The sequence below is a fragment of the Myiozetetes cayanensis genome, unplaced genomic scaffold (assembly GCF_022539395.1).
Source record: "Myiozetetes cayanensis isolate MyiCay16 unplaced genomic scaffold, myiCay2020 scf5-8, whole genome shotgun sequence".
NCBI classification, from domain to species: Eukaryota; Metazoa; Chordata; class Aves; order Passeriformes; family Tyrannidae; genus Myiozetetes; species Myiozetetes cayanensis.
Genome location: NW_026087742.1, coordinates 43,862,822 through 44,151,179, shown reverse-complemented (window position 1 = coordinate 44,151,179; position 288,358 = coordinate 43,862,822). Strand labels below are relative to the sequence as shown.

General features: G+C 39.6%; 2 protein-coding genes and 1 long non-coding RNA gene across 3 annotated transcripts; 1 reads left to right on the top strand and 2 right to left on the bottom strand.

The window, feature by feature from the left end:
• Positions 1-88,707: 88,707 nt before the first annotated feature.
• Positions 88,708-116,313, bottom strand: FGF9 (fibroblast growth factor 9). The gene is made up of 4 exons (XM_050333185.1): positions 116,041-116,313; positions 115,056-115,319; positions 108,449-108,552; positions 88,708-89,995 (listed from the first exon to the last, which is right to left on the bottom strand). Exons 1-4 carry the CDS (start codon positions 116,180-116,182, stop codon positions 89,750-89,752), a joined length of 756 nt encoding a protein of 251 aa, XP_050189142.1. The 5' UTR covers positions 116,183-116,313; the 3' UTR covers positions 88,708-89,749.
• An 8,308-nt stretch (positions 116,314-124,621) lies between these two features.
• LOC126649229 (uncharacterized) lies at positions 124,622-140,719 on the bottom strand. The gene is made up of 2 exons (XR_007630995.1): positions 140,638-140,719; positions 124,622-132,105 (listed from the first exon to the last, which is right to left on the bottom strand). It is a non-coding gene; the product is annotated as an uncharacterized LOC126649229 (long non-coding RNA).
• Positions 140,720-140,814: 95 nt separating this feature from the next.
• MICU2 (mitochondrial calcium uptake 2) lies at positions 140,815-282,985 on the top strand. The gene is made up of 12 exons (XM_050333174.1): positions 140,815-140,998; positions 219,806-219,953; positions 244,585-244,616; positions 244,729-244,804; positions 249,413-249,460; positions 253,642-253,724; positions 259,742-259,804; positions 268,781-268,878; positions 276,679-276,850; positions 277,137-277,245; positions 279,653-279,810; positions 280,098-282,985. The coding sequence occupies exons 1-12, from the start codon at positions 140,876-140,878 to the stop codon at positions 280,200-280,202; spliced, it is 1,215 nt and encodes a 404-aa protein (XP_050189131.1). The 5' UTR covers positions 140,815-140,875; the 3' UTR covers positions 280,203-282,985.
• Positions 282,986-288,358: the final 5,373 nt, after the last annotated feature.

Genomic DNA, 288,358 nt, shown 5'->3' with positions numbered 1-288,358 from the left:
CCCAGTTGCCCTCTACAATAGGAGGTTTTGTGGAGAAACGAAGCAGTGCATGTCATTTCCCTCAGCGTTAGCAGGGCTGCTGACAGAGACTCATATACCATCACCTCTGGAGATAAATGGAGAGACATGGACCGTGGTCAAATTTCAAGGTGGGTAAAAGACTTGCTAGGTCGGTGGGCTTAGAGAGTAACAATCAACACTTTGATGAAGTGAGATTGAAGAGTAATGTTCCTCAGAGATTTATACTGGATCTGATACTGTCTATCAGCTTGGGTGACCTGATGGAGTGCACCCTCAGCAGGCTAACATCAATTTGGATGGTGAACAGTTGATGCACAGGAGACCAGGGCAGCTGTTAGATGGTACTCAGCAGGTTGGAGGAGGTTTTTACAAGAACTTCTCAAAATGTGATAGATAAGGGCAAAGTGTTGTACCTGGGAAGAATAAACCTGATGCAGGAGAACAGACTGAAGACAGCAGCTCTGTTCTACAAGAAAGTGCTGGGCTGGTCTTGGACAACAAGTTAAATAAGAACAATCAATGCACCCTTCAAAGACTTACCACTCATTGGTTGCATTAATAAGGTGGTAGCACAAAGACTGAAGTAAGAGGTTGCCCACTCTATTTGGCACTTATGTGGCTCCATCTGGAGTACTGAGTCCATCTGGGAACTCCCTGATATGAGAGAGGTTTTGTCCACCTAGGAGTATCTCCAGTAGAGGTGTGGAGGTTGAAGCAGTTGATACTTGAGGAGAGACTGAAGGAGGTGAGTCTTTCAATTTCTTCAAGGAGAAGACTAAGGAGGAGTGTAATTGCTGTCTTGAACTACAGAGGTGGTGGGTTTAGAGAAAACAGACTCACAGTCTTCTCAGAGGAACACAGGAAGGTACAAGAAGCAACAGTAACAGGCTGCAACAAGGGGAAATCTGACCGGATCTGGTAACAGTGATGCAAAACTGGAACCGAGGCTGAGAAAGCTGGTGGTTTCTCCATCCCTTCAGGCATTCAAAATGCATATGGACTCCTGTCAATCAGACTTGACTTGGCTGTTAGAATCACAAAATCATAGAATTCCTAAAGTTGGAAGGGACCCATAAGGATGATCAAATTCAACTCCCTCCTTCTCACAGACCTACGTAAAAGTAAAGCATGTGATTAAGAGCACTGTCCAGGCACTCTGCACTCCAACAGGCTTGGTGCTGTGACTACTTCCCTGGGGAGCCTGTTCCAGTGCCCGACCACCCTCTGTGTGAAGAACCTTTTCCTAATACTTGAACTGAACTTACCCCGACAGTTTCATTCCATTTCCTCATGTCCTTGTTAGCCTTGACTTGAGCAGAAGTTTTGTCTGGATGACCTCCAAGGTCCCTTGCAGCTTCAGTTATCCTGTGTCCATATATCTAAGAATATATTAGGTCCTGTTGCTCATAGTGCACTGTGGAGCAGCAGTTGTCACAGCCAGTACCCCAAAGACTATTAATACATGGGACCTAACATCTTTCCTATCTACAGAAATGTCTCTCTAGTCATATTTGAAAATACAGCTCCTTTACTGCTCTTGGACAAAACCCAAAATCCACTTTAACAGACAAACTGGGAAGGACTGGAAGAGAGAATTCATCAGGGTAGGAGAAAGGAGCCTGGGATGTCACAAAGCCAGTAAAATTACCTTTTTCTCTTCCCTGGTCTCTCATGGAAGAGGATGTAAGTGTGGTGAGTGTGGAAGGGATGGGCTGCCCCTGGACCCAAGGGCTAGCACACCAATCAGGCCACAAACAGGCTCCTTCTGCAAAGCCACCCGATGTCACACCACCCACAGACATGAGCAGGTGATTTAGGTCAACCCAGCCCCTTTCCACCATCACTATGCTTGCTCCCAATGCAATAAATAGAAAGGCTATTTTGTCAAGCCCAGCTGTTTTTATTCAAGAAGTTCTCAGAGGAAGCCTGAGTGCGTAAACAGGAAAGCAGGGGCTGTTTTTACTTCACCCATCTATAGCCAGTACATGCAGGTTGACATCACCAGCACTGACACCAGCTGCTCCGAGTGCACCCAACAATTTGCTCCCCAGGCAGCAGTAGCAGTACCAGGGCTGGCACAGCTGGAGGTAAATGCAGACAAACTCAATGCCCCTCCGGAGCCACTGCTGGCCCAATATCCCTGTGCTCACCTTGGCTCCCCCTTAGGCCCTTGTCCATGCTGGGGGAAGCAGGGAGGCAAAGGGGTGCCTGGAGGATCACCCTCACTCCTGACGTTCACAAACAAAATATTTTTTTCCTGCAAGTGTCAGCCTCTTAGTGCAACTTGCTGATCATGGGGGACCTCACCTCAGTCCCCCAGCACCCCTGTGTTGTGTGATGTGAAGTGCTGCAACTGGGGAGTGCTGGGTATCTATTTTTATCTTCTGTGGACTGGAATTGCAGGCTGCACTGCGGATCTCCCTACAGAAACACTGGTGGGAAGGAAAAGCGGCACCACACTGTAATTTTGTCTCTAGTGATGGGGTTTTCTTTCTAAATCCTGAGTGTCAGTTTCATTCACTACTCTAGGCTACAAGAAATACACTTCACCTACAGCTACGTCTTCCCTCCTGCCTATATGTCACCGTATAATAAAATGTGCAGCAGTTTTATAGTCACTGTAGAGTTATTATATGACATACATGTACAAATCACTCTGGCTTATGTGACCACCCAAGCTATTAATAAAACTGGTTGTCTGCTAGAAGTGATCTTTAACTAAAATTGGTCTGAAACAAAATTGGTCTGGAAACGTTGAGAATAATTTGGAGTTATTGCTTAAATCACAGAGACACGAAGTCTGCAGGAGGTGGATCTTCATGCAGCTTTCATCATTAGTGTTTTTTCTCTCCATGGTCTCAACACCTTTAAATAGAACATCCTAACAAATAATATTTATGTTAATTTGTTTATTTGCTACCATAGGAAAAAAACAACTGCAACAACAGTGCTAAGGGAAGAAGTGTGAATGCTAGTGGAGAAGTGCCTTTGTTATGAGTAATTTCTGTCTCTATTTTAAACATAGAGAGCAAATTCTGCTCAGTTACACCAGCCTAAATTGGAGAAAGGTGAATTCTCTGAGAACTGAGGACAAAATTTAGCCCACAAGTTCAAATTACCACTTCAGAAAGTAACAAAATCAAGGTATTAATTTTATTAATCACTCTCAGCTTATTTTACACTTTCCTTGTAAAATTTTTCTTGCATGTAACTTAATTACACATGTAAACTGAACATAAATTAATTTCCTTGTGTGTTTTACTAGCTGTTAATAACTTGAAAGCCACAATAGTAGTGATCTTAACTTATATCATAGCGTAAAACAACCATTAGCTCTGCAACAGATAGGATAGGAGGTGTAGAAACAGTAAGTCTGCTCTATCAGGTCAGAACCACCCTATGCTTAGTTTTTATCATACAAATCAGGTTGTGGTGTGGACCACCTGAAAGAAAGACCTCAGACAAACAGATTAACTCCATGGTTTTCTGAATCTTCAGTTCACTATAAATAGAACTGCCCTAAGGCTTTCTGGGAGACATTATTTGTTCTGCATTTATTCTATCATTAAGTGGGCTTACTCATTTTCTACCCTGTCTTTAAACCGGAAAAGATAAAAATTAAGAAAACAGTAAGTTTAGGCTAGATACTTCTCTGCTGTTGACCAGCTGAGTTCATGTCATACTGTCTCCCAGTTAATGCCCAGATGCTTTTTCTAAAGTCTCATTCTGCTTCAATTCCATACAGTCCACCTCCCAGATAGAAATTGCATACAATGTCTACAGAGTCCCTGGATAGACTTCAGCATTTACTAACTTAATTTAAACTCATCAAGATCACTATAAAGAGTTCTACACAACTAACATAAGTCTTGGGTATTTGATTCAGGATTACAGTTCCCAGCAAACACAGAGGTTTTTGGGGTTACATATACAGCAAAAAGGCAGAAATTTCTGACAATGCAAATTGAATAGGTGACAATAGACATTGACTATTCCAGATGAATTTGAATTTGCTGATTTTATATCATATTGCATCATTTTATATCAAAGAAATAAGCACCCTAACACACCTTCTCCTAGAAGTTCCAATGGTGTAGATCAAGTATAAACCATAAAAAGTCAGTGGAGTTACTTTGATGGAAATGAGAGCAGAGCCAGACTCTGCATGTCTCACAGGCAGTGCAGCAGTGTTGTTCAACATTCCAGCAGTATGTAAAGGAGATGGCTCTGTCCATTCATACCGACACCCACTGAGCCTCTAATAGGTGCTTCTCAGGTAAGTGCTACTTCATGGTACTCTGAAGTCAGGACAGAGTGAGTTTACAGATTTTCTATTTAGCCTTGTGCATGTGTCAGAGTGCAGGTGAAGAAAGCGAACAAGTCCATGCCTGCCTGTGTTGCAGCATCCTTTCCAGCTTCCCACATCAGCCTTTCAGGAGTGCAGTTATGGAGCCTTTTCTCTTCCCAGCACAGGGAGATGTACTGCAGCAACCAAACTCTCATTTTCCTGTCTTTCAAGACAATATGATATAATAAAATTTCAAGAGTGTCTGCCTTTCTCTCCCCCTGACCTCCAAAAGCCTAAGCCATCTCATGCCTCTTTTCTTTAAATATAGAAGGGAGACAGACAATGCTATTCTACTGTGAAATGTCAATATTTCATTTTAAAAAGAAAAACACTAAGGCAGATCTGTAGATCTTGCCTAGTGCACATTTATGGAGGCAATCAGTTTGTTTAGGAGAAGAGGTTGGGAGGTTGAGCAGTGAAACCACAGACTAAGAAAGGGGACCCCAGGATGGAGCCTTTTCTTCTGTCAGTATGTAAATGTTAAGATTTCATAAAATCCTGCCCCTCCAGAAAAATCAGCTCATACACAGGTAAATAAGAGCACAGCAGCACATGGCAGGAGACAGAATCAGCTCCTCCTATTCATGCAGACTGAAATTTGGAGCAGTTCAATTCCCAGTTCAGTTGCACTAGGGAATGAGAGTCATGTGGCTTTTCTGGGTTGGGGAATAAGAGAGTCGCCAGTGTGAAAGCAAAGGAAGACATGGTAAAAAGCTAGGAACTACTCAGAGAGTTCTAAGCTACCTGTTTTCAGAAAACAATCAATTCTGGGATGCAAGGAAAGAATTAAAAAGCTCCCTGGAGCTCCACTGAAGTATTCAGTACTGTTCCTCATGTTACCCAGTACAAATAAAATGTGACCTCAATAGGCCTATGTAAAGTATATTCAAACTCCCTTTTTCCTTTCCTGTTAGCTTTCTCTTTCATGTCTTTTTTTCTTTGATTTCTGAATGAAATTTCTGCCTTGCCTTTGTGGTCAACCATGACAGTCATCTGAATGTCTCTTGAGAAAGAGACTCTTTTCAAGAGTTAGTAATCATGTGCAAAGAATTTTGGTCATAAATACTTCAGGGATGTTGTCAAGAATAAAATACAACAGAAATAGGCAATTTAAAAAAATAAATTGGAGTAGTGCAAGAGAGCCAGCTGCACTTTCTTCTGTCACACAGTCCTTCATGTATCCTTCTGCACAGGACAATTCAGAGGATCACAGTAATTTCTTCTGTGTGAGTAAGATGCTGTTCATATCCTCAAGCAATTAAAATCTTTCCATGTTAAAGGACATGATGACAAAATTGACATTTTAAAGACACGTATAACCCATCTTTCATGAAGCATCATCAGTGCCACAAATTAAGTAGTTAGTTAGCAAGTAGTTAGCAAGCACCACTGACTTAAGCCTACACTTGAAGTTTTGAAACTAATATATGCTGCTTCACCAACAGGTGTGGCCCTGCCTGGGGAAAACACAGTATGGTCAGTAAGAAGGATCTTTGTGGGAATTCGGTCAGCATCACCACAATCTGGAACAGTTACTGACAGAGGCCAAAACCATAGAGACGTTACATCTTGTTTAATACTTGTCACCTATGAAAGAGCACTTTTTCACAGCAGATGTTCCTCATGAAAGTGAAGCCAGATTGTAAGACCCTCTAAGCACTCTTTTTTCAGCACTCTGTTCTACAGTGCAGGTTTCTTTTTCTAAACAAATATTATTTTATTTCTGAAATCTGTTAGATTTCTGGTTTGTATTAGTTTACAGGGACTCCCAGAGCATCCCTAGGTGATTTTGGAGTGGTGAGTTTATATTAAGTTCTCTTTCTAGCAGTGGTTCTGCCTGTCACTAACAAATGAAGCAGAGAGATTTTTCCATCAGTTGTTTCATTGCACCCTAAGTTATGGCTAAATAATTTACCTAAATAAAGCAGTCCTTTACCATTTTTCCCCCTTTTATCTATTGTTATTATGCAGCAGAAGTTCATTACTCCTGTCAAAGCTCCAGTCGGTACATCATGACTGAAGTCATATGGGAGAGAGACTACATGTTTACTATTAGGCAGCACCTGTGCTCAAAAGTGGATTCTGTACCAGACCTTGGCTGTGGCAAAGCAGGCAGTCACTACCATAACTGGTGTCTCTAGGGCAAAGACTTCCTTTTCAGCAACCAGGGCTATCAGGTGAACTGAGTTCCCCCTAAGTGTCAAAAAAAATAGCTATATTTAATGATCCAAATATCCTTGCAAGCAATCTGGGAAAGCAAATGAAGTCAAAATCCAGAAGACAAATTTACAACATCCCATGTGTTTCCAGTGAATCTGGTTCATACATCAAAATCTGAAAGCAGAGCAAAGTACTCAGCAACTACTGAGCTGCTCAAACTAACAAATGACTTTTCTCAAGGTTTGGGCAAATAAATAGATGCTCTTACTACATGTTTATATGAATCACTTGATATGATTTATTGGTTTGTTTTGTCATTAAAACTACAGGCTCTGAGAATATCTCAACTCCTGTATGTGTTAAATTTTATCAGTCACATGCATTTTAATTTGGCTCTATGGGTGGCTCCAGCTTCTTGAGTTTGAAGAGACCACAGGGAATAGTGATAGGATCTATTTTAAGTCTACAGGCATTTTCTGTTTTGGCAAAGAAATAACTGACAGTAAATAAATATTTAGATACATGTGGATTTTTCTGGATGATTTACAGAGCCCAACAAAATAGGAAGGAAAAGAAATCAACAGTCAATATAAAGAATGTAAAAAGATGAACATAATACCATTAAACTGCTAGTAAATGGAAGTATGGCTGTATAAAGCTAATTTGAATGAACTATTTGATCATACCTTTTCATACTTGAAAACAAATTTGTTACTGCTAGATTCACTCCAGATCCAGGGTCTGCTTCTTGAAAAAAAAATTCATGATATTTTATTCACAAAACAGAAATTTGGCCATTTCTGTATTTTTTAAACATACTTTAGTTACTAACGTTTCAAGTATACGAGGACGCATTTGTAAATATGTCTTTGTGCATCACAGTACACCCTTCTCTTTGACCTATCCTTCTAGTCTAGAGACGCACAGTGTCCCCATCTCCTCTCTGATAGGAAAGAACAGCCATCTGATAAAACCTTCTGCTGCTCATCTTCTGTGCTGTCTCATCAGACCTTAAAAGCAGCCACAGTCACTAAGGCCTCCAGCAGTGCCCAGGAGTGAACACCTAAGGAAAATAATCTAAGAACCAAGGCTAGAGTGGAACCTCCAGAAATTGTTCTCTTGAATGTGGGAACCACCACGACCTTCAAGATTTGCCTCATCTGCTGGCAAAGCAAAAATAATTACAAAATGAAAGTCTTACCTCTTTCCAGGCCTCTTTAATGACCCACCAGCAGAGAAATAACTGGTTTAAAGATACACTCTTCTGAGGGTGGAGGTATGAAGCAGCATTAGATGGGAGGTGGGGAATGGATTTGTTCTTTTTGCCCAGTTTTTAATTCACCCATTTCCCATTTTGTCCTTATCACCACCAAAATTACCTAAGTCTTTCTGTTGCTAGGAATTGGGTTTACTTTAACTGGTAGTGCTCTAATTACTGTTATCTTTATCTCTAGAATTGCTAGAATTTCTTAGAAATCCTGTGTGGGATGATATTAGCTTATTTGGCCAATACTTTTAGAATATTTGTTTGTTTTTCTCAAAAATATTTAAGCCACTCCACTGTCTATTTCATGAGTGCTGAACTCACCGCCTTCATTCCAGAAGACATCAGGAATGACAAAGTGCTACCCATAGGACAAACCATCTCCTCCTGAGCTGTGCCGGTGACCTGCCCAGCACAGACATCACTGCTGTCATTGACGGTGCCATGCGGCTCCTGTCCCACAACACAGTAAACTGCAGAGATACCTGAGAAAACAAAGTTTAGCTCTCAGTTACGAGATTGTCTGATGATAAATGCAGAAGCCACTTAGACTCTTCCTCTTGGGCTCAGTTCTCACCTACATCTTCTTTGCTCTATTTCTCTACTTAGAGATATTTCACTGAATCCATGGCTATGCCATACCACAGAGAAAATCAGAGTGTTTAGCAGTAGCCCTAAGAGCTGAAGTTCTTGAATACAAATCACGAGTTAAACCTGCAGTACGTACAAACTGGTACATCTCCATTGATTCCTTTGGATCTATGGCACTACTCTGGTTTTCATCATCACATCTAGTGGGGAAATTTTCAGATGGGTTGTTTTTTAATATGAAGATATAGCAAAATAGTTCAGTCATAGATCTCTTCCATGGAATAGTCTTCAGTTTGAAACACAGGTTGTCAGCTTACTTTTTAAAAAAACAATATAACAGCCTTTAAGTTCAATCACAGGTTACCATTTTCTTTCCTGTGAGGTTTTGGATCATTAGTTTGTTTTTTCATTTGTGGGATTTTTTTTTTAGAAAGTTCATAATTCATATATATCCACACCTTTCAAAAATCACTCTGTTGTTCTAAAGGAACTTGCTTTCAAAATAGAGAACTCATCCACATGCCCTCTCCTTGTGCTGGAGCTGCTGGAGTGGAAATTAGAGCTCCAGCCGGTATATTTTAAAGCTTTTTCACTTAACAGACCACTTAGTTTACACAAATTGCATACTTGCTGGTTTCACCTGTCCAAATTGCAAGAACAAACATCCACAAAAGAGCCAAAGTAAAATCCAAGCACGCATTCAGAAGATGAATGGCACCAAAATGTAGCTGTTTGTGGAGGGAGAGCATTTAACTTGCATTCAGTGGAGAGTTATCAGTGTGACAGCTTCCTTTTGTTACTGCTATGCATTGGCTTTGATTACAAACCACCGCAGAGCTGAGCACTAAGAAAAACTTCCACATTTCCCAAATTATTTCTGGAACACATGAAGGTCAAAAGGTCAGATTCTACTCCACACCACACCCACCAGCCTGACACCAGTGAAGCAGCTCTCTTGTAAGAGAGCAGGCTGGCCAGTGCCAAATTCACTGACAGATTTTAAAGGAAGCAGTTTGATAGTGAGGTTACACCACCTCACCTAACATGCTACAGGGAAAAGGAAAAACAAAACAAAACTCAAATTCTACTTATGCTGGATAAAATCTCCCAGTTCAACAGTCATGGGCTTGAGTGCTATAGGAGATCTTTTTAATAACAGGAGTGTTTTTCTCCATTAGCTATACTTCCTACATCTCTGCTCTCGTGAAGCTGCATCTCCTCCCTAGTCTCAAAGGACCACGAGTTCTTTCTCTTCAGCCTCCAACCACCTCATTTCAGATATTCCTCTCCTGCTGTAACTGTGGCTATCAAAGCAACTCTGCAGCAGACATGCAATCAGCACCCAGGGGAACATCACAGCTCTGGAATCACTCCCAATACTGCATATGCAGTTTCCTCAATCCAACTGCACTGATTTTTTTATTTTTCTCCTCCCTACCTCTCTCCAGGTCCTCTCCCTTCATATTTATTGCAAAACAGCAGATTTTCTACAATAAAGCAGGAAGAAAACTGAGTTCATCACCAAACGTAAGCACTGGCTTTATTCCTTCTGCCACTGGACCCCATATGTGCTTTACATTTCACGCTTTCATGTAATGGAGGGTTCAGGTGTTTCTGATGTTGCTGCCAGGCACTAAAAGCAGAGTGATACAAATGTGAGGTAAAAAGGATCCTTCGATCCTTAACTGCAATCGCAGATAAAGCTGGGATTTCTCCAACACACACCAAGCAGCTGCTGCTGTGAACAGGCTCCAGGGATGTACTTTGGTGCATTCTTGGCCTGACTTAGTGCCTCATGCTAACTCAGTTTTCAACCACAGTCATCCTTGTGCTGGCTCATTATTACAGCACTATAAAAATAAAATGTTTGGATAGAACTGAAACTTCCTCCTAGCTGCCATTCTCATTTGCATAGCAGGCTATTATCCTCTATAAAGGGTGGCAGTTGTTTCCATCCTACAGTTTCTCTGATTTTCTGTCAGATTATGTTTCCATCTAATGCCCTTTGTGTACCTCTAGTACAATTAACAGGGTGGTTACTTGATCTCTGAATAGCAAAAGTCATATTCAGCTCAGCAGGAGTCAAGTAAAAGAAGCATAAGGTCTTCTGGACTTGATCTGATTAATTGGCTTGCTAACTGAGACAACATTGAATTTTAAGCCTTTTCCTTTTATTTTTATGTTTCTTGAAAAAAATCATATTGTAACAGGAAAATATATGTTTTCGTGTGACTAAAAAATTTTTAGGTATTTATGCACTTAAAGGGAATGAATTTGATATGTATTTTATTTGAAGTATTAACAGGCTTTTCAGCATTTAATGGAGTAAGTTGCATCTGTTCTTGGTACATATATCTTTATGGAGTGTCACACATTTTCCATTTTCTTTCAATTTCTAAATAAATGGATGGGAAAAGAAACAACTACGAGCAAGGCAGTACAACTATAAAACTCTCTAGCTTGTGAAAATGCTCAGAAAATATGGATTCTCATTCCAGATTTTGCTCAGCTACACCTTTCCAAAATATATTTATTCTTGTTAAAGCCACTGATTCTAGACAATCCAGTGAAGGCCTTCTGACCAAAATAATAAGGAAAACTTATTCCTTCCTCTTCGTTCAGTGTTTGCATTACAGCTGTGGGCCTTAATGGCACTTTTGAGGTAGCTGATACTTTCAAAAATCATCTTTAAAGCAAAAAACAACCAAAAGGCTTCTGCAGACAGAAACAAAAATACAGAGCTAGATGAGAGCCTGTGTGGGAACCGTGAACGTCTTCTGAACAGTCCTCAGTGTTTCCTAGACTGTACAAGCCAGACTGCCTGGATGTTCAGTTTCCATAAAGAGGGCACCTGGGTGTGTATATTGGAAGACATTTCCACCATTCTACTCTGACCAGACCTGGACAACTGAGATCTAGGCCTCAGGTCAGCTTATCCATTCTTGATTAGGATTTCAGGCAATGTCCTCCATAGAATCATGACATCAATCCTCCAAAGATACTGCTGTACAGTAACATTTTCATTTTTCCATTCTCATTGGTCCAGAACAAAAGATTTTTTATATATTACCCATATTGTCTTGGGCAGTCCATATCAATAAATAAATACAGCAATGAAGGTGTTTACAAACACTGTATTGAAAAATTTCATAGCTAGTTGGTTTTCACAGTAAGCAGACCATAATGGAATTAAATGCATTTAAAAAGAGAAACACCGGTGAGAGCTCAAGTGAGAAAGGACCTGAGCTTTTTGACCTGGACTGCTTTTGTTTTCAAATAATTGTGTTTGCCTCTCAGAGCAGGTGAGGAATAGGAATGTGGAGAAGGGTGATCGAATTTCATCAAAAAAAGTACTGAGGAGTAAAAGCAGCCATTACATTAATCCTCATCTACAGACAAATTCTACTTCATGTCAGCATTTGGTAAAGGGAGTGGGCAAAAGGTGACAACAGGGTAATCTGCCCTTTCCATGTCCCTAAGCCTCATGAAAAATCCACTATCCTTGTCTCTGCCAAGTTTTAGACTTTTAACCCTTCAGCTAATATACAACAATTATATTCTTTTCAAATGAGAAAACCATGTTTCCCCATCTGGAAGCTGCCTTGGCTCCCTGTTAACATCCTGACAACCATTTGTATCAAAGATTGCACTCATCCACATTTTTTGACATGCAGGTAAAACTTCTGAGTGTCTGGCCCAGAATGAATTCTCTTTTATCTTGGTGAGAAGATTTCTTTCAGTTATCTAAAAGTTAGGCACCTCATCCAAACAGGTGGCCCAGGCATATATGACAGGGTTCATCCCACCCCAACCTAAATGACTAAGCTGGCTTAATTCCAGAGGGGCCTCTCTCTCTGCACTGGTTATAGAGCAGGCTAGACCACTAGCTTAAACCAGACTTGCAGCTTTTTGACAGCTAATGCTAGATTAAATGAATCCTACCTCCCTGACTTGTGTGGTCTTTAGACAGCCTCCAGCTGCTCCAGTTTCATTTCCTCGAGTGTCTTGACCACTCTATATTGGCCAGAGCAGACTGTACCCACATTTTTTGAGAGGATACCATGGCACTATAGACCAGTGTGGCAACAGTAGCATTTGGCTATTGAACCATGCAAATCCATGTTCCCTTTTTTTTGGTTATTATTATACAAAATTTGCACCAGAGTAACTCTAACACCTTCATTAATATTATCTGAGGTGCTGAGGTTACTCCTGACCTTTAGTAAAAGGAGCATAAAGACAACAAATTTTTGAAAGAGAAGCTCAGCTGAGCCTGTTTTCATACAAGTTGTATCTACAAAATCTCTACTAAAAACAGAGCACTCACTGACTTGAAACCCATCTGATTCTTAAATAAATCCCAATCCAAACAGACTGATCTTTAAATTGGACCTTGCAATTCCTCTTGCAAATTCAGCCCTACCGTTGAATTACATCTGGAGAGCATGAAGTGAGATTATTTTTTCTGTACATGAGTATCCCAGTAAGTGTGCAGATGAACTCTGGTGCAATTTAAAAGTTGTAAACTGAATCACTCTTTTCAGTCCTTGCCAAACTCCATTTCACTTCAAGATTAACACATACATGGCATTCGAGTTGTTGGACATTTCTAAAAGGACAACTCACCGTAGTCCTTAAACCACAGTAATGCCATAACACACCTTCCAGTCACCCCTAAACTTACCCACAGTTAAGCACAAGTAAACAAAGATTGGAGAGGGAATGGGCTAGGGACCTAGTTGCTAGACCCTCCCCAGAGACAATAGAGAGAGACAAGCACCGCTCCAGGGTAACTGATCTTGAATGGAACAGGATGGAATGGGAAGAATCACCTTCTAAAAGTGCCTATTCACAGTTCCCTGTGCAGGGATTGATGACAACTATTTCAGAATAGACCTCTGACTTTTAGATGGTTAAAGTCTGTCAAGATGAAACCCATCCATCCCTGGACAGGAGAAGCACACATTCCTGTTTTTTCAGCCAGATTGTTTGTCTTTGCCCTGAAATGAACTCCCATTAATCTCAGAGTAAGTTGTGGCTGAGGAGAAGTTTGTGAATCTGTTTTTTATCTTTACCACCTTTCAGCTCTCATTGACTGGCTATCAGATCAGCCTGGGTGCCATGACCATGTGTGTAAGCATGTTACCAAGCATGCTAGGACTCTTCTCAATACAGGGAGTTGAGCTACCGAGCTGTGTAGACACAGCCTTTGGCATCTCACTAAAGAAAGGACAAGAGAAACGTTATATTCCTGGAATAGCCTTGCTTTCTTATATCTCAAGTGGTACATATTTTCTTGGGCTTTTTCTTCCTGGAAGACTTCTCACTCTGGTTTTATTCACTCATGAGAAAGGGAAGAGAAACAAATGCTGTAGGATAGGACATGAAGAAGTGTATATAATTTGGCAAAGGCTGTTTGAGTGCTGAAAACAAGTACTACTGGAGCCAGAACATTTACTAAACTTTATATTCAGGGCAATACCCCAAGCTCTATTTTTTTCTGTATTATGTCCATCCTGGCTATTAATAGCCTATATGACACCCATCTGACTAAACAAATCTGGCCACTGTGGAGGACCCCATGGAAGTGGTGGATTGTGCTGTGTGTGGGCTGAGTTTATGAGCAGGTTTCAAGGAAGCTGTTCGAGGGTTTCACGACCCTCTAGGGAGCGTCTTGCACAGCAGTGTTCAGGGTAGAAGGGAGAGGAGGGAAGCAAGACCCCCTCTGTGGTGGCAATACTTGTGGCTGCTGCCAGCCCCAGGCCAGAGTGGGTGCAGGACCTTTGCAGTACAGACCTGGTGTTTAAAAAAGCTGGCCAGGGGGAGCAGTCTCTACCTCTGAGAGAGATTTTAATTCTTTGTTTGCAATTCTGTTTCATTCCATTTTGAAACAGTGAAAGAGTAAGACAAGCTGGCAAATAAAATCTGGAGTTGCTTATTGAGTTTTACTACTTTTCATTTTGTCTCCTAAAACCTAAGGGCAAGTTAGTCTGCTAAGACCAAGGGCTTAGATCAAAAGGTTTTTACAGTTTTTTTCTCAGCAGTAGTGTAGATGGAAAAGTATTAATAATATTCCTTGCTAAGGTTCAAAGAAATAATTTTTTTCTGCAGTTAAGAAAGGCGCTTTTTTTAAAAATCATTTTACCTACAAAATTAATTATTGAATAAAAAAAATGGTCTGTTCTTTGCCTTCCCCCAGGAGACCTTGGCTAAGTACTAACTACTTCAGATAGTGGCAAAACATACAAGTAAGTTGCTAAAGGGACTATCCCAACACTGAATTTACTGCAGAACAAACAAAAGTGACATAAGCAAATAGGTGAACTCCTGAAAAGGGGCCAGGCAGGGCAAAGACTCAAGGTTTTTTTCATTGGTTCCTCTGGTTCAAAAAGCTTAATTTCTCAGCAAAAAGCTAGCAGTGCATGGCCAGGCAGTAGCAACTAGGCATGTTAACAAAATAAGCAATTTTAAACCGTTCAATCAAGCTAGTTAAGGGAGTAGATGAAAAAGGCATTTTTAAAAGCTATTCTGTGCACTTGAAGTGTCTTTTTTCATTCCTCTGGTCTCCATATTCCATTCAGGACACGTCTTTGCATGTCACCATAATCTAGATGAAATCTCAAAGACTGAAATACTCTGCTGGGGGCTTACAAGGAATTTGAGTGGTCATAAACCTTGAATGGGCTGCTACACCAGAGGAATTTCATTCACAGTGTTCCTTTGCCATTTTATTAAGTATCTTTTATTTACATTTTGTAACTATATCTTCTCCCTGCACTATGAAACCTCTTAGCAGCTTTTCAACAATGAATCTTCTGTATAATGTGTTTTTTAAAGCTTCCTGAAATGAACTCTTCACACTGTATATATTAGATAACTAATATTGTACTAAAACTCTCTTGACTGCATGTTTTTTGAAGGGGCAGAGGAGTTCATTCTTCCTATGCATCTCATTGGAATGTATCTCAGAATTATCCATCATGTGCAGATCAACAAGGCTGTCATGAATGAAGAAATAAGAGTTTTAAATTGCAGTCCTACCACCTGAGAAATACCCTGGCTTTAAGACTTAGCAGGATGTTTGCATTCCTGTCTTGAAACCTTGAACATCCATTTAAGGTTAAGGTTCTGTCTGAAATACGGCATTGTGTGGGATTAGCTATATGGATCATAGCATGGCTGATGTATAGGTGAAGTGGCATTTTCTATGCACCTTTTATGTTAGAAGAACACTTTGACTCTGGAATTTTACCATCCAAAGCACATTTTGCTGACACTTCAGATGAGCAGTCCCATAAGAAGCAAGTTGAATTGTCAGTAGATAAAGGCACAAGTGTGTGCCATGATGTGGTTTTAAGCAGATAGGCTTCTGGAAATTCCCAAGAAATAGGGTTCCCTCTCTGTATTAATTTTTCTTTGTATTCTGGAGTAGGTTTCTAAAGGCTACCACAACCAGCAGGCTCAGCAGCAGCCATAGTTAAGCTCCTCGAGTAGAGGATTATGTTCAAATAGGTTTAGGTGCATTCTGCCCATCTCTGTTCTTGGCATCTCATGTCCTGAGAGATGTTAATACTTGTCCTTTTCGAGGTTTCCTCTTCATTCTTCTTTTAATGACTTTTAATGTCCTTGTAACTGCTGGCCTTTTCCATATGCAAGACAAAGCATCTCTTGAATTTGGCAGAATAGAATGCGGTAGTTGGTTTTAGTTCAGAGTGTTTTTTTGAGCTCTAGCAAGGATCAGGCAGTATAAAACCATTCTGTTTCAAACTTAGTGTCTCTTTTCTTTCTCATAAGTATGTACTTATTCCTGCCATCACACAAGACCCAATATGAAAGTAGATACCACTAAAAATCAACACCTCTAAACACTACTTCCATACAGTGACTGAGACACAATTTGTACCAGCAGAAGACTTCAGATATTGTGTGTAGTATAATAACTGATGGTAAATATTTACAAAAACAATCCTAAATACATGACATATCTGTAATATTTCTTGCTCTTTCCTTTATCTGTACTCTCCCACTGTCTCAAACACCTCCATTCACTCCTCATGGATTTCAGGATCCTGTTATAACCTGCTTCCTTTGCACTTTTCGAAGAGGGTTGAATTTCACCCATTTTATGTAGTATGCTTTGACACTTGATTGCTACAATAGAAGATGGAAAGCAGGCAATGTATATTCACAGCTCCCGACACAAAAGAAAGTAGTAAAAGACATTAGAATTGCAAAATGTGGCAAGAAAAAAACCACATTTTTCCCCAAGGGAAAGGATGTACTATTTCTATCTTTGTGTGGAAGAATGTGATGCTGCAGTCACCTAACACATTGGTAAGATTAAAGGTTGATGATACTACTCTTAGGCAGCCTTGCAAAGGTGAAAAAGGCACCTGTCAGGCACACCAGGAATACAGAATGGTGGCAATAGAAACATCTGCATAGCTGCCACCCTATCTTGAAAGCCTACTGGCAAAATCCAGAAAATTTTTTATCCTAGGCTGCTCTTCAGCTGTACTCTGCTCTGTTACACCTCCTTAAGTCCTCTTGCTGAGATAGCCGCTAATTGTTTGCACTCCTGAAAGCCAGACTAGAACCCACAAATGTGTATTCACAGTATTACCTAAACAAGAACCAGTACAGTCACCCAAAAATAGCAAAGAAGCCAAAAGCCATTGTTCTATTGGGGGGATGACCGGTTTTGCAAATATTCTTAAAATTTTGTTCTGATTTTTGTGACAGATCACAGAAAAACAAAGAAATTATAAAAATATATTAAGTAAAAGTGATTATATTGCAAGTGAGAATAGCCAAAAACATGTCAGTAAAATACTGTTTTGATTATGTTACATTTTTAATATCTAAAAATAAAGCCTTGTTTATTCAGATTTGATGATAACATTGACTCACCTACCACGCAGCAAACCGAAGATTTCTCTAATGTGTTTGTTTTGCAGAAGTAGCTTGCAAAACAAGAAGTCCTTTTAGTGGCAATAACATTTTATAATCGCAGAAGGGCTGTCATTTTTCGGACTGGGAACACAAAATAGCACTTCATGTTTACCATGTTCACAGTCATCAATCTAAGTACCCTGGAGTGGAAGACTTGAAAGGCTTTACATATAAGCTGCCTCATATGGCATCGCATGTGTTTCCTCATTTGATAAAAATAACTTTTACTTTCCACTGAGTTGTTCTTTCCTCTATTCAGCTTCACCTCTTCTGAGGTCAGGTTGTATTGTGCTGTTCTCTGCGTGATGAGGGAGGTCAGCCATGGCCATTTGGAGGTGCATAGGCCTGGTCAGTGCATGAATCACACTATAAAAAAGAAGAAGACAGTCTGTCCCTCAGCTTTTATTAAAAATTCTCACTAACTTCAGTGAAGTTTCTTGTTAACAGCAGGCACTTTGGAAAAATGCAACTGGACTAACCTTGTTGCTTCTATTTGAGAGTGCATCTTCTTATGAGAGCAAGATATGTCCCTGAAGTGCCTGGTGTTATGCTTTAGCTGTATAACCCTGCACCTTCAAATGTTTCTGAGTAATAATATAGTAGGTTTTTAATTTCTTCTAATTTCTTGTGAGAACACATGCAGAAGTGAATAAAATGAGCTAATAGAAGGAAGATCATTAGACTCCTTTAGCCCTTCCTAGACCAAACTAAAATGGTCAGTCATAAATAAGAGTTGCATGACTGTAACTGTACAGCGTTTGTCCCATGATGTGGGATGATGTGTGGGAAAGGCCAAGTACACTGAAAGCAGAAAAAAAGTTTGGAGATATGCTTAGCCTGAGACCAGAAGAGATGGATTCAGTTCCTGACTTTGCCACAGGCATCTTCCTGACATTAGATAAATCACGCGATTTCCCTGTGCTCCAGTGCCTAGATGTGACATCAGGATAATGCATGAGGAGATTAACACAGGGAAGGGGAGAGCACAAGACGGTCTCCCATTAGCATCTTGTCGCCCTGCAGCTCACACACAACAAATAACACTGCACTTGAGTAAAGCTCTAGTTTTTTTCTCTTCTGCACTCTGCTTGTTTTGTTCACTCAGCAGAAGACCCACCTGTGCAATGATCAGCACTTTCTACATGCAGTGCCAAGGTAAAGTCTTACAGGCACCATATTTGAGTGTAGTGATATACCAAATCAATGGGCAAGTGCCTATGCCGAGGGTGTCTATAAGTGTCCGCTACACACAGTGAAATAGGTTATTCAGGTTTGTCTCATGTCAGTACACGAGCACCACTGCATCACTGTCAGTTGTTAGCACCAGGCAGGCAGCTCCCTTCTCCTGGCTCAATGTGACAGCTCACAAAATAGGTGTGGGGGTGTGAAATGGGCATTTGAATCATAAAGAAGTGAGAGCAGCTACCCCAAACCTGCAGGTTTGAAGAGGCATTGGCCGAAACACCTTCCTTAGGAAAACTGCAGCCCTGAGTGCTCGGAAGTGGAGGGTGCACATACCCCACCCGCTCATGGGTTGGGGCTTGCCTTGCAGCCTACGCAGTGCTGGAAAATACGTGGGAGTGAAATTCAATTGTTGAACGCCACAATCATCTGATTCAGTCGGAAAACCAGCCTTCAGACTAATCCTCCTCAGAGACTAGTTACAAGGAAAGTTTCAGCTTGTAATGTTGTCATTTTGGTTACACACATGAAGACAAGAAAAGGAGCAGCTTGAAGTGTTCAGCACCTGCATCTCCTGTTGACTTCACTGGGATTTCTGATTGCTTGACACTTCTGAAAATGAGACTAATCATTTCACAGCAGCAAAAGATTCCTTTTTCTTCATTGTAACCATACCTTGCATATAAATCATACATAAACTGGGGTAGGGTGGGAAGTTTTAGGGCTGAAATTAGGTGGATAATTTTCAGCCCAAAAGTACAGTTATGAGTACACATATGAGATACAGATAACCCACTTACGGTGCAATGTGTTGTTCCATTGCAGTACAAAAAAAGAAATGATACCACTATGATTATTACTATAAGAAGCTATTGTAGCTGCGGTAAGTGATTACAACAGTTAGAAGATTATTAAAGACTCATTTTAACTTCATCTTCTCACTAGTCTTCCTGGAATTTTTTCCTTTGTTATTCTTTCAAGTAAGTACAAACTGGTTTTTTGCCTTTTACAGACCCTAATGTTCAACTCCATTTTTGTTTCCCTTAAAAACAGCTACTTCTGATTTAAATGGCTCTAAGCAGGCATTTATAATTGAATTCCACTACAATTTTTGAATAAAACCACAGATAGGTTGTTTGTTTTTTCAAGCTAAAATTAGTTATAGCCACCAATACAAATGGTCTTCATACATGCAGGCTTGTGTAGTGGGCTGCCCACAGCACCCACATGGTGCCAGATACAAACTTAACCTAGTAATTTGGAAGGATTTCAACATCAGCCTTCCTGATTTCCCTGTCTAGGGGCTTTCTGAGCAAATAAAGATTGCCTAGTTCTTGCTGGAGACCACCAGTGCACTAGCTAGTATCAACACTGAGCTTTGGAAAAGTGTGACTACCTGTATTTAGTGCCCATATTCCATAAGTTGTGAAAGAGTGACAGGGATCATGGTAGGCAAGAAGCAGTTACCAGTAGCAGGTGCCACCAGCAAGGCTTTGCAACTGCTTCAGGGGATGATCTCAAGCAAACTGGGAAAGTGCCAGAGGAAGCTATCGGGAGATGTTTGAAAGTTATGTTGGAAATGCTACCCCTGAAAGCAGCTTTCAAATTTCAAAATTAAAGTCCTAAAAGAAGGTCTGGTACTGCTTCATATTATATTGAGAGATGTGGGCAAATCAGTACAATGTGTACTTGAGTCTTCAGATGATCTCAAACACACATTGAGATGGAGATACACAGATTGAGATTGGATGTGGCATTTAATGCCATGGTCTATTAACTACAGCGGTGTTGGATCAAGGGTTGGACTTGATGATCTCAGAGGTCTTTTCCAACCCGGTTGCTTCTATGATTCCATGATTCTATGATTCAAACTGACAGCGGCTGCATGTCTGTTACAGGATAAGCATTAAAAATACCTTAAATAATTGGGGAAAAAGCAGTCTTGAAAGAATAGGATGCAGTTCCAGAAAGCACAAAATTATAGAATTAGGGACCAATAGCAAAACCCTAGTGAATAAGAGCCTGATGGGTAATGGCAGTTTAGCCAAAAGTTCCTCAGAAGAATATCTGCAGCCTACAGTAGATCACAAGGTGAATAGTAGCATGCTGATGTAAAAAAGAAATACACTGAAACACGCTGCTAAATTATGTGTGAAACCTTAATTAATTTTATGCAGTCCTCAGAAAAACACTAAACAGGAATGTTCTGTATAGTTCTCAGACAGTAAAATCAAGGTAAATACAGAGCAGTAGAAAGACATCAAGAGAGGGCAACAAGAATTCCCAGAGGCACATGGACTCTGAGGGACAGCAGAAGGAAATCATGCTGTTTAGGTAGAAGTCTGGAAGGAGTTCTAATAAAGATCTTCAAAAACAAAAATGTAATTAGGAAGAAGAAAGCAGATTGATTTCCTTTTACTAACATGGAAAAATTAGAAAGAAAAGCCAATGAATGTCTCATAAAAGTCTGGGAAGATCTTTCTTGTGAGAAAGTTGCTTAAGTCAAGAGCAGACTCTCCTGAACACAGGTGTGGGGTCTCCACAAATGGCTGAGAGGAGATTGGACAGATGTTTTCTGACTAGATGGATTCTGTCCTTCAGTGAAGAATAGCTCTCCATTTTGATCTCTATGGTTTCTGTAGATGCCCAAGGCATTCCCAAAAAACTGTCAATGCACAGGTAGGAATTAGAAACACAGCTTCCAATGACTTTTAGTTGTATGTTAACCCTCTAAAACCCGACAGTAACCCTATACTCTACTGCAAGTCTACGAACTGCTTAATATTTCACTCCCTCTAGTGTGGATATCTTCACTCATAGTGACTTCTCAATGCAGCTGAGATCCAAATGTCTCTGAAAAACACATTCGTGTTTGACTCTGAAGATCCTCAATAAAATAAACCCATATTTTTTCAAGGATTCATGGAGCAAGCCTTGGGCTCTTCCTTACCATTAGATAACTTTATCAATATGACTTTATTTTGTCTAATTTTTAACATGATAATTGAAAGCAGAGTTTCTTGGACAGATGGATGCATGGTTACCCTAACAAACTGTTCATTACTGCTTATAAAAAATTTAGGTGGGAAAGAAGTTCTTCCAGGAACTCAGATGCCTTTAGACTGAAGTAAAACAATAATAGCATCACAAGAGCAAGCGCAAAAGCTGGAAAATTAACTGCACAGGGAGAAGATAACTCAGACCTACTTCACTGCTTCTGCTGTGAGAGAAACTAAGCATAGACTGGCATAAAAATCCTTTTGCATCAAGGACACTGGGGTAACCAGAGGGAAAGAGGAAAGTAAAGAGAGTCAGTATTGCCAGTGGGAAGACAGGAGCACATGAAAATGGAAATTAGGCCAGTACCATTTATTATTCACATGTTTTCTTTTTAAAAAATACCACGTTCTTATGTGGTAAGAGCCTGAGAGTGAACAATAGTGTTTGTGGCCTGAGAGCTGGGAGGAAAAAAAAGTGAGGAATAGAACAGAGCTGGGGAGGTGAGACAAAGTCCTCAACAGGGATGTGGGTGAGAGGGAGTCACAGCTGGGATTGGTTTGAGGCACACACACCTCTGAGGGGGTGATGGCAGTGTCCAGCCTCCACCACTGTCACTATGTAGCCTGATCAGGGCTGGAAAGGTGAAACTGAAAAATAAAATGAATTCATCAACCTAATTTTCTCTTAGCAGCTGATTCAGTGCTCACTAGGAGAGAGTGGTGCCTAAGATACTTACATAAGCATTTATACAGACTGTTATCTAAATTATTACAAATTTTACAATTTTGTTTCCAGGCAGGAAAGGGCAGATGACTGTTAAACTGAGAAACTATGAGCAAGTTTTCATGACAATACCCTCATACAAGTTGAGCAATGTTTGCAAGATACACACCACACCTATTAGCAGGTGGTGGTCCTGCTGGGGAGGGGCCTGATTCTGTGATCAGTAAAAATGGTCATTTCTTATCCTAAACTGATATAAAGATGAGATCATGAGAGCATGGGTTTTAAAAAATCCCATGCTGACATGCATGTTTCTTTCTTTGAATTTCTTGTGAGAGCACAGCTAAATTCCTATAGAGGTATAAGCTCTTACCCATTTGGACTTCTGCAGTAAAGAAGGATGTGCTAACATGACATGCACCTCCTGCTCAGGGCAGTGAAGGGAATACACCTATTTCTATTTCAGTTCATTGGTGGCTCTCAGCACAACAAGCCATTTCCTATCATCTCTGACTCATTTTTGGGAAGGAGTTTTGGCAACACTTTCTTACAGACCTCTCAGACGGCATTAGGTAGCGTAACCTCCAGCAGGTTCATCTCACAGGCACCACTCAGTGCTCAGTCTGCAGAGGCACAACCCAGGGACAGCAGGTACAGTCACAGAGTGAGTGGGAGCAGTGGGAGTCTTACACCCTGGTGCACTGTTTCCCAGTAGGGAAGAGCAAACCCTTTGAGGGCCTCATGATTTCCCTACCTCAACCTCCTTAGCAAAAGCACTTTTGGTAGCACTTTTCCCCTTCAGTTGCTCATCTTGGCCATTCAGCTACCTCACAACAACCTGGCAAGTCACAGTGTAGGAAGGCAGCTGCAGGGTTTCCAGGTGAGACTTTTTTTACTTGGGGCACCTCAGTCACGCCCCAAAAGGGTGCTTGAGGGCCACCTTGGTGGACTGGCCACCAAGGACATGAGCTATATTTCAGTCCTCAGTTACGTTTTGTCAGCTGCAGGGCAAGAGCTCATTTTTTAGCTCTGGAGGTGCCTATAAGCATTGTACACCAGAAGAGACAAACCCCTGCACTGTAGGTGTTACTCTGCTGTAGGTGTTACTACGTTACTCTGTTCTGGCTAATGAGAGAAAAGCCCGCACAGCTTCTTTTAAAAACCATAGGACTCTCTAAAATTCCATGTAAAAGACCTTCTTCAGTACTTCATATTAATATAAAGGAATATTCTCAGTAGTTCCATTAATGAGACCAATATCATGCTATTTTGTTGATTGCCTCAGAAAGACTTTCTCAAATAATGCAAAAATACGCTGAAATCATTATGAAGATCATCATGTTTACTTATCTCTTTCTGTAAATCCATAATATTAATTGTCCACAACTACTCAAGTTCTTCTGGTGGTTTTCATGACTTCCATGAGCGCCATGCTGTGCAAGATGCATGAGATGTTCAGCTATAAGACATGTTTTGAGAGAGTGCCACTCATCGTGCTGCAGTATAAAATGTTCCCATTGTCTTCCCTGGCTGCAGAAGAGAGTCAGTTGATATGGATAATCAATACTCAGCTGTTCAATGTTGGATACATTAGTGCCAGATAACAAATAATGTCTGAACAGTCTATTAACACAAGCCATTAATAACTAATTGGAAAACAGAATCTGTTCGTAAATGATTCTTAGGTAGAACTAAGTTTTACTTGAAGTTGCTAACATTTACAAAAGATAATGTGAGTTCCTTTCACAACCACTTTCCAGACTCTGGATTTCCACCAGGTAATAGCTCAATGTCTTTTGTTTTTAGGTTTTTGTAAGAACCACAAGAAAAGGGTGTTTATGTGAGATAAGGCACCAAAAAGTTAAAATCTAAATGGTTGTCTACACTGTAGTGAACACTAAGTGGAGGCTAATTTTCAAAGGCTATAAACAAAATATTCCATATAGCGTGAATCACTCTGCAAATACAATTTATGCAAAAAAAAAAAAAATTTCTACTGCTGCTAGACCAGTTTTTTACAGCATCCTGCTGTTGCCCTTCCCTCCCCATTTAGACACAATGCATGTAATTCCTGAAAGCTAAGACACCAAGAGACATTACCCTTTGGCAAACTCCCAAAGTGTAACATGGGGAAAGTATTTATGCCTGGATATACAAACCTGGCAAACCTGAGAGCAGATTCTGAACTCTAACTCAGGGAAATCCCATAGTGTACTAATTTCATGTCATGGGATAATACAGACATTTAAGGAGCTTCTGCTGGGAACCCACATTTAATCCTGGGTTGAGTAGATGGCCTGTTCTGCCATGTGTCTAACCCAGCAGCAACAGCCTGGAGAGAGGCAGTACCAAATACACCAGAGTCAGGTACAATTAATCTTACTATGAGTAGGTATGAAACAAAATGCCAAAGAGAACATTCCTTCCTAGCCCTAAACATAATTGTAAAACTTTAAATACTTTAAAACACCTGAAATCCAGAAACTATAGTAATAGGGAAATATTGCTGGTATGACAGTTTTTAAGTATTTAATATTATGCAAAGATGACAACATTCTGGAATTATTTTTACAAGTATGTGGAGGTGACTACTACTCACTAGAGCCTACAGGGTTTTTCCACAATGGGATCTTTGGCTGAGAAAATCAATTCCAAAGTCCAAAGTTCGTAACAAGTGATTAAACAAACCAGTGCAATGTCACTGTGTGACTGTTGGCATTAGGATCATCACTGATAAATTCAGCTTTAACATGCTGAAAACCTCTTAAAGAAAGCAGTTCAAGGATTATTTTTCAAATATTTGTATAAAAATTAGTATTTCTATGGAGAAAATGGTTTTTTAGTTTATAATTTATTCCAACTTGTAAAATCCCTTAGGTATTAAAATATAAATATTTACCTAGCCAAGAGTGCTTTTACTAAATTTCTCTTCAGAAAAAAAAAATAAAAAAAACCAAAACAGCTATTGTTTCTTATATAAAAATAGGAAGCACACTGGAATATTCAACAAACTGGTTTCAGTTACTCCTGTGCAGCCCAGTAGGTTTAGCATAAAAACTTTAGTCAGTAGCTGGCAGGAGATATTTCATTGCGTTTGTGTGACATTCTTTAACCGGTTTTCATACATTCCAGCTTCATGTAAATATATCCATGTAGAGCTAATGCTGTGGTACAAGTAAATGTTTGAGACTTTACAAAGATTAAAGGGATACCGTTAACCTCACTCTTGCCTTCAGCTAGAATATTTCCTGAATTTTTTGAAGCTTTCATGTATTTTTTCTATAATTTAAGAGCAAAAATAATTTAAATGGTTCTTTTTGTGGCAATTCCTTGCCATTTGAATGCTAGAAGCCACAAATATATTATAGGAACTGAGTAGCCATGACATTGTGATACTGAGAGTCTTAAAATAAAGAAGAAAGGAATAAAATTACCCCTTGAACCTCATTTCAATTCAAAAGAGAAAAAAAAAAAAATCCCAGGCTTGTTAACATAAATACTATGTGTAAATATGCATAAGACAACAGCCCCTTGGTAACATTTTTCCCACAGGAGGGAATTCCTGCAAAATTGTAGGCTATGTGTAGATACTTTATTTTCTAAACAAAAATTACATTATGCCAAAAGACATATACATTTCAACTACTATTAGAGTGTAATTAAATTATGTTAGTTATCTTTGTTTGCAATACAAGGAACAAGATTTCTGTTGAAAGCACAAGGCGCTCCTAAGTTAATATCCTTTCATCTCACTAAGTGTCACACTGTAGGTGGTCTGCAGTGGTTTCTTTATACAGAACTTTTCACAGGATTTGCTTAATTCAATGCTACTTTTTAGCTTTTGGGTCAAGTGAAAAAAATAGCAGGAAAGCCACAAGAGGACAAATTCGCCTTTCACTTACCCCGTGTAAATCCTGTTGAATGGGGAAAGCAGGACAAAAGCTGAATACTTGCCTTTGACATAAGCAGAAATACAAATATTTCATGAACAGGGCAACAAATGTCTTTGAAAGTTGCAACAAAGTAAAAATTTCAGTAAAACTGCAGAGCCCATTATTTCCTATTCATTGAAAACATATGTTGATGCTGTTGCACATCAGAAACAAGCAGAAGTCATTTGATTTCTTCTTTCACAGACTAAAACAGTCTCTTACTTTTCAATACACAACCAGTCATTACAAAACATCTGGTGAGGCTGTACCTTTCATAGTTTATAGACAAATTCTTTCTTTAAAGGCAAATTGGAAAATTTTACACTTTCTTTTCTCTATAAATGTAGTATTTTCTCAGCCCCTGTAGAACTCCTTTGCCTTGCTTACTCACTGTTTGCATGCTGCTGGTGTACAGGGATATCGTATATAAGTCTTTAAAAAGAAAAAAATAATAGATTTTCTAGGACAAACTCTTCCTCTCCCACTCTTCACTTCCCACCTCCCCGTTTTTCTTGCACCTCTCTGTGTTACATTTTGCTGCCTCAGCTCGTTGCGGAGGATTCCACGCAGCAGCATCGACAGCTTGCACTGTATGACTATTAACCAAAGTCTCCTGTGCATAAAGAAGAAAACTAATGCCATGCAAAATGCTTCCAGTATAAAATGTGAGACTACTTTTATTTAAGAAGGGGCCACTAAATTTTATATACTCAGAGGTCATAAATGATAAGAAATGTTATTGAGGTCTCTCTTACTGTATTAAATCTTAGAAAGGTTTCTGAAATATTGCATTTGCCTCATAAATCTCATTCTAGAGCCAAGGATTCTCATATCAGATGACCCTAATGTGATTTCAAAACTCACCTGATGACTCTCTGACATACAGAATTTGAGTTTCCCAGAGGTTTACGTAATGCACTGAGGCCAGACGTGCTGAAGTAACAGCCTCCAAACATGCAGAGCAACCTTTTTCACTGCTAATGATGCCACAAATTAGATCATCAAGGAATGATGATCAGCCAGAATGCCCAGCCAAGTCTCCACAATGGCCAAGGCCGAAACAGCCAGCAGGTCCAAAATGTCAGGTCTCTCCTGATGAGAGGAGCTGCCATTGCAGGTTACTGGGACACCTCATTAGAAAGCAGCACACAGGGAGCAAGGGAGAGTCCACACACTGTATGTCATCAACCTGACAGAAAACCCAGAAGAGAGCAGAGGAAAGCAAATCCATGAAGAGATTCCAAGAGAAAAGTATGGGCTCAAGCAGCAGAAAGAAAAAAAATTCTGAAGAAAGATGTTCAAAATTATTCCTAAGCAGGAAAGTGCAAGTGGCACCAAATCCATGTTTAGCTGTAATATGAGCAACAACTAGAGGATGTGGTTTTAGTTAAGACAGACGTTACGTAGAAGGATGAAGCAATGATTATCTAAATACGGCAGAAGAACTTACGGTTCCCAAAGGCCCAACATACACCAAGTTGCACCATAGCCCAAAGCTTCAGCAATCAGCTCAGAGATGAAAGAGCTCTATTATTGACAACTTGCTTTTGGAACCACCTGAAACAGGTATACATCAAGTAACAGTAATTACAGGTGAGAGAAAGTAGCAATGCAATCTAGAATTCATGGGCATCTCACAGCTTATAATAAGGGAAGATTTGTGATTTGCAGTAATATGTGTTTGATAGTTCTGAATGTGAAAACAAGCAAAATGAAAAAAAAAAATATTATAGGAACCTGAATGTAAGAGGAAGACCTTGGAAGAGGTGGGTCATCAGAGAAGGAAAGCATTTAACAGATGATGCCAAGAAGGACCACGTGTTTCATGCACTTTTGCTTTTTGTTGTCACTAAAATGGCAACCAAGGAACTACAACAACAAAAGTAAAACAAAAACAAACAAATAAACAAAATCAAAACAAAACAAAAAATCAGTGAGGTCCATGAAAGTCAACAAGTTGTGTCTGGAAAACTGGCTCATACAAATTCTGAAGAATTATCAGTTACCTTTGGAAGGATGTAGAGGACTGATGCCATTCCAGGTGATTGGAAAAGGGCAAGTGTAATACTTCTTTTTCAAACAGATGTATAAGGTCAGCTTGGAAATAATAGTCCAGTTCAGCTTTTAAGTCCCCTTACAGTAATGAAACTAATAATTTCCTAAAAATACACCAAAGAATATTAAAAAAAAAAAAAAAAGACAGAGAAAAAGTGGTAGCAGATTTGTAAACTTTCCTGCAACAATTGGCAAACCTGTTTTGTGGATAGAGAAGGACCATGGGGAAAAAAGACAAATACTAAATGTCATACAGCTTAATGTTAGCTAACATGTAGTTTGACAGTAGTAAAACTTTTGACACTGCCTAATATGACATTCTCACAAGTAAATTTGAAAGTGTTGTAAATGCTATAGTTCACGAGCAAATGCAGAACCAGGAACAGAGCAATTTTCAGTGGCTCATTGTCAAAAAAGGTATACTGAATATGGTCCAGTATTATCAAATATCTTCCTGAGTTACCTGTGTGATGAAGTAAACATACATTGCTATATACATATACACACACATCAGAAAGATACATTGATATATTCATATGCATCGTGTGTATCTGAACTAACTGAAGGTGACAACAGTTCCCAAGAGCTGGAAGCTCAATTATGGATGGAACTGAAGTCCAGAATTATTTTTTCAGAAACTCAATACAGATTGCAAAAGATCAGCATGTGATTAAATGAGGACAATTACAAAATGTCTTAGGTAAGAAGAAATAATCAATTACATAAGAACAAATAGAGAATGAAAGGAAAGAATGGTTACAGGAAAACAAAAGCAGACCGTGAGTCATCACACTGAACTTCTACCAAAACCCAACCTTGTTCAGGACATACTGGCTGAAGGGGCCACTCCAAGGCATCTGAAGTCATTCTCCCCCCTTTTTTGGCACTGAAAAGGCATCAAGAGGAGTTTGAGATTATGTCCACTTTGGGGCATCACTTTTTCAAGGAATGCATGAGTTTTTAGTTAGATTATAATTGGAATTCTGTCCACAAAAGTGGAAGAATTTGTGCTATTTTATCTGAGAGAGGACATGAGGCGTCATAAATTTCCACAGATGAAATTCTGAAAAAAATTCTTATGTTGTGGACTGTTAATAGCTATATTAGATTACTTTGAAAGGTTGCACTATTCTATCACTGGATTTACTCAGCTTGTGGGAGAAGTATCTGCAAGAAAAAATTAAGTGAACTGGTTCTGAATTTGAGCAAGGGAATGGACTAACTGACTTGCTGACATCTATTACAACCTCACTGCCAGGGATTTTGTATCAGGGTTTGACCATAGCTATTTATTTATATTTACGTCTTCTGCTTTATCTGTGAGTGAGAGTCTGACCTTATCTGACTGTTGAATTAGCCCTTTTCCTGGCATTTTTTTCTCTGGTACATCCCTGTACCATGTAGAAAACTTTATGGACTCCCTTGTTCACAGAAGAGTAACATTTTTTTCCTACTTTTCCAACCCTTCCCAAACGAAGCGTGAAAAACAAACTATATAATCCAAAGTATCCCCTTCAGGGCCTGTGAGCAACTCTCTGGTCCCCAGCCATCACAAAGGAAGGCAAACAGTTGTCTGATGAGAGTCGTTGATGGCTCCATGGTCAGCACTCACTGCTTTCCCATTTCCCTCTCACTTCCTTACCTGCATTTTTCCAGCAGCTCCATTCCTGTCCAACATGCAACGAGTTCTCCGGGGTGAAGCTGCCTTTTCTTCTCTTTGTTTACAGAGTTGCTAGCAGGATGGCTCCTGAGAGAAATCCCTAGGTGCTACAATTAATTCATTATTGTTGGCGATAGTGGCATTAACATTTTCTGTTTACAATGACTCACACGTAGTAATTACATGCATTCTTATTTTCCTTCTCTTCAAAATATACATTGGGAGAGAGAGAGGCCATGATTAATCTTTTCTATTAACCTATTTGCAAGATTATTTCAGATTTTCAGATATGAAATATTGTGTTCCATCTACATGAAGTAAAACATTCATTTGGGGAAGGCAGATATAAAGGAGAGAACAAGGTTTATGTCATTTGTTGTTGTTCTTAAGTCTTCAGTGAACTCTTCTAGGGAAATGTTACTCTACTTGTTATTCTTATAGCAGACAGATATTAATTCCTATCTTGCATCCACCTGCTTATCTACCACATTACAGAGGGGTCCTGCCCACGTTTAATCTACTGGTTAAATGCCAGTTTAATTCTTCTATGCTGTAGGCCACAAGAAAAGTGTTCAAAGGACAGCCCCTCATATACACACCACAGTATAAACATTTTAACGAAAGACAATTTTTTTGTAGGAGGGAAAAAAGTTTCTTTGCTTTGAAAATAATGAATAAGCTCTCATTGAAATGAACCTTTTATGTATATCTTTATGTTTCTGATCTGGCAGCTTTGAAGAGCTGATATCATCAGTTTTAGAACCTGGAGTCTGGCCACTATTCTCTGATACGTGCTTTACAATAGAAAAGACCATTTGAAAGCAAGTAAAACAATACAGAGTGGGGTGGGGGGAAACATTCAGGTAGTTTTCAAAGGCTGCAAACTTTTTATTCCTTCACAACCTTTCTTCCTAACTTATAAACTATTTTGTCTCTTATTTACCCATACCACTGCCCTGCTACTCTTCCACTGTATTAGGATACTAGAGCTACCAGAGGCAGAGTTTAACTGCAATTTTACTTTTCCATTGAAAATTGTTTGCGTAATTCCCACTGCATGATGTTGTGCAGTTGTTCTTGACAGAGCTTACACTGCATCTGCCCAAGTAAGTACATATTCCTTCAGTTCCTCTCATATGTAAAAGTAAAAGCACACTGGTATAAGTTTGAGTGCAGTGAAATAAAAACCAAACTCACATGAGGGGTTCAACAGAGATGGGAAACTTGCTCTAATAGTGCTCATCATGCACACAGCACATCTCTCATGAGTTATCCCAGTTCATAAATTTAACTCTTTTTCTATGGGCAGAGGAACAGAGGTAGAGGCGATAGGGCTCAGCAAGCCTCAAAGGTGTACCACTGACCTCAACGGGAGCAAAGACAGAGTTTTTAAATCCTTTCCTCCCTTGACCCATGCAGTTTACTTACCCAAATCTGCAGTGAGAATCAGAGCTGAAGTCAGGATTGAGGTACACAATGTTTTTGCACACAAACTGAAAGCCATTAGTTAGTACATGGACCCAGAGGGCAGCTTTGCAGATTTTGAACCACAGCACTCTCCAGCCGACCACTTGCACAGATAGACCCTGCTGGTTCCTTGGCTGGGTTGAAGAGAGTCAGACTGACCCTTCCCCTTCAGACCCCCAGCACTCTTTCTCCTGTGGGAGCTCACCCTCCTACAGCCACAGGGCTCCAAAGTACCCACCATTCCAAGACTGCTCCAGATGAAACTGGAGTCCCTAGACAAGGTTTAAACCATTCAAAAATTCACCACAAACTGAGTTGCCACACCAGTTTAAACCATCCAAGTGTTAATAGGATATTTCCTTTAATGAAAAATTCATAATCCATTTCCTTCTCTTTTTATAATCATTTCACAGGTATCCAAAAGAGTAGTTCTGAAAGATGCATATCCTTTTCTGTACATACTGCTCAGATACATGACAGAAGACAGATAGAAGCTCTCAAAAGTAGTCTTTAAATCTTTGTGGAGCAAACAGGAGGCAAAAGCTGGATAGATGTCTGAAAACAAAATTACAGGAGGCTGAGGAAAGACTCGTGCAGTAATCCAAGGAGACACTACTGACTCCAGCAAATCACATTCTTCAGTGAATCTCAAAGGCTCTGAGACACAGACTGTCCGCCTCTGATGACAAACTGAATTCAAGAGTACTGAGGGACTCTCCTACTTTCCACAATTAGGCTTATGCTACTGGAGCTTGTACAAGTGGAGGGTCAGGCAGTGTGAAGCACAGCTCTTCTGAGCTCATACTCTGATTATCCCACTCTCAGCACATGCCTTCCTCCCACTTACACCAAGGGGGAGGGATCAGCGAGCAGAGAAGGTGGCTCCATAAATTCAGTAGATCAGAGTCACCATGAATATTCTCTTGATTTATAATTACAAGCAGCATCTAGCCTTGGGATTACAAGACTGAGTCTCAAATTTCAGAATTTTGTTGTGTTCACATAAATACTTAGCATAATGGACACTGGATTATTTTATGCACAATCAATTTTAATGACTACCCTTTAATCCTTAGAGCATATGAAGGGATCACACACAGCAGACTTCAATACATATAGCACTGTTCTCTTTTACCTAAGGTTGTTTTATGTAACCAAGCTCAACTCTGAGGCATGAGGATTCTGGTCTTGCCCACTAGTTTGGATGATCCAAGGATCTCCACATGGTTTTTTTTGCTCCACATCCCCACAGCAGTTCTGAAGTTTGGAAAACTATCACATAGTCTGTAAGAAATGAAAGGGGACCGGCACGTCTGGATGCCTGTCATGGTGCTGGTCTTTCCATCTCAGCCAGTCCTGCCTTCCATAGTCATGAGAGAAGCACAGGCTCTCTCTGCCAGAGAGCTATTCCTCTCATACATGGCATCTGAAACTGTCCAGAATTGTCTCTCTCCCACCCAGATAGAGAATTGAGACTCAGATGTAGATAATATTTAGCCCCATGAACCCCACACACTTGTCTCTCAGCCCTGACTCCCTGAAAGACCCCTATTTCCCTTCTCCCCTTTGCTCCCCCTTCACTCACAGCTCCTTCAGCCTACAGAAGCAACAGGCCTACAAACAAACACTGCAGCATGAAAAACACAGATGAACATGTAACTCCCACTGCTTACAACTACTTGGTGATATTTTCTTCCACCTCCCATGGATAACTCACAGCAGGGCCACTTTGTGCTCTCTTCACCTCCCGCACGCAGTCCATGTTGCTCCTTTGTGGGAGAGGATTATGGTCTTTGGTGGTTGCTTGTTTGCTACATGCAACTCTACGTAGGGTGGCTGACAGGATCCAAGCAAGAAATAAAATGGCTTGTGATGCATCAAAGTCTGCTGTACAGCCTCCAGTGTTTTACTTCAGCCAGAATTCAGTGTTACTAGTTCATTTATCTGAAGATTCCCTCCACATGATCATGTGAGACCAAATTATCCTCTCAGCTGAAGTAATGTAAATTATGGCAGTAATAGATACACAGCGGAAAAGATGATGAGGGCTACGGTCCTTGTTGTAACAGCAATCCTGTTGGCCAACCTCAGACTACCTGCGTGTCTGGTCCATGCAAACAAGCAAGGCAGAGCAGCCCAAAAGGCTACCCAAAAAGGTAGGAGTTAGATGGGTGCAGTCCTTCTTGCAAGCATGGTCTAAGGAAACATGGTCAGTCACTCCAGTGGAAAAGACATATATTGAAAAACTGGAAGGATCTGCACAAAATCCCATGACATGCTGAGCTGCATCAAAATATTTTCTGTGATTTTCCAAAAAATTAAGTTTAAAAAGTCCATTATGATTCTGGTCAGTTATTGTGGTTTTGATTCCATTGTTCCATTGGCTTCACTCAAATACTTTCTTGTCCTAGATCTCAACTAAAACTGCTCAACTATTTAATAATACTTCCCTTCTTTATTTTCAAAACAAAAGTCTACTGGTTTTACACTTGATTTACAAGGCAAATTTGCTATACAATTCAGTTGCATGTCCTGATATCAGCTTATTGAAGGCAGGTACACACTCTCATACATATGGGCACAGAGGCCCCCTTCTAGACCATAAAGCAAAACCGGGTGTGTCCTCATGTGCAATACCTCTATTTTTTTTTATTCATAAACCTAAAACTATGAGCTGTTCTTTTGCTTATACACATTACAAGTGAGTGTGAACAGGCAGAGATGGTGTTAAAATGGCTCCATTTACATTTTTTTCTAGCATATTGTCTTTATGTGACAGTAATATGAAAAGGAAATGTTGCTGTGATGTTGCACTTTCATTTCTAACAAGACAGAGTCATGCTAAAAAATATTACAGGACAAAGTAGCTTCAGCTAGCCTAACTGCCATCATTTTATTTAATCTAGAAAGAGGTAATCCAGCATGCTGTCAAACAAAAATCCTTCACTTACTATTTAGAATTCTTATTGCATTAATAATATAAAATAGACAGTAATGGAGAAAAATTGTTCTGTCTGTAATGAAATAAAAATGGTCCACATGAAGCCATCCTGAGAGATCTGTTGTATGGTGGGGTTTTTATTTTGATACATCTACATGCAAAATTAGATGACCTGTGGAAGTTAGAAGAACATTTTTTACTTTAAAAAAACAAACAAACAAACAAAACAAATATTAAATGGTTTATATAATTTCATTCCCATTTTCTTGTATTCATTCAAACCTTTCCAAAGGTCAAATCTATGCAGGCTGTAACCCCACATCTAGCTGGCATTGTGGCTGTGCCCTGAGCCATCTCCTGGTCACCTGGACCTGCTGGACAATGGAGCTCTTTGTCTCTGAGGTATTTGTTACGTTCTTGTCTGTGAAAAAAACAATATGCAAGGATAATGGAATGAAGAGCTTGCTTCATTGTGGGATCAGGGCGAAGCTGGAAATGAGAAGTGCTCCAAGCTCAGATATGTCTGAAGATATTCAGCAACATATTTCTCACTGATTCATGGGACATCTAAATACTTTTGTAAGCCTGCAAGGACCTCTACACACCTCTACAATGAAGCAGGCCAGAGGCATGTCCTTGGGCACCACAATTCAGTTGTCCAATCTGCTAAACTGTTAGCAAGGTCTCTGGTATGGATCTAGCCTGTGCCACCTTGCTGTCCCCAAAAATACCCAAAGTTTAGGAGAGAATGTGATTCAGGGACCATATTCAGGAAAGAGCAAGAAAGTAGTTCTCGAGGTATGGAGCAGAAGAGACCAGAACCACATCTGCACCTGCCCTTCAGTGAGAGGTATCCTCAAGCCAAGAGGGTGGCTCTGAGCACAGTTACAGCCTGAGGGATTCAGTAGGATGTGTTCAAAAGTCTTTTTGATACATACTATTGGGGGGGGGCGTGGGTCTTTGTTTGTTTGTTTTTTTTTTACTGAGTATGTGTTTGAGAGCTTGGAGATGTGACTGACCAATAAGCCCCTGCAGTGGAATAAAGTTCACAGGAGATGGGCAGAAAGTGTGCCCACGAAGTGCAGAGAATAATGCAAAGCAGTTGACTCTGTCTCAACACAAAGTGGGCTTGAGGGGATCTTTGTCTTCAATAAATAGCTATCAACAGTTGAGTGGATCAACTAGAGGTGTAAATGTCTCCCTGAGTTATTCAGATCAGTATGGCGTGAGTGAGACCAATACAGAGTATAAAAACGAAACAACTTACAAAGGAATTTTGAAGAGAACAATGGCTTGAAGTAGCTTCAACACACTCATTTCTTCTTAGAATCTGGGAATGCCCAGAGTCATGACAGTGAGTCATAGAATCAAATAATCGTAGAATATCTCATATTGAAAGGGACCCATAAAGATCATCAAGCCCAATTCCCTACTTCTCGCAGAACTGCCTAAAACTAAACCATGTGATTAAGAGTACTGTCCAGATGCTCCTTAAACTCTGTTCCAGGGACTTTCCACTATCTCTATGGTCACCTCCTATCCAGCCTGAACTTCCCCTAACACATCTAGTACAGTGAGCCTAATGCAGAGACCAGTGATAGGAATTACATTGGTATTGTGACTGAATTGTATATTGCAGTTGCTTTAATTAAAAGTATGATATACACTAGTATTGTGTTTTCAGTGTATTTTGTATCATTCTACTAAATCAGAAATCCTGTGTGATATAAAAATAACTAATTTGATATTAAACACTACTCCCTACATGTGTGAAAAATCTAAAACAAGCTGGTCAGAGAGTATTGGACCCTACGAGGCAGATCATACCTTTTCTTTGAGCATAGCAAGGATTGCAGCACCATGGAGCACCCTCTCTGAATTTGGGCTTAATTGTATCAGCTGCCAAGACACGTGCACTCTTTAATCCCTTAAGTCATACTAAACAGGGGCATGGGCTTCTAAATCCCATATGTACAAATGTGGCCTCACCAGTGACAAGGTACAGAAGAATAATAACTGACCTGGCCCTGATGGCCACACTATTCTTGATACAGGCCAAGATGCCATTGGCCTTCTTGGCCACCTGGGCACACTGCTATCTCAGAACAATCTACTTATCTAGAAAACAAATGGAAAAGAGTGCTGCTGTACCACAGTAAAACATGAGGAGGGTAGACATAAGGCATCAACTCACTTCCCTACCACATCACTTCTGTGCTTACAACTTCTTGCCTGCTGTACAACTCATACAACAACAACATACAATATTAGACTTTTATGACAAATCCTTGATAATATTAACTGCCAAATAACGAACTTCTTAAGAGAGCTATGCAGTTCAACTTTCGTTCTTCCATTGAAAGTTGCAGCTTTCCTGCTTATGCAGATAATACACACAGTGAAAGTCACAAAATTTCATCTCCTGCTTCATTACTATCTATCCAAATAGTCCAATGGGAATGTTTGACTCAAAAATCTTTTATACCTATCTTTATTTTTTTTGTCTTCTTTTCCTGCATCAGTGTTTTCCCCTGGTAAGAGAACAGGTATGTGTAAACAATTTCTTAGCTGCTCTGGTGTTAAAAAGTGCTATTGTTCTTCCAGATTTATAAGTATAACAAAAGAAATAGCAAAGACATAAAAATTAAAAATGTTTGGTTTTTTATCTATCTGAGGCTGACCAAATCAAGATTGGAAAACCTGTTACTGTGTACATGCATAACTCATGAGACAGAAAAAGTTGCATCCTTAATTTCTCACCACTGATACAAAGTGCAGGAAATATTTTGTAGGCAACACTACCTTGTTGATATCTTGGCTCCTTAGCCATGTTAAAAACTTGTCCTCTAAAATCCTGTGAATTCTCTACTTTAAATTTTATGCTACATGGGAAAATGCATTAAAGTACAGGCCTAGTCCAAGAAATTACTGTAAAATCATTGCCTTTTCACTCTTTATCTTCCCCATGCATGAATTCAGAGACACTTCTTCTTCCATTACAGTAATGGTAGATTTTTGTCTATGTTTTATTCCTTTTATCACTGAGGTCATACTGGTAAGATAGTTATACATCATTAACAGCATTACAAAGCCAAGCATAAGCTCCCACATAGAGTAAGAAAATAGAGTAAGAAGATAGAAGTACAAACTGGAGACAATGGGTGACATAACTGAAGTATCTGAAATGAGAGTTTTGCCTGAACAACATTTGTCCTGGAGCTGAGGAAGGTCAAGACAACAGAACTAGTTTAGCTTTCACTCTCCTTGTTGATTTTATAGTTCTGAATGTCAGAGAGAGCAGAGAGAGCTTCTCTCTTCACAAATTGGGAAGATTTTGAATTAGAAATATGTGAGTACAGTAATACAAAATGCCAAGAAATGCCTTTAATCATTTTCTGATGAAAGCTGAACACTCCAAAGTTAGACCTGAGACTGTCCTTGTAATCACAGTTCTCTCTTCTTCCAGAAATGATCCCATTTCTGAGCCGAGCAGAAGTGTCAGGCAATTTCATGGGCAGCTGACCCAGTGTAACATCCCACTTCCACTAAAAAAAAGATATTCTTCACTTTTCCTCTCTGTTCAAAGTCCTCTCCCTTCCCTATTTTCTACCAGGGTGCCTGGTTAAGTCAGGTGGCAGAAGTGCCTGATGAGCCAGCACAAAGTAAACAGCAAGAAGGTGACCAGGAGTGATACAGGAGGGTGGAGGAAGGAAGGACCTTACTCTTTCTGCAACAATAAGATGTTATAACATTTGCTACCTCTCAGGAAACCACAGCCCAAATTAGATGGAAGAACTGGGCAGTACCTATCTTTTTCCACTGGTTCTAGGCAGATCCTGGATCACTGACTCAGATCCAGCTTTTAGACAGCCACCCTTAGGTGAGATCAATCCCCATTAGCAGTACTCAATCTGCCAAGGTAGAGTGGACTTGCTTCAGTTTCATAGAATCATAGAATCAACTAAGTTGGAAAAGACCTCTGAGATCATCAAGTCCCATCCTTGATCCAACACCACTGTGGTTACTAGACCATGGCACTAAGTGCCACATCCAGTCTCATCTTAAAAACCTCCAGGGACAGTGAATCCACCACCTCCCTGGGTAGCCCATTCCAATGGCTGATTACTCTCTCTGTAAAAAATTTCTTCATAATATCCAACCTAAACTTCCCCTGGCAAAGCTTAAGATCGTACCCTCTTGTCCTACTGCTGGTTCCTGGGAGAAGAGACTGACCCCCACTTGGCTAAGACCTCCTTTCAGGGAGTTGTAGAGAGTGATGAGGTCTCCCCTGAGCCTCCTCTTCTCCAGGCTAAACAACCCCAGCTCCCTCAGCCTCTCCTCACAGGACTTGTGCTCAAGTCCCTTCACCAGCCTGGTTGCTCTTCTCTGGACCTGCTCCTGCACCTCAATGTCTTTCCTGAACTGAAGGGCCCAGAGCTGGACACAGCAATCCAGGTGTGGCCTCACCAGTGCAGAGTACAGGGGAAGGATCACTTCCCTGCTCCTGCTGGCCACACTGTTCCTGATGCAGGCCAGGATGCCATTGGCCTTCTTGGCCACCTGGGTACACTGCTGGGTCATGTTCAGCTTCCTGTCGATCCAAACTCTGAGGTCCCTTTTGTCCTGGTTGCTCTGCAGCTGCTCTGTGCCCAGCCTGCAGCGCTGCAGGGGGTTGTTGTGGCCAAAGTGCAGGACCCGGCACTTGGCCTTCCATCATCCTGTTGGAATCAGCCCAGCTCTCCAGTTTGTCCAGGTCCCTCTAAAGAGCCCTCCTGCCTTCCAGCAGATCAACACGCCCCCCAGCTTGATGTAAATCCACAAATTTGCTAATGGTACACTCGATCCCCTCATCCAGATCATCAGTAAAGATATTAAGCAGAGTTAAGTATTAACAACACTGATCCCTGGGGGACAGCACTAGTGACCGGACACTAAGTGGATGCAGCACTATTCCCCACCACTCTCTGGGCCTGGCCCTTCAGCCAGTTTTTAAACCAGCAGAGAGGGCCCCTGTCCAAGTTGTGGGTTGCCAGCTTTTCCAGGAGTATGCTATGGGAGCCAGTGTTAAAGGTTTTGCTAGGCTACATCCACAGACTTCCCATCATCCACCAGGCAGGTCACCCAATCATAAAAGGAGATCAGGTTAGTCAGACAGGACCTGCCCTTCCTAAACCCGTGTTGGCTGGCTCTGATCCCCTGTGCATCCTATAGGTGTTGTGTGATTTCATTGTGTTTTGACCAGGGACACGTCTTTGGTCCTTTCCAATTTGCAGTCAGTAGCACTGCAGTGATGAGGTAAAGCATAAAATGTAAGCAAATATTTACAAAGGATCTTGGGATTTTAGCCTAATTTTGAAGCACTCTGAGTGCAATGCAGGCATTCTCAGTAGGGCACATAGGGACCTGACTGTGAAGTCAAATCTAGTTTTACTTATTTCTATTTTCATTTATATTTTTATGGGAAAATCAAGTCGATACATTCAACAGAGTTGAAAAAGATCAGAGGAACAAGTCCACTGTTTCAAAGGAGGACAAGGCTAGTGTCAGGAACGAAGGTGTGCTGACTGGCAGACTGTGTGGTAAGGTCAGATGTTCAATAATATTTACACATGGAAAGTAGGTCAGATAATCTGCAAGAGATGAAAAATTGTCCTTTTGACTGCTCCCTTCAAGACCACTAGTCTGCATTCACTGGTCTGATTCAAGTGAGATTTCTATGAAAGTACTGATGGAAAATAAGGCAATGAAACACAGCACCTTCTGTAAGTACACATTTGCATTATAGACTTGGATTTTCTGAAAAGGGAAGAAGAAAAAAGAACTACATGTCAAACATGCACCTCTTGAAGCTGTATCAGCATAACTGTCTCTAACTTGCTGAGCATCTTGGGACCTTGGACTCATAAAAAGATGTTCGAGGCATTTTTATGCTAACATAACAGTAGATCTACAAAAAGACCAGTGTGCCATGCATGTGAAATTAAAAATACTGAGTTCAAATATGAAAGCAGGTGAGAAGAACCAGGAGAAAAACTAGGGTCAGGAAATGCAACAAATACATTTTGGAGAAATCAGTCTTCTTTTCTCTGTGATCCAAGTTAGGCTGATGTTTTGAGGAGGTTGCCAGATACTACATTGGATTGTCCTGGAAAGCCTTGTGTGGTATTTTCTGTGACTCTTATACAAAAGATACTTGCAAAACACTGACTGAAAATCTCCTGTGCTGTGGAAGATAGTACTAGTGTTCCATAATTCTGGTTTTATGTGCAAATATTTGTGTAATTACCTGAATCAAAGGGAACCATTATTTATTTTAACTATTTCATTTGTTGATAATAAGCCACTGATTTTGTTGAACACTGCAAATATCTTTACTTTTTAAGCACGAGTTTTTAAAGGAACAGTTCAAAACGTGCCTTGGTATGGGAGATTTTTCTTGAGTTTTCTCCAACCATTCTCACTTTCTGAGTTCTTCCATCCATTGCCTTAGGAATAGGCAACATGCTTTAATCTAGAAGGTGGTTTTCTGTCCCTTCATTATCTGGTTCTTCAGCAAATCTTTCTATGTTAAGTTTTGTTTTTATTACTAACTGACTACATTAGGACTTAAAAATTTTGAACAGCCCAAGTAGGTGTGGTACTATTTATAAATCAAGGGCAAGTTATGCAGTTTTCATAAGGTGGTTTATATTGCATATTTGAAATCTGGAGGTGTTTCAGGAATGTATCATAAAACCACCTTCCATAAACTGTCTCTCAGGAAACAGTAATGATAACAGAGGCAGACAGATCTCACTTTAAACAAGTTACCTTGTACCCTTGATATACTAAATTTCTGGAATTTTTTTTTTACCAGATTGAAAATCTTTCCAGCTTTTTGAAGTCTTATCAGCTTAGTTTTCAGAAGATTCACTTTACTGCTAAGATTTCCAAACACTCAACAATGTAAGGCTATACAGCCATATAAATCTTGCCTCATAAGTTTTACAGATTTACGAAAATCATAATTGTTCACCATGTACTGGATGAAAGTAAAAATAATTCCATATATAAAATAATAAAAGTACACATATTAATTAAGCTGCCAAAATGGTGAACTTAAAATTGCCAGAAAAAGCTTTTACATCTGTGCTTTTACTAAATATGAGCTGTAACTTTTCTGGATTTTACCTCACTTATTATTTTCACAGAAAAAATGTGTGCAAAGCTTCATGTCTGACAATGTGGGTGTCAGAAGCCTGAAAAGGGTGAAACAAATTGGAAAAGTAGAATGAAAATATATAAAAACCTGTAAAATTACTATGTTCCCTGACCGTAGGCAAGAGCTATATTTAGATCTGCTAACCATAATGGGATACTGGTCAGAAGATGAAGGACAAATTTCAATACATGTTCATTAACTTAAAGAAATTGCAACTTGGAGTAAGCCTTTTATATTGAAAAAGTTCAGTAGTTAAAAAAAAAAAAAAACACACAACAAAAAAACTTTTGTGCAGAAAGTAGGTTATTTAGCCTATATCCTTTAGTGTTCATTTTGCTGTTGTTGAATGTAACTGTGTAAATAAGGAATGCTTTTCACAGCTGAGATTCTCCATTTTTTCCATCCTTCAGTGAAGACAGTTCACAGCATCATGACTGGTTCATACGCAAAGAAGCCCTGGGAAAGTTCTATTTTAATTTAACAGTACTGAAATATTTTTCTTGCATGTTCAATACCCAAGGTCTAATGAAACCTATTTACCATCTAACATTTATCTCACTTGGGTTTTTTTTCTGGAGGGAGACCTTTACTGCCCAGAGGAACGGCTAGGATACCACAGATCAAACACAGATATTGATTTTTCACAAAGGAGTGTTTCTTCCAACTGTTTCCTAAGTATTTGAGTTTAATGTATGTTAATTGAAACACAGCATGCATATAAAGTACAAACTAATTTTATTCCTTTACACAGTTCCCTCTTTTTACACCAGTATCTATTGGAAACCATCTGGATTTGAAACACTAAATACAAACAAAAACCCATAAATCAGAAAATCTGAAGTAATAAAAGTAAACTTTTCCATATTCTTTTGCAATGGACAGGAACTACTCCTTTGAGGAACTCTTTGTGTAACTGTTAAGAAAAATTACATCATGGGCTTTAGAATGTAGTGTACATATCGGTACAGCTTGAAATTATTATGTTATGAAAGAAGCCATGTCATAGCTGCTTAAAAACACAAGTAATGAGACAGAAACATTTAAAAAATAGAGCCTCACTGGGACTGAATCTGATTCAACAGATTCAGTTTCCATCATGATGCACTTAACGCAGAGACAGAACTAATAGTAAAATGTCCAAAAGGAGGTGGTTTATCTCCCCATCTCTCTCCCCCATCTCAGCCTGTCTCCCATAGTCCAGCTCGGAGGGTTGGTTCAGTGAATTGATATGGAGGGGTCTGACAGGAGACAAGAGCCAGCTCAAGGTAAAAGTCAGGAGTGGATGGCAAAGAGTGAGGTGGCATCGAGGAACTTCAGTTCCTTTTGGGAAGGGCAGCCGTCCTCCCCTGTGATATCCATCCTCCCCTGGGAAGCAATACCATCAACTCACTGACACAGTAATGCTGCTTATGCACTACTACACTAGCCCTGGGTCTTTGGAGCTTGGTTCCAAAGTAAAATCACAACAACTTCTGAATGCATAACTTCATGAAATTAAAATGCATTTTGGTCTCAATGTGCCTTACAAAGACTTTGGTAACCTTGTACTTCCTTAGAGACCGGGAAAATAAGACACAAAAAAGTCACTAGGGGAGAGCAGGGACCAGACCTCATGTCACCCAAGAACTACTTCTGACCTCTGACTGCCAGGCCAGAGGGAGGTTTAGACTGGATATTAAGAAAAATTTCTTCGCTGAAAGGGTTGTCAAGAATTGGAACAGGATATCCAGGGAACACCATCCCTGGAGGTGTTTAAAAGACACATAGATGTGGCATTTAGGGATAAGGTGTAGTGGTGGACTTGACAGTGCTGGGCTAATAGTTGGTCACACAGGGACCAGGGTGTGACATAAGGTAGCTCTGTTTCTACTGTAAAGAGAGAGAATGGCAGAAGTGTGTTATGAAGTAGAAGTCAGGAGTATGTCAGCCTTCAGGTGTAGACCGAATAACAAATATTGCCATTACCTGAAGTACTCAAACCTTCTCAAGTGAACAGTGGAGGGATTTCTTCACCAAAGATTCATCCCACCAGCCGCAGTTGATGGAATGAAGGTCTACAGAAAAGCTTTTCACAGAAATTAGCTTGGAAAGCAGAAGGAATGCTGGGTTTGAGCCTAAAGGACTAGTGAGGCCCTGAGTATACCATCCACCAGGCTTCACGTTTTGGTGGGACTGAAGGATGAATAGGACCCCAGGGACAGAGATAACAAAAGGCAGGAATGCTAAATGCCAGCCTGAGTCTATGAGGGGCTGCTGATGGTGATTGATGAGTCAATCTCTCTGATGGAGATTGTGAGTCATCAGGAAGATTTTGAGGAACCAGGTTTGGGATACTAACTACACCAAAGGGGAGAGTGGGTGCATAGTCATCACAGCTATTTTGATTATTTATAAATGAAGGAGTAAAGGGGAATATTCTCCATAAATCATATCCAAGAAAAAAATAATTATAAAAAAATTAATTAACACTGAGAAGGATACTAAGAGCAAGAGTGAAAAGGAGGTACTGAAACACAAAAGCTCTCAGAATAACAAGGAGATTGTCAAAGTGCAAGTTGAGTTTGACCTGGCAAAGAGAATGAAAGCAAATGGTCAAAAAATTTTATTTCTGTAGTAAACAAGAGAGAATGAAGTAGTTGGCTATGCATGAACTGGACAGACCCTAAATCGCTCAATAGTCTACATATTTCCCAGATCTATGTGAGTATCTTCTCTTTGTCTCAGTGCAGTTGACAGTGTAGATCTGCTCCATGATGAAATGGGGAAAGGTGTGTGGTCATCAAAGTGGTTACCTCTAAAAAGGACATGGTTCTGAGCACTGACAACACCCCTTGTTATTCACTTAGGAGTAGGCAGGGTGGAGAACCTGAAAATCTATCTTTTGCTAGTATTTTCATCATGCTGAGAAAACTGGAACGTAAGAATGCACACATAGCATGGGATTCCAGTAAATCCATCATACTAAAATGTCCAAGAAAGTAGAAAGCCTAGCTCTTAATATGATGGGGAAAGGATCTAGACACTTGGAAACCTGATTGTTTAAATTCAAAACCATGCACAACTTGAAAACAAAATGTATGAAGGGAATAATTAAAGACATGGAGATAAACGGAAGACGGGATAAAGGTTACCTAAAGTATCATAGTAGATTCAAAAAGCCTCTTGTTCTCAGAGATTAAATTAAAAAATAAATTTATGTGGGAGATGTAATCTTTCTTTTAAAAATTATGTGGAATAAGTGGAGATTATTACAAGAATTGTAAGGTGCACCAGGAACAAACTAAAGACAACCAGTAAGCGGGGAAGTACCTTGCCACAAAAATGCTGGATTGCTAAAGAAATTTTCTGATAACAGCAATTTGGAAAGCATTCTTATTAGGGAGGAGAATCCTAATAAATAGGAAGAACTAGATGACCTCAAGGAGTGAAGCAACTGAAATGGAATAATATTTAATGGTATCAAATGGCATACGCTGTACCTAAAGATATATAAACCAGATTTTTGCAATAAACTAGGAGCACATTCATTGTAAATGTGAGGAGCACACCCTGAATGTGCTAACTATCCACAGGAACTGTTGCCAGCATAATGCAACTACAGTGCAAACCTAAAATCTACTAAGGGCCATTCCTAATACAGTTAGAAAAGTATTGGTGCTCTTGCAAAAATCCTGAGAGGTCACGTGTGGGCTATTGTATACTGTCACAAGGCAAGTTTCCTCCACCCTAGATTAGACATCTAAAATTTAAGTATTTTAATATGAACAAGTCATCCATGACTTCTTTATATATGGTGAAGAGAAATCCAGAAAGCCATTAATCTCAGTCTACAATAGTGTCTAATACAAGACTAAAACAGTAGCTTCTGGAGGTTTCTCTCATCTTTGAGTATAAGGTGTGAGCACCTCAGATATGTGAAAATAGATGAGGTAAATCCAGGTCAGGAACAGAGACTAATGAGCACTGTTTGACCCTTTTCACCAAGAACAAAATATACAAATTGACTTGATAAAAAATTAAAATAAAAAGATGCTTTATCACAGCCATGGTGAAAAAGATCTAGCAGGTTTTAAATTGAAGGTCAGTGACAAAGCAAACTAGCAAAGAAAGAAACGACATTGAATTACTTCATTTTGTCCCATGGTGTTACATTTAAACCTTGCTAGTTATTCACTTGTTTAATCACATTTATGTTTTGCCAGCTATTTAGAGATAGCTATTCAATAGTATAGACAACTTCATGACTTCACAGTACTTGCAGCATATTTATAGCGTACTCCTTTCTAAAGTAAAACACTGTGTATACAAAATTGTCCTAGACTAGCCTGTTCATATTTGTCAGCAGCTGGCAAACCACAGTGTTTGTCAGTTTGCTAAAGTCGTCTTTGTTTTGCCATTATCTTTCTTTGTCTCTTCTCTAGACACAACTTGGCTAAGATTCTGGATAAAGTTAAGTATCGTTACTAAATTGCTGTGAAAAATATTGCTTAACACACTCTAAACAGGCATATTGACCATGACAATAAACATAAATCTTCGAAAACATCCTGCAGAGTAAATGACAGAACTTCAAATAAAACTGTTCTGCTTGGTGTAAGGTTATTCCATTACTATGAATTGTGTATCAGCACATATGTTTCTCAAATACTCTATGTTTCTGCATTATTTTGCAGTCCTGTGACCTAGTCTAGCATTAAATCATAAAAAGTTTAGCATCTGAGTTTTATCCTTGCCTGTAGAGCACACATACCGTTATTGCTTCAAAAATAGGAATAAAACATTTAAACCCCCATGCTATGTATCTACATAGCCATTTATGATATCTAACATGTGACATTAAGAAGCATTAGAATCATGTAGCCTTTCAACATCTCATGATTTTCAGAAAGAATAAAAGGAGTCACTAGAAGACTTGTTTATGATCACACCCTTCCCCAGCTCTAACCACAGAATTGTTCCTTCTTTGGCTAAACAACTGGGACTGAATCACTTACCTCTTGTATTTCTATCTTGTTAATGCAAGTTGAGATATAAAACCAAGAACAAAGTCTTCTTTCTAGCTATACATCAGAGCCCTTATGAAGACCCCAGTGGGATGGAGAATTCCCAGAAAACAGACAATGTATTTGCTTTGGTAGCTTCAATATTCTGCCTGAGGGTTCCCATGTGCCATCATGCCTCCCTGGAATGGCTGACCCATAAAATGTGCACCAAACAGTTACAACTGGTGGATAGTGGAGCTATTGCTTGACCTCAGCAGTAACAAACTGTAAGGTGTTTATTCTGGATTTTTTTTAGAAAATTAAGCATATGTGTTTGCAGTGTCAGGCTACCCTGATAACTCCTGAAGCCACTGGCAAACTTCAGCCAAACCTGGAAGAGCTTCAAAAACAAGTTCAGTTCCTGCAAGTCTGTGAGGGAGTGGTGGTGAGATAAAGCAGGGAGAGCCTTAAGGTTGTCCCTATGGAAGGGGAAGGGCAGGATGGCACTGCAAGGGAGCTGCAGTATTTGGTACCATTTGCCAGGGAGCAGCAACCTCTAGATGGGTATTCCGGCATGCAAATTCCAGCACCATCTTTTACTCTGGGAAGCCAAATTCACATTTTATCTGAAAAGATACACAAGACCCAGCCAGCCAGTGGAATGATCTGCTTAACTAAAATCCCCTATAGAAAGCTTTAGCCCAAGTACAGCAGGCACAAGCACCTCCAGTGTGGCCTGTTTCTCCTCCTCAGCAGCAGTGGCAGAAGAGCAGAGAGTGACCTCCCTGTGTTAGCATCATTTTCTGGTGTGGCCACCAAACTGAATCACAGCAGGACAAATAACCAGATAATATGAATACTACTTTCCTTTTCTTTAAAAGAAACAGAATTCATATCCTGGTGATGTGTCCCCTCAATAAATAACTCTCAGGCACTATGAAGACTGTAGTTTTTTCCAAAACTGACTTCAAATGCTACAACATATATCTGTGATATCATTTTGGTAATGGCAATTGTGGAAGACTTCTGTGGAGTTCTCTAACAAAAAAATAGGCAAAATCATTGCAAGTCATCAAGGTCTAAATTCCAGTATAAATAAATTAATATAGAAGGGTAATCTTTCTGTACTTCTGTTTTTCATGAACCTTCACTCATCTTTCCTCTTTTGTGAAATGCCATGAGACAGCTAAAACGGAAAAGTTGAGCATCAGTTTTCAGAGGATGGGGTACAAGATTTTTGCTTGTTCAAGGCAATTCTGTCTTACAGTATCATCTGTAAAACGAGCAGATTCCAAGGAATGTTTGAAAGAAGGATTCTTAATTTTGTCTCCAGTTTAACGTGACCAGCTCTTGGATGCTTACAAGTGTGCTTAAATGAAGCAGAGTTCTCCAGACCTGCAGAAAAGGGAACACTTCTGTGTCAGCTGGATTCTCATACGATCACATTCTCCATGGAAGGGGGAAAGGGTTTTATTGTTTCATGCAAATATTTCTTTTTGTGGAAACTAAACATAAATGGCTTAGCAGACTGAAATTGCTGTGAACACTTCCAGTTCAGAGTGGACTCCTGAAATTTATTACAAATACCAAAGGCTGATAGGAGATGAGCTGCACTTCAGAGGTGGAAGGAAAGAATCTCCCAAGTACAAGTCACAATTAACATGTCATCTAGGCAAATTAATATCCCTACTCCCAGACAGAGAATTTTTTTTAAAGGGAGGGAGAAGGGGTGCTATTTTGATTTATAGGAATACTTCAGAATTAGTAATGCTTAATTGCACTTTAGCCATGCAAGTTTGTTTAAGATATCACTTCTTTCAAATATTTCAGACCTTCCTTCCTTGAAAGTTCACATATTCTTAACGACATCTAGTAATGCTTCATAAAGTACGTGAGAACCAACTGAGATAGAAGTCCAGACTGCAAACACTGACATTAAGATCATTAACACAAAAAAAAAAAATCCATAAAGCAGGTTCCTCTCCCAAACAAAACACTGATACGTCTTACTTCCTGATTCGTTAATCAAAGATAACTAGAGGAAAATAATCACCAGTGTTTATACCTCCACACTGGATGCTGCCCTCGGAGCAAAGGCCTGGCACCTTCCCTCAGGTGTCAATTTCCTGGACGCATGTCAGACACTTGAAGTAAATAAGGAAACCCTTGGGGAGAGGTAGCAGAGGGCAAGGACAGGGCTGGTACTGGCAGTGCTGGCTCTGCACCTGCCTCACACCTCAGCACCTCTCCTGCTCCCCACCCTTTGTGCACCCGGGTGTGACAGGCTGGGGTGTTTCTCTGAGCAGGTCATATCGTAAGCTCTGGAGGCAGAGGGCTTTTCCTGCCGTGTGCTTGCACAGTACCTAGCAGACAGGGTCTATATTTCAGTAGGACTACTGGAATAAAAACTTGAAAATAGCACGTAGCATTGGAGCTGCAGACACCCAATCCAGTGCATTTACCCTCTGGGGCTGATGATGTTGAAAGTTCACTGTGTTACCAGGGAGTTCCTCAAGTGTCACAGGTCCTTGCTCTGATAAATTAATGTCTAATCCTAAAGGTGGTTCATTGATTTTCAGTTTTAGACCCTTAATCTCATTCCCTAGCTCAGGAATCTTCTCAGCCTGCACCCAGAGAGATCATCAGTCATTCCTTTGCTCAGAGTTACCAAACAACATCCAATTTTTTAGTAAGATGTCAAAGTGTCTGTCTAAACATCTTCTGGTTTTGGCCTGAAACTGATATGGGTTGAAAGTCTCCAGCTCTTCCCTAAATCCTGACAGCTAGTTAACAACAAATAAAAAACAGCCCAGTGATTTACTGTGTCGATCTCGCATTGTTGTGCTCTGTGTTTCTTTAAGAAAGGTGCGAGTATATGTGTAAGAGTCTTGAAATACAGTGGTTGCCATGGCAATTATCTGTGTTTAGAGAGTGGAGGGGAGTAAAGTTCCATGTAAGTGGTCAGAGTAGAGTGCAAGTTAAACATGCCTCTTTGCAGGTCTAAATTATGTACTTTTCTCTCCCTACCCCCACCCCAAATATTTGTGAAAATATGCATAGATTGTCTGATGAGCTCCAAACTGTTCTTGCAACAATGCCAGCTTTTTTTTCCCCCTTCAATATTCCCACTCGCCTGTAAATCCTGTGAGAATAAAGCATAAGACTTCAGAATTGCCCGACTACACTCCCTTCCAGGAGTTTGCTTATCTAGTTCATTTCTCCTTAATGGGACTGGGTGCATTACTCTTACAAAACTAACAGATCAAAAATATAGGTATTGCTAAATGGCTGTAAATTTAATGGGAAAGGAATGTTATACAAGTATAAATCATTGGGACAAATATCCCTTAGCATTTATAATGTGCTTTACATTTTCTAACTACTCTGCAGATTTGCTGCTTTTGAAAAAATGTGCATTGTGCCTGGAGCTGAAACATCTATTTTCCATATATCTTTGTCCTCATGGTCTCTCTTATTTTCATTTAGCAACTTAGATTTTTTCCCCTTTCCTCACCTACATGCTAATGGTGTGATTCCCAGTCTCCACACACAGGCACAGAGGTTGTGTAGTTATTTGCCAGGTGTTCCACTCTCAGTGCTGACTCTAAGGCCCTTCATGGGGCTCTTTTGCTTTTGCATATTCTAATGCTTAAGGACAGTGATGGCAACAGAACTGTATAGCTGATGGCTGCCTGTTCTGATTTCACAGGAATAGTATTCACCCTGGACTCCACAAAATAAATTATGATTTTCAAAGTATTCACAGATGAGACTACATTCTGCCACCTCCTGCATGCACCCCCAAAAATGGGTTGTGTTGGTAACAGAACTACAACACATACCTTGCAGTAGGCCTGTGTAAGGAGCAATGCTAACACTAGGAATAAGTCATTCTTTAATGCTTATTTAGAATTCACATACAACACTGATGCGCTCCACTTGAACATCTAGCAAATTCAGCAAAAGAATTGACACCATGACAGTTTGACATAGCTGCTCTTGAAAATGTGTTGCTAGAGGCTTCTTTAAATATTAATGGATAAATTGCAAGATGGAAATACGTGATTAGGTACTTTGGAAAAAGTGGATCCTGAGGCTCTGCTGGTTTCCAAGCAGCTGTTATGTAAAGGAGCCATAGGTTTCCAGCAGCTCTGAACTAAGGGCATGGAGCTCTATTTACTCCTAGATCCAGCAGTGCCATGTTGGATAACACTGAAGTCGCTTCATCCCTCAGTTTCCCTCCTTTACAAGTGTTTTAAAAGCTACAGTAATCTTCCTCTGCAAAAGAATGGCGTGTTGGCTTATTGGTTTTTAAGTGATGTCAGATCTAAGCTTTACAAAATAATCAAATTATTTGGCCCTTGCCTCACTGTGTTTAGTCCAGTCTTAAACAAGAGGCAATTGGTGACATGGATTAACAATTCAGTTGATAAGGCAAGGAAAGTCAAAGATTACCAAAATATCCTCACAGTAATTAAAGTGTGTGACCAGCATGATACCTCCACAGCAAGGTGGGTTTTTTTGGTAAATATACACCCTTCTGGTAGGCAACATGGGAAGAGAGGCATTTTAGGAGGGATGTAGGCAAGAAGAGAGAGGTGAGCAGTTAAGAGAATAGATGTGGGAAAGGTCTTTTGTGATTACGGTGTACTACTATCAGTGGAGTAAATATGCTGTACTGGTAAATTGTCTCATTTGCCACTCTGCCAAGGACTGTATTTCAAGACCCTGAAGAATGGCAGATTGCAAGCATCACAGTAACTACTCTCTTGCAAAGAAAGAGCTGCATTAGTATGAACTTCCCTCTGAGCTAAACTGATCCATTAATATAACCTGTCAATTGAAACTCTCCCAAAACCACCATCTCAGAAAAGTCACATTTTACAACTAGGCAATGCACTCTCTTCCCTACCATCTGATTTAGTGCTTAGCTATTGCTCTTCAGATTACTCTCTTTATATATCTAGCTGATTCAGTGATCATGGGAGCATGCTGTAGACTTACTGGGCAGCCTGATGAGGCTTGGTGGCATTGCTTAGAGTATCTCAGAGTGCATTAGTTGCCTCTCAGGGTAGATAAAGACCCTGCCCCATAGATCCTGCTGCCTAATGGTTCTATAATTACAGTAACCTTTGTGAAAGCTTAGCAATAAATAGCATTTTCCATGAGGCTAGTTCTGTTTCAAAAAGTAATCACTTGCATATTTAGGGAATGACTGTTTTCTCCATAAGCTGAAGTCACACCATGTCCTCCACCTTGTTCCCGTAGCAGTGTGCAGCAAGCAGCCATACGCTAGTCTGTGGTTTAACCCACTTTCTGAGGACACGGGTTAAATCTGTATTGTTCTGCTCATGTATATGCACAGGGTCTGAAAGTATTCAAAGAAAAAAGTGCAAGAGCATAAGACAGGTAGAAAAAGATGGTGTGGTAGAGAATAAAATCAGAACATTGTCCTGGTTACCAGGCAGTCTCCCCACCAGCTGGGGGTACCTCAGATTTGCCAGATCCATTTTAATGAGGCAGGTTAGAAATGCAGGATGTGTCTTAGAGAGGAAAAAAGTCCATCTCATCTCAAAAGTATTCTGCACACTGATGTGATTCAGTGAAAACCTGTATGGTTAACTGTCCTCTTAGACTCAGGAAGGAAGGTTTATGAAACTCTCAGTGACCAGGTTAGCACCAGAACACCAGTGTGGTCTGGCCCTCCACCATGTGTCGCCCACGAATACCACCCTGCCATGCTTACCAAGACCGTGGATCAATTTCAATTTTAGTTTACCCTCACACTCTCTCAGCACACACAAACCAAGGATCAACCCTTTTGGAATTAATTCCATGCTGGCAGTTCAAACCCTGCTGGATAGACCCAGCAGTTTCCTTGCTCATGGGGGAGCCTTAGGAGCACTGTTTACAGGCAGTTCAGCCCTCCATACTACACCAGACACAGAGCTATGCACCACCCGAGTTTACCATTTACTGCTCTTTCATAGGCCTCAACAAAGAGGAAAATATAGCTATTACGAAATAACTTATGGATAAGATCACAACATAAAGAATATCATATCATTCCACTAACTATCAGTTTTGTAAAGTCTTGAGCATTTTGACCCAATCTTGAAAAATACCTATGGTGTGTTCTGCAAACATTTGCAGCCTTGCACAATAACTTCTCTTTTTTTTTCCAAGGCTCTTTGCATGCTTGCAAAGTGGTTTGCTGGATTGGGCCCCAGACACTTCGGTACTCTATAGCTCATTCATATGCTATAATGAGGTACTTTGTACTAGATTTTCAATTTAGTTGTAGAGCTTGGCCCATTTCAGTAAACTTTCTTTGTGAAAGCTGGAATAATATAAATAATAAATATAATATTATAGGATACTGTGACCATGAAATACTGAGTTCCTGCATTTAGTCTACTTTAGAAAAGAAATAGTGTCTGTCATTTGTAAATTTTAAAATAGATTAAATGCAGGGAGGAAGGTATTAAAGAGAAACACCTTGAAACAAGTGGGGAAACTCAGTCTGTCATTCTGTGAAGAGAGTGTGACAGCATATGGTAGGTAGTGGGTGGTTGTTCTAAACATAACATGTATGTGTCCAACCTAAAATGTTTTATTGGTTCCTACTTATGAAAGCAGCAGCTAAAAATGACTGATGACTGTTCTTTCTATATCAGCAGCATGTAAAGGCCTAAGGAAAGGAAAAATCAGACTTTAAATTCATAAATATTTTAAAGAACCATAAAACTCTGTTTATCACACTGTTTTTTCCAAGGTACCCCAAGTTTAACATTTCCTCTTTGTGAAACCATAAGACTACAATATTTTTATTTATTACTGTTATTTCCTGATAATCCTAAAATACATCCAGAAAAAAGGGGAATAATCTTCCCTTCCCCCAGAGTTACTGTAGCTCTCACTGGGACAATGTCCTTTGAGAGAACTGGTATCTAGCACTATACACCAAGGTTAGTTTAATACCAGGGAAAATGCAAATCATGACAAGAATTCCAGATCTACAGCAGAAAACAACTTTTCCACATCATTATCATAAACAAGTATCTTATAAATGTGAAAGTTGAGCAGAGAGCAAAGTTTTACCATTGCCCCTTCCTTTTTCCCCTCTGAGAGTTATTATCACGGAAGGAACTGAGGCTGAAACTGGGAAATCTTACACTGTGCTCCAAATAAGTCCAGTTTGTTACTAACCTGTCCTCCTGTGGCAGCGATTTCTGCATCTGAGGGCAGCTGCCAAGCATGCTCCCTCTTCCTCCCACACAAGTTTCATCCTTGTGGTCAGCTGTTTCTTGGAAGCTGAGGAGCATAACTGATATTGCAACTATCAAGCTGTGCACAGAAATGAGCTTACACAACTTTGTGAACATGCTTTTCTTCCCCTCTCCACCCACCCTCCTTTAAAGCTATGTATTTGTTGGTAAAAACAGGATTCAGGTGTCAGTTATGTGGGTGGAGCTCAGGTGTTTTTGCAGACGTGTTCTAATCCCACTCTAGGGATCAGACTGTGCCCAGGTGACTCCACTTTGAGTGAGCTCAACCCAATGGCAGAAGGGGCCCTATCCTTCTGCCCTGCACCAACAGTAACATTGGCATTCCACTCTGCAAGGGACCCCTCAGCCTAAAGAGAGTCTCAGCAGTTAGGCTACTTGCTGGGAAACCAGGGAAGATGTTGTACATATGCATTTTGAACCTGTCTCATCTCTGAATTTCACCTCCCATGTAGCTGAGTTCCCTTGGTCACTTGGGGTTCAGAAAGCTAAGTCTGCTTTGGCAGCTGTGGGACAATTCCCTAAAGTGCTGGCTGTGAAAAAGATGAAGCACATTTTGTGACTTTGTCCCAAAGCAGCATGTCAAATTTAGGACAGGACCTGAGCTTTGGAACAAATTCAAAACTGCCTGGGGTTTGCAGCTGTTTTTTTGGTTTTTATTTTTAGTTGGGTGGGTGGGTTTGGGGTTTTTGGTTGGTTTTCATCAATATGACACAACTCCAAGGCTTTCCAATGAAAATACTGCAGAGCTGTTCATCAGACAGTGCCTCACCCTCATTGGAACTGGACTGAGAGCTGCACAAAAGGATTCTAGGGAAAAAATTCTGCTTTGTGTTTGCACAGTCTTACCCCTGAGAAAGGAGAAAACTCACTCAACCTGCTGTAGTAATGACTTACGTCAGAATTAGAGCACGAGAAAATCATTCACGTCTATCCTACCATAATTCGTCCAAGTTTGGAAAATGAAGCGCTGCTAAGACGCTGTCTTTTAGTCGTAATTCTTCTAAGAGCCTCAGATCTTTGTAGTCGTAACTTAACATCTCCAGTCCCACATGCGGAATTTTTATTAAAACAATTATTTTATTCTTAAATGTTGATCTGACAACACCTTCAGATAGCTTGAGTTTTACGAGTTCTGTGCATCCTAATTTCATTATTTGTTATGTATATAACCCCAAACACTTTTGCATGCTGCTTAAAGTGCAAATGCCTGCAAGATTCTTGCCCCAAAAGATGCTAATCTATGTAATACACAAACCTCTGAGTGAAGATATGCTGATTATTGTGGGGGATAAGCAAAATCAACACTGTCACAACAAAGATGAGTATGGAAATTTGGATGCAATTACATTATGTGATCCCTGGCCATACACACGTCATCTTATGTATTTTCCTAAAATGAATTAGACACAGTTAGTTTTATATAGCACCTTCAATTATTTTACTGATGACAAATATGTTTACACAGGGAATGTCTGCAGAGCTATTTGGGAAACTTTACATAGCAATGCAGTACACTGGGGAGATAAATCCTGAGTATACAGAGCCAGCATTATCCCTGCCTATTGCAGGAACTGGGAAATCAAGTCACTTACAATATAGAAGGAAGTATCAGGTCACAAAACACCTCAAAAGACTGAGGAGAAAAGAAAGGTCTTTAAGGAGTATTCAACTTTCTAGAAAGTAATTCTCCAGTTACATAATATTCAGTGGTAGATGAAAGAATCTCCTCCTTATAAAATTCACTATACTTAGGCCCTTGGTAATGCAATTAGGAAAACAAACAAAATTCAGACTCACTTTATTGTAACTCAGAGTGGTTAAGGTCAAAATTTCAGGTAGAGTTTGAAAGAGGGTTTTTTGAGAGTATCTGTATTTCTGGCAAAGCGTTTGCTTCAGTGCTTTTCTTTAGTGGGATTAAAGGAGTCATTCTATGCTAAAAGTTTTATTTCTTGATGGATATTAAAATTAAAATCACATATTAAATTATTGTAATATAGTAAATATAATTAAATATGTTTTAAATTTAATAGTTTGGAAGGAAAATCTGCATAACCATTATCAAACAACATTGTCTTCAAAAGTAAAATAGCAGTTTTAATACGTGATTCTTTGCTTGTCTTATACGAATTGTCCAGTTTTACTGTATTAAAATACCAAAGAAAGCATAGAAACTATTCATGTGGAAAGTATTCTCCTTTTTTGCTTTTAAAGTATTTTTGTCTAACTAGTTCAAATACTAATTTAAACTGCATAAAACTGAAAGAAAATCACTGAACATCTGTAAACAAAGGAGAACTTCACAGGTGACATTTAATGGATGTCCTCAATAAAGCAAAATTATGTATTTTCAATGGAAAATGTTACCAATCAGCTTAAATTGCCCAAGTGAATGCAGTCAGCTGCTCTTAAACCACTAACACTGGTTGAGGCCTGACGTAGATGTTTTGTTTTCTTTTAATGGGTTTCTACAGGATCTAACCATGATTTATTTAAAGTGGGAGTACCAACACAGTTGCAATGAGAGAAAAATCATTTCACAGTTTTATTGAATAGACTCTATCAATAATGCTGGGAGAAACAAAATTAATACAACAGGCATTTAAAAGCTAGTGATAACAAATCATGCACCAAATCACAAATTTAACGATTATTTAATGATAAACTGAACAAAGAAAATGTGTTGCATTTCCTCTGCCTGGTTTCCACTGAGGCACCTAGTGTAGTGCCACACTGGAGATGCTACGTGGGCAAAGAACAGACTCATGGAGGTGCCAGTGTGTTATGCAGGTCAAGGAAGCTGCAGACCAAGGAAGACAAGTGGTGGAGCTTTCAAGACCTGCTTTCAGGAAACACCTTTGTGCAGCAGTGCCAAGGTTTCTTTCAGCAAAGAAAGGAAGAGCATGTTAATGAAATTCACTGCTGGCATTATGCTTGGAGGCATCTCTCATGCATAGGAGAGACTTTCTCCTTAAGTGGGCAGGGACCACTCAGAAGGTCTTACCTCCAGCTGTGAGGAACATGCACACCAACATTTATAATGGGCATTATGGCAGGGTCAGTGGCTCGGCACTTCCAGTGTATGGCTAACTATTGCCCTGGGAATGAGCTACTTCCTGCTTGTGCTTCTTTTCTTCTTTCTTTCTCCTGCTTGAGCTTCTTCCTGTCATAGACTCTGCCTATCACAACATCAATTCCTCTTCTCATCTTTGCTGCCGGTTTGGTCAAAAAGCTCTCAGACATAACTGACGGGCACTTAGAGGACTGTTTGTGTCAGTACTTCCCAAGCCCTCTCCCTTATCAGGTACTCAGAGTGAAGCACATGCTTAAATACTTCACTGGATCCAGGCCCATTCTCACACACATAAACCAGACAGGGACTACTAGAAGCGGTCAAGAAATTACAGGACAGTGCTCACGGGAAAAGCATGTGAATTGCCATGAAACAGGCAATAAATAGCAAGAATTCAAAAAACACCAATGCCATAATCCAGCTGTTAAGTGACCAGGTTCCCACTGTGCACACACTTCCAAGAAAAATTAAAATATGGACATGAGGCAAGCAGTTGCCTAGTGGACTGCTGAGTGCATGCGATTTATGTCTGAGTAGTTAGTATTATATTACACTCACAAAGTAGTATCCAAATATCAGCAGCTGTGTCTTGTATCCACTATTTCCCTTCTCCCCCAAATATAAACCTTCCTCACCTTTTTAATTAGAAAAGCTCTATATTGACTATGACATGGAAATATTTTACATGTTGTTGTCTAAAAATGCCATTATTAAATAAGCAGGAAAATATGTTTGGTGGGTAAATAGAGATGACCTTTAAAACAATGTCAAGCCCACACACCCCATGATTTGTGCGTAGGTATGTGTTACTTTAGGTCGCTGTATATTACCAGTAACGTGACATAGAAAGCTGCTATGGAAAGCATCTTTGCTTAAAGAACTGTAGGGTAAATAAATAATTAAAAAAGCTAAAATGCATAACCAACTTACCTAGTAAACTACTAAATTCAAACCTGTTCATGGGAGGACTGACTTTATATTCACATCAACATGTATAAAAATAAATTTTTTTAATAACGAAAAATGTTTTATAGCAGTTAACTGAGGTCAGGACATCTCTTATTTTCTTGGCTGACTCATCCATCACTTTAAAATCAGCTCTCTCATGCATAACAGAGGAGCACTGGTGTCACGCAAGGAGAGAAGTGGCACTGAGAAATGCAGGAGATCAATTTTACCTGTGTAAAGTAATGTTATTTTTTCAGAAAACATCTACAGAAGAAAACTCAATTAGGCAAGGGTGCACCCTAGCCTTTCCCCAGGCCATTCCAATGAAATGCAGAGGCTGCGTGGTGTTATTCCAGGAAATCAGCAAAGATTTTTGCAAGTTGTTGTTGTTGATGGCCATTTGTTTCTCTTTCATTTTGTGTTTAGAGAGGAAGGAGAAAAGACAGAGAAGGAAGAGCAGGAGAAGTTGTCTTCAGGGCAAAACACTTACTTTGAGTGACAAATTATTTCCTAAGTATTGTGAACCTTTTCCAAGAAGCGCCAGCAAGCTGCTTTAATATAGAAGCAAATAAAACTGTGTAGGAGATCCCGAGTCTCATATCTCACGTGCAATCCTGAGTCTGTGAAATTTTTCCAGGACTCACCACACGGATATCCAGCCACAAGGTCTGTGCTGCTAGGCATCTCTGACAACACAGATTCCTATCATGGTCAAGAATATAGTCATGTAACTCTATAGGTCTTTTGTCAGCTGCAATGGACAATACCTATTGTATTTGTTTTACTTAACATTTTTTTTTACATCTGTGGCTGGTTGGGCAAAGTAAGGCAGCTTTTTTGCCTTAGATATCATGTGGGGCTCAGGTAAGGGAAGGGACTCTGTGCCTTTGCAGGACCATGAGCACATGTGGAAACCATGGGGAAGCATGGAATTAGGCAGCCAGGAGGTCAGGAGAGCTACAGATTGGTATTTCTCATGTGTTGGCACTTTGCAAAGCCCTGTTTGGGAAAGTGTTGCAAGCAACATGGAGCCGGCACCCACCTGGGATGGATGGATGGATGGATGGATGGATGGATGAGGCTAACTGATGTGACACAGAAAGGCTGTGTAGTAATACAGAAAGGCTATGTGATGTCACAGCACCTTCAAAAGTCACCAAGTTGGTGATATGCAGCCAAGTCTGGAAGAGAAAGATTTAAGCCTCATTTTTAGTAATTTTCTTCTTACTAATCCTGTTCAAACCAAACTGGATTTTAAGAGCTCTTTCCATCATTTTGGTGTGCTTTATCTCAGTGAAGGCTTCAAGAAATCCTGACCCAAAAGCTGAGGCAGGATCTCACCACTATCACACTCTACTGCAGATCCCCGTGCTGGCCAGGATCCCTGGGCTGTGCACCTGTGCTCAAAAAGCACCACAGGGTTGAAGACATTGGAAAGCAGATCAGACTGAGTTCCAGGACACCTGGGATTTAACCAGACCCTTATGTAAGGAAGGGAGTGCCAGGGTGTGCAGATCCGTGCAGACAGACTTCGAGCTCAGTGCAACCATGACGCAACAGCTAAATGTTTTACAGGACACTTGCACCATGGGAACTGCACATGGAGGGCAAGGGTCAATGGAAGAGGTAGCAAGATATAAATAAATAAATGTTCTTACTTTGTAAATGTGAGGAGTCTGTGGAGAGAGGGGTAGCAGGACTCTTTCATAAGAAATGACCAGAGGGCAGTGCAGGGCAGCCCTTCTCAGATTCTTACCCAGAGATTTAGTGGAGAATTTTTCAACTGAGCAATTCTTTGCTGGAAAATAGTGATTCAGCAAAATCACTATTTTCCACATAAACTTAGCTGTTCTGATTTTACACAGAAAGGGGATCTAAAGCACTAGGTCAAATTTGGGGACAAAGAAAGGGAAAGAGCCCTTGCAACATGCTAGTATTCAAAGCATCCAGTTAGCAGGAAAAAAAGGGTTTGGCTTAGTCTAGAGTAGAAGTTTGACCGTGAATTTTCCTCCTCATGAGTAAGTCCAGTGACAACCATGAGATCCAGGAGAGCTCTTTTTCTGTGCTTTTCCCCAGAAAAGCAGCAACATATCTTGAGGATATGTCAGACTGGAACTTCCTTTAAACCTCAGAGCTTCATGGGATGAAAAGATCTCAGCAAAGATATCCAATTGCTGGTAGTTTTCTTTTCACACTGCAGTGTGAGAGTCTCTTTGACTGGGCACCCAAAAGCCACAAACAGACCATTCCCATGAGAGAGCATGGTAGCTGGTGGGGGTGCAGAGACCCTCCTGAGGTGGGTGTCCTCAAGTCCCCACTACTCTTCAGAGGCACATAGTGGAGGCACATTTTCTGACAGCTCTATTTGGGCAGTTTTGGATGGCTGTAGGTCACAAGGGGCCAAGGAGGAAGAGTTTAAAGCTGTAGTCTGCATCTCAGCAGAGGGGATAGGAGAGTTGCTTGTACTAACCCTGAGACAATGCAAAATTGCTCCAACTTTCCCAAACTTAAGAAGAAAATTTCTTGGTTCTGCAAATTACCTGTGCTTTGAATTGCCCAGCTCTTTTGGTGGGCATCATGAACTACACTCAGATGCAGATGAGATGAGCAGAAATGAGTCATAGGATGTGCTATGTCTCTCTTCTCCTACTGAACCTCTGCTCCAGTGGGAAGTACCAGATGAGGAAGGAGCAGAGAGGTAAGAGCAAAGTCTGGAAGCAAAGGTCATACTCTCCAATGTACAGCTCATGGGAAATTCAGCAACAATCCAGGAACAAATATTGAACCTTGACTTCTTCAACAGCACAAGCTGTGAACAGCAACACATGGATGACAGCCCAATCTCCTGGGTCTGTGTGGCTGTTATTCTTTCATTTACCTAATGAGTTTTAAGTAGTCCCATGGTCAGACCACCACAGTCTTCAGCCGATAAACATAAAATTTTGAGATCCTACAAAATAGATTTGGAACATTAAAAACCAACTGCTCTGTAATTTTTCATTTGCTCCCTACCCAGACATTTTGTTCTTCATCACGTTTCTTGTCACACTAGAGATCCTGGACAACCCAACTGTGTCCCCCATGACCTCTGTTGCCCTTGCTGAGGACCTTGCTCCTTCTGCCTCACACCCTGACACCACCACTGACTTCCAAACACCCCAGTCTTGGTCATTCTTTTCAACCTCCACTTCCCAGCAGAACAACAGCCCACCTCAGCCACTGAATGCCATTGCTTTTCTTTTAGAAAAGCAATTGCCTGCTTTGCTTCTGCTTGTGCTAAATTATACACTCTGCTGAGAACAAGACCTCATTTTATTTGTTTTGTAAAACATCTCCACATACATAAATGGAACTGTATAAATAATTAATACATGCCTTAACCTAAAGATTATGAAGAAGAAGATGGTGATTGCTGCAGAAAGATTAATGTGCAAAAAATAACTCAACCAGACTATAATTTTCTCTGGCGACCTATGAAAGAATTAACCCAAAGGAGGCCCCCTTAAGTACTTTTGCAGATAGTCCAATGAATTCCAGGTATGGCTTCACTTTGCATTCTTCATTTTCCTCTTTCTTCCGAGATATATCTGCCTATCTTATATGCAAGCATACACATATCCTCCCTGTTCCTTTGTGGACAGTTTCTTCATGCCATTTCATGCTGCAGCTACTGCTAAATAGTATAATTCTTTTTACAGTGCAGGCAGGGTAGCTAAAGGGCTCTTGCAGAGATCTTAAGCTGTACAGTATATAGCTCTTGAAACAAGGTCTCTGAGATGCAAACCGGATGCAGAAACGCTTGCTGGTTCTAGACTTCTTATTTTCTAAATGTACCCTCAATCCCTAAGCTCAGTTTCTGCTGGGAAGTAGGACAGGCAGATAAGCACAGGTAAGGTCTATCAGCAAGTGGCACAGACCACTCCAGAACAATTTGGTTGCCCAGAGTTCTGGTCAAGTTAATGAATCTTGGAGAGGGGCAGGACTCATTAACAATCAGTAGCCAGCCAAGCTACGCTGCTTCCCAGATCCCAAACTCAGTATTTCTGTACCTATCACCTTACTTGGGTTCAACTCAGATCTGCTGGACCCTTAGGAGACTTGAGGAGCCTCAAGTGGGTGGGAACTGTGTGTGTATCAGAGTGTGGAGATGTTTTGCCCCCCAAACAGGAAAACTCCAAGACTCTTGGTATGACTGTTCATGGACCACTTGATTTTTTTTTGTGAGGTTGTCCCAGTGTTTCTTCTGTACAAGAAGCTCAAAGATCAAGGGCTGGATGAGCTGAGGGGACTGTGTAGAGGGAGAGGACATAGAAAGGAAGCACCTGCAACTGGGGCACTTGAATCCAACCAGTCCAACACAGCCTGGAGGGGAAAGGTATGTTGTCACCCTTCTGTCTTTCTAGCAATGCCTTACAGGGAAAAAGTAATTTTATGATGGCTAGAGCTTTCCAGTGACAAAGGAGAATGAAGGAAAGTTACTTAAAAGCCAAAATCAGGCTTGCACCAGACATCATGGTAGGAGCAGCCAAGTAGAGGATGTATACTTTCTACCTATAGTAAAGCCTTCACACTAAGCAGGACAGAAGTGGTCTGGGCTCTCAGGGCTGGCAAAAGAGTACATACAAGCCTGAGTTTTTATGCCTAGGATGGGATGTTAGTCCTGGTAACGACTGTAGGGTGGGAACTTGGGGAAAGCATACACAGCTGAATTAGGTATCTCAGTGAGAGGCAGTTGTGCCTTGTCTGGTGACACTGACAAAAGGTAAAGGACAGGTGAAGCTGGCACAGAGAAGGGCCAAGTCTGGAAGGTTTCCAGGCAAGCCCTTGCACCCATTTTCCTCTTCATCCCTACATGAGCAAATCACTGCCAGTTCCTGCTTTCCTTCTGTTGGTGCCAGCTTGCTCCTGGTGGAATAGTAAAACATGAAACTAGATACAATAGGGAAGCACAGGGAACAATGCAGCACCTGGGGCTACTATCAGCTTTGCTAAAACTCATTTATCTGTTTTCTGGGTGAGACCTCCTGCAAACTCTACCATATGCACACACATGGCACCCACACACCTTCCTGGACAGAACAGGGAAGCAGATCTTGCTCTAGGGAGCAGGGATGGGTGACACCTGCCCACCTCCTGGAGACCTTGCCCCTTTGCCCCTTCCTGTCTTTTGTGAGGGTGGGAGGAAGCCCAGAGGCCTCACAGTGTGGTTTCTGTGACCCCTTATTTAACCAGGTGTCTAGTAACTCACCCTTTCCCTTCTAGTCCCTTTGAGGCTCTCATTGCACCAATGTCAAAGCTTGCTTTTTTTCTTTTACAGGATTTTAATCTTTCTTCCAGATCTTTCTAGAACTTACCTCGAATGTCACAAAATAACCTTCAGTATTCTGAATGCAGTAAATCACCTAAGCCTGCTGATTCCACTTCTTGCAGAAGACATTCAACTTCTTTTAGTTTCAGTGGGAGCTGAGGAGATTCAGTGCTTTACAAGATCAAACCTTAAAAGCAGGCTTACTGGTAGTGCCTGAAGCTCAGCTTCTCCTTTGGTTTACATCAAGTGACAATTACCATTTGTTCTCTTTTCTATAAATTTACAAATCTTCAACAAAGATACCGATTTCCTTGATGGTGTAATCTATCCCATTCCATTTATCAACCTATTAAAAAAAAAAAAAAAAAAAAAAAGATGGGTACTTACATGGATTAGGTGTTTCAGATAATTCCCAGATACTGCTTTTCTATTTTGCTGATTTCTGTGCTCACCTGCAAGCTTTCCTTATCCTTTTTTTCTCCTTGGCTCCAGCACATAAAAAGGGAGACTCAATTGCCCAAACACACATTCCTCAGTAACAGTTTACATTAACGTCTCTCTGCTTATCCTGTAATTGCAGTGTATGTACTGTGGCCTTTTGCATTCATGTTTGTGGAAGAAGATGTGTCTCATGTACCTGTTTTATCTATCATAACACCAAGAAAACAGAGGCACTTTGAAGTACAAATTTGGAAAGTGCACAACCCAACTGTTCATAAATATGATGGTTAATCACTTCATCCATGGGTGAAAAATGCTGGCTTGAGAAATGTTTGGTGAACAGGGCATTCTGTGTTGCTACTTTTCAAGATCTAGAAGACAGATTAAGCTGTGAAGATTGTTCTTACGTATAATTTTTGGCCTTTTGGTTTACAATCAATGCCAGTGTTTGGGATACAAAAGAGTCACCAGCAGTAAGTAACGGTTTCTGATCACACAATTAAGTTCTCATGACTACACAATAACTGAACCGTGTTGCAGTTTCAATTAACGTGATGGTCTCTGTCTCCAGTCCAAATATGTTGTCTAAATCATGGTGCATTAAGTTAACTAAATTGAATAAATAGATAATGGCATTAAATAACTGCTAGGGTGAATAAAATGCCTTTCAAATGAAACGAGAGGATCAATGCTCCCTATGTGCTTGGCTATACTGTGCATTATAGCGTGCCTATAGAACAGTTTAGCATAAAAAGGTTCAGCCCTGCAATGTGCTACATGTTCTGGATGCTCTCCAGACAAACCCTAAGCACAGTCTTGATTTCAACTAAATTAATAGGCCCCCAAAAAATACAGCTATGTGTGCACTCTTAGGGATGTAAACCATGGTTCTCACACCATTGTGGAACCCAGCCCTTGACAAGAAGAATTTCAATATTATAGAAATAAGCGCCACAGTCTAATATCATGAGCCAGGGAGTGGGAGGGAGGGACCTGCTCCCAGGGACAGTCCATGCACAGGCTCCTGTAGAAGTCAGTGATTCAGGATCAAATCAAAAGGGATTTAAGCTATAGCTGAAAAACAGATGGGGAGTTGGTGAGGTGGAAAGAGAGAGAATGCAATTAATCCAGACAGCTGGCATGGCAGAGAGGCGAGCCTGACCACCAGCGGTGGAAGGGAGCAAGGGAAGAGCCAAGGGGTGGCTGCATGGGAGGTGCTGGGTAGCACTGGTGGACTTGCGTGAGTGCGCAAGGCATGGGCACAAGAGGCTTCCAAAGCATGACTCCTAGAGTAGAAAATTAAATTGCTAAAGCTCATACTAATTCTGAAGGCATTATACTGGAGGTGGGAACCTCAGATCTCAGGGATCCTCTTAACTAATGTGGGGATCCCTGCTTGTGTGAACAGCAAGGGACCCAGCAGCATCCGCAGCAGCCTGGCATTTGTGGGGCTCTGGAAAAGAGCCCAGGAAGGAGCAGGAGTTAGGAAAGCATGAAATGTTCAGCATTCAAACAAGTGATGATCAGAGCATACATTAAAACTAGAGAGCTAGCTCTGCAGAAAGGCAGCTTGCCTTTTACAAAACAAGATGTCAGTCAAAGAAACCTGTAACCTGCGTGCAGTGTCTTGCACAAGAGCAACTGATACTGCAGCAGGGACATACAAGCAGAATACATCCTACATCCATGCTAATATGGAGATACAAAACACTGTGGGAAAAAACATATACAAGAAGCTCTCTGCCCACAGGAAGCTGCCTGGTGTGCCAGGAAGCCCGTAGGCTTTCCTGACTTTCTTGGGATAAGCTTTACCTCCTGACACAAATGAATAGATCTCACACAGCAGAGTTTCAGCCATTACTTTCATAAAGCAGACTGGGGCCCTGCTGATTACAGAGAAAAGCTAGAAAACTCAGAATCAAAAGCTTCAGAATCACAGCCAAAAAATGGCAATATTTACTTGCATTTGATGATGTTTATGGGGCTTGTGGTGGCTTGGGAGTGCTGGTGACAGTCAATACAGCAGCAGCAGCAGACAGAAGGCTGAACCACAACCTCCTACCACAGGCATGTGGGCAGCACTGCTGCACTCCAGGGATGGTGCCTGGTCATCTGTGCACAACATGAGCCTGCTAAACAGCTTTTGTCTTTGGCTGTCCAGGGCAACAGAGCAAGCCCTGATTAATCACGTTTTAGTGGGTGGAATTACAGTTTCCACTGTTCAGTAAATATTAACTTTATTCAGCACGAACTTAAGTTTTTTTCTCCCTCTCCTTTTAATCATAAATGTACATGCCATACCATTAGTCTGAATTCAATATCAAAGGCCCTGCAGAGTGGAGAAGGCTTTCTGAAGACTTATGAAGGGGACCCTGTGATGTGGTTGCCTGCAGTAGCAAAGACTGGATACAGTGACCTTAGAGGTCCCTGTCTATTCCTTTCTCCCTCTGTACAGCTTCGTGCTGGGGCATTTAATTTTCAAATGTAAATTTCAAATAAGCTTTTGTGCAACAGTTAAAACCTGCTGAAAATGTATGGAACCACAGATTGTGATCTAATTTGTGTACTGGACTTCAAAATAGGCACATCCCATAATCTGATCCACTAGCCAGCTCCAGTCCTTCAGCGGCAGTAGCAGTGAACTATGATACTGTAAGAACATTAAAAGGTATCTTCTTGCCGAATAAAACAACATACCAAAGCTAGAGAAACTGGGAGACAAAAGTACTGTGAGGATGCAGTTAAACATGATTTCACCTCTCTAGTATTTATTGCAGCAATGTTATAACGCATGTTAGTTCAAAAACCTCAGCAAAATCAAACCAAACTACCTCTGCAAGCTTCTGGTTTAATATGATTGCTTTTGATGAAACTCTCTAGAATTTCAGGATCCAAACAGAGCTAATTCCATTCTAACTATGACTTTTACTGGCTGAAACTCACCACATAAATGTAAATGTTTGCTTACATGTTATTTTAGCATTCTACAATAAAAATTAATTTTTGGAAATATACAAAACAAATCCTGTGAGTCTAAATTATTAATGCTTTATGACAGTAAGATTGCTGAAAGCTGTATAATTAATCAAATTTTCACCACTTGTATGGTGTAAAGTAAAGCATGTATTCTCAGCTGTTAAATCCTTTTTAATAGTATAAAAATTAAATTTAAGTAAACTTTCTTTTGTGCCACCTTGATTTAGAAATGTTCATTTTAAATCAAAGCAGTTAAACTCAACACTGAAGGGGTTTTGATATGTAACTTAATTCTAATAAATTTTAATGGCTGTTACTTTTCATACATAGCATGTGGAACTTGTTAATTAACAGCTACTTCCTTGTGTTAGGTCTTGATCATGTTCCAGCATCTCACACTTAATGTGTTATTAAAACCACTCTTTGACAGCCCAGACCTAGGAGGCTCTGAATACCATCAACTTCCAATGAACCGTCTAGGTTACTTTGTGCTTTGGAGGTTTTACATGGTTTAAAAGTCAGGCTGGACTGTTATGATTGTCCTAGCTGTATGAACACCTATTCCCTGGCTCTGCATATCCCTGAAGGGCTCCAGTCCAGGGCTGTTCCCCCACCAAAATTAAATTCTGAGTAGTTAGGAGCAGACATAGAGTACACACATATTAGTCACACTTACCTAATGGCTCACCAGTTTTGCTCTGGTGCTCCCAAAGGAAGAACTGCAAATGCTGAAATCAGACCTCAAATCTTTTGGAAATAAAAGTATTATTTTATCAGCTATAGGGAAAAGTTTTGGATAAAACAGGCTAGAAAGAACTGTGGATCTCTTACCTTCCTCCACCAGTAGCTTAATGACATTTATATCCTTTGGCTCCTGCAGTGGCTTATTTGACATCATCTAGATCCCCAAAGTATGCTCTTCTTATGCAGACACACAGGCTCACTGGTCAGAATGTCTTGTCCTTGGCATTCAGATTTAAGTCCTGATTGCACAAACCAAGGGACGAGACTCAGCATAAAGCCTAGCCAGATTCCCAAGATACCTCTACCTCCTCACAGCTTTTCTAGCACCTATTGTTGCTTCTGCTCTTTTTGCACTCTTTCCTTTTATCTAGAGGGAGAGGTGAAGTCAGGCTGAGGTATTAATTCAGGTCAGTGTATGGCATTCCCAGACCATGCCAAAGCAGCCCCTGCTCTAGTGCACTGGACATGCAGCTGGAGTCCCTGTGTAAAGCTCAGCACAGAATTTATCCTGATGGTTCCTCAGTTAGAAGAAATATTTTCCTAGGGAGACCACCGGTAGCATTTTGAGGTTTCTAGTCTTCAAAGCTTTCAAGTGAAGCCTTTCAAATGATTAATTGTCCCTGCCAATAAGGTGCTCATCACAGAATCACAGGATCATAGAATAGTTTGAGCTGGAAGAGCCCTTAAAAATCATCTAGTTCCACCACCCCTGCCATGAATAGGGGTATCTTTCACTAAATCAGGTTGCTCACGTGTATGTGTTGTTTTAACAGGTTTCATCTTTCTATTTCTCAATTATGTAACCTTAATTTTTCTAGTGTATTTTTCTACATTACTTCTTTGCGTTTCGAAAAAGGAAAATCAGGTAGTTCTTTATTTTGTGATTCTTCTTTCACTTCTCATTTACCCTTGGGGATTTTTATTCTTGGTCCTCTCTGTTGAACCTCAGTGATTCCTGCTTCATTATCTCCACCAGGTTTCACTGTGAACCTAGTGCTCAGGACACTCGTGCACAGTCCTCCCATCCTCAGGCCCCATCTTGGACTTACAGGTACCACCACTGGCATAGTGAGCACTTTATGTACAGACATCTGAAATACCACTTTCCATCCCTGTTTCCTTCAGCCACTCTGACCTGCAAGGTCTAGTTACTCCTTGGCATGAAGAACAGTGGTTATGACTCTGCAACTTGGGCTTAGGGCTGTGGTAAGCACTGAAAGGCAGATTCAGTTTCTGCTCCTGTGTTACTTAATATGGAACCGTAGAATAATGAAACAGAAATTCAGGTCTTAATCTCAAATCTCTTCCTGCACATTCCTGACTTCCCTCACCCCTGAGCAGTCTGGCTTTGCTTAGTCAGATACCCGCTGGAAGGCCAGCAGTACCTGCTGCAGCCAGATACATTTTGTGGAAGCCCGAGTCTGCACACAGTGGTCCTTGGCAGCCGGCAGCATCCCCAGGTCGGTGCCTGCCGGGCTCTGTGCAGTTCAGTGAGGACTCTGCTGAAATGAACTTTTTTGAGGCAAACCTGTGGGTGAGTGCTAAAGGTCAAAATGCTGGCAGGGAAGACATGTACCAAAGCATAAAGGAGCTTTTTGGCGGAAGTGCTCTTGGACAAATATACTTAGTTCTGAGGAAATGCCAGGCTAGGCAGCCAGGGGATTGAAAGTTGTCCCGTTAACCAAGGAAGAGGCAGCAGTTACCCGCACGCCTGTTGCCCAACCAGCCCTGCTCTGGCAGCACCTGGCAGGGCCACCCGAGCAGCAGGACACCCAGCTGCATGGCCTCATTGGCCCAAGGATAAAAACTATTAGGAGAGCTTGAAAATGCTAGTGGGATCACTGGAAATGTGCTAACAAGTGAGCTCCCAGCATGGACTCATTTTACTACAGCCATTTAGCAAGTGTCATCAGCTAGCGATATTTGCTTACTACTGAGCTGCACTGGATTCAAACCCTGTTCCCAGTGACCAGGGGGCTTTCTGACACCCCAAATCTATTTTTTTTAGTGGAAAGTAGTTACCAAGATGTATTACGCTTGGCAGGTTAAGATCAGTGTTATAGTTTTTACAAACAAATAGCCATGCATTGCAAAAGGTCAATAAACTGGCAAAGGAAAATGTACAGCTAGTCATAAAGAAGCTTTTCTGTGGAAGTGTTCTTGGATAAATAAACATGAGTTCTTGCAAACACTGTGTACTCTCCAGATGCAAATATTCCAAAGGTGTACTGAAAAAACCTGAGATGGTTCCAGCTCAGCACTTTATTGGTGAATTTTTGGTCAGATATTAAGTACAACTTAATGAGAAAAAGTGTTTTTTTGCCTAACCAGACTTACTGCTTACATCAAGATGTTGATAAGAGTATTCAGAACAGAAAAGGATACTTTGGATAGTAGAAAACACCTTGTGTAATGTAGTGAAATTAGATATAGAGCAGGCTGCAGGACGCAGGTTGGAAGGGAGAACGGTGGGAGAGCAGTTTACAGAGTTCAAACAGGGGTAGGATGGGTTTGGTTCTGCAATATCTGCAATATTGGTATCATTAGAAAATTATAGGCTAATTTTGTGCTTTTTCCTTCTGCATTTTATCTTTACCCAAGCCTGGGAGTTGTTTGAACCCAAGATTCATACTTGCTGTGTGAAAGATAGAAAATATATTCACAGGAAAGTAACTCTGCTGGGCTGGGAGGGTGAGGTGAGATGTTGTTCTAGTGTTTAGGAGTGCACCTGAGAGGACAGGATTAAAACCTCTGGGCTGTTCCAAGGGCATAGAGGAGGTTTGAGGCATCATTGAAATATACCAGTCCCTGCCACCAAAACAAACACCTCTCAAGGTCTGGCACCCTCGCCACGGCCCCATGGGGAATTTCAGGGCAGGGACACTGTCCCGTGGGCGGCTGGGCAGTTCAAGCTTATTAAAACCAGTGGTTTGTTTTGCTATCTTGTCCTCAGAGTCTTAATTACTGTTGCTCCAAGCACACCACTGCCCTTCTTCCATGAAAGCTGGACAGAAAGCACCTGTTGGGGTTAGGCAGTTCACCTCCCTTCTGGTTTGGGATTACTTCTACTGTATACTTCCTGGCTTTTATTTTCCCCCAGAATAACATCAGAATCTCTAAGCAGCACATCATCCTCCCCCTCCTCCACAAGCCTGGCACTAGGGTTTGGGAGAGGACACGGTTCTTCTCTCGCTATTCAGAAGCTGGAAGTGCTCATTCTCTATCCCCTCAGCTCAAAAAGAGGAGCTTGGTTTGCATCTTGGTGGAGATTACGCAAAAGTAACTGTATGTGTTTAGCCTCCAAATCAGCATAAGATACACATCATACAGTGGTCATCTGCAGACTGGGGATTAAACACAGGATGTGTGTAAGCAAATCAGAAATGCATTACAGAGCCTTGTCATGCAAACCACACTGACATCCAGGTATGGCCTTTCGTCAGGTTTGCTTCTGCAACAGGAGGAATTTGGTGCACATGACACTGGGCTCACCCTGGGACCTGAAGCCTACTTTTCTCCTCCGAGCACCCAGCAGCACGCAGTGGTTCCCAGAAAAGGCACTACCAAAGGTCTAAGACTGAGATTGTTGTGGAGGGGGTAGGTGAACCCTTGCAGAGAGTCCAGCTGTGCACAAAGCCCTTTAAACAGGGCTGGATCAGGTGTCATATAGCAATACATCCCAAGACAACTGCTGGAATGTTGCTGACCCCTCTGCTCTGGCCCCAGTCGTTGCCGTTTCCCAAGCCACTCATACGTCTTCTACTGACCAGAAATTAGAGGTCATTACCCTGCACTGTGGAAGGCTCTGACAAAAAGACCACCACAGTGTGTAACCCAGCCCCAAAGACCAACCAGAGCAAAGCTCTGAAAATGAGGCTCTGGCTCTCTCAGTGCCCACTGTCTGTTTTGGCTCCTGCCAGCACAGAGTGGTGCCATAGTCCTGCTGCTCCTGCAGCAGCAGCTTCCAACTTGCTGCCTCAGGCCCCCTGCTCCTGTCCATGTCCTGCCTCACATCCCAACACACCTTACATCACTCCTTCCATAGCCAGGACAGGACAGAGTTAAACAGCAGCAGTCTCCCTGCGGAGCTCCCCAGAGAGATCTCAGGCACTGGATGCTGTGCTGCTGGGGGCATTGCACCCCAAAACCATTGACACCTGGATGCAACCCAAAACCATCATCACCTGGATCCTCACCTTGTTAGGGGAGGTGTGTTTCATCACTGCTCTATTTGCTGAAAAATAGGGAAAGAGGAAACTAGCACCCTTTTAGTCATAGTGTAAATAGTTTTGCAATGTTGCTTTGGAGCCCAGGAATTTTCCCCAAATACACTCACACAGAGGAGTCCAGGAGAGAGCTGGGGAAAGCATGTCTGTGAGATAGGGGGCTTAGCTGGCCACCTTGTTCAGCAGCCTGAGATCCCCATCCTGGATGCCAGAGGAGACACAAGGACCTACCCCAGGCAGCAAGTGTCCACTTGGGATCCCTGCACACAGCTCAAAAGTCCACGGCTGTCAGCTCCATTTGGTGCTGTGACAGAGCTGGGTGGAGCCAGGATACCCAAAACTGCTGCAAAGGGCATGTTCTTGCTCTATAAGGTCTAAAAACATCTTCCACATCTACTGTGTAGGCCACGTTTCTATTGCAGTGATGACTGACTTTGGAGGACAGAAGTAGGAGCAAAACTTCGTAGATATGAGGGCAGCTTGCTTTTCTTCTTGCCATGTACCAGAGTGACTTTTTTTATTTTTAAATCCATTTTTACACCAACCATTTCCCTACTGATTCGCTGCTGTAAGAAAAAGCTCATTTCCTTTCTTCTTTTAGTCAGAGACCAAAAATACTCACAAAACTCTAAGAAACTCACTGTACCGAAACACATTGTCTTTACCCTGTGAAGGGTCATGCTGCCAGGTGACCCTCTTCAACACAAGATGAATGTTTGATAGTGTCCCATTTGTTCCCATATTTGTTCCCGAAATGTGAGGCTTTCATCCTAAAGGCAGGCTTAGTACAAGAAACTGCTGAAAAATGAAAATATCTGTCTAGATCTGTGGATTTAACAGATTGCACAATTCCTGTTTCACTCACAAACTCACATTTGAATCAAAATGAATTCTTCCTGTCTCTTTTCCAAGATTAAAGTTAAACTTATGGAAACCCTAAAGCAAAAACATAAAATGGAATAAGCAGAAGCACAGAAAGTGCAATCCTCACAGAGAACAGCAAAAGCAGGAGAGTAAAACTGTTCATTTCTGAAAGCCAGGTAGCCTTCGTGCACCGGTTGTACATTCAGTCCCTTTTTAGACAGCTGCCTCCATCCAGCTCTCAGTTGTTCACCACCCACTTGAACATTATCTTCCCCCTCGATCTGGGGGACTCTCATCGCCAGGACAAGCTGTCTGCCTCCATCTCACTGCAGGTGAAAATCACCAGGGATACCATCCATTAGCCCAGTCTCTCCTCCCCTCCTCCTCCTCCTCCTCCTCAGAAACCTGGCAGAGGCTGCTGTCTCCATCCTTTTATCCAAAGCAAGGCTGTCCTCCAGAAGCTGTCTGCACCTCACTTCAGCTATGCCCTGGAGGTACCTGCCTGAAGCAGACCGAATTGTATCTCAGTTTGAAGCCTGATGTAACCTGAAGCAGACAACATGAACCACCTCCCTCCTGTTTTTTCCCCTGGATCATATACTGGTAAACTCCAGACATCCCTTATTATACTACTTTAAATCATAGCATTCAAGATCTTTTAGTTTATTGACTGGTACAACAAATTCTTTATATATTGTGACGTAAGAGGCAGTTTTTGGCTCATTCCTCACTTCTTTATGTTTAGAGCAGAGAAACAAAGGAAGGGGAGGGTGGAGTAGCCTTACACTGTCTATTTAAAGGCGGTGATGGCTGCATGCAAACCAAAGCACACAGCAGTGGGAATCACAAGGCTGGAGAAAACAGTTGGATGAGTGTCTTCTATGATGATTTTTTTCCTAATGCACAGTGAAGGAAAAGAGGTGCAGAATTCACACTTCATGCACACTACAAAAATTGTCGAGAATGTACTAATGAGAATTAAGTGCTGGTAGGTGCTCTCAGATGTCATCTGAGAAACTGAAGTGGCAAGTACCAGAAATAGGTTGCCAGCTGTCTCTGGTCATATTCTTTGTACAAGAATGCTAACAGTTGCCCCCTCCTATACACCCAGGGACAAAGTCTGCCATCGTGTAAATCCATGCAAGCTTCAAGCTTCTCCAGGACTGCACAGCTGTAAAAGGAATCTCACAGTTTTATTAAAGGCTGAGAAAAAACATTTGGCAGTGCTGCCTGCTGTCAGCTACCACCTTTCTGGGAAGCTCTAGCAGTCCTGCCTGACTTGCAGCATCTCACCACCCATAGTAGGCTCAGCAGATTCAGCACATCAGGAGGATAATATTTTAACTCACCACACTGTGGGCAAAAATGAGATGGGCGCCAGGCGTATTGAGTGTAAGTCAGCCAGGTTACTTACAATTGCATTATTCCCTGTGTTTGCCTCTCCCTGGGTGGTGCAGCCTTCTCCATGCTGCACTGCAGCTCTGCTATGCTTTGCTGCTGCATGGGGAATTCCATCCTGGTCTGTCACAATGCAGACCCCAGGGCTGCCTTCTCCGCAGTGCCCGGAGTGGATGGAGCTGTTTTGAGGTGTGAATCCTCAGGACCTGCACCTACATGCATGTGAGAAAGTTGTTTCCAAAAGCCCCATTGTTCTCAAGGAGGATGGTGCCAGCTCAATTTTCTGTGTGACAGGTCATATATTTAATTTTGGAAATGAATATGCTCTAATTGAAGGCTGGACACTATGTCTTCTTACAAACTTACAAATGTCTCCCAGTAACTGTATCTCTGGTTTGAAAATTGCCTCACGGAAATATCCTCTGCCCCTAGCTTGGTCCAAATCCTCCTCTGTGCACAAAAGATACAGGGATAATTTTCAATTTTACTTTATGGTTAACAATTACTGGAAAAAAATCCCCCTTCCTCTCCTGTAGTTTCACCAGTTATTTCTGCTTTACACCACATTTCTAAATAATTTGCCATCTCTGAATATCCCCTTTCCCTCCACTGTTCCTTAGTACACAGACTTTTTCCAACTTGAGTAATTAGCCAAATTTCAGTGTCCTCCCTACATATTGTTTCCATTGGGAAGAGAACAATGCAAATATTTTATTTTTTTTTTCTGCAATGCTGTTTATTTAAAGACTGTACATAAAGACCTTCTGCCCTGAACCCAGCAGGACTCAAACCGCAAGAGACAATTTCTTTGCTCACTGACCGAGTGATTATTCCATCCCTCAAGGCACCCCAAAATACCTCAAAGGCTTCCCCATTCTCCCACAGACCTTGACCCCTTCTCCACCAACTCCCCTCTAGTTTCCATTCCTTGTCCCATACAGGTAGCTACCATCACATAGGTTTACCTACATGGGCTTCATGAGCAACTCCTTCCCACCAGCCCAACAGGGATATTAAGCCTCTTTGGTAGCTCCTAGTGTTTTGACAGCCTGTAAAGCCAAAGCCACTTCATTCTCACTTTAAGCTTGAATTGCACCTTGTTACATCCACTAGGAGCAATGAAGTTTCTCCCAGGTTATCAATTCAAAAAATATGATCTGTATTTTATTGTTGACCTGTCTTTTTCTGATAGCTGTGTTTATTGGAACTGTAATAAAGTTCTCAACACCTCAGTGTTGATGTCAAAGGGGGTAATGTTACCATGGCTGGGTACAGCCCAACTCTCTGGATGCTGTGTCAGCTCCCATGGAATCAATCTGACATTTTTAAGCCAGTGAAGGAAGCTTGTACTAGGCAAGCTGTGCACAATGAGCAGGAACTTCTTCTATAATAAAAACCTCTAACAAATGGGATTGGAAAAACCATTGCCAAGATGTTCTTTTGAGGGAGGAAAATGCTGCCTCTTAAAATGAAATCAAACAAAGCTGGACAAAGAAAGATGACAAACCACGTGCCAGACAAACTGCCACTCAGCTAATACATTACTTTCTAAATATAAAAACAACCTACTGCTTACACTGACAGTTGAACACATAAGCAAGAAGGGAATGATGTATAACACCATGCTGAGCTGAGCCTGCAGAAGCACATATTCGTCTTAGTTTCCTTTCTGTAATTGTTTATGAAAGAGTGCTGGGCAGAGGGGAAAACATCCAAAGAAGAGTAGCAGAAGCACAGAGGTTGCTCAGCTGAGCCACTTTTATCCACAGGGGTTGTCCAAACTGACAGCTGACACCAGTGTCAGAGGGACTCCTACCCCTTTTCCCCCTCAAGACAATTTGTTGCTCTGTTCCTCATGCAGCTGCTTAGAAACCCTTCTAAAAAAATGTCTGTAAGCAAATGCAATAGCTTCTGATATGCTTGACCACCAAGACAACTCTAAGGCTGTCTCCAAATTTATCCTGAAACCCATTTCTGGAGAAAAGCAAGACAGGAAATGTTCATATTTCCTTACCCTTATCATCCCACTCCGTTCATTTAGTACTGCAGATAATGTTCTTCAGTCTTAACCAATGCTTAACAGAGAACACCCTGAAGATGGACAGGTTTCTCATTTTATTCCAGTTCCCTAGTCTCATGCAGACAAAGAGTAACATAGCAAGAAAAACGAAGGAGTAGATCATTTTCTTACTCGTAGTTCTGTAACCTCTAATTTCTCATCTGGCCAGCCCCACCAGAACTCTATTCCTACACGGTACTTTCCTTTCCTTTTTAGAGTATAATAAAATCAATTCACTTGTGTATGAAAATATTTTTAGATCTAGTTAAAAAAAAAAAATCCATTCATAACAGTTCTTTGTAGTTAAATTTTATAAAAAACAGTTTTCTGACAGACCATGACTCATAATTCTGAAGTTCACATAAAATCCTATTGATTACCTAAAAGGTTATGGAATTACATTCACTTTCGTTTGAAATTTAAAGAAAAATTCAGATCCTGGGAAACTCTGAAGGTGTATGATCAGCTATAAGTATGTTGATGCAAAATGAAATAATTTTCCTTTAGGGGACAAAATGGATTCACTTTGGCCAGTGGTTCATGAACTACTAGATTTTACCCTCATGCTGCTCCAGCATCATCATTCTACCTCCTCTATACATTTTCAAGACTGCACTCTGAAACTCTGAGAGCTAAAAGCATCATGGCCAGTCATGAGCTCCAGTATCTGCTTTGGCAGCTAAAATTGGGTTAAACCAAGCTGAGAATATTGAGCAAGCTGGGAATAGTCCTACTTTAAAGTGTATGCTCTTGAAAAAGGAAGATAATATATTACAGTAGACTTTACTTTGTACTGAATTTTAGCATTTTAAAAATTGGTAGTTCACAAAACTGTAGTTACAAAGATTCTTATTTGTCTTGTTTTGTGTCCCTATGCCAGCCAAATCCAAAACCCCAGGTTACTGTGAACCTGAAGGAAGCTGAACGTGAAAGCTCTGGCCATGCCTGCATTTCAGTCACTGTTTGCATAGACAGGTTCTGCCTGCAGCAGAGTCTCAGTGAAGCCACTTGGGTTTGGTGGAAGAAGAAATATAACAGCTTTCTGAATATTCATCTCTAAATTCCAAGGAATTGTTAATATTTGACAAAATGTAACATGGCAAAAATATTCAGAAGGTATTTTGATCAATTACGTATCTCCTGCATTTTGTGGTTCAGCGTTTCATGACCTGTCTGGGCTAGAAATATTTTGGTACATCAGGACAGGTAACTTTCAAGATCAGTTTTGTCAGAGCACAAATGGAAAACCTGCAGCACTGACTTTCTAGAACCTTTTCTAGTGAACAAGTCTGAAAAACACCTGAGTTTGGTTCACAGTTCCTTTCAGCAGCTGGATCCCTGACCAGCATGAATTTCAAACGCCTGCATCATGATTCTAGCATGTTCCTATGCCAAGTGGTTTCCACTAAGTTAACAAGCAGAAGTACTCAGCCCCATGCTGCAAATCTATTCACATTCCAAAGGACTTGAGTAAATGGGTACCGGGTGGTCATTCGCATACTCTGTCTAGCAAAACAATGTTCCCAGCTTACTTACACAGAGCAAAAGTGTTCTAGGAATTTGCAAGTGTGGTGTTCTTAGAAACAGTGACCTGAGGCCACTTCTCTTAAAAGCATAACCCTCACTGGTGGTTTGGGGACAGATACTACTCATGGGGAACATTTGCACTGGGAAGGTCAAACAACTAAGGGGTGAGGAGATTCAGAAGAGCCATAGCACTGCTCTTCCCCTGGGGGATATCTCAGGGTTGTTAGCATAGCTCTGGATGCAGAATCCTTCATATCGGGATGTCCTCAGATGTCCATCTTTCTGTCCATCTGGCTGGAGGCTGCAGGTGAACAAGGGTAGAACATGAAGATCCCATACAGGAAATACCATATCCACGCTAACAATAAGAAAGGAAAATAAGGTCAGATGGTAAAAAGGAAAAATCATACTCAGCATGGAGCTGGTAGTAATTGTAACTGTTTGTAGCACTGAGCCCTTTGTGTAAATCAGACTCCAGACATGCAAGTATCAGGTCCCTGCATTTCCTTTTTTTGTAAATGAAATCACACCAAAGTAGGACACATCAGATACACTGCAGCCACATTCAGATGGTTTCCACCTTGACATGACTGTTCGGTCTGTGATTCGGAAATGCCACCTCCTGTTTCATTCAGTTTTTAAGTAATGTCACATCAGACAGTAACTCACAAATTTGCTCTTTCTGCTCTGCCATAGTAAGAATAACAAAACAATTCAACATTTTGCAACTCAGTTCTTTAGAACTCTTTGTGGGTTACAGGAACTTCCAAAATCCCCCTTGGAAATTCATCACCTTGTTTTGCCCCCGAGGAAGAAGAATGGAAGTAGTATGCATGGCCTTCCATGAGCTCAGACTCCAGTCTTACTGGAAATGACTATTGAATATTGTCCAAATGTTGTATATCCAAAATATATTTTTCAGACAGGACTTCCCTCGTAAACTGTCTAGCTGAGCTGAAGTTTTCTCACAGAAGATTTTTATTATTATTGTTCTTCCACTGGTAACAAGTGAGGATTCCTATGCCTCTGAGATGTAGTCTTTTCAATATAGGGGTTTTAAAATATTAAAAATATTAAAAATCTAGTAAGAAATAATCCTAGTTGTTGGACAATGTCCTTAGAAGTGGGGTTGGGGTTTTGGGTTTTTTTTAACATGTTTTCAGATATAGTGCGTCAAGTTCAAAAAAAAAATACACACCAGTTTGAAATGACAGTGATCTTCATGTATGTTTATAATTAAACTGGTTGGTAGAGTAACTTGTATATCTTCCCTCTTTTTAGATACAAAAAAAGAGAAACTCAGACCTTGCTGAAGCCAACAGCAAAACTCTGATTGGCACAAAACTGCAACAGGCACTTACCCATAATCTATGTCATAAAACCATAATTAGCCATCTCCATTAGGACTAAATGGGATAGGAATGTTGTAAGTCAGGATGAAGGTGTATTTGCAGCCTGCATAGTTTCTGTACACACTAATAGTCCTTCGTGAGTATTATGTTCACACTTTATAGAATATATTTGTAGTGTTTTATTTGCTAAAGCCTGATCAGGTGATCACTACTGTCTGAGACAGACAATTATGGCAGTCCCTGCCTAATCAACAAAACCAGAGTCTGGGCTTGCCCAGGTTGTTTGATAAGCCATACACTGGTTGGGAGCAGCACTGCTCTTTGAGTATCTTTATCTATCTGAGTTAGGAATTAGAGAGAAGAAAAATCTCTTTAAGAAGGATGAAAAACACTGAAAGCGCACAGTATCTACAGCAGCAGAACTGTTCAGCTTCCTTACCTTTTTTAATGCCCCAGCAGGAGAGAAAGCTGAGTGTGCAGAATGGCAACTACCTAACCACAGAGAACTTGCTTAGTCAAACCCTGACTCATGCTGCTGGTCTTTCCTGGGGTCAGGAGCTACCCCTTTGCTTACTCACTGCAGCAGCAAAGAAAATCAAAGCTGGCACAGTAGACAAGACCCAGCGTTATGCCTGGCAGCTGCCATAATGTTCGACTTTCGGGACCAAATCATCAGCCTAGGTAAGTACTTTTTGGTGGCAAAAAGAAAGGCAGGTAAAGGGTGCTCTAAGCAGAAGCTGAGCTGAAGTCCATCTCCAAGCCTACAGGACCCTTCCCAGTATTCCTGAGATGCCCCAGATGCATTCTTACTGCTGAAGCTATTGTATTTGCTTTCTTGGTCCTCCAGACCCTCAGGCACTGCTGGTTCAGAGGGGCTGGGTGTCAAGGACCATTTTGTGTGCTGGCCTCATGCCTCAGAGTTCCCTGTGTATGGATGAGCCCGTTTCACACAGGCAGGCTCTGAGAGCAGCAGCAGTTGCCCACCTTAATGGGCTGTGGCACTGCCCACCTCGGTGCCACTGCCCAAGCTCACAGCTACTGCCTCCCACTAGCTGCAATGGGGAATGTGAAAGTTTTTTGTAGCACTAAAGCAATAAGTGCCACATGAAGGCATTATATTATATTTTGACCTATTCCTCCGTACTTTGCTTTTCAGCCACCTTTTCATGCAATTCAGACAGGTCAGTCCAAAAACTGGCAGTTCAAAACCTGTAAAGCCAACTATAAAGCCAGTAAAGCCAAGGCATGTGAAACAAAATAGGAAAAAATCCCCCAAAATTCCCCTGGTCCTGTTTCCAGGGTAAGTATGGACCCTTTTTCAGCTGCTTCTCCTCAAATACGTGTTGTCATGAACACAAATTAAAACCGAGCCAGCTAGCTGCAGAGTAATTAACATACCAAATGAGTGGTTTTTTGCTTTCAGAGGAAAGATTTTGCTATTCAAGGTCACTTTCTTCTGAAGGAGCTGGGAAGAACACACTCTGCTGCATCACACTCTGCTACATCACACACTGCAGTGAGTGCAGAGGTTTAGTCCTGTCAACCAAGCACTTCTAGCAGATCTCCACTTTTTGATATGCTTAAATATCTGGACATGATACTCTAATCTAATACTTTAAAGCAGGGACAAGGAAGAAGATGAGGATTCAATACTTGCATCTCATGGTATGAAAGGAACTTTTTGCTCATTGGAGCCCCTGTATTTTTAATAAAGAAGATGGGACGAGTCTGCAGTGTGTAAAAAAATGGGAAATATTGTGCCAGTTTTGCACCACACACAGTTCAAGAAGGATAGCAAGAAAAAAGAAGGTCTAACCTGGAGAATTACCAATATAGTTACAACAAATGACCTGCAAGGGCAAATGAACATCCTACAGTTACCTGAAGGATGGGGGTGATAGGAGCAGAAAATAAATTGAGGGAAAGCCAATGGGCTTCCAGGACTGTGTAAATAAAACAGCTTCTTAGTGAGCCAAAGCCAAAGGGTCCAACTGGTAGAGCCACTGCTGTATTTCTGCTTGTGCTCACCATTAAGTTGCTATGCATTTCACTGCTTGTTGAATAAGTCACTTTGCCAATGACTCAAGGACTGCAGGAGCAAGAAAGCTGGGGGGTTGTGTCCAAAAATTACAATGCAAATTGAAGTATTGGCTCATCAACTACTTTTTCAGTCCCCTTGCAATGATTTTGTTTGTGCAGCTCATTTCCAAAACTGCTGTATAACTTATTTGTCAAAAAGTAGGAACTACTTGTGTGTTTTTACATTTCTTGGAGATGCCCTCATCCATGTCACCTTTGTTGTCCCCACCATAGCCCAGCACACATCTCAGCAGACCAGGCTCTGCAGCATCCACTCATGTCAACAGCAAGGCTGTCACAGACCTCAGTATATGGAGGAAGAGTCCCCTCGCCCCAAACCAAAGCCTCTTCTCTGGTCTGAATCTTTTTAGCACCGCTTGCATTATGGAACTAGCCCTTCAGATGGATCACTGATTGAAGGTGTGCAAGGCACGATCTTCTGAAGTTGCTAAGAAGCATCAGTTACTTCAACTCTTGATAGCTGGAAAGTGAAGAAGAGAGGGTGTACTTGGGGCACACAAGCAAAGCAGGGAGAAGCAGCAGAAACATTTGTGTTTCTGTGCTATATATGTCTCTGTCCCTGCTTTCAGACTGTAATAATTTCCCCCTGGTAAACCCAGAAACTTCCTTGTACCCCTTCTTAGATAAACCGTTTTTATCACATCTCTCTTTGCTGCCTCTCTCTCCTCTCCTTAGAGACATCACTTCCCTGCTTCAGAGAGATTTTCCCTGCAGCACAGACAAGCACCTCAGTCTGTCTGTCAGTGAGCATTTTGCCTTGGTGGAAGTTAACCCTGGAGCTGGACAACAGCAGCTGAGGGGGAGGTTTAACAGGCATCTGTAGCAGGTGGGTAGTAAGCACTGTTATTGTGGATTAGAGGCTTCACATACCCATGTAACAGCTGAATATGGTCTCCAAGACTACATTTCTGTGAACAAATCACATTTTCCATCAAGAAAGAAATGGGTATTCAGTTGCACACTACTTCATGAGCTGTGGAGCACTTACATGACTATTATCACAACTGAAAATACGACTACAAGTAACACGGCTTTGAATACAAAATTTCAACTCAGGAGTATCTTGGCTGATTTTTAATTATTTATTTAATGCAAGAGTGCAACTGGAAATAAGCTGGTTCTTATGTACTCTCAAGCTTGTTGTTCATCTAGTTTTGGGGTTTTTTTAAAATGTCACAGCCACCAAATTTAGATAGTGAAGAGAGTTGTTGACAAATGAAACAAGAACTTTGCCTGTTTTCCATGATGCTGCTATACAAGAGATACTCCTGGTATTAGTACTCTACCTTAAGCTAACCAAGCAGGCCTGTTTGTCTTAAGAGAGAAGGAAGGCTACGAGATGCTACTAGCAGAGTACCTGTGTGTGTATGTACCAACACAAAGCCAGTCAAGGAGGAAAACACCAATCTGCTCAGAACAGCCTTCTGGCATACACCAGCACTGCAATTTTCAGATAGATAATAAGGCCATAAAAATAGAAACATTAATTAAGCGCACGGAATATGGGCCGAGTGGGAATGATAAGAGGTGCAAATTCTACTGAAGCCGAGCATGAACTCCTTCATGTGGTCCTGGAACAAGGAAGATAGTCTCTTCCTGAGGGAACTCTTTGTGCAGTACAATAAACCAAAAGACAGCAGCTTCCTTTCTATGCCAAGCAGCAGCCTGGCAGGCACACTGTTACAGAGGTTGAAACAAGCAGAAGATATTCAGCTTGGGAAAGAGCAGGCTTATTTCAAAAAACAGAAAATGTCAGTGGCTATGGCAGTGTGTAAGAACATCCCCTCAGCAGAACATTCATGCAGTTCATTGAACATCAACTTCACTGAGAAAAGCTTTTGCTAGGATGACAGACAATATCAGTTGGAAAGTAATGAGACATTATAGAACCCCTGGAAAGATAGTTAAGAGTATGGAAATCTCTTGAGGGATCTTAGCATGAGCAAATTCACATTAGTTCTCTTCCAAACCCACTTGAGATAAGGGGTAGCAACGTGTAGTTTTCTTTCCCTTCACTGTTTCTTCCAAATTTTTACGGGATAAAGACTGGCTTGATTAGAAATGAGATTACAGTGGACTCAATCACAGTTACAAAATACAGGTTTCATGGACAGTATCTGCCTCATAAAAGTGCTACAAAATTATATGAGGAAGATTAGGGTGATAGGAAGAAGCAGTTAAAAAATACTGATTGGAAGGGAGGGGGTTTTATTAAAAGAGTTAATACAGGAGAGCAAGTGATACAGCAGGCCATTTGGGAGCAATTTCCATGCACATTGAAGAGGCCAAAAGAAATGCTTTCTTCTGAAGGACAGTGAGGTGGACTGATGCCAGTGAGGAAAATATCCTTACTGAAACTGGGGATGTGTACGTGACTTTCATTCTTCAGGGAACAGTTCAGGTCTTAGAACAAAAGGGATTGACACTCAAACTGTGCATCTTTAAAAAGCAAGTCAAGTCATTGTAATTCAATGAGTTGCCAACACAAAGTAATACAAAGTGGCTGATCAAGAGGTTTCAAGTCAATAGGGTGATGTCTACAATGGAATTTAGATATTAACTGATCTTAAAGGATAATACACAAAGGCTTTCACAGAACACTCTGTGAAAAGAGAAATGGAAATGGATATACCATGTCTTAATAAACTGACATTATATACTGAAGACCCTTCTAATAAACATATTAGGGACACAGTGAGGTGAAGACCCAAACCATCCTGAACAGGAAGATGTAAGCACTGATTTTATCTGGAGTCAAACCAAACAATGTCTCAAAGATGGAAATGCACAGAGGACTGTTACCAGCAAGTATGCTGCTTCCCTGGAGTGAAGATGGACACACAGTCTTACCATGCAGGCTCTTTGTGAAGGTTTCTGAAATGATCTACGGTCTATGAATAAAAAAGATGGATTGTGGCAGGAGGAAGAGAAAAGGAAAAACAAGAGTCCTAGTTGAAAAGATACTGCCTTGCCTGCCAAAACAAGATGTCCAGAAAGAGAAAATTGGCTTAACCAAAGAAGACAGAGGTACATAAATTGGCTGCAAATAATTCAGAGTGTGGACATTCATAACAAGGATGAAGATTTCTGAAAAACAATAGAAATCATACTACATAAGAAATATAAAAGAAAGAGGTATGCATTCAAAAGCACAGCTGTGAGGGAATATTTCAAGATACTGTTTCAATGTTTATATCTACTTTCTCAACAAGGGTAAAAATAACAATAATAATTTTAACTAAAGTTACTATTTACAGGGGCAAGGGGGAGGCTGTCAATAAAATGAATGAGTTCCAACATTACAGAAATGCTCTTTTCACCTAGACTTACTGCCTCCAACAGTAAGATATACATAAATCCAGGCCCTCTGGACATGGAAAAAAGAATCTATGGGGCATATTTTGCATATCACCATAATTTGGGGGTCTGTGATTTCTCAAGAAAACAGATATGTGAGAAACATTTTGACAGTTCAGTCTAATTCCAGAATTCTTTTGACTACGTTATAGTTGCTACTTGTGAGTACTGCACACAAAAATAACTTCCCTTGAGCTCAAGAAAAAGTTATTGTTGTTTTTTTTTGATACAAGGCAAAATCCCTCTGCATAACTAAGCAATATGTGGCTAAACTTTAATTTATACACAGTTCTCTATGATAGGATATTCGTGAGCAAGTATTCAAGAAACAGATGAGGGTTAAAAAAAGCTGCTATGACTTGAGGAACATTTAAAAAGATCTCTTCTATAATAACAACAACATACGAAATATTAAGGAATAAATAATGTTGTTGTTCTCCATGTGATAGCTACAGTAAGACAAGGACTGTAGCAGCTACTCTGAGCACAACAGCAGCATCTTTGTAAAGTGTGTGATCCCCTATCCTAACCCAGAATCACGTGGTAATTTTCCTGCCCCGGGGTTCAGACCAAAATAACTCTGAAAAATTATACAAAGAGAGCTAGACTTCAGAAATCATGAATGAAAAATAAAAGAATCTTTTCCAATATCACTGAGTAGAAGAAAACACACACACAAGCTATTAAAAATAAGCAACCATCAGGGGAAAAGGCAACAAGACTGGCTTTTATAAATTATTTTGCAGGTGGAACTTGCTTCTTATTCTCATTTAAAATTTTCTGAACATGAAGAAACATTTTCTGCTTTCAAATTTCTTGCAACTGAGCTGGGAAGACACCTTGCACAATAGAGTTTTTTGTTTATAATCACTAATTATCTTTCTTATCCTGGATGGGTAAATTTTTTCAGACCTAAATTTAAGATACCAATTAGCCATGCTCTGCACACTTCACAATGCCAAAGTGTTCAGCAACAAACTCTAGGGCAAGCTGTTCCAGCTTCTTGGCAAGAGGAGATGAGGTTTGATTACTAGTACTTACTTAGGGTCCGGATGGAAAAACCAACTTGCTATGGTAAGTTGAAAGATAACAAGAAGGCAGGACAGAACTGACCTGAGAACAACCCATGGAGAGCTCTAACAGCTTAGGAACAGAGATAAAATTCTGGAAAACAGAAGTCTTCTTGTTTTTGTTCTCAGATCAGTAAATGATATGCCATGTGGAATGAAATATTGAGGACAACGTTGTTGATTACTTCTTTCCCCAGGTTCTCTACCTACAAATAGAGCTCCCTACATATATACAGCTACATCAGTAGGAGGCTGAGTTTCCAAGATGTCATCAAAATTTCAAAAATCTTGCAATTCCTGCAAAATAAACTGCAGTTGTAAGGAGCCTGGTCACATCTCAAGGTTTGCTAGCGTACCTCACAGAGACCTTGTGAGAATTCACTAGCTGGGACAGAAGTTCACACAAAAAGACATTCAGCACAGTTCACAGCCCATCTATTTGTATTCCTATAATCATGAGTAACAGAGCTGGACCTTATAGTCACTTCTATATCTGATACAAGAGGCAGAGTAGAGCATAAGCTAAGATGATGATGCAAGGCACTCTGAAAGACATGCTGCAGAAGCATCTTCTCTTACCTCCTGCCATATTCTGTCTCCCAAGAAACTTAGAGACTCTCTCAGAAGCAGTCTCTTCAACTCACTCCTATTTTTATGTTTATTAAACACACATTTCTCTTTTATTCAGGAGGACAACAGCAATGCTTGACTTCTTAGACCAGAGTCTTACCTCTACCCTCCACATCTTACACCCAGTCATTTACACAAGACACCTTTTTTTTCCCATCCAGTTAGCAGGCTGTTTAAGTTCAGCACTGACTGGGGACAATTTAAGACAATTTTCCTAGCATTTTTCTCTTTCCACTCTCTGCACTGCCCAGCTCTGCCAGGTTTCCTCCACTCTACTTAAGTTTGGGAGCGGGCCTGACACATCAGCATATGCAGCTCAAAATCAGCCCATGCCTTAACACTGGTCTGGATCTCCTCCACCTTTTTGTCCATGCTACTTCCCCAGACAGACCTGATTCAGGTGAAATGATAATACAATTCTTGACAAAAATATATTTCCCTGCTTTTTTTCCAATTTAGCAAAAAGACAGAAAATGTTGATGATTTTTGCCTTCTGGGGATACTCTCACACACTTCCTAGGAATAAGCAAGTACTTCGTTTTACCATCCCATTATTACACATGTGCATGGTTATAACAAAATGTTCTGAAGGGACATCAAGCAAATAATACCAATTTGCAAAATTCTATTGCAATATATTTATATGAATTACAGAATTCTGTATGTATTTACACACCATTACAGAATATCAAGTAAATAACATATATTGTTCTTTTCTTTTTCCCTCAGATTTTTCTTCAAGTGAATTTTAGTGCTTGAGAAAGGTGCCAGATGGACAGCACTAGAAAATGAAGACTTCTGTTTGTCCACAGCACAGGAGGAGAGGCACTGCAAGCCTCCCTGCTTTGCCACGTCAGCTCTCTCCAACCCTGTTTTAGCAGGATCACATAAGGAGCAGGAGGGCATCCATATCCCTTCATGCATTGGCAAAGGAGCTATCAGCACCCAGGTGACGATGGTTTTGCCCATTCCCCACCAGAAAACAAACAGAAATAATTCATTTTACACCAGTGACTGAACAGAATCTGTTGTTCGCTACCTGAAACAGGCCAAATTTGACCCAGTGAACCTGCAGGGAGTGGCAAACTGCCAACTCCTGGGCCTTCCAGTCTTGCAATAATGCCTAAGTTAAATTACATGTTTCTATATTTACATAAAGTCAGTAAGTCAGTATTTACACACCATTACGTGTTATTCGAGTAAATCGGTTACAGTTTATTTATACGGACTGCCATAAACTCATAACATTTTTCTTGAGTTTAATCCTTTCTTTAGAAAAATACAAAAAAAATAAATTAAATTAAACATGTTAACTAGTAGTAATGATTTGCCTATGGCTAAAAATCCAATTCAATTTAACATTAAGACTCTAACCATGGCCTACTATTGTGGCCTCAACTCAGAATATTTTTAACCTTTCCAAATAATTTCCCTGTGTATGTCAGATTTACTGAAACAGCAGAGAGTTGTAGCCTCTCTTCCTTGTGGTAGGATTGACCCATTTAACACTAAGCAATGAACCCTAGTTCTCTCCAGAGGCTCCCTTTCTTCTTCAACAGTCTTTGCATCGCCCAGACTAACAATTCCAAATCCAACTGACCCGCAGCAGCCAAAATATCTGCAGGTCTCAGCAGCCCCAAAGGGCCAGAGACAAACACGTGGGCTGCAGTTCAAGGCTGTAAATTCCGAGGCAATAACAGTCCCTAGACAAGTATGTCTAACTGTATACTACAAATCAACTAATGTAATTTAAGTATCTTTATCATTCATAAACAATTATAATAAAATGCCATGTTTTATTTAAGATTACTGATATCGCCATTTGAGATGTGGCCCCTCCTACCTGCTTGAGTGCAGAAAGGGCACGTTTGCTCAGGACACCAAGTCAGAGGTTATTCCAGAACAGAAATTAGTTTCAAATAATGTAAATTAGATTAAAAAGAGTGCCTTAGAGCAAAAATTTCATAATTATGAATAGGCTACGAACTTACGTATTGCTCCATCCAAAGCCTATCTGCACTCAGCCCCTGTGCCTCTGTGGACAGCCAGGGTGTCAGGACCAGCCCTGCTCCCGACATATCCAATGGCAAAGGGTACACTCAACTTAATGGCACTGGATTAAAATCCTAAGGGGCACAACAGCTACAAAATGCATATTTCATTTGGACCTTAACATGATTTTTGTCTTTTTTTTTATTTTTTCTTCAAGGTGCTGGGGAAAAAAATGCCTCTTTCTAAGGGTTAACTTCCAAATGGTAACTGCTAATCAATGTGTTTGTAGCATTTATTAACATAAAATGCTCCAAACCCTTAAATATTACATACTGTTACCTCACTTAAGGTTCATGAATGTTTGAACATACTTTAGGAAAAACAATAAAAATAAGTGTAATACTGTCCCCCTCATTGTTATTATTGATAGAGATTTATTAGTTTCATTTTGCAAGTTTTACTTTAGAAAGGGTGCTAATATCATGTATTATGACAGTTCACACTGAAAGCAATTTTCCATAAAAGATATTACAATGACCCCTACGGAACTTGTATAATTTCACAGTAGATAGTCAAGTGCACAAATAAACATGTTTACAAGAGTGATCCTGTTAACCTGGTTCTTGCCCTCTGAAATCTTTATGTGCTCTTTGTGGAATCTTAAAATTAGTACAAATGTTGTTGTTATCATGTTGTTTCTGGCATTCTCTTTAGGAAGAAAAAAAAGCATATTTATCATTTAGCGTTGGTATAATCTGCAATAGGTTTTAACAAGTAGAATATATTCCAACTCCTATATTTTTCACAGCTGTGAAATTTACAGTGATGTAAGAGGTCATTTTATCAGAGAGGAAATATTACAGACACATAAAAAAGGTTGAAGACCCAGTTTTCTCTTTAATCCTCTGGGGTAAGCTATGAAACAAGCAGTCAGAAGAGTGAGGACTCAGTGTCATGAGTGGTGTGCATAATTGTACAATAATATGGGCACAAAAGAGATTGTCGCCTTTAGTACATGAGGGTCACTAGAATTTATTATTATTATTATTATTACCTTTTTATTGTTGTTGTTTTTTTTATCCATGCACCTTTATATTTACTTGCATGAATTTACCACAGGTTCATAGTGGCCTTTGCCATTTTAATGCTTACAGAGCCTAAAGCTTCCAAAATGCCTATCTGGCCTGTACATATTTCATTAAAAATAAACTCTATATAATAAATAAATATATAAAATAAATAAAATGTTGCCTTTGGAATTTCTATAAATAAATTTAACTTTTTATTTTTATTTTTTTTACTAAGAGGTCTTTGCTTTAAGCTCAGTGGGCTGAGACCCAGAGAGCGATTAACTGAAAAGTCTCTTGTTTAAGTAAGACTGCACCCTCCATGCCTTTGTAAATGCAGCGTACACTTGAGCAGGCCACCAGCCAAAAGTCCTGATGAATCAAAGTATGGCAGCTATGCTGATATATGACGAAGTACAACTGATCAAAAATTTAAAAGCGTGTCTATTCCCCAGCATGCATCAGGCCTTCCTCCTCCTCAGCCTCCTCCTCAGCCTCCTCCTCCTCCCCTTGGCTTCTCTCTCGCGCGCTCTCACTCCCATTCATGCTCTCCCTTTCTCTCTCTCTTTCTCTCTCTCTCTCTCTCTTTCTCTCTCTCTCGCACTCACTCTCTCGCGCTCCCTCTCGTACTAAATCAAGCGAGTGGGCATAGGCTCTCCTCCAGGAGGACAAACCTTTAAGTGCAGAACAAAATCAGCATGTTCCATCCAAGCCTCCATCATACATTATGCATGCGACAAAGTTTGGCAACAGTGGAGCTGATGTGATGACACAGCTAATCAATAAGAACCCACCGCATGAAACCTTTATAGTGGTTACTTTTTAAGGGCTCAAGTGAAGGAATTGTCTTTGTCAACTTTGGCTTAAAATATCCTTATATAGTTCCGGTACTTTCTCAGGGTCCACTGGTCTAGGTAAAAAATGTGTAAATTTTTGATGCCGTTTAGTCCTAGTCCCTTCTCTTGGAGTCCCATCTTTATTTAACGCAACGTAGTATCGTCTTCCAGTGTCCACATGTTTATATAGATTTGATGAATATGTGTTATACCAGTTTTCTTCAAATTGCTCTCTGAATACACATTCCTGCGTTAATTTTTCCTGTGGAAAGAAAAGAAAAAGCAGTAAGGAGATAGCCACTAAAATAAGCTACTTGTTAAGGAATCACTATTTTCATATCTCGAAATAGGTACCTCCTTGCTAAATGGTGAAATTAAACATTTCAATACTCCTAGTTTTAGCTATGTAAAGCTGTATTGCTGGCTATTTCAGTAGGCAGTCACAGGGGTGGATAACTCTATGTAAAGTAAAAATGATTCTCCCAAAGTGTCATTGCCCAAATCAATACAGCAACTACAATGCTGAAAACAGATATTTTCAGTTTTGATCATTCCCAAGCAGATCACAAGACCTTACCGGACTTGTATAACTAATTGCTTCAATCATGAGTGCAGGCATTCAAACAAAGAGACATAAGTAAAGAAAACTAGAACTGGTTTGCAGGACTATAATAAAATTTATGGTCTTAAAGTCTCTATGTCTTTTCATTGCATGGAGAACTCAATGCATTTCATTAATTTAAAAAGACACAATTTACTATCCTTCATTGGTTTTATTATATGTATCATGGAACCATGACCCAATAGAGATCTGAACAGGAACACAAACCCTGTGTGCTGAGATTAAGTTAGGCAAGGAAAAGTCCTCCAGGCTTGCCTTACCAGGGTTGTCCTTGTGTCCTGTCCCACTGACTTGGCACACAGAAGACATCAACCATTCATGAGATCTCCCGGCCACAGAGTTCCACTCCTTCCAGTTAACCCACTTATTCAATCTATGTGTACCCCTCTACAACCTTTTGCTCTAAATAGGTGGGGTTTGCTTAAAATGCAGCCACCTGATAATCGGATCTATTATATAGGAAGGACTCACACAAGTGACTGAGCAAGAACACTGGAAAAAAGATGGTGAGCTCTAGCATGGGAGAGCTGATGGAAAGCTGGGAAAAATAAGCCTGAAAATAGTCTTTTCAGCTGGCACAAAAAAATATAATGATACTTCAATATATTTTTTTGTAACAAGAGTTCTCACTGTTGTAACGCTCTTATCAACCAAACCCAGCTTCCAGATGAGGATCAACTTCTAATTATTTCTACAAAGCTCCATACGATGCATGTGTTTTATAGACATGAAATTTTTAAAAAGTCCTTTTAGATAGATGCACAGAGAAGGAAAAATAGAGACCAAAAACCAGATGCAGCAAAGCATGTGTGACACCTAAGCCATAAATGTGCGCCTGAACACAATAAAGGAGCTTCCGCTCAAGTTCCAGTGCCCTCAAGAAGCCACCTTCCATGACTTAATCCAGAAGCATCCCAAAGTCCACCATCACCAAAGCTTGCAGCTTGCCCTGGGGCTGCTGCTTTGGGACCACCTCTGCCACTTGAGACTCAGCTCACAACCCTTTCCCAAAGTGCTGTGTCCCAGATGTTTCACTGTTGATTTGCATGGCAAGCACTCTGCTCCCAGAGTAAAGCTCTGCAGCTCACCAGGCTTGGGGACTGGGGTCCCAGCATGTTCCAAGGAGCCTTACACACCTTACAGGAGCCACCCAGTAAACATCCCGTGTGGGGAAAGCAAACCGCGTGTGAGTGGGGAAAGCAAGCCAGCACCCCTCTGCACCTGTACATACTGGGTACTGAGCTGCAAAGCCAGGGTGCTCCTCAGCGCCTAAAGGTCTAGGATTTTAAGGTTTCTTCTAAATTCAGCATGTGGCAACTCCAGGAGGCAAGAAAGGCAGCAAGTGAGCAGCTTCTGATTTCTGACTGAATGAGGTAATGGGTACCTCATTACCACTCAGTAAGGAGAAATCCCTGACAGGAACAGGTTTCACATGTTAAACACTTGAGAATTCACTGTGGCAGCGACTGTAACCCTGTGTGGATTTAACAACTTATTTTAGAGGGATTTCTGACTGTGTCATTTTTAATGTTCAAAGTAGCTCAAAGACAGCAACACTCTGTAGTGGTTATAGGCAAAAGAAGCGCAAATCTGTCACATTAAACCCTTATCTATGGGCCAGATCCTGCAACCTCAAGTTGATAATTGTCTCTATGTCCTTTGCCAGCTTGAAAACGCAGCTGCAATGAGTACTACTGGACCAGCAGCAGCTGCAAGTTACACCCATTGCAGTATTCCCCTGGTATAGCCTCAAAAGTACAAACTATTATGAAAAATATTCAGCTGCAATAAAGATTATCTGTAAGTATAGGTTTCATTAGTGTTTTATTTTGCATGAGGTTTAAAATCACTTTTTTTGCTTTACGACAGAAGCAGATGCTAAGGGGTATTATATGCTGGGCCTATATAGGTCCATGGGGAAAAAGAAACCAATTCAAATTGTTTTCCTGCTCTCAGAAGGCAGTAGGATCACATGACAAGCACTGCAGAAGCACTCCCTACTAAAAATAGCATCATTTTAGGAAGATATTTCAGTCCTATCTTGAATTCATTAATTATTCACTTCATCTGCATTTTTTTTAGCATCATCATAAATTTCTATCTTTGCAAGAACAGTACTTCCCCATGCCCTGAAGGAGAAATTTTAAAATAGCCTCTCTTTATCTGGCACGTTTGATGGATCATGACAGTGCTGTGGCACACATAACTAGCAGACCTTGAATCAGGGGGTTTGCACTGTACTGTACTTGGGATGAGTTAAATGGATTTCAATCTTACAAATTCAATATTTATTTTACCAGCCTATCCTGTTTTTACTTTCCATTCACTTACAACACAGCTAAGTCTATTTTGTCCTTCAAAAATGGTAGAAATTCTTGTATAAGCAGTAGGCAAATACTTCATGAACTTGACAGAGCAGTAAGGATGCAGGATCAGATATGTAGGGACACTAACAATCAGCCTTTCAGAGAAGTGAAATAATTTGCTTATAAATTCATCAAACCTTTTCCTTCTAGGACACCTAGAAATTCTGGTTGTAGTCAGAAAGCACTGGAGCAAATCAGTGTCAGTGAGTTTGGATCAGATCCTGTAAGTATTGTGGGATGCTAAGATCCCATAATACCCTTCTTCCCATGCCCTGCAACGTCGTTACAATAATGGCTCATCTAATACCAAGAGAGACAGAAATCAACACCCACCAGGACAGTCATGCATGCAGAATCACAGAGTCATTTAGGTTGGAAAACGCCTTTAAGATCGTCGAGTCCAACCATTAACCTAACACTACCAAGTCCACCACCAAGCCATGTACTACCACCACCCTGCATAGCATTACTAACTCACACTCACGTTTTAAGTATGCATGCCATTATTCAAGCCAGAAATGAGCATAACACAGGGTGAGGCTGGCCCGTCCTGCCAACACCACCTTCTTGTCACACCAGCTTAGGATGGGAAAGTCTTGACGAAAGCAAACTCTTCCAGTATGGAAAGGATGTGGTGTTCCCTGATCGCAAGTGGCTTGCATTTCTACTTCTGGCTGTGACTTTCAGAAAGTCCCTCTATGCACAGTTGAAAGCAGGATTTAGCCCTAGAGTACAGCAATTTTTGCATACTTTTATTCTAGCGACTGACTTCTCTATCAATTTTCTAGTGCAAACATTTCCTTGCACCATACTTAGAGCTGCTAGATGTCTTTGTCGAAAGCTGACACAAATACCAAACATACCCAAGTGGAACAGCTATGGAAAGTAACCTGCATTCCTGTGAAAGGGGAGGCTGCCTGCCTTGCTCAAGTAATTTAGTTCAGGGCCAAATAAGGAGGTGACCTCAAAATTATATCAATCAGATGTTGCACCACATTCCACGTGTTTTCTATGAGGACTGTTCATGGAGCATTCAATTCAAAGTAATTGATTTTCATTTCACTATATTTCCACTCTTCACCTGTTCATTTTTTTAACTCAGAATGTTCAAATAATTGAATTGTACAAAGACACATATATCACAAGGACAAACCCCCAAGACAGATTTAATTCAGAAGTCTGCTAATACCTGGTCAGTATTAGCAAGCCCAGGACCCCCTTCCCTTCCTACATTCTCTACCATCTAACAAAGGACAAAAATAATTATGTTTTCCTATTTCCAGGCAGATCAATTAAAAGTGAGATTGTAAATTAATAAAGTACATAGTTACAGCCATCACAATGAAAGTTTTGCTAGCTTGTTTAAAAATAGCTATTCCTGTGAAGTAGTTCATTATAAATAAGTGAAAAAACCCACAAAACACATGTACACTGCTCAGAGAATGGTTTCAGGACTCTAAAGAACATAGGACATTTGTGATGCTTATTAGCTGAAAGAACAGTACAAGGTCCTATACAAAACACTTTAATATTCTTTCTTTCTTTTAAATAATCCTATGGAGCTAGAACTAGTATTAATTTTGTAATCTGACAAAAGGAAGCCTCTTCAGACCACCATTCCTAAAATCACAACAAATACCTTTCATGCCTAGCAAACTATTCTGTTCTATACCACGTATCATTTTCCCTTTTGCAAACTGCTACAGTGATTCATAAGAGACAAACATCTAACCCAGAACTCCAAACAACTATTAACAAGAAATATATCTGATGTAGTCAGCACTTCCTATACACCTGCTCCACGTTATCACCATATTAATCCATTCTGTCTTAATAAATCACGTTTGAATATATAATCTCCTAAATAATTTCATGGAAATCCCTCATGGCATTAACAAAAACTGTGTATAAATAAAAACTGTGAAGAGAAACAACAAAAAAACCTTATTCTCTTCTGAAGTGGTTTGCTCTGCTGTTCTGCCTACCAACACACACGTTTTACATGCCGTTGGCCCTTCCCATGCTGTAATGCAAACAGCCTCTAGAACATACTATGTTCAGCTAATAATTAACACTCATCCAGAGCTGTCATAAATAAAGGTCTAGTTTAGCATTTGCTGTGGTATTGTCTGAAGTCCCATGCTCAGCCTGTTAGTCTCTGGCTGGGTGAACAAACTCCAGCCACAATGAGAAGCCAAATACGAGGGTCCAAGCAGCTCCACTTTCTTTTCCAAATTAGACCACAGTGTGAGGCAAGCTCTGCACTGAGTGTCTGACTTAGTGAGTGTCACAGAGCTTTTTTCAGAATGTTTTTTCAGAATGCTTTGTTTGATAATTTGACAGAACATGAAAACAACAACAAAAAAGGAAAAAAAAAGAAAAAATTATCAAAAGGACCAGCTGACTGGTTTTTTGTGTTCGTGTCAGTACTTCTCCACAAACCTTTCAGAGAGAAACCCTGCAGGGCCGGAGGAGAGACAGGACAAACAGTCAGGCACCCATGTTGCCACTCACGCACATTTCATATTTCACAGCACTTCTAATGAGATGAGGGAAATCAGATGAGGTGTCCTGGCAAGACCGCAGTTAGGCAATTGCGTTCTCCCTCCCTGAGGTCACCTTGTACTTTCACAGAGATGTAGTATTCATCTTCCTTTCTTCTCCTAAGCCACTTAGTTAAAGTTATTTTTATATATAAATCCCCACTTACAAAATAAACATAAAAATGTGTGACTGTTCTGTGCTGCTGCCATGGAGCAGTTATGACAGTGCTTAAAGATCAATACCTTTCAAAACAAAAATCCCAAGACCCAAGAGAACCTGGTCCCCTTGGGATCACGATTGCCAAAAGCCACAATACCTACACAGATACGCACACTGTGGTGATTCTATGTCCTCATGCAGGCGACAGAAAGCCAGAGCTTCCTGAACAAAGCAAGCAGACTCCAGTATCAACAGTAAAATCCCAGGAGACTCAGTGCAGGAGGGATTTCACTGCTTCACCCCTTTGCCCTGTTGCACCACTTCTCCCACTCCCTTGTTCTCCACACTATCATGGACCTTCTCTGGAGGGATGAGAATGGGATAGGTATTACATTATCCCAAGGCTGTTTATGGAGTTCTTCTGACGTGAGCTCCAGGAGGATGAGATGCCAAATAGGCTTCAATCCATTTTTGCCACTGCCAGCTGCTCAGCTCTTGGTTTTACTGATATTCACCCCTTTGAGAGTCTCCTTTGCAGCATCTGTCAAGCTTTAAGCATGCCCTCCCTGGACATGAAATCATTACAGGACGAGCAACCCCACTGTGCCTGAGCTTGCACCTGCCAGCATAGGCTGCCCGTCAGCAGCCATGCTCCTGTCCATAAAGGCTTGATTTAGATCTGTCCAGCCAAGTGCATGAGATGAAAACTCATTTTCACCTAAACAACCAGAGTCTGCTCATGATGCTTTTGGATGTCATGACAAAACTCCTGGGACAAATCTCGGGCTAGGTAAGCTGTCACAGTGTCATTTCTCTGCAAGCTAACAAGCTTCCTTCTCCACACCACAGCGGAGCAGGACCAAGACAAAGTCAACTCTTACAAAACAAACAAACAAACAAGCAGGTGTGTTCCCCTCCCTTCCATGCCAGCAGGATTTGGCACACACTGTGCCATTTACTAGTCACACTTCTGACCTCTATTTTATTTTTGGTTCCCCCAGCACAATCAAGAACTGCAGTCATCAATGTTATCTAAGCATCTAATTCATAACGCTTGGCTGAACCCTTCCAGGAATCAGAAAGCAAGGTGGTATGCAATCTGATACAGGGGCCAGAGCCAATTTTTAAAGAAGAGGAGGGAAGAGTTCCTGCCAGCTTAAATGGAACATGGATCAGGCTTGCAACGATAAAAAGGCAACAAATATTTTAAGACACTAAAAGAACCATTTCAGGCATGCTCAGATTTACTGAAGACTGTAACTTGACCTACCCCAGCTCCCCACTCCACAAATTCTCTTCTATCAAAAGACAACATATATGTCAAACTAGAGCTGCTATCCTACAGCTACACACACATACTCTTCAGCCTGAATACTAGTTAAGCTTTTAACTGAATGGAGGTTTTTAAATAAAACATGCTTCCTTAAAAAAACATCCTTTTCCTAAGGTGGAACATAGCACAAAAGGGTTTTGTCAGTATTTTTTACTTTATTATGTGGTTCTCCAAGCACAGAACACAGGCTTAAAGGAAAGATGGCCCTCTTTCAGTAGAACGTGCTGCCTCTTGCAGGAGCAGCAAAACTCACATGCTGAAAGACGTTGTAAAGTGGGGGATAAGAGGCACTTAATCTGCGTGAGTCTGCACATGCAGTGAGTACCCCCCAAACTGGATTTATCAATCATAAGTGACGCATTTCATCTCTCAGCTACAAGGTGTCACCATAAAACCAGCAGAATGCCCAGTGCCTCTCATAAAACACTTTTGCCACAGGGATCAAATAATTATTATACATACGTAGTGATATAAATATACAATATAAAACTACTTCATGTTTTATTCTTTCAGCAAAACGATTTGGTCAAGGACCGATGAACAAAAACCTGTCTCTGTAGTTTGCTATTAATTTTATGCAAAGCTGCCTGCTAGGTAGTAGCTCAGAGGACAAGGACAGTACTGACCACATGGTCGTTCTGGATGACAAACAAACACAGCACCACAGGCTATCACAGTTCAGGAAGATCCAGCCCACCAAAATTAAATGCCACACATCCACTGGAGTCTTGGAAACCAACAAACTTGCCAGAGAGATTTTAAAAGCTACAATGCTTTGGTGGGCACTGCAGCAAAGAGTTGGCACTCTAAAATCTTTACCTGGCAGGACTCAATAGCATATTCAGTTTAAGTTGTTTAAAAATGTGGCCTTTTAATTTCCCACCTTTTTTTGTACAGGAAGGCCAGCATTTCAAAGAGCTGCTGCTGAAGAAAAGATGTCACATTTCCCCTTTCAGACAGCAGTGCTCCTCCACTGGCAAACACTTCTCATAAACGATCTCTCCAGAGATGACTCTTCAGACACTTCCCCCATTCCCTTTCCCAGGGGCAATTCCTCCATGAAGTCATGGATTTAGATAAGCAATTTTTAGTATTTCACTTTCTGAGTAGAACAAAAAGTATTTCCTTAATATTTCTCAGAAAACTCCCACATCTTTGGTGTTGCTATGCCCTGCCTTTGGGAAATGCTGGAAGTCAGGTGGCTCTGCTCATCTGTGAGACCCCTACTTCTCACATACACATGCACACCAGTGGACCTGTCTTTCAATGGGTCAGACTTCAGTCATGCAGTTAATTTCAGCTTTGATGAAAGAAGTTGTCATTCTGTCTGAAAAAAACAAGATATATATATATATATATAATACCAGCTTGAACAGAACAGGTGACTGAAGAGCTTAAAGACCAGGCTATTGGTCTTCAAGTCCCAGGTACCTGCAACATAAGGACTTTCCAAAGAATTCAGGTTTTTAGAGTATAAGGAAAAAAAGAACTTGATTTTTTGTTTAAACTTTACAACATTTTTATATTCCAAAATAACTCAAAAGATTTTCCTGAAGTCTTCCCCAAAAATTTTCCTATTCTGAGTCTGACTATACAGGAGATGTTGTCCTAACAAAGGAATCAGCAGGCCAAAATCCCCCTGGCTATGGAAGAGTATACAAGTTAAAAGACTGTCTCTAGATTGTAGACTCTCACAGGCAGGAACCTTGTCTAGATTTACATTTTTAAAATGATGAATACAATAGGGTTCTTATCTTGATTGGGATCTGCTGATGCAACCATAAAATTAATTGGTGGGTTTACAGGAGCAGGTTCAATCCTGATTCCACTGAGGTCAATGGTATTTCAACCATAATAGAATCAAGTCAAAATTTCTCCTGAGTCACAGTTGCCTCTATAATTGTGTTAAATTTGAAGAGCAAAGTTTAGCAGATTAAAGATGTATGGCCTAGGCCAGACCTCAAAAGTATGCAGCATCCACACCTGAAGACAAGTTTTACCTCAGCAGCAGTCTGTGGTACACAGATATAAAATCTTATCTTCAAATCAAAAGTAGTGGCAGAGGTCTGCCTTTATAAAAGGAATGAAAAGGAAACAAAAGGGCTTTATAAAAGGGGGAAATATGGATTTGCACTGTAATAGGCTTTATTTCTTAAGCTTTTTGAATGCAACACAAATGAATTGCATTACTGTCCATCACCAAATCATCCAGAGCACATTTAAACCCCAAAGCAAATCTCAACTTAGACAAAATCCCTAATGAAGTCCCTGCAGGGCAGACTTTGTCTACTCTGTCTTTGAAAATGATGAATGGCAAAGTGGGAGAGAGTGCCACGTTCACATCTCCCTGGATCCTGAATCAGAAACAGAGCACATCAGATCTTTATCTGATGCAGTGAATAATCCCCAAGCACATCTCAGTGTGTCACCGCTGCTGATGCTCTTTTAGCAGGTCACTTCAACACGGTATTCTCACATCAGCCAAAGACACTGAACCTTTTCACAGCTCTGGATAGTTAACACAGCTAGCTCCAGAAATGTTCAGAGCTGTGGTGACTGGGAGCTACACAACTGCAAAGAAAAAAATCTGAAGATGTCTCTCTCTTGCTTGATGGGTAGGATTTGGGTTTGTGATTCAGTTATGCCACTTCAACAACTACCTGCTTTCAGAAGCACAGTGCTCAACCCATCTCCCATTCCACATTGCACTGGATTCCCTCACTGAGCACTGGTGCTTGCCCAAACAGGCAGCAAGCGAGTTTCAGGAAGCTAAACCAGAAGAGAAGCAACCCTACAAAAACAAACAAACAAACAAACAAAACAACAACAAAAAACACACACACAAAAAAACAACACCCAAGTTTTTTTCTGTGGCTTTAGATCCCTACAATAACCTCCTGACACGTCAGACAAGTGTTGGAGCAAGAAAAAAGAAGTACACAATAGAAGGAGGAAACCAGAACTGCCCTTTCTAGAAGGGGGTTTCTGCAAGGTATTAGATCACATTGGCTGCCTCCTCAAGCAGCATCTCTAATCTCCCATTTTCATAAGAACATAAAATTCCAGACATCTTTAGTTAGAGGAAAGCAAATCATCAAACTAACGTTTGAGCTGGATCTTGCTTAACAAAGCTTAGCTTTTTATATATGTCTAGACACGCACACACACATATATAATACATAATTTATGTAGAAGATACTCTAATACTTTCCTGTCCCAGGCATGTAGTGAGAATCCAAGATCAGCAGTGAATTACAGACCAAGGTAATGAGGTCACTGAAGGTTTTCTCTCATACAAAATTATCTTCAGACCTAGTAAGCATCTGAAATGAAGTCCTCTGAGGAATATCAAAGATCTGAGGAAAAGTGTAGTATCTATCTCATAGACACTATTAGTAGGTGTCCCTCTTTGGTGACAGGTGTTATAGCCTGTGAAATTCTGATTTAAAAAGTACTTAAGCCATAGTTTAAAAAGCACCATAACAGTTTCTCGCAGAGCTTTCTCGCTGTGTCAGGTTTATTAATTGAACTATCAATTCTTCCTAAACCAGTACCCACATCTCAAACAACCTTCCTTTTCTACTGAGTCCTTCATACCTTGCTGAATGGGTTGCAGTTTCTGCTTTCATCCCCAGTGCTAGTACCTGTGGAGAACATCATTTAACAACACTTAGTTTCCAGGAAAGCTGCCCATCCAAATTCCAAAAGACACTGTCTGCAAAGGTGCAGTAGATGAGGTAGCTCAAGTTTCAGGGCTTTTCTCAGACTTATGCCCTCCACAAAGGAAATGTCCACAATAACAGAACTGTTTCCTGCTGTACAGTGCTTCATTTCCCAGCTGCCTGCAAAATTCCCTCTGGCCAGCTCAAAATCTCGCTTCCTCACAACCTGAAACTTGACCATTATCCAACCTAAGCTTTCTTGTGACCCATTCAAACCAATCAATTCTTGTACTCTATCTCAAGGACTTTTTTTTTTCCTCCCTGGTGTTAAACCTCAACACATTTACAGAGAGCAAGAGCATACCCTCTCAGTTTTCATTCTGCAGGCTAAGTCAAAATCTTTAGACTCTATCATTTGATAGCCTTTTCATTCCCCTGATCAACCCAGTAAGCCCTTTCTGCACCTGTTTTGGTTTCAATTCATCTTCTTTAACACAAGTGACCACCTGCATTGTGCATTTAGACTGCATCCTCACAGTGCTGTATGCAGTGGCACTGATTGAGCTCTCCCTGAGCCTCACAGGCACTTTAAGTCATCAAGGCCCTTCCGTGAGGTTGCCTCCTGTGCTGGAAATATTTCCCAGCTTAGCAAAAATTTCAATAACACATCACTACCTTTTTATGGCGAGATGTTTAATGTTCTTAATAAAAACAGGGAATACAATGAATCCAAGGACCAATCCATAAAAACTCCACTAATAGCTTCACTCCAGTCTAACACCTTTCAGCACTCCCCATTTCTGTCTTCTCTTCAGAGTTTTCACCATCTATCGTACAAGTCTTCTATTAACACTAATTTTATCCACTGTAACAAATGCTCTTTTCTGTAGGTCATACCTAACACAACCCTGCAGATAAGCACAATTTCCCATTTCTAGAAAAAGAAATTCCTACCGAAAATAAAATACTAGGCTTGCCTGAAACTATTTATCCTGCTTCAGTAAACTCATTTTGCATGTACATCCAGGTCCTCCTTTGCTGTTTCATTTAGCAGCACATTCCTATGCCCCGAGCACAACCCAAGCCAGACTGACAGCCCTTCAGCCAAACCATGCAGCCAGAGGTACATACACACACACTTGAGGACAGAAAACACCTGCATTGCCTTGGAGAGAAGCAAACACTCCCTCACCAGGGCTTGATCCCACCTTTGTGCTACACCTTCCAGTGACTTGGGAGGGAACCACTGTGGCTGAAGGCCTTCTGCTTGGCCAGATTTGTTTTCCACTCTCCTGCTTCAACTCCCCAGGCAGCAAAGAAACCCTTGTGCCAGGAAAAGGGAGTGGATGGATGGTTGAAGGGAAAGTAGCTGCTTCTTTTAGCTGAGGTGTTGGCTGCCCCTGCTCCCTTTGTTCATCCCGTGACAGGAAATTCCCCAGACCCATGTTACCACCCCAAGGAGTGTATCAGAAATAGGACTAGTCCACTTAGCATCCACATTCAGATTGTATTCCATTTACAGTTCCATCTGGGTATACCATGTTGGCAAAGACTCCTGTTTCTTTTCATTTAATAGCTTAAAACGTTTTTGCTTTATATCATAGTATACGTTTCAGGACCCAAATAAGCTTTATTGCAGGAATTTCCATTTTTATCCCCATGCTTCTACACCTCTAAGACACATGCTTTTCTGCAACCTGCCCTTCTCCCATTCCTCACAGACACTCTGCCAAGCACTCACAGCCTTTTAGTCTCCAAATCCTTGCTTGCAGTTTCACCCTTGCTGGGATAGCATTTCCACAGGATTTTTGCATTTCTGACAAAGTTTCAAGTTTCCTTTACATTCAGAGCCATAATCACCTTTTTGAACTGGGCCTCTTCAGATCTCAGAGTTTGCCCATCAAATTAGCTACAGGCCTGCTTCTTGCAGTCTCCTGCTTAAAGCAGATTTACCCAGGAAAACACGGGTAACTGTTGTTGCTAAAACACACCAACAGGTTTTTGACCATGAGAGTGCCAGCTTTTCCTGAGCAATGCTGCTTGTGAGGAAAACCTGACCACTCCTTGCAAGTCAGCTCCCATAACAACTGCCTTCTGTCTCTCCACCATTTATACCATTTACTAAAGGCACTTTATTATTGTAATAATAATAATAGCACAAGCAGAAAGGCTTTAAACCTGGTGCTGCAGCCATTACCCCTCTGGGATTTGACCACTCTCAGCCTAGAAGTCTGTGCCTTCGCTCAAGGAAATGGCATTCAATTCTCCTTCCAAAAATTATGCACTGTAACTGTACTGTTTCCAGGCTCCACTCAGCCACAGTACTTGTGATGAACACTGATGAACAGATAATCCAGATTATTATTAAACATTAAAAAAAAAAAGATCTCTGTGAAGTGTATGGAAAAGCTTTAGATCAGAGGTGTTTAACACTAAAAGGAAAGTGTGATGACACTGCAGGGTCATTTATTTATTTATTTAGATGCCTGTAGTGATCATACACTTGGCCCAAGCTGTTCCCAACATGCACTTTCAACCTGTTTTTTTCTTGAAGTTGTTTCCGTGCACCTTGACCTACCATTTGAAGGGCTGAACAATTCCCTTCCTTTATTTGCATGGGAACATAAAAGATATTTTTAGAATGCAGCCAAACAAATCCATGTCTACATCAAGCAATTTTCAGTAAACTATGACAAATTGTCCCTTTTTTTGTCAAAAAAAAATTCTGTTCATCTATCTTTGTAGCTGCGTAGCCCTTGCAGGACTGTGGGGACCCAAACAAAAGCATAAAGCACTGCAGGTGCAGCCCTGCTGGGACAACAAAGAAGCATATCGTCACCTCCCTACACACTTGCTGGGAAAACATGTTTCTTCAAGGACAATTCTCTCTCTCGCTACCCTCCTCCACCCTCTCCCTAGTGTTTTAGGAGCAAAAGGCAAGTTTAGTGTCCCAAAACAAGCTTACAGATAATTTTTTGAAGGTCAGCAATTTATTACCCTGTTAAAAGCGTTCTTAAATATCACCTTGCAGCACACACCCTGTAAGTCAAACCCAGAGGTGTGGAGTTCCCTCTCTGGTTCCCAGTCTGGGCTCTTCAGCCCTGTACCAGCTGCTCTGTGGCCACATGAAACTTCTCTTTTTACTCTCCCCTGACCTCTCCTTCTATGCACTTCAGGCCCTTTCCCTCTTCCCCAGAAGTCCACCATCTCCACTCCTGCTTTATTCCTTCCCTCTGCACAGCTCCCTGGTAGCTGCTCCAGGACTTCCAACTACCAGTATTCCTCCTGACCATCCAACCTGAGCTGTCTATTGTGACCTGCCAGGGTCACAAAGAGCAATGAGGGCACCAGCATTCCACAGAATCATAGAATGGTTTGGGTTGAAAGGAACCTTTAAAGCTCATTTAGTCCAACCCCCTTGCAATGAGCAAGGACATCTTCAACAACATCAGGTTCCTCAAAGCCCCACCCAATCTGACTTTGAATGTTTCTAGTGATAGGGCATCCACAGTGTGTCATGGCAACCTGTTTCAGTGTCTCACCACCTTCATAGTAAAAATTTTTTTCCTTATATCTAGTCTGAGAAGAGGAGTGGGGAAGGTCCATGTCCTTGGGAGATCGGGGGGGGCCAGGGATGGTAGCAGTGGGACATAGCACAGCTCTCTACTGCTGAAGCTCCCAGGACAACCAGAGCAGCTGAGGCGAGGGTGTTCCATGGTCTTGCTGTGCTTGAGACAGTACAGGACTGCCTCAGAGGACAGCCTGCAGTGGGAACGACGGGCATCCCATGGTATGGGTACACATCACCGCCTGCCACATGGGTGCCACCTTTTAATATTCCCAAAGGCAGCATCACAACGCCCAAGAAAGCGTGAAGGTCTTGAGACTGATCAGAGAGACCTCCCTCACTGCATGGCATGGCCCTCAGGGACACAGCTAAAACACATTTGCAAATGTTCTTGTCAGAGGGGTTGGAAAAAGCTGTTTGGCACTTGGGAAGGAAACAGTCTTTGAATCTTCTCTTAACACCCTTAGGGTCCTGTCTGTAGTTTATATTTTTCCTCTTTTCCAGTGACAAGCACAGTAGCTGTTGTAAAACATGATGAGTCATAGCTGCAGGCTGCAAGGGAAAGACAAGGTAAAAGGAGAGCAGGGACAGACAAAACGGAAAGCTGCTGTCACTAACCAGCCTCCAAGTCATTGCTGTGTAGCTACCACCGGCTCCTCTGCAGTACCACATGCATATATCTCTAGCTTTCCCTGGCTAAATCCATGGCTTGAGGAAGAACTTGAGAACAGCCATACTATGTTACACATATCTGCCTAAGAGCAGCACAAGAGTCACTGTGCCCTTCTGACCAGAAAGTGCAGTCAGAACTGCCCACTAACTGTGGGAACTTGGGAAGAGTTTGTCAGGTAGCTAATCTAGAAGAAAAGCAGAACTTTGAGAAGGCCAAGACCAACATGTTTTGATCAAGATACACTGAAACTGCCTTTACTGTTGTCTTTCATGAAAACTGTCAGTGATCACCAACCCTGGTTGCGCTGCTTTGCCATATGTCCCATCTCCAGTGGTACCACAAATACACTGGGAAAAATCTTCCTGTGACAAATGTTTCAAACACAAACATTGAAGGATAGAAATCTTTTAGGTCACTGATTTGATTCACACCTAATATACTTTTCATGCAGTAATTTGAATATGAATATGACAGTGTCATGGACAAAGGGCACCTGTTCCGATAGTGTCAAGTACTGAATTCTTCTCAAGTGGTGGGTCTAAGCACCTATTTAGATCCACAAAGTTGATGTAGAGCAGTACCAAGTATTTCTTGGGCTACTATTCAGTTGTGTGTGGGAAACAGTTTTCCCACCTTAGGAAACAGTTTTCCCACCTTAGGAAACACATTCACAGTGTCCTAAGTGGACATGTCACTCCATGACAAAGCTGGTGCTATTCATGGCCCTTTGAAAAGAAACCAAGACAGAGGGATCCAGTTCCCAGCACAGCAGCACAAAGACAACTTACTGGTGCTACAGAACAGTTCAACTCAAGTGACTGCTCTGCTTAATGCAGGTGAAAAACTGAATTAAGTTTTTTGTAGTCTATCATATATCAGTCTCAAACCTACTCTTGCTTAAACTAGTCTTCTGCTTCACCAGAGAGATAATTACATGCTGGATTGTGCCTTGATCTTGTTCATGCTGCAACATTTATTCCCTCAGAGAACTTAACTTTCAATTAAGTGGACTTTTTGGCCAAAACCAAAATGTTGTCACTTAAAAACGTCCAGCCACTTCTACACAAAAATTTGCTCTGAGGTCTGCTTATCTCAGTGTTTCTAAGAGAGCTGACAGTTGCTGAAATATAGGCACTAGGATTGCTAGTGTTGACAACTCTTTAAAGCATCATCACATTGAGTAGCCATTAGAGGTTATATTTCATTGGAAGTAATGTAATTCAATTACCATCACTCTTTAGTATGTCCCATCTCTGGAGGCTGACAACAGGCCGTATCATCCATCAAATTTTAACCTGAACTTTGCATTCTGGCCTCATAGATTGCCAGTTCTCCATTATGAACGGCTTCATATTTTTAGTGTCCTTTCTTAGGGAAAAGAGGTTATCCAATTATATTCCACATCCATCTGCCTGCCTGTCTCTCCTTCCTTGGCTTTTCAATGAGTTTCAATCAGGAGGCAAAGGTCTTCAAGAAAATTAAGTTCCTATCAGTTTTGCAACTAGTCAGAGGCATGGTAAAGAAGAGAAATCATTTGCACGTCCCACTTGGGAGTGGTAAACTATGCAATCCCTGCAAACTGACAATCTGGTGAGCATGGACAGCTAATACTGTCTCTTTCTCCATACAAGAAACACAAAAGGCTGAGGAATTTGTGCTATTGCAGGGACAGAAGGTCAGGGAGACCCAGATGTTGTCCTGTGAGACACAAACCCCTAGGAAAGCAAGCTCCTTTAGAACTGCTGTTCATAGAACAACTATTTCATAAATGCAGTGAACTTAATAATATACAAAGAATTTCTTGTGCATATTTCTTCAGCAAAGAATGTTTTGAGTAATTCACTCTGACAGTCGAACATATTGCAAATACAAAATATAAATTACACAGAAAAGTGATGTAACATTTGCTTTCCCAAGTCTATGCGTTTGAGCTCTATCAATAAGCACATTTTCTTTCTCAGAATATCTGAAATGCAGAGTAACTGATTCACTATGTTTATAAGTTTAAATGATTACTCTTACTGATGATTATCAACATTACTGATTCATATTACTGTTGTTGTTCTGCCTTTTTGCTGCCTAACAACCATAAAAGTACTCATGACTTTGCTAGTTCTTTATCACACTCATCAACTGCACAACTATTGTGACTTATGACAACTTATTCCTCAAAGGCAACTTTCTGTCATTGCATCCATTCCCTTTCTCACTCCCTCTCCATCCATCCAAAATTTACCTCCTCCATATTGCCATTTACGCTAAATCACTTTTCTTTGGCCTTTCGCATTCACTGGCTCTCACCAACTCTATAGCTACCCCTCTCCCATGTCCACACATCCTCCATCCCAGTCTTGCCCCTCATTCTACTACCTCTTTTTCTGTCTCCCACATACACTATTATCTGTATTTTCTGGCTTCCTCCCCTAGCCTGCTCTTTGCTCAGAAGATAGTTCCCTTCCCCTCACTCACACAAAACTTTACTAGAAAGAGATCAGTGAACTTGGAAACCCTTATAAAAACACTTCTGCTGGACTTTCCTGGTCTCACTTCCTTATACTCCTCCATGGATCACATTTATGGAAGCTGAATTTCCCTCTTACTCCTTCTGTTCCACCTGCCCACTCACCACCAAAATCTCATGTTTTCTCCCACTCTCATTGAGGTCCCCACCTTTTCCCAGTTAGTGCTGCTCCCTGTGGCACAGTTATCTTCAGCTACACCCAAAGCCATTCTCTATCACTTTAACTTCTTTTTGAGTATTTCTCTGCAACGTTTACTCCATCAGTCGACCGTTGTCACCTTCTCCTCTGCTTCTAATGACCCTCTGTGAATGCATAGCTTCACTTTGCTTTAGACATTTGCTTACCCTTCAATCCTTCCATCCTCTTCCTCAAAGACAACTCCCCACTAGCCCTTGTAAACTTTGGAGGTTGATATTTTACTGCTAGAAGAGATTGCCTTCTACTGTTTTGGGGAGTTACCTGATCCATTTCAGATGCCCCTTGCCCACAATCTAGCCAGGGTGTGAACTCCAGCATACATCAGAAGACTCAAGCATTCCCAGGTAAGGGTCACATCATACGCGCGTGCGCGCGCGCACACACACACACACACACACACTCTCTCTCCTCTGCTGGAAGACAGCCCATGCTGCTGAGAACAGTCACCCATCAGCTGCAGGTAGGCTGGCAAACTCCCACATCTGAAATACCAAGTTTTACTCCTCCCTCATAGCCATTACTCACTCCTGCTGCCATCCCTTAGGGAGCACCAGCAGAACATTCAGGACAAGACCACCAAGCCTCTTGCCCTCATTCCCATACTTTTTATAACTTTTGTCACACTTCTGTTTCTCATTTTCTCATCCACATATGCCGCCCTTTCTCTCACGCTCTACCTTATTTTGTCAATTCCTAGAAAGCTCTCTGCCTACGCACAAAAGGAAGCCACTTTGTCTCAGTTTAAGTCTCTACTGAAAGGACACATTCACAAATCTTACAGTACAACCTTTAGTCTTCAATGCCCAGCTCTGGCCAGCAGTCTTTATTGCTTGTGTCTGAATTGCCATTCATCTGCGTTATTACTCTTTCCCAATTTTGTCACCTTTTCCCTCTCCCATATTCATTATGTCACCCACAGGGTCTAGTTTCAAATTAGATTGCAAGACATTTGGAGCAGAAAAAGTGCTCATACAGTATATATACCTAATGCAACAGGAGGTTGTAGAAGCTAGCCTTTCCCCCAGAGAATAAAAGGATCATAACTGCCCAAGGCTAGTGGGAACTTACCGAGCCGTACAGTTCCCCTTTCTCATTCATTCCAAGGTAAAGTCCACTGTCGACTCCTCGGATGCTGACCAAGCCCACTGCTATACTGATAAATTCCAGTATACCTATAAAATGCAGGGGAAAAAAACAAACAATGTATATATTGTTTCCATTGAAAGATTTTTTTTTCAGATGTAACTGATCCCTGAATGTCAAGCAGCTATTTTTAAGGCTGTTTTCCCATTTTCTGTATTGTTTAGAGGAAGATGAGGAAAAAATGAATATACAACAATTAACGTCCTTTGAGTGCCTGTTAGAATGATGAATTGCAGACAGCATTAACATATTAAATGAAAAGATTACTCTAAATCTTTCTCATCCTTTCCAAACACAAGCTCAGTTACGCTCTGATTTGCACAACAGATAGCACATTCAGAGAAAAAAAAAGTTTTTAGAGTGCCCAAATTAGCAGAAGCGAGGAACTTATGAAATTTGTCTTGCAAAATAAATTCTGAAAAAATACGATTTAATCAGAATTGTGAGATAAAACAATGTTACACATGGAACCTAAAGATCTACTTCCAGACATCAATGAATCAGGAATACAGGGAAAGATTTACTCACAGTATGATCTTCCAGAGGCTTGAGAAATGACAGTCCTTAGTATATTCCACTTTCATGAATTTCTGTTTAGATAGTAACCATTCTCCCTGATATGTTATTTATTAATCTCAAATTCAAAAAATAAAATATGCTTAACCTAAGTAATAATGTATACATGATTAACCCCTCCCATGCACAAAACAGCAAGCTTACACAGACATTTGTGCACATAGAAATAATATTTTGCCAAGAAGCACTGCTTACGCAAAGCTCCCAGATTCAGCATCCACGTGAACAGCACAGCAAGTATCTGTATTAAGTATTGGCTCATCTGGTTCTAGGGGCTTGGGGATTTTCTGGCAGCCTTCCCTGCAAATTGCTTTCCTCTTCAATGAGGATGCTACCAGCCAAACCTTGCATAAACCTAGAATTCTTGTCTAAAAAATGGAAATTGCTTTCTATTTGGGAGTACTCATTTTAGACAGTAATGATCTCACAGGAGTTATCCAGCAGCACTCAGAAGCACGCTGCAGTATTACTTTCTGAGTCACAAAATAAAGCACAGAGTAGCATTTTCAATATATTCTGTGAATTTTCATGCCTAAGCACATCATATAACTATTTTTAAAGCTCATTAGAAACTATATATACATGAAATAATAAAATAACAGTATAGTATGTGTTGAGCCTCAGGTGGCCAATAAAAAAGCACTTTCATGGATTTTTTTAACAATTAATTTGGCATCTCCCACAAAATAGTTGAGCACTAATCAATAACAGGCATGAATCACATAAATCTAACATGGCACAAGTTGAAGCCAATAGGGAAAATTTATAGCCCGGCTAATGTAAAGATGAAAAGTATTCCCTGTAAGGGACTATTGATCATTACCTTATATATTATTCAGTACTACAAACACCATAGTCGTACTGTTTTGATAACCCTGTTTTAAGGTCTGGGCATCTTAAACCATTCTCTACATATGCACAAATAAAAAATACTTGGGGGAAATATTTAGTAATTGTGGATTCTTTTAAGCAATATAAAGTGGCAGCATGCTGTTTATCTGGTATATGTAGTATCTCAGATACAATCGAACCATTGAAACAATTTAAACATTCCCATTATATCTGGACAAGCAAAACTTCCAGATTTGTTACTAAGGCTTTTTCTATAAAGCCTTTACCAAAATACCATGTTACTTGATACATGTTACCAAGCAATTTTAACTGAGGTTAAATCTTACATCAAGTGTGTATTATACAGTACTATAACTAAGTTAGTGAGTCTGGCATCTTTCACAACAGTCTAAACGTAGTGTTTAATTGTTGTCCTCATTTCAAATATTGCACACTGCTTAGTGCATAAAAAGAATAAAAAAGCACTGTCACGTCCTATTGCAAGTGCAGAAGATGAATTTAAGGTACTTGGCTAAGAGCATATTTGAGGTCAGAATAGAGACTTCTTCATTTGAAATATTCAAAAGCCTATTCACAGCAAATTTTATGTGCCATATGAAGTCCTTCAAGAGATTATCTGGGGCTAAGCATACAGTCTTACAGAAGTCTTGTCAGTTTAAGGATTTCATGATTTGCCCCTACAGTTCTGTGAATATTTTCACTGTATAGTTTCTATAATATAGTACTTAAGACCTGAACCAGATATTAAAATAGATAATCCTCTCCAAAATGAGGCTGGATCAAATGGAAATCAGGACATCTACAAACTTTAAAAGCTAGGGCCCTATTTATAGCTAAAAATGGGGAAGGGAAGCTGTGAGGAAATAACTGTCTCAGTACATGGGGTACCAAATTTCTCTTCACCAGACACTGAAGCACCACTTCAGTGTAAAGACCCATTCCTTCACAAGAAGCTTAGGAAGAAAGTTTATTCCCTTTATGCCCTTCATGCACCTTCTTCTACATGATCCAACTTTGACCATGCTGAATGGCAGCAGGACACCAGCCTGACATAAAGGCTGGTCATGCTCTCCTGTCAGGGTCACAAGTGAGAGGGAGTGAATTGTTCACAAATGTGAAATTTTAACTTTCATCTAGCTTAGCTCTAGTGAAGAACAGGCCTACAGAAAAATTTCCTTTGGCTTTTAAGCGATGGATACCCCTGCAACTACACGGTCTTTTTGTTGTTGCCACTTTGCCCTTTGCACATTTTTGTCTTTGGCTACATATAGGCTTTCTTTGTATTGATGGGTTGAAGTAGTTTAGCTTCCCCTTAGAACTCTAACGCACTGAAGACGATGACGAAGACGGTAAACAAGTATCTCTGCCAGCCAGTTCTTTGTAGGGCTTCCAAAGGAAGCGAAGGGCAGGGGAGGGTGAAGGACTGCCCAGACCCTGCTCTCCCCGAGCTGCTGTGCGTCCAACGATCGCCCACCTCGGGAAGGGCAGTGGGGCGAGGGAAGCGGAGCCCTTCGTGGCTAAGAAGCCGGCGGGAGGACAGTCCGGTGACGGAGTGAGGGAAGGAACTTCCCCGGCTCCCCTCCGCCTCCGGCGCCCCCCTCCCTTGCTCCCGGCCGCCCGCCGAGGCTGCGGCGCGGGGCTGCGAGGAGAGGCGCGGGGCTGAGCGCTCTGCCGGGATGCGTCCCGCCTGTCGCAGCTGTCACCGCTCCGTCCGCTCCCCCACATGATGCCAATTAAAAGACGGGAGCGCAGACAGACACAGCCCCCCCAGGCAGCAGGGCCCTGCTTCAGTTTCATGCTCTTATAGCACCCTTGCCCGCTCCCCCTCATCCCCTCCCCTTGCAACGCTCAGTAGCGGGGGAGACTGTCGAGGCCGCTCGGCGCCCTTCCCTCCCCCTAAAACCTGGCCCACAATTCCCAGTCCCGGGGGCCAGAGCCCTCCCCGCACGCATCGCCTTCCTCCCGCCCGTGCTGTCTCTGGGGAGAGCCAGCAGACCGGGGTGGGGGCCAGGCCCGCCCCGCCGCATACAGCAGCAGAAGAGGCGGGCAGCCGCAGGGACCCCCCGTCCGTAGCCGCCCCCGCGCTCTCCCGGCCCTGAACCCGCCCCGCCAGCCCAGCGCCAGAGCAGGCAGGGCGGGCCGGGAAAGCGGGAGGGCGGGCGGCTGCGCGGCTCTCGCAGATGATGAACGCAGCGGTTCCTTGTAGCAGCAGGTCCCGGGGAGCGGAGGTCACCTGCTGACAAGCTTTTTTTTTTTTCCTTTTCCTGCATGCTCCTATTTTTTTAATGCTGTGCATGCAGTACTTGTGCTGACGCACAGAGGCACGCCTCTCCGCTGTTACAGAGTTCCTGAATTTACAATGACTCTAGTGTCTAGCCAGTGCCCTAGACTAAAGGAGACTGCATCAAAAAAAATTTCTTTTGTGACCCAGGTGAGATAAGACTTTGATCACCTGAGATCGCATTACGGGGGGGACCGAGCCGGGCTCTCCCGGGGAGCTTTTCTTTTAGAGATGGACATCTTGCTGCAGGAATTGCGAAATGCCAGGGCTCCCAGAACCGGGCGAGTATAGACACACAATATGGCTCGGTTTACTGTATGCAATAGGCACACATCCAACATAGCATCACAAAAGAATTACTCTTATCTGATGTCTCTCCAGAGGTGTGTGCGTGTGTGTGTGTTTGTGCGGGGAGGGGGATTCCCACAGGGCAGAGCCCAGAGAGGAGTTTACGCGCAGCCCCCGATGTTTTCTCTTTGTCCTCCTTATTCCTGAAGGAAAACTTCCTTCTGACGCGTACCCCCACATTCACACACACGCGCGCGCAGGTTTCCCTGCACACGCTCGGAGGAGACCATGTAAACCCCTTCTCCCTCGGGCAGCTCCTGAGATGGGATGCAGAGCTCCCCAGGATCATCACAAGACTTTACAATCACCAAAACCCAAATAGCATCTGCTATTCGGTGACCTCCCCGCAAACACAGCAACAATCTCAGGGCACCGATAGAAAAGCACCGAGATCGTCTTCCCTCCCCCAGAGAAGCCGAGAGCCCCAACACATCCCATGGGTTCACCGTGCCCGCTCTGCCCGACCCTGGAACGAGCTGGGGCATCACCGGCGCACTCCATGGGAGAAGAGTTATCATTGGGGCGAGTCCTCCGGGGGGAGAGGGAGATCAAACCGACAAGGAAAAAAAAAAAAAAAAAGAAATCAATCTATTTAAAGCCAAGGCGCTGCAAGGGATGGAAGAGCTGCCCCTTGGAATTGTCAGCTTCCTACAACTGCGGCTGGATAGCCATTTTTAAAAATAGACGCCGCGAGTAATGTGGTCACCGCCGCCTTGCGAAGGGGAGCAGCTGGCGGCCCTCCTCTGGGGGCGGCGGGGCCCCGCGGGCAGCCAGCCCCGCACCGCCCCGGCTGCCGGTGCGCAGCGCCCTACACCTGCTGCGGCCCCGCACCGCGCCTCCCTCGCCAGCTCCGCGCAGCGCCGCGCCTGCCGCTCTGTGCCCGCACCGCAGCGGGCTAGGGGAACCTGCAGCCGTAGCTCAGCAGCCACGCACGGCGTCTGCATGTGCCAAGGAAAACGCCTAGCTGCAAAAGCCCCCCCATTCCCCTCACTCCGCGGCTGCCTGAAACACTTTCCGCACTTTTTCTCGCCAGCAAGCTTGGATGTTGCCCCCCAGGGAGAGCCGCGACGCTCCCACTCGCCCTGCACCCACCCCCGTGGATCCCGGGCGGGTGGGCGGCGTGGGAGGGAGGTAGAGCCCGTAAGCAGCATGAGAGTGTCAGGGAGCAGCGGATGGCGGGGGATGGAAGATGAACCTGCGACCATGCGAGAACCTCAGTCCTCTCTTCCCCCGCCCCCCCCCTCCCCTTCCCTTCTGAGCCCTTTGGAGATCATCTCCTACAACACCAGCATTATCTAAACAGCCTCACAAAGCAATAAAATACAGCTTAGATATCGTTCAACATCTGGCATTAAAATACAAAGAGAGAAAAAAATCACCACAGGACTTTGTTTTTACGACCGAATTTAAGTGCTGTCAGGTTAGTTCACTCACAAGTTAACTCCTTCCAACAGCTGGGAGCGTGGTGAGCTAACCTGGTGTATTTTCCTCACCCTTCCTTAAGAAAAAAAAAAAAAACAACAAAGAATCAGCTCATCAAGGCTGTTTTAGTTACTTTCATGCATTCAATCTGCCAAGCCTTTAACAGACTCCTTGGCAGCAGGGAAGCTCCAGGCCCACCGGACTCGCGTGTGCATATGCATGTGCATGTGTGGATGTGTGCGTGTGCATGCACAGGCTCTCCGGAGCGGCCGGGGCCATCAGCCCCTTCAGCCCTCGCTGCTGAGTCACAAACAGCGTCCCTGGAAAGGAAATCCATGGAATGCTATTTCAAATTCGCTGCCAGCCTGACACGCCACACAGCTATGGAAAGGCAGATTTTGGCGCAGGATTCCCGGCGGGTTCCGGACCCCACCTGCGCTCCCTCCTTCCCGGGGCGCCGGCCACCGGCAACGCCGCACAGCTGCGGGTGCGGGCTCCGGCGGGCGGCGAGCACCGCTGCGGGTCGGCTGGCGCTGCCGGTGAATCCTCGCCGAGCAGCGAACCAGACTGGGTGTGCAGTTCGGGCAGTTACTAGGGCAGGTAATCGGCAGAGAAAACGAAAGAAAAGCCCTCGTCAATTTGCGTATAGGACGAGAGCCACTCCCTCCAGGAAACTCGGTGAATTTTAAATTGTCGTGGTTAATGATTAAAAACCCTTTAAACTCGCGAAATCAAATCATTCAGCAGAAACGTCCCGAGCAAAAATTCCACCACCACCACCTCCCAGTACGCGTCTGCTCTTAAGCAGAACTTGAGGCTACACAAACACCGCTACTAAACACCCGTCGACTTCGGCGAGGGCTCCTGCTCCGCCGCGGTGGTGCCGCTCGTGTACATCTGCACCCCCGGACACACTCATTTTTCCCCTCAGCGGATCAGCCATCAGCACAAACCCCCCTTCCCGCCCGCCTCGAACCCCCCACCGTCCCCCGCCCGCAGTTCTGCCCCATTATTTCATCACATGACCACTAAAGGGTTAAGGATAATACCTACCAAATCTGCTGTGGTCTTGCCTGGTTCCCTGGATAGTACCATTGGGGAAGATTTCTAAATGAAATCCAGTCCTGCAGTATAGCTGTCTCCGCCTGAGGATCCCCTTTAAATGGTCCAAGTCCGTGACTGCAGGCCCCCTGGGTAGCCCACCTGCCTCAGACTGACCCAGGTGGTCACTTAACAAAACCGGACTATCCACCGGCAAAACGGGCACATTCCCAAAGGGTACTGCATCCTGCACACCGAAATAGTTCCCAACTTCACCTAAGGGAGCCATCAGAAGATTCTGCTTTTAGAGAATGAGAATAAACAATAATGATGGTGCCAAACCCAGGAGATATAAGATTAGGTATATTCCACTCCTCTCCCCTCCCTAGCGCAGTTACAGAGAAAATGTTCTTTCTTCAATCCATTAAATGCATAAATAAAAGTAATATTCTGTTTTGACTGGTACAGGTTCAAGGTCAAACCAGTTAGTCTAAGAAACCACCACTTTATACTCACACACTGACATATTTATAAACATATAGATGTGTATATCTATATAAATGCATATATCCCCAGCTCTTAGCAAGCAATACGGTCTTCAGCCCATCCAACTGTAATAAAGAAAAAAATCCGTAGTTTCTCCATTTGGTTTAAGATAAGAATGATCATAGCAACTTAAATACCTAGGCGTTATAGGGATTTTTTTTTTTAAGATGCACAGGCTACGTCAGGATTTATGGATTCTGATTCCAGAAAGGCATGCGCTGTTTTTACTCTATAACAGACTGCATACATCAGCATGAATCCTGCAAAGGGGGAGGGGGGAAATCTCACGTTGTTGGCTGAGATAAATCCAAAAAAAAAAAAAAAAGGAAAAAAGAAAAAAGGAAAAAAAAACTTTTGACGTCCAAATCTATTATCCAGAATTCTCAGGAGGCTCAGCAGATGTCCACTGGTTTAGGATTATTGACGATCCACAAGCAAAGCAGCAACATACAAGTGCTTGTGTCTTTCTTGGCTGGCTCGAAACAGGTGTTGCTTCTGCAGGGCTCCCTGTGAAATGTTGTACTCCAGCACTGAGCTGCAGCTCTTGACTGTGGATCTCCATCCAGCACGCAGAGTGGCGCAGGAAGAGGCATTGGGCTGGGTTTAAGGTAGTCCTGATTGCTGCTGGAAGGATTCTCCGAGGTCCTAGCGCTCAGCTCTACCTGCTGCAATACCGAGCCGCTTCCAGCGCTCGGCACGGCGCGGAGCGGCTCTTGCCGCTCTGCGGCAGCGCGGCGCTCGCCGGCAAATAAATAAATAAGTGGGCGAAACTTTGGGGGAGGAATAAAGCGACGCGATGCTAAATATACCGCGCCCGCCCGCTGCGGGGAGCGGGCTCCTCGGGAGATGCCCGCATAGCCCGAGTCCCCCTGACATTGGCGGGGGGAGCGGGGCGGGCAGCGCCCTGCCTGCCCAGCCCAAGCCCGGCCCGGGGCCCGGCCCCGCCGCAGGGGAGGCGGAGGCGAGGCCGCCCCGCACCGCACCGCAGCCCCGGCCCGCTCTGCCGCAGGTAACCGGGCTGCCGCTGTCCCAGGCGGGGTTCAAACTCAGCTCCGGCGGGGCGCGTCAAGTTCGGGAGCTGGGGCTGGTCTGGGGGGTCCTTATCGCCCGCGCCGCATTTCTTGCCTTCTCCACCCTGGCCCCCCGCCCCGGCAGCCCGCAGCGCTCTCGCCCTGCCCTTGCGCTGCCGGAGGAGCAGTTTCGGGGATGCCAGTGCGGGTAAGCGCCAGGGCCCTGCTACCGCCCGGAGCGCTCCGGGGGCGAACCGGGGCTCCCCCCGCCCGGCCTCGGCCCTAGTATTTATGAACCCGGTGAAGGGAGGGAAGAGACGGCCAGGAGGTGGCATGGGGTGAAGCGGGGGTGCGATGCGAAGTACGTGTTCTCCTTTCACCCACGCCACCCCCCCCTCAAAAAAAAAAAAAAAGTTATTTAAAACTGTCACGAGAGACCCGGTGAGGGGAGAGAGGGTTTCTGTTTCCTCTTATGATGTTCAGGATTGGTATTATTGTGGTTTTGCCCTTAAAAAACTGCTGTGTTAACCAGCAACGGGACAGAGGGTCTCCTGCCTTTGCAGAAGAATTCTTGAGCAGACCTCAAGGACCGAGCACAATGCAGAACCTTGCAAGAGAGAGAGGACTATCCGGCAGTCCCTTGAATTGAGTGCAAAACCTGAACATAGGCTCTTCTGGGAATGCTGGGGAGAGAAAGAGGCAGGGAGAAAAGGAGAAGAAACTTAATATCTTGGGGGCTGAGGGGAGAGATTGCCTGGTGTGAATGATGATGTGCACTGCTGAGGTAGCGGGGTTCAGGAAGGTCATTGGTGGAGACTGGAAACAGAATTCTAGAGAAGGAGAATTTTCCTAGAGGCTTAATTAAAAATAATCGACTCTGCACATCCTCCTGCTTGATGGGCATGCAGTGGAGGGGGCAGTTGTCCTTGCCTTCTCCACCACAAAAGCTAGCAGTCCAGCTCTCACTGGTGCAGCCTTTCTGCATCCCCCCACTTGCCAGTGTGACTAAACATAAGAGGAGGGAGAGAGACTAGTTTCCACATCTAGCGGGGAAACTGCAGGGAAAAGCTGTGTCCTAAATCCCCACGGACCTTTATGGAACTGACACACTCCAACAAGCCACCCCCTTTTATTTGACTCCGTCAGTCTTTATTGCAAGTTGAAGGACGGGATATAGAAGCTTCAGAGCAGGGTCACATCACTAGTTCTGTACAAACCCACAAAAAGAAACAGTTGCTGCGTGTCAGTCCATGCATTTTGATGTGCAAGAGCAGAAAAACCCCTAACAACAAAGCAGGAAAGTCACTGCTCTCTGGCAAATAGTGCCAAAGCATTTACCCTGTATATCGGGTTTAAGGACACTGCTCTCACACACACACTGCTTATATCAGCGTGAACAACTGCAGAATGACTTGGGAAAAACTGCAGAACTCACCATGTCAAAAATCATTATTCTTTATCAACTCGATCATGGCAGTACCCAGAGGCCCCATTCAGGGCTCACAGTCCCATTGTGTCGGATACTGTAGACACATGTAATAAGAGAGATGGTCTATGCCCAAAGAGCTTATGATCTTAACCCATGATGAAAGACAACAGGTGTGTAGTACAGACCCATGGGGGAAGGATAAGGGAAAAACAGCCTTGAGAATAAAAAGCAACAGGCCTGGCCAGTGACAAGTGTTTGGTGTCAGAAGAAGGTTTTAAGGAGATTTGAAGGAGAACAATAAAGGAGCTTTATGGTTATTAATGGGGAGATTTTTTCAAGCATAATGGCTAACTTGGAAGAGAACATAACATTGCTTATTAGGAAATTGGACTGCTGAAAAGTGCAGGTTTGTGCCACTGGCAGAGGGAATATTGCTGAGAGACCAAAGAGCCTGGTATCTGGTGTGCTCTCAGTCTAGAAGCAACAGGGAAAGAGGCTCCCAGCAACTTTCCAGTGCTTTAAAATTTACATTTCTAGTTCCAGTGAAGAGTATTATGTGGGGTTTTTTCTCTAGTTCAGGCTTCAGTATTTTCCATCTTGTACCTCACACCAGCATACCTTATGAAAAATATCTGACAGTCAAGAAGAAAGTATTGGTATAGTTGCCTTTTTTTTAGAGAACTTAAATGAAAGCCCATAGGTTATTTGCTATAGGAAGTTTAGTGTTATAAAAGTGTTATCTAAGTTGAGGCTTTGATGTCTGAATTACTCATAAGTATCAAAGCCACACATGAATTATGCAGGACATCCCCAAAATTATACCCATCTGTGAGTAGGTGGTGTTCCAACCCTGCTTCACATAAAATGTATGTGTGATGTGTAATGTCAAACTTACTCCTTACAGAAGTTTGGCATTGCTGATAGCTGGGGCTGTATTAAAAACCTACACTTTTATCCCCGAGACACTGAGGCAGGAACATCCCTAGCTCCCCTCTACTCGAGATTCACACCCACTTCCTTTATACCCTCCTGGAATTAAAGACTGCATCTGCCACAGTGAGTCATCAAGAGCTTACTCATCAGCTTTATGCAGGATTTTAACTTCTGAGAGCAGAGTTGGTCAGAAGGATCCTCCATGTCTTGAGGAGTTCCTGGCACACGGTGTCCTCACATGTACCACACTAACGTGACACCTCTGCCAAGTTTTAGATATCGCGACTTTTTAAAAATAAAACTGTTTCACCTGTAGTGTGCCAACCAGCTCACTTTAAATGATCTTTTTACATATCAATTTTTGACTGTCATTTAAAAAGTAAATCAGCTTGCCTGTTTTTTCTTGGTTTATGGTTTTTTTTTCATTCCTCCAAATTGCATAATTTCACTGAGAGTAAAGAATCTTATTCTGGACCTTTTATGCATCTAACTAATTGATTTCCCAGCCTTGCAGATAGACAACTGAAAGAATTACATTATTAAAAAGAGAGGTGTAACAACTTTCCCATAAAATGCATGGCATTTGCCATTTTTACTAAAATGTCTTGAGGCAAAAAACTTTTAAAAGCTTTCTACAAATGGACAAAGATATAAAAATACAAAAAGTAATGCTATTTTCAGTCTTCTTGACAAATAAGGACTTTTAGGGTATTTTGAAGCATGATATAAACCTGGATATAAGACTATTAAGTAATCTCATTTCACTTGAGGCTGCTAGAATGGAGACTTCAAGATATAAACTACTTGTTCTTTAACATAGATAAATAGGAGCAATTTTAGGGCACAAATCATCTGACCTATTCCAGGCGTCTACTTTAGGATGGCATGACTCATGCTCTAAAGATGCTTAGTTCTTCCTCGTGTATGAAGGGAGCCTATATTAGATGTAGACTTCTACATGACAGAGGCCTAGATAGGACTGGATGGATCCCACCTGCTGCATTATACATGTGATTGATAATTTCCCCAGCATGGGTGGTGAGGGCACCAAACTATTAATACAGCTGCACAAATTCACACTCCAAAGAAAACTCAAGTCACCTCAGCAATGAAAAATTACTGAAGGTTATGATTATGAAACATTAGATTGCCTGGAAAAAGCCACAATGTTTGTGAAAATTAAAAAAAAACAAACAAAAAAACCAAATAAACAAAAAACCCAGTGTGAATCAGGTTAATTGGATTAACATAAGAAATGCCTACAAGTTTAGAAAACTTGAGCTAGAGGAATGTATTTGCTTTCTCACTTCAGCGACTGTAGAAAAAAATAGCAGTATTTATTACCAAAAAGATTCCTATAAGAATTCCAGAAGACAACAGAAAAGGGCTTCCTCCCAGTTCATCAAATTTTCACACTAGAGGAGTGTAAAATATGCAGTTTAGACAGAAAACTCCAAGAAAACATCAGTGTCAATGTCACCATGTAATACACAGTGACCGTGGGATATCTGACATGAATTTTTCATGGTGTTGTGGTATTTTGCGTTGCAGAGGAATTAGTGAATTCACATAAATAAGCACTGGCAGAATATGACGATCATAGGGACGGAGTTATCAGGCTCCATGTTCTAAGATACCTTAATTTAAGCACAAAAGTAAAAATATCGCTATCAGTCAGATACAGTCGAGTGCATTGACACGGATGTCAATATAATGTTTTGGAATATGTGTCCTTTTAGGTGCTACTTGAAGGTATACAGGGTGATGTAAGCATGAAAGCTGCCAAATATGTTTGAAATTTCTGTGATGTGTTTATTTGTACGTGGCTGGTATCTGCTGTTTTTAGTAATAAATTGATTTTCCATGATGTTGCAAGTTCCGATAGGTCAAGAGCCAAAGTGACACTGATTGGAAGGAGAAAAGTGGAGGTAATCAGAGTTGCCACGTGTGCAGGTGACTGCAGAGGCCTCCACATGGCAATAAGTTTCTGCAGCACGGCTCACAGAACTCACATGTTCTCACCCTGAGAACATGTTTGTCACTTCCAGTGCTTTGCCTTGTGCACCTTTCCTGCCCAAGCACACAGTGTCTAATCAGAGGTTTCTGGTTTCTTCATGCTCCCGTGCTGTCAGTGCTCATCTGCGGATGCAGGCTCGGGATGGTTTGTCAGCAGGCTACAGTGCATCTCTGAGGCTCTTCCTTTGGCTAATACACTTCCTTTGGAGATAGTTCACCACCTGAAGGATGAGGCAGCATTCGTACACCAACCAAGGCCCAGAGCTTCACCATAGCTGGATGCTACTTACCAGTGCTAGACTGGAGCTGCAGCCACCGATCAGCTTGTCGTCGTCGCCTGCCCAGGGCAGGGAGAAGGTGCCTTTCAGCACCTGCCCAGCTGGGCAGGAGGTGCGTGGGTGGCCCCATTTTTCGCTCCATGTGCGCTGCAGCAGGCACAGCAGCAGCCCAGCGGGCTGTCGCCCGATGGAGAAGGTCCGTGCCAGCTCCATGATGGCTCTACGCCCGCTTTCTGGGATGGCCAAAGGCCTTGATAGCTTTCCCGATGGAAGTGACTGCCTCTCCATCTACGGCTTCGTGGCCAAACAGAAAATTTCCTCCCGAATGGCCCTGACCCGTGGCCTGCAGCGACCACCCGGGGCTGCTCCCCACGTGGGCCGGAGCGGGACCGGGGGCTGCGGGGCAGGGGCAGCCGCCCCGCCGCGCTTGTGCGGGCCTCTCTTGCCCTCTAGCGGGCGAAGCCAGTGGGGCGGCCCCGCCGTGCCCCCGGCCAGCGCTCCCCGTGCCACGCCAGAGCCCGCGGCCCGCCCGGAGCCCCGGCCCCCGCTGCGGGACAGCGCGGCCGCACCACCCCGGCAGGGCGGGCGGCGGGCCCGGGCCGTGCCCTGGCTGCGGGCGGCTTGGCCGGCAGCGCGGCAGGAGGAGAGCTCCAGGGACAGCGCCTGTCCAGGGTGCCGTCAGCACCGCGCAGCCAGAGGCGGGGAGGGGGGCCCAGCGCCACGGTCCCAACCAGCAGAACGAAGAGCTGACGAGCAAGACCATAATGGGGCAGTCAGGGACACCATTCGTCTCTGCGATCCCTTCAGCCGGTCACGGTGGCTGACCGTGTCCCCATGGCTGGGACCAGCTGAGCAACCTATGGAGAGCCAAGGGGGAGCACGGGGCTACACGCACCTCAGTTGCTGGGCAGGCATCGTGTGCCCAGTGCTGCTGAGGCAGGCAGTAGTCGCCGAGGACAAGGGAGCCCTGGGCATGGCCTTGGCATGCAGAGATCTGAGACAGCAGTGAGCCCACAGCTGAGTGGGGTGGAAGTGATGCTGGAGGCTGTGCTTGTGGAAGGGAGGACATCTGTGCTCATGTGGGATGTTCTGACACACCATAAGATCAGCTCTTTAAGTTGTCTATCCCATGTTTACTAAGGATTCTCCTTTTCTGCTAATGAACTAGAAAATATTTCAGTATCCCCATCTCCATCATCTTCTTCCTTACCAGACCCAAATCAGTTATGTATTATCTCCATCTAACAAAAGATCTTACACCATCACTAGGAATTTATGCTGTACAAATGTTTTAGAAAATTTGAATTTCTATTTAAAACCGTCAGGGACTGATTTTCTTCCTGTACTCTTCAGCTTAACTTCATGACTTTATCAGTCTTCCCATTTTGTAAATAAATTTTATACTCGCTCTCCCTTCCCATTTTTAACATTTTTATCAGTATTATATATTGCATTTTTACTCTGACTATTGTTGTAACCACTGAACCACAACACACTTAGAAGTTATTCTTCTCATGAAATACAATTTGTTAACCATCTAACAGAGTTCAGAATTTGGGTTTGTTTTCTTCCTCTCCAAAGCTTTCCTCCTCTCTCATTTATAATTTCTCATTCTTTGGGAAACGATGATACCTCTTGGGTGACTGTCCCCTCTCATTGTGGTTCCTTGAGATAGTGTAGTGATGACAAAGTCCTCTGTTTGCTGGTAGTGAATATAGCTGGGTCACTTGGAATGTAGTCACTTGGAAACCTCCACTCTCTGCTACAGTTATAATCCTCTGCATGCCTATGTCTGTTTCACTCGCTTAAATGCTATCCAATTACTTTGTTGATAAGTAACATATTTTGCGTGGTTTTGCCTGATGATTTTCTTAATCATTCTGTTGCTATTTCACCAATAACTCAACAGTATGTAACTGCACTCTGATTCAGTGATGTGAAGGGACAGAAAATGATTTAACCATTTGCTTTAAATAATTGCCCTGGGTATGTACTAATGTTTTCCTTTTGGCTGGCCAAGACAAAAGCATCTCTGACTAGAGTCTTGCTCTTTTCTTCTGAACTTACTGCTTTTACAGGAAGACTGGAGACCCTTCCCCCTTGTACAGGGAGAAAAGGGGCTGCTCTGGGGAAGTCAGTAGCTGTGGGGAGCTGAGGGACTGTAAGATTACTGAGCCATTCCCCATAGAGGATTGCCATCTTCTGTTTAAGCTATTTCTGTTTGCCCAATCTGAATAAGTTTACAAAGGAACTGAGCAAAAGGTGAAGGGGGAGAGAAAGGACCATACTGTACAAATTGCCACAGCATAATCTTTTCACATGCTGTTGTGAGCCACGGAAAGTATTTTATATATTGTCCCATTTGCTGGTGAAGAATTGGAAATGCCTGTGATGCAGCAACTACTAAGGTGTTTCAGATGAGGAGTTTTTCTCCTCCAGATCTTTGTCATGAACAGCTGCAACCCATGTTTGCTGTTACACAGGGAGTTAATAAACAGTAAAAGCAGTCTCTTCTAGGTTCGAAGTAAGTGAAAATGAGGCTTTCCAGAAAAGGAAAAAGAAACTAACTACAGTGGTTCTGAGCTCCTACACATCCCTCGATGTGACTTTCTCTTCCTCTCTCTGTTTCTCAAGGCATTGCTTTTATGAGGGTCACCAACACACTTCTGAGTACCAGGCTGTATCTTTACCCCTACCTAGGATTTCTCCTCCCTGTGGAGGAGCGGAACAGAAAGCAGTCTTCATTCCTCTGCCCCCACCCCTCAAAATTTATACTGGGTTTTCACATCCCACCCTTCATTTCTCAGAAAACCTGGACAAGGAGATGAAATGCTCTTTACTGACAAGAATTTGCTTCTCTGCCTTCATAGCTGCTCTTGACAAAAAACAGCTTTCCCACCCTGTTGTTTAGATTTCATCAAAGTCTGCGAACCTGAAATCCACCATAGGAATTCCAGTCCCCTCCCAGAAGCTGTTATTCCAAGAAAGCTTAGAAATTCATCAGAGGGTCTGAAAAACACATCAGCACTGGGAATCCACAACTAGGATTTCACGCCAGAAATAGATGCCGTCTGAACTACTTTGCTTTTTCTAGGCATTGCAGTGAAATCACTGACAGGCGATGGGAAAAGAAACTGTTCAGGAGGTTCCTGTGCTTCCCCCGCTTTAAATATTGCTGTAGGTTTGAGGAGAATTACAATTACTGTCAGGGACTCTCAGGGACTGACTTAAGAGCAAAACCAAGCACTGAGAACTCACTTCTGCAGATACAGACAAATTGGCTGTGACTAGCTTGCCCTTACTGCAGTAGCACTGCAGCCAACAGAACTATGCATGCAAATTTTGAGACATCAGGCAGACGTTTAGTATTAGGTATCCTGCTTTTTTTAATGGGGGACAGGCTTGTGAAGAAACACATGGCAAAACTGAAGGAAAATTATCTTGCCAAGCCTTGTGTTATGCTATTTGTATAAATCTTGATATGAACAAGCAGAAGGAATTTGCTTGAACTTTCTGGAATTCATACCTTGTATTCTTGTAATCATCTGAGCGTTCCAGCTCTGTATCTGGGAACCTGGTTCTGCTGCTCTGCTGGGGGCTGCTAAGGAGAGGTTCTGATATACAGAGCTGGCAAGCTCACTCCCTCCTCTATAGAGATGTTCTCTGGTTGTGTCTTCCAGTGGGGTAATGGTGATGACACTGCAAACTCCATTCCTCAAAAAAAAAAAATGGAGCAAACTCCCTGATTAGGTAAGCTGTCACAGCACCCCTCCATTGCTAGAGCTCTGACAATTTATATGAACACAAGACAAACACATTTAAATCTTTTATTCTCTCAGGTAAAAAAATCCTCTTACAGTTCATCATTACAAACACTCAGAATTTGTGGGCCATTCTTGGTCACAGCTTACATAATTAGAAAACTGTAGAAGGCACTATACAAGGACAGATTAAAGCAAAACCCAGGTACACCAAGCACAGGGAGATGAGTAAAAAAATCTAAGAATTGCTTAAACATTTGCATGGTCACACAGTGAATTTCTGAAAAGACTGTTTGCAGTCTAGCTGCTCAAAATACTTTACTCACAACTGTAAAAGTGTGAGGACAGAGGGCTTAGTAAATGTTCTTGAATAGTCCTCTCTGTAGATTTGACTGTCACGAAATTTTTCCCATGTCCAGTAGTTGCCATATTTTATTTATAACTTAAGTCATATGCTGCTTTCATAATTTTTTGTCTAGTCATTTTAAACACCTTTTTACAGTATTCAGGCAACAAGAGCAAACCTTGTTTATTATTATTATATATACAATTTCCCTTGGGTTTAAGCAAAGTCTATATAATGCAAAGTCTATGAAACACTTCAAATTCACTTTGAAATTTTATTTCAAAGCTTCTCAAAAGTTAAGGCACTAGAGTTTTCTATTAACAGTAAGAATGAAACTTATTTCTTAGCATTTCTGAAAACTAAAAATAAATTTGGAGGACACACAAATGCCACAATCGAAAAATAACCATGTCAGTAATATGCTTTGAAAAGAGTCAGTCATTTATAAGGATGTTTTATATGTGGAGTCTCTCTTCAAGAACTGAGAATCAAATAACTTCCATTACTGAAATAATTTTAAATTATGCATTCCATAAGGGCAAATATTAAAAAAAATGGAGCCTAAAATTAAGACTGAAAGGCTAAGATTCTCAGAACTGTCCTTGGTGTCTCTTTTTGCACAATTACATTCAAAACCTCTGAAGATGCCTCACATGAGTGCTCAGTAAGTGAACTGCAAAAAGTACATGGAGAAAATTAGGTCCATTAAGATCTCTTCATAGAGTCCTAGAATTGTTTAGGTTGGAAAAGATACCTAACATCACTGAGTCCAACCTTTAACTCTACACTGCCACGACCACCACCACTAAACCCAAGTGCCACACCTATGTGACTTTTAAATACCTCCAGGGATTGTGACTCCACCACTTCCCTGGGCAGCCTGTTTCAATGCTTGACAACTTCTTACATGAAGAAATTTTTCCTAATACCCAATCTAAACCTCCCCTGGCACAACTTCAGGCCATTTCTTCTCATCCTGTCTCTCGTTACACTGAGAGAAGAAACCAACACCTACCTGGCTCCTTTCAGGTACTTGCAGAAAGTGGTAAGGTACTCTCTGAACCTCCTTTTCCCGAGGCTAAACACCTCCAGCTCCCACAGCTGCTCCTCACAGGACTTGTGCTCTAGACCCTACCCCAGCTCTGTTGCCCTTCTCCGGACATGCTCCAGTACCTCAATGTCCTTCTTGTAGTGAGGAGGCCAAAACTGAACACAGCACTTGAGGTGTGGCCTCACCAGTGCCAAGTACAGGGGGATGACCACTGCCCTGGTCCTGATGGCCACATTGTTGCTGATACAGGTCAGGATGCCATTGGCCTTCTTGGCCACCTGGGCACACTGCTGGCTCATGTTCAGCTGCTGTCAACCAGAATGCCCACGTCCTTTTCCGCTGGGCAGCTTTCCAGCCACTCTTCCCCAAATCTACAGCACTGCATGGGGCTGATATGAGTCTTCAATGTCTTTAACTATTTATTTACTTATGACCTAAGTAAGGATAAAGATTTCAGTGCCTGATTTTAAGTTCCTGGCTGCTTTAATTTCCCGGCCTCATCTTTTTGTAGTGAGATTATGTTTCCATTAATCTGTGGTATTTTTTTCTCATGAAAATTTAAAATAATCACTTTACATCACTTCATACCTCCTTAGCCTTTCTGAAAATTATGTCAACCCAGCCTAAATCACTCCAGGTTTCCTATTTCATAGGATACACAGAAATCACTGAAGGTTTCCTATTTCATAGGATATTCAGCTATGATCTTTGCTTTAGAGTATTTGGGTAGTCACAGGGGTAATCCTGCCAGGTTATGGAGAACAGACATGAGCTGCCAAGAAGGCTAATAAGCATGGTACGTTTTTATCCATGGTACCTTTTTATTCACATGATTCTTCTTAAGCAAACTGAAAAGAAAAGCTGGTGCAGGCAACAAGACAGCATGCAATCAATATACACCATGAGCCGAAGAACATTTCAAAGTTCAATACTAAATTCTGCCTGTAACTGGCCTTTCTAATAATTCCTTTCAAGAGTATCTAAGATAAGCTTAGATAAGCTATTACTGAGTAGAAGGTAAAATGACACATTTTTTGCATCTTTGGAACAGCATTTAAGCACAGAGATCAGAGTCTTCACTCCTTTTCCTATCAAATACAGAGCAGTCTGACTACTCCCCTTCACTTTACGTGGGCAGCATGGGCGTACAGCTCACAGCTATTGTGTGTTAGGGGACTCAGGGCTGACTGTGGCTGCTTTGACCCTCAAGACTTCAGCCACCCTTGTCAGGCTGAAAATGCAAATCCTACTTCTGTCCACTGGCCAAAAATATTAGGCAGCAACCTCAAACCTCCTGAGGCAATTGTGTGAATTGGCTCCAGTTAAAACTGCTCAATTGTATAGAACTGCATGAGCTTAACCCCTCTTAATCCAACAGGGAATATAACCTGCTCAAATCAAGGTCAGTTGCATCCAGATCATTACAAAACATTAATTCACAATAAGCTGGAGAAGAACTGTTCCTAACATTAAACTCCTTCTTGAATATATTCACAAATGCAGGCACCCCTGCCAGTCCTAATGCTGATATTTAGAATACATGTAACTGCTAAAAATTAATGTCCATTAGGCTGCATTTACAAAAATAGACCGTTACATCTTCACTGAGAACCAGACAGGGTATCTAGTGACACAAAAGAAGGAAAAAGGTAAAATTCCTATCTCATGAGAGATACTTGTCCCAGTCCACCAAACAAGTCACCAGTTTAGACTGACAGGCAAAGATTTCTCTCACATTGCAAAATGCTGTCTCATGCTCTTCAGAGGACATCTGTTCCCAGTCACTACAGCCTAGCTGGTTCCCTTCAGCTCCAGCATTTCAACAGTACTAACTGCTGCTGCATGGCAATTACTGTTGAGTCTGCAGAAATTCATCCAACCTGGTTTTGCTGACAACATAAGCTATGAGATTGCAACGTCATGCGAGCTGTTTTTATGTCTTGTCTTCTGGGGTTTGGGTTTTTCCCTCTAATTGCTTATAATTATTGAAAGGTTCTTACACCTTCCTGCTTCTTTATCTTTTCAGGAAGGGGCAATCAACTCAATTCAATCATCTTTGATCTCATCTCCAGTTCTGCTCTCAGTATGGAGCCATCTCAGCTTCAAATTCCACTGCAGCCTTGCCTTTCATGCTTTGGTGTGGCTGTTTGATGACAGAAGCAAGAAGTACTCATTGATGTATGGAGTCCTCAAGCTCTGAATCATTGAGCATTTGGTGCAGAATTCTAGCATTTTGCACTTAATACCCAGTGACCTTGCACTGGGTATTACGACATTTTGTCTTGTTCCTACCCTTCCGCTAAAAGTTCATTTAGGTCTTCTTGTATAACAATCTGATCCTCTTCAACTGTTTTATTAAATTTGTCATCCTCAAACTATGAGATTTCTCAAAGAACTATATGTGTAAAACAGAGACTAAAAGAATATGGAATTCTAGAGGTAGACCCTGTATCTTTGTACCACCTATGGCCCCTGTGCCACAAATTCTTTGTCAAAACTACCTTCAGCACCAAGGGCTCTGCATTGCAGCACACATATCTTCTGAACTGCATGGACTTAATATATCATCCTCCCCCGCCTGATGTGAACATTCTCAGCTGTGCAGGGTTAGAGCTACAGCAGAGCCAGATGAACAGTTGACTTACTGTGTCCTGTCAATGATGTATCACATCCATACAATCTCCTTCATGAAAAAGCTCAGTAGAACTGTTCAAAACACAAGCTCTTCCTTCAATTAATCATTTCAATATTAAGCAAAATTTCAGAGATTTTTTGAATTTTCTTTATTTGTATTTGTGTGGTCATTATTCTCAGTGTGTGCTAAGTGGCAACATACCTTCAGAAGACAAATACTTTACAATATTTTGGTTCTCTGGAATACTTCTTTTTTATTCTTGTTTAGCCTCATTGCCAGTTTTAGTACAGCCAACATTCTTTAACAGACGATGAATCAAAAGAGAACCACAACTTCATATTTTAAATACCTGAAACTCTGCAGCAAAGTCCTTAGGAAAAACAAAAACTCTGCTTAAACTTAAATTGGGTACACAAAAACTGGCAGCACCTTTGGGAATTAAAAACCTCCACAGTACAAATGAAACTAATGTGATCACAAAATAACAGGCTGTGTTAACCTATATCTGTAAATAAAATACAATCTGTGCCACAAACTTGGCTAAGAGGATTAGGGGACCAAGACTCAGAGGACACTAACATGAGCAACAGGAAAAGACTTACTTTTGTTGGGTTTTTGTTCAGTTCCTTTTAAACTGGCCTTTTATAGAGCACCTTCTGGCATGAAACCTTGATTCAGAAGCCTTCCAAGCACAAACCTTATCCAGAATTCAGCAGAAATCTGGTGGATGCAGAACTCATGGGACTACGTCTGGTACGCAGTGTACAGTGGCAAGTGCTCATATATGCACATAGACAGCAGAATCTACTCCTCTAGCAGTAATTTAGAGATCTGTAGGCAGAGTTGCAGTGCTACGTTATATGGGCACACTGAAAATCACCAAAACATCTAAAAAGAGAACACTCTTTCCCCTGAACTGAAGCTTTGGGCTGATGTTCCAACCTTCATTTCAGTTTGTACAATTTGTAAAAACTACAAATAAAGACAAAGAGAATTCCTCTTCTTTCTTCTTTCATCATCATAACACTCTTGATCACAACATTATTAGATATTTTTCAGGCTGCTAATTCAATGCCCACTGGCAATTCTGCTCTTTTCAAGCACATTTTTAATGTTATTCCATCTGAAATTCAGGTCTGGTAAATATAATAAATTTGATTATAAAACTTAGATTCCCTAGTTATTAAATTAGCTTCTTTTCAGAAAGCATGCTGAATCAAAAGGAGAGAAAGCGGCAAATTATACCTGACAGCTTTAATGCACTTATAACTATATGAATAAAAGATGTTGTGATTCATCACAGATAATAAGTCTTGCAAAAACTTTGGGTGAGCTGAGAAAATAATACTAACAGCCTTGCAAAACTAGTTATAATTTAAAATAATTTGGGTGGCAGGGAGAATGTGGCAGATTCTGAAGACTACAAAATGGTCCAAATTGCATTAAATTTTCTCTTTTTGTGTAAAAACACAGCAGTAATTTCTTCTTTCATAACTGCCTAGGCAGTATCAAGCATGGAGAAACCAGGCAAGATACCTTTTGTGCGTAAACATCTCACCGTTCCTCTGATTTGCTAGAAAACAGTATAAACTCTCACTTTGTATTCACAAGCCTAACACTAAATATTATTACCTCTGTGACAATAGGGTTGTGTTTTGTACAGTATTAATATTGCAGGATGCACAGGAGAAGGCAGGACAGATGATTTTAATGTCTAAACCCATTTCTGTAGGGCATTTGTTATTTGCTCAGGCTAAACTGTTTCTAAGGCTAGGGGATGAAGATGATGGGTTAAGTTTCAGGCTATGGCACAAAAGATAATTTCTGAACTGCAGTCCAAAATAGTTTTGCCAGGGACTTCAAGCAGATTAAAATCTTAGACATTAGATTGTTTCAGAGTCTTGGGGAATATAAGGGACTTTTAACCTGTATAATTATATACAAAGGAATTAGAATGAGATGCACTAAATAATCTTTAAAGTTAATGGTAGCGGTTCCCACCATGTTTAAGTCATTGCTTTCTTACATCTTCTTGTTACTTGCTTTTTTATTGGACCACAGTCTGCCCCATCTCTTCAGAATGTAATTGAAATCAGTTGAGTTATAGCTAGGAAAATTTAAAAATTACATGTAAGGTGGATTTAAGAAAGTCGATGAGTAGTGACATAGACACAGACATCCTTGGATTTAAAATCAAATGTGGATGCCAAAAGTTCAGTAATGTGGAAATTTTATTTTATTTTTTTAATTTGCAGTAATCAACCAGAAACCACCCAAATAAATCAATAATTGCAGAAAATATGTTACAAATAGCATTTGCCTTCAGGGATTATTTCCAGCTCTGTCACTGCCTTGTTTTAAGATCTTAGGCAAGTCATTTCAGCCTAATGCAGTCCATGGTACAAAAAACAAGGTAATCAACTTCTAGTGACCCTCCACAGATGCTGTACTACCTAGTTCTTGCTGAGGTAGCCTAACTTTTCAGAGCAGCAGAGTCTCCTGTGGCTCTCCCTAGAGGGATTCTGGTACCTCCTCAAATACCAGTGCCAGTTGAGTTTATGGTGATCAGCAAGTAAACCTAATTGCTGAATACACACAATATTACTTATGATAAAATAGAGGTTATAAAAAAAGAGATTAAGGAGAAGAGTAGACTAAGAGGAGAAGAAGACAAAAGGCAGAGATTCCATGGGTGTTAAGTCATTTAGATTCTATTTAATCTGTAACAACAACTGCTAGCCTACAATTTATTCGATATAATAATGCAATACTTATTCCTCAAGCTTGCCTTCCACTTCGTCCAGCCAGGCCTGGTAATAGCAGTGGGCTGTTTTGGGTGCTGAGATGTTATCAGGTATAACAGACAGCTGTCATGGGTAGATTTGGGGTAAGATCACACCATGGATAGTCCCTGGTTTCCAGCACATTACCTACAGACTCTGCTGGTCCTCAGTTCTTCACTGGTGCCAGCTTCCTGGAGCTTCTCAAGGCTTATGAAATGGGAGGCTCCTGACTGACCTCAGGTCCTCTGAGTCAAAATGGCAATTTATCTTGCTGCTGTGGAGAACAATAAATAGTCATCAGTCACCCTCTCCCTTCTCACAGAGCCCCACCCAGCTAATCTTAGGGGCAACCTAGCATGGTAAGGCGAGCACTCCTAAGTGCCTTCAACTACCACAGGCAAGTAGGCAGGTATCCTCCAGAGCACTGGATTGTTTACCTTTGGGAGCTCTCCCCGAGCTCTCTCTGCAGCAGATGACAGAGTACTGTCTGAACTGACAGAAGATATACATATTTTTCACCCAAGTCAAGACATAAAAAAGACGTAAATTCCAGTGCTTCCAAATACAGATGTTCACAGGCCTAGTAGCAAGTTAGTACACAGGGAGGGAGGACATAACAATTTTTCCCATGCAACAGCATTAAGACATTCTTCCCTCAGCTGCACCTTGAAGTAACACATCCCTGCTTTCATCTGTCATCAGGGTGGCAACTCATAATCAAACTGTGTCTGATTATCTCCTTTGTTGCCAATTTTGACTGCATATGTGCCCAGCAAGTTTTATATTGAGATCTGCAAGAGTTCCTTTTCAAGAATCTCTGCAGCAACCATAAGCAGTAAAAAAAAGCAGTTTACAGTATAGATATTTACAGCTGAACAAAAATTATCTCAGTTCCCCTTAGCCAGAAAGAGTGATACGGGTATTTCTTTGGCTGAGACTCAACTGAGCCACTTTAAACACCTATCTCAGAATTAGACAAATTATGACACAGAGATGCACACTTCCCCCCATTAATGAGAGCATAAGGTGATAAATTCAGGTGTAGAACCTGTAAGTACACATTTATTTTTAGTGGAATGGATCTTAGCCACGTCTTACATACTCCTGCCATTCAGCATAAACCTCCATCACACACGGTTTAATCTCACCAGTCTCCTTTCCTCAGAAATAAAGTTACAGCTGTTTTGCTGTGGGTCCTACCAATACTGTAGGGGTACATCTCTTGTGCTACATAAAAGAGAGCTCAGAGACCAGAACCCCCACCATGTAGGTGTTCTAGCTGTGCTCTGGGCTGCTCCAACTAAATCTCTCCATTACAGACCAGATACAGGGAGTCTATACCTAAGCTGTGGGAACATGAGACCCATAAACACTGTAAATGCCATGTGAACAGGAGACTTCCTAACCCTTGTGAACTTGAGACAGTCTGTGTATCTCAGCTTTTTGCTCTTTGTATAGCTTATGCCTCCTTGGACACATGCAATTCAAATATTGCAGAGTACCAACTCCCTAAAGTTCCTTCAAGACCTTTCCCTTCTTTAGAAAAGGGTTCTGTAATGGACTAGGAATCCTCAGCCAACAGCTTCTGCCTGAATGGTGCCAAGTAGGGGCCATTCCCCAAAGAGCAACTTTGTCCATAGTTCCTTCAGGGATGTTATTAATGCCACTAAGACTTACACAGATAGTAAAGCTGTTTTTCAGCTCTGCAAGTGCCAAAATGCAGAAACCTAAGGAAAGAGATTCTGCTGACTACAATGAGCTTGGTATCAGGACTTGGAAATCTTTTAGGAAAGCATCACAGAATCTTTTATAGTGAAGGTATATGTCTACCACACACTCGTTCTATTAGCTTAGATTGCACCCTATACTAAGTTTAGTTACTAAACAACTAAACATACATATTTGGAAAATAATCATGCCTTCCCTTGCTTACACAAAAGTAGGTGCAACCAAAGCTCATAAATAGTATTGTGAGCAAAAGGAGAAAACACTACTTGAAATAATGGAATACATTACAGAAAACAGTAATTTAGAGTCTTATAATTCCTTTCTTTTTCACAGAAGTAATTATATATACTTCACCATCTTCAGCAGTATTAAAGATGTTATAATTAAGGTAACCTGCATTAATAAATCACAGTAGTACTGCAATGTGTAATTAATAGTAGCTTTAGAGAGTGGTCTGGGAAAAGAAACAAGAAGGTATACGATACATTTTCTACTTCAACATTTCCAGAAAACATATATTTTAAAAATATTTTACAGGTTAAAATACTGATAATTCTATAATTGTTTCTTTAGTAATACAGTGAAGTAATGTCTTTGCCATCTTTATAGTATTTTTTGAACTTCATAACAATAATTATTTAAAATTATATCGGTCTCAGTCACACTGCATTTAAAAATATAAAGTCAGAGTCCCTAATAAATCCTTCTGGTTTTTCAAGTAACACAGATAAAATTACTTTGCTAATCTTGACATGTTTTATTGTACCCTTATGTACAGTTTCTATCCCTCTCTCTTTTTAAGTACAGAATCTATACAGTGGAAAGTCTTAGGCAACTTTAACTATAGTTGTTGCTGCCAGCTCTTCCTATAAAACTTAGGGTGAAATACTGGTATAATTAAAATTGATTGCAATGCTCACACTGATTTCAGATAATGAAAGAAAAGAGAAGAAACACACCCTGAAATGCAGCAAGGTCTCTGCAATAAAATTTTATATTTACATATGATTTCAAGAAAACCTACGAATAATATATTATAGGCAAAATACATATATAAATATGAACACATAGGTATGTGTATAAAAAGACAGGTAAAAAGTCAAAATGATAGGATTTCACTTAGATATAGGTCTACCTTTTTAATCAGTGCTAGCAACACTATAGAAGACTGTTTGGAAGGGAAGGAAAATGAAGTATAACTTACTCAGTTGGAAAAAGGAGGAAAAACTAATCACTAAAATACATAATGTAATTCCATTACTTAAAGCATTTTCAGGGAACTTCTATTATTGTTGCAAAAATGTCATGGGATGTTATCATTAAAAGATAAAACAGAAGTTGAACAACAGTTCTTATCTAACAGCAACAAAGTCCCCACTCTTCAAAGATTTATGTATATAGCTGATTTTATGCAGTCAAAGTAGTCTTGCTTAAGACCACAGAACTTTCCAAAATTCTTAAAATTAGGAATAATATATTTAACTTGTCACAAAATTGAGACCTACAGCCTTACTTGGAAAGTCATAGCAAATATATTTTTCAAATAAAAAAAAAAAGCATATTCTTTCACAAGAGAGTATCAGTTTTGACCTGCATTTTTTATTCACATAAAAACAGTGTTTCAAAACTCTGTGTAACATTTCTTTTATGAATCAAATATTTATCAGAAAAAGGTCGCTGACAACTTAGAAACTGTATTTTAAAATCTTTCCAATTATATTACTGGTATTTTCCATTCTCAAATTTATTTTTTTTTAACGTAAGAATTTTGCTTTTAACTTTTTTCTCTGATTTTTAAACTTGACTGAAAAAAAGTAATTCTGAAGTTTGAGGGAACTTTTTATGAATGTCAGTAAGGTGTTTTTTCGGCTAACTATATACAAGGAGTGTGGGAAGACAGTATGTTAGAAAGGTCAGTATAAATGAATGCTATGAGAGGTATTTGGGGACACATATCTTAGATAAATTTTAATTCTTTTCCTTTTAAATGGACTCTATCATGATAAGCTTTCAAGTAACTCCAGCAAGCTGAAAATACTTGAAGATAAGCTATATTTATAGTGTACTCCTAAACGCAAAGATGGCTGTGAACTCTTATTTATGACTGAACAGTGTTATCTAGGCACAAAATGTTCACATTTATTTTCAGCTTTACTAGTGGATGAGTGTTGATTCTCTGATAATTAGTTCCATTTCCACCATCTTAAAAGCATACAAAACAACTGGACTTTCTGTAAACTAACAGCACATTGTCATCTTAAAACTTCATCAGAGAAAGGTATTTCAGCTTCCTTAAAACTGATCTCTCCTCTATTTGTTGTTTGTTTGGGGGTTTTTCTCATGGAGTGGGATGGGTAGAAATTATGCAAATACTCAAGGTAAGGTTGAAAAGGGCTCTGAGCAACCTATGTTCCTGCTCATTGGAGAGGGGGTGGGAGTAGATTACCTTTAAAGGTTCTAAATATTCTACAAATAATGGTCTTTCTAGAATACAAAACAGCTCTGGAAATCCCTGAAGCCAACTAATGAAGACCTTGGTACTTCGCCTAGTGAAGACCAGGACTTTAGAGACTCTGGACAGAGATCAAGGTATCAGCTGGCAAACTTTAATGACTGTCCAGTTCTATTCAATTACCCTGCACTTTTCTAAGTGTGCTAAGATTATTTTGTGTTACCACTTTTAGGAAAACTTGTCCTCCTTGTGCTTATATCCTTACCTGCTTCAGAGTGTTTGCCTTGTAATCACAGTCAGACAGATTGCTCTCATGCCCGTTAAAGCAAAATATAAGTGATATTCCTAAGAGGACCAATGTAATTTTGAAGGGGCTAAAGAAGGCCTGGCTTTGTGAGACATTTCGTTTCAGTCTTCTATCTGACTTTGGGTAAAATATAATCTACAGTCCAGTTCTTGACCTATAAAACTATGCAGTGATACTTCCTGTCTTTCAATTAGCTTGTCTGTTTAGCTCCTCCAGGAAAGTATGAAAATACTGTTAGCACAGTGCCTAGCCTACTCAAATCCTGCATTTGGCTGGAGCTTACTGTCACATGTACTTATGGTAAATAAGTCAGACCACCCCCACGCTATTTCTCAGGAAATAGGGACATGCATACAAAAGATGGCTTGCCAGCCCCTCCTTCAATTTACCAATGGCTGATCATTGCCTTCCCCAGTCCAGCTTATGCAGCATTTGAAATCCTGAAAGACTGACGAGCATGATGGGTGGCCCTCAGACTAGGTGACTGAATCCTGCTCTCAACTCTTATTCTGTAAGAAAGGGTTTAGATAGAAGGTAACAAGAATTAATTTAAGCTGTTACAAGAGTAAATGAATGCTGGCACTAAGCCTAATGCTCTTGAGAGGATTGGAGATCTAGCAGAGAGGGAATCCCTGCTGGAACTTGGTCTAACACTCTTAAAAGACACTGAGATGTGGAAGTGGAGCTTCAAGCATGAGGACATATATGTCTACTTGGCACTTTTAATTTTTTGCTTTTGACTTTCTAACAAAACTTAAAAGAAATTAAGTTTCAGCCAAACATGATTTCCTAAGAATCACAGGACTTGCAAGGGTTCTGTTTCATGGTAGTATGTTTTTGTCTTTTGATGTAGCTTCACATTATATTCAGGGAGCCCCTGGTGGTCTAGTGGTTAAGGGCGCGGCGCTGTCACCTCCGAGACCCGGGTTCGATTCCCGGTCAGGGACACTCCCGGGCAGATGGAGCTCGTTAGCCCTTAACCCATCTACGTCCTGAGGACCTCGCTGCCACCGTCCAAGGTCGCTTGGCCCCGGCAGATGAACCTTAGGATTAAAGGGTGGGCTCAGTTCCGCACACACTGTGTCTCACCTAAAAAATCCAATGCGCAGGCTGGAAGGTGTAAAGACCTTCCCCGGATCTTCGCTGGCGAAGACTGGCCATTATTATTATTATTATTACATTATATTCATTATGCCTAACATGAAAAGACTGCATTTAAGTATTGTTACATAACTATTCAGTGGAACATTGACTCTTAAGGAAAAATTACATTTTAAACATTTCAGAAAATATTTTCTTAGTCTTTTCATTTGCTTTTTCAATTTTTCAGCAGTGCAAACACCTCTAGGACAAAGTCTGAAGTCAACACGTAGAAAGCACTTTTTAAAAAAGCAGGTATGCCATCTTGCTAAATGTAATGATTTCTGCTTACAAGAGCCAAGGAAGAGTAAACATAGCAGGATGGGAATGGGAGCTAACATTTTAGTGCTGCAGGACATTTGTCACCACATAGCTCAGTTTGTCTGATGAAACTCATACTTACCAGACTGTCAGTGTCATTTCTATAGACCAAAGTGAGCTTGGCTTTCTGTCATAAACTACCCTGCAGTGATAATTCAAGGGGTGAAACAGGACTTTCTCTTCCCAGCCAAGAGTTTTCTAGCTATTTAGGCCTGTGTTCTAGCACTCAGAACTGTACCAGCCTTGTTACAGCAACACAACTGTGAGCAACATTAGTGCAGCCATAGCTCTGCACTCCTGGACGCTCCATCCACGGGGTGACTTTACTGCAGGGAGAGACGGGGTGGCTGAGGACACTTAACTTCCACATCAGCATTGCGTGCTTGCAGCCATATGAGGATAACTCTCCACTCACACTGCAGTTGTATCTGCTCCAGTCAGGAAAGTCATCTGAGGAAAGATAAATGACCTACTTATTTGTTCTTACTTAAAGAAAAACTGAAAATGCCTGGCAGAGTAATGAACTAAACCTGCTTACCTGTGTTGTGACAGTGTGTTCAACATCAAGTTATCTGGCAGAAATCAGATTCAGAAATCAAATCACTCTGACATCCTTTACAATGTTTCTAGAATTTGCCAGCATTCATAAAGTGCTTGGTTACTGGTTGACACAGAAAGTAAAGTACTTTTAATATGTTTGTACAAATATTCTGTGTCAAACTATAAGACTGGCATGAAAAATATTTTGTCTGTCTAGAGGGAATTAGAAATAGGGGATAGCAATTTGCTGCAAGTTTTACATCTCTGCAGAAGCAGGATTTTGCAATATGTGTTTGTGTATAATGACAGAGGGATTTTGCGCCTATGTTTTGCAGTATCTGGGGATTAAAAAAACTCTTCCCATATGAGTTAACTTCTAGGTCTCTGGGAAAAGGAAAAAGATTTTGCAATGTGTATTAGTATGTGGAGATGGAAACTATTCACCCTACACGTTGCACTTTTGGGTGATTTTGCAATGAGCACTGTTCCCTAAAGAAAGTGTTTTTGAAGGATTTGTATCCTACTAAGGACTCAGGTCCTGTGATTCCCGAAGATGTCTCAAACACTTCACAGAATGACACTCAGTAGAGAACACATGCTAATGGAAGACTGGATAAAATCTCAGATGCCATTAGTTAAATGACTGAAATTACCACCTATAAAACTGAATTCATGACTCCAAAATTACTTTAGTGGCACTGATGGATTATCACCTTTCATCAGTGGATAAAGGGCAAAAAAAACATTTCCAGTTTCAGAGCCTGTACCACAACATTTGTAATGTTGACAACACAGGCTGTCATATCAGAAAGAGCTGAAAGGTACAGTTTGCTAAAACAGATTGAGTACTTTCTGAGTAGTTTCTGAAGGCCTTCTTCCAAAGACCAAAGTAATAGGAAACTGCATGCAGCCATTCTCTCACCAGTCTTTTTCCACATTCACACAGAGTCACTAGGTGAACTGGTCTGAAAACATGGATACTTGTACTGCCAATACGCAAAGGTTGTTTAGCTTCCTCTCTGTTTTATTTCATATGATCTTAGCATTAATTCTGGAACGGCCCGATTTCTGACTGTGATCAATTAACTAATGTTTGACTGTGAGCAATTGACTCAATCTAATCAAGACCTAGAGAGCTTTGTTAAAACTATGGCAGTGGGAGAAAAAAGCACTATGAGGCATGCACAGTGAATAGCTGTCTTTTGACACAAGTGATTACTGCCAATCAAATCGTTCTGTAATGCTTTTCAGTCAACACCTCTGCCATGACAGTTTCTGCAAACAGCATCTCCTGTTACCTGTATTTCATGAGAAACTCTATACTCTCCCCTTAAAAACGATGTTCTCAACTTGCTCGTGCTTTTGGTTTTTCTCGTCTGGATCACACACCAAGCAATACATCCCATACGTGACATTTTCAACACCCAGAAAACCCAAAGTGAAGAGCACACAGTGCCAGGTCAGCCCTGCTTGTGGAAGGAAGCTCACCTAAGCTGCCTCTCTCAGTACACCGGGCTTCCCGAACCATTGCTCTTCATGTACTTAGCAAGGGCTTAAAGCTCTGGGAGAAGAACCACAGTAGGAAATAAGGTGAGCTCAGCGAGAGACACAGGGGGTGGCCACCCTGGTTCACCCTGGGGCCGAAGAGCCCCTGCAAGCGCCGCCACTTTTCCCTCCCCACCGCACAGGGAGGCCTGCGGTGCTCCCTCCCCCGGCACAGAGAAACGCCTGGCCCTGCCCTGACCGCCTTCCCCCTTCAACAGGAACCCGCCAGGCCCTCTCCCTTTCCCGGGGGAAGGCGAGGGGCAGGCAGAGCCCACAGGGAAGGGCCCCGGTCCGGCAGCCCGCTCCGTTCGAGGTGTTTCCAGGGAAAGGCCGGGAGCTGGGCCCTGCGGCCTCTCCTCAGCCCATGGGGGCTCCCGGGACCAGGGCCGAGGGGCGGGCGCGAATCCAGGGTGGGACGGCGGCCCTGTGGCGGCGGTCACTGCTGCGCACCTCCGCCTGCGCTACGGGATCACGGAATCCTTTAGGCTGGAAAAGACCTCTGGGATCATCGAGTCCATCCACCGAACACTACCTTGTCAACTAGACCTCGGCACTGAGTGCCGCGTCCAGTCTTTCCTCAACCACTCCCAGGGGTGGTGACTCCACCACCTTCCCGGGCAGCCCATTCCAATGTCTAATCGTGAAGAAATTCCTGCTCGTGTCCAACCTAAAGCTCCCCTGGCTCAGCTTAAGATATGTACTCTCGTCCTGCCTCCAGCTGCCTGGGGGGAAGAGGCCGACCCCCAGCTGGCTATCGCCTCCTTCCAGGTTACCTCTCCGCCAGCTCCGTCCCCTCCGGCGGTGCGGGCGGCGTCGCTCCCGCCGGCGGAGCGGGGACCGGGCGCTCCCGGCGGGACGGACCCGGAGCCGGAGCCGGAGCCGCCCCCCCGGCCTCGGGCCCGGCGCATGCGCGGCGCGGCGGCGGCGCCGTGTTCCGGGAAGATGTCTGCGGCGTGGAGAGCGGCGCTGTCGGCGGGGGCCCGCGCCCCGCTGCGGGGGCGGCTCGCCGGGATGCGGCCCCCGCGGGGACAGCGCCGCCCGCCCGCCCGCGGGGCCGCCCTCCTGCTCGGGGGAGGCTGCCTGGCGGCGTGCTACAGCCTGCGGTCGCGTGTGATCCCGGCGGTCCTGGCTCAGGTAAGGCGGCGGCGGCGGCAGCAGCATCAGCATCCCCGCTCCCGCCGACGGGCAGGGCTGGGCCGGCGCAGGGGGAGTCGCGGCCCAGGGGCGGCTGTCGGTGGCCTGTGGGGGTCTGCGGTGGTCAGACGGCGTCCTGCGGGAGCCCTCACGGCCCCGGCGGCCCGGCAGGTGAGGCGCGCTCCCGGCCCGCCGGGCATCAGCAGCGTGTCACCTGCACCGAGCCCGCCGCGCCTCGCCGGCAGGAGCTCCGCCGTTCGCCGCGGCGGGAGGAGGCAGGGTTTGCCTCGGCACCGAGCGCTTCCCCTGCGCGCTTGACAGCCCTGGACCCGGGTGGTTTGCACAAGCGCACGGCCTGTGCTGAGCCCCGCGCCTTGCTGGTAACTTTCAGGTGAAAAGGTAACTTTCTTCCTCTCACGGTGCCCGGGCTGCACGTCAGGTGCGATTAGACGCTCATGAACATTTTTTACTTCTAAAAAGAAAAGTGTTTCACGGAAACAGTGCTTTTGTAACTCATACTTTGTCTGAAACGCGTCACACAGAATGTCCAAACTCTGTCCAACCTGTGTGTTGGATGCTAAAGTATATTTTCCTGTGGAGCATCAGTGCACACTCAGAAGGGCGTGTTCAAGGACAGATGGTTATTATTTACAAAATAATCTTTGCAAGTTCCAAAACACAGCTGTGTTTCCCAATTTTATCCTTTTCACAGAGGAAGTGAGCTTTTTCCTGTTCTTCCTTAAGATAAAAAGTTACTGTCAATTGGAGTTGGTTCGTTATTTGAGGGCTGAGAGACCTAAGTGTTTTGTAGGCCAGAGGGTTTAGGTGGGATGGGGGGAAGAGGTCAGTGTATGCTTGCAGTACCCAGTACCATTCATCTACTCATATCTAACAATTTTTGGAAGTTCAACAGTTTGTATGCTGTGATATCTTATCTCTTAAGAGTGATTGAACAGGCTGAACTACAGGCAGATAAATAGCAACCTTTATTCTTGAGACTAACCTTTATTCTTGAGTCAAGAACAAAGAATTTTTTTTAATGTTGCAGTCTTAATTGTAGAGAATTTCTAAGCTGCATCTTCTCAGAAAACTCAATTTTTATTAAATAAGCATTTTTCTGAATAGCTTATTAATCCTGGTTTGTTGGACAGCACATGTTAAAACTTTAATTTTCTGTATACAGTGACTAGCATCCATTACTCCACTAGAAATCCTACTAGAAACATATCTCCTTGTTAGTTTTATGTTTTTGTGTGACGTTTTTTAGCAGCATTGCATTATGTTTAGAAAGTCCTGTCATTGAGACCAATTTCACATATGCATGGAACTCTTGCTTAAGTAGATGTGTATGTAGCTATACATAAAAAGTATTAAATGTGGGAAGTAATCATTTTTAAAGGGTGTTGAGTGAAGTGATCTAGTCCAGGTGCTGTTGTGTTCTCTTGGAGTAGCCTCCATGTAACACATGGACAGTCCTACAAGTACACTTTTAATAATTCTTGGGGGGAACTCCAGAAGTTCCGGCTTATTTAATTGATTTATTTTTGGAGACAGTAAATTACTGGATTATGCAAATGTTTAGTAGTTTATTCAATTTGAACTTTTCAGTTTTCCAGTAAAATGGTTGTTGGAGATGCTAGTTCTCCAAATGTCTTGTATTCCATATTGCTGCAATTAATCTATTGAGCTTTTCGAAACTACCAGAGAATTGACCATGCAGAGCATAACATTAAGGCTGATAAGCTGAAAGTGGAACTGGATTGTGAATGCAATGAGGAATAGAGTGATAGAGCCAAAGAGGCATGCTGCAAGTCTCTTAAGCAGTTTAGATGCTACTTGTTGATGAAAATAGAAAATAGTAAAAAGCAAAACAGAGTGTTGAAACAAGTGTGTTGCCTTTATTTTACGTTTTGAAGATGTCTTCTTTCAGTTCAGAGCTTGTGGAATCCTGTTAAATGGAGATGCTTTTCACATTCTAATTAATAGAGGATAACCTTACTCTCTGTTATTATTCCTCTTCATTGTAACTGATCTCAAGCAGCCTTTCTTGAAATTGTGCTGGCAAACTGTATTGCACTGTTTGTTCCTGCTGAGGTGTGCTATGTAGTGGGAATGTTTGCAGCATATGTATGTGAAATATTATAGATTAAGGCAAGTATTTGAAATTAAATGTTTATTATAATGGGAATGTTTATCCTTCTGTCTCATCAGCTAGGCCTAACATTTGCTTTTGAGAATGCAGTGAGATTCCAGTGCTTCCCAGTTTTCCTTGGTAATATAGTCTTTACTGTTGAATTGCTCCAAAAGGTGGTAATTATTTACTATAATTGAAAAAGTGAAGCTAACAATGTATCTCCATGCCATCATAGAATAAAGAGCCAACATAAGATTTTATGTGTAGTTATGTGACACTTATCAGCAGCATCTCTTTATGCTTTAAAAGTACTGTTATTAAGACCAGTGTTACCTATGTGTGGTACTCTGGTGTAAGCATTATTTGAGCCACTGGGTAAAGTCTCATTCTTGTCTGAAGTGAGATCAAACAACCATTAGTAATTTTGTTGTAGAAACAAAGTTTTCTTGTAAATACTTGTTGTTTGTTTAGGTTAAGTAGTTGAAGTTGCTAACTCCATTCAGATTTTCTGTTACTCTCAATAAAACTAGTCTTTATCAAATTAGTCAGACATTTTTCAGCTATACCTTCTTCTAGGCAATTTCAGACACACAATTTATGTTGAAGCTGGCACACAGCATGTCAAAGCTAAAGTTCTGTGGAAATTCAGTATTTTTAATTCTTTTTCATCTAAAGCTTTTGATTATTTTAAAATCAAAGGCTGATACCTTTGGCACATAGTTTCTTTAACAGTTATTTAATTCCAGTCCTTGCTTGCTGCTGGAGTAGGTTTAATCCTGTTCCTTATTGGTTATTGGCACTTCTAACTTCTGCTCAGAGTGAATGAAATCCACCCTGTGTATGAGTCTGTGCAGAATCAAAGGTCCTGCAGGGTCAGATAACATGTTTTCTTTTTGTGAGTTGTATGGATAGTGTCTGTTTTATTTTGTAGTGGCTTATGTTTGGTTATTGTGTTTTAATGTAATTGTTTATTCTGACAATAAATTTTCGGGTTGGGGTGTTTTTTGAAGCTTTGTTTAACCCAGATTTTTGGTCACCATTTTCACTGCCACTTATCCATTCTTACAGCTTACGTTAAGTGGTTAGCATAATAATAAAACTTTCTATATTTAATGTAATATCACCTCAGATGTAATCTCTCATACAGCTTCAATAGGTGATTTGTGGAGTTATTTTCATTCTCTTCATTTGCTGACCTACTGTTTATAAATGCACAACTAATATACACTGGAGTAAGTCCTTAGTTCTGAGTGTACAACTCTACTTTACAAAGATTATTATAGCAAAGTGAACATAATTTTTAAATTTTTTTTCTATAGTTACCAGGTTTTAGTTCTATCTCCACTTGTTATTTACTAGTGAAGCTAAATTGACAATATCCTAGACCAGATATAACTTGTGCTGGGAAAAACTTAATCAATTTTTATTTTTAAATTAAATTACCTAATCAGCTTGTATCAAGAGGGGAAAAAAAGAATGGAAGGGGTAAGAGCTTTTGTTCTACCAGTGTATCTCAGAATGGGGATTTATGTTGAATTCACTAGAAGTGTTTCTTCTATTATCCTAACCAACACAACTTGGTCAAAAATGGAAGCACTTGACCGCACACTGTAGTGATACTATAAGGGCTGCTTTTCTTCTTCAGTAGTGTAATTCAAGTGACACAATGGTATGTAGTTTGTAACCTTGATCAGACTTGCAGTATTGTCTACTGTGTCTTTATTCTCTCAGAGTATGGAGTTTGCCATACTAATATGGCCTTAAACTGTTGGAATTCTATCGTTAACGTGTGCTGCTCATCTCAAATCAGCTTTGCACACAGTTAGGTTGGTTACCTTTATTAAGGTCAAGAATCAAGTGTGTGATGTCAAAGAGCATACAAGGAGATTCAGAATGGCACATGCTGGGAGGTTGTAGCACTTTGTGAGAGGCAACGACTTCTGCTTCTCCACTCTAACTAAATTTGGAACCTCCCAAAGGATTGTAGGATCAATCTTGTATGCATGCAAACTGCAAATGATAAGAAAATTCTGAGAAGCAGCAGGCTGCCAGAGGCAGCATATCCTGCCCCTGCTGAGTTTTTTATGGCCATGTTAGTCACTAGCTTCAGAAAGAAGCTTATAATTTGATTTGCCCTTGAAAAGTTGCCATCCCTGCAGCGTCTCACAATTTGTGCTGAGTCTAAGTCGCTGTTTTCCAAATAAGACTGACTAGAGTTGTTAATAGCACCTATGTGAAGTTATATGTGTGCAAAGTCTTGTCTATTTGCTGATAAACTGAACTGTTTCAGCATTCTTTTTCTAGGATTGTGGGAGCATTAGTTGGTACTTAAATATCTGATACTGCTTACCTGAGGTAAAGAAGAAAACACAATTTACTAACAGCATTTTTTGGGTATGTTTTTGTTAATACTTTCTGTTACCTAATTGTAGTCTAATTGGTTCTCTTTATCTTCCCTTTTGTATTACTGCTCTGTTGCATCAGCAGTCTTCAATTATTCCAGATAAGGAGAGGCTCAGTTTGTGTCCTTAAATACATATGTAGTATTTGATCATACTGAAAATACTAAGATAATGCTTATAATGATAGTTAACAAACAATTTGTGATGTTTTGATATATTGAAGTGTCTGAAATTCCTCCTCTATTTAAAATGTATTTATTAAAATAATTCTTTTTAGACTGCATTAATTTTCCTATTTCACTTTGAATTGCTTTGAATGTTTCATGGTTTTCCAGTATTAGCAATTCTTAAGAAGAGCAAGATAGCCACACATGGCAGTGGTGATTTTGTGTGTCACGATATATGAAAACTGTTATTCAGAGCAACCGGGAGTAAAATATTACAAATTATTAAAACTAGACCTTAGATTAGTTTTCCGGGGCTATATGTGTACTCACCACAAAAATTTATTTTGGAATTCTTACCTTAGGCTGTTTAAAGGAACCACAATACTGTAAAGGATTCTCGAAACACTAGTTTGTTCAGGAAAGATTCCTTTGGTTCTGCCACTATGGAAAGGCAAAATAGTATCCTGGAGGACCTCTAAGCAAATCACGGGGTTACAGTGCCACAGCTCATGGGATAATCTAAGGAGAGTGCTCATATTAAATAAAACTTAAGTGTATTAGGGATTTAGTAAAAGTCTCTGGACTCCTAGACTTGGAAGCTGGTGAGAATGGTTAAAAAAAGTTCTGAAATGCTGGTTTTTTGGTGACACTCTTATGTGTGTGCTGTGTCTCCAAAGAGATGAGTCTGATATTGTTGATATGGATCTGAGCTGTAGTTGTTTTAGACAAATTCCGTATTTTGCTTGGTTTTCTCTCAGGTAAAATTTCCAACGCAGATCAATAGACAACTTGCTGTCTACTGTAAGCATATTACCCATTTAGTGTATATTTACTTGATTGGTAACATCTGGCAGAAACAAGTAAAACAAATGTAATTAATTGCATGCATTTTGTTTAAATAATTTGAATTAACTTCTGTGGAACAGTGGAAGGAAGAAGCTCTTCCCATAGCTCTGGGATTTTGATGGGCTTTGTATACATACTTAGTATTCAAGACCACTTTGTGACTGAAGTTATGCTTAGACTATTTTAGGTCACACTTTCTCACTCATTTCTTTTTTTTTTTTTTGTAATAGATGATGTTATTTAGGAAGGTAAGCTGCATGTGAAGGATTTTTGGTCAGATAAAAGTATGTATGTGGCATTTGAATTTGGTCACCAAGTAGAAAAAAAAGTGTATTTCATATACATTAAACAATGATTCCTACAAAGTTACGTGCAAATGCTCTGAATTGTGAGACACTGATGAATCTTCTTAGAATGGGAATTTTTGTGGGGGTATCTCTGCAATCTGTTTTAAAAGCCTGGTTCATGCTGAGGGAAGAACATTGCTATTAAGATGAGGTGTCTTGATAAATATAGAACCTGGGATAAAATTGCATAAGGATTTGTAATGATGTATGGAATCGCCTGGAGGGAGGAATGTGGTTCTAAAATAAAACCAGAAAGAATATGTGCAGTCTGATCTGAGAAACATACAGGAAGATTCTTGTGCTTACTCTGTCATAAAAAAAAATAAATTGCCTGCTTTTGTCAGAGCAAAAATCCTAGAATAGGTGATTTTTTTTCCTCCTAAATAGTATTTTAAAGTGTTTATCTCCAAGTCTTTATTCTATTAGAAATTAATTGAGAATACAGATGTAGCAGCACATATAGAAGATTACTAGAATGCTCACAAAGTAAAGTTAAGCATCTATAAAATATGTCTGCGTCATAATGCTTCAACATGCTTTTGAAACTTAATGCAAGTGTTTGTAATCCACATCAAACAAGCTGCCCAGTGATGGATTGCAGGCCTCAGAAAAGCCTCATATTTGAATTCAGCTGGTGCAAACCTGACCACATGGTTACATTATTAATGCTTAAAATCTATGTAGTAAAACTGCATGATGTAAAAATAGTGAAAATTACCAATGCTGCTGTGGGTTGGAGCATCTTTAAGTAAGGATTGGGGTTTTTGTTGGCTTGTTTTTTAAATCTTTTTCCTGTTTTACAACTTCTTTAAAGGAAGGGATAACTTCCTTAAAATGTTGTCCTTCTGTCTTTTTGCATCTTGCCTTGCTGTCGGCTTATTGTTCTCCTTGCTGTCTTACTCTGTACAGAGTGGAGCAGAACACAGCACACAGAGCCAGGCAGTGGTTCCCTGCATAGCCTTAGACTTCTGTTCTGGTTGGAAAGCAAGGTTGGAAATGTGTTAGAGTATTCTCACTGCATCTCCAGGTTGGGTCCTCGAATCATCTGTAAGATGGTGCCCATAAATCTTCTTCCCAATGAAGAATCTGTAAAACTGGCAAGGCTTTGTGGGGGGCATTTGGGTTCAAGGTGCTCTGAACCCATGGTGTTTCTTTACAGTGCTGGAGAAGCTCCTTACAGAGGTGTAGTGAGCTGCAAGCAGTGCCCTTGTCAGTACGTAGTAGCATCCATCTCTCTGCCAGCTTCATGGTTTACTCTCCACTGTATCTTTACTGCTATATCCACTATCTCAATAACTATTACCAAAAAAAGTTGTCTTAGATCGCAATAAGGCAGTCAACCCAGTTGGTAAATGCATTCAATACTGCCTTTTACTGAATAGGAAATGGGTAGTCAATGTTTTATTAAATGACTGAGATATCTATAATCTGTGGCTAGAAAGAGACAATTTAAGACAATTCATGCATGTGCCTTCTAACTCTGCTCTGTTGTGTGAATATATTCCTACTAAGTTTTTTGTTTATCTTGCATCTAGAAGTAAACTGAAGGACTTCAATATAATTGGTTTGATTCAGTATGTTTAAATGCTGTGGTAACATTGTTGCCTCCTAATTTATCTGGAATTAATGAGTTGTTAATAGTCCCAAAAATATTCTGAAAATACTATGTGCTCAAAAAATGCATTTTTAAACAACATTCCTCCAGTTTTTACACATCAATAAATATGCATCTCCCCTGCAATTAGATTGCTAGCTCAGTTTAACCTAATCTCCTTAAATATACTTCAGTGTTTCTGAAACTGTTCCTCTGTGTAGCCAAAGAGAGTAACCTTATCTACCTCTTGTTTAATTCTGTATTTCACTGTATTATGGAAATACTGTGTGTATCAGGTATCCACCAAGCAGTCTAAATCAATAACTGAGCTATTAAATATATCACAAACATCATTCTCAGCATTAGTGACATACAAACGTTGTCATGTTGTGTGCCTAAAACAGAATGTGGTATAGAGAGTATGGAATCTGTAGGACTGTGATGCTATAATTAATTATACCCTTAAATATTACTTATGTGTGTGCATTTGTTTCACAACTTTAAATATATGGTATCCATTTCAGCTTTTTGAATGTGAGATATTTCTATCCTGAAGTTTCTGGCTTTGAAAATATTTACATTTATTCCCTTCTCAGTGTGCACAGAGATTCTTTGTGCAGGTGTCTTCATTGATACTAAAACAACATGATGTCAAATGTAATCTCAGGGGGTCAAGGTTAAAATTTAACTATCTTTCATCTGATCTGTCACCTTTTACTTGAATTCACTCTTGCTATATGACTTCAGTGATTAAATAAAATCTAACATTCTTTCTAGGCACTTTGATACATGTGGACAGATGGGGTGAGTTAAGCTGCATGGTTTTGCATTTTTAGCTAAAGGCAGAAACTTGAGAGTCTGTGACTGTTTATGTTGGTAGGCAAACATAAACAGATAAGAAAGTAGCTTACCTGAAAACAAAAAGTAGATTGATTAGAAAGAATTGCACAAAATAATATTCTGATTTTTAACCAAGAACCTAGTAAAGAAACTAACATTTATTTACTGGTGGTATAAGACTTTTCCTTCAGTAAATTCTGTAGATGGCTTCAAAAGTAGGTATTACAAAGTTTCTTTCTTGCTTGCTTTATTATGTGGAAGCTCTGTTTGGTTTTGTTTGGTTTTTTTTCTAAAGGCTTTGAACATAGTGATAACTAGCCCTTTTTAAAAAAAAAGAAATTATCTGTTCTGTACAAGCAGTAGCAACTATTCTCCCATTGCTACTGTTTTCAAATGTGTTTGCTGGCTTAGCATGAGAGCTCTGTATTACATTTCCTTGCAGAGCTTTGTGTAAGGTTGTGGCTGACTGAATGTGGTTATTCCTGACAAGCAGCTCAGCATCTTGGAAATGTAATGTAGCCAGAAAAGGAAGAAATAAATCAGAATCTAGTTTAATTTGTGCTGTGGAGAACATTACATAGACTTCACTGGTGATATATATGACAATAGCATAGAGCCTGTTTTCTGCACTGGGTACCTTTAGGTCACTGAATTTTGGCACATTATAATGTTATCTAATTTTGGGTTTACTATGGTTCTTATAATAAGTTTATTAATGTAACTAGGCTTAATTTTGTTTGAATAATATTCCAGAAAGACACTAGTTAAAATAATTGTCCAAAAGAAATGACAGATAAAACTGTGTGAAATGCTCATTCAGATGTACTACGTACTAGACCATAGCTCCCTTCTGCTACTCACAAAGATTTTTATTACACTGTGAACTAAAAGACAAGAGAAGGGAGTCTTGCCATCTTTGAAAACCAGACATCATTTAAAGTAGTTCTTCAGGGTTTGTGTCCCTTTCAGGGTGGGAGAAATTTTAAGAATGACTGTATTGCACTGATGTAGTCTATAGAAAGCACTTCTAGCCGATGTAGCACACAAATATTATCTTATCAGTGCTGATATCTTCCCTGCTCCTTTGCCAAGTCATCAGAGAAACTCCCTTATCTGCCTTCAAAAACTGCAGAGACAAACCATAGCGTAGATGAAAATATTACATGAAATGAAGAAAATCAGTGTTTCCAGAAATACTTTTTTACTTAATCTTTCTTTTTTTTTCTTTTTTTTTTTTTTAAAGTAGGCGTTTTTTTGATAATGCCTCTTATTGGAGATACTGCTATTTACATTAATAATCTATTAAGAAATTATAATGTAATACTAAAATATACTGAACTGCATATAAAGCTATGGACTTATATATTTATAATAATGGCCAGTCTTCGCGTGCGAAGATCCGGGGAAGGTCTTTCCACCTTCCAGCCTGCGCATTGGATTTTTTAGGTGAGACACAGTGTGCGCGGAACTGAGCCCACCCTTTAATCCTAAGGTTCATCTGCCGGGGCCAAGCGAGCTTGGACGGTGGCAGCGAGGTCCTTAGGACGTAGGTGGGTTGCCTTTAAGGGCTAACGAGCCCCACCTGCCCGGGAGTGGCCCTGACCGGGAATCGAACCCGGGTCTCCGCGGTGATAGCGCGGCGCCTTTACCACTAGACCACCAGGGGCTCCACTATATATTTATAGTGTAAATTTATACTTCATATCAGTAATGATATGTATGCATATGTATAAAACATTTATAATACAGACTGGTTGAATGCAGGGATAAAAAATAAATATAAAAGTGTGTTAGTAGTGAAGTTGTGGGATTTATTTTGGAAGTTCCTAATCTAAATGGACAGATACCCTCAGAATTTAAAGGATGAATTCTACTTGAAGTTCCAGGAAAGGCTTCCTCTGGTGGCTCTCCAAGAGGCAGAGGGCTGCATGCTACCAGGTCAGGCTGGGCTTGGAACTTGACTGTGTGTGCATGCTCCTGTGAAACCTTGTCAAGGAGAGAAGTGGAAGGTTCTGTGATGTTGTATTGTTACCGTGGTGAAATAGACTTTGTAATTGTATTATGTTCTCTCAGAAAGTTGCCAAAATGAACTTATGTTTCAGTAGAGAAGTCTTAATGGCTATGTATTGATCACATCTGATAGTCTGCTTCTCCTTTTACCAAGCTGTGAAAATTAGAAGGTAACAAACCTTAATAGCATAACTGACAGAAGAACTGGTTTGGGGCTGCAGCACAGCCTCTAGACCAGTTCTCTCTAAATTTGGTTTTGAAGCATCTGTGGACTTGTCTGGTAATTTGGTGTTTTTAAAAGAAATGCAAAATCAGAATTATACTTGGCGTGGAGACATAGGTAGTGCTCTTTATTTTATAACCTTGAATTGTTTTAATACGAAGTGACAATGGTTTCAGTAGCCTGGAATGAAATGTTTTCCCTTGCTCATTAACTTGAGGGGAAGGTGTAAGAGTGTATGGCTCTTACCTAGAAGTGTGGTAAAGCTGAGGGATAAAATGTCTGGCACCCTTTTGTACTGAGAAATATGGTGTTAGGCATAAGGGAATACAGTAGTATCACTGTTGTATTTGGGAATAAGTAAGATGAAGATGTGAAAACAGCAGGAATAAACATTGCAATCTCCAGAAGATAAAAAAAACAATACATCAATTTAAAACCAGGTTTTTCCAGATCAATTTAGGTGCTTTTATCTAATGTAAAGCATTAACATAAAATCTGTACTGTTCAATAACGAACAAATGAGGATAATTGATACCAGATTTAGTTGTTCACATGAGATGGACTTCTGGTTCTCAACTGTTCTTCATGAGATCCATCTCCACTTAGGCTTTTCTACCTTTCTCAGTGAGATGTTGTGGTTTAATCCCAGTTGGCAACTAAGCACCTCACAGCCCCTTGCTCACTTCGGAAGAGTAAAAATGAGAAAACTCATGGGTCGAGATAAAGACAGTGTAATAGGTAAGGCAAAAGCTGTGCACACAAGCAAAGTAAAACAAAGAGTTTGTTCACCATGGGCAGGCAGGTGTTCGGCCATCTCCAGGAACGCAGGGCTCCATCACACATAATAATGACCTGGGAAGATCACTCCAAATGCCATCACTCCAAATATCCCTCCCTTCCTCCATCTGCCCCGTTTTATATACTGAGCATGATGCCATATAGTCTGGGGCATCCCTTTCATCAGTTGGGGTCAGGTGTCCCAGCTATGTCCCCTCCCAATTCCTGGTGCACCCCCAGCTCACTCACTGGTGGGATGGGGTGAGAGGCAGGAAAGGTCTTGGCTCAGTATAAGCCCTGCTCTGCAGTAACTAAAACATCCATGGGTTATCAACACTTTCCAACACAAATCCAAAGTACAGTCACACACCAGCTACTATGAAAAAAATTACCTCTATGCCAGCCATAAACAGCACAGTTGTGTCCACAGTAGAACATTCTGGGAAGTTGGTTGGTTGGTTGGTTGGTTTTTGTTTCTTTGGGTTTTTTTTAAGAGAGTTTTGGTACTAACATGCATGGATCAGAGAAAACCTTTTTTCCATGCTTCATGCAAGTGCAAGATCTGGTTTGTCTTCCTGAAATCTTTGTGTCCTTAATGTAATTTAATGGAATACTTTTTTTTTTTTTTCCAATGGTACAGTTACAGCAGCTACTTGAAAAATGTGGGTATGGTTTAGTAAGTTTGCAGTCAGAGAAATGTAGTCTTTCGTGTTCTGATTCTACAGAAATTTTGTGGTTAACCTGGGGGTGTTTTATAAGCACATGAGAAACAAGTGAGTGATGGAAACATAGCTACTAAAACAATATGCTGTGCTCAGTTGAGTGAGCTCTGCAATGTGCAGATGCTTTTCCTGTGCTGTGATGTGTTTTGTCTGTAATTATTTTCTTCTAAGCCTCCACCAGAATATCTGGCAGTGCACACTGCTCCTTTTTGTTAAGTGAGAATTTTTTAAGCGCTGTGAACTCTTTTCATTTCACTCATTTCACTCAATTTCATTGAATTTCATTCCAATTCATAAATTGTAATTAATTTATAATAGCAAAACGTGATCTATTTTGTCATATACAGTTAAAATGTGTATTGTAATTTGTCATTCAAAATAAATCAATTTCTGTGTTGTATCAGAACTTGAGTTCGTTTATATGGCTTAGTTGTTATTGCATGTGTGTGTATGTTTCTGCTGCTGTATTTCTCCTTCTGGGAAAAAGCAATTGTTAATTTTTTCACATAGAGTTGTACTTAAGCACTACTGTAAAGAAATTTGTGCTTGTCTTTTTGAGCTCTCTCCAGTAAACTTTTTGGAAAAAAACAAAAAACAAAAAACAAAAAACAAAAAACAAACAAACAAAAAACAAACAAAAAAAAACAAACAAAAAAAAACAACAAACCAACACATACACAAAAAAAAAAGCCTGAAGAACTATAAAGTCATGAGTAACAGCATTTAGGCTGTGGCCTATGGCAAGGACTCTACATAGAAAACAAAAATGGCAAAAACTAAAGCAAGTCTTTCGTTTCTGGATTTTTTAAAAAAAATCTGTTAAAACTTTAGATTTTAGTTTAGCTGAAGAACCATCATGAATTTTAAGTAGTATAAAGGGTATAAAATTACTTTTCTAGTACACAGTGTTTTCTTTTATTCTGAATATGCCTGTTGTGTGTAATGATCCTACTCAATCTCCCAGAAAAACATTGTAGGAAATTGCTGACATACTTTTTTCCCAGCTGCTGTTAAATTTGGAAAAAATGACAACGTCATATTGCCAAATAGTGTTACATTGTTATTCTTTAAGATTTATGTCTTTGCTTCTCTACAGCCTCAAAAGTGAAAAATATAAAGAAAAATCTAAATATTTAGGTGTACCAGAAGTGTTGGATATACTAATAGAGAAGACTTTGTATAGTAATAAATACTGGATTCTTTATGTTAATGCTCCTATGAAAATTAATGCAGTTTCCCTGTTAATATGCCATCTGTTTGTTGAATGTTTATCATGGGTACCTCAGTTTATAATCTGTGATGTGGAAGTCTCTTGACAGTACTGCTTCTTGAAGTGACAGCAATGCAATCAAGGTGCATTGTCAGAAATCATGGACTAGTAGTCATATTCCTTGGTGTAAACCTTTTAAAGCAGTATATGATGTTCTAGTACGGGTGGCCTTTTCCTTGCAGTGTACACTCATTCTTTGTGGCAGTGGTAGGACGTATCACTTCCAGTATTGCAGATTATTGGTACTGACAGCAAAGAAGTGATTGTCCTGAGAATCATCACATGGGTGAATCCTTTGTGGGAAGGGTTTTTGAGACTAGATGTGGAAGTAATGTGGCATCTTTCTTCCTTCTGCCTCCCCTAATTGCTTGTGGGCATCTATGAGTCTTTCCTGCGGGGCTCTGCAGGATGAAGTTGTCCAGAGGGTCCTGGATACTTTCTCCTTCCCGTAGCCTGTGGGTTAGATCACTCTCCCTCCATCACTTCCAGGATCAGCAGGCTCCACATGAGAGAGTGCTCTGCAGGAAGCCAACAGGAAGTAATGCTTGCTTCTGCTCCTCCCATTTCTGAAACAACCAGTCTGCACTGGCCTCAGCTTTGAATGCAGAGTTAGAAGGTGGCGAGTAATGGGAAGTAGACACAGTGTCTCTAGGCCAGACTGTGTAGGGATTCAGTTCTGGATATGGTATAATTATGGTGGAATCAGACCCTTCCATATGGTCCCATTGTGTGTGTGTGTGTGATTGTGTTTCACCTTGATAAATTCAAATTATGTACATCTGCTACTGGCCATCAGAAATATTCAGTTGATCTCACTAGACCACTGCAAGTGGTTTTAAAAGTTGCTTGCAGTCCTCTGAAGTGTGAAAAACTTCATGCATACAGTATTCCTGGTCATCCTGGAGGTCGTAACTGGGCTGTTGTCTTGCCACTTCAGACCTGGAGATTTTAAGTTTCCCATCACTGTATGCTTGTGGGATGCTTCTAGCTCATTTAGTGTCTCTGTGAATGCATTTGGCAAAACAAAATTGATAGATGCAATATCCTTTATTTGAGCAGCTGCTGTAACTGGGAACATTACACAAGCCCTTGTTCCAAGCTGTAGAACGTGTCTTCTCTGACAGTGAACTTTGAATAGACAGATGATGAGTTACTGATGATGATCCAGTTCTGTTGAGACAGTAGTGATGTGCTTTTAGTTGTGGACAGGGTATTGGTCCTAAAGGCCATAGTTTGTAAAGAGCAGAGGCCATAAATAGTTTTCATAAGAATTTGAAGTTAACGTGCTAGCAACACGCATGGCTGTGCATTAGCTGAATAATTTTTTATGTTGAGTAATTTTGCTGAGTGTATAAAACCTCTCCTATAGGCAGTTCATAAAAACAGTTGTTGTGTTTTTGCAAGAAGAATTTCCTTTATTCGGTTTTGGTCTTACAGTATTCCTATTTAATATGATACTTTTATAGCAGGGGAAGCAGGGAATGAAAAAGTGGATCCATCCTTCTCCAGAGGTTACTCTACTGTATTTCTGGAACTGTTGTATGTGTAAGGCACTGAGGAAAGCACCCTGTGTTGTTGTAGTTGTCTCAAAAAATGTAACATGTAACTTTATGCAATAAGTATATACAATAGCATATTCATTTTTGTTATTCATAAAATAAGTGACTTATGAAACATCAGACATTAAAAGAAATTAAATTGCTGTTATATATATTTATGAGCAATTTACATAACACATAGCCAAGCTGTTAATAGTAAAACAATGCTTTGACAAGAGAGTGAGTGGAACTTCTTAGTAGGTGATGTAGTGGTCATAAGTGTTTAGAAGTCACAAAGCAAGCCTTAAAATTAAACTATCTGAAAATATAATGTTTAATTACATGAAAATGTAATGTTTAATTTAAGGTCATGTGGATTCTTTTTATTGGTTTTGAACCTCCAGGCTTGAAACATCTGAATTGTAAGGGCTAGAAGCTTTTCAGTGAAAACCAAGATACTTTCTCAGTATTGTGAACAATAGTGTGACTTTCATAGAATAGTAGAATGTTAAAGGTTGGAAGGGACCATACATATCACCTAGTTCAAACCTTCCTGTAATGGGCAGGGATACCTCCAGCTAGACCAGGTTGCTCAAGGCCTTATCCAGCCTGACCTTGAACACTGCCAGGGTTGGGGCATCCAAAACCTCCCTGGGCAATCTGTTCCAGTATCTCACCACCCTCTCAGTAAAGAATTTCTCCCTAATATGTAGCCTAAATTTCCTCTCTTTCAGTTTGTAGCCGTTAATCCTTGTCCTATCACTACAGTTCCTGACAGAGTCTCTCTCTGGCTTCCCTATAGGCCCCCTTCAGACACTGGAAGGTTGCTGTGAGCTCTCTACACAACCTTCCCTTCTCCAGGCTCAATAGTCCCAACTTTCTCAGCCTGTCTTCACAGGGAGGTGCTCCAATCCTCTGATCAACTTTATGGCCCTCCTGTGAACTTGTCCCAACAGTTCCATGTCCTTCTTAATGTTGGGAGCACCAGCTCTAGACCCAGCACTCCAGGTGGGGTGTCACAAGAGCAAGGCAGAGAAGGAGAATCACCGCCTTCGAGCTGCTGGCCACGCTGTTTTTGGTGCAGCCCAGGATTTGGTTGGTTTTCTGTTCTGTGAGCACACACTGACAGCTCATCTTGAGTTTTTCATCAACCATCTCACCCCCAGGTCCTTCTCCACAGGCCTGCTCTTTAACGACACCAAATGCTGTGCTGCTATTCCTGATGAACCTAAGTGGAAGGATTGGTGTATATATACCCTTCATATGACCCTGACTAGAACGTCAAGTGTAGCAAGAGCCTTGATGAGTTCTTTGGTGGCTTTTGTTAAATCACAAGAGGAGAAACTTCATTGAAGTGCCAAGGTACACTAGTTACCACAGCGAAAAACAAGTCTGTGAAAATAGAAAAAGGGCTGTAAAAACTGATGACTGCTTTAATCTTGTGGAATTCCTAGTTGGTTATCCATTTTGTATCCTACTTCTCTCCTTATAGTATGAGTTTGCTCTGTATGACTTATTTTCTTGATTTTTTGAGGGATTCAGAAGGGGAAGAGGATCACTTCCCATGCAGAAGCATCTTGAGACTGATGTGGCACTTAGTGCCATGGTCTAGTAACCATGGCAGTGTTGGATCAAGGGTTGGACTTGATGATCTCAGAGGTCCTTTCCAACCCAGCCGATTCTACGATTCTGTGAAATTTTTAAGTCTGGAAAAAAAAAAGGGGGGGGGGGAAGGGGAATTTTTGTTACATGGAAGTAATTTAGCAAGCAAATATAAACTTAGATTATGTTTGTGTCAGTTGTTTTTGTAGTGTCTTGTATGTTGAGATCATTGTTAATGGCGGGGTTCTTGTGCACTGCAACAAAACGTATATAAGCTTGTGTTACTGAGCTATGAGCCCTGGATTGAGTTTTACTGTGGGAGTAAAAGCTCCCTGCCTTTTTTTTTTCTTTTTTTCTTTTTTTTTGGTGTGGAGATGTAGTGTTGCAGTTTGTTTTTTTCTAATCCTCTTCCTTATTAGCATGGAAATTAATAACTGTGTTCATAATGCCAGGTTTGGTGTATGGAGTTTTAGCGGTCTTGTTTTAAAAGCAACGAGGCTGCACCTCAGCATAATGATAACTGCTGTTAAGTCCTGGGCATCTGCATTGGTGCACAGAAACCCTCAGGTTGTCCTGTGGTAGTAAGTTTCCTGGAGAACTGGCAGAATTTTTTTTCAATTCGTTTTTTCCCACTGAAAACAAAGCAGGTGGTTGTAGTCTATGGATAGGAATATGCCTGTTTTGGGAATATTAGGGAGATTTCTACTGCCTACAACAAGAATAGAGAAGTAATTTTTCAGAATAAGGAGAGTCTGAAGGTTGGGATATGAAATATTTAGGCTCAAATATCCGTGATCTGGATAAAGCAAAACACAAAGTTCAGTTGGCAAAACCAAAAGGCTTTCTGGAGTGTTGTCTTTTTCCCCCAAGTAAAAATATTTAGATTCTTATGGTGTTGTTAATCTGTGATAGGAATATGATTCTTTGGAGACCAGAGACAAGGAGAGGCACAGAATTTCAAAGGTATGCTGATTCTCAACCAGATTTGTGTACAATTGGGTACAGGAAATACACACAACTGAAGAAAAAGCAAATCAATTTTGAAAGGAAATGTATCAATATCTTTTTTCTATTCTCTGTTTACTAAGAACTTCCTGATAAGGACTTTTTTTTTTTGTGACAGTCTAATTATTTAGGAATTAAAATTATTGTTTTTATGGACACTTAAACAGTTCATGTACAGATAACTTGATATTCAAACTACAGTTGGATCAGTGTAACACTTGTAAGCATCTGTGAGAACTGTATCATTAGTTTACTTTGCTTGTTTTTAAAACAGTATTAGATTAAAGTTGGGAAGACAATGCAATAATTTGCCAAGTGCTAAACTGGGTTTAAAATCCTCCTTAATGGTATAGCCTGAAGTATGCATCTCGGTTGTGTTAAATATACTAAAGTTAAAAATAAAGAGGTGGAGGAAAGGCATATCTGTGGTGTCAGCAAGGCATGTGGTAAGCTGATGTATAAAGGGAAGGTAATGGATCTGCTTGGATTCCAGCCAGTGGTGCCGGACATGGGCATTCTGCCGAGGCACATTCCGGGGCATTAAGTGCAATCCCTTCCCTGAGAGTGCTGAGCCCTCTTCGTAATTCATCTTCCCTGCAGTCCACTCTGCCAGGGGCCAGGCATACAGTGTGGGTAATTTCATTACCAGTGCAACTTTTTGGTAGTGACTTTTTCAGTTCAGGGCAGTGTTTATCTTCTGAATGCTTGGACGTGGATAGCGCCATTTGAATCTCCTATACAGGCACTATCTTTCTACTTGCTGTTACTCTTAATAGGGTATTGAACCTTCCCTCTAAATTTCTGGTTGTAAGCAAGATGTCATAATAAGATGGCTTTTTAATCGATGTTTTTTAATTCATTAATGCTGTTGGTGTTAGTTGCAGAATTAAGTGGTGGTGGTGGGTTCCTTTTAGACTCTCTGTAGTGTTAGCAACCTACTCTAATACTACAGCTATTTGATACTTTATAGCAACGCTGGAGGAAAAAGTGTATGATGCATTTTTATGAACACAAAGAGGAAGAAAAGAATCCTCCATCAGTGTATATTTCAACAAGTAATCAAATGCTGCAGTAAAACTCAGTCCCTAAAGGTGTCCAACCTTTGAGACGTTATCATTCCCATTTTCTCCACCAGCATAATTTTCCATCATTTCCCATTTTCTTGACCATTTAAAAGCAAGATGAATTAGCCATACAACTCCGTGTTCTGTCTCCTAAAGTATAAAGACACTCAGAAATGTTTGCAGAGTTGGCCTCCTTCTCCTTCCTATGCTTAGAGAGAAGGATTACCTCCAATCTCTCGATGACAAACATACACCATTTTGTGAATTAATTCCTCCAAGATTGTCTTTGACTGCCAGGATTTGGCCACTTGTTTTATGGAATGAAAGTATAGACTGTAGCTTTGTGTGTTTGATTGTGTGCAATTTGATTTTAAAAAAGAAATGTAATGAAAGCATTTAACAAAATATAATGTTTATATTGTTATAGCTTTTAGTTTCAACTTTTCATGCCAACAGCTATGATTACTTTTCATTGTTACTGAAAAGCTGTTTTGTAATAAGAAATTTCAGATAAATATTTAATGTCAAGCTGGGCTGAGGGTAATCTAAGGATATTAATATACCCAAGGTAACTGTGACCTGCACTTAATTGAGGTACCATGCCTTGAAAATATAAAATGACCTGCATTTATATCATGAGTATTTATATTTGCTTTTTAAAAGCTTAATGACCAAAAGCTATTTTTAAATGGCTTGTTTTTCTGATGTGTTGATAGCAATTAATCCTTTTTCAAAGATGTACTATAATAAGTTAAGCTTGTTAAATTAAACTGTTTGATTTGCCTTTCACTTCTCTTACCTTCTTAGAAAATCTTCCTACTTTAGGTACTACATAATATTGTTTATAGTTGTGGATACAAAGAGCTAGAAATAGTGGACAGTGGAAAGTACAAAGGAAGGTGTGGCATTTTCCTTTACTAGCACTGAAAAGGAGTGCATTAATGTCTGTCCTCCGTCATTCCCACAACCTTGCTCAAAAAGAGTCCGAGGTCCAAAAAACCTGTGCTTAATTTGATGCTGTCATTTAACATTCTCCATGGTTCTGGAACAAAGTTATTTACGCATGGGACCTAAATAACTGTTCACAGCTGCTCCCAGCTTACACCCTGGTGATGTTTATAGCTCCTCACCCTCACACTGGAGAAACGTCTTTTAGATAGAGTATTTCATGAACACTGTGTCTCTTGGTTAGAGCCCTTGTCTAACCCTGTTCCATGTTTCACACATTTAGGATAACTGATATTAAGGTCATCTCTGTTAAATGTGGGAAACCATAAGCACTTGAGAAGACAAAGAATCTTTAAGAACAAATAGACCTAATTCAGCAACAGTAGTGTCAAATGGTATCAAGTATTCCTTAGACTGGGTAGTCTGTTGTGCAAACAGGAGAGTCATGTTTCATTTTTTCTTTCAATTTTCTCTGATTCCGACAGGAGGCATTTTTTTAATTGTAGCTGAACTCCTTTGTGTAAGCTGTGTAACTACTTTTTTTTTAGTAACTTTTGCTGAGTTTTCCCAAGCATTTAGTGTGTTGGGTGTCTAAAGAGGAATTAAAACGAAGCTAAACCAAAGGCAGTAGTGTTTACATTAAGAGAAAAAAATTAACACTGAGAAATAGCTTATCATCTCTTTCTCAACTCTGTTATCTGTTCATTCCATAATCCTATCAAAATAAAGATAAGAAAATAAATATCCAAATCTTATGTTGATGCTCTTTTGTAGTGTAGTGTGGGAAAATGGCCCATTGCTACTTCTGGCCTACTGCTCTCTCTTCCTAGGTAAGAGTTTTCTAAATCTTTCTTCAAGTTTGCTTGTATGTCATCTTCCTCTTGCTTCTAAAGAGCATTCTCAGCCACCTTATTTCCACTCTGAATATTCCAGTCTCTGTGCATTTTGAATTAAGCAAACATTTATTTGAGGAAGAATGAAGAGTTGTATCCTATTTCAAAACCTAAAATTAGCTATGAAAAATGAGTTGGAGGCAATGGAATTGTTTTCCTTCTACGAAAAGTAGTATAGCTTAAAGAGACAAAATATGTGCTTCGAGTTGTCCATGCACAAGTAACTAAAGGAATTAACTGTTTTTAAATTCTTGCACCTAATTTGTACAGATATTGCAGTACCAACCAAAGTGTAGCATTATATGATTTATGTAACAAAGTATACAGAACCCTAACCTGCAAACTTTATGTTAGAAATGAATAAGGAGCATGTGTGTGTCTTAGTAGATAGGTACAAAATGTTAAACATAAATAATGAAAAAATTCACAAAATATAAATTGGAAAGAAATGTGATTTTTTTAAGAGTTACTCTGTGTTGACGTGAAAGTAATCACATACATCTTGTTTAGTCGTCTTCTATAATTCATTAGGATTTTTGAGCTACTGTATTAAAGATAGCTTGGACTTCCCTTGGTAGAAGCTTTAACGACTAGCTTGAAGCCATTTTCTTTTAAGGAATTAATATTTAGACATAACATTAGCTATGGGGGTATGGTTTAGAATAATTAACGAATAAAATTGCAAGGACTGTAAATTGCATTGCCTAATATCAACTTTTAAAGCTTTCTTTAAGGGTTTTTTTCCTAATTAAAATGGTAAATTGGTATTATTTCATGAACAGGACATGGAAAAATGTTGCTGTAATTTCTTTGTAAGCTCCATTTAATTTGACACTTAATTGAAATCAATCCTGTATTAATAATTTATTCTTTTCTCTAAGCAGATACACTAGATGTTCAAAAAATATATTTGGTATTGCTTATTTTAAAACCTCTGAAATTTCATTTTGTTTTGTGATTGGATGTGCTGGGTTTTATAAGAAATAAATACCTGTATATTGTATTATATTTAGTGTATATTGGTGGGGAGAAAAGGAAGGACAGAGAGTGCTTTTAGATGGGCTTTCATGTTCAGGTTTCTGCCAAAACCAGTTCCTCAATGGTGGAAAAAAGCCCTTTAACTGGGACATAAAATTTCTAATAGTTGCATCACAGTTGGCACACTTCATTGGTGTTTGAATTGAACTAAGTTAATAGCATTCATACCTGAGAAAAAGTAGAAGCACAACATATTATAAGCATAGACAATGTACCTAACTTCCTGTATTTTGGTACTCCTCCAAATTCATAATTGTACTTAGTTCCTTTCTGGTCTTCCAAATCATTATTAAAAATGGACATTGCTAGCTGATGTGGGAGTGGTATCCCAAAGCTTCTGATCTCCAGTGTTAAGTCTTTTGAAGTGGAAAAATAATAGCTTAGAAAAACTTGATTGAAGATTACTTCAAGAAAAATGGATTTAATAAGTGGCTGCTTAATTGACACGTGATCTGTAAGGTTAGAGATGCCAGACTGCAAAACTTCAGTGAAAGGGCTGGGCTAAACTTTATGTAAATAATGCTTTCAGGTGCTATTATACATACAGATTGTAATCAAAATTACTATTTTATCTAAAGCCCAGGTAAAGACCATAAGAATCTGTACTTTATCAGAATTTACTTTATCAGTAAATTGCTCAGGCTACTGCTCAGCCCAGCTAATTGCTTTCCTTCTTTCTAATCAAAGAAGAAACAAAACTATGACCCAGGTTAGTAATGGCTAACATTGTGTAGTAGGAGTTGTCACACTCACTGGTGTTTCACCAGTGAAGCAAGTTTTGTGCAACAAAAGTGAGGTGCTTTGGTTGTGAGGCATGAATAGTTGGGTAAGGCAGGGCCCTGAGTGTTTGTTTGGGGATACTTCTTTCCCATCTCTAATGATGTACTGATCATTTGAAGTTTCTTCATTTTGGAATGCTTTTAATTTCTGTGTATAAATGTATAGTCAATTACCAGAGGGGTTTTTTTAACCTTTTAAGTATTGTCATGCTTTTAAAATATAGGTGAGTTTTTGCTATGTCATTCATATTTTTACTTCAGAAATAAACTAAAAGTTCTTACCTTTCTTGAATTACTTTGTCTATATGTGTCAGTACTTGATGCCTGCATCTTGAAAAGGATAAGACTAGATGATGACTAACATTTTATTAGCATTGTTATGTGATGTGATGGCATGTAGCAGTTGTGAGAGAAGATACTGTTCTCTGACACACTAATCCTGTGTTATGCTGGGCCATTCACAGACCATTCACATAGTCTTCATTGCTTATCATTAATCTTCTATGTCAAGTCTTTTGCCTGTGATCATTCTTTACTTGAAGTCCCTATTTAAATATACTGAATGTGGAATTTGTGAGTAATGTGATGCCCAGGGAGGATTAACACAGCACTCTTGGTTCCTCTTGATCTGGGTTTTCATCTTAGTAATTGATTGTTTTTTTAGACCAGACTGTCAAAGTCTGTTTTCTAGTCTTTCACATAAGTCCACAAAGAATTGCAGAGTTTCCAGATACTACCTATAAATTAGTATCAAAGTACAATGATTCTTATCAGGTTTATTTTTTTAAAAACCCACCAAACCTACATTGTTTTTACAATCCCTTGTTCTACACCCTCTTAGCAACAGTTAATGAATTTAACTGGAATCTGTGAAGTGCTTCGTAATTTTCCTGAGTCTATTTTTCATCCATGCAAAATCAGTATGAGATGGAAAAAAATTTAAATGTAATTCGTGATTATGACTAAATACGGAAGAATTACGTGTAAATATCGGTATTGTCTAGTTAATACTGTGATTCTGTGCTGTTCCTTTATCGAATACCTTTTACTGTGTTAGAAGACAAGAAATTATTTTCTGTGTAATAATTGATTTTTGAAAGGATTAATTTTCATTGCAGCACATACCTCTTTCAGTACCTTTCAATAACTGTGTGGTTTGTTTTCTTAAGCTGTTAGTAGCTTATGTAATTTAAATAAAGATTAATATATAGGTGGTTTTATTTTGGTTATGAATAAAATCACAGTGATTTAAACTGGTCTGGCAGAAAGCTGGTCAAAATTAGTGTTATGGGACATTCCAGAGGACAAGCAGAAACATTGATGCTGTCGTGTTGTGTTGTATGTGCTTGGGAGTCAGCAAGACCTTTCTTATGCAGAGCATAGAATATGAAATAGGGGTTGTACTTGTGTTATGGAATTGGAGGGGAGGATGAGTTAATGTCTCTGTGGTGTCAGAGGCTGGGTTTGTTTTACTGTGGGTTTTTTAATGTAAGGGCTTTTACTTCTAGTTTTTCTCTTAGGAAGCAGTTTCAGTCATTCGGATCTTTTCTTCTTGACAAAAAAAATCCTACATTTGATGAGCAACTGTAAAAATTAGATGCAGTGATTTCAGAGTACTTAACAAGTTGCTTGCTACTAACAGCATGTTTAAATTTGCTAGTAACATTTCTAGGTATTTATAATTTTTGCAGATGTAATAATATACATAGATAATTTTAAAATAGAAATGTTTTCTGTTATATATAGGTAGAAAATGTTACTGTTAAAGTACCAGTGTAAGTACCATTGGTTAGTGAGTCTAAGCAGAGCTGTGGAGGAGACCAAAAAATAAATGATATGGATAATAAAATAATAGCAGACTTAAGGTCTGTAATTCTTTATGGATTAGATACATGATATTTTTCTGGCATTAAGTTCAAAAACCTGTTTCTTTACTATTTGTAATTTGACTTCAGGCATGCATAGGCTTGCTGACAGCTATTTACTAGAAGTCTGTCCTTGCAAGAGACTGGTACCTTGCCATGCAGCAATAAAGATATCAACATGCCAGCTGCAAAAAACTGTTTTTCAGATGTGTTAATATATAAGCAATAGAAAATATGAAAGACTTAATTTCTCATATTAGTTGCTTGGCTGCCCAGTGATGTTGTTTTCATTAGAACTGTGCTTTTTCTTTGTATCTTTATTAAATATCAGTTTCCAGATTACTTTTTTCAGGTTATCTGTATTAAAAAATGGTCCTGCTTGACAATTCCTTGTGTTTCGAGCCTGTTATGCATTAAACTTTCTTGTTAGTAACATTCTACAGTTTTGCCTTCCAAGGAGGTTTGGAACACCTATATATTGTGTTACGGTGCAACGTAATTATGTATTGGACACAGTGCAACATTGTGGTATATACCAGACCATACCATTTCGTAAAATACATCAGCAAAACTCTTGAGTAAACATCAAATAAATGAAAGTACTTGTTTATAAACTTCTGAAAGTTGTAATGTCACCAGTAGAAGAAAACTGTGCTTTTCTTGCCCTTTGCCACTAATGTTCTTTGAGGATACACTGAGAGTTGGGTTCACTTTTTCTGTCATTCTATGTAGCGGGCTTTAACCTTTTCTCTGAGCATATCAGTCGAGTCTGTTTTGCTGTAACACTCAACTGGGAGACGTCCAATCTACTGATTTCTTTTTCAGCATTACCAGTTAAATTGGTTTTGGTAATTAGTAGAGGTTAAGTTTCTTGTTTTGAGGCTGAGGTTTTTAAAAGTTTATTGATTCTTTAGTTAACTTAAATATTTCTGTTGTGCTGCTCTGAATGGTTTATTTGTTCTGTACCTAGAAGCTAACCCCTGCCTGTAATAGGCTTCTCTGTATCTTTTCTGGCGTTGCATTCACATTTTTCAGATATTGAAGAATTATGAGAATTGTGTACAGTATTCAAAGACATGGGCACACTAGTGGCACAGTTATTTTCTTCTTCTTTTGGTTTTTAATTCGTTATTCTTTCATCGTTTCCTGATGATCCTAGCCTTAGATTTGTGATCTATTGTGATCACTATTGGGATTTGAGCAGAGAACCATGTATGATGATTCCATTTCTCAACACCTCCCCCCCACACACACACACTAGTTACAGAATTGGTATCATTCATCTACTGGTGTCACTGTCCAGGAGTGCCAATTGTATCAGCAACAGTGTGGCCAGCAAGACCAGGGCAGTGACCATCCCCCTGTACTGGGCACAGGTGAGGCCGCACCTTAAGTACTGTTCTGGGTTTCGGGCCTTTCACTAGAAGAAGGACATTGAGGTGCTGGAGTATGTCCAGAGAAGGGTAACAGAGCTGGTAGAGGGTCTGGAACATAAGTCCTGTGAGGAGCAGCTTAGGGAGCTGGGGTTGTTTAGCCTGGAGAAAAGGAGGCTCAGGGGGACCTTCTCACTCTCTAAAACTACCTGAGAGGAGACTGTGGCAAGTTGGGGTTTCGTCTCTTCTTCCTGGTAACAAACAATAGAACAAGGGAAATGGCCTCAAGTTGCACCAAGTTCAGGTTTTGGATATTAGGAAAAATTTCTGCACTGAAAGAGTGATTGAACATTGGAACAGGCTGCCCAGAGAGGTAGTGGAGTCTCCATCCCTGGAGATGTTCAAAAAATCAGTAGATGTGGCACTTCATAATATGGTTGTTTTAGCTGGACATGGTCAAAGGTTGTACTTGATGATCTTGGAGGTCTTTTTCAGCCTTAATGATGTTATGATTCTATTCTATGATCATGTATAATTTCTTTTTTACTTTTGTTTTTGTTTGTTTTTTAAACTAGCTTTCTAGATCTTAGATGTGCTGAATCACATTGACCCTTAAGGAACTCTGCTGGCAAAATCTCTCAGATGAAAATCTGTTTATTTCTGCTGTTGCTTGTGATTGTGTTAACTAGTTATTTCATTCTGTGAGGATCTTCCCTTTTGTCCTGTGTTAGCACAGTTTGTTTAGGAGGATTCCTTACCTTTTTCAGGTAACCTGTCCAAACTCTTTGAATCCAGATCTATTCTGTCACTGAAATCACACTTAAGCAGCTGTTTATCAATCTGTCAGCTACAGATTGTAGTAGTAGTAGTACTACTACTACTACAAAAGTTGTTGACTTTTCCCATATATTTATCCATATACTTAGTTTTGCTGGTTTTGCTGTAGTTTAAAACTATAGTTTAAACTGTTTATAGTTTAAACGGTTTGCTTTGGTGCAGACCTGGCTTATACCAAACTTCCTGTATATACAAACTGTACCAAACTTCCCTGGCTGCTCCCAGAAAGCTGATTTTTTGTTTAAATGATGCGGTATTTGGCTCTGTCACTGCTGTCTTTTGGAGCACTTTTAAGGAATAAATTTCACATGACAGTAGTTAGATCAACTGCTTAATATTTTACTTTTGAAATTTTGGGTGAATCTTGATGAAATTTGGTGATCTGAATGACTTGATTTTAATGATTGATTGTATCAGAATTATCTTCTGCCAATTGCTTAAAATGCTCTGTTCTACCCCTCTGAAGAAAGACTGTTGTGGCGACTTCCATCAGCTCCTCTATAGTGAATGCTAGGGAGGAAAAATAATCAATTCAGTTCTTCTGGTACTTTTGTTTGAGCCTTTCCTTCATGTTTCACTTACATATTTACACTACTGATTCTTTCTTCATGATTGTTCTTGGAATAGGTTTTAATTGTGAATTGAGAGTTATTTAAAAGTTGGTTTTAAAACTTATTTTTGCTTTCCTTTTTTTAAAAATTTCTAATTAGCCAGCCAAAGGTTATGGCAAGTCCTCCTCGTCCCCGTTTTCACTGTTTAGGAGCAACATCCACTTTTTAAAAGATGTTTTTCTACCTAAAATAACATTGTCCAAAGTTGTTTTTAATCAAGCTGGCTTTCCTAGGGCTTTTTTTGTTATTCTTGCTGCTTGTTTTTGCTAAGTGCTGTGTGTTTCTAACCATTCTGATGGTTTTGATGGATGATCCCTACCACGTGCAAGCATTTACACTTTGAGGCACTCCTTTTAAATAGTTTTTTCATTCTTATGTAGCTTAGCTTGGTGAAATCTAACTTTACAAGAATGGATGTATTTTTTGACATACAAACAGGTTTAATATGAGTACATTACAGTTCCTATTAGTAGCTCTTTGGTTCAAGATGGCTTCACAGGCTTTGTGAACTGTGTGCTCCTGCATCAGAAGTTGCTTCTACTTTTTATGACAGCTTACAGAAGGAATAATTTATGCTGTCTAAAATACCACCGTTCTCACGGTTGTGCCATATTTACCTATCTTAACAGTGAGAGATTTGAATTCCTGAGTAGTTGGTTTTCTGCTTTTCACAATTTCTGCAGTTTTCATTAAATGTAGCAGCAAGTACTGTTAAATTAACTTTTGTTCACACGATTTTTCAATGGAGAGCCACCAAGATGGTTGGGGACTGGAACACTTACTGTGTGAAGAGAGGATGAGAGGTCTGGCCTTGTTAAAACTAGAGAAGATGCAGTTTCAAGAGGACATGATAGCATCCTTCCAGTGCCCAGGAGGAGAGCAGCAAGAAGGTAGAGCCAGGCAGGTACTTGACAGTAACGATTGGTGGAGAGGAGAAGACACAGTGGGCATCAATTAAACTAAAATGGGTAGAGGTGCACAGCAGAATTTTACTGCTCTGGCATTAATGTTGAATTTTTGGCCTCTAACTTTGAACTGATTGACATGGTAATTCTCACATTCTTTTAACATTGTATTTCCTAAACTAAAAGGAACCGGTACTGGAAAAAGTTAGGAATGGTTTGGGCTGTTACTGTCCCAATTAGATGGTATTTGCATTCCACAGCACTTGAGTTAAAATGCTGTTCACGATGAACCATCGAATAGTAGTGTTGGACTATGTCTGGTCCTGTGGGTTTTGGGTTTGGTTTTTGCAACTTATCTGTCTTGACGCAAAGTAATAACCTGTAGGATTATGGAATCCACAGGCAGTTATTATTTCAGCATTAATATTCCAACTATTCAGAAAACAGATTTAGAAAGAGCATTATGAATACAGACATGAAAACAATCTGAACAGAAAATATGTATAGGTAAAAACAATTCCTTTCAGGCACTTCCAGACTTGCAAAAGTGTAAGCATAAATGGAGAGATGGAAAATATCATTAGATCTCAGTAAGTAACTTGGAGACGTCAAATACACAGAAGCCCTACCTTTATTTGTTGTGGAAAATCACATAATTTAGTTTTTCATGTAATATAGAAACTTTATTCAGATTATTAGTGAAACCTTCCTTTGTCTGAAGTGTTTTTTACTTGTACAGGTAGTATTATTTCTTCTGTTATCCTCAAAGATACTTTTCAATTTTAATTTAGTACTGTATGATTGAGCCTCCTGAGGAAGCTCTCTTAACCTCTGATGGTAGTTGTACTCAATTGAAGCCCTCTTTCACTGAACTTGGAATAAAAAAGATGGGTTTCACTGTTGTTCTTGCTTGCTTTAACAAAAGTGTATCACCTGAAATTCTCTGTAAAACATTTTTTGATTATCAATAATTTTAAGAAAGTGACTCATATAGCTCAAGTGTACCAAAGTTTTTTTTTAATTTATGCTTTGCTAACTGCACTCCCTCATATTTCTGATTTCACAGTTGACAAGTGATTCTTTTCTCAGAAAAACATGAGAACAGTCATACAGATTCAGCCAAGGAAAAACTGAGGAATTGAGCAAGTGTATATGGCATTCTTTCTAGCGTGCTGGCCACTTGAGGTTGGGGCAGCCTAAGGAGATACTGTCTTTAGCTAAGGATTTACTGGCTTTCAGGTTTGGTTTTTTTTGTTTCTCAATGAACATCTCCAGATTTCACCTGAATGGGAAAACTTTTAGTGTCAGCAGCATAAAATGGCAGCATTTAACAGCTGGTTATTGTGTCAGGAACTCTCTCTTATTGGTTTTGAGCATTTGGTATCCTAGACAGTTGCCTCTTTTTAATGTTTCAGGGGTAAGTCAAAACAGAAAGTAAGAAATGGGCTGTAATGTTTCATCCAAATTCTGTTATTTGCAATTCAATACGGTGCAAAGGATCTCAAGTGCATAATTAACAAGTATAGAGTTAAATTAAAGGCTTCTTTGTAACAAGAATTTTGTCTTGCATAACGAATCCTAATTGTAATAAATAATGGAATTGTCAATACAGAACTCTTTCAGAAATCTAGCACATGTGATTCTGGAAATATGCAGCAGCAGATATTTACACAGCATTCCATTCTGTTTGTGAATTTACTTGTTCCATACAGGTTGGTTGAACATAATGATGTGTTTAGTCATTTCATCCTGGCTCTGGTAGTCGTCTTGGAGCAAGAAATAACGCAAATTGCCTTCACAAGACAAGGGTACTTCTTCTGTTCTTTACACAGTGTAGAGAAAACACTGGATTTTTTTGAGGTTGGTCTGCCTTGTGATCCCAAAACTGCAGACTAATCCAGGGATGCAGAAGTGATGTTTAAACTGGCACGGCTGGTGGCCCAGAATCAGAAGCCTGTTTATCACCACAGCTGAAAACTTTCAGCAGAGGATGTACTTGGGGAAAGTCTGAATTGTCTTTAATTGCATTTATCAAATGAAGAAACAGCTGCGTTGGAATTAGCAAATCCTGTATGCTGTGCTGAAAAACTTTTTTCTCTTTCTTTAAGGGTCAAAGGATCCTTTGTCCATCTGTAAACTACAGGCAGCTGTTGCCAATTTTTGTTTCCACTGTGAATGTCAAAAGCACAGTAGCCAGCATGTTACTTATTTAAAAGCAGGTAATAGTTTTAAGTTAGGTTTTTTCTATTTCAGGCAACCCCAGCGTTCTGGTAGTTTCTAAGAGCATAAGTATTGTGTTTAATTTCTGTTGTAACTTCAACGGAAATACTCAAATAATTCTTAAATTTGGTGAAGATTTAAAAGCCAGGAAGGATTGCAGTTACCTGCAGAAGAGCACATTTTACCTAGTCCTTTATTAAAGTAAACTTAACCAAACCTAAACAGTAAGCTTTCTCATCTAAGCAGTAGCCTTGCTAATACATCTGCATCTATAAGGGAAGCAAAAATGATCGTTTCCATGCTGTCAGGTGAACAAAGATATATTATAAATTCTAATCCTATTTAGAAAGTGTATGTGGCCCAGGATCTGCTGCTTTCCTGCCTCTGAGGGGTCCTTTGGAAAAGGAACAGCAGTGAGCACACTACACTGAGTGTGGTGATTTAGCCTGTCAAACTGTTCTGGGCATTAGGTAACATTCTTAAGTGTCTTAGAATTGGAGCTTTCCCTGTTGGGTGTAATGTTCTTATGTAGGTAATGGCTGTCAGTTCTTAAGTCAGTAATGGTTTTATCTTGTGGAATAAATGGTTTTTCTCTGTAAATTCCTGTGAGCAATTTTCTCTACTAGGAAATGAATGTTCTCTAGTGTTAAAAGTGATGCTCTGTTGCTAGGATTTCCACTTTTTCCCATTTTGTCACCACCTTTTCTTAAAGCCCCAAACTCATAGGAGTTAGGGTCACCAGTAAGCTATAAAACTATCATATTAATGAAAAAAAATCCCTGCCTTAAAATAGTTTTTCTACTAAAAGAACTTAGTTACCATTGTTTATAGACTCACCTATAAACTTACCTGCTATTATTTCAATATCCAACAGTGTTAATACTTTCGCAGAATGCGTTTTTTTTCTTTTTTAGCCCATGCAGTATTTCTGTTGTTTTGTAAAGCATCTTTTCTGTGTTCTGAAGAATGTTTTTTACCTTGCTCTTGTTCCCCTTTCAGTGGCACTCCCTGGTCTGGCATTTGCTGATTATCTGTTGCTTTCCAATTCATAACTTGTAAAGAAAATATACTCAAACTTACCTCTCTAGGTCTGTGCATGATTCTGTACAATTTCTTCTTACCTTTAATTTGCCTGGCTTTTTTTTTTTCCCTTTCCTTTTGTCAGTGGTATTTAAAGGCAGGCTGTTGCTTGCACCATTTTGTTGAATATCAGTTATGTGGCTGCTGCTGCTATGCTACAGTTTGTTGGTGAATAAAACCTGAAGCTCTTAAAGACCAGATATGTCCTGGGATAATTGTTTTCTTGCAGCTAGAGGGTCTTTTGATCAGCTCTTGAGGTCTGCGTGGCTGTGCTGCAGTAGTTTTACTCAGTTTGAGAATTGTGTACCTTTGTGGATCCTGATTAGTTGGTAGCATCCATAAAAGATGGTACATAAAAGAGTAAACAAGAGAATTGCCTTTTCTACCTGTATTAAATTTTTCAGTTAGAATCAGTCCTTGGGTACATTGTTTAGCAATTTGTATTGTTTGTGACCATTAGTGAACCTTCTCTTTGCTCTTTCACGTCACTTTTCATGTCCTTTTCTTTGCTACTTTTAATTTTGTCTGGTTTTGTGCAGGATTTCCCTCCATCCTCCTTGATTAGTTTACATTCAGCTTTTTTACATTGGATTTCAGCTGTTGTGCAGTTAACCCTACCTTGTAGGGAACATTAGAAAATTCGTGTTTCAAGCTCCCTTGTCCTGACTGCTGTCTAGTGTGGAGCTTATTTTTTTCCAAAAATATCGGAGTTGAGGAACCTGGCTGAACATACATTGCTGTTAAGTGTTATAACCTGGAAATGTCACACATTTACATCTCTAGTCACACTTTTTAACCATGAATGTCACCCACTATCTGTTTATTCTCTTTTTCTGGTGTCCCTCTTGTGCCATACAAGCACAAGTTTTGTTGCAGTTGAGGGTTTTTTTGTCACTTAAAACTTCTGTGTTTAAAACTTTTATAGAAAGAATGCATATCTATGTTCACACATTTCTCTATTAGTTTTCTATCTATATAGAATCTTACTGTTCACTTATTTCTATTACTTGCATTACTTTGGATGTCTAATTAATTAGTTTCCCCCTTTTATTTCCTTTGAAAACTGTCCTAATGTTTTTGAAGATCTGTTCTCATATTTTGGCATCTTTCTTACCTCAATTACTTCTATTCTTTACATTTGTCTTCCCTTTCTAGTACTGTTTTGTCTGATTTACTGCCTTTCTTTACAGCTTTTGGAATTGAAACTGCTGTTAAGTCTTTGCTCCAGCAGCTCCCTCTCAACCATGACAGTGGTTTAATCAAATTAGAGTGGTTAAGTTTAACAGGAGATGCACTTCCATTGTTAGAAATCAAAGAAGAAAATACAGTTTAGTATATTCATTTAATATTTTATGGTTCTTTAATACATTTAGTTTGGCATTGTTACTGTGGTTGTTTCCCTGACCCTCATCTGTGGTGAAAGTAATGGTTTGAATATATTTTCTTGTACGTTGGCTCTTTTTAATGTATGTATCTTTGGAGAAAATTATATGTAAATCTAGTTTGGGATGTAAGGTTATAGCATTTGTAGCAATTGACATACATGTTGCCTGGTCCTACAGTCAGAAGAGAGAAAACAATGCAGATAAATTCTATAGGGAGATCTTCAGGTTAGCGGTTTCTGTGGGACTGTGTATTTGCTGGTGCTTGCAGATACGTTGCTGTTCTAAGTTTAAAATATTCTGAAACAGAAATTGTCTGGGAGTAAGACATTTCTGGTTTCCTTGAACAAAAGGATGAAAAAAATTATGCAATTTGCTTGTATGCCAAAGCAATATATATAGAGTCCACTTAAAATTCAATTTAAGTATTGCCAAATGTCAGTTAGAAAGAAATAGTATCAATATTATCAATAGTATCAATGTCTCTCCTTCTGCACTTCATTCTACGATTTTTATTTCTAATAAAATTTTACTGCTTTTTTTCAAGGGATAGGCAGCAGGTAGATATTTTTAAATATCAGGTGTTTTAATTTTCCATCACATGGAAAAAAAAATACACACAAAAAATCCCTGACGCTATGTATGTCATAAACTGCTTGTCTGTACCAGTGCCGTTATTTTCCAGTTACCAGAACGCTGTGTACAGCTGTTAATACATCGCTCTTTGTATTAGCGTGCTTGTGTTTGTGCATGTACACACATAGACACTGAGTTTCTGACTGTTTTTAAGTCCTCAAAAACAAGATAAACGTGATTTTTATCACAAAAAAATCTCATGTGCACTGTGTGTGAGAGGGACAGAGGCATGCTTCCAGGTAAGGTAGTTCATGGCTTAAGGCTGCTGCCTGGTGTAGTTCCAGCTTTGCGTGGGTGTGCGTGGCAGGGGACTCATGTGCATGAAGTTTTATGTTTCAGGCTCCTGGTCGTGGGCACCTAGTGTGCATTAGCCTTCTAGATTTCTAGGAATTTTAGCACTTTATCCAGTTCAAGCGATGGTCTTGTCCAGTGCTACGTGTCTTAAATTATTTCTTCAAGGCGTGAAAGAGCAGAGTCAGGTATATATTTCCAGCTTAAATACTTTGTTGTGTTTTTGCTGGCTTATTGTAGAGCCTAAGAAAACCATCTTCATTGCTGATCTTGCAGATATCATCAGTTCACTATTTTATTGTTGTTGCTTATGCTCCCTTCCCAATCTGAAACTTGCATCTTCTTGTTGTTTAGTCTTGTTATGCCTGTAGATTATGCATGTCAAAACAAAGAAGCTTTAATATTTTTCTAGTTAAGAACAACCCTAAAATAAATTGCTTTCTGTTCTTTTTAGATGGAAGAAATAGATTCAGACCTGGATGTGTTTTACAAGATTGAATCATTCTTGTAGCTCATATTTGAACCTTATCTGCTGCATGCTTTTTTTTTTTTTTCTTAATGAGTTCCAAAATTAAACTTAAATGTTTGTGGTATCATGACCTCACGTGGGAAGGCAACATGATATCTATACTCCTAGTAAGGATTTTTCTTGTTTAATTTCTACTGAAAGGAATCTTGAGTTTATAATATTCAGCAAAATAGCTATAGTAAACCCTGAATCAAAATGTCAGTTCCCGACCAAGGAAATTTTTCAACATGTCATATGAAGTGAATGAACTTAAAATCAGAAAGGTATCGTTTTTGTGCAGAATAAGAATAGTATATGTGGAAGCATTGTGGTATGTACCTGGGGTGAAAATCTCTGAGTTACCTTTTGTGGTGACAGATGACAGTGCCGAATTTCTTCTGAAGGGATGAAGCAAGTTAGTGCAAGTTGTGGACAATAGTCAAAGGCAAATGTTCTGATGACTTTCTGCCTGCCCTCCTTCTGCATCTTAGAATAGAAAGGTAAAGATGCAACATAATCAGGAGATCATTGGTGATAGTGATGGAGACTTGGGGTTCTTCAGTTATTGGACAGTGGCTGGAAAAAGGTAATTATCTTTAGTGGATGCATCCCATAATGGATGCCTCCCAACTAAGTGCCTGAGGCAAATTGCTTCTGGATTCTGGGACAGGAGGTCCAATGTAAACTAAGAATAAGGGAGAATTTGAAAGTTTGAGAGAATGGCGTAGAAGTTTCTTTGCCTGGTATTTGTACCATGGGGGAAGAGGTAAAACAAATGAGAATATAGCTGTAAAGGAGGAGATGAGAGTAGGACACAAATGGCAGAAAGCAATGAGTAGGTAAGATTTATTTTATGGGCAGACTTTATCTTCTGTACTAAGTTTGTTGGAAATGTGACCACCTCTATTAAATTTTTCATCATTGATCAGCTGGTGATTGCTCTCCCTGCAGCCAAACTGTGGGAGCATTCCTTATCCAGCTTCATGCAAAATTGACTGTATTAGCACGTATCATTGATGATGGAACAGTGTAAAAAAAGGGAAGAGAAGTGGCCTGAAACATCTGCAATATCCATAGGTGCAAGTGCAAAGTCAAGTAAACAGAATTAGGATTACTAAATCAAGTAAAGAGAGATATGCTAATGGTACATGGTGAATTTATCTTTTGTGTATGAGGAACAAACTGGGGAGAGGGGAAGGGAATAGCAGAAAAAGTAAAACAATTTGGAAAAATCAATAGATCTTTAGGAACCTGTAAGCTGGGTAGGGTGCTTTGGGACCTCAAATCTAAAACCCTTCTGTAGCAGGTAAGCATATCCTAAAGAAATCAAGTCACAAATTACTCAACCTCCGTTTTAACTCATTATGGCTCATAGCTTTTGTTTTCCTAATCTTTTAATTGGAAAACTATTCAAGAATTTCATATTGGTCTGGACCATCTTATGTTTAAGCTACCTTTGTTTCTGATCAGTGTTTTACCCTCACTTGGACATTTTATAAAATCATAATAATTTTTCTTCATACTTGATACTTTGCTTCACTACATCATATTTTTGGACAGAACAGTTTTATCTCTTTTAACTTTCATTTTGGTAGGGCAAGTAAGTCAAACTTCTGTAATGTATTTCTTTCTCAATACGTTCTTTGTTCTGATCATTGTAATGGCTAGCTCATCATCTCTAACCTGACAATTTTCATCTCTAACCTTCAGATTTTCAGGACTTGATCTGGAGTTGAATGGAAATATCTCTTTGAGAAAGAGATCCTAACAGAAATAATCATAGAATCATTTTCCCCAATCATAAACTGGCAAACAAATGCTGATAACAATGGTAAGCTCTGTGTATTCCTGGGCGTAACAGCTGCCATGTTTTTTCACAGCATAGCTGTGTGCCTGCAAGGGAATATGCTAATTGCAGACTAAATCTTGTTCAGTGAGGACATTGTAGAAGCTTGGCTAATGGTATATACATGTAAAAATCAATTTGAATGTAAAATAATAATAAAACTAAAAAATGCATAAGAATTTTGATTTGATTTAGTTTCGAATTCAAACACAAACTTTGAAAAATTAAATAAAGCAGTGATCTAAGAGCATAAGAGCTCGGTTATTGGGATTGTTCAGCCTGGAGAAGAGAAGGCTTCAGAGAGACCTTAAAGCAGCTTTTGAGTACGTGAAGGAGGTTCATAAGAAAAATGGGGACAAAATTTTTAGCAGGGCCTGTAATGGCAGGGCAAGGGGTAATGGTTCTAAACTGAAGGTGAGTCAATTTAGATTACGTATAAGAAGTTTTTTACAGTGAGGATGGTGAAACGCTGGAAGGGGTTGCCCTGAGAAGTGTTAAGATGCCCCATCTCTGGAAACATTCAAGGTCAGATTGGGTGGGGCTCTGAGCAATCTGGTCTTTTAACTGAGATGTCTTTGTCATTGCAAGGGGGTTGGACTAGGTGGCCTTTAAAAGATCCCTTCCAACTCAAACTGTTATTTGTTTCTATGACTCCAAACAAAAGGGGAAAAAATAAACACCTCAAAAATCAGAAGAGTAGAGCAGGAGCTTGACTACATATGAGGTTAAATGGGACAGTGAGACATGCTAGAAGGCAAGCAAATCCTGCCACTGGGTTGTACAGATAGAAGTGTAGCCAGTAAAATGAGCAAAATCAAACTTTATTCTTGATTCAACGCTATTGATGTCTTTGCTGGAATACTGCATTCCACTCAGAGAGACATGTTTCAGGGAAAACTTGAACCACTTCAAGGCTCAACAGAAGCATCACAGGTAATCAGAAGGTAGGAAGAATCCCTTAGAGGATGCTTCATTTGTTTAGCCTGCAGAAGGCTGTGGCAGAAGAAATAAAGGAATAATCACTAGTGTTGGTGATGTCCTTGATAGTTAACAGCAGTTGAAACTCGACCAAGAAGGATTCAAAGGAAATATTACAGAAACCTTTCTAAGTTGCAGTTAATGAAATAATGAAGTAGATTGCTTGAGAAGGCTTTGAATTTTTGTTATTGTTAGGCTTTAAACAGCTGGTTAAAGATGTGTAGCTATAGATTTCCCACTTTTGAGAGTAAGGTGGAAAATATTTTTCTTTTGATCGTTTCTTTAGCCTGTATTTTTCTAAAAGTTTCTGACTGAATGACTGTCTGGAACAGAAGTATTCAAGTTGAAGTGAGACAACATCAGGAGTTACATTTACATGGTCCCCTGCTTGATCCACTTTCTTTGAGAAGGAAAGTGAGGAAACCTTTTCTCACTGTAACAGAGGGAAAAAGGGTAGGAATAAAAAGAACCCAAAAACACACATTAAAAGATTGCTTCAAACTGTAAAGATTTCTTTCTTTCAGGAAGATTCTTATTCATATTGGCCAGTCAAACTGATAAACACTTTTCTTGATTCAAGCATAATGTATTTGATTCAAGAGACATTTGGTTTGAAATATCCATTTAATGATCTAGTAGGAATTTGAATTCTAGAAGTTGTTATCTTCAGTTAACTTCTAGAAAATGTATTTGTGTTTGTGTAATCATAGCTTTCAGGTAAAAATGTGTCCCTCACCTTTCTCTGATTTGAATTTGAGAGGTATCTCTTCAACATGATTGTCCGGATTATTTTGCCTTCTAAGACTAACTTTACTTTCTCCATTTCTTCAAGAACGGTCATATATGTGGGTTTTTTGCTGTAATCTGTATAGAGAAGAAGCCCCATATAGCTTAATTAAAAATTTATTGACATTTTTTGTTTGACTGAAAGCTAAACAATACATTAGACTAAATTGTCCATTACATTTTTATGCAAGACAGTGTAATTACATGAAAAAAAGCCTTAACAGTAAGAATAAAATTTATCATAGGATAGTGCTAATGCATTTATATGCAATGAGAGTAGGTTTAATTATAGTACATTTAAGATTGGTATGCCTAGAGCAATAAACTTTACAACAACATACGAAAGTTTAATAAGCATGAAGCATCATAAGAACAATGTAGACTAAACCTTCCTCGCATCCGAAAAGCTGAAATGCAAAGACGTTTTTATTTATTGCCTCAGGTAAAAAAGTCTGTAGAAACAGATAAGTGATGACAAAGCTTTGATGTTAATAAACCCAAATGGAAGTAAAAAATCAAAGTGTGTAAATGGCTGGGTTATAAAAAGAAAGATGACAGAGTTATACCCTGTAATTAGGTGTAATTTGTGCTTTTGGCACAGCTATTTGTCCTGCATGAATGAGAGGTTGTCTTACGTTTTCTTGTCCCTGTATAATAGAATTGCAGTACAGGCACATCCCACATAAAACCTCCCTAGACAGTTTTTTTTTCCAATAAGTATTTGAAAGCAGTGTACATACTGATCGCCTTCTGTGAACACTATAGCTGATTTGCCTTTCCTAGTACTTGAAAATAATCATAAACTGAATGTTTATAAAACACAGCTAGAAACAAAGTAATAATTTTAGAAAAAATGCAACCAAATCACAAAATTCATTTCTACCTTGAGTATAAATCACAGGCTTACATGTCATACAAGTAAATTACATCAAAACTAGAAAATTATTAATCCAATTAAATTATTTAATGAGTTGTTCTATTTAGCAGCTGCGTAATTGGTTGTCTCATCCATATTTTAAACTGTTTCAGAAAAAATTGCTATTCATTAAATAATTTAATTTAATTGATTCCTGTCTTTGTTTTATGGTATCTCTGCATGAGACATCAAATTTTCAGTGCTGAGATCTCCTTTACAACTCTGCTGCCTCTCCTGCCATGTACTGTGAAAATTTAGAATAAATCTTTTCTTCTACTTTCTACGTTGCCAAGAAACAGAAAAAGTCTATTGATGGAGGGGAAAACAGATTTTACTAAAGGCTATACTTCTGTACAGGTATCGGTTTTTAAAGTTTTCTGTTTGGAAATAATTACTCTATTTTTAGGCATGTTAGGTTCTCTGTGTCTTTATGAAATTGCTACAGGGTTTAATACTGATGTGTGGTTTTGATCTCTCTGATGTGAAGTTTACAGCTCTCATTTGGTAGGATGTGAAATACCCTCACAGAGCACCTTTCATTGGGCTGCGTTACATGTTGTAAATCCATGAGATGCAGTGCAAGAACTGACTGCTCCTGCACTCCAAAGCCACTTGGTGAAGCTTATATTTCTCTTATACATGAAAATGCATGGAACAAAATGAAAAAAATAGCATGATTTCTCTCTATCTTGACCTAAATATATTTTTTCTTTGTTTTTCGTGTCTCCTTTTTTATTTGAAATTTGAGTCTGGCATGGTCAGAAGTTCTCAAATGATTACTGTAGGTGCTGCAGCATGGTTGCATGGCAGTGTTCACTGGTGGCATGAGGTGGCCCTCTGCCTCCTGCAGATATCCTTCTGTCTTCTGATACATCCCTGAAAGAGCATTTGCTTGTCCTGCAATGCATAAATCTACCCCTTTCTTTCTAATTGCTTTTCCAGTTCATAAAGTTTTTTTCACTAAGTCTACCTTGAAGGACAAACTCCCTGGTGGGGAAAAGGGCTCTCTGATGATTCAGAGGTTTCCTTTCTGTTTGGGCCAGGGAGGGGGCTGCAAATTCCCTTTCTGGGGTTCTGTGCTCATTCAAGGCTGAGGGATTCCTTCCTTCCACCCGTGTCACTTCTGATACTGTTGTATGCCTCTCTTCCTCCTGATGTGTGATTGGGTCTGGATGAGATGTAGTTCATTTCCCCGTAGCAGCCCTCACACGTGCTGTGCTTCACATTGTTAGCTAGAAAGGTGTTGATAACACACCAGTGTTTTGGCTACTGCTGAGCAGCGCTGGCACAGCACCAGCACTGTCTCAACATTCCTTCCCCCTGACCCGTTGAGGGCAGGATCCTGGGAGGGGGCACAAGTAGGCCAGCTGACCCAGACTGACCAAAGGGATATTCCATACCATATGATGTCAGCTCAGATATAAAAGCTAAGGAAAGGAGGAGGAAGTAGAGGCATTCATTGTTTACAGTGTCTGCCTGCTGAGAAACCATTGTGCGTGTCTGAAGCCCTGCTTCCTGGGAAGTGGGCAGGCATGGCTTAATAATGGGAAGTAGAGAATAAACCTTGTTATTTTCCTCTTCACTTGTGTGTGCACCAACTTTCACTTTTGCTTTAGTAAACTGCCTTATCTCAACCTGCAAGTCGTTTTCCATCTTCTCTCTCCCCTGTCCAGCTGGAAAGGGGAGTGATAGAGCTGCTTGGTGGGCACCTGGCGTCCAGCCAAGGTCAACCCACTACCTGATGTCGTTCTCTGCTCTGGAACTGCTATGGCTATACTGGGGAAAAGGATTTGGCAATCCAGTAGCTTCTTCTGCTCTTAAAGGAGTAATCATATTGTTATAAAACCAGTTATGTAAGTGTTTCATTTCAGAGGTCACATTTCGGTAAGCTAAATAGGTTGGCTAAAATTTCTGAACGCCTACGTGTGATATTATTTAATTTTTTTTTTTTTAAAGCAAATCTTCAAACAGTATTTCAACTTCTGCCCATACTTTAAATACTTTATTGCTGCCAATACTTTAAAATATCTTCAGAAGATTTAAGTCAAGAATCATAGTATGGGAATAAGATGCTACTGAAGTAATTTCTTCTTTTCTGTCAAGAAGTGCAATTCAGTAGAATTTCAGGCCCCTGGGGGATGTGATGAGAGCCAAACTTTCAATAGAAATTCAGTTACAGTCCTGTGATTAGTAGTTATGAAAGTAGATGGCTGTAGTCAGGTTTTAAACTAGGTTTCCACAGCAGCGTGGCACTTCTGCAGCCTTAAAACTTTAGGAAAAATTCAGGAAACCCTGCATACTGCATGTGTTCAACAAGTACCAAAGGTGCACATTTTTCTACCTTACCTGCAAAACCTCTTAAATATGCGTTAATCATTATTTGGCATATCTTTTCTGGTAAATGTGATATTATTAGTGACACATGAATGTATATTTCTTGTATAATCTCAGAAGTTAGAAAATGTTGGTCTCTAGGAGAGCTGTTTAAGTGTGGTTCATATTGGTCAGTTACTTAAAGACTTTTTGTTTCCCTCTTTTCCTCCCACTGAGATCCACCATTTAATTTTATCTGTAGCTTTTAAGCTGCATCTTCTAATTGCAGTGGAAGGAAAAGATGTGACCTGTGCTTCTCTCAGAAGTCAAGTGGTAGAGCTGTGCTCCAAATGGCTCAGCGGATTGCTTTTTCTCCTGCTAACGTTGTGAGTTAAGCTTTCCCAAACAGACTTATTTAAATCTGTTTCTTGGGCCCAAATATCTCCTCAGAATTGTTGCTATACTTGAAGTGCTGGCACTTGATGAAAGTTATCACAATTTCAGTCCTGCTGACACTGTTCACTCCTAACCAGATGACAACTCATGTTTAGTTAAAAAAATCAATTCCAAGTTTTCTTAAGCCCACGGTCTGTAGTCATAAAAGTATATCCTAACTTAATGTCAGTATTTCCCTCAGTATTTCTGACAATTATTTGTTTTCCTCCTTTGCTTAGCCTTTCCCCCTTATAACCTTCTTTCATGACTCTCAACTTTCCAGATCGGTCAGAACAGAGGTTCTTGCTCTCTCTGGACTATTCTAAGCCAGGTTCAGTTTTCACCTGAGCCATCTCCCACACCACTCAGCAGCGGTGGGAACATGAGGCAGACAGTATCTGGACCTTCTCTGAGCCTGAGCAAAGCCTGACCCCTCCAGTTGTACCAGCTTCCACCTTGGTGTCAAGATGATCTGGTTTGCAGAACAGAAGTGCACCGAGTATGGCTTCCTAGCCAGACACCATATCTCCACAATTGCTTGAGTCAGACCCAGCAAGTCTGTATGATTGTGGAGAAATTATTCATAATTCATTTGGGACTTTCAAGTAATCTAGCTGTAGAGAATTTGATTTGCCTGTCAATTGCTTGAAATCATTATTTTGGGGGGGGGAATCTGAAAATTCTTTTTTCTGATTTTTCAATCTGAGGTGAATGAGTTTGTGGGATTTCTCTTCAAATCCACTGTGTAAAACAGAACTTTTTTGCTTGTTTTTGAGTGAAGCCATTTCAAATGAAAACATAATTAGTTTTGAATAAAAACTAGTCTTTCAAAAATGAGGCTGTGGAGTAGGAGTTGAGAAGCATACTTTAGTATGACTTCTGGTGTTTGACAGCTATGAAATTTTTGTGTGATTTCTTCCTAAATTGGTTTATACAAAGTAAGACATAGTAGATAGTAATATACGCTATTAAAACTGTTTCTTTCCATTGTCCTCTTACTGTGATGAGGTGCTGCTAGTTGTTAAGAACTGGGAAGATGCCTTAAGGTAAAGGAAGTAATTGGACTTCCTGTGTGCAGAATTGTAGCTTTGCTTAGAGACTCGCATTAGTTTTTATTTTTAATAATTTTTAATAATTGTAACACTAATACAGGTATGTGATTACAAAGGGGTTTTTTTTATAATGACTGGAAGAAGTGTATGTTGACTAAAGCTAGAATAGTGTATAAATTATACTTTTTCATATATTTAACTGCAATTACATTAGGTTTATAGATAGGAGAATTTTTCTTTCTACTTGTTCTCTCTCTGGAGCCTGTATCAGTTCTGGAGTTCTTTGCCTCTTTTTGTTTATCTGTTTTCTTGAGTCATTAATTTGATGGATTTCAAAGCTTCGTGTTTGTTTAAACTGTAACAACATCTTTATTTGAGATGGGGATCTTATCATCTGGAAGTGACAGAAGACAGATTTGCTCCAAATAATGATTTTTGTTCTAACTGGTACTCTGAGAGTGCAGTTAGGCCAGTGGCTTTGATTATCATACCAAATCAGTTCGCTCCAAAAGATGATTATTGCTGTAAATTAGACCTGCTTAGAACATCATATCAGTTAGCTGGAGGCTGCAGTCCCTCGACCAGTGGAAAGACTGAAGTTGTTCTTTACCAGGGAAGTCTTAATTATTTTAGGCCCAAAATTGGAAGGTGTGCACTTGAGGAGACTAGCAGGAGTTGAAGAAATTTGATTGTCTTACTAATTGTGACTCAGTAGTAACTTATTTTTACCACTTTAGATAGCTGTAGATTTGTTGAGTAAAATTTAATGTATGGTAATTAAATTCACATTTTTGTTAGAATAATTTAATGTACTTTTTCTTTTCACTTTATCTTCTTTTCTATAATTTTATGTGTGCATATGTATTACAGATGAAGTAGTAGTAAAGTGCAATAAAAGTATATTTTGAATAAGGATTCATTTGACTCTTAAAGTTCTAGGTGTGGAATTTTACAGTTGTGATAGTTTGATTTTTCTTAAGTGTACTGATTTCTAAAAAAATCGAAATACTTGTTCTGGAGCAGATAAGCATTGGTGAAACTACCTAGCAGATACAGTGGAGAATTCCAAGTTATGTGAAGGATTCTTCTGAAATGTGTTGCAGTTTTTATATTTTTTAATAAAATTTGAGGTTTGAAATGAAGTTGTGCGAAACCACAATGTGATTTATTTCAGAACATTCATAATACTAAAGTTTTTGAGTACTATATAGACAATTCAGCAAAATCAATACACTTAAATATATACACATTATATGTATGTATATATATATGATGGTGCTTCCGCATTGAAGCTGGTGAGAAAAAAGGGAAGAAACTTCCCATGGCTGTTTTGTCCCAGTAATACGGCATGCCATGAAGGAAACACCTAAGTGATTGTGGATAGGTCAGTGTGATTGTCTTACCTGTTCTGTCTCTGCCTTTCCTATTGAGTTTGTTAACGAAAGGGCTAGGTTTTCTTTGTTTAAATAAAAATCCTGCCCTGTTTTTAAATGTAAACTTTTGTATGACACTTGCACCATGGCTATAACTTGGCTTACTCATGCTTTGATGTCCAGTGTTTTCTATTTCTAGACTGTGACCCTGAATACTATACTGAAAATAGAATTTTCACAGAACCTTTTATTTGTGGTTATGTGAAAATTTTTGTCATCATTTCAGAGTGAAAGCATGTCTATTCATCTCTGTTGTTTCACCTATTCCTGTATTTATATTATTTATATCTTATGGTGTCTTTAGGTAGAATTCTGATGAGTTCTCATGACAGTTTTGCATCTGGGCTTATGGTATCTAGGTCTTTTAAAATCAGCTTTCACAATTCTCACTTTACTCTGTTACTTGTATCTACCAGTTTTAAATGGGCCATAAGTATTCTATTTTGCTTTTTAAAACAATAACAAATTTGTCCCTTTAAATGAAAGTGAGAACAGCATTATGTAATTGTTGTTGGTTTTAGCTCAAATTTTTGGAGTGTACCACAAATAAAATCCTAGCTTTTCTGTGCCCATTGAAAGAGTCAAGGAAAACATAACGACTGTGATGGTTTCTGACAAACAAATGAGGGTTACTTATGGCAAGCCAGCATTGTTGAATTAGAAGCTATATTCCAAGGCTGCTTTTAAGTCTTCACAAATCCTATCACAATGGAAGCCATGGAGTAACAAAAATATTGTGAAACAAATGCCTCCTGGGTGGCTAATTATTGGCATTCTTTCCTTTTTACTCAAAGGGAAGCTCTGTATCTTCCCTGTAAAATGCTGTCTGACTTGACAGCAAGAATATTTTGGGGTGGGGAGCTGAAATCTCCTCAGTGGTTTATTTGTGAGGATTTTCTTATTTATGCTTTTATTTTTATTTTATTTAAAAACTTCTTAAAAGGAACTGCTTGAAATTCTTATTGTCATAAAAGACTGTTAATACCTTGGCTTTCTCTATTAAAATATCATGTAAACAATTATTGCATTGTTTGTGCCATTTCATGAATGTTGTTCCAGTTTGAAGTAAACGTTGAATTCAGAAGAACAGTTAATACACCATCTTAATTTAATGTATTTTGTTTAGATGAACTAATGGAGTGAGAGGACTTTTCAATTTATTATGCTTTCTTTTTAAGTGAATGCCAAAGCTTTTCTTCTGATTTGAAGCAGAACTTATGATCATATTACTGTTTCTCATGCACCGTAGAGGCTGCAATTATTTCCTGTCTCTGAGCATTCCTGTATCAGCTTGATTATTAAAAGCTTTAGGTGCCATAATGTTAATTAGAAAATTACAATGGTGTAATTGCATTGTCATCATCATGGAAAAGTGGCAGTTCTCAGAGAAGGAAGGAATAAAAGTCCCAATATATGCCTTCCTATGTCTGCCTGGAGGTGGTTCATGTTATATAAAAGCTTTTCAATGGGCATAAAAAATTGCAGCCTTAAAGCTGATAAAAAATTAGAAACGTAATAGAAAATAAACTCCCTCTAGGAAGTGTAAATTTGAGGGAAGAAAAATAAGTTTCCCCAAATGATGCTTTTATATTGGCCATGCAAGTCACTAAACCCTTTCCCATTTATTTTTAATAGGCCATTACTTGTGTTCCATTAACTTCAGGTCTTTAAAGAATCTGGGTAAAGATCGCTGTAAGTGTGAACAATAACCATCTCTGGTGATACCTTGGTGGCCTGACTTTCTATTTTTGGCTTTCTTCAGTTGTGTTGTGCTTCCTAGGAGATTAGAAATTCATTATTGTGCATCTGTTCTTCCTTCTTTGTGAAAGCTGTCAGTCCAATATTTTGATTAGGGTTATGATTTGGGGGAAGAGAGGATTTATTGTTAGGGAAGAGGGAATCTATTCTCTTCGGACTATGCTGTGAACAGGTTTTGTTGAAACATTTCCCTGTCGTGATTTTTCAACCCCTCTGGAAAACTAAACCAAAAAAGACAGAGATCCAGCATTTCTGACATTACAGACATGAAGTTTTTTTCACATAGCTTCAGTATATGTTCTCAGCATTCAGGGAGCTTTTCATTGTGTTACTTTTCTTAGTCCTAATGTTGAAGGGTGGGAGAGTACTGTATGGCATGGTAACAAGTGTTTTTCTTGTTCAAAGAATGTGCAATACTTGTCCTAAATCTGTTTCAAACAAAAAAAGAAAACCCTCTTGTGTTTTATAAGAAAAGCATAGTAGCACAAGCATGATCACTTCACTGGCTTCTTCAAAACTGCACCACGGGAAGAGGATTTAGTTGTAAGTTTGCCGAGTGAGATAGTTTGCCTCATCAGCAGAAAGCTGAGATAGAGTGACAAAAAGCTATGAAAAATCTTGCAACTTCTTACGTACGTATTTTTGGCAATAATGAAGAAACAGCTTTATAATTTAGAATGATAATTCATTAGTGCAGTCGTAGCTATTCAAGTTAATTCAAGTAGTGACTTAGAGTATTTATTTAAAAATCTGCAAATAATGTACCGTATGTTCATTTTTTAAGACTATTGGAATTATTTTTCTCCCTTTCCTTAATAGTATGTACCTACGTATGTATATATTAAAATGAAAGCATCACTGCTTGTCCAAATCACTATGTTGTAGGTAAGGCTGGTGCTTAGCAGTCTCGGAGCACTACTCCAAAATCAGCCAGGCTTGTAATTTTTTTATACAATAATAAAAATTAAATAGATTCTCTGATCTGTAATCAGAATAAATCCACTGACTTCATTTGAGTTTTCTGATTTATACTTGGTTTACTAAAGAGAAGAATTGAGCAGAGAGTTGCTAGCAAAAAATGGGAGAAGGCAGGTTGGACAAAATTTAAATGTCCTACAGCCACTTTGAAGATCTAATATAAAAAAGAAGAAAGCTGAGTGGGGAAATCATGCTCCCTGACCTAACTTTGGAATGCAGAATATGGGGAAAATGCAAAAATGGCCTAGGAATTTATCTGGGCTTTGTCATTTAGAGAGACCAATCTGTTTATATACACAGTTCATAATTTTTATACTTAATTTTCAAATGTGATACAGCAGCTCAGCTAAAAAGCACACTAAAAGGCTTTTTTTGAAAAGAGATCTTCAAATTATGCTTAATCCCTGTCTACTTAAGTTCTGGTTAAACTAACTGAGCAAAAGTGCGTCTGTAAGACTGAGCACGGATTTAAGTGTTTTGTCAAACAGAAAGAGACTTAAGCAAGTTTTGTTATGTGTTAAAATGTTCTGACCTGCCATGATGTACTGAGCACTCCTACCTGTATTCCTGAGTCAAACAGAAACACAACCTGTTTGGTTAGAGGTGCAGGGTCAAAGGTTTTTCGGCTTTAAGGTCTTTTGTTCTCTTCACAGTCTGTAGCAGTAAGCTACCTTTGCAGTATTAAAAAACGGAAATGGAAACCTAGCGAAGTGTGTGGTATTCTTATAAACTGCTGCCCTCAAGATGTCTTAACTGAATTGTCATCATCAAGCATCAATATTTATAGAGCTAAGTACAAAATAAGTTATTGAGTGAAGATAGAATATTTTAATATCCATTTTCAGCCTCTTTGACATTTAAATACTCTTCTAAAAGAAAATTTAGGGAGCTGTGATTGCACACAAGCATTAGAGTAGTTGGTGAAGTTTGATATGAGCAAAGAGTCCCACTGAACTGCTTGAAAAAAATGGGGTGAAGGGTTGGCATGGAGTTGGGAGCACATTCACAATAAACTTGAAAAACTGTAATAATTTGAAGTTAAAGTGAATAATACTAATCCTTCAAATATTAAACTGGTAAAATGATACTCTGTATTTAATGTTCCCCCTCTCTCCTTATCTGTGTGTTTGTGTGTATGTACATATGTAAAAGGCAGCATATTTCTATTAGAGCGTATGTGTTTGTGTATATATACACACACACATATATATGAAAATCCCAAACTGCATATGTTTGGTTTTGTGTTCCAATAGTTCAAATTCACTCTTCTGGGTACATTTAATCTCCTCCTTCTCTCCCCATTCTTCCCCCCAATATTTTCATGCTTCAGTATCACAAATGAAGTGTATCTAGTGCAAGAAATGGCCAGTATTGAAACCAATGATGATTCCTTTGAAGAAGTAACATAGCGGTCAAAAGTATTAATAATTTGTTTAATATATCAGTTACTTATTTACTTTTGTTCTTTGGAAGTAAGAAACCGTGGTTATTCTGAAGAAGTATTTATTTTTACTTTTAATGGTAACATTTCCTAGACTCAGAAGGCACAGAAATTGAGTTAGGAGCAAGAGATATAGAATATTTTAGTAGAAGTGACTAATTCAAGTGGATATGTATTGTGAAATGTAATTTCACTGCCCCCCAGTCCTGCTTGTAGCTGCTGTTCATCATTAAAATTTATAACAAATTTCCCAGCTGCTGTTGATGAGTTAACCAAGGTAACAGCCCCTGTTCAGCTGTAATTTGACTCTCCCTGTCTTGCCTTGCAACATTTTGAATTCTGTTAAACATTATTAAACTTGTGACACCCTGTGGTAGTGGTGAGTCATTGCATATTATGCATTGCTGCAAAAGAGGTATTTTGGATACCTTTTTGTGCAAGAGCCTTCACTTGTCAAAACTAGAGTCACTGCAAAAAAAACTAGAGTCTCCCAAAACAGATACTCCCCTCAGAGGCAGGAGTAAAAGTCGTGCTCATTTTCAACATCCTGCATTATTTGCTGGACTGAGCAAACACAGTGTGTTTCCTTGTTTTATTTTGAAACTGCCTCTTTATGATGATGTTTCTGAAACAGCCTTGTCTGTGTGCACAGCAGCAGTCCAAGAAACAGCAAGGGCAAGCAAATATTTCTGAAAGGCACAGTCTTTGCTGAGCTTTGTTTTGTCATAAACCCTCAAAATTATTTAATAAAGCAGTTGTTAGCAATACTTGTATTATCAGCAAATTGAGTAATGTAGCAAAGATAGGAAGTGTTGAATGGACTTTCAAATCATGCTTACAGTGCTCTTCAGGGATTTGTGGAGATTGTTACAACCACTGAGGTTGTGTGTTGGCAGACACACGTGGTGAGGTTGAGTCCGTGTGCACAACTCTTAACACATCGTGAAATATTCACCATAATGTTTGCACCTCTCCACCAGAGAAATGTTTGCCCCCCCAGCATGTTTTTGCTGAATAACATTAGTTTGTGAAATAATAACTATTTGCTGGTGATTTAATGATTTTGCTTTATATCACACCCAAAATAAATGCGAATAGGATGTGCTTTAGTGCCTCCGTGGTTAAACCCTGGTTCTGATACAATGTGGTAAAGTACTTTTTTTGCAGATAAATATTTAACCTGGACAGAGGACAAATAAATTATGACATTTTATTTATGTGTCTGCATGCACACAGATACTTATGCACACATATATGCCAACTTTTAAGAGCTTTGGCAGAAGTTATGCCCTGACACTTGTATGGGGCAACATTAAAGTTAATGGGCTTGTGAGGTCACCACAGATGCTTTCAGGTAGCTCCAGTGGCTTTGCTGGTGGATAAGGTTACTCACCCTTTATCTTTACAAGCCTGTTTCCAGTTGTTCACAAGTGTCAAAACATAACTGCTTACACTGAAATTCTCCATACCAGGAGTCAGCCTTAGCTGGATTTTTATGAAACTCTTCAGTGAAGATGAAATGGAAGGTACAGGCACCTTCAGGGAAGTGTCTTAGGTGCAGGAGACAGAAATGGGGCAGACTTGGATTAGGATATGGAAGGATAAAACCAGCTGCAGGTTTGGTAAAGGGATTAGCAAAGGGGAAACTGAACAGCTGAGGGACTGGGGAGTAACTGGGGCAGGACAGTTTCCACCAACTCTGTGTTCTGGGAAGTCTGGTCTTGGTATGTTGCTTAGCTGTCTGTAAAATATGAGGTATGCAGTTTTATTCCCTTCAGTCAATCAAGATAAGATCCTGTTGAATGTACAAGTTTACTCCCTCAACTCAAAGGGTGGAGGCACGTGTTGTGGTGAGAAGTGTAGTTAGAGTATAGATGGTGCTATATAGCAGAACTTGGAGGGATTGCACTTTACAGTGCTGAAGCAATTGAAAAAAACAATAGAGTCTTATCACTACATTTTATATGTAAGAAGAAAGGCTAAGTTATGACCAAACTAGTAGTTATGATTAGGTCAGTTTTTTAAGTCCTTGATTTTGTGGCTTTAATGTTCAACACAGCAGACTAGTATAGTTACAGTATAAAATGTAGTGAGTAAAAACATGAAGTAGTCCAGATACTAGAAATTCAGAGCAAAGCTTGAATTATTTGTGGTAGATAGTTAGGGGGTTTTTTGTTTGGTTTTTTTTTGGGGGGGGGGGGTTGGTTTTTTGTTTTGGGTTTGTTTGGGGTTTTGTTGTTGTTGTTTGGGTTTGGTTTTTTTTGTTTTGGTTTGGTTTTTTTTAAAAGAAAGAAAAGCTGAAGAGTTGAGGAGAAGATGAAACTAAATAAAACATTTAGCACAATTCACCATTTTAGCTATCATTTTCCTGGAGGGAAGTTGAGCATCTGAATGTTGAGGTCCCCTCTAAAGTGTATCCATGTAGAAAGAAAAAAAGAAGTAGCAAAGGTAGTTGCATTACATGAAAGATGAATCTAGAGGATGACTCCTTGTTTTGAAATGTTACCAATGCGGTTGATAACAACAGTGCAAAGAATGAAGGAGGGAGCAGAATTCATGTAGAAAGAGAAGGAGACAGGTCTGAGTCCTTTCACCACTAGGGAGGTGAGTTGTCACCCAAGAGTGGCTATCAGAGATTAGGACTGAGCTGTGGATTGAATTAGTCAAGGTTAATGGCAGAAGGGTAATTTATGCGTCGTCACTATACCATGGTATTTGAAGACACAGTAGACAAAAAGTAGCTCAAACATTTAACTGAAAAAAGAGTATAGGGACATGGTAATTTGATAGTGACAGAGAAGTGTCCACCTTGCCTGTATTGGACAGACCTCATCAAGCGGGCTACAGGCACCATTCTGCTCTCTATAACTAACATTGCAGATAGTGCTGAGCAAGGCATCTCGTACTCTGAGACTTTTCTAAGGTCCCCAATTTGACCTTTGCTTACAGAACAGCCAGTATATATGTAGCTTTTTATCACTTGTCAAAAATATTCTGCCTTGTCAAAAATTTTAATGCATCATTGATATGAAAATAATTGTGTGGCAGAAAGTGTTTAGGAACAAAATCTGCTTCACATTAAGATGTAATTAAGAATGCCTTTTAGTTGGTTGTGTATCTTTGCTTCCTTTTGGGATATGATTTATATCTCCAAAGGGTACCAAGCCTATTAAAACCTTCATTTCTCTTTTGAGAATACTTTGTTATGATAATTACATTCTGTTTGTAGTTTTTATTGAAGCATCACACTACAAGCCTGTACTTTCCATGGTAGGCTGTTTTAGACAAAAGACAATTTCAGGCTATGATCAGATCCTTGCCTAAGAGGATCTAAATGTCCAAACCAAATGAGAAGACAGACTCCAGTTGTTCAATACTATACTTACAAATCTTTGTTCTCCTCTGTCATGAGTTAGGTTTGTTCCCTGTTCTGTCATTTGGTCCTTCCAGTTAAAGGCCTGTGACCAACTCCACTGAGTTGTTGATTCTTCTTATTCCCAAGGCAAAAGTTGTAGGTTAGGTCTGCTACACTAAAAGAAAACTTTTCTTAGCCTCATTTGTTGCTTTTTCATGCAGATTGTAGATTGACTTATTTGTCTTTAGGATTACTTTCATCTCATGAACTGAGGAGCATATTCTGTACCAGGGATATAAATTCTTCATTACAGCAATGTTTTCATCTCTACATGGTTAGCACAATTGACAGTCAGTTTTTCTGTTGACAAGCAAAGAACTTCGAGAGGAGGATTTTACCATTTTTATTGCTAAATGTCCTTCTGACTGTGACAGTAGGTACTTGACATGTACATTAGGTGATAGTATAGCTGTGTTCCATCCACCTTTTCATGTAACATCTTGATCACACCAGGTGTCCCTCAGATCTGATGAAAACCAAGGGTGACTGAAGAGCAGTTGCACTGAACGTAATGTTAAAATGTCGGTTTGACAAATGAAGATGAAAGGGTGGCTGGTCCCTGCAGGGCAGAGGGACCTGTTGACAAGTAGAATGTTATTGGACAGCTTTGAGTGAGTTCACACAGCACGACCACTGTGGATATCAACGTTGTTCTATTTAATGTATAGTAGAACTGTAAGTTCTAGTTTGCAAGCTCAGTTACTGGAAATATTTTGTAAGTCTTATTTGAAGGTCAAGACTGAAAGGTCAGAGGCAGAGGGGTTCTGATTTTTGTTTTGCTTTGAGAAATGATCTGCTGGCAACTGACTCTTTCTGTATTCATTTGTGTGAGTTCATGAGTTTGTTCTGCTGTGCATTTGTTAGTGGTTTTACTTTATGGTCTCCATGAGATCAGTTTTTGCATCTGGTATGTACTCATGTGGAAAATGAGAACTATGAATCTGTTTTGGGAGGCATTTATAGTGATTATTGTGGTGACATAGATGGTTAATTCTTGCAAGATTTTTTTCCATTCCACAAACCACTGGAGATTTGCTACTAATAATGAGTTAGGTAAGGCTGAAAAAGTCGTAAGAATGGGATTTGGAAAACGTCTACAATTTTTCCCTTTTCCAAGTATACATTGGTTGTTCTCTGATGCTTTTTACCTTGTATGGTTTTCACTGTGGGACAGTTTGACACATTAGCAGGAAGGATGTGAGACAAAATTTTGTACTGCATGAAGTTACTGTGCAGTATCTGCGTCCTGTTGGAAGAGGACTGGCAGATTTTTCTACTGGCAGTGTTTTCAGTATTGTTAGGCTGGTTAGGATATGATGAGTGTCTCTAGTCAGAGCAGAAGGGATAAAGTTCCTGGTTTTATGTAGTTGAGTGTAATGGGCTGTGGGCTCTTTGATTGTGCTAGCAAGGTGATGTATTTTGTACATCTGTTGTAGTGCCTAGGGAGCTGACCTTAGAGCAGGACTGTATCAGGGAGCGGTTTGGTGAAGGGAGGAGGTTGCTGCCTTTGCAGTAGAAATCAATGAGGCAGGTTGTAGGTTTCATTCAGATGATGGAGAAAGTAATTTTTTGTGTTCTGGTTACCGTGTAATTTTGCTGTTGCATTTACCTAGAAAGGCATTCTTGAGGTGGTCCATCAAGAAATGACGTATTGCAAATTTGTTCTGGGGCCTGTGTTTTGAAGAAAAATAGTTGTTAATCTGTGGACAACTGATTTCTGTGCCTTAGGGTTGTGACAACTGGCTTTGACAGATGTGACAATAGAAGGGGAGAACTGCTTGGTGTTAAGTCTGAGGTGACTCCCACCCATGAGTTGCACTCATGTATTAGTGCAGTGGAAGCCATAAAATAGCTCTTATTTCCTGAACCTTGCTGGAGATAAACTGGGAAGTGATTCATTTTATTAAAATCTGAAATAAAAAACTCTGTTATTGTTTGAAATACCTTTAGCATAATCCCTTTCTTACTAATTTAAGGATCTACCTTTTGTTTCCCATCTATTCAGGGAAGGTTGGGTTAAGTTGCAGGGCTTAATTTACTTCTAGGATTGCTTTCCAGTTAATCAATATTGGACAAAATTACAGGCATGGATTCTGCTATCATATAGTTTCAGCCTTGAAGTAACCCCTAATAAATATATATATACTGACAAGCTCAGAACAGATGAACATTGTTAACTGGTATTTTACTTTCTTCAGCTATCAGAATGGATGTGTGCTTATGGTTTTAGATTGAGTACGAGCTTTTTTTAATTATTTTGTAAATAACTAGTTAGAGTTGAGCTTTTCTGAAACCTTTTGAGAGTGTTTAAAGATTAATCATAGAAATTTTTAAAATCGCTATCTGACTTATTTCTAGCGTTCTTTCTTCTGCAAATGGCTTTTGAAAGACTCTGTATTTTAAACTCTAGCATGGATTTAGAATAGCTTTGAAATAGTTTTCAAGGTGCCAGAACAGAAAGAGTATGACATGACTACTTAATCTCTAGCTGGGGCCAAGGGTTCCTTTTACATAATCCTATCATTCTAAGATATGTTAATGCCATGGATGGAGTAACTGACCAACAGTTGCAAAAAAAATTTACAATAAACCAATCCCAGTAAATTGGACTGGAGTATACAAGAAGTGGATTTCAAGGAACCTTGTTATTGGTGAATTTAAATGTACTTGTCCTTTTTTTTTTCTTAATTACTCTTTGTTTAGTTACAGGTGACAGTTAGGCTAACATTGTCTTAAAATTGAAATAAATACATAGCGTTCATGTTCCTTCCACTAATATTTACAACCTCATAGCAGAAAGTGAACCATCAACAGACTGTAAAATCAGAATAAATAGTACTTTAAGTAGTGCGTTGTATCTGCTCTTCCTTCATAAACAAAAAAATGGGCTTATTTTCTAGTGTAATTGTGACTATAAGCCAAAATGTAAAATCGTTCATTTTACAGACTTGTATGTTGATATTCCCTTTAGTTACGCTGTTTTTTTGTTTGTTTTTTTGATAGATAAGTCTGCAGTGCACTTTCACTGCACCTCAGTCTTAACTAACTTTAAGAAAAGTTTGTTTTACCAGATCATTTCTGTAAATCTAAGTCAAGATCAGTATGTTGAAAGTTGTCTAAAGAAAAGAAATCCACCTAAACCTTAAAAATCAATTCTACAAAGGTGATTATTTGCTTTTCCTTTAAAGATCAAACTTCCTCTAATAATTCCCATATAATCCCTGTGTAGTTCAATAGCACAGTAGTTGTAACATGCTTGAAATGTATGCAAGGCACCAGCCCAAAAGTTTAACTCTTACTAACAGAAGGATCAAAGGACTTCACTGACACAATTTTATTTTAAAATAAAACATGATACAGACATAAATGTTTTACTGTAAGTAAAAGGCTTTTGTACCATGCATTTTGGGTATTTTGTATTGTAGATTAAAACCAGTTCTCCTTGTCTGAACCACAGAGAGAAATCTTGCACACCTTCATTATCCAAAACCAAATGTTGTGGTTTCAGTTTGTTCAGGAGTTGCTGGGTCTGTGCTGGAGAACAATGCTTCTGAGGGAAGGGAGGCAATATGTGACGTGCAGCTTCATTCCTCTCTCTGTGAAAATGAAGTGTGCATGTTTGAAAATGTGCTTTGATATTTTAAAAATTACTCTTAGCAGAGGGATCTTGTATGTTTTTAATTGGCCATGTAACTCAGAATAATTAAGTAAACTTTCTTTAAAAGTAATTGTGTTGCTGTAGGGTACTGAAAATAAGGGAAGCTACAATATCCCATTAGTAATTTGAGGGAATTATAAAGACACATCAGTGACTTTTTCCTTAAATTTGTCTTTCGAGAGCCAGTTGTGTGGGCTTGCAGTTGGCTTCTGGTCTTTAGATTATTCCTGCTAAGATGAACTAAATCACAAATATACTTAAAGAAATGGACTTTAACCGGTGTCCTATTTTAGTTCATTTTAAGTGAGTTGCTACGTTTGTAGAACATTTGCATCCACTTCTCGCAAGCTGCTGTTCTGAAATGTCAGATTACGAAATAGCTTCTGTTGTGGTAAGGTGCATTTTGTCCCAGTTCTTAGAGATTTTTAATTTCTGGAAGTGTACCATATCATTGAAGTTGACACATTTTATTTTTCAAGTTAATGCAGTGTCAAGTTTACACTTTAATATTTAAATTAAATACCTCCTATCAGACATTCAGAAAGCCAACTTTCAGTTTCAAAGTTGGGAAGTGATTCATCAGTGCAGAAATTCACTTTACTGTTGATGACAAGCAAAATTTTTTTTTCTGTTTTACCAAAGAATATATCACATATGCAGTTGATTAATTGCCAGGTTCTATAGTTTAGTAAGTTTTTATTCTGCTAGAGCATAGTGTCCACATTATTCTTATAAGTAGTGTAAAAGTAGAGTTAACAATTCCCAGGTACAAAATTATTTGCAAGGAAGGGAGGAAAGGATATTAATCTACCAGAGCACAGTGATGTCTGTTGGGCACATAAGTCTGATTTTTTTAATTTGTTTTTAATTTTACAAGATGGGTCTTTATCTGCCTGTCTATTTTCCTTTCATAGTGAAAAATAGCTATTGTTCTTCACTCTACTTGGTTTCCTGTAGTCTTTAGAGGCAAGGACCACTGCTATGTGTCCATCAGAATGGTCTTTTAGTAATTTTTTTTCCCCTTGCAGGAAATTAAAAGTGTGTTGAGTTCATTTAGGGGAGACAGTGCCTGTGAGATGTGCTGCTTCTTTCCAAGTCCTTTTCAACAAGCCTGGGTGTAATTGTGTCAAAAGGGACTTTGCTCTTCTTGTCTTTCCAGAGTGGACCACCTTTTGAGGCAGGATATCAGTTCTTCCAGCTAGGAGATGCTCAGAGAAAAGATTGGCGTCAAATTTATTTCCAGATTTTGCTTGCATTTTTTCATACTTTCTGCACTGTAACTGAATTGTCAGTTTTGTATTTGAAGACTTAACTTTGCTAACAAAATTTATGCAGTTTTGCTTTGGTTGCATAAAAATTTAACAAAGAAACTGTTCTTAGATAGACATAATGTATAACTGAGGATGTAGCAGAATCTCTCCAATGTCTGACATGTTGTATGCTCTCAAAGTACAGTTCACAAAACTCAGCAAAACTGATTTTCACATTCTCAGCACTCATGCTTGGGTTGTATCTGTCACAAATATCTGTTGTTCCTTCTCCTAGATGAGTGAAATTCTTTGTTGTTGCTATGCATGAGAAATGTTTGCTTTCCTTTTTGCTGCATTTCTTTTTGCCAGTGTCTTATAATATGTATTTCACTACATGAAAGGTCCTGAAAATTCATACCAATGAAAACTCAGATACCAGGGGCTTTAGGAGAGTCTCTGACTTTATGTTGCTCTGTGGACATCTGCAGGAGGGGCTTGTTACCTCATCCCATCAGCATCCTAACCTTCAAATTCAGAACTACAAACTCATACACCTGTACTTACCGTGATTTGTTGATGGGTTGTAGCTGCCAGTGTGAAAAATCTTCTGCTACGCACTTCAGATGGTCTTACTACCACTTGTGGTATACGTGTGTCAGGTTGGGCCCTTCAGTACTGAGTTAATTGAGTTAATTCAGCATTTAAATGTTCTACCTTGATGCCAGCAAATTCAGAATATACAGCTCACCCTTTTCTGTTAAAATGTCTCACTCTCTAGCACTGCCATAGGCTGTGTGTTGATGCATAGAGACTTACTGTAGCACATCTGTCTGAAAATGTCCCTTGATATCGCTTCCTGGAGTTGATCTACCTTTCCTCCTCAGCGTGTTTGCTTTACCCCAATCTCTTCTTATACCACCTATTGTGAGGGTTATCTGAGATTTGTTTTCGAGTTCCGATACTATTGGTGTTGGTAAAGTATTGCTTACTTCACTATATAAAGTTCTTTGAAATAAAGTTTGAAAGCCATAATTTCATGGCTTGTTGAAGTGCCCAAATAGCAAAATGTTTATTGCATTTCAAGTAGCAATTTGTTGCAAAAGATGTGGTATAACACCAGTTCTGTCTGTTCAGTTGAAGAGTCAGAGCATCTTTTCCATAGATAATGCAGAAACTCTATGGCATTCATTTGTATCTTCTATGAATGTGAAAAAAAGTATCCAAATATCAATATAGGGAATGCTCTGCTTATCTTCATTTTTTCTAGATTTTCTGAAAGCATAAATCTGCGAGAATGGGTGGTCTCTTTTAGTCATTTAAATTAAGTGCTGAATGCTGAACATATAAGTGTGGGTGATAACTGTGTGATTGCTGATCAAAGGAACTAGAGAGAGTGCAAGTCCAATAATGACTCAGATGATTTTTTGTTATGAAGTCCTCAGGAGCCCTAGTCTTGATCAGACAAGATAATTGTGCTTTGAACACATGTAAACTCACCCTGTTGCCTGTGTTCTCTTCAGATGTACCTAGTAGTTCATGAAAAAGATAAGCAAAGGCCTTAGAGGTCCTTTCCAATCCTATTAATTAATGTTCCTAGTTTTTCTATTTCTTTCCACTGTTTAATTTTTCTTATTTTTCTACTTTTGCTAGAAATACTTCAGAAGGTGGAAAAGACATATATGGAGATAACTCCTCTTCCCTCCTCCCCTACTACCCCCATCTAACTGTTCTCATTTGGCTCTTTATGGAATTTTTGGGTTTTAAGACAGAGGTGTGCTTGCAAAGTATTATGCTAAACACAGAAGGAATTCTTATCCAGTTTTCTGGCTACAGAAAGGAATTTAAACACAATGAGAATGTCAGTCTCAGCTTTGTCCCTTGGGACTTTGAAGGAAGGCATGCTTTCTGCAGTATGCAGTCTGTCAGATATTGAAACCTGAAAATGCATTGTCATTGTCAAAGATGAGCTAAAAAGCAAAATACGCTATTCACAATAATCATTATGGTACATCCTAATACATATTCTCCAGTGAACATGTTCCAGTACTCCAGTGAAGGTGGGTATACTTTCAGAGGCTTGATAGAAGCTAGTGAGGTGTTTAAAAGCCAGTTATTTTGCTTTCAGCAGCATCCTATTTAAAGCAGTTGATTCTTTACCAGAAAAGCTGTAAGTGCATCTCTTTTGATAGTGACATAGCAGAATGTTTCCACTGTATTTGTTGATACCATTGGAGCACTCTTGCCCAACAGCCGGACCTGAAAAAGCCCTTAAGTCAGTCAGTCATGAAGCTGGAAGTCTGTGCTGCTCCTTTGTTCATAGTTACAAAGGACAGTGTGAGACGGCTGGTGCAGCCCAGTGTCTGGAGCGTGCATGGGTTCTGCTGCAGCTAAGGCAGGGATAACTCTCGTGGGACGGTGAGCAGTGGTACCACCCATCTGTCGCTGGGTTTCTCTTCCTTTCATTGCCCAGGTCCCTGGGGAGTTGATGCTCAGCAGAGTGCAGTGATGGCAGGCTGTAATCGTGTCAGTCCACTGACATGGTCACGTTTGGAAGGACAATCATCATCTGCATGTTCTGCTGAAATGTGTTTTTACAGTCGTGTGATGGGTCGTGTTCACACTTCCAGATATGTGGTCAAAAAATGGAACATCTAGTCATCCAGCACCTTGCTTGGAGTCACAGCTGATTGCCACGATAGTGTTGTATTTACTCTGAGTTCCAGTCGAAAATAATGAAAATGAAGGCAGCCTTTTAGTCAGACATAAGTTATATTCGTAATCAAGCATCTTAATTACAAAAGAAAGAAAGACCTACTGTTTAGTTTTAACCAAAATAATCATAGAGGTCAACATATAGTTCTTATATATTTATATTAGACTTTCAGAGAATACAGCATGTATGTGACCTCAAAATAAGTTTAAAACAAAAAGAAAAGAAAAATCAAAACTCTTTTTCTCTGGATAATGAAAGTAGGAGTTAGTTCAGGATTTTCTGGTGTTTCTTGTAAGTTTGGGATTAGAAAACTAGAGGACAGTGTTAATTCCTGATGCAATTCCTTTTAGGTTTAATCAGATTTATCTATAATTGACTAGTACTTGCTTCTAGGATGCATCCCAAATTTACATGTCCATAGAGAAAGGCAAAACTAGTTTTTAATGCAGGAGCAGGTTGGAATAGACATTCCCATTTTCTTCCCTATGTGCAGAGCCACAACTGCTGTGGTTGCTGTGACCTGGGTGGTAGATGCTGTCTATTCTTTTTCCTGAATTATGGCAATAATGTGATAGTGCTTGATATTTTTTTTCCTCAACAAGGAAGCCAGGAGGAGTCTAAGGTAAATGAGTTCTCACGTTTTGGCCTGGATCTGGGAATTTGTCACAAGCATGTGGACAGTGTGAGCTGTGAACAGCCTTCTGGGGCTTTTGAGCCAATGACCTGTCTTTCTTCCCAGATGACCTTGCTTAGATCTTGTTTGACGTGCGAAGAGAAACTTAATTTCAAACAAACTAATTTATTCTTGCCTGCTGCAGTGGCCAGAAGCTGCTTACTGTATCTCCTTTCCTTATATTTCATTTTCTGAGAAAAGAATTTATATCTATCTTTCTTTAGTGGGACTTCTGCCTCAGTATGGCTTTCAACTCCTTTTTGGGAATTCTTGCACTTTAATTTAACACCATAACTAATGAAAAAAAGTGGCACTAATGGAACCCTTTAGTGCTCCTGCCAGGTGAAATGGTCTTTGCAGTTTGTAAACTGAGAGAGAGTGAAAAGGAGAAGTCAACTAGTCCATGGACAACTCTGTTCATTGGTTGAATCTTCTTCTGTTTGAAGATAACTTATATTTAGTGTTTTCTAATGAAACATTGAAGTGTTGTTTCATGTTTCATGTTTTCCTGTGTTTAAAAAAACCAAAACCCCAAAAAAAACCCCAGAAAAAAACACACAACCCTAACCAAAACCTACTTGAAATTAATAAAAGTGCAGGAGAATACTGCTTCATCAATATCAGACAATTGACAAGAGTTATGGTCAGATTTTGTAGCCTTAATGGATTTCTGGCAGAAACTAGAAGTAATAATTAAACTAAAAACCTTAAAGTCATTTCATTTCAATGTGTTTAAGCATGGACTGCCATTTCAATTTTTATAAATAAAAACAGAGCACATTTAGTTTGGGAGTTGATCATTATTCTGCATCATTTCTGTAGTGTAGGTAGAACCAGCACATTGACAAATGCTGATGCTCCACTGCATGCAATCTTCAAAACTAGTTCATGTCCCACACCATTTTTGTCAGGAAATCAGTAAAAGTTTATATCGGGTTTTAGATTTAACTAGTACTTATTCTTTTAAAATAATTTTCTATTAATGCCATAGGAATGGCATTGCAGACATACAATTTATGGTTCTTTAAAACGTGTCTTTGATAGTCTCAACAGTGATATTGTTTTATGAAAGATGAATTAAAGGTAGAGAATGAGGATTGGATGGAAGAAATCAGGGAAACCTGCAAGTTCTGTTAAAGCTTTCTCTGAGCTTAGCACAGAGAAGCAGATGCTGTAGGACTGCTAAAATGTTCACTGACTCAGTAGCCTGAAGAGTAGGAAATGCTTCAAATTTGTTCTTTCACACTGAAAGGAAAGCATGATTAGACAGAGATGCTGGAGGCTTTCAGCTACTGGTGAGTTCAGTAATTTGGCCATTGAGGTAGAAGGTGGTAGGGTATCTTTTAAACTATGAGTTGTAACTCCACAGGCTTTGAAATGGAAATATTTGTTGCACTAATACAATTCAAAATTCTACATCAAGCTTCCAGGGTTTAAAAATTCAAGAGGAAGTGGCAATTTAGGACTTCTTTTAAAGAAGAAGAAAATGTACAGAAAGACCAGACTGTGTGAGTGGTAGCAATTTATGATTTATCTACCCTCCTCTCATATGGACACTGAGTCGTCAGTGTCCTGAGTTGCTGTTGACGTGAGATGAGCAGAAACTCCTTTAACATTACATCAGTAGTATAATTAGGAAGGAAAATTAAAATATTTGAAATACTACTAAAAATTGTCTTGTGGCACACAGTGGTATTACTTGAAGTACTGATAGTTTTCCTGCGAATAGAATCTGGAAACAGCCCTTTGCTGTATGCTTAGGTGGAATTTGTGAATGTTTGGTGAACCTAGTTCCCACCTCCATCCTCAAGGATTCAGAGAAAGAAGCCATGAACTTGTCCCAGATCCCAGACATAATATTGCTGGCTATTCAAGACTGAATATTGAACTTCAGGTAAGTGTGATTTGAAGTGGCAGGATTACATTTGGGAAAGTAAAAGGGGTTTTTGTGGCAGTTTTTTTTTCATGTCGGCTGTATGAAGCTGCTCAGAAGTGTGGAGTGATCGAAGTAGTCCCAGCAGAGATGGATTATTGAAAAAATGCAGGTGAGGTGGGCAAAGCTGCCTGATAGATTGCAAAACCATATGATTAATTATACTGATCACATGCATATGGCCCCCATATAAGTCATGTATATTTGTGCACAGAGATTTATCCTTCCCACCACCCTTTTTGTAGTAAAATTCAGAACAGTGAATTAGGAACAATACAATCAGATATAAAAGGATTTAGAACTGTTTAGGTGACTGGGCCAGCAGCTGGCAAATGCGGTTCACTGTGGAAAAATGTAAAATAATTAGTCTGGGAGCAAGAAACTAAAGGAAACGCAGTGTGTGCTGCAATGGAACAATCATTCAGCACACTGACTAGGAAAAGGATTTGAAGGTTATTGTGGAAAAATCATTGAAACCATGAGGCTTTTGCACAGCTGCAAGAAAGTAAGTTACTAGGTTGTATCAGAGGGATAAAATACAAAATAAGAGGTGATACAGTTACAGGAGTGTTAGGCTCCATCTGGAATACTGTATATAGTATTGGTCACCATACCACACAAGGAATATATTGTCTGGGAAAGAGTGCAAAAGCAGTGACAAAGATGAATATTTTATGTGTAAAAGATTAGGGAAGATCATCTAATAAAACAGATATGTATGTCCTTTTCTCTGTGCAAGGTTAAAAATTGGGAGTAATCTTAAAAATGAGGAAATAGAAATAGACAACTTAGAACTGCATATTGAAAGTGATAAGGATCTGGAATAAATTATTATTTCAGAAAGTCTGTTGGAATACTAAATATACATAAATTCTATAGAGTTCATGAAGAGAATTAAAGGGAACGATAAACAGAGATAAACCTGTGATTAAGGTTTTTAAATTTGAAGGCAGGCAGGTTAAGCTGTTTCACTTCCCTCTCCTCTTAAAGTTTTGCAGCTTGGATAACCATAGTTTCCAGACTTATTATGGCCTGTAACTGGGGAGGCAAAGCAGGGGCACATAGTTTTTATCTATAAATTATGCTTCTTTGTCCGCTAAGACTGGTTTTAAGTACATTGGGGAGCACTCAAATTCTTCATGCTGTGTTTTAGGAGTGCTGTGTTCATTCTGCCAGTGCTTTTTGTATTTCAGAGTTCTGCAACTAGAAGTTAAGGCAGCCTCCTTAGTGCTTCTGTAATGCCATTTCAGGATAATGATGCACTTGCACAGTTTGCCACAGGTTTGGAAATGTTTTAGAGCATTTGCTGTTTTGTCAGTGCTGGTTCTTCCATTAAAAGAACTGGGGAGAGAAAGCTCAGCATATTAAAGAATATGGCATTTAGAGTTTATATAAGTGGTAAAATTATAGTTAACATGAAAAATATGCTAAAGCAATTCGACTACTTTAAGTAATAAAACTCCTATTTTTTCAGAATTCAGCACTTGGCTGGGTGGGATGCTTAGCTCTTAATGCCTAGCTTAACAGCTAGCTGTTGCAGGAGCAGTAAGACAGCATGTGAATAAAAGAGAGAAAACTCCCTAGACTTCAGTCCTGTAGAGAAAATCGCTCCATAGATTTGAACTTAGCTATCTGCATCTTTGGATCTAAGCAAATGCAGTGGGTCACTGGACTGAAGTTTGAGAAAGCAAGTTGTCAAACTTGGGGTAATCTGTTAACTTCTCCTGGAAACCTTTTCTATTTTAATACCCTGCTTTAAAAATTCTAGAGCTACTTGGTCCCAACGGCTTCTTCTCTGTTGTCACACAGTTGAGGTGGTGAGTCTTCTGCTGTAGTCTTTGTATTTGATGTGCTGGGGTCATTTCTTTCGCAAAACTTCTGTGGAGGTATACAACAGAGCCCAGAACTCAGTATTTGGTGGTGTGATTCTACTTTTTAGGTAGATATTCATGAGCCTGGAATAGACTACCTCCAAGGCAGGTGCCCAGATTCCATATACATTCCATATACATTATCAAGGAAGTGGAGGAGCTCAGGAGAGTTATGAAGCCCGGGAGCTTTGTAGACAGCAGAATGAAACCAGTGTGAATGGCAGTGCTGCTTCTGCTGTTACCTTCAATGGCAATTTTTGCAAGTTGGAAGGCAGCCTCTCGTTAAAGCCGGTCACCAAGTGCTTTATAGTACTGTATTTGTGTGAAGGGCAGACAACTCTTTCTTGTCAGCTCCCAGTGACTTACAGACCACTAGAATCTAGTAGGTAGGAGTATGGCTGTGCATGTTAAAAGAGACCTTAGGAGGGTTTGTGTGTCAGCAAAAATCTGACCAGGGTGTGCCAGTGCCTCTTCACTCATCTCAGCTGGGGTGAAACGACATAGAACAGACACTGCTTTGCTTATGGCAAAGCATTTAGGTGGCTCCTGACAGCATGCAGAAGCAGAATGTGAAGGACTTCAAAATTAAATAACAGCTTTGATATCTTCAGTATATAGGTCTTCTCTTAGTTTTTCCTCATAGATCATGGCTTCTAGACTTACCTCTCACTTTCAGTTTTACTTCCCTTTCCATTTCCATCATCCAAGTCGCTAACAAAAATATTGATTAGAACAGGGTTTATGGACATTTGTGTGATGGCTTCTAAACTGCCAGTTCAGTCCTCAGAGATAACCCAAAATATTACCTTTCTTTACGTAATACTGCCACAGACACAGACTGTCTTTGTGACTGTATACCTCATGAAGAAGGTTCTCTGTGATGTTGTCATCTGTATCATAACCAAGGTGTCACTTTTGCTGTAAAAAGCTGGTTATGACTTTGCCACAGGCTGAGCAATTTGCTTCCCAGAGATGTTCCTCTGCCATGTCAGAAATCTACTTTTAGTCAGCTGAACTGGAACTGTCAGTAAAATAGTTCATCAATGGGAAAAACTTGGTACTGCATATTTAAGACAGTCTCAGCAACCAGATCATATTTGCAGTAGCTTTGTATATATACGTTTGATTTTAGGATTGATGATATAGTAATATAAACATAATTCCTCTTTTTTTCCCTCATTTTTTAAACTTTTTAGCAGCTTTTACAGTATGGTTTTCTAAATATAGACAGAGTCACTTTAAAGCAGGTCATTAAAAACTGTGAATTGCCAGAAGCGGAGTCAAGCCAGTGATACCTTTTTTAATTACTTAGTATTTTTGAAAGTATGTGATGATGGGAAAGCAAGTCAAGGATGGACTGAGAGGGAAATGTCTGCAACATCTCCTGTAGGAGGCTCCATAAAAAGAGCAAACAGACTTTATTTGATTAAAAGCTGGAAATTTAAACAGAGAGAATTCAAGCACCTGGGGGGGCAAAAAAAAGATATTTATATACAGATCTCCTTTGCCTTCTGAGTCCTTACAAATGGATCCTTGCTTTCAGCAAACTTGATGACTGAAAGTCAGCAAGATTTGCTTCTTTCCTGCTCAGTCTCAAGGAAGGTCTATCCCAAACGCCATACCCAGGCCATTTGTAAGGGCGCGGCGCTGTCACCGCCGAGATCCGGGTTCGATTCCCGGTCAGGGCCACTCCCGGGCAGATGGAGCTCGTTAGCCCTTAAAGGCAACCCACCTACGTCCTGAGGACCTCGCTGCCACCGTCCAAGCTCGCTTGGCCCCGGCAGATGAACCTTAGGATTAAAGGGTGGGCTCAGTTCCGCGCACACTGTGTCTCACCTAAAAAATCCAATGCGCAGGCTGGAAGGTGTAAAGACCTTCCCCGGATGTTCACTCACAAAGACTGGCCATTAACCACGATTAAAAACATCTTTAGCCTACATGAATATTTGAGCCCTTTTGGGAACATACTGTTCTATTCATGCTGTTGCAGGCTCAATGCTGAGTTAGAACTGCTCCTTTAGATAGAGTTCCCTGGGGAATGTGTCCTGATAGTCCACAGGATAGTCAAAACCTTGGAGAAGTTTGCCATAAAGTGGTACTGTGTGAGAGATTCATACAACTTTACTCATCTACATTTACATTTACATGTCTTTATATACCTAACTGAGGAACCTTTCTTTAGATCATGCTGGAATCAGTGGGAAGAAGTAGTCTCCTGCTGAGGTTCCCTACAGTTTAGATATCAGAAATATGTTCTGTCTCCTCACAATTCGTGTTTGAATTCTGGGGGGAAAAAAAATCTATCCCAAAGATATATTTTAAAATGTTAATCTTTAATAATAAAAGCTGAATAAAATAAAGCCTGATTTTCAACCATATTGCTTTTGACCCACTTTTGGTAAGATGACTTCAGATGGTTTCCAGGAGGTAGAGAAGAGTGGCATACATAACCATTATATTCTGGTCTGAAGAGCTACAGATATTTCCTTTAAAACCATTTGACAATCCTAAAACTGCTCTATCTGGATCAGTGAGATCAATGAAGTGTGAGAAACCTTATCAGTTATGGGTAAAACTATGTACAGTTTAATTTGAAATGTGCAGCTGCATTTTTGCAGAAAACAAAATGTATAGCAAGCACAATGCTTATATTCAGGTTGAAGTTAAAGCATTTTTTCCAGATATCAATTTACAGCTTAAGATAATGGATTTTGGCAGTGTGCAGAGCTATTAAGTAATGTTTATTAAAACGGATAAGAAACTACCTAAGAAGTGGCCTGTAAAAGAATTTTTAAAGGACTGGTTAGTGGAATAAAGAAATAGCATTTTCTCCTAGAATTTAAGTTTTATATCCCTGGATAAGTCATTAATGAAAAGGATTGTGGTGATGTCATCTCATTATTTAGTGCAGTTTATGAACTGATATGGAAACTGCACTTAAGAACTTTTTTCATCTCTACTGTGAGACTGATGTGTGTTAAACATCTATGCTGGAGAGAGAAATAATCAATTATATTTAAGTTTGCCTCAGTCACAAAACTATAATTTGTATAATTTGACATGACCTTGACATTCCCAGGGTCTATTATCCATTGTGCAATTCTTCAGGATAGGCAATAGATGTGTGAAACTCCATGCCAAAAGTCATTAAAGTAACTAGAAGTTTTCATGGACTCAAGGAGGTGTTGGATAAGTGCCAGAAAGTGGTATAACCAAGGGTTGTTAAATACATAGAAATCACATCCAGCTCAGGATGTTCCTGAACTCAAAACAAATTAATACTGAGAGAATATTTTTATTCCTTCCTAAGCATTTGCTTATGACCAGTGCTTGAATTGATGCAGACACATTGCTGTTAGATTTTAAGTACAGTGGCTGACACTTTCAGCTGCTCTAACCTTGCAGTCACAGACCAAAAGGAAAGAATGTTGGATAAGGTGGACCTTTGGTCTGACCCAGCACAGTTATTCCTCCATTCTTCTGAGACCACCTCTGACCTAATTCAGGAAGATATTTAAATGTTTTCTAAATACTTTCAAGATAGGACTAGACACATGCATGAGTTCAGCTCTGAGCATGAGCTTAAGCATTACAGTCTAGGTGTGCATTTATTTGTTTTTCTAAATGGAAGTGCTTTTGAAATCTGTAGATCTGCTGGCAAGGCAAGACTATGGAGCACTACAGATTTTTGGACAAGGGGATGCTAGGACACCTTTTCTGCAGTTAGAAGCAGAGTATCTGTATAACTACTTTAAATGAATATGTCTCTTTGCAGTAAGGGGTACCCTGGAACCCATTTATCACTGCAGGTGTTCCCCAAAGACTACCTGCCTAAACACACATGAAGGCAAGGAGAACTTGAACTTTATGGAGCCCATGTCCTAGATGCAGTAGAGTGTGCATTTCTCTTTCATTGACTTTCAAAATAAACAAGATATTTCCTAAGCACAATGAGAACAACCCTGCATCTAGTTTCTACTTTCTACTGACTTCAGTTCTACAGATCCAGAATGAATCAGTTTTCTGTGGTTGATCATTAGTACTAGCTAGAAATGAAGTCATCAATTTGTGCTTTCAAACCGTTATATTATAGCGGTGGCTAGGGACTCTTCTTCAGCAGGGCAGGGGAAAACTAACTTGTGTTATTTTTAGTTACTGCTGTAAACTTTTACAAATAGGCAGTCTGGCTTTGAAAGATGTACATGTACCTGAGGTCTTAAGATGTCTGAGAAGTCATTCATTTGTTGAGAGAAAAGGGTTGGACAAAGCATTAATTTGGCTCAGTCTGGGTTTTACACGATTTCATCCTTCTTGAATTAAATGCCGTAGTCAAACTATTTCACAAAAGAGGTCTGAGATAAAGATAGTCTGAGGAGGAGAAGAGATGGAGTTTTAAACCTCCCAAAGAAATGTTACAGTTTGTGCTAATAGCACAGTCTGCTTCCAAGAATATGACAGATTTGATAAATGAAGCAACACTGATAACCACTGAGGTCTTGAAGAAGAAAATCAGCAGATGCTTGATGACCTGCTTAAATGGTACTACAACCTCTGCAAAAGCTGTTTAAGGTGAAGCCAGGGTGGCTGAAAACAACTTTATCTCTGGTAGAGAGGAATGTAGCACAGAGAAGTGGATGACCTACCAGGTACGGGGTTTTCCTAGGTTCAGATGCTGCAGAGAAGAAAATTGTAGTGCTCTGTTGTGACCTTGCAGTCTCACTGAAGGTGCAGCAGTGATGGGCTTTGAAGGGAGGATTGAGAAAACGTACTTGAACTTTCGTTATAGAAGAAAAGTTCAAAATTAGAGAATGGAATTTATAAACACTGGTAAAAAATGAAGGGTCATTACAACTCTGCTGTAATCAGCAATACACTGGTTTTACACTCTCTAATGGCTTCAATTAAAATATTTGTCAGTGTTACCTTTATTCACTGAGTTTCATACTGATTTCAGCTTTTAGAATACCTCTTACTGAACATACTGAATGGAAAAGGGATCTTTTGAATTTCTCTGATGTAAATCTAACATTCTGAACAGTCATCTCCTGATGTCCCATTTAGAGGTAGTAAGACATTTGATTAAGGGAAATTCTAGATTTCTGAATTCTTGCTTCAAATATTTTGAATTGTGAATTTTTTAGAAACTAATGTTGATGAAAATTAGTTTAATTAGTAAAGGAGAACATCAGACTTCAGATAAAACTTTCATGTGGTTTCTGCTTTTCTGAACAAGTGGCACACTAGGACTGTTTCTTTTCATCCAGTCTTTCCATGTGTAATTTCTGTGTCAAATGGAAATGCTTTAGAAGAAAAATTCTACATAGGTAGAAAGTTTAAAAAAATAAGCAAGTCTGTGAAAAATATGCCTGGTCATTGGAAAATATAGTGTGTTTTAAGGCATTCAAGTTTTACACATGACATTGTCACAAGATCAGTGACTCCTACAGAAAACAAATCATTTGTTTAGAAGGGAAGTCAGCAGCTTTATGGAGAAATAAATATAATTTTACAACTTAATTACAGTATAAACATTTCTTGTGGTTGCAGTGACTTTGTTGTTATTGTTGTATTAATCTTACAGGACATATGGATATTTGTTTGGGTGCCTCCTGGGACTTGCTAAATCCTCTGAGCATAGCTCTGACCACTCTTCTAAAGAGCTTAACTTGTTAGCCGTTTTTCATTTGTGTGATGAACCATTTAATAAATAAAGAGAAAAGGGGAAAAAAAAAGACAGAAAGGAAAACTTTAAAGCTATTCTATTTCCTTTCCTAGCTGTTCTATTTTCTCTTCTTTTCTATGTTGTTATTCTCTGATTAATTTGCCACTGTGAAAGTTTTAACTAATAGTGTTAGTTCACTGATATAAAGTGAAGAATTTCACACTTCCCAGATGCTGTTGAATGCTTTGGGAGGGTTGATGGTGGTAGTCTTTTCTATGGCAACCTAATCAGTTAACTCCCCATCACTTATGGCACCTTTTTAAGTACTAGGCTCCCTGAGAACTGAGAAAATATCTTGGTGTAACATAGCTAATAATGGGGATTAAATCTGATAGACTTTCTGTAGAGTAAAAAGTATACCTTGACATTCAGTTAAGTATTTCTTTTGTGTTCGATTTAGTTGGAACCTGGAGCATATATGTCTTTTTCTCTTTTTTTTTTCTTTTTTTTCCAGTTTGTTTGTGTCTTTATCTTAGAAAATTTTGTTATAAAAGGGCTAGAGAAAAGCTTAGAAAACCTTTTTTTAAAATGTTTGTTTGTTTGTTTTGTTTTGTTTTGTTTTATTTCCCCACTTCCAGGAAGTTTTCAAGCTTCTGGGGCAACAGCAATGTGATTAGCTTTGTACTGGTCACATTATCACAGAAAGCAATACTACCACTTTCTGAACATTGTTTTCCTGTCTTTCCAGCAATCTGCCACATCTAGGATTCTTAGATTTATTTTTTTTTCTTTAAGGGAATAGTCTGTTTTAAGTATTGCTTACTATTTGGGCACTTCTTTATTTTGAACAGTGATTTTTTTTGTTTGTTTTTTATTTCAGAATATTTGTAACAAATGCTTGTGTGATTGCATGGCCTCTTCTATTTTGTTGTGTTTTCATTTAATTTTTATTGTGGGTTTGGGTATTTTTGTTTGGTTGGGTTTTTTTATTTTGAAAAACCACAAACTGTAAAATTCGAATTCCTTTACCAATATATGTTTTTATGCCACTTTGCTCTGTAAAGCCATCCTAACACTGCAAACTGGTGTGTTCACTGGTATAATGTACAGTGACCTGTAACACTACTAAATACGTGTGTGAATTAAAACAAGAGCCTTAAAGCACCACCTTGAAGATCTTGCATTTCATAAAGAGTAAATTAAGGGCTCCTGTCTCAGTTGAGCAATGGCCAACAGAACTTTCTTCCAGCAGTCATTGCATTTTTGTACTGAGTTTTCTGTATGTCAGAGCCTTCCTAAAGGGAAACACTGACATTTGGATAAATTAAGAATATCTACAAGTTTCTTTTAAAGTATTTGCAGACGGACTGACTAGAAGGACTCATTTACAGAAAGTGGTGTCAATTAGCAAACATAATTCTTGCATATTTAAGATTTTTTTTTAATTCTTTGATAGTGTCATATAAGCATTTTTAAGCCTTATGGAGGTTTCTGGTTTGAGTTGTATTTACTCTTCTATACAGAAACATAGTTCTTAGTCCAGGATGATGAAGTCACAGGATATATCTGCTTTGGGGGTGCTTGTCTTTGGTAGAGAAGTAGTTGTAAGTCCATAGGTTGTGCTGCTGTGTTTGCCTGGTTGGCAACTGCAGCACTGGATGTATTTCTTGTAATGTTGTCCCACTGTTGTAATGAAAATTCTCTGGCAAGGCAAGTCCAAAGTACCTTAGTTAAAAATTAACGGGATTTGCATTTTAATTTATTTGGCACACAGTGAATTTCAGGCAGAGAAAAGCAATCTAAGGCTCTTTTACATCTACTTTAATGGATGGCACCGTGTCTTCAGCCACTGTTTAAAACATTTTTGGATGTGCAAAAATGTTAAGAATAGTGCTTAAACAAGATTGGTATTCTGAAACGTTGTTTTGGAATCTTGCCAGCTGACAGTCTTCTCTGATGATAGAGGCAGTTTCTTTCCTAGTGTTTCTCTTGAAGCATAAGATACATTGTCTGTAAAATACTATGCGCCCCTAATGGCTTTTCAGGAATGCTTTTGGCACATTGTTGCAAACGTAGGGTGTACAGAACTATTGAAATTGTACGTAACCATTGACAGAGGCTGTTTTAAAAAGCTTGTGAGACAAAATCTGGTATTTTTTGTTTATTTGTTTGTTTGCTTCTTTCTTTTGTTTTTCTCCTCCAATTATCACTAAACTCCCTACTGTCTTAATTCCCATTCCATTGTATTTACCACTTCTTGCTCAGCCCTTAAATAGATTAGCCATCTTGTTTCTAGTCTATGTCATTCATACATGGACATGGATATATTTAAATATACAGAGCCATTAAATGCTAACAGGACACATCTGTTTAATTACAAAAGAAAATGAAATCTTGAAAACTTAACGACTTTGGGGTTTATTATGTACCTTGGTTGTCTTTCGTACTGCTGTGTCGAGTCTAGCTCCCTTATCCTCAGTGTTTCATCACTTTAAATTTCTTTTGAGCCTGTTCTGCTTACTTTGCCTATTGGAAAGTCACTTCCCTGTTTTGTCATCTTCTCCCAGTCTCAGCTTTGAACATGCATTGCTCTATGTTCTTCTGCTTAGGTCAGTCTACTGCATCTAGCATTAAACAGTTTATTTTCTCATTTAAAGCCTTTCATATAAGCAGTGAGTCCAGAATTAATTTATCTTCTTGTTCAGAACAAAAACTGATCTAGCATTAAATCATTTGCTGTTAAAGCTGTTAACGTTTTTCCCTGTCTATACAGTTCCTACAGGACCAAGCACTATGACAGCAAAAACCTTTTAAAGCTATAAAGCATCAGGTAAATACGTGGCACCATGCAGTTGGCATGAGTCAGACTGCAAAAATTCCCACAGTTTAAAGCTGCACTTCTCAAACTCAAGCAAATACAGTCCCATTTTAAAGGGCCTGCAGTTAAAACTGAACCCCACGTCATAAATGGGTTATCTCTTGAGGCAGTTCAGAACAGATGAAGTAGAGCTACTATCTGAGTTACTCAAACAAAGCGAGAAGTTATTTGAAAGGGCATATGGTTTCCTTCTACAGCACAGGCAAGCTTAAGGGGCAAACTCCTATTAACTTGAAAATCCTAAAGATCTGCAAGCTCAGGGTAAACAAAATCAGATGGCTTAGAGCCTTTCCCAGCTCCTCCTGAGAAGGTGTGCTGAGAAACACTCCATACATCATTTGAATTGAGAATGGGGAGATAAAATAAAGATACAGCATTTCAAAACAAGCTTGACCAGCACATTCAGGGAAGTGGTTTTTGCTCCTCTATTCCTCTCTTGTGAGACCCCTCCTGGAGTACTGCACCCAGCTCTGGGGCCTCCAACATACATGGACCTGTGGGAGCGACTCCAGTGGAAGGCCACAAAGATGATCAGTGCACTGGAGCAATTCTCCTATGAAGCAGCCTTCCAATACCTAAAGGGGGCTACACAAAAGGTGGAGAGGGATTTTTTAAAGGGGCATGTGACAAGGGTTAATGGTTTCAAAGTGAAAGTGGGCAGGTTTAGATTAGGTATTAGGAAGAAGTTCTTTACTGTGAGGGTGGTGAGGCTCTGGCACATGTTGCCTGTAAGTTGTGGGTGCCCCATCCCTGGAGGTGTTCAAGGCCAGGTTGGATGGAGCTCTGAGCAACCTGGTTCTAGTTGGCAGGAGGTTTGGAACTAGATGATGTTTAAGGTCCCTTCCAACCCAATCCATTCTATAATCCTATGATTCTATGATTTTAGAGGCAAATAGTTAAGTACCATGTATTGTTTACTCATTTGCACATAGTATCTTTCAAAAATATCCAGCTCCTCTTAATTCTAGACATAAAAGTATTTGTGTCTTCACATTTTAACTGCACTTTAATGTGCAGTGGTTGACTGAAAAAGATCAGTGAGAAGTAGTTATAACACATTTTTCACTTGAGTCCACTGACAGTCAAATACAATAGCAGTGTGATGCGCTTTCCCATAAAGCCGTTCAAACACATTTACGGGTGTGTGCCTGTGAGGCATCAGAGTGGTCCCCCTGCCATTCTGTATGTATTTAGTACTTCTGCACCGGTGTGTTCGAGTGCTGTGTCAGCCTCAGTAGGCGAATGTGTAAGTAGGGCGGTGTGATAACTTGCAAGTAGATGTGAAAATGTATGGTTTGTTAAATTAACTGATTCCCTGGCTCATTAGAGCTTGGGCACCTTATCTGCCTTTGTTACGTTCTGTTATGGGAAATGTGGTAGTTTTCTACTTTGTTTTAAGCTTATGTTTAAAAACAAGCTGTGCTAACTTCTAGAATTAAATGCTGAAATTAAAAACACTTATAAACTGAGACTGTTTTCTGTATTATCCTCATATTTGAGTTAATTCTCCATTTGGTGTGGGTTCTCATAACAGTAGAAGACCTGCTCTGTATGCACAGTTTAGTCAGAACTCAGTGAAATACAAAGAGTGGGATAGAAAAATTAAACCCAAAAATGGCAGGGGTTTAGATACAAGTAAACTGTTCAGCTGCTGTTTCAAACATAACCCTTACTAATTAGTACCAGCACAGCAGAACTGACTGAGCAGCTATTTGAAAGAAAGAAGGGAAGTGGCACCTGTTAGTGCATAGAAAGGGCTTCATCTAATTTTTGAGTGTTTATATCAGCAGTGTTAAGAGCAGCCAGATATAAGACTTGCGTTCTCAATTTCCGCTTTTCCTTATTTTGGCAGTCTCTTCTCTGTCTCAGAAGTAGCTCCTGAGAAGGTATTTAAGTTTTTACCCTTTTCATATTTAGGCATTTCAAGACTGTTAGAACTTTTAGTGATGTTGTTGTTTATTTAGTTAAATAAACAGTCTAAACAGTCATTCAGATACTTAGAACTTAACTTCCAAAGAAATAAGTGCTTTGTGTAAGTTCAGTGCTTTTTTTCCAGGCTAGCAGTTTGGTCTGCAAGGTCAGAAAATACAACATTGAAAAATTATAATACAGATCAATTCACTTCATGAGAACATTTTGGTTCTGATTTTATGTCTGTAATGTGATGTTGGTTTTGTCCGGCGCATTTGATCAAGACTGGGCATAATACAAGGCTCGCTTTTTTATTGTGAAAGCACAAACCACTTTTGCACATACTTATACAAGCTTTCTTAAATGTTAGCTTTCTGTAAGTCACATATTTCTGTCAAATGGATTTCTTGTCAAAAGTCTTTTTCATCTCTCAATTCTTGCATCATACAAAACTTTCAGACCTTGAGCTCTGAGCGTTATCCTCTGTGCATTCAGCGTGCTGGGCACGTTAACATGTGCAGCGGGGTTTGAGATCAGGTTGCATTTTCTGTTATTTTGATCATTTTGAATTGGTTTGAGTTGAAATTGAGATACAGTAATGACACTAGTTAACTGTAAAGTTTTCATCGGTCTTACAGAAATTTGATATAGAGTTTCCAAATTCTTCTGTAGATCTAGTGTGAATTAATGGATCCAATCCTAAGGCTCCCAGGGAGCCTGCTGGCACCAACTGGATTTTAATTACATCCCACACATTGGTTTAGTTGTTCTTGTAGTAGGTAAAATGAGTGGTACAAGTTAATTCTTCCAGATTAAAGAAAGGAAGAAAAAAAATCATTGATCCTCTTTTCAGACAAGGGAAAAAAAAATTTTAAATACCTTAATTTTAAATTTTTCCCAAGGGAAAGGGAAAGTGAAAGAAGGTGTATAGATGATGGAAGAAAGGATACAAAGAGGCAAAATAAGTAGATTATGTGAAAAGGAGTAGAGTGAAGAAAGAAAAATTATACTGGAAAAAATTAACTGGAAAAAAGCAGAAAAAAATAAGATGGAAAACATGACAGCCACAGGCACATCAAAACACCAAACTCTATGCAGAAGGAGAAAAAGTAAAATGAATGAAAGGGGAAGACAACATTTGAAATTAAAGGGAGAGATAAGTGTATATGCTATTTTAAGTCATTTCAGACTAATAATCAGCAGTAAATATTTGAGTTTGTACACAAGGCATCAGATTTTTAATGGCTAAAGAATTAGTGTTACCAAAAATCAGCTATGACATTGATCAGCAGTGTTACTAAAACGACAGGTAAGGGTTACTGAGGTTTTATTTATGTCACTCTTCATTATTATTTAATGTATTTTTTAAAGAAGTTCAAAGATACAATAAACGTAAGAGTTTTATTTAACTTAAGCTTGCTATTTTTCATGCCAAAAAAATCAAAGCCGAAGATTGAATAGCATGAATTCTTTAACAGCATCTTAAATTAAGAGACTGATAATAATATCAACCAGAAAATTAATTCTGTGAAGTAATGCTGTTGCCCTTAGGCACTTCTTGGTGCAGGAAGCCAAGAAGGAAACCACAGTCTTTGGTAATGCTAGTAGATGCCAGTGTCTGGTCAGCCACTGATTCCATGCCATGTCGACTGCAGAGCAAAACACTTGGATTTTTCTGGAGCCCTTTTTTTGTAATTCAATTCTAATTTACCATCAACTTTCATAGCTTTACCGTGGACATTCTGAAATTAGCATTGGAGGCTTCACATAAAACCACAAAGGCAACTAAATTCCAGGTTAAAGCCAAAACGTCATTCTCTGTTCACATGGCTGTAGAGATGCTGTGGAACATGTGGGAACAGCCAGCGTTTGGAGCCCCAGTTGGACCCACACACAGTAGAACAAGTTAAGAATGGAATTTCAGCCCAAGCCTTACCGTTAATGCCACACAACCCTTTGTGGTTTGATTTCTTCTTATATGACACTGTTAAAGACAGAAATAAGCCCAAGTCAATCTCAGGGTTATTTTAAATTATGCTTACAAGAATCTTGTGGGAGCAATGGTAATAGATTCTTCTTACCCATTGCCTCTCTGAAATTTGAATTTTTGTATCCAGCTTGCTTTGAATTTCCACTGTTGGAAACTGCTGAGACATTAGATTACAGATACCTTAATATGTGAAGTTCAGCCCTAAATACATAATTGTTTCCTACAGTATACTTGTCTTTACTTGAAACTCATTTTGTGGAATACAATTAGAGAGGAAAACTCTGCTTTTTGCCTAATACATGCATTTTTATGAGCAAAATGAGCTTTGACAGTGTTTTTAGAAATGTCAGGAATGTCAAATATTTTTATTTGAAGGACTCTTTGGATGACTAAGGAAAAAGTACTTGGAAATTAGTCAGGATTTAACTGAAGTGGGAAGGATACTGAATTGTTGAGAGAGCTTGCTCCTCTATACACACTTCAGATTAGTACTTCAAAAGAAGATCAATCCTAATTTTATGTGATTGAATCAGCCTTTTCTTCAAAACGCAATTTTTATTTAATCTTTGTTTAGGTGTTTGGAATAGTGATTAGAATAGTTATTCACTCATTTATCTCTTCTCGGAACAAATGGGAGTTTTACTTCTAATCTTTTTTCAAAAATTTAGAGCTCCCTTCTTCTTCCCATGTATTTCTGTCATTTACCAACTGTTTTTGGTGGATGTGGCATCCCTGCTTGCTGAAGCCTTGGAGACATATGTATCAGTGAAGAAAACAACAGTGAAGGAGAGGGAGGGATACAGCTTTTAAAAGAGCTTGTAGCTGCTCTAGCTGAGCTTGTCCTCATGTCCAGAGGGGTCAGAGTGCTCTTTGCAGATGCTGAGTTTCTCACACAGCAGCAGGATGTCAGAGAATTTTGCAAGAGCTTTTAAAACAGAGTAGGAGATGGCCCAGCTGATGCATTTCATCCTGTAAGGTTTTCTTATCTTATTTGTGCTAGTATTTGAAGCTGACTTTCATAGGAAGTTACCCAAGGCTGTTTTGCAAATCAGGGATGCTAGTTTCACAAAAAGAAAGGGTTTGATGAATCCGTAGTTGCATGGTATTGTAATTCCGATGGGAGTACATTCTTTTCCAAATACAAGAAACTCTTCGAAGTTAATATATGAATTTGTACCTGTCGATTTCAGTTTAAATTGTGGATTACTGAAGTTCAGTGCTTTGATATCAGTAACTAGTTTAGCTTTAGACAGTATTCAGACAATTACTGTGAGACTTAAACTTGAAAACCCAGTTGGTTTGAAGATTTTGTAGGATTAGCTTTTTACTTCTTGTCTGAACTTTTTTATTTTGTATTTGTGCAGAAAGATTGCTTTTCATTCCATAACTTCAGTTAAAGGACAACTGTGAAGCAATTTTCCATTTTCTTTTTAAATTTGCCGTCAGGCAAAAATTGCTTATGTTACTGTGAGAAGGAGACGATTTTAATAAGAATGCTTCATGCTAATACCCAGCAGCTATGAACTATTCATTTGATATTTGCAGCGTTTGTTAAGTCTTGTTAGCTAAGCAATTACAGAGTCACTTGTCCCCTGAAGTTTTAAAAAGAATAAATCTAAAGTTCCTGCTACATTAGACTTATTATTAAGCAGAATTTTCCAGAACACACAGGTCTGAACAGCAGCAATGCGCTTGTGTTCTAGGCCATGATGAAGCTCCATACTGCGTAAGAAGTTTAAGGCAATGATAGTGGTACAAAATGGTTCTATCTAAACCAAAGGAAATCTTGGCTTCAGATACTTAGAAGTAGCCCTCATTTTCCTTGTGTATCAGAATATGACAGTTTTAAATATAAACTGTGAATATTTGGGTTTTTTTCTTGTTGTTAGGTCCCTCTCCCCCTTCACTGAAACCCAAGGTTTGTGGGAAATAAATATGCTACAAGGGAAAACTAAAATTGACTATCACAATGTGCCTGTATCCTATCATGCAGTGAAGTATTTTGGCAAGTCCTTAATGCTAACATAGGAGTGGCAGGCATGGGATTAAATGGCAAGTTGAAGCCTTCATAGAATTATACTTAGGTATAATGAAATATAATATATTTCGATAGTTGTTGTTCCGTGATTAATATTCAAATACACACAGTGTGTGTTCTGAATTTTAGAGTTTCTCGTTTTCCTATATCCTGTTGTTAGTTACTATCTCTGAAATACTAAAATGTAAACATCTGTTTCACTGTGTCTGTGTCCTCTCTTGCTGCCAGCAAGTGTTGTTACTACTTGTGGAGCTGTCAACTTGAATGATTTTGATCCTGAGTCTCTCCATATTTAAGGGTGGAGTTGGAAGGTTTCTGTTTGCTTGACAAGTTGAATCTTTGGGTCTGGTGATACGATCTTTGGCTCTTTTGTTGGTGTTTTCGTTGCTTTTCCCATTTTTCTGACTTCTCTCAAAGACAGGTCCATATTTAAATTAGAACATTATTATTCTCCTGTTTTAGGAGTTGCTCCACAACTTGATAATTAACTTCAGGAGTGGGTCATTTGCACGGGAACAGAGCACATTTCAGCCTTTGCTGAGCCAGTCACTAACCTGGAAAAATACTATTTGCTATTTTGTGGGTTTAGTTTTTTAGCTGAGTTAGTGAGCTGAGTTTGTCTCAGCAAGAGTCCAAGTAGCAGAGCTGGCAAACAAGGAAGAACAGGACCATACAGCCAAGAGCAGGGGATTGGGAAGCAGGGGGAGCCTTTGGTGACAGCAAGCCATTAATTTGGCTCAGCTGTGTTGTTAAAGCATGCTCTCAGTGAAACCAAAAAATACCTTGTATGTCATATAAGCATACCATTCATTAAGAGTGTGTCATAAAAACTTTAATTCCTGGGAGGCTTTTTTGTGGCTGCCCACAAAATATTGACTTTAATCAAGATTTGGTATAGTATTCTTTCTATTCACAGCGTTGGTCTACAAATGCAACAATCTTTCTGCATGGATTTTTTTTTTTCTTTTTCAGAAGGAGGATGTCATTCATGCAGAAATGGATGAAAGACTGTCTCTTCGAAAGCACCGCTTCATGCATTTTGCATCACTGGAATATGAAGGAGAATATTACATGACACCGAGAGATTTCTTGTTCTCAGTAATGTTTGATCAAGTTGAACGTAAGTTGTTTTCTTATCGTTGTATTTGTGAAGGAAAAGAAACTTGCGGGTCCCCTCAGGGATGTAATTTGCAAATCACTGGGATATCAGGTCTTGTACCTTACAGAAATCAGCAGAAGCCAATTTATGAATGTTGCCCCTATGGATTCTCATAGACATCACTACCCTTTTCACAAGCAAAGTGAGGCTGATGATTTAGAAATCTGGTGACTTGATGATGACATTTCTACATAATTTTCGTGTCTGATCAGTATGTAGTTCCTCAGTTACTTACTTACATGCCACAGAAAATAGAATGAGTTATCTGTCTATCCACTTCACCCGTACTGTGAAAAGGCCACTCTGTGACCTTTTTTCTTAGAAGAGGCAGTGATGGGAATGAGTTGAATGAGAGTAACGAAGCACGCAGTTCAGTTCTAGGTTTTTGGTTTCAAATCTCCTTTGGTTTATACAAAACCTAGTTAAGAACGAATCAAAATTGCGTGCGTATTTTTAAAAAAGTACTCTTAAAAGCATGCTTTCTGAAAAGACAGGAACAGCGCACAAATAAAAAGTGTACACGTTATTATCCTCCTTTTCCCCTGGTTTTCTGTCCTCATTAAGTCTGCCCCATTCCTTAAGCTTCTTTCGCCTTTTTATCATTTTCTGTTATTTCCATGTTAAAATAATTTTTTAAAAATTATATATGGGGAGTTTTTTCTCCTCAAAAAATTTGTGTTTTACAATTTTTCCAAGATTTTTGTTTGTTTGTTTGTTTAGAAAGGTTAAGTTCTCCAAGTTCCAGAGGGGATTGTCACTTAGAGGACAAATATTCTGTTTGTGAATTTGCTGAGGGAAAGAGGGAGAAATCTCAGCTTTAGTAATTGTTTGCTGCAATCTGCAGATACCAACCAGAGAGCAGGTTGTCTAGCAAAAGCCATTCATACCATGGGGATGCTCTGCCCACCTAGCAGCAAATGTCATAGTGTCTTGGGGGTACTGAACAGGAAATGCAGAAGGGAATTCAAGGTACTGTGGAAAGGCCTGAGAGACAGGGAGAAAGAAGGAGACCTGAATGAGTCAAGCGTATGAAAAACCGAGGACAGAACAAAGTTTACTGAGCTGCAAGTGGTCAAAGAACAGGACACAAGTATCTGTAATAAAAGAAGTTTCCCCTTGTCTACCAAAAATCTATAGGTGATAAGGATACATGGATTCACTGCTGACACACAGCTTCTAATATTACACAAAGCTGAATATAAATGCTTAGAAGGACTTTATGACCTTGAGAGTCATGAAGATTTTCAAAATACCGTATTTTTTAATGTATGGGTGTTAGAGTTCTGGCCCCTTCAAAACTTAAATTGTGAAAATAAAAACCTAGGAGGGATTTTATCTTGAGTTTTCCAATATGAAAGACAGTGAATAGAGAAATTTTTAGTTTTGAAGGTGTAGATTTCAGACAGTTGTCTCTGAAAACAAGGTTGGAGAAATAAGTGTTTTCCGGTCTTAGCAGTTCATACATATTAACTGGTTACTCCAACTATAATAGCACACATCCAGGTTTTTAATGAAGTGGTATGTGGTAATATTTGTTTGTAACGCAGCCCAGTTCTTTTCAGTTGCTTTGCTAATATGAGTAGGAAACAGCATTAAACAGAATAATGACATAAATAATGACAAGGAAAAAAGTCTTTGCAGTATTGCATATTTAGCATTTCAAATTGAGGTCAGGCTTATAGCAGTAGCATCATAGATGATCAATACAAACGTGTTAATACTTGTATCTAATGCTCCTAAACACTTTTTTAAACATCGTTGGTGTTGATTCTTTCGTCAGCAGCATAAACACAGTGATAGGCAATTCTCTTGAAGTCATATTGCTTGGGATTTCAGGTTTTCAGGTAACTGCAAACAGACATAGAATTTGATAGCAGAGGAAAATGGCATTAGCAGTATTTTAAAGGCAGTGGTTTATTCATTGTGTTTGGAAGAGTTTCATATGAGGATAATAAAAAGACCTATCTCAAGTGTCTGTCCTGGTATATTCAGAGTAGATCAAGATAGTGAACTTTATAGTGAAGCAGCCATTATTTTTTGAAACTTTCTGCTTATATGATAAAAGTAATGTTTTTTCACCCTGAACAATGCCCGTAGAAAGGAAAACAGGCATGCCACCACTTATCCTAGAAAGCCCTTCACTTACTGCATACTTAGATGCAATTTTAACATGTGATCCTGCATACAAATGGTGAGTCTTATAACACTGAACTTCAAGCTGTAATGATTTGGTTATTCTCAACTATTTTTGATTAATTGCTAATAAGTAAAAAAAAAAAACCTCTCAGAAAAATTTGAATCACTTTGGCTGTAACCATTCAGCTTCATTAATATTTACTTGGAGTTTGCCAATTGGATGCTGTTTATAGTAATGTGAAGAGCTTGGGGCTGTTCTAAAGTTTTGTTTCTGCTGTCTTTTTTTTACTGGCAATATGCAGAAACATATGACCGGCCTCATGAGCAACTTACTTGTGTACACCAAAAAATATTACTGATCACGACATTCTGTTGCTTTATTCCTGTTCAGAGATAAACAGGGAAAAAGACAAAAGGGAAAAAAGCAAGTGAAAAGGGAGATGAGAAGCAGTTATGTGTTAAGAACAGGGGTTCTTGGCCAAAAGCCTTGGGGTTTTTTGCTCATGGGTAGTTGTCATTAGAGAATTACTTTGAAATCTCCTGTTAGTTTTTAAACATAATTGAATTTAGTAGAAAGTAAATGTGGTGGTGTGCAGACCAGATGAGTTGCTGGTGCTAGATCAAAAGTGCTGGCATTAGAAAATACAAAAATATTTTAGCTATGTCCAAATTGTCAAGTGAATTCATGTACGCAGTTGGGTGGAATTTATTTCTGAGGCAAAAATCTTAGGCGTGCCTTTTGACAAGGTTGCAAAACATGCAATAAATTTTGATTCGTTATAGAATGCTTTACCAGATAAGAAAACAGATGAACTGTACTGCAAATATATCAACTGTCATTCAATCAAAGTGATCTTGAACCCTATTTGATAGACCTTAGTCCACTACTTCTGCTCATTTGTCTCCTGGTGCATAGGTTTCTCTATTACTAATTTGCTTTAAGGTGGGCCCAAAGTTGTGAAATATTGGCATTCCTCCTGATTAAATCACACCTTCAAAGGTATTTACTGACAGGGTGATAATGAAAAAAAATATTTACAGTACTGCCATCTATGGAGAATGAGCTGATAACAAATGCAGTTTCCTGACAGACTTATTTTGTTCTGCATATTGACAAAGCAAAGAGCTCTATAAAGGAGTAAAGACACTGTCCAAAAAAATTTGCTTGCCTTTAGAGGCAGCGTTTCACACTGAGTTACTTTCTAAATATTTGACTAATTCTGTTGCTGTTAGCTATTTCATGGAAGGAAGCAGCCACCTCTTTATAAACTGTGGCAAACAGTAAATGAGATGTGGTATCCTGGCACAGCATTTGTGCCAGTACCAAACACCTACAGCAGCATTTTGTACTAGTTAGTGCAGTTCATTCTAAATGCACCATCGGGATTTTTGGATTCATAGCTATGTGCCATGTAATCTTGTGTTAAAACAATGTTACCACAGGGATGTGGGGCAAACCATTGCAAAACCAACCAAGTTCTTCTGGGTAATCTGTGGGATGTTCATGTAAACCATCATACCTGATGCAAAGATAGTTTAATGTAAAAGTGTTTTCTGTTACTCTTCTTATTCTGATGGAAAAATACTTCACAAAGTCTAGTAATATCTAATAAGAATACTATGAACTTGTGTTGCCTCAGAAATTCTAGCATTTTTAAGATAACAGGTATGGGAAGGTTAAAACTCAGCTGAATTTTCATTGCAATGCAGGAGTACTTTTGAGAGACCATTCATGTAAAACTTGTGTCTTAAGCAGCTGTGCATACTTAGGCTCATATTCCAGATTAGACAGCTAGTGTTAGAACTTCTCCATAAAAATACCATCTCTGATGTGCTGTTGTTGTAGAATATATAAGAAAATCTGTAATGATTTTTGAAAAGGACTAAAAGAGTCCTTTAGAAACTGAAGATTTTGCAGTACATTGAATCTGAACGGTGTTATGCTCATTTTTTTTCTGGAGAAGATTATTCTTTTTCCAAGTAGAAGACAAACCTTCAGATTAGCTCATCTGATAACAATTGATACCTCGTAAATAAAGATCTTAATCTGTCTGTATAAACTTAGTCCAGATTTAATGTATCACAGCATCTTCACTTATTCAGCTGCAGTAAAACAGATTTTCCTGTGTTCAACAGCACCAGGGTGCCAGAGGCAGTATTTCCATGGCAGAGTCCTAACTGTCAGGGAGTATTAGTGTGTTGCAAGTTTGCTGGGAGAAGTTGATCAAGTTGGTTAAGCTTTCTGTGAAAACATGGCTAGCTCAAAGTTGTGGTATGTTTACAGGCCTGATGTGATGTGTGGCTTCATGTTGTCACAGCATCAGCATGGTCACGACTGTAAGTGAATCTGAGGAAAGGATACAGCGCAAGGCTGCAGTGGCTAGAAAATTGAGTTCTCCATTGTCCTTAGCTGAGGACAATGCTGGTGCAGTTGGTGGAGTTCGGAGAGCCAAGAAGGACCAATCAGTAGATTAGCATTTCAGAACAAGCTGAGTCAGTCTTTTTATTTCTGGATCTTGAATTTTTTGCTTCTAGTGGGAGTTCAGATGCCTATATTTCAATGTCTTCATTTTCACCTGAATTTTATATGTGATAACTAATCAGAATGATATGAGCTGTGCATCAGTGTCAGATCTAAAATCTAGGATTCGGAGTCAAAGAATAAAATTTACGCTTGTCTAAGTGGTGAAGCTCCATATGGGAAATGAGGATTGAAATGTTATACAGGGAGCCATTGATACTGCAGGGAACTGAATTAAATCCTCTCGAATTTCTAATGTGCTAAGAAAGAAATTGTTTTCTCTCTCTTTCTGCAGTTAGTGGTTTTTTAGGAGATATGTTGTTGCACGAGTCCTCCAAACACAGTAGAGAACTCTGCAAGCTGGGGTATGCAGGATAGAGATGACCTCTTGCCTAGTGCTAGATGGAAGGTGAAGTGAAGCCAAGCCAAAAAAGCAGCATGATGGTTTAAGGTCATTATATGAAACTCTTCTGAATTTTAGGAAATGAAACAAAATCAACCATTTCTAGCCAAAGCTTCTTAGTCATCATTGTTTACTCATTTCTTAAAGTGGTGTTATGAGTGAAGGAAAATAATGTTTCTGTTAAGGAATTTGCAGACACAAGCAACGATAAACATTGATTACTGAAGATTTCTGCTTGTAGCCATTCCATACTGTGAATTTTTCATCTTCAACTATCCTTCATCACCCAAATAGCATTCCTATCACAACCCTATGAAAGTCTTCAAATTAACATATTGTATGCATTTGACCTTTCACTTCCCCTTAAGTGTCCAAAAACAGCATTAAAATTGATGTTCTGGATAAAATGTTGTACCTCAGACAATTGTTGATAAATAGATAAGCTAAATAAGATTTTCTTTGTTTCTTCTTTTGTCCTCAGCAATAACACGTTAAAACTGATAACTTAGTTACACAGGCTGTGTGATGCAACATTGATGATCTTCATGAGATTGGTTTATCGAAAAATAAATTTGGCAGTAAATAGTTTTTTATCTAGAAATATGTCAGAAATTCCTATAGTCTTGATAATGTGCATTTATGTGAGGCATTTTCATAGTGGTTGCATCACAAGGTGCTGTGTAACAGAATCAGAGACAGGATTCTTGAGGGGAAAAGGAGTCTTGCTCAGCATTGAAGCCAGGCTGCTTTTTTGGTGTATTAACCACTGGCCACTCACCAATTTATTTGTTTGCTCACATTTCTCAGAAAAATTTATTAGGTTGAGAAAAATAGGAGACGATAAACAGCTGCAAGAGGAGCTGCCCTGAGAGCAGAGGTGTTAGGCGAGAGCTGCCTTCCAGCGCCGTAGCCCCTGCAGCTGCACTAGCAAGGAGGAGTGCATGGTCTGCTGGGAGAGCAGGAGGAAGGATTGAGCAGGGGTGCTCAGTGGAAAGGGGAATCACAGAGAAAAACGTTTAAGAAGCAACATGTTTTAGCGTATCATTGCACAGGGAAAAGATGTCCTTTTTTTTTCTTCAGTTCCATTTCCATGCCTTCAACCATGTTGCGAGACAGCGAGGAAGGTACCTGAGATACATTCCTTGTACGGTCAAATAGGAGAATACATTTTTGATTCTTAAACTTATACCGACGTATTAATTTCAGTCATATTTTTGTGGTTATGTCAGTGTGAGACCATAGTAAGGTTACAGTAAGCTTGTTGCATTGTTGTGACTGATTCCTATTTTTCCCTTTGTGGCATTGCTGACTGGCTGAAGAGTGATGCAGAATCAGAGTTCTTATCTCAATTGACTGCAGTGCATACTGATTACATAAAAGCTTTGGTAAAATGTTCTGTTTTGAAAATACATTACTCGCTATTTAGCTTTCTGAGAAACAGTTGTCAATGAGAAGATATATTACAGCTTCTCAATGAACAAAAGACATTTTTAAAAACTCACCCCAAAAATAGTGCTGATAGTAAAACTGATCAGACTTCAGCAGAGTTGAGACCAAGAGTCAAGTGGTCTCACTGCACATCTTGAAGGATTTAGTTATTTAAAGTGTGAAAGTTATTGGTTATTTAATGGCATCTGAATGGAAAACAGGTTCCTTGAAAAGAATGAAAATGTATTGTGCACATACTGAATACCTGTAGTGCAAGTAATGGAAAGATCTGGTTATTAATAACAGGAGTCTGCTTTTGTATAAACATCATCTGCCTTAGAATTTCAGAAGTCTTGCAATACTTTCTGCCTTAGTGAAGTATTTCAGTTTTGTGACATGCAGCTATGATATTTAAAATACCTAGCAGAGAAGTGACTTTTATAATACATATGGGCAAATTTCAAGAGCTCATACAATCATTCTTGGTCTCTGAATATTTTCCCTATTTGTAAAGATGCTTTTATTTTTGTAGAACTTCACACACTGTTTCAACTCCTTTTATAACATTCTGTCAACATATCACAGAAAATATCTCTGGGATTTGTTTTGCCATGGGTTCTGAATACTTTTTGACAGATTATTTCAGTATTTTTCTTTTAGTAAATTCAGTGGAACTTAATCAGTTGTGAAACATCCTGCTTAGCTGACAATTAAGTCTTAACAGATATAGCATGAAAATCAGACTCAGTGGATTTTTTTCACTCTTAAATGTATTTTAATTTCTTGCAACATATGTTCTTAACACAGACAGGTATTGGTTTGTACCAAAGAAGTACAATCTGTTTTTAAAATTCCTTGGGTTGTATTCAGATAATTTAAGAACTGATGAGGATCTGGCGGAGCCTCGGTGGAGGATAGCAGGTGCCAGGAGTGCAGGTCAGGTTCCTGCCAAAATGTAGCATGAGTTCTAGCCTCACATTTCTAGTTGTTTGTAATTATTTTGGTACCGATGGTTCTGTGCTTTTCCTTAGGCCAATGCTGAATTTTTATTATATTAGTCATATGATTTATCCTTGTTTGAGCAATCTTGATATAGGCTATTTTTGCCCCTGCTTGTTCTCATAAGAAATGTTGCATTGTGAGTTTTTAAAAAATGTCTAAGGTAGAACCATGGAGTATCAATCACTTTCCTTCTAAGCAATAGCAGCAGGCAAGGTGTGCAGCCTGCTTTGGTAGGTGAGAGGAGCTGTCCTTACTTGCCAAACAGCTGGGGTCTCCAGGGGCACCTTTGAGAAGTTCCATTGCTCCCTGTTTGGAAAACACTGGCATCGATTCCCTAAGGGAGAAACTAGCCAGGTTATGCTCTGTTTTTCACTCCACAGCCTTGCACCTGCAGTGGGTTATAGCACAGATTGTGCTCGGTAGCCTTTCTCATTTGCTGTGAAACAAAAGCAAATAGTGAGTTCAAAGACTTTTTTCCGTGTGTAAAACACAGGGGTTGCTCTTGTAGAGCCACCTGCTTATATGGCAGTGCCCTCCCTTGGGCTTACCAGCCTCCTTATTGCAGAGGAGAATACAGCTGAGAGCCAACTGTTAGTAATCAAATCAGTCTTCCAGTGTCGTCTGATCCATCAGAGAGCTTGAGTCCTCACACCACCATCCATAATGCTGGCAAGCACCTGGTCATTCTGCTGGCTATGTCTTTTATTAAATATCTTTCCTCTCAGACCTGGAAGAGGCTGAAAGTATGAGGATTTTTCAGACATAGCTAAGGGAAGATGCAGCATTTTCCAACAAATCCTGCCTTGGTGCTTAGCAGAAAAAAAGCAGTTCAGCTTTTCTGCTAGATCTAAATGCATCCTACTTGGCCATTCTTGGTTTTTCTAGCTGATTTTTTCAGCTGATCAGTGTACATAAAATGCCAGTGTCCAGGGACTTTGATCACCAAGAGCTGTGACCTTACCTGGCTTAATAAAAATTTAGAAATAGGCTTCTTGCATGGCATTTAGATAGAATACATTGCCAAAACAGCTACCTTTTGCTGTTGTTTAGCCTATTCCAATTATTTTTCAGAAGAGCTGATGTTTGAAGTCTTCAGAATGATACAGCTCTTTTTCCCAGAGGTCAGTCCTCTTTTCAAGTCTTGAGTGCGTGTCCTTTGTGCCAATACCTCTGGTGCTACTGGAATGACTGAGACAGTGAAATCGTGCTGCTGCGTTGGTATTGGCAAGTGCTTAGTAAGCCACATATCCCACCAGAGAAATTGCCCTTCCAAAAAACAGGGGACTTTTCTCTTTTTCTGTTCCTTTACAAATGTTTTTTTCTTTCGTTTTTGTTTCTCCTGGGGATGGGGTGCGCATGTGTGTGTGTGTCACCCACACCCTGACAATAGCAATTATTTCTTCTCTGTGGATTTGTTGGTGAAAGAGAACGTGAGAGCTTACTTCTGTTTCACTGTCACTTTTTTGGGAGAAAATACAAGACCTAATGCTCAAAAATTTCATCTGCTTCTCCGGCTTTCTTTGAGTTGGCTAAAGAGAAACATTTTCTGTGATGTGTATGGTGGTAAAGGCAGTCTCTGCTGCTGAAAAAAGTAAGAGGGGCTTTTAAAGCAGTATGGTCATTTTAAAAGTACAGTGGGCAACATAAATGACTCTACACTTTCACTAGAAGAAAGCTCTCTATTGTTTGCTTTTCATTGCACCAACTTTGAGAATTGTAAAAAGCCTACCTAAAATCTGATTCATATTTCGTTTCAATATCTTTCCTCTGCAGCTAAAATAAATGCTCATTTCAAGAGGATAATTGCTATTGCTTATGTTCAGTATTGCTGTAAGGAGGAAAAAGGATATCTGCTTGGTTGTACCATTGGAAGAACACTCGGATTTATTGCCACAGCTCACCTGAATTAACATGTAATATCTTGTAATATATTTTTATGGATTTGTATCCTCTACTAGGGAGATACTTCACAACTTAGGACTTATCTTTAGCATTTCACAGTGTGTCAAAATTTATCATATATATTCTAAAAATCAGCTTCTATTTTAGCAGTTTGTAAACTTAAAATATAGACCTCTTACATATTTTTTCATGCTTGATTTAAAATCATTTTAACCACTGCTTATATTACAAGACATTGACACAACATCTCTACTGTTGCTTTAAAACTCTTCTGACATCAAACCTGAAATTAGTCACTGTCTGTTTAAACCCTCTTGCTCTTGTGCTAACTTTTCCCTTTACTTAAAAGAGTGATTTTTTTTTTCCTTTGGAGCCTTAGCCCTGTGATACAGTATAGGTAATTATTTTACTCAGCACTGGTCACGTTAAGTTAAGCAAACCTGAGTTTATTTTTGTCACCTCTGGCTGGGTGAGGCCATCCATTCCACAGCTGCATTTAGGTATCTTTATTCCAGGCTTTTCTGAGTCTAATTTCTCTTTGTAAAGCCGGCATCATTCCCCGGCTCACAGCACAATCCGCTAGCAATCACTGTGGCTAAGGGGTGGAACAAGGATTGAAGTCAGGAACTTCTTAAATTAATACTGGTGCTGAAACATCTGAGTGTCAAACTGCAGCTTCACTCAAGGAGAAAAATGGTACAAAGCAATGCTCACTAGAGCAAAATGCTGAAATGCATGTCTCCTGTGCTCCACTCACTGTCACTATGTGCAGAACAGCTTCTGGCACCACAGGTGCTTTGGTCTTCATTTGTACCTCCATGTGTCTGCCAGGCTGAGGGTACTGGGGTAGAGCAAATGATTTTCTGTGTTCTTAGGTGAGGACATTTTTTACGTAATCATGGTATTGTGATTAAAACAGTAAAAGAGAGATCTGGCAAAGAATGGCCTTTTAGAAGGTTACGTACAGCCAAGGGCCTGATGCCCCCTGGTAATGTACACCTTTGCAGGAGAACAGGAAAAATTATTCACTTTTTCAGTCCACTGTTGCTCTTGGAGGAGCAGTTTTGTCAGAAAAGATGAGGATGGCAGAAAGGAGACAGCACAAGAATAATTTGAGGCAGTAGACACAGAAGCACAGTATAACTGAAGGCTGCTACAAGTTAAATAAGGCATTAGTGGGAATTTTGATGTGAAGTGTATTTCTGCGCTTGGATTTGCCTTCTTCATTACATTTACTGAATAAATATTTCATTCTATTTCTGTCTTGACCTATTACAGTGTTTCCTCTGGTGCTTAAAAAGATCAGAGTTCTTCAGAAAATTAGAATGTGAAATAAAAGCCAGGGTAAAGCCAAATGTCTTTCTTAGGTTTGCTTCATCAGATTATTTGAATTCAGGGGAGAAAGGGCTTTTTTCTAATGAAATAAGACAATTCTAGAAAACAATAAATTGGTTTTTTTGAAAGAAACTCTTGATCTTCTTTGTCTAGATTTTTTTTTCTTTCTGATAGGTTTTTTTTTTCATTATATGAGGAGTTTGAAGTCAAAGGGTCAAGTGATGGCTTATCTTATTCAGTCTCCAAAGTTCACTCCTTAGAGTAAAGGAGGTGTTCTAGTTGGTGCACAAACTTTCTTTCCTACTACTATGGAAGGCTGATGGACATCGTTATATCTGTAATTTATTTTTAAATGTAGTATTAGCAGCATTTGTTTTTCTCTAAGTTACAAATTGACCAAACTCTTTTGGCCACTGCAGTAAGGCATGATTAACATCTGTTTTTAAGCTCTTCTATGATTTCTCTTTACTTTGGTTCTTACCAGTCTTAAGACCCTACTCCTCTTCCCGTTACCACCTTATCTAATGAATAAAGACAGTGTTTCGAATTAGTTTCATGTAGCAGTCTTCATTATGATGGTCTCAGAAATTAACCAAAACTAGATCTCTTCATTAAGCTTTTTGTGTGGCAAAAATAGGTTAAACCTTTCTTAGCTTAAAAAACAGGAGCATCCTGTTATCATTTACACACCCTTGGAGCCCCTGCTGTAGGAAAACTTCCCAAACATCTGTTAATTGCTAGGTGGCAGATGTTAATGATGTATAAGCAAGTCAGACTCAGCAGGGGCTGTTACTGGTTTGTTCAGAGTTTCTGTATGTGCTAATAACAGAATGAGCTAATCTTAGAAGGGGAAAGAAACTCCAGGCTCATTTAAAGATAAAAGTGAGAATGACGTGGACCATCAGCTGAAGGAAAGCAAGTCAGCCACTGAAAGGCACTCTGAATAAAAGAGAAGGAAGAAGGAATGAAAAACTAGAGATTGGGATAATGCTTCAACCTAGAGAGTTACAGAAAATTAAGTACAAGTGTGCAGGATCAGTAAATGCCCAAGGCAGTACACAGAGTCTTCTGTAGGAAAATTCCCAAACATGGTTATTGCAATGTCCATATCTTCACACAATGACAAGTGGAAAAAGTAATGTCATCACTGGGGTGTCATCTGCATTAAAATGACGTTCCTAAAATTTTCATGTAAGGTTGAATTTCAGAGCCTTATAAAGGGAAAAGGTTCCTTCTGGAAATTCTGACATGACAGTATTAGTTTAATTTAACTCTGAACAGCAATTCCCTTTATCACTAGTCATCGTTGTAATCTTCAGGAATCTAAAATACTTGAAATTAAGTGCTACAATACTGCATCTATGCCAAAAGTCTCTTCCCTTAAAATAGCACCTGTATTATTTTCTTCTTTTTTCTTTACTTTCTCACGCTGATTCACTATCACTAATGGGAATTAGTTACAATTATTAATATTCTGCTGAAAAAGAAAGTGATGCATTAGGTTCTGCTGGACTAGACATCTGATAATTCAGTTCATCCTTTTAATAAAACTAATTGCAAAATGGATATTTTTCCTTTAGTAAGTGTTTATTAACCCTTTTCTTTCAATGAATGATACCAGTAGAGTTTGGGAAGGTGAAGAACAGATGGATGATTTCATCAATTGCAAAAATATAAGATTTTGGAGTAAAACTAAAGACTAATACCAAGTGCATCCAAAACAACCTCACGTACTTTCTTTTATTTATATTTGTCATGAGTTTTAGAAGTTCCACTTACCCACCTTCAACACATGGTAAATAATTTACTAAAGCATTTCCAAATTTCTAGTTAGGAGAATGATTTCATCTCTTTTTTGTCCTCTAATACAAATGTATTTGTTCTCTGCTGCAAAGCAGAAGTGAGTAAGAGCTAGTGTTGCAACTAGCCTGGTCACCCCATGCAGTAATTGAACACCATCTAGTGGGTGTTCACTTAATCCTTTAATTCCTAAGCAGAATATTGGTTATAATTTACAAAGTAATTGTTCTGTAAACTCAAAAACAATGCCCTCAGACAACTAGTCGCTGTAAATTGCACGTTTATGAATGGGTCTTACGTTGTGGAAGAGAAGCATAGTAAGGTTTTGGTGTTTATTGTGCTCTGGACAGCAAGACAAAATGTCCCAGGCCTTGAGCTTAAACACACAACTCTCATTAATTAAATTACCAACACAGAATTGTTTCCTTTCAGTAAAATGCCCCAATTCACTGTTAAATCCAGTACTTAGTGATCTCATATTTTGATAAATAATGCAAAAATGCTGTCTTTTCTTTCATAAGTTTTCAGTGAGAATTGAAGCCAGGGTACAGCCTTCAACTGCAGAAGAATGTTGTTGCCTTTGATATAAGCAAGGGAGGAAAATCCTAAAGCTCCATGCAAAACCTACTAACTACTGCATGTATTTGGTGTTAGCGTATGTTATGAAAGCACATAGGTTGATATTTTCTTATTGGAAAGATTGGTCAGGTGACTGTATCAAATTAGAGAGATCTCTTATATTTATAAGCCTTCTAGAAACAAAGGTCTGCAAATCCAAATGAACATGGTCTTGGGCAAACTACCCTAACTAGCCTTGGTTTGTGCTTCTTCCTGTTGTCATCACAAGAAGATGAGGACATTCTAATCACCATGATGACCTCCAGAGCTCCATTCCAACTTTGCACTATTCTGTGAATGAGACAATTTCCCTTAACTGTGGGGGAACCCCACTTCATGGGTCTTCACACAAGCTTCTGTGAAACTCCCAAGACCATCTTTCACAATCACCAAAAAGGTGCTGTTTGTGTTATATTCCCTAGAATGTTACCACTGGGGAGGAAATGAGAGCAACAAAACTTTGGAAAGCACATGTTTACTCTGTGGAGGATGAAGAGCAGTCCTGGAGGACACAAATTCTAGATGTTTGATGAAAGGACAAGGCACTAGGAGAATGAAACATGATTATCACCATCACTAGAATAATGCAGCAATAGAAATCAGGCATCCTGCTGTTGAGATTTCCAGATTTCTCAATAGCAATACAGAAGGACATCAGTCACCTCTCTCTCTCTATTTTTTTATTTCCAGAAGTCAGACTAGGCATTGCTTAGATGTGGTGAATGAAAGTTTCCAAAATTGGTATTTCTCACAAAATTCCATTGTAGTTTTCCAATCAGCTATCACCTCTTTGAACACTTTTTGCCGTATTTTTAAGACTTTTTACTGTATGTTGTTGTAGTGGAAGTAAATTAATCTTTTTTAAAAAAATACAAAACATAACAAAAAAGAAAGTATTAATGATGGTGTAAATAATTTTGATATGTGATGGGGTGAAACAGGAAAAAAAGTGAACTACTATATAAACTGGATCTAAGTAGCTATTTATATTTACAGCACTCTTGAGAACCAACTCAATTTATGTGAAATGTCAGTGCTCCTGGTTACTTACCCACTGCAGTCACTTAAATTGCCTAGATGCACTAATATGTCAGCTATTTACTACTTGGACACAACTACTATAAATGTCCTTTATCTGAAGAGAATTGCAGTAATGGCACTTCATTTTTCTTGCTGATACCACTAATAAATTCAATTTTTTCACAAAATACTTCCAGTTTTAATTTTTAAAATATATAAAAATATTAGATTTTAGAAGGTTTTTTCTGTTCCACTAGAAATAAGCGGTATCAACAGTATCCTGAAGTCTGGATACTCTTGGATGAGTAAGTTTAAGAAGAAGCAAACTATTTCATAAACAAAACAGTTGAAATAATGTCGCTAAGGTGACCTGCCTAGTGAATGAAAGGCTGTGGATGTTGTCTACCTGGACTTTAGTAAATCTTTTGACAGCACTTCCCTTAGCATTCTCCTGGAGAAACTGGCTGCTCATAGCACCTTGGGTGGGTGCACTGTTCACTGGGTAAAAAGCTGTCTGGATGGCCCTGAGAGTGGTGGTGAACGTTCTGTCAGCTGGCAGCCAGTCACTAGTGGTATTCCCCAGGGCTCAGTATTTGGGCCAGTCCCGATTAATATCTTTATGGATGATCTGGACGACAGGATTGAGTGCACTCGACGACAGGATTGAGTGCACTGTCCATCAGTGTGCAGATGATGTCAAGTTGGGTTGGAGTGTTGATCTTTCGGAGGGCAGGAAGGCTCTGCAAGGGGATCTGGACAGGCTGGATCCATGGGCCGTGGCCAATTGTATGAGGTCCAACAGTGCTGGGTCCCACACTTGTGTCACAACAACCCCATGAAGTGCTACAGGCTGGGGAAGGGTGGCTGGAAAGCTGCCCAATGGAAAAGGATCTGGTGTGCTGATTAACACAAGTGGCTGAACATGAGCCAGCAGTGTGCCCAGGTGGCCAAGAAGGACAGTGACATCCTGACCTGTATCAGCAATAGTGTGGCCAGCAGGGCCAGGGCAGTGATTGTCCCCCTGTACTCGGCACTGGTGAGGCCACACCTCGAGTGTTGTGTTCAGTTTTGGGCCCCTCACTTCGAGGAAGACATTGAGGTGCTGGAGTGTGACCAGAGAAGGGTAACGAAGCTGGGAAAGGTTGTGGAATATAAGTCTTATAGGGAGCAGCTGAGGGAACTGGGGTTGTTTAGCCTGGAGGAAAGGAGGTTCAGAGGGGACCTTATCACTCTCTACAGCTACCAGAAGGGTGGAGGTTGGTCTTTTCTCCCAGGTTACAAGTGACAGGACAAAAGGAAATGGCCTCAAGTTGCAACTGGGGAGGTTTAGATTGGATATTAGGAAAATATTCTTCACTGAAAGGGTGGTCAGGCATTGGAACAGGGTGCCTGGGGAAGTGGTAAAATCACCATCCCTGGAATTGTTGAAAAGACACATGGATGTGGCACTTGGGGATATAGTTTAGTGGTGGGCTTGGCAGTGCTGTGTTAATGGTTGAACTTGACGATCTTAGAGGTGTTTTCCAACCTTAGTGATTCTATTGTCTTTTGAATCCAAATTATGGAATCATAGAATCATTTAGGTTAGAAAAGATTTTTAAAATCATAAAGTCCAACCATTAACTTAATACTGCCAAGTTCACCACTAAACCATGTTCCTAAGCAACACATCTACATGTCTTAAATACCTACAGGGATGGTGACTCCACCACTTCCCCGGGTAGCCTGTTCCAATGCCTGACAACCATTTCAGTGAAGAAATTTTTCCTAATATGCAATCTAAACCTCCCATGGTGTAACTTGAGGCCATTTTCCAAAATATAGTTTAATATTAACACTGTCTTTCAAATGTGTGAACATGTATTTGTGTGCACATAAACTGATGAGGTAATGCATGAGCAAAAGTCTGTTGGGAGCAATAGGACAAAGTAGTTGACCCACGTGATTATTTCTGGCATTGTTATCCCTAATTCTTGCATGCTGGAGCATTCATTGCATATCAAAGAACAATAAACCATACAGTTGCTTTGTATATTTTGACACAGTTTGAAATGATTTGCAGTTCCTGCTTAGGGGATAAATTGCATCAAAGCAAAAGTGTGAAAAGGGCACATGCCCTCTTTTTTCTTATTCCAGGGTCAGTAAGGGTAGTTTTATGCTAATGATAAATTCCCACACAGAGGATGAATTCTTCACCTGGCACCTCAGTTATGTGTGCGAGCAAGAGCCCAATTTGTAATAAGCAATTTTTAATGTTCTTGTGCTTAGTCCTTAACTGATTTGGGGGAATTTTTTTACATTTTATAAGATGCATGTGAAAGTTTGTCATGACAGGGAAGATCTTCAGAATTCAGCTTACAAAGGAAGTAGCTGAATGAGACTATAGGAATAGTTGCTACAGTGACGATGGTGGCTTTATATTGAGCACATAAACTTAAATCAAGTTTTATGCAGTGAGATAAGAATTTCTGACTCTGTTAAGATGTTGACCTTTTCTTTCTTCATTTTGATTGTGGGATGATTGATTTGCACACAATTTCATTCTGAATCCAAATTAATCTCTGCTTACAATTAAGATGCAATTTTCTCTAGTTGCGTATGCAGTCAGATTTTTAACCGTGTCATTTCATTGTTCGTGTTCTTATCCTACTTTATTTGTTCTTCTATACATACTTATCTTCCCTAACCATAAAGTAGATTATAGAACCCTTAGGCCAGGGATCCTGACATCTAACTCTACCTACTAAAGGAACTGAATTAAACCTCTAGCGCTATGAGGCTATCCTAATAGTTTACCTTCATCCATTGTTAGTACCTTAACCTAGCATGTGCTGCTACGCTGTAGTATTTAAAAAACTAGTCTTTGTTAGCAGTAGGAGATGATGACTTAAAGCAGAGGGATGCTACAGAAATCATAGCTTCTTTATTTTAGTGTAGGAGTCTTCTTGAAGGCATAGTCTAGTCTTTGCTAGATGAGACTGACTCAAACCTAATAATAGGAATTCTTTCTTGGGTTGAGGCTCTGCCTGCCTGCTGTGCAGATTCAAGAAATACCATCTATCCTGAAAGTTTGAACTGCATAATGTTCTCGGTAAATTGGCAGGAATTGTTCTCCACCCTACTGGTCTCAGAAACATGTATTATGAATACAGTTAATTCCTGGTAATCTTCATTGTCCTTTAGAAGACTTTATTGCTCCAATTATGCAGCCACTCTCCCTTTTACAATGTAGTAAACTTTGCTCTTGTGTCTGATTAAGTTCTTATTAAAGCAGAATACATGCCTTAGCATCGGGCTGATAAATAGGAGGTTGGAAAAAACCAGATTTCAGAAAGAACAAATACAGAAAGCAGTATGAGTTATCTGGTTGCATGCAGAAGGACTCACTTGCTCAATCGAGATATATAAAAGCTGAATGTCAGATCAGAGCAGGGGATTGTATTATTTCTTTGAAGATAATGAAACAAGTAAGTCCAAGGCCTAGATTGGACACCTGTTTCAACCTGGAATAAATTGTTCTTCTGCTCTGTCAGTTTCACTCCCTTGAGTATTAAGGGGGCCTGTGGTCATTAGTCAGGGTGAGGTTTGTAGACAGAGATCTTTTATTAGAACAGTTGCTCCAAGCTGGAAAAATTAGACAAGCTTTTGGGCATATGAGCTCTATCCCAGGTCTGAAATAGGAGCAGCAGATTTCAAAGTTAATTATAAACCCTTTTCTGCGTATGTCCTTACAGCATCATAGTTACAGCAAAGCACCATAGAGATCACTAACTCAGATTTAGGCATCTAATTTTTAGACATCTAAATGAAGCCAGAGGAACCAAGCATGAGGTGCTTATTTGGGAGCTTGAGGACATGATTTCACATGACACATTCTTCCTCAGGGTGCTTCCTCCCGTCATGAGCTGTGCACCAGCCCAGAGGACTGGCAACCTCTCCTGCTGGGGAGATGCTCATCTGCAACTGAGCTCTGTGCTTGGCTTCTTGCTGCTTGTGTGTTACACAAGAAGTCTTAACTCGCACCACATGCTCCCTGTGCAGACTAAGTCTGCCATTACACGCCTGTTAGACTCTCCCAGTCGTTCGGAAGAAGCAGCTTCCTTTGTGCTGTGTATCACTGCAGTACAAGTCTTGTGGTAAGGTTGGAAGTTTGAACACGTTCTCAGCTTAATTCCTTATCTGCAGTTTGGATATGAGAAAGAGAGCAGATCTGGGGGGTATGTCACTTTCTCTTGATAATACCTAAGGAGAAGTTGTTCCTCTGCTCTCCCTGCCATCCCCACAGACTCCTGCTGCAGTTCCAATGAGGACTGAGCTGCTCACAAGCTCTGTAGTGGGCACCACATCATCTGCTTTTACCCTGGTGCCTTTGGTTATTTTGGGAACCCCTTGCACTGCTGGTGACTCGGTGCCACGGTCTCTTTAACAGGTTTTGAAAACTTGCTTATCTTAATTTTTTAGTCTGTTTCAGTTTCCTAAAAGACTGTGTCATCCTTTGATGTTTTTTCCCTGCATCAGCATCCCACCCTTTTTACCTGGGGCTGCCTGACTCACTGAGAAACCTCCTGGTATTGACTTGCTCTGATGCAACTGCTCTTCTGAAATAGAGATTTGCCAGCGCTGGCCTCAGCCCAGCACTGTGTATTTCTTGTTTCCTCAGAGGAATGATTGCTTTAAATAAAGAAGGACAGATGCAAAGCTTGTTTTGTAAAGCATATCAGATGCTTCTATTACTGCAAATTGCCTTTTCCACTGGGCATACTTGAACTGTAATTCAGGTGGTTCAATTCACTAATTCATGTGATTGAAATGACTTTTATCAATTATCTTGCAACGGAGCAATGCACTAGTTCAGTAAAAGCTTTCTAGCTGAAGTGGATTCTTAATTCATTTAAATTGCATGCTCATTTATTATTCATATACTGGTTTGCCAGGAGCTATCATAGCAATCTGACCACTTGGTTTGTCATGCTTTCAAAAAGCCTTAATTTTTTTTGTTATCCTTGATTTATCTCTGTTATCACCAGTATTTCAAAAGGAGACCTTAAAGAATTAATTACTAGCTTGAATTTTTGCCCTTTATTGGTTTCATTAGCACTAAGTACTTTACAAATGCATAGAAGAGCTTTAAAGAATGAGAATGAAAATAAGGTGGATAAAAAAAGGACACCTTGTTAATGTAAAGTACTTGTCCAGTATCATTAAAATTATCTGAGAGAGAGCTGAGAATTAAATACCAGCTATTGAATTTCAGGCTAATTTGAGCAAAAATTTTAATGGCATCTCCCCGAGGAAATCAACATACGCAATTCTTATCTCACCCAGCTCAGTGGTGCAGGATTCTCAGAGTTCAGCTTGCATGAAAGCTGGCAGCCAGTTAAAATGAAGAAATACAAATTCTTGTTCCCATGGCAGGCAGGGCTGCAGGGTGGGCTCTGTTGTGAAGGCCACAGCGTGAGCTGCACACAGTGGGTTTGGTTTTTAAAATGCCCTGATCCTCAGATTACAACTGTGCTGAAATCCCATCCGGCTTAAAAGGTTCGTTTCACTCATCATTTTGCAGAATGAGAGTTTGTCTGAATTGTAAATATACTTAATGTTATTCTCATCATAATTTTTCATGAAAAAACAAATGGTTCTATACTACTCCAGTATGACCTTGAACTTGCCAAACTTCACTAAAGGTAGCAACAATTGCCATCTAAATTTAAAAAGCTGGGACAGTCTTTTTGGTTTTAGTTTTTGTTTGTTTGTCATTGTGTCTGTTTGAAGTGGAGCTAAAAAGAGATCCTGGTCAAACCGTATCAGTGACGGCTGATAAAAGGGATAGGAGTTTGTTGTCCTCCTAGGAAAACGTACCTATTTTATACTGTTCGCATTTGAAGTTGAGGCTATGGAGAAAGACTGATTCAAATTTTAATTTCTATATACAAAAATAAAGGAATCTTGCAGACATGTAAAAGTATGTTTTCTTGCAGATGCTAGTAACTACTTCTGCTTTGGTACTTGATTATTGTTGTTATAATTGTTGATCTTAGTGATTTTGTTCATTCTTTGAATCTAAATGTCTTTTGTCAGAGCTAAGCCTTTCCTTAGCTGTACAGGTGTAATTGGGTGTTACTGAGTGCAAGTGGGTACTTGTTTAATGCAGCTCTTTCCTAACATTAATCCTAACATTGATGTCAAGTCCATTCTGCATCTCAGTGTAAAAAAGTGATAGATGATGGAAATGCTTCTATTGTAAGAAACGCGTGTGACAAAATATCCAGGTTTGCCAAGGGCAAATTAAGGCTGACGAATATGCTCTTGGTGGTGTTTTCTTAATTACAGTTGTCAACTAACTTTCTTGGCTAACAGCACAGAATTTGTGTGCTTCTAAGTAGACTTGGTATTCATTCAACTTAAAAAGCTAAAATGCCTTTTTGTTCATGAAAGGTGTGTCTGTACCTCATTGTTTCATGGATACGCTATAATGGTGAAAATTAGATGATGGCATCTGTAAAATATGTAGAGACCCTTGAAAATACTCAATATCCTTTAAACCAGAATTCCATCATAATCATGGCAGTTCAGTAGGGGGGAAAAGTTGTTTTTCTTCTCATTCATTCAAATTCAAAATAAAAAAATCCAAGTTTCTTATTTTGATACCTAAGTGAGACTGTTACTTTACAAACAAGTTTTCTAATATGTCGTTAATTTACCTATTAGTAAGAATCTATTAATGTCAAAGAATAAAGCTAAAGAAAATTGCATCGTACAGATCTTTTACTTAATAGATTAAATAGTTCCTAATAATTGTATCTATTGTCTGTATTCCTCAGAGAAACACTTAGATCCTGATGTATTTGTAGTCATGTGTGAGGAATGACAGCACCAAGATTTAATTCATAGAAAGGAAGAGGCACTTTCATCGTTCAGTGTACGGACTGGCTAAGAAAACTGTTAATGCCTTTGCAATGCATTTTCTGCAAAGAGGAGTTAACCTTCTCCTAATTATCATAGACAATGCCTTAAGAGACCTGATTCCTCAGAGGGCTGCACATTTGATATTAATAGAGCTTTCCTTGTTGGTGTTTAAAGAGATCTCACCGTTAGGAAGTAAATAAATAGAGAGAGTAATCACCAAGAGCTAAATTAATATTCAAGGAATATAATGAGTGCTACAATAAAAGTAGCTGATGTTTCCAAATGAAAACTGAGATTTTGAGTCTTCACAGATGATTTTATTTGGTGACAATACCAATAAAATATAACTGGATTTAGTTCTTAGAAAATATTCAAATAATTATTGCTGGAAACTTACTCTACAGTGTAAATTATTGCATTATTATGAGATTGTATTCTAATACTTTAGGCCAATGGCAATATGAAAAATAATTGTACTGTTTCAAGTGTCAGGGTGTTTTTTCCAAAAAAATCCTAACCTAACAGTACACATGCATGATGACATCTGTATGCCATTTTCATTTGACTAGGCTATTAAATATTTTGATTTTGAAACCCATATGAGAAGAGCAACATTAAAAGACTCCACATTTATTACTCTGATGTATTTACTGCTTTGAAAAGTAGAAATGTCTTTGTTCATCTCTCAATCTGTCCCTTCCCATCCTGACTTTTTTCCTTCCTTATTGTAGCAACTACCCCTTGTCCAGTCAGTCGTGGCAGGGACCGACTGACCCACCTGGTTCTACCTCTCACCATCTCCTGGGATGATGTGACTGTCCTCTCCCTCTTCTACCACTGAACAAAGGCTTCCTTTCCTCCATATTCTTTTCACCCATGCAACAGTAGCACAAGCACCTCTGTATTGTTGTTACTGTCTTTTCACTTCTAAAAGAGGTCAGTAGACACGTCAGCATCTGAAACATCCTCTGGAGGTGACTGGCTGAGTGTAAGAGGACAGATGTTGATGGCTGCCCCAGCCATTTGTATGAGCTCTAGGCAGTTGCATTTGTGATTGCTGGCTGGTGAAAAGAGAGTCCATATGTCTACAACACATTTTCCTTCCGTTGCTTAATTTTTATCAAGATATAGTAATTCTCATTGAGAATATGTTGTTCCCCAGTAACCAGGTAGCTGAAGAGTTTTAGAGTTATTGTGCTGAATGCAACACAAAGAAGAGAAGCACAAATTTACTAAATGTAGAGCCTCACAAACTTGGCCGACTAGTGTCTCAGCTGTAGCTCCCAGTGCTTTCTCCTTACCTTGCATCAATTATCCATACCTCGGTGTTCCATCTCGCCAAGTTCAGCTTGTCTCCCTTTGTCATCCTCCTGGATGCTGGCTAAAGGCTGCTCCCCAGTACATTGCTCTGGTGCCATCCCAGATCTGATGTTCTTGAGGTTACCAGGAAAATGAAATGAGTGGAGCTGCCCTTAACCAAATAAGGGTGTATGGCTGGCTTCAGTACAGATAGTGAGTAAAAAGAGCAGGTACCGTGAAAAACATTTGCAGGGATGTTTTCCTATTTTTCTTTCAGATGCTGTTTTTTGCAGTGCAGCCTGATTCATTCCCTCCTATAAGGCTGGTCACTATCTGGGTCTCCCAGAGCCAAAGAAACAGCTGTAGTTTAGTTCCACATTGAAATGTGCTGTACAGAAGCAATTTCAACATTTCAAAGCTGAGATCTAAATCAGTTAATTTGCTAAATAACCATTCTTTAAAATGCTCTGCAGCAGTAAACGGTGTTAGATGTAACTGTGGTGTTACATCACACTGCTCAGGACTCACTGGATATAGTGATTGTTGCTTGTTCTCCAGCTCTGTTATTGGTCTGACTTCTTTTGTCTCAAATGAGGCAAAGGAGAGGACTTCATACATTGTTTGAGTTAGAGGGTATCTACCTATGTAGCTTTATATATGGGGGTGTGTGTGGGTGTAAATATATGTACAGGCAGTGCACAAAAATGTATTCATCCACAGTAACAGGTGGTACTGGCAACACCTGTTGCTGGGGTCACTCAACACTCCAGTATTAAACCCCTAATTTTAGTTGCTTATAACTTTTGTCAAACTTAAACATTTGTGTTGAAATGTTATGTGCCAGGTGTCTGCCTTAGGCTGAATTTGGGGGAGGGGGTGTGGGGAGAGGAATTTTTTAGCAAAACTGTTACTGCCAGTTCAAAGAGCAGAGGCCAGGGCACACTGGTTTGCTTGTGCTGAAAAATGAGCTATTGCTGGTTGAGATGTTCCAGCAGCTTCCCTTGTCCAAAGCAAAAAGTTGCCAGTGGAGACCCCCTGCAGCTGGGCATGCCATTTGCCAGCTATATGGAAATTTGCTGTTTTACTGAGAATACTCCTCTGTCTGGCTAAATTATGGGCCTGTGAAAATGCCCGGTAAATCTTTGTTGACAGCCGCCCACCAGGCTGCCTCCATCACGTCCGTTTCCAAATAGCGGTGCTGTGCTGGTGGCCCTTTGGATGCACGGTGCCCGTGAAGCAGCAGAGTAGCCTTGGAGTCTGAGCGTGGAGCATGCCAGGCTGCTGCACACAGAGGCACCAGTCCACAGAGCAAATCCAAGCAGCTCAGCTTGTGCTTACACAGTGTGAATAAATAGGAGAGAATGGTTGGCTGGAATCCAGAGGAACTGGTGATGTAGGAAGAGAGTGACGGGCTGAGAGTGGTAAGAGTGAAGGACAACAGGGTTTTGAGAACTGTATGAGGAGAAATGCTGAGGAGGCAGATCAGTGTGACAGGGCAGATAGACAGAGAAGAGATGGAGCGCAACTCCTGCTGGTCCACGACCACAGGGTTTCTGTGATCCCTGCCTAACCAGCTGGAATGTTCCATTGATGATACATCCAGCTCTTCAAACAGTTGATTTACATGGGAATACAACCTATACTATTGCCAGTGTCTCCAGTGTATAAATTTGAGTGCATAAACTTGACTTACAAAGAAACCCTTAGGAGTTTGCATGATTTTCATCTGATGCTCTTTCAGAAGGCAGAGTTGTTCAATTTACTTTTGCTTAATAGAAACATCAACATTTTTGTACTTTTTTCCTTTTTTTTTAGTATTTCTTAGCTTTCACGAGCACAACCTGCACTTCAAGGATTATGATGTGTGCATGCAAATCCCCAAATACTACAGTTGTTTCTTACCGTGTAGTCTTGCTTTGAAATCTATGCGACATTTGTAACCCACAGTATGCAAAGTTACACTGGTAAGGCAGTTGTAGATACTGAAGTGGGCTGTGGTTTCATCTAGGTTGAGAGAACATTTGAACAGACTGCTCATATTGCTTTTGAATCTTGTCCTTTCGTGATCATTATGGGAATTAGAAACAAACTGCCTGTTGCAAAATATTCTGTTTCATATTACTTAGCATTTTCCCATAAAAATCTGAAGAAATGCCACAGGACCTGATCAAAGTTTAAAGTCAGTTTGTTATTGAATAATGATGATTTTTTTTTTATTATAGGCAAAGCCTCAGCCAAGAAACTGACAAAAAAGGTAAGCAAAATGTTCCTTTCCTTCTTCAAAAGAACTTGCATTCTTTCTGTTACTGAAGTGATTAAGTCTCTTTCAAAACTGGCTTTATATTTTCTTGTTTGTGTCTTTGAAGGAGGTAGATGCTGCACTGCTGTATGTTGCCAAAGCTAAACCAGGACCGACCTTTTTTAGAGACCTTGGTGATAAAGGTAATGAGCACTTTCGATACTGAAAAATACATCTTGCTTTTTATCTCATTATATGGAATGACCTGAATGTATTTTTAAAGGCATTTTCATGGATTTGACTTCATACCCGTCTAGCCAGTAGCTGCCTCCTTGGCAAGTCTCTCAGTTATGCAAGAGACTAAAGAGGCAGGGCTGGGAATTGAAAGCCTTCAGAGGTGCAGGAGGAGACATGAAAGAAACTGAAAAGCCCACTTGGAGAAGAGAAAGGGACTGAAAAGGATAACTTCAGCACAAAATGGACTTTTAAGACTTGTTAATAAGCTGCTGTTTCACTATGTAACTTGAATGCATGGAAACTAAGAATAAAAATAAAATTTGTATCTAATTATGTAAAGCAGCATCCCTGATTCCAAGAGCAGTTGAACTTACTTCTCCCTCTTCAGGAGCTCTGTGACCCTTTGCAGCGCTGATGTGCTTTGAGTGTTTTTTTCACCCAGCATTTCCACCTTATATTGGAAAACTCTGAGAGCTGGCATATTGTTTGTGTAACAACAAGGAATTAAAGAACACCAAATAAACATCTCATTAGCATAAATTAATTGAAGGGAGAAAACAAACAAGAGGATCAAGGAAACCAAATAGATGAGTAATTAACCATTTCACCAGTAACAAAGACCAGAATCCCCAAACTAATGAGAAAGACTGACAGTGCCTATTCACAGACTTTCTGTATCATACAGTTCAGCCTGAGTCCCTTATCTCATGGACATTTCTGGAAGCTGCCTTTGCACTGCTGCAGTTCTTTGGCAGGCATGAACCACACTCTCCATGCACAGCAGATCCCCAGACAGGGCTGGCAGCTTGTGCCAAGAGAGCAACCCTCAATCTCAGCCTGCAGCATTTCACCTACCCTTCAGCCTCGTGGCCCCTTCTGCCTGTGGTTTGTTCCTTGCGTCCTTGTGCAGACGTAGAGGGGGCTCCAGCTGGATGCCTTGCTTGTCAGTCCACTCCTGAAAGCCTCAGCATGCCCCAGCAACCCTGAACCATCTCCAAACAAGCTGAACATTTTTTTCCTATCCTAGGGAAGGCTGGATTTTGCACTGAATTGATTCCCTGCCTTTTCAAATTACTAATCATCACATGCTTTCCCAGAATTAGGTTTAAAGTATTCCCAGTCTTTAATTCTTGGATATTCTCTCTTTATACCTTCTTTTTTAGAGCCTTTCTCTTTCTCCTGATGGACACTGCAAAACCCCAGAGCACACTGCCTGTGAAAACTGGGAATCCACCAAGAGAAATTGCAAACATAGCAAATCAGCACAGCCTCCTTTTATTGCACCTCTCCCAGCTGAGTGCTTGGCACAAAGTGGGCTCGGTGATATGCTCAGCCTGGTGTCTTTAGCATTCTGGCCAAGATGTCCCCGTGCTTAGCACTGTGTGTCTGTATATTCTGTCCTTCAAAGGTCACATTGGAGTTTGAGATGATGCAGGAACATTCAGTGCAGTCATCCATATGTCCCCACAACCCATAGAATTTTTACAGTTTTTGATCATGGTGTCGGTTTAGTGACTTTGATGCTTTTGCTTTGAGATGAATTATTATCACAGTTTAAAAAGTGAAACATTTATGCTTTTACAAGTACCAGAATAATGAATCTACCCCGTCCCACTGTTTAGCTGAGGTTATTTTCACTACATTCAAATTGTTATTTAAATGTCAAGGAGAGGAAAAACTGTCATCAGTCCAGTTTGTAAAACATAATGCTAGGAAATTCTGCCTTCTAGTGGGCAGTTTTAAAATTTGTGTCATGTTTTGTAGGTTTTGTGATTTATTCAGCACTAAGAATATTGTACTGTCAGCATTTGCTATAAAGTTTGAGGATACAGATTTCTAGGGAGGGACAGAGAGAGTTCCTTTAGCAGTAGAAAGTGACAGTACTTTGCCAATGCTAACTGCAAATACTTGGCTGCAAGTATGCTGAGTCATTCAACAGTATGTGAGGCTTTTGTCTTTTAAATTTTACTTGGATAGGAATATAATTTTCAATGGGCTGTTTTATTTCGTTTTTTTCTTTTAAATTTGCCACATTATGTATTTTAATTAGAGTAACTTTGTAATGATTACTGTAGAATTAAAAAGAAAATTGCCAAAACATTTCATTTACTTGATGAATGAGGTAAATTGGCCATTCACTAAAGTAGTAAAAGGACAATAAAATTAAAATAAGATTTTTAATGGAAATTAGTCCACAAGTTAAAAAAAATGTATTACAAATGATTTTAGTATAATCAGTTTTCCAGAAAGTATCAAGCAGACTGTGAATTTGCTTTAAAGCACTGAGTCAGGTTTTAAAGAATATTTTTATATATTTTTATTATATTTACCTTTTTACCAATTTGACTATAGTGACATTTCAAGCGTCCTCTTTCCAGATCTCTGCAATTCAAATGCTTTTCCCTTGAGCCAATGAGCAGGGTGTTGTCTTTAGATTGATCTTTTCTTCACATCCTACCATCTTTGTAAAAATTTTGCAGATTCTTTCTGCAAAATTTTATAATGATCCTTGTCTAGCTATATAGCTAAAACTCTCCAAGGGCTCAGAATTTTTTATCTCAATTACCACAACATTTTTTTTTCTATGACTTTAGCAAATGTAATCTACCATGTTAATATCCTTTCAAATGCTTTGATAAATATGTTTTTCTTTCACAATTCCTTTGAGTGTATGGTCTCTTATTTTGTATCCCAACACTGGGCTCTCATTGTTCTGTTTTATCTAGCGTAAGCTGTTTGTCTTCAGTTTCTGGGCCTTCCTTAGACTGTCCCTGTGCAGCACACCTCAAGACAGCTGAGAGTCATTCCCACTTCTCCTCAACCAGTGATGCTCTCCTTCATTATTTGGTGGTTAAATTTTCAGTCAGGGATCTTAGTGCTGACACCACTGCAGTCCATGACTGGGAGGTGTTTTCTGTACTGACCTGTCAAGTTGCCTCATTGACTTGCTTTATTGACTTCCTTTATGAATTCTTTCCTCAAATATTCTTTTGCTGTGTCACACACAAAACAAAATTAGGAATCTTGATCACTGCCCATCACACTAATGGCTTGATTTCTTATCACTCCCTCTTTGTTTCTTTTCTTTTTTTATCTTGTCTTATACTTAAGCGTATAAGCTAAAAATTTGGGGTAGGAGTTCTTTCTCTGTTTATTTGGTTTTGAATTTGTAGAAAACCTACATGTTTTATCTGGGAACACAACTCCAAGTTTTACAGCAATGCAAATAATAATTTGTGTTCTTGCAATGGCAGAAATGCTGGAACTTGTAAGCAAAATTAAGTTTTTGAGGTGAAAGTGGTTTTTATCTCCATATTGTTTTTATTATTGTAGTACTGTGCTGATTTACACATGATGCATGTTGGATAATAGGGTGAATAGCCCCATTTTGATGGAGAGGAAAGCTGAGATACGGAACCAGACTGAGTTGGCAACAGGGTCAACATTAGACCTCCCTTTAGCTAAGATTTGTTCTCCAATTTTCAGACTCTTGCGTTTACCAATTTCGTATTTCTGAACTGGTACTTAAAAGTGATAAGTCACTATCTGAGGTCAAATACAAATGCTGCTGTCTGTGCATAGTAATTTATCAGAAGTTAATTGCTTATCACGGAAGCTTAAGTGTATTCCTTATCTATCAATTAACTAAATATTAATTATAAAAATAGTTTATCTTTGCACAGATAGGCATGTTTGAACTTCATTATTTTAAGCAGCTTCAGCATTATACAGTGTTTCACTCACAAGTTAAAAGTAGCTCAGTTATTTTGAAAAGTGATTTATAAAAAAGCCCTTTACATTTTTTCTCCAAACATTATTGCGGGGCAGATGGTTCAAATTCTCTTGTTTAACCACCCTCATTATGCGCTCTCTATCTTTAGCTTGTACACTCCATTTTGACACTATCACATCTTTGTGTTTGTTCAGGCTTTTCACTTAAGGTGGTATTTCAAAAGAAAACACTGGAATTTTCCTTCAAGAGGGGGGGGAAATACTTTCACCTTGTAGAAAGGACATGTTCCTATTTAAAAAAAAAAAAAAAGAAACCTCCTCTTGGCGCTCAGCCCAGCAGTACTATCAGCACAATCTAGCAGCTTGGCAGCTTTGCGTGTTGCCGCGTTCCCCTTGAGAATTAGAGGGAAGCTTTTCTCCGCCTTTGCGAGCCTGCCAAAGGATGGAGGACTTTGATCCTTCAGGGTAATGTTAGAGTAGTTCTCCTCCCAGGTACTAAATGTGACAAAGCACATTTAATTTATTTGCCTTTTATATAAACATTGGATGTTTTCAGGGAGAATCCAAAGATTTAGTGTAGGCCTTTTGTTAATACCAAATAAACCTAACTTTCTGGATTAGACTTGAACATTGATGAGTCTCTGGCTAGGGAATTTTACCTTCAGAGCACTAAATACAGAAGTAAAAACTTTATTAAATAATAAAGTGGCTTACTTTAATAAATTTATTTAATGCTATGTCAAACTACAGTTTTTATCATTTATACGATGTGATGTTTCAAGTCTTTCTATGAGTTTTTGGGGGGGTTTTCTGCAAGTAATTTTTTAACTCTTTCATTTCAGGGTTGATATCTTATGTAGAGTACCTATTTTTGCTGACGATCCTTACGAGTAAGTATTGTATATTTAAAATACATTGGCATAAATACTCAGCTACTGACAACTTTCCAGGAACTTTTCCCTGAAATTTTTAGCTGCTAAATTTCTGCATTATAGTAAAATGTAAAAAAACACTATATAAAGAGTGATAATGCATTAATATAAATAGGTATAACTTTAATTGATTGGAACTTAATGCTGTAGTGGCATCGTTGGTCCATAGCAATATTTCAAAAGTCATGGTAATCCCTGCACCATGGGATCAGAAAAGCTTTTCAAAAGACTTTGGGAGAAGACAGGCATTGGTTACAGAACCACATAATAAGAGGAGGAGGAATAGGAAGAAAAGATAAATAATTTGTCTTCTGGATAGTAGTTTTAGTCATTTTGGAAATGAGACATTAACATTGTAGCTCATGCGGTGGAATAAAAAGCTGTTGTGGCATCTCAAAGGTTGTTCCCTGTTATTCTTGTGTTCAGATATACAATGGATACAATACATAACCAGCAGAATTCTACAGAGTCTTTATGTTTGGCTCTTTTAATCCTTTTTTTATCCTCTGTTCCTTTTATTTTCTCCAAGTATTTTACATGTATTTCTGCTCTCCCTTCTTTGCTTCCTTCCTTTTTCTCTGTCAGACCTTTTGGTCTATCTACAAACAGTAGGCATTTTTTGTTGGACATGCAAGTGATCTCGGATTTTCTAGATTTCCTCACCGCTACTTACTCTGTGCCGTGCTTGCCACCCTCCATTTTGTTCTGATGAAGTGTAGGCAATGCTGGAAAATGCCAAGATGGGAGACATGTGCAATGAACATCACACAATGAGACCCACAGGCTAGCTGTGAAGTAGTTCATGTGCATGTCCACAGAATAGTCCACATGTGCAGTCTTGTTTGTCTGACTTACATGGGTCTAACATTTTCAGCAAGGGACAAAGTGAGGCATACTAAATTTGTGATATCAGTGGATGGGGAAAGGACAGAAGGAAGCAGTCACTTTTGCCTGATGGACTGTAGATGCTTGCCCCTCCTCACTTCCATGGCTGAGGCTTAAACAAATTGACAAACTTTCATTGCACTGGAAATGCGCTTTCTCATTGTGTAGTATGAACAAATAACAAATGTTGGTCTCCAGAGAGTGGAGAGAGTGTGTCCAGCCTTCCTCATAGTAACCATCACTATACACCTCTTGCACGGTTTAGGTAGCCCTTTTGCAGCTCACCACATTTCTAGCAGCTTACCGCATTTCTACATTAGCTCTTACTACACGGCATCAAGGGGGGGTAATCTCTTAGGGAACTTCAGCTAGTACACAGTAATAAATTATACATATATATATATATACACACATTAAGATAACCTATTTAACAGACAAATACACTGCTTCAGCAGTGGTGACTGTCCCATGCTACATGCTGCTTGAACCTGAGTTATACCATGTGTTTTAAAAGTGGGTTTAAAATCAGAAATAGGAGTTTAGCCCAATTAGAATACTGATTTTAATATATTTTTTGCAAGTCAAAAATGAAGGATTTATGTTAAAAAAGGACAACTATGACAGACAAATTATAACTTCAGAAGAATACCTTAAAGTTGCAGTAATAGGTGCCAAAGATTCTATTTCTTTAAAAATTTATGGCAGCTGTGAGTTCATGCTGAATTATTGGCTGAAACAATTAGAAAATTGAAGCAGTATCAGAGCAAGTTGTTCCACTTCTCCAAACAATCAGGTAACATTATTTTTCACAGAATTTCTATAAGAATGTATTGAACTGCAGAAACAAAGGCACCTTTTGATGCAGGATAAAAATGCAGTGCTAATGTTGCTGCTTTGGTTACACAGAGGGTTATCATACCGATCATTTTGAAAGCAAATGTCAACAAGTGTTAGTGCCTCTATCTTTGCCTAACAAGTATCCCATGCCAGTCTGCTCCAAGTTACACAACCTGTCTCTCTCACTACTGAGAATTAATATGAGATTTCTTAAAGGAGGCATTAATATCTAAATTACTTATTCAAAGTCACCAACAGAAAAATTGGGAAACACAAAAAGAGTCACCAGACTCCTGGTTCCAGGACCCTGCTGACCAGAGCATGCTGCCTGTTGTGCAAAAGCAGTGTCTGTAACAACACTGAACTTAAAAACGTAATTTTGTGTCAGACAAAGGTTTTATTTTTTTGCCCCTGTGACCTTCTTTTCTCTTCTCTGTGTGCCTTGTATCATCACTATCTTTTTTTCTTCCAGTGCTGTATTGAATTTCATTTCTAGCAATAGGTTAATGGAGCCCTGCCTGGTAAAGAAGTCCAGGAATTGAAGTTGTCACCTTTACTCAAAGCTTCATTTCAATTAGCCAGTCACACAAATTGACAGCTTGGTCAACATAGGAGTAGTTGGATAGGAAGCACCTTGGTCTCACCTGCACTCACAACCAAGATGAAGCTCTTCTGTTCAGATTTTGGATTTTTGCCTGATTCTAATTAAATACAAATATATCTATGGTAGTCTTTGAACTATGCTTATTTTACGAACACATACCTTTGGGGTTACATCATATCAGATAAGTATGTCAGCTCTGTATAAGCAGCTTTAGGTCCTGTATTTTCAGTAACAGCTCTCTTATCTGAAAATTGGAACACAGATGGTATGAATTACTATTAAATACATCAATTACTTTTATTCTCTAAATATGTTATAGGATAGCCTTTTCTTGCTTTTGTACTAGTAACACAAATTTAGCATGTGCCACTTCCATGGAAAGGAAGCCAGTTTTGATTATTACAACCCAATTACTGGGAAGGGCTCTGCTGTGCATATTGCAATGGTATTTATAAAATATCCCTGCATCACAAGATTGCTTCACGTAGAATGTTAGTTGACTGCTGAAAGATGCAGTTATTTTTAAAATGTAAAAATTGTACTTTCTTTAACGATCTTGTTATGACTTAAAAGGATTGGGATATTCCTTCAGCTTCTTCCTTTTGCAGAAAGATTCTTTAAAAAAAAAATAAAAGGCAAGACTTAAAAATTTTCAGAATGGAACTAGAAGAACATATTTTCAGAAGGAAAATTCTGAAAGCATTGGAGCTTTTTAGGTATTGCTTCACTGCCCTCATAGGTCCAACACTGTTCTTGGAAACGTGAATATATTCCAGAGATGATAAATTCATGGCTTTCATATTAATGCCTGAATTGAGTGGATTATGGATTAATTCATCTGCTCCAGAAATTACTGGGATAAGGGCTTGCTACTGCAATGAACTGTAAGTACATTTTCAGGAGCATGCTGCTCCTGTGTGGGCTCGCTAATGAGACGAGGCCACCTCCTGTAAGCAAAGCAAGACCAGGAAATCATGGGAAGGAGCTCAAAACACACCGTGTTTTTATAGCAAGATTCAGAGCTCATTACATTTTTGTGTTGAAAAAAAACATCCACTCAGCGAAGGAAATACAGGATGAAATTGTGTAAAATTCCTGAGAAAAATCAGCTTGATGGGAGTCATACAAAACATGCTTTTGTCAAAAAAGACTGGAAAGAGTAGTTTATTACATCTCAGTAATATTTGAGTACATTGTTTAGGGAAGAAGGAGAAGGGAAGGAAAAAAAGGCCTGGGGCTAACCACAGCAGGAGCAGGAGCTGAGAGAGCTGGCCACCGTTACAGCATCAGTCTGTCTGCTGGGGAGGACTGCAAATACTGACATACAGTCACCCATGCAAGAAGTACCTGAGGAGTACTCTAGCTCTTTCACCCAGTTTGGGAATAATTATTGGTTTCTGAAGGCAATTTCCACCCATCTAACCTGAAAAGGAGCTAGACTGCAAAAGTGACGTGGGATCATGGAGACATCCATGGAGAGTATCTTAAGACCAGAACAGTAAGAGATGCAATATTGTTGTGGAGATAAGATGGACATTCATGGCTGTACTTGGGCAGTGCTGGCATTTCTTACTTTCTCATTGCATTAATTGTCCCTTGAAATTATAGTAAGAAGGTGTTTAAAAAGTTTGCTTATATTGGAAGAGGTATGTGTGGTTCACTGGAAATACCATGCATTTTTGTAACAGTGGAGAACTGAACCATAGACAATATTCATTTTGCAGTCATTATTTATTTTGTAATCATTATTTAAGTGCTAGTTTAAGCATCTGTGTGTATATTTTCAGTAAAGTTATTTTGCAATTCATTGCAGAACCCCAGACTGGACTTCAGATTGCCTTTAAAATGTTGGATACAGATGGCAATGAGCGAGTTGAAAAGAAAGAATTCTTTAAGGTAGGTGTATTTATATGCATATTAATTTGAAAGGATTTAAATAGATCCATGGGTTGTCATTTGCTAAATGAAGATTCATTAAAATCATAAAGCCTATTTTTCAGTCCAATCTGTGTTCACATACTTACTAAAATATTTTGTATGCAAGAAGCACATACCAAAGTATTGCTACAGAAGTACTTGAATTTGAATCCACTTTTATAAATGTTGCCTTTGAGTTGTATCTAAAAATCTGCTACTAGGAAGTTTGGTGTACATCCCTTAATCCCATAAGCTAATTTAAATAATCATCTGGAAGAGTCTTTTATTTTCTAAATATGTTGAATAATTTCTTTAATACATCATCCTCCCTTGTTTTTTATTAATTTTGTTTAGTGCTGCAGAAGGATAGGCGTTTTCCCATGTTTTATATGAACTATGAGGGAGAAAGGCAGATGCTTAAAAACCAAAGAAAACTTTGCTCTGTTCTTTTAAAGAAGAATAGGCTTAATTGCTTAGCTTATTCAACTTTTAAATATTTAACAGAAGACTGTTAACTAAGTACTTCTTGTCAAAAGTTGAATGCAGAATTAACAAACATAATTTTTAATAGACTCCCTCAGCTTAATTCAGATCCTTCATTAATATGGGAGGTAACTGGACAGACAGTTTTATAAGAAGCTGACATGGCTACTACAATTCAAATTATTTTCTGTCACCAGAATACAGTTAAAGTTGACCATTAATGCACAACTCTAGAGAACCATAGAATCTAAAACTTTCAGAGATGCACCTGTTGACAGAGAAATTGGCAAAAACTTATGTAAGTGTACTTTCATAGCCTTAAACTCTGAATTAATGATACAATAGCTGCTGGCATGTGTTTTGCACTGATCACCATTTTTTCAGTGAATTGCCTCTTAGCAAGGTTGATTGATGAATCATAGAATTCAGATGAGTCATGCTTTAAAGATTTTATAAAATGTTGTAAAAATACTTTTAGACTTAGTAGTACTGTTAGAAAATAATGCTTGAAATTAGATCATTTTCCAAGGCAATGTTCCCAGAAGCCCCTAACTGAGCCTGCAGGTACACTTGTCATGGGTTAACCCCAGCCAGCAACCAAGGCCCACAGAGCCTTTCCTTCACTCCCCCACGAGCAGGATCGGGGAGAGAATCAGAAAGGCAAAAGCCAGAAAACTCATGGATTTAGATAAAGACATTTTAATAGAGAAAGAAAAAGCCACACATAGAAGCAAAACAAAACAAGTAATTAGTTCAGTGTTTCCCATGGGCAGGCAGGTGTTCGGCCATCTCCAGGAGAGCAGGGCTCCATCAAGCATAACGGTGACTTAGGAAGACAAATGCCATCATTCCAAATGTCCCCTCCTTCCTCCTTCCTCTCCCCACTTTATATACTGAGCATGATGTCATATGGTCTGGAATATCGCTTTGGTCAGTTGGAGTCACCTGTCCCAGCTGTGTCTCCCCCCAGCCTCCCATGTACCCCCAGCTTCCTCACCAGCGTGGCAGTAGGAAAAGCAGAAAAGGGCTTGGCTTTGTGGAAGCCCTGCTCAGCCATAACAAAATCATCTCTATATTATCAACCCCTGTGTTTCAGCACAAATCCAAAACACAGTCCCACAGCAACCACTGTGAAGAAAATTAGCCCTACCCCAGCCAAAACCAGCACAACCCTACACTCATTTGTTGCTACACAAAATATTTTCATTTTGAAGCATTTGCTCTGTTAAAATGTTAGTTATTCTGCTATTAAAAAAAAAATTCTAGAAAAGCTTGTATTTTTAACCTACTAAACCTGGTGCAATCGTAACAAATTGTTATTAGGCTAGCAGTGCCCTGATCACCAAAACATGTATGTTATGGCTGTATTATTCATCTACAAAACAATATGTTACAGGGGAAAGTAACTCCATGAACACGAGTGAACATGTTCAGCTTGTAGTGCCTCTGCACCAAAATGCCATGTTAGCAGTGCTCCCTTTAAATAGGTACTGTGTCAGTTAAACAAATGAGGAGATTCTTGCAGAAACACTGCACAGCTCTCTTGGGGGGATGTGCAGTATGTCATTTATTTAATGTCCATTATCCATTTCGGGTAATTCTAATTGAATCAGCCAGTGTGAACAACAGAAAGTCATCAAATGTAGAGGTGAAAACATCATACAAATCATTGAAAATAATTTGATTTCTGTGGCAGCAATCAGGTTAAATGAAAATTATTCTGGTTAGATAGATTGTTACTTTGCATTTCCTTTATGAACTGGACTGATAAATTAATATGGATTGTTAAAAAATAACCCATATAAATTACTCTGTCAACTTGCAAGTATCATTAAATTCAACGTCCCACAGGATGCAAGTTAGTCAGAAGATGAGTTTTCTCTTGTGACCATTTACATAGCATTTATAGAGGTGACTACTTTCAAGCAAAATTTTAATTTTACAGAGTAGGTTTAAAAATAAAACTTTCGGAATGTGAGAATCTGGAAACATGTCTGTGTGTTAACCTATATACTCTCTTTCTGCATGCATCACAGAAGGTTTCTGGGTAGCTAATAAATTAGTAAATTATGTGGCTATTCTGTCATTTGTCTTGTCCCAGTTGGCATCTTAGGAAAATACATCTGAACTATTCTATAGTTATTTTGACACTATATTTGACAATAATGTCAGGAAACATATGTAAGGAAAGGGCAGTGGAAAAGCATATTGAAGAAGCGGTAATTAGGACTCAGTGTCTGTAAACAGGATACAACGGGAAAAGAAATTTCAGTGCTGCTTCATTCTCATGCTTTGTGACCTCTTCTCCCAACTTCCCCTCCATTATCTACTAATTAGACATCTATGTATGCCTATGTTATCTATTGACCTAGACTGTAAATTTAAATTCTTTGATATAAGAACATGCCTTTTTGTTTGCAAAATGTCCACCTTTCTTTGAATTGTGTATGTCTCAATTCTCACATGTTACTGGATGGACAGGCACAAGGTATGTCAAGTGGATCATTCAGGAAAGTTGAGAAAGGTGACAAGCAAAAACTAAACCCAAGTCCTTAGTGCCTGCAGTACATGATGGATATAGACTGTTCCAACCTGTGTGGATCACACACTGAAGGAGTGTGAGATGCAGAATTTCCCAGTGCTCTTTGCTAACATAAATGGATGTTCAGGAAAGGAGATCTTGAATGCAATCCCATGTTTTCAATAAGAGTTTATCTCCTCCATAGCCTTTCCATTTCTGAGCACATTCTCCTCATTTCCACTAAAAGTCTCTCCCTTCACAGGGACACCCTTATTCTCTCTCCTCCCTATTTCTTTGTCTTCAAGCCAGTGTCTTTCTGCTTCATTCACATTACAGTGGTACACAGTCACAAGAGACATTGCAGTGTTAGGGCCCACAATGTTTTGTGCTTTGCCCTGCAACTCAAGGGTGAAGAAGACAAGGTAGAAGTGGCATGTTCACAGATGCTGGTTGCCATCCTTTCATCAGTCCCTACCAGAGGGTAGAATCATTTCTCAGAGCCATATTATCTGTATCTTTGTGAGGACAGTAAGATACTTCCGTGAACTCCTCACTTCAAGACATTCAGTGAGGGGGATTTCCAGACACATAATAACCCATGCACATTAATCTGAGACCTCCCACCAAGAATAAGGCTACCAGAGTTCCCAAAATCCCCAGCAAGTAAGGAATTTCCCTAACTCTGTCCTGATTAAAGATGTCTCAGTAAATTTAATGACAGTTCAAAACTGTTGGGAATGGAGGTAGAGTGGTTCTGATGGCACGTGCAAGACTATGTGATTTAAACTTTCTAAATAGACTGTCTTACATGCTTGTCCTGGAGCACAGGTACCACAAAAAACTTGTAGAGCTCCATGGTGGTTTGGTACAGAGCGCTTCTATAGTCCTAGAGCATCACAAGCACTGATCTCTCTCAAACAACTGGAAGATGCAAAATCACCTCCTTTTATAAGACTGACATAGCCCTTCTGCCAGATGTTGTCTTGTTCAGAACAGATTACTTCTTGTATGTCTTTAGCTTCAGTTGTGCATAATAGGTCTCATTATCTTTAAATTAGCCATTAGTGATAAACAGGTATTAGCCATTGAGTGATAAACAGATATAAATATTAAATACAATAAATGTTACATGAAGGAGTCTATTTCTTGAGGCACAATTCTTCTCCCTCCATGAGTAGTTGCTGTACTGGGCTGGAAAAAAACTTCTGGAAATAGTTTCAAGCACTATAAGGATTTACATACAGTGTAAGAAAACAATAAACTAAATCTTTTAGAATGCTTGTGAAAAAAATTACACTGGGTTTCTGTGCTCTTAAGTAGTCTCTGCAGATTTTTTTAGGAGCTCCTTTAAAAATAAAATCCAAAAGAGGAAGATCATATTTTCTGTGGTTTGGAAAGTATTTGCAGTTTTATTTCTTAAGTGTGAGCAAAAGATTAATTTTTCAGGTAAGAAAAAAGGTGATCTTTCAATGAGCATATTGACAAGCAGTTGTGTTTTTCTCCAGAGCTCTGTAATACTATTTTGCTATGAAGAAATTAATAATATTTTTACTGTACTAGTCAATTGTTTTGTAAGTTATCAAAAAAAAAAAATTGGAGAAATTTGGAAGAACAAGTACTGTTTAGTTGCCTTGTTTACAGTATTTCTTTTGATAGATACTATCAAGACATGGCATTCAAAACTTAGAAAGTAACTATCCTGAGAAACTAAAAAGCTGAGGTTATTAAAAAAAAGAAAAAAAATTAGTCAAAATCTGAAGGTCAAGGGAAGACCTTTGGCAACATGAACAGTTAGTGGTTTTTTTCTTACACAGTATTCACAAGTCTGTATTGCTTCTCTGAACAACACCACAGAACAAAACACAACCAAAACAAACAAAATCCCCACAACACCAAGCAAACAAACAAATGAAAAACAAGCCCTAAGGAGAGATTTGAAAACATTTCAAAATAATGGCTATATAGCTATGCAAATTTGGCAATGGATTTTTTCCCAGTTTTAGTGGGCAGGGTGAGGAATCACTCAGAAATGTTTGAGAAGCAAACCAGCAGCTTTGAAAACCCTGAGCTTTAAACACATCTTTCCTTAAGCCTCGAAATCCATAGCGATAGGTGTAAGTCCATATCTATACCTGAAATTTATTAATTCCCTTGTTCTTTCATTTTTGCTGTCCTTTTGAGGATTCATTCAAGTGTCTGAAAGGTAGGTATACTTTGTGCTGTCTTAAATCACTTGTTCTTGTGGCAGTGTTGACCTTCCAAGCTGAAACATATTCAAAGAAACCTTGCAGCTCAGATATACTGGAAGTACTGCAAATTAATGCACTTTCTATATTACCTTAAAACTCTATTGGGACAAGTTATGTTTTTAGATGTGACTCATTTCAGTAATTCTAAATATCTTCTTTGCTAATACATTCAAGATTAATTTATTCCTGGGGTGGAGGGGAAACTCAAAACACATTCTGCCTAGTGCAAATTCTGGGAAAAAAAAATGTTTTCTTATTTAATGAAATTATTCTTTGTTGGTTATATAGTACTTCATTTGGACACATATGTTTTTCATGTGTAGAAGATCATGTCTGTAGCAGAACTATGTAAAGCTATCTAGAAGGACAGCATGAAAACTGGAATAATTTTTATTTCCTAAATTATCCTTGATGTTATACCCTTGAGTTTCAAAATCTTACAAAGTGAATGCTAAGCTTCTGGTGCTAGAAAATCTCCTCTAAAAATAGAGTAAGCACTGGATTGCAAGAGCTAGATTCATGTTCTGCTTGGCTATATTAACCATGGTAGATAAGACATTCCTGGGAAAAAGTGTGTCTGAATAGCAGGATATCCTTAAAGATTTGCAAATATTTTGTCATGAGTAGAGAACCTTGCAGAAATGTATAATTAAGACAAGGTGCAATTAAAGCACGTTTCTGAAAAAGAAGACTCTTGTAAGATCACATTTGTAATTTTCTTGTTCTTTTCTCAACAAATACAGCTACAGAAAATCATTGGGAAGGAAGACGACTTGAAAGCAGCTGGAGATGAAACAGTACTTCAGGTATGAAGTAGATTTTTCTTTACAAAAACATTTTCATATATCCCATGAACTCTGTTATTTTTTCAGAGTTTTTATATAAGTATATAAGCTCAAGTATTAGTGCTTTAATTAAATGAAGGGAATGGTTATTTAGTTTCCATGAGCCTCTGTTTCAAAGTAACTCTCTTCTATTTATGAAAAACTAAGAAAAAACTCTGTATTGCCATATGTGAGTAGAAGGCTTTTCAAATAGAAATTGATAGCTTAAACTTACCCAAGTGCTGCTGTTGCAGGAATATCAGCTTATTCTGAGTTGGTTTGAAGCGTGATTACTGAGATGACAAAGGTAGGGATTACTTTAGTTAAGTCCACTTTCAGAAAGAGATGACGTAGATGTAGACCAGAAGAAACAACCTTAGAGTGTGATCTTCCAACTGGGAAAGAGGTTACACTGTTTCACAGACCTTTAGCAAAGGGTAAATACGTGTCTTCAATGAAAGGGATGGGTAAATTCCTACTCCCTTCTGTCTGTTTTCCCCTGAAGCCAATCCCCTGCAACCTCCCTTCTTCCCAGAGAGAGTCTTTGGAAGCTGCCACTTCTTCTTCATTCTGCAGTCAGCAGAGAGACAAGGTATTCTGTATCCTGGGTGAGACTGAGTGAGACTGAAAACGAGAGAGGAAGTCCTGAGCATGCTGAAAACACCTCTGAGGAAGCTGATGAACCACATTACGTGCAATAGCATAAGGGGAAGTGGCCCCAGGTTGCATCGGGGGAGGTTTAGATTGGATATCAGGAAAAAATTTTCTCTGAAAGGGTGATCAAGCATTAGAACAGGCTACCCAGGGAAGCGGTGGAATCACTGTCCCTAAAAGTGTTCAAAAAAATGTGCAGCTGTGATACCTAGAGTCATAATTTAGTGGTGGACTTGGCAGTGCTCAGTTAATGGTTGGACTTGATGATCTTAGAGGTTTTTTCTAATCCAAAGTATTCCATGATTCTAAGGAGGGGGAGAGTACAGATGGATTATCTCCATCTATTACTGTGAGATGCTGCTTACATCAGCAGCACTACTTTTCTTTCATGCTTGAATTGGATGGTGTAGCTGAAGGATGTTTTTCTCACCAGAAAGTTGCCTTCAGTTGTAAACTTTCAGTTTACATTAGGCATGAGGCAGCAACTGCTCATGTTGAAAGCATTCAATAAGGAATTTGTCCAGTGCTCTGCTTTGTAAACCTATCATACATCAGCAGTTTCTTCAAAGAGTTGCTCATGTTTACTTTTTCACCTGCCTGGGGAAAAAGGGAAAGTGGAAGTATTGCCAACACCTTTAATATTTATTAGGCATAAAGTGTATTCTGGTGCACAAAAATTTTCCTCCCTTAATGTGTATTCGAAGTTCAGTTTAAAATTGTTTGATTGACTAACAACCATCGCTTTTCTTGAACCTTTTCATCAGTCACCAGATTAAAATAGCTAGGATTAATAGGGTTGTCTGTTCCTCAAAACCGATTTCAATTGAGACTTAACTGCCATGACAGTGAAAGAAAAAGGATCTTTATTCTGCATGAATGCACAGCTATAGTATAAAATTTCCAGAAAACTTTGATACAGTTGGACAGATTAGTTATAAACACATAAGGTTATTGTGAGCTAATTAAATACCTGAGCCAGAACGTCTCTCTTTTTTGTTTTTGTCTTGCTTCAAATTTTGTCTTCAGAATTCTCCATTCAGAAAAATCTGAAGTTATTGCAGCCAGAAAATATTATTTAATACAGTTTCTTAAAAGATTATCAATGGAATTACAGTACAAAAGAAGAATTAAATAGCTGTGGAGACTACAGCTAACTTGAAATTCTTCTGATCTCTATAATTCTACTTGGCAAAATCCAGATTGTCACATTTCTTCTAATTTTTATTTTCTTTCCTATCTCAGTCTCCCATGAAAGTTGATTATAATTGTAACCAGTGACTATGACTATACAATGTAGTCAGTGAATATGTTTTTACCCTTTCTTTTTAATAGTTATGGCAGTCAGAGTATTCCTTTTAAACAAAGCAGATGAAACATAAAAATATAGGGTTTAAGTTGACTGTGTTTTTTGAAAGTTGAGATACTGCAATGGAATTTTGGTGTTTGGGATAGTTCTTTATTTCCACAACACTTTCACATTTTGCATATGAGTCTGCTGGATTTTCAGAGTAAATCCAGTCTCTGACACCAGATGGAAAACATCACCAACTTAGGAAAATACAGTTGTCTGCAACTTTATTTAACCAGCAGGTATATCCAGGTGTGTTCCCGTTACGGTGTAAAGAAAGATCCCAGTTATTTATTAGCTATGTGGAGATACCATTTAAAACTCATTGAGTTACTGTATTAGCAAAAGAGAAAGCACTTTGCTGTGCTCCCAGGTGCTTGTATCTCTACCTTTTTTACTGAAACTTTGACTTGCATGCCTAAAATTCAAATTTTCACCAGTAATGGCCCTTGAATGGGATTGCAGTAGACTTGGCTATCCAGATACATATATATTTCAATTGAGGGTTTTTCTTTTTCCAATATTATAATTGGTGCTGGAAGAAAAGCCAAAAAGTCTTCCCAGGCTTAACTGGCCCCATCTTTTGGGAAGTTCCATGCTGAGTTTTGCAGAGCATGCAATCTGCTTCACTCATAGCAGGGGTGCACACACAGTGAAGGAGAGCTGCAGGCAGGCTTACAGAACTGGAACCTGGCTCTTTCTAATTAGATCGAAGAAAATGGCACAGAAGTCAACAGAGGCAGTGACCTCACCCACCTTCCCCACAGGCTAAAGGAAATGCTCCATCTGGCTTCCTAGCAGAACTGTTCTTCACATGAAACATCCAGCTGAACATGTCACTTTGGTTCATGGAAGAGGAGAACCAAACTCCCTGCCTGGAAGTGGTCTAGATTGTAGCAGGAAAGTGCATGAACTGGAAGATTTTGGTGTATTTTGAAAAGGTGTTGCCCAGTGACCAGCACCCATTGCTTTTGTGTTACTGACCTGAGTTCCTTAAAAGGCTGCTCTAACAGTGTGTGATGCTTTAGTGTTCTGGTAGTGAAAACAGTGCTAATGGCTGCAGATATCTCCTGTATAGCCCAGCTGTCTAGATCAGGGACTTTGCTCTCGGGCCCTTCAATTTAGATTAATGAGTTATCAAGTACTTTCCATACCTCTCATTTAATGTGCTTTGTGTAATGGGTAAACTTATAAGCTAATTTTAGCTGTTGTTAGAAAAGGAATGACAATACAGAATGTTCTATATTTGTTCTTGAAATGAAATTAATGTTGGGAAATACATGCGCTGTCTCATTTCCCAATGATTAAGCATATGCTTCTGGATTTCATAATGAACACATTTTCATACAAAGTGTGAAAAATGTGGTTGGAGAGTTTTTCAACATTTAATTAGTAACTGCGAACACAGCTATTAATCTCTTTTAAACAGAAAACCTTTGAACTAAAATTGAGTCTGACTATACGTGGTGTATTTTTAGACCCGCATATGAATAATATCCTATTATTTGTGTATCAGTTGTTTTAACCTGTCTACTTCTCTGTTTGTTTGGGATTTTTTCCCTTGTGGTTCTAGAAGAGGTAAATTAGATTAGTCTTTCACACATTTATCACTGCTTACCTGGTAAGGACAAGGTTTTACACTTGAACCTTCAGACACTGCAGCATTGTGATGCATCTCCTCAGCCACAGGGACTGTGCAGGTCATCATAACTTGCCCATCTGCTCCCTAGAATATCTAATTAGTTTAAAGTTTTCCACCCAGACCTTCAAATTCTGGCTAACCCTGGGCCCAGTGTAACTAAAGACTGCCTGAAACTGGAGGGAGGAAGGTGATGGTAGAGAACTGAGCTCTTCTAGTGCAGTAGTACTCTGTAACAAGAGTGCAACACATCAAATTTTGCAAGACTCTAGTCCAAGACTAAAATTAATATCTCTCCCCAAAGGAGTCTGTCATTAATCTTGTAACCTCTCATTTCAGCTGGAATGCACATTTTTTCTTGACCTGTCTTCTCCAACATAAATATGTATGTTTTCTATTGGATTCTGCTGAAAAGCTTTTAGATACTTTAAACCAAGGAGCACTGTGATGCTCCTGCATGCTTTAAAGAAAGCTCTCCAGACAGGTAAACCTTCTAAAGAATCAAGACATCTGACCACCAAAGTATTAGGGTATTAAAAACCTGTGGGGTCATTTTTTTCCTCATGGACAAGGAAATTATTAAACTAAATATAAAATATGAGCTGATGACATTATAACCTCAAGAGAGAGAAAGAAATATGCTTTTTGACATCTTTCTAGGTACCTATTCTGCAAGTACATTGAATTTGGCTTAAACAGCAAAAGCCTCTCCCACAAGGAATTAATCTAGAAGTCTGTCATGGTCACAGTAGCACTGCTTTCTATTGCAAAGATGTGTAAGGCAAGACCACCCTTTTAGTCTCTGCTATTTAGCCTACTCTGAAGCACTTTCTATTATACAGACAAGCCAGATAGCAGTGTGGGCTCCTGATAGCTGAGGGAAGACATGTGATTTGGCCTTGCATTAGTAGCTCTAGTCTTTGATTCAAAACATTAAGAATCTGGTCATCATCTCTGAAGGCCACCTAATGCATTTGCTTGTAAAAATAGTTGTAATAAACTGGAAATGGTGTACTTAAGTATTCTCAGTTGGCATTTTGGGGTAACTGAAATCTGTGATGGCAGCCTGAACGTGGGTGTGGATGTGTTTGGAGAGCGGGCTGGAAGAGTTGGTCACAGTTCACCGGAGTTAGTTTCAGCACCAAGGGCAAGGAGGTTTGCACATGCTGAGGATGGATGTGCTTGGTCTTCAAGGCCAAGTCCCTGTTGATCAAAACAGCGTACTTCAAAGCACATCACACCTGCTGAGGGGGGTCCTTGTTGTGGAATCTCTACTTCTGGGGGAGAGGAATACTTCTAAAGTAATGCTGTGACAGAGAGGCAGGGCCTGAATTCCTGGGAGGAGCTGTCTCCAGCTGTGCATAGGAGGTGCTTTAACAGACTGCCAGCAGTGCACCCCTCAGGCAGCCTCAGGCTTTGCAGTGCAACAGTGCCATTCCCTGACTGCTTGACACAGTCAAGCCAGTCGCAATAAAACTGGTTTCAACCTGTTTCTATTTGTGGCATAAAGTGTCTCTTACAGCATCTGCTCCCAAATTAGCTTTAGCCCCTTTGGCTGGAAGCCATTTTTATTCTGCACCTCTTCACAAATGTAGGACTGTGGATGATGTGCTGAAACCTAAGGATGTCCATGAAGTTGCACATTATTCATTACTAAGGGTACAGCAGAGAGGTTCCGTGGCATTAGTTGTCATTGAGAAACAACTCATCCCACCAATAATGGGATGTTGTTGAATACTGGATATAAGTTGTTAATTGTTTAGAAACTGTTCCATCGGACTTCTCAGATGTTATCTGTTATATCCTCTGTAGAAACAGTTGTGCACATTTTAGCCCTTCTGCATCAGACTTTGAACTCTACCTAGTAAGAAAGTGTGTTGCAAAACATTAAAAAGCTTGAGTATGGATTTAAATCACGATGCAAGTTGCTTCATCATAAAATATGTTGTTTCATTCTGGGGCCCAGCTGAGAGTGTCTGGATTTCACCAAAAAGGACTGCTTTTGGAGATCTAGTCTCCTGGTCCCGCTAGTTTGCCTCTTTACAGTTCCTTTGACTGACTGTAACTGATAGGGTTAATTTCATAATGGATACTTCTTTAAACCTTCTTCCCAGAACTGAGTAGTAGGATATATCTCAACATCTTGGAGACTCTCAATAGAGAGTCATAGAAATCATAGAAAGTTTGAATTCTCTTGAGCAGTGTATGAGGGTAGGCTGGGGTAGAAGTCTGGTATGATGAATTGACAGAGCTAGCAGCTTAAAAACTAAGAGCATTTCAGAGAAGTAGACTCAGAAAAATTTGCAAGGATTTAGTCTTACCTTTGGAAAGATTTGGGACATCACTAGCAGACAGAAAAGAAACTAAGATAATGTTCTCCTTGCCTGACCTCACTTTTCTCCCTGTTCTTCCATCTACTCACTCTGTGTTTTAGATTAAAAAAAAATTCAATCCAAAATATGTATTATTTTTACAATTTTTATTGAAACAAGGCATTGCACAGCAAATACCATCTCCCAGGAAGCAAGCACGAGAACAAGAAACGAATTGCAGATTTTAATCATGATGAATGCTTCCCAGTCATGCCTCAGGCAAATTCTGCAAGGAAAGGTGGTAAGAATCTAGAGACAGTAAGTCTATTAACATTTCAGATGAGTTTTGAAAATCAGTTAGGTACATTATTCTGAAAATCCCGTCTCCCTGTGCGGTAAGTTTCTTCTCAGTGGCACTTGTTGGTACTTGCTGCAGTATCAGGTCCTAAACGTCAAAAGCTCAGTGGGGAGCTACAGGGTTAGGTAGGTCTGTGCCCATGACTCAGTGTTTGCAGCATCAGGCCTCTTATGTTAACAGCCTGCGTAATGTAATAAGGAAATAACTGTTGTGTTATCTGATCTTGCTTAAAAAGGAATAATTGCATAATTCAGCAGTTCATGGTGCTTTTGAAAAGTGTAGGAGGCGTTAACATTACTCTAGGAAAATTAGCCTATGTTTGTAATATGTACACATGTGTTTCTAAGTTCACAGACTTGTGTGGCATCAGATTGTGTGGTCTCTGGGATTCTTTGTCTGACCCTGGAACATGTCTGAGTTCCCCAGTTGAGATACATGTCCCTGCCCCCTTCTGGGCTTTTATCAAGATGAAACTAAGAACATCTCAGATTCTTTCTCCACTCTGTGCCTCAGCTTTCTGTAAAATGCACAGTTCAGAAGGGTTCTATGGTGCACCCTCCCAGGGCTGAAGGTGCCAGATACACCAGAATACAAATTTTCACTCAATTTAGATAGTGACTCTAAGCTCCCAGTCTGGTCCCCTTTGCAGCTCTAGGATTAGGTTACCATTTCATTCTCATTGCCAAGACATTCCAAGTGGAAGTTATTCTTTTACCTAAGCTCAGGAGGGTGAGGTGTTGGAAATATTAATAGAACTCTCATTATCTTCTAACAAAGATTTGTCATGTTGGTACTAATTTATACAGTTCAGCAGCAAAAGCTCCTAATGATTCTGTGGACTAAAAGGAATTATGTACTAACATGTTGTTTAATTTAATAGCATTAACGCTAGGAAAAGCAATTTTTTTAAATTTTACCCTTAAGCTGTAGTCTCTGTGGTCTCCTATTGCATTTTATGCTTTAAAGAGATGTACTGTTTTGTAGTTTTAAAATACATTTAACTCTCTCTAACATAGTATTTGGACATCTGCCAATTTCACTGTGGAATTCCAACTGATAAAGAGGGTAGCCAACAAGTAGGTGCATATTTGCTATTAATTCAGGGATAGGCTTTGTCATCTTAGATAAGATGAGGTAGGTATTGTTTGTATGTCTTCTTCTAGCTCGTAACTAGAGAAAAAGAAGAAAAAACTTTCTGTCACAGACTTAGTTTTTAAAAGCTTATTTTCAACCTAGTTTTTTCAGTTTGTTTTCAATACAACACTGACTGTAATATGGAGTAATAAAATTGGAAGCATTAAATTGCATAATCATGAATTCAGTTTTTTAAAATTACATCAGCAAATTTATTTCTTGCGTTTTTCAAGTTTCCTTTAAACATGTAAGCAAAAAGCACATTAGAATCTGGCTGCACTGAGGGATATGTGGATTCTTCTCTCTTTCTTCTTAGAAAACTTTGCATTCTGATATAAATAGTTTGGGTTTGAATTTCAAATAAGCATACGTGAATGTTTGACTTTTGACTTTCAAAAAAGCATATACCAATGTTTATGCATCAGTCTTCACAGTAATCTGAATTGTTTAAACTTCAGAAGGATGGATCTTGTGGGTATTTAAATATTCTTTGCCTGCAATTAAATGATAAAAGTTTGCATGTGGCTTGAAGAGGTTTTTTTCTAGGTTCACTCGTACATAACTCATATCACTGGCATTTGGTGAATTGTAGCTTGCAGTAGAAATAAGGAATGCTTTAACTGTGAAATAACTGTGTCACATATGCAGTAAGCATGAAACACAGTGGACTAATGGGACTTGTTATTGATGACGCTGAAAGCTAAATAACCATTAGTATTAAATCTTATGAATAGACTCTTGTCTTTCATCTTACCTCTTCAAGAAGATAAAAGACACAGAGGCTATTTAGATGTCATAAGAATAGTTTGCTGAAATCCCCACAGACTTACCAAAAAAAAAAATCTCTCTTCGTGTTGCTTAGCGTTTTGTTGTGTTCAAAGAAATGCCAGTGTGCTAGTGCTGAAAGAAGAATTATGTGTGGGTTTAGGCTTGTTAAAGATGCTGTTGAGTTGAAACAATGTGCACCCCTTCTCTGCAAAAATTTCTTCTTTGGTTTTCAAAAATACATAGAACAATCTCTAACATTGAAAACTTCCAAGAAGCCTCATAAGACCATATTATAATAGAGCATTGTCAATGTTTGTATTTTCCTAGATTCATTTATAAGACTATTGTATATGTTTTAAAATGGCTGTAACACATTAGAAATATCTAACTGAATTTTTTTAGAGATACTAACTTTATTTAAATCTTCTATTCACCTAAGAATAAAGATTTTTAAAGATTTAACTTACAACCTTCTCCATTTTAATAATAAAATACACTGACAGTGGTTGTAATTTGTCCTTATCTTTCATACAGAATATTTAGAAACAGAACTTACAATACACCGTTAGCAGTTGATGTGGAAGTGTTGTTCAACTCTGAGATCTTGTGTGATAGCTTTGGGAACAGTAATTAATTTGCAAGTACCTCTTGTGAAATTCTAGTTCAAATAAGTATTTCTAAATATGTGGTGAGTATGTATCAATCATACAATGCATAACAATCATACTGGTTTTTTGTTTTATAGGAAACAGAACTGGAAGACTCTGGTGTTAATACTATGCTGCTGGTACATTTCTTTGGAAAGGAAGGAAAGCAAAAACTTCGCTATTCTGAGTTTTTCAGGTATTTTTTCAGCTAGACAAGCCTAACAGGAACCAGTCTTTTTCCTATCCCCTCTGCTTTGCACCAACACTGGCATTAATCTGATCTCACACTGAGCTGATTCAGAAAATTACAACAAAGTAGAGGTTTTTCATGATTTTGCATGATTGAATTTCCCATTTAGCTCCTAGAGTCTGCTGTCTGCAGGAGCTGAGCACCATAACTCCAGAGCAGCAATGGGCCTGGAGGCTGTGAGGGCTGAGACTCCCGTTCTTGGCGGTTCTGTGGTGGCATACCTTAAAACAATGTGATTCATGAGTATTTTTCTTGACCAAATCATCCAAAAAGTGACTTCTAATCAAATAAAAAATATTTTCTGATCTGAGATACCCCCTTCCCTATTACAGCTAGCATGGTAAGCTGTAGGCAACTTATCCACTTGCTTCAAATTCCAGCTGCTGTTGAAGCTTTACCTGTGCCTTTTCCTTCACCCTTTGAACTACTTTTGCAATGGGACTATGCAGATACCTGTTTGAATCTTGACACACGCCTCCTAGGATGACATCAAGAGAAGATTATCTACATCACTATATTACCTTTTCTGCAAAAATTATCAGTCCTTTACAGACTGCAAAAATAAAGTAGAATAATGTGTTTTACTTCAGTTTATGTTCAGAAATGGAGGATGTGTGTCAGCCCTCTTAAAAATGAACATTGTTGCAATCAGTAGACTATAAAGTGTTCAGCTCCAGTGGCTCTGGTACATACCAGTCTTCAAATAAACAGTCTTTCTCTTTTGAAGACCTCAGCTCAGTAGGAATCTAAGTGAGTAAAATAAGTTTAAGACGTCTGCAGCTCCCTTTCCTGTAAATACCGTAGATCCTCTCAGTGAAACAAAAGGCAGAGAGCACCAGTAAAAGGTTGTGTTTGCATATACAGTGTAAACTGAAAAGCCTCGGGTTTTAGATAAAATCCTACATTGACCCAATGAGGCATGACATTGATGAAACTATGTACCTAGTACATTCAGAACGCATAGGTTAAAGACCTTTGCCCGCCACACAGATAGAGGCCTGTAATCAAAATCAAACTCCCACATCTTGCTCTTAAAATTTGTGGGATAAGTGTAAGGTTTAATGCAGGTAATTTTTCAACAGTGGCAGTTATGTTTCGTAGAGCTGGAATGTGCCTCTTTATCACTGCATAGACACTCCATCTCAGTTGCAACATGACAGTGAAGTTTGTTTAACACGAAGAAAGGTGAATAAAAGGATCGCTGTCTTTTTAACCTCTGTGAAGATATCACCTTTCACATTATTTTATTTGCAAGTAAATCAAGCACATCATTTCTGGCTTCCTATTGTTCAGAGAAAATGTGATTTCTATCTGATGGCCTCTCATAACACTTTACCTTATGCGGGAAGCTATTGTTGGCTGTTTGATCAAAGTGCCACGCTGTTTTTACAAGAGATGACTGATGAGCTGTACAGACATAGATCATTGTCAAAAGCAGAAAATAATGATGGTAAATGCTTTTATCATTTTCCAAGTTCTTGCTTAGAAAGCTTTTCTATTGATCAGTGTAGTACCGAGTAGAAAGTAGAGGTGATTAGGTTTGATTAGGACACACTAAAACTTGTCACATTAGGTAAATACACAGATACTGCTGTGCTGCGGAGTCCTTGAAACTTGAAAAAAAAAAAAAATCAGGAATGCTCTCATTGTGAAATTTCACTGTACTTACATGGGAATTCTGAAAGCTGAGACTAGTGTTCTCATCTCATTACTTACATATATTTTCCTCATGCTTCAGTTTTGGCTTCCTCAAGCTTTTCAGTTTGGCTGGATTAAAAATCCTTTGGTAAGTGTGCAGCCATCTGTATCTACATGTACACCAGTGTTGTCCAACCCTTTTAGCCCACAGTCCAAACATTTAAAAAATGTCAGACAGCCACAGTCAATATACCAAGGCAATTAATTTGTCCTGTTCTCCTTTCTTTGCATTCAAATGACACAAAGAAAATGGAAACTGTCTACATTTCTTCAGGCAAGGTGAGACTGATAGAAGCCAGCTCTTGTGCCTCCCTTCCTACTGCCCTGAACACAGGAGGCACGCTGAGTGTAGGGATGGAAAATGGCTTAAGCATCTATCTCCAGCTTGCTGTATGGTTCTTGGGAAATCATATGTTTGTGATACACACTAGAGTTTTTTATACCAAGTGCAAAGAATGAGACCATGAAACAGAGTATCATTTTGGGCTGCTGGGAGCATGGATGTAAAGAAACAATCTTGTCATAGTTATTTTGTGTCTCTAGTAAAGCTCTTTTTCATTATTCTCCAGAACATAGTGAAAACAGCAGCCAAAGATGCTCCTCTTCATTCTCTGCTGAGCAGCATTGGTGGGACACTCATGTTGTTCTGCAGCTGGAACTGCTTAGAAGCAGTAAAAGCAATGCAAGATGTACATTATCCTATGTGTTTCCTGTAATAACAATATGGTATCAGAGATCTTAAAGCCCAAAGGTAGGACTCAGGGAACACATGTTCACCTGCAGACTTCTAGATCATTTCTTGCTAGTTTCATTGTCCTTAATATAAGGACAATACAGTAATTATTAATAAGAATTTACAACTTCAAAAGCAAGAGCTTGTTTCCCTGGCTAAGGTTAGGAAATGTAAATTTCTGGAGTAAAATTATATTTATATACATCACTACTAAAGGTGTTGCCTTCTACAAAGAAAGTAGATTTAACAGAAAAGACCCTAATCAGGTGAGACTTTATTCTCAGAAGATCTGAACAAGTTTCTATTTCAGATTACCACCACTCATTTTTACACCTCAGCAATAATGTCATCTTCTAATACCAGGACTTGTCTTAGAGAATGTCAGACTTCAAACATGAAGCCAGAAGTTTCCCAGAATTCCAGGCTTTTTATTGTTTTGTATGGATTTACCCCCATTTTTGATAGAGAAATAATTTTTGGTCTTTTCCTTCCAAAACATAATTTTCATTTGTGCTTTAATTTCCAGCTATATTATATGTACTGTTTTTTATTCTGAGTAGAAAACTATTTAGTATTCTAGATATAGCAAGTATTTCTTCCTGACAGACACTATTTTTTCCCCTGAAAAAAGTCCCCATGTCTCCTACTGATCTTATTTAAGTATGTTTAATCCCAAATAAAAGAGAAGGCAGTATTTCACTGCCTAAACTATTTACAACTGCTGTGATTTGTTCCTGTAATCCGTCCCCAAGCAAGCTTAAATCTCTCACAGTCTTCTTGAAGGGGAAAAAAAAGTGCAGAACGTGTGGAAAAAACTCTCTGATAGCTGTATTTTTTCCTGGGATGTCTTACAAAAAAGTACTTCCCAGTATGGTTAAATAATGGGCATCTTTTAATCATATAAGGAAAGTTAACATTTCAAATCCAGTTTATGGCATTTTCTTACCTGATTTGTTGCTTCCAAACTTTTCATAGGTTAATAGAATTTTGCACCAGAAATATTCTTTAATAGTGATCCCTTTTTTATTTCTGCTTTAGCTTGAAGGTCACAAATTGTATAACCATGCACAAATCATGCCTTTTCCCTGCCTACCCTGTTTCTTTTCTTCAGTATTTGAAATTCCTTGGTACATTTCATTTGAGACCTTCTAGTGCAACCAAGATCAGGCAGCGAGGAGGTGGAGACAGCAACAAAATCTGGCTTCATGATATTCCTATCATAACTCAATCTGAATATCTCCCAAATACTTAGGAAAGAGGTTGAGAAAAGTCTATTTCTTCCTTTCCTATATACTTAGCAAAAGAATAGCTTGATTAGTTTCTACACAGTGCTTATAAATGAAAGGGTTGGTTTAGAAATACTTATGATGATAGTAAATCAAAGAGGGGTTTGTCTGTAATTCTGAAAATGGTGAGATTGATTAACTGTCTTAATGCTTGCAAAACTGAATTTATGAGCATAGATCTAAATGTTCTCCGAAGGTTAATGTCAAGCCTTTATGATATTTTCTGTATTGTTGTTTGAGTCAGATAGCAAAAAGGCAACTCTCAGCTGGTTTGCAACAGCCTTTTGGTGCAGAGGGAGTTACCAATTCTTCAAAAGGACTTCAGTGTCCAAAGAGGAGCCAAAGCAGGGTATAAATGCAGGGGTGTTATATCCACCACTATCTCTGTTGTTAAGTTTCCTTCCTACAAATCAGCGCAACAAGAACTGCTCAGATCTGTACTAGAGTGTTAAAGCTCTGCACAGACTGTTCAGGTCAAGAGGTGGAAACATTTCCTTTAATGTGTCATTCTACTATTTTGTGTTCGGTAAAGAATACAATGGTAGCACTTCTCCAGCTGGAGGGGGAATAGCTGCATTCCTGAGGTCTCCCTGCTTTTATTACGTTTTCACTTCTATTTGTGGTGCTTTAACACCATTAAAGCTGAGTTGCCAAAAAGTCTTGAGAGACTCCCTCTTTCTATAGTAGAGCACATTACAAAATGAGGGATAAGTCCTGATAAGGTTTCTGGATGCTGTTGTAGCACGATAAGGAATTTGGCCATTGGCCTTCAATGTGGGTGTTTTAGAGAGTGTGCATAAAATGGGTTATCTTGAAGAAAGTACTGTCTGTTCTCAGCCTTTTCCCCATCTTATAAATTTACAGTTTGCCTTTCATTTTTATTTGGAAACTTAGGGTTTGCTTTTATTTTCAACCAACGTAAGAGTATTCCCAGTGCAATTATTTTTTAATTGTAGAGCAGATCTACAATCAGAATCCTGTTCTTGTAGTTGAATTCTGACTCCCTTCAATGTTCCCAGTCAAGTTCCCACTGACTTTGGGAGAGCAGGAATTTCATTCCTATGCTTGTTTTTCCTAATATCTGGATAAATTTTTGAGGATTTTCCAGCTGAAACTCATTGCACTGTGATCCAAAAGATATAAAAGCAAGTATTCCTAGTGGTGTCTTGACATTTATGTATCCAGTTTTACTTCCTAACCAGAAAGTTATTTTTAATAACTTATAATAACTTTCACTTGAAAAAAAAACTCATTAGGATTTTTAACTCTCACATCTGGGAATAAGAATGACCTAGAATGCTGATGCGATGATTCACAGTATTTTAATTTTTTTAATATGGGGAACTATCACATAAATTTAAAATTGCCCATTTCAGCTGGTACTCTGAGTAGCATTTGATACAGCAGGAAATCTTCCCACTCTGGCTTGCCAGGAGCAAGCCTACAAGTTGAAATGAACTTTGATTAGAAGAGGGTGAAGAACCACGTGTGTGTCAAAAATGCCACAGCCAAAACCTTCACTTTCTGCTCTGGCTTTGCTGCCCCTTTCAGCTGGCTGATGTGTGCAGCTTGGTGGGCCACATGCTCCTTCCTTATCTTGTAGAAGTCATTGATCTTTCAGCTCTCCTGCCTTTATTGGGTCTGGCTAGAGGGCAGGTCACCAAGGCTTTTCTACTTAAGGAAATGCAATATTCAGAAAAGGTGGAAGAGTATGTTTCTGTGTGTCATCACCTGTGGCTACTGACCAGTAAAGCAAATGAGAGTGAGTTAGCTCCCCAAGATAAATAGCTCAAGACCTTAGGTCTGTTGCAAAATGTATCTACCTTTCATAGATTAAAAGCCAAGAAAATAAAACATAGTGTCTTGTTTCCCTATATCCAGGTTTTAGGCGTATTTCTGTAAGTGATGTCATTTTCAGCAGTTTTCTTCCCCCAGACCAGACATTACAAGGCTTAGAAACTACACTCAGAGATACTGTTCAGCACAGTGACTTCCAGCTAAGTACAAGCCACACATCCCAGATGCCACCTACTCCTTACCCGTGATGGCCACTCTCAAAATGCAGCCAAGTGGCCCTAGTCAGTCTCTGCTGGACTGACTCCGTGCCTGGTCCACATGCCAGGTCCATGCTGTTCTCTGCCCCTGCACCTCAGCCTCCCTTCCCAGGACCCAGGGGGACTGTTGCAAGCTGTGGGTGCAGCAGGGCCACTTGTGCCAACACTTGCAGCCGGGCTGGTCTCCCCGGCACATGCTGACTGCGGTGCTGGCCAGAGACAGTGTCCTCGTGAGTTAAAGGAGCTGGGTTTGAAAAGAGAAGAGTGCCAGCTGTGGAAGTCAGCTCTTGCTGGTCTACAAGACAAGGGGCTGCCCGGTCACACTAGTGGCACTAACTGGTCCTCTGGTGTTTCATCTCCTTGTGAGAGGGAGAGTCGGGGGAGTTGAAAGTGCGTCAGGTCTTAAGGTTGACTCTGGAGGAGTATACCTTAAGTGTTTGACTATACTGTGAGAGTCTTGTAACCCCCCTTTACTAGACCAGAAAAATACATGAATAAAATGTGAGAGCATATTGTACCCCCCTCAGTATTACCCTACTTAAACTCTAGCCTGAAACTTAAAATCATAAACTTAAAATCATCTCCGCTATAAGGCTTTCGTTTTACCTGCATGTCCTGAGCTGTGAAGCATTTGTTTGCCCTTCATTTGCACGTGCAGCTCTATCTATTAGAAGAAAAAATTCAAGAGAGAGCTCTTATGCCACAACAGCAGTCTTCAGCTAAGCCCTTACAGACTTCACAGAGCTTCGAGCTACTAATTGTCCAAGTGATCTCATTAAAGAACTAAAGATAGCTGTGTGGACTAAAATGCCTTAATTTCAAGGGAAAGAATTCAAACCCAGTGAGGCCGTGCAAACACTGATGAGCAAATGAGCCTCTGCTGATATTGGCTACACAGACCCTTAGCTGTCCTCTTCTCCAACTAATTGCTTCATCCCAGTGTAGGAGTATTTCATTCTCTCCTGTCAATAATTTCTGCAACTCAATAAAGCAGGGTTCTTTCAAAATACTAAAAGTACTCTGGCAAGCACCACTGTTTTTAAAAAGCCTTTATTTAAAAAACATCACTTGTTTTTGGATTGCCCCATTTCTGAAGTGGAAGTTATCAGATGGATCACACAATATTGTTTTTTGCTTTTTCAAAATTAATATTAGCCAGAATAAATTAATGGGAATTAATGGCCATGTAGACCAAACTGGGGAAACTCAAAGCTCCAACTCTCCTTACAGTTCCAGCTATGTACCTATACTTGCTTCTTGTGATACTTTTCTTCCCAAATGAGTGGGTATCTCTAAAAAACCTTGATGTTCACCCTTTCTTTTTTCAGCCAGTTCTCTTCTTACCTTCCTGCAACATCATTTTCTCTGCTCTTCTGAACTCTGTACATGTGAATTATAATCCTCTCTAATCCATCCTCTAGTGAGTGCAGAACTGATTTGCCAAACCTCTGTATGCAGTTATAATCTTTGAGGCTTTCAGTCATCTTCTCCTGTAGTGATGATTTCAAGTTTCCTCTTTTCTTTCACCTTGGTGATTATTAGGGCCTCATCTTTCTAGGCACTTTCCAACCCTGTCATTCCTCTCCTATTAATATGAAATCTCATAAATCATGTGTCAGGCCTTTAGTTACCATGTCCCTTTTCATCCATTCATTATGCTGCTGCCTTACCAGTTATTTTATCTCCTTATCAGTGCGTTTTTAAACATTGGTAAAAACTAGATGACATTGGCAAGTTCTCCTGGCGGCAGCCACCTGTGCGGGCCGAGAGCGTGCCCTGCTGGTGCCGCTGTGGAAATGCAGCCCTGGGAATTAATCCACACGCGCCGGTAAAATCAAAGCAGCGGTGTTTTAAACAACGGTGTTGGTGCGTCTCCAGTTCAGAGACACTGCCTACTGCATTTAGTAGCCGGGGTAGTGTAGTGATACAGTGATGCGGATATAAACTGTTGGATTATATCTGCTTACACTTACAGGTTCATGGAAAATCTGCAAACGGAAGTCCAAGAAATGGAATTCATAAAGTTTTCAAAGGGTTTGAACGTCATGAGGAAAGAAGACTTTGCGGCATGGTTGCTGTACTTCACTGATGAGGACAACAATGAAATTTACTGGCAGAATGTGAAAGACAGAATTGAGGCGGGAGAGGTTGGTACCCAAAGCTTGCTCTGCTTTGCTTTGCTTCCTTCTTTGTATGTACATATTTTCATTGAATGTGAGTATCTAATAAGGTAACTAGTTAACAAATGAGTTACTGCAGCCCTTGAATTTTATGCAAATAGGGACTGATAATTTGATAGCTGAGAAATCAAGTACTGACAATGAGTAGGCAATCGCACCTAAACACTAACTCCTACCTGATTTAATGAAATAGAATTATTGGGATTTGAATGTATTATTCAATATATATCACCTGAATTCTGTGATACTCTAGAACATCAGCTTGGAAGAATTCAAGACTTTCTGCAAGTTTACGAATAACCTGGAAGACTTTTCCATCGCCATGCAGATGTTTACTGTAGCAAATCGTCCTGTGAAACGGGGTAAGTGCTGTACACCTTTGGTTTGGGTTTTTTTAAAAGAAAAAAAAATGCATTTTTTTATGGAATTAATATTTGGTGGGCTCACGTGAAAAAACGTGAGGGAGATATGAGAAGGTGGCAGGAGAATTACACATTCTTGAGAGAGAGGTGCTTGGATGGAATTTGAACCAAAAAAGGCCAAAACTGTGGGATTTACAACTTCTGACTCTCATCACTAGTTAGTCCAGCCTTCAGGAAGTTTCACTTCTGTAGCCTCTGTGGGTGACTGTTCTAGTGCTTATCTACTCTCATCATGGAGATTTTCCTCTTCTGTGTCAAACCCTTGCTGCAATTTACAGTGATTGTGTCTTACCTCTGTGCACCTTTGAGAAAATGGGGCACTGTCTACTCTATAAACCCTTTGAGGCAGTTGAAGGCTGGAGCAAGATTCCCTTACACTTCTGGTCTTCCCAGCTCCCTCAGCTTCTTTTCTTCCATCATGTGCTTCTGTTCCAGCTGAATTCATGGTTCTCCTCAGTCTGGTTTAACAACATTTTTCTTCTGTGGTGGGAGACAGATTTTATTTGCACAAGGCATACAAAGAGTGGAGAGGAAAGAGGGTGAATTAATGGTGAAATAATAGTCATAAGTGAGATGCAAGAGTTTAACTCAGTTCTCTGTTAAGTATCCCATTTTTAAGTGCCAAAGGATAATGAGGCCATCAGCTGGTGTTGACTCTAAAGGTTTTTCCCTGTAAAAACTCGTTCCTAACCAACAAGCAGTTGTGACTCTGTTTATGCACTGAACCACATTGTGATCAAAAGCAGTCAGATGCTGAGGTAACTCACAGATGTTACATTTCTACATCTCTAATCCTTTCCTGAATCTCACTAAATTCTTTGTCTTGCTGTTTGCATGTGTGTACATGTGTGTATTCACACACATATGAATATTGATCTAGAAATAAGACAGTGATTTAGTCCTTCTTTTTTATTCTAGACTTCTTTTTCTTCTGAGTTCACAACTCATCTTTTCTCCCAGATAAGATGGCCCTTCTTAGTTTGAAGATTATTATACTCCACTGTTGTAGATCTTTCTCCTTTTTTCATTTCTTGTTATATTCCAAAAAAAAGTACATTTCTGTGTCTGGATTTGACTTTAGCATCAAGAAATGAAACAGTTAACATGTTTCAAAAGACAAAATTAAGACTCTACTATAATCATCCAATATGTCATGTCCTTTTCAAATTGTGGTATATCCTCTTGCAAAAGGATTTTCAATTAAATTTTATTTAAAGCAACTGTAAATTCTACATTTATTACGTTAGGAATTGTTGAAAGAGATAAAGATGAGAGCTAAGTTAGGAATGCTATTTCCTTTAGTAAGCTTCAGAACTAATCATATTTATAGCACTATCTATAAAAAGCACTTGTTTCTGAAAGCAGAACCATGTTAATACTATATTTATGACTTCATTGGACAACTTGCTGTAATAATCTACAATACTGCTATACTTTAATAACCTCCAGTCCCTTCTTGAAATTCACACTTTCATGATGCCTTCAGAAATGCAGCCAGTTCATATGTTGGGATTGTGCTTACTGTAATAAACAACAGTCCTTTCACTCTTACAATCTGCTGTTTTACAGCATCCCTATATTTCATCATCTTCCTTGAGTCAAAACTCCAAATTCTGTACACCAAAAGTGGGGATAGTGGGTTATTTCTGTAGGGCACATGGCAGTGTAAAGACAGAGGCAAAAAAGCTGAAGACAAAAGTAGATCTTCAGAGAGATGTGCTGGCTTTTTCTGCCACAAATCCCCATAAACTCTTCAACCATATTTTAAGAGAAGGTAGCCTGCTTCTTTAAAAAACAGAACTGCAGGTATATAAAGCCATGTGCTGTAAGAAGCATGTTGACCATTTGATGGTCTGTGTTTCTACAGAGTTGCTGAGGAGATTTTTGGTTGAGGTGAAGTTTTTATTTTATCTCATAAAATACTGTTCTCTGAGGAGAAGAGTTTTCTTGCAGAATGAATTGGCGTGAAACTGGTTTGAGATAAAATGGTAGGGTTTTTTATGAGATCATAGTAAGGCAAGTTATCCTCCCTATGCACAGGTAGCAGCCAAAAGTATGTAAGTTTTTAGCATGCAGCTATTTCTAGAAAAAAATTATTACTGTTACTTGAGAAGTAGTGCATTTCAAAAGTTTATCATAAAATTAATAAAGGTAGTGTTACAGAAGATGAAGCAAGCTCAAGAACACATGAACTGAGACCTCCTAATAGTTTAGTAGTTCACACATCCCAAGTCATCCACTTAGGATACCCATGAGACATTGTAAATGTATATATTGTAAATTATATGCTTTTAATTTTCTTTACAAGTTCACAGTCAGCTGTGATGTAATATTATGTCTTTACTAGCTGAGTTCAAGAGAGCAGTGAAGGTGGCAACAGGACAAGAACTCTCAGATAATGTTCTGGATACCATCTTCAAGATTTTTGATCTCGATGGAGATGACTGCCTCAGCCACAGCGAGTTTCTTGGAGTCCTGAGGAACCGAATTCATCGAGGTTTGAGGGTAACAAGCTGATTTAATTGTTTTTAAATACCACAGACAATTGCTACAACTATCTTGTAAACACTTGTAGAAAAGAAGTAGACTTAATGAATAGGAAAAAAATATATATTTTAAACTGGATATTCCTTACTGCATATGAATCTGGGAGGAGTGCTGCCACCAAGAACTTGTTATTACACATGTGAACTACGGAAGCAGCAGCACAGCATTACATATTGTATTTACATAATCTGGGAATAGGAGTCTTCTTTGTGTAAATGCTAAACACACTCTAACTTTATTAACAGGTACCGCAACAGCAAGGCATTCAAGGTTACTGGAAGTGTGTGAAAAGAGAAAGCATTAAAGGCGCCAAAGAAGTGTGGAAGCAAACTGGGAAAAGTCCTTTTTGAAGCAGTCCGTTGTTCTTTTGTTATAAGTGTTGTTATTTAGGGGAGTTTGTCTGTCCTGTTTATATAACAGCTGGATCAAAAATACTCCTTTTTTAACCATAGTTAAAGTTTAATCAACCCAGACTCTAATGCAATAATCTTATTATCCAGTTCCAGTGCAATCAGTTTGGTTTACAGAACTATTATCACTTTTGACCTCCATACGGAAGCACTCTTGTTCTAGGGAATAATGCCATTTACTGCTCTGTGGACTCTGACCCTGCACTGTAGGGCACAGAATACACAGGATTTAATAGTGACCCCAGGCAGGAACATCACAGCAGTAGTATCATCTCCTGTTGAAGGAGTGAACGTCATCTCAGTTAGCCACTAGCACAGCAGTTCTCCTTCTCTGGCAAGGGCAGAGGTCCAAAAGGCAAAATCACTGGCACAACACGTTTTAATTCAAGTTATCCTGTATGAAAAAGGAAAATTCACGTGGTTCACTCTCTCATTATTGTGATCTGTTCATGTGCAGGTTCCTGGTGCCTGATCCCACCAGATCCTGTGTGGATGTCTGGTTTGTCTACCTTCATGATGATTAATCATGACAATTAAACTGGAAATACAAGACTGTTGATTCAGGCTTTAAAAGTTGTACGTTGATCAGTGAATGTGCATCGAACTCTCTCAGGCCTCTTCAACAAATACTAAAAATGAGAAGCAAAAATCCTCATTCTATCATAAGCAGTGGTAGCTACAATTTGACTCATAACTATTTTACTCTAATTATATTGTGGAAGATGAACGTGTAACAAATAGTTGCTTTATCTTACTAAAGGTTGTGACAGGGAATGCTGCAGTATCTCAGGAATTCAAGGTTATAATAAACAAGTGTTGGGGGATGAGTCCAATGAAAAAGTGAATACAAGTGTTTATTACTCCAAATGCGAAGTTAGACCTAAGATCTTAAACAGCAAAACAAGGAACAAATCAGAACTAACATTTAGCAATTACAGATGAACATTTTTTAGCTGTAATGTAATGTGCATCTCTGTGTACACAGGTGTGCACGTTACATGTTTTGTTTTTCTTACAGTTTCAGGAGCCGAAAGTCCTAGCTCCAGATCACTCTTCCTGGTTGGCTACTATGTATGGGAGATAGACTTATCTGTAAAGGTTCTTCCTCTTTCCACCTCTCAGTTGTCTGACTTGTCTTGGCTGGAGTGAGAGCTTAATCTTCAAGACAGGTTTGTGATAACAGAGATAATAGACTCAAAAGGTGAACTAGGGAAATGTCTCACGAGAAACAACCAAGAAATCTCACCAGTCAGTGAGGAAGTATCCATTCCTTTTTTGCATATGTTGTTCTCAAAGTTGTAAATAAGCTCAACAGGAGGTGTTTTGTTGTGATTTCTTTGGATTTTGGTGGGGTGAGTCTTGAAAAAAGGGGAAACTTCTATGATAGATAAGACATCAGAGCATGTCCCCTTGGAGGAGGGACAGGAGAGGATGCACTGGGATGCCAAAAAGATCCCACCTAAGGTGTACTGAGATTACAGAGAGTGTGTTTGGTGTGTTGGTAGCTGTCAGGCAGCTTTGTGCTGAGGAGAAGCCCTACAGCGTGAGCCTTGGCATGGTGGTCTCCAAAGGAACGGAGCAAGAAGCCAGCAAAGCACCTCTTCCATCCACGGCCTCAGCTTGGAGCTTTGATTTAAATAGTGTTAAGGGAAAAATGCTTGTATTCCTGTCATCTTTGAACATGAACCCACAACGAGAGCATGCCTATGGGGGCATACTGAGACTGGCTAGAAGATCAGGCACCAGTGACCACAAAGGATCCCTTTTCCCCCAGGAAACAATCCAAATGAAATAAACAATTTAGAAGCGATCCAAATGCTACTGCTACACCTCAGCCTCCTCCTCTCAAACTGAACTCATGCAGGAAAATATCAGATGGCTGGTTTACTTTGTGTGTTTGGAAGCTGCTTGTTGCTTTTGATGATGGGAGCTAAGACTAAGAGGTAGCTAATGGGAGCAAAGCTGGGGCAGGGGCACTGGCACCGCAGCACCGCAGCCAGCCTGTGCGTCACCAAATAATCAAAAATAGCACACAACTGAGAAAGAACTTCAGAGCTCTGTGTGTGTATGTGTGTTCCCCCAAAGTGTGCTTTGTGCCAGCTCTGACTTTAATGTAAGGCTACCTTTTATTTGTTGCTGTTGGTATTTTGGCAAATCGTTATTACTTTGGAATGGAGATTATTTGTCAACATTTTAGTCTGTGTGAAGTTAATAGGTTTATGATGTTTGTTACTGGTTTTGTGGTTTCCTTTGTTTACTAATTACTTGCTTCTTAGAAGTTTTTTCTTTGGCTTTCTTTTGGAAAAATCAACTCATTTAGCTTTAGTGTATCTAGAAGTTTAATTCCTCAATACTCATTTGTGTCTAGGTTTGTGCAATGAGCAGTATGTGCTTTCAGCTGTTACTAAAAATGGGATTTCAAGTTTTATTTTTTATCAAAAGCTTTGGTGTCAAGTTCAGAGGAAAAAGAAAAGAGATATGCTTGTTGTTTAAATTAATTTGATGTCTGTAGTTTTAAAAAAAAAAGAAATTAAAAGATTGATTAAGAATTAAAATAGATTTATGAATCATTTTCAGAAGTTACCCCGAAAGTGCCGCCAGGAAGGAACTTCTTTGAAGGCCAAGGATGACTTGTCCATCAGGCTTGAAGAGGCCTGTGTTTAATTTATAGTTTATTGTTATTTGTCTTAACTAAAATGCTTTATAAAACAGTCTTAAAGGAATTTCTCATTTTTTATATCTTTAATTGAAAGAGCTCTTTATGCAAGTGTTTCGATAAACACTGCCTTTTAAAGAATGCATCACAGTTTTAGCGTTCAGTGTTTTAGTTCCTTTTAGTCACTGTATGGTATTTGCAACCTGTGTGTCACCATTACGCAACACAGTTTTGTTAAAAGTTTATGCCAACTGCCAATCTACTAAACACATCAACTATGACTCTTTTAAAATTAGAAACTTATCCTCTGAACAGAAATATATAGAAAAACTAAATAAAATTAATTTTTCTAAAAAATTTTCCACATGTGGAATAAAGTGAATACATTGCACATTGAAGAAGTCTCAAAAGTTGATTGAATGTATTTCAAAAGGAGACACAAGGGCGAGTGCAGTCATTCACAGCATACAACTCATTTATAAAATTTTAGTTGTTGTATCCCCATAACAATACTTTATACATTTCAGTTTAGTTAGTTTAAGATACTTGCTTAAGAACCATTTATTCTTCACTTCCAAAGGAAGCAAAGGCAAAAATGCAGTGTGATATACTAGAACTAACAGAAACTCATTGTCTGTTTCTAGAAATTAATTCCAGCAACTTAATTTGTACAAGCCTTTTTCTAAAAGCAAAACTCCCTCTGGATTCAAACCAAGTTGGCAGGTTTTGACAAAATATACAACAATTAGGACTACACATTCTGCAAAGAAGAACTGAAAAAGAAAAGCTTTATCACAGCTGCAGCAAAAGCAAATCTCTGAATTACTCAATCTCCTTTGGTGTATTGTCTTGTTGCAGAGTTCAGGTGGGTCGCCACGGATCATGCCTGGAAACACCCTGATCTGAACTCGGGTATCGTCAGGATCTGTTGGCTTGTCAGTTGAGCAAATGTTATCCAAAGGACGAACAATACATTCATTCCTAATTTCAAGCTTTTGGTGGAGAATATGTAAGGTCTTTATCATTTTAGGAATTTTAAATGTTCTGTGTCTGGACTTCAGGTGTCTCAGAACTCATGGAGTTTTGGATGTAGATACCAGACCATGTCTTGGCTCTGAAAAGTTTACAGATTATGATTCAGTTACTTACAAAGCAGAGACAAGACAGTCAGACAAACAAAGCCAGATCCATGGATTGTGGTTTTGTATTCAGTGTGGAAAATGAAAAAGGATCACTGCCCAATAAAGGACTAGAATGGTAACAACCCTGTTCCTTAGAAATATTATAAATTTCAGGTATATTGACCATACTTTGACTAAAACATAGAAATGGATTAATAAATGTACATCAAAATTTAAAAATACATTTTCTTCTCAGGCAAGAGTTTGCACAGGAGGGTGCAAGTATGTCTCATCCCTTCAGTTTTAATGTTTCCTATGGAACAGTCACAACTGGTTCAGGAAACTTCTCCAATGCAGGAAAAAATCTTCAGTCGTTCTAAACAGAAAACACATGTCCAAATGATGCTGTGGTCATTATTTGTGAGATCCAAGATGACAAAACAACAGCTGGTCACAAGGGAAGCATGAAGATAAATGTGGTGGATGTAGACAGACACTGTTAGGCCACCAGAAGCTCCTACAGAAACTGAAGATGTCACCCAAGAAGAAGCAGAAAGCCCTTTGCAGGACAGGAAACCTGAGAGGCTTGACCATGCACAAAACAAATCAGCAAACATATGCATCTCTTCACTCTCCTGCTATTTGAAGGTTTCCTGTTGGCTTTTTTGATTAAACCGTTCCTAGTTGGTTCGATCATCTTAAAAATTGCGCAACAGATGCAGAGACAGATTTTCCATTAGGCTGGTGGTATTGGCTTAGTTAATAATGTTTTCAGTTCATTAAGTGGAGTGCCCTAGCACAGAGCTCTCTGCTCACTGTCCTCAGGAGCCAGGCTGCTGCTCCTGCATGCCAGCATTCCCCTGGAGCCTGCTCAACAGTGCACCCACCTGCAGGCTTTTTAGAACACCTCATGCCCTGAAAAGCAAAAAGCCATGGTTTTCCCCACCTATGTATCCAGTGTGAGTTTAGGTTGGATATTAGGGAAAATTGTTTCACAGAAAGGGTTGTCAAGCTCTGAAATAGGTTGCCCAGAGGAGTGGTTGAGTCCCCATCCCTGGAGGCAGTGAAAAGACATGTAGATGTCTTTTCAGTGGCACTTGGGGACATTGGTTTAGTGCTGGATTTTGCAATGCTGTGTTGGACTCAATGATCTCAGAGGTTTTGTCCAACCTAAACAATTCTAGGATTCTCTCCTGCCTCCAAGGGTGGGCTCCCTTTCCATGCTGATCAGGTGGTGAAAGTAACATGCAAGGCAACGGGCTGTGGGAGGATGGACATGGCCCCTTGCAGAAAGCTGTTTATGATGGGCAGTATGTTGGCCACGTTTCAGACACACAGGTTTGTAAGGCTGGGAGGAGGGATATTCCATGGGGGTTCTTCTTATGTGATTTCAGGCACGAGCTAGCTGCTCTGCTCTGAAACATCCTCTGGAGGGCCTGCCTGGCTGTTCTCCATGACTGCAAAGGGCACACAGAAGATTTACCTCACTGGGCTAAACCTGTACTTTGTGAATACCACCTTTCTTCATTGTTTTTAATGGCCCCCAGATACAAGTACTTGCATTTGGCCGTTTGTTGTGAAATTGATGTGCTATTTTATGTGAAGGGTGAAAACAGAAAGGAGTTGTTTTAAAACTGTTGTGAATTTGGACCTAATGGAAGTAGATTCTGAAATCAGAACCATCCAGTGAGCAATTTCCTGGAGAAAGGATGTACTACAGAGGTGTTGCACCACAACACTGTATGTCTCAGGTCCACTGCTTTAGAGGAAATTTGTCAGTTTTAATATTACCCCATGGAGCAACTGGTAGCTCTAAATCACCCCCAAGAAAACCAGTTGTTTTAATTTAACACTTGCCAATAAAGTGTTTTTAAAATATCTCTTTTTCCCGAAACAGATTTTTTTTTTTAATTATGTGGCATCTAACTGTGATTTAATCTATTTTGAAACTGATACTACTGGAATGAGCAAACATTACTGAAAATGTGTATATCTCTTAAATAATGCACAGAAGGCATTCCTAGAGTAACAGCAGATGAGTAACAGGGTAGGTGATTACATTTTCTATTGAAAATGTGATGCATCGCCACTAATCTTCAGAAAAGGAGACTAATTAAATTATAGGTGCTAAAGTTAAAAGAAACAAAGCTACTAAAAGAAACAAAATGCTATTAGAGTAAATGAAAAATTTAGGGAACATGAATATCACTGAACAAAAGTAAAGTAGGAAAGCAAGGAATAAATCAATATGGCTGAAATTAAATTTTTCAAAATGCTGTTTGACCAAAAACGTATCTTCACAATTTATAAATTTGACCTAACACAGGCAAGGGCAACTAGTCACTCGCAGTTAGTGCGTACAAGATTACATGAGCTTAACTGGAATGTGAAGAGCAAATACTTACACAATCTCAGTTGGTTTTATTTCTACATCAGAAACATGAAGCCTCCAAAAAATTGATTTGTCTCATGCTATAAGAAATAGAATTCCTAATGAGACAAGTGATCATTTTGCATCAGTGTCCATCTAAGAGGCTGTTGCGATGCTTCTGCCTGGGGATTGCATGTTTCTGGAATTCAAGATGAGCTACTTTGAGAGGAAAAAAATACAGAAGCAAAAAGGAGATGAAATTATTGTAGATTATAAGGTCTAAATAGTAAAGAGAAAAATTCTGAAAAACTGGAGTGTTTGCAGTGTCTTGCTCTAGGACCCACAAACATCAGGAAGACTATGCAATAGACCCTAACTGGTGCTGAGGCTGCAAAGGGAAATGTTTCACTTCTCTTATGCATTTTTTTTCTGTGGCTAAAGCAAGTGGGCAGCCAGAAATGGAGGTGTGATGTGAAAATGGACAGGGGGCACTTTTTTTCGCTATTTGACAGTCCTGGGATCCAGTGTGAGTGTGGTGAGCATCCATTCCTATACGGCATTCTCAGTTGCTGTTCAGCTTCCCAGAGTCTGCTGCAAATGTCATCATTCGTCCCTCCCCACATCTGAGGCAGCAGAGTTTGCACAAGCTGCACTGCAGCCATTTGAAACCAGACAGGCCCTTGGTGATTTCTAGCGGAGTTTCCTTCATCCTGCTTGGCTTCTATCCAAGGAGATGTTTTCTTCTCAAGAGGTCCTTGTAGAGACGTCCCAGGTGGCTTTCAGAAGTGGAAGATATTAGTTCCTGACAGCTGTGCCAAGGCTCCTCATGCAGCAGAACTCAACAGGGGGGGACTGTCTGGGGATAAATAATCCCTCTCTGCCACCTCACGACCTTGATGTTGTCCTTGTTTAATTCAGTTTCACTTCAGTTCCTGTCATTATGGAAACACTTCACAGAAATATTACTGGATAATAGCTGGTGAAAAATAGTCTGTCCTGTCCTAGGTTTATGCAGCTGTCACTGGCTTTCTGTCCTACCCAAGGCATCTGTCCGACCCAGAACTGAAATCCTGGCCATGTCACGGCTTCCAGCTTTGCCAGCATCAGACTCCACCCAAACCACACACGGTGGCTGTTCCTGCAGCTCAGCATGGACACATGCTACAAGGGGGTAATGTCAGCATGCATATGGCTCCACTGATGCCCCTGGGGGTGAAACTGGAATTGGCATCAGCGAGGAAGACTGGGGTAGGGAGCATCATGTTTGATCACCTCATCTTCCCTAGCAGGGTGAACCGTTTGCTGGCTAAGCCTGTTTTTATTCATGACTGCACTGTTTAGTCTTCATGTTAGGAACTGTGCTTCTTGTGAAGAGTCACGGGATTTTGTCAGGAAAGCTGGTGGGAGCACGGCCAAGTGGAGGGTGTGTGCACAGTAACAGCCACCCACACACAGCACACACTTGGTAAAAGCACTTTGTAACCTTACTTCCCAGGTCCAGCTCCCTTACCTTTAGATTGCAGGCTGGGGAGTACAATGTTTATTCACTGAATACACTACAAAGAAACTAACACAGCAATTAAATGATTAAACGCACAAATATCCACAAGTATCAAACTAAGGTAAACCAGTTACTTCTAAAAGGACTATTAATAAGTACTCATTATTTGGACACCAAGCATTTAAATCTCTTCCCATTGTCTAGAGGCCAAATGTTAGAAGTCCCATGAGATCTTGAGGTAAAACACATGCCAGCAGCTGTGGCATGTTTTGACACCTTTAAGAAACAGAATCACGGAATCATTAACATTGGAAAAGACCTCTAAGTTCATCAAGTCCAATCATAACCCCGGCACTGCCATCTTCACCACTCAACCATGTCCCCAGGTGCCACAGTTAATGAAGATTAGAGGAACTGGAATACTTTAACAATATCCCCGATGTGCTA

Coding starts and splice junctions, on each gene's coding strand:
- FGF9 (XM_050333185.1), bottom strand. CDS start 116,182: ATGCCTCTTCCTGCGCCACTCTGCGTGCTGGATGGAGATCCACAGTCA. Junction 108,553..115,055: donor GCAAGACCACAGCAGATTTG/GTAGGTATTATC, acceptor TGCATTTTATAG/GTATACTGGAATTTATCAGT. Junction 89,996..108,448: donor AAGGGGAACTGTACGGCTCG/GTAAGTTCCCAC, acceptor TTCTTTCCACAG/GAAAAATTAACGCAGGAATG.
- MICU2 (XM_050333174.1), top strand. CDS start 140,876: ATGCGGCCCCCGCGGGGACAGCGCCGCCCGCCCGCCCGCGGGGCCGCC. Junction 140,999..219,805: donor TCCCGGCGGTCCTGGCTCAG/GTAAGGCGGCGG, acceptor TTTCTTTTTCAG/AAGGAGGATGTCATTCATGC. Junction 253,725..259,741: donor AAAAGAAAGAATTCTTTAAG/GTAGGTGTATTT, acceptor CAACAAATACAG/CTACAGAAAATCATTGGGAA.